Genomic DNA, 288,358 nt, shown 5'->3' on the forward strand with positions numbered 1-288,358 from the left:
CTCATTCTTCAGACTTCCGGAACTTGATCGTCACAGGCTTTCAGCATGGTCATTTAACTAATAGTAAGCAGCTGTGAGATAGGAAGTACTACCGTGACGTCCACTCGGAGAACACTGGGGGCACAAGACGGGACTCACGTGGTCCACACTGCAGAATTGTCCACAGCACTAGAGTTTACAGTCTAGTATTGCCCACAGCCCTAGAGTTTACACAGGCGCCCGCCCCGGCGGAGCATGCGCAGAGAGATCCTGAGACGCGCGAGGTCGCTGGGCGGCCGAGGCCCAGCATGCCCTGCGCGTGGTGCAACATGGCGGCGCCCACGCTGAGGAGCCTGTACCGTACGCCCCAGGCCGGGGTTTGGCTGCGCGGGGCGCGTGTGGTGCGGCCGGGCGCGCGGGGAATGCTGGCGGCCCCGAGGGCCCGCGGCCTGTTCAAGGAGTTCTTCCCCGAGAGCGGCACGAAGACAGAGCTCCCCGAACTCTTCGACCGCCGCAGGGCGGGCGCGTCGCCCCAGACGGTGTACTGCGGCTTCGACCCCACGGGCGACTCGCTGCACGTGGGCCACCTGCTGACCCTGCTGGGGCTCTTCCACTTCCAGCGAGCCGGCCACAACGCTATCGCGCTTGTGGGGGGCTCCACGGCCCGCCTGGGGGACCCCAGCGGCCGGAGCAAGGGGCGGGAGGCGCTGAGCGCCGAGCGCGTGCAGGCCAACGCGCGCGCCCTGCGGCGGGGGCTCGAGGACCTGGCTGCCAACCACGCGCGCCTCTTCGGCGACGGCCGGCCCTGGGGCTCCTTCACGGTGCTCGACAACGCCGCCTGGTTCCAGGAGCAGCACCTCGTGGACTTTCTGGCCACCATGGGCGGCCACTTCCGCATGGGCACGCTGCTGAGCCGCCTGAGCGTGCAGAGTCGCCTCAAGAGCCCCGAGGGCATGAGCCTGGCCGAGTTCTTTTACCAGGTGCTGCAAGCCTACGACTTCTACCACCTCTTCCGGCACTACGGCTGCCGCGTGCAGCTCGGCGGGGCGGATCAGCTGGGCAACATCGTATCGGGCTACGAGTTCGTCCACAAGTAAGCGTGGGTTCGAGCCCCCGGGAATCCAGGGGCGAGTGCTCGCCGGCTTGTAGCCCCTTACCCGTGAGGAAGATGCTCAGAGAAAGATGCTGCCCTTGCGAGTTAGAAGGTCTGAGTTATGGGGGTGTTGCAGAACTGCCGAAAGCCGGCCACTTAAAGATTGGGATTGTGTCTGAGTCACCCTCAGTTTCTAACTTGAGAAATTGCTTTTCTGATTTATACCTGAAAATAGTTGAACTTTTGTTCTTTTAGCCCTTCGCCCCGTAAGGATTTTCACAACATTTTTTAGAGGAACTTGGAAGGTAGGGCTGGCTCGTGTGCTACACGGCAAAATCATAAGAAACAAAAACTTCTTACAAAGCACCTCCTAAATATACCTTCCTAGTGCCCCTTCACCCAATTTTGTCTTTTTTCCACCTGATCTTTCAAAATCACTTCTTGTAGGTTTCGCGCAATCGCAGTTCAGCATGACAGATCTAAGTAACTATAAAGTGATTAATGCTATAGTTCCTAAGGACTAGAGTCCAGATTGAGAGGGGTATTTAAAAACAAAAAAACAACAACATAGTAAGTAACCAGACTCAAATCTGAATTTTGCTTGGTGGACCTGATTGTGCTTACAGAATACCGTGACTGTATGTGTAGGTTGACCGGAGAAGATGTATTCGGAATCACTGTCCCACTGATTACAAGTACAACTGGAGCAAAGCTGGGGAAGTCGGCTGGCAACGCCGTCTGGCTAGACCGAGAGAAGACATCACCATTTGAGCTTTATCAGTTCTTTGTCAGACAACAGGATGATTCTGTAGAAAGGTGAGCTTTTAATTGACAGCTGAGAAAAATTAATATGTAGCTGTGATTTAGTCTTAGCTATTGAACCTTCAGTCTTTGTAGATTTTTTTTATGTTGATTCTACTTACGGTGTCTTCACAGGATATTGCCGTTTGACTGTCATGATTTGTTTATTTTTACACTACTAGAGTTGAACCCAGGGTTGAACAACTTTTAGGCAGGTGCTTACCATTGAGCTGTATACACCCCAGGCCTGAAAAAAAATTCAGATGTTGTGAGTTGCCCAGGACAGCCTCTGACTTCTGTCTTCAGCGGTGTCCAGCTGGGATTACAGACTGCACTGGTGTGCCTGGCAGCGGTGAGGTTTCCCCATGCTCTTCCTTTTACATGCTAGATGAGCATGACACCACACCCCAGTCCTTCTGGGTACTGTTTGCTGCTTAAAATAGAAACTACAGTGACTGGCTAGAAAATTTCAATCCCAAGTCTTTTTTATCTCTATCTAGCAAGTACATAGGATTGTATTTATCACTTGCACATTCTTAGTTATTCACTCTTTTTATATTAGCAACCTTTCCCTTTGTCTCATCTCACAGCTACGACTCTCCAGTTTCTTTTCTGTAGTGTACCATCAAACACCTTTAGGTTTTCCTCTGCTGGCGAAAGGTACCTGTGATTCCAGTCGTGGGAGAGGCTTAGGCTGGGCGTCTCTTTAAGTTCCAGGCTGTCTTGGGCAGCATCCTGAGACCCTCCTCTCCTCACTAAATCTAAACAATGTACAACATACAGTTTCATTTGCAAAGATACTTTAAAAAGCCAGCTCCTTTATTTTTACTTAAGTTTTGCTTAATTTTTAAATGTGGTAAATCAGTCTTTTGAGCCGTGTAATTTAGTCACAAAATCCTCTGGTAGCTGTTGTGAAGATACCTAGTCATGAGTCTCAGTTGTGTACTGTACCTTAATCTTAATAAACCCACTCATCTTGTTTCGCTCTGGTTGGTCTCCTCAAGTCTTCTGTGGTATGATCAAGGATTCTTTCCCCGAGTGCAAATGTCAAAGGGAGAAGAACTTCTCAGTCAGACGCTGGTCTTTGTCTCCTGTTGCACCAATGACAGTACCAACTATTCCAGAATGATGGGGGAATGAACTTAGAGGTCTTTGAAATAATAGTTGTACATAAGCTATGATCTGACGCAATCTCTACTGGGCACATGCCTAACAGAAACTCATGCATGTGTGTACCAAGAAAAGTATGAGGTATTCATGGCATGATTATTATGTTAAAAGTAAACACGCAGTGCCCACAGTGGAGTATTAGTAGCTTGGAAAGCTATGCTTGTGATCTCATAAATCTCCTGAACATGCTGGTGTGTCAGAGTAGTTAGACAAAAAAATGTATTTTGCACGATTTTATTCATAATCTTGTATTTCTTAAGAGGATCACATCATTGCTTTAGAATGCTTCATTAAGCTTTTTTCTACATAGCATTTTGCAAAAGTTAACCTACAGAATACTATTCATGTCAAATTTTAAGTTACACGTGCTTTTTAAGGATACACATAAAACAAAAACATCAAAGTTTGCTCCAGGAGGCATACAAATTATCTCTTGGCATTAAAAAGGGAAGGCGATGGGGCTGGAGTCTTTATTTTTATACCATTTTGTTACTTAAAGAACGTGGAAAACAAATACTGGAAAATATTGTCCACTAGGGTAGTACATATCTAAGTGTATAGTTTAAGTACATGAAGTACAGTTTTTCTTCTCCTGAGGGAGCTAGTGGACAGGGCACATCTAATGCATCATTCCTTGTCTTGCAGGTACCTGAAGCTCTTCACTTTCCTTCCCCTTCCAGAGATCGATCACATTATGCAGTTGCATGTCAAAGAACCAGAAAAGCGGGGTGCTCAGAAACGACTGGCTGCAGAAGTAACAAAGCTTGTTCATGGACAAGAAGGTCTGGACTCTGCTAAAAGGTTGGCTTTAGAATAGTTAATGCTCCCACTCCACAACACAGTTCTACACAGAAGGCACGGAGAACATCTTGGAAGAAAGGGAGGAAAGAGTATATCAGAGGCAGAGGACTGGAAACTGGCATGGCTGTAAGATTGTGTCCCCTAGAAATGACAGAGAAGCTTTACCCACAGTACAATAGGCTGCCTAAACAAGTGTAATACTAAGTGTAATGCTAACATGGAAGGGGGAAATCTCACGAGGCCCTGCCCCTCAACAAAGAACTTCAGCAACTTGGGAATGCTGAGAGGAGAAGTTAATGCTTATTGAAATTTAGTGGCTAGACAAGAAAAATTGGAGATCATCTTTTAGGAGTTTCTCACGACTAACCTGGACTGTATTTAACTTTAGTATTTTAAAATTGTCTTTCTTGGACAGATCTTTAAGTTAGTGAATTGCACAAAATAGATGTTGCTGAATGAAAACCTACACTGTGGAACACAGTGGGCATTCCATAATTGTTTGAAGGTGGGGTGTAAGCAGCCCTGATGTGGTTTAATATTTTCCAGGTGTACACAAGCCCTTTACCATAGCAGCATAGAGGCACTGGAGGTCATGTCTGACCAAGAATTAAAAGAATTGTTTAAAGAAGCTTCATTTTCTGAATTAGTTCTTGACCCTGGAACAAGTGTCATCGATACATGTCGCAAAGCAAATGCCATTCCAGATGGTCCCCGAGGGTAAGATTTAACTTTGATCCTTAGTTCACAATGAAACGTTGCACTTGACAGCATGTTTCCAGAGTGTTTTCCCGATAGTGCTTTCAGGTAACTCATTTCCTGCAGAAGTTAGGGCCATATAGTGAAAATGCCTTGATCGCGCTGTAGAGGACAGTGCTCCTTCATTCAGTATTTCTCTGGGATCAGTCAGCTCAGGTTTGGTCACATAAGTGAGACGATTCTCAGGACTTCCCTCTTAAAAAATTTAATCATTGAAAAGAAACGAACATAGAAACAGAACTTCATAAAGCTTATAAGCTATAGACTATTCCCTTTGGGAATTACATTTTTCTGCTTATTGCAATTCCTCAGCCCTACCATATTATTAGGGTACTTGCTCTACAAAAAGTGATCTGGCATGTGGAATATCCATTTATAACTGAACAGCTATTAACGAATCAATCCCACACCAGTTATGTTTTAAGGGGTTATTTATTTGGCGGGGGGTAAAACTTACATACACCATAAACCGTCAGGAAGGGAGCCTAGTCGCTGGAGCAGGAGCCGGGAACAGCAGCCGAGACCGAGCACCGGAACCAAGAGCCGGAACCAAGAGAGACCTTATCCGGAACTGCTTCTCTTTTTATGTTTAGCACGTAGTAAGAAATTTATTGAATGAACTGGATGTGAACTAAAATAAAACCTACTTCTGCTATCATACATTTATTAAACTAGCTACTGATTTCTCCACTTTTGAAATCAGCTGATTAAGAAAGAATTTCCTTTTTATTTTAAACAGTACTATTCTGCAGAAGTTAGCTCGAATCGGGAAATATCCAGGCTAGTTAAAGATAAACAATTATTTTATTTATTGTAAGGGAAAAAATTCACAAAACAGCAAGAAGTCCAAGCTCAGCCATGCTGCTAGGGAACCAGAGAGAGGGTACCTGGGCCATATGCCCCATTTTCTCTGGGTCCCAGAAAGCCATACCCTAATTTCGTCCCACCTCTTGAAGATAATTGGTTAACAAAGCTTCCCCATCACTATTCATAGTCTTAATATTTTCTTGTTTCTTATCAACCTTCTTAAAGAATCAAGTAGGAGTATTTGTTACTTTTGTCTTATGGGTAGCATACTTTAAAGGCAAATAGTTCTTTTTTGTTTTCAGAAGTTTCTTGTGTGGCAGTTTTTCCCCTCCAAAAGAATAGAGAGAAATTCTGAAATTGACTCTCTATTACATACCAAACCATTATGAGACCAGACGGTAGTGGCACATTCCTTAATCCAGCACTTGGGCCGCAGAGGCAGGCGGATCTCTGAGTTTGAGGCCAGCCTGGTCTACAAGAGCTAGTTCCAGGACAGGCTCCACAGCCACAGAGAAACCCTGTCTCAAAAAACCAAAAAAAAAAAAAAAAAAGTCCATCTGATCCGGTAGTGCAGGCTTGTAATCAATCTCAGATGCTTGGGAGGTTAAGGCAGGAAGAACACAGGCTTAAGACCCATCTGAGCTGCAGTGTGAGTTTACGTCAGCCAACTGACAGAAAGGTCATGTCAGGTGATTGGATGCTTCTAGTTATTAAACCTTTCTATTTTCAGGTATCGGATGATAACAGAAGGCGGAGTCAGCATAAATCACAGACAGGTAACAAATCCTGAGAGTGTTTTAGTGATCGGACAACATATTCTCAAGAATGGACTTTCCTTACTTAAAATAGGAAAAAGGAATTTCTACATTATAAAATGGCTTCAGTTATGAAAGATTTTGTACAAAATTATCCATCATTTTTCAAATCATAGTGGGTTTTCAAAACCAAGAATGGAACAAACACAAGGTCTTACATTGTAAATACTTTTGTGCATTATTAAATAAATAAAGTGTTATTTAAATGTGTTATTCTTATGAAAGATCTAGCCATCTTGCTTCTTGGACTGATGAGGAAGTACAATGGAAATGTACAATGTGAAAAAGTACAAAATGGAAAAGTACAATATGCAATTATTCATTATGTAAGGCAAAGAGCACTTACTGGGTTCAGTAGTGCTACATAGTTCTATTAACTAGACAAGCTTCTAAGGTCTGTTTAGAAGTGAGAAATCAATTTGTGGCTTATGCTAAGAAGTAAACATAATTTTTAAAAAGACGTAGCAATAGTTTTTAATAGAAACTGTAATAAGAAAGTTTCTTCTCCAACAAAACACAAAGCAGTAACAGATTTCATTTGTAGTTCAGTTTTCCACATCCTTGCTTGTGTTTCAGTATTTTTACTCATAGTTTCTGCCAATGGGGTTCCTAAGGCAAAAATTTTAAGACATCAAAGAATAAAAGTATCTCGCTAAGTATGCAGTCACAAGAACAACAAAGTCAGAAGAAGTCTTGAGGCCAGGGTAGTTCATGTTTGTATATACTACGCAAGTTAATTCTCCAGAACTGATTCTGTAAAAACCAAGAGAGTGCCACCTGATTGTGCATGGGAGCAGTGAAACATGAAGTGTCGAGCAGCTTCTGGGTGTCTCACAGCAAAGTGTACTGCTCACATTCTGAACATTCACCCCTGGATTACTTGGAACAAGTTTCTGTTTTCAATCTGTAGACATGGAGATTAACAGGGCCTTGGTGGTGACAATGTAATAAGAAAAACGCCGTAAAACTTTTGGTGCAATATAAGTGAATTGTTAGGTTATGAAGTAGATAAACTGTTTTCTGAGGCATGTCTGGGAAAATTCATTTTCTGGCAAACTTTAATGTCATTTCATAGCAGCAGCTTTATTTACAGAGAAAGAACACAGTGATCTTATAAATACGACAGATTATCTTGTTTCTGAACACAACTCAGTGTAAAAGCACACAAAAGAAGCTTCTGCTTTCTTTGTACAAAGTGTGTAGTGCTAACAAGTACACTACTGTAGTATGTTTTTAAAGCTAGTATCTTCCATTTAAAATCTACTTGAAATGTTGAATAAAGGTGCATTTTCTCCCTATACAAATTCAGAAGGCTACAAGTAGTAGTCATCCCTCTTAAGAAATAAATCATGGATACCTAATAGTTGTCCAAGTGCTAACATAAGTAGGCAGTGTGCACTTCCTTTCAAGTTGGTACTGTTAATAGACTTGAGTACTGTATCATCAGATTGAAATGGACTCTTTTGCGTTTGAGATTGAGTGGGTATCATAAACTGATAGATAATATGTTCTTGTTTTCCTTGCTAATGTTTCGTAAAATGCCTGGTCATAACCTGAAAAGAAATTTTAGTGTTTTTAACACTAAACAAATAATAAACAAATGTATTATTTGGTTGGAGACAGAACTAGATACACCAAAGATTTTTACTTAGGTCTGAAAATTTTTTAATGCTTAATTTACACCATGAATTGTCCAGACAATTTTCACACAATATGTTGTAAACATGACCCTCAACCTCTGAATACATTCTAATAGTCTATAAGCTTTTAGGTGTATGTGTTATGTCGAAGTAGTTTTCTTTAAGAAACAAAGTTCCACTAGTGTTTTCATACCATCATTCTAATGTTTTCTCTTGGTGTGGAACTAACGTGGCTATTACCAATTTGTACAGAGTGGAATTTTAGGTCCGACCTCACTGTGAGTCTTGGAGCCCAATGCAGTTGTCCCACTTTAAAGGTGTATTTGAATTGCTGTTACTCTATTTGTAAACTATGGGGAATTTAGGTCACCACTGGATCTTTTAGAAATTAAAAGGACTGGCTATTATTACCAAGTACATTCCCAATAGTTTTTAATGTAGGAAGTAGTCTTCAGACTTAACCATGAATCAAAGTATATTTTAATTTTTAACACTACACAGTGTAGACTTTGAAGTGGATAAACCAATAACAGTCTGTTTCTACATCTTTATGAGTCTTTTGGATCTAAACAGCAAAGATTACAGAGTTTTGTTTTTTAAGACTATAAAAATGAAGGATAGGTGGGTACACTGATTATGTGAGGAACTTGTCAGGCTCCATCTTTTAAAGCCAGATCAGTCTATATAAATAGTGCATGCATTATAGTCATGAAATGTCCTGGAGCTTTCTGAGACTATGGCTGTAGCTTTAAGACTACAGAAAAGTTACAAGGGTCATCATCTCCACACGCAAACTGCTTTGTACAGCTAGAACATCCATTGTTCTTGTAAGCTTGACTGAGACAGACTTGATATACATGTATCATAGGAAACTTTAAAAATGTGAATTGTGTGATTTGTTTTGTAATACAGAGTATACTTTTCAGCTTATAGCCAATCTTCACACGAGCAAATTCATACGCTGTAATACACAAGAGTTCATAAATAAACTTCTACTCAGGTAGGTAGTAGCTACCAGGTTTAAGTCAACACAGTCTGGGTGTTAACAGTTCTGATCACCAGAGATGAGTCTCTCGGATTTCAGCAATAATTTGACTGGCTCCTTGTAATGCCTGCATTAAAAGAATAAAAACTCCAGTTAAAATGTTAATCTAAATTTTGTAAAGAAATGTCTCCATTTTCAATACTTAAAAGAAAGGCAGTATCTTCTCTGAAATTTGAATATAATCAAGTACTACTGGGTGGGGTGGAGGGCCAGATCAGAATGCAATTTAAAAATTTTTGAGAAAACTGGAAACAACTTAGTAGTTACCTTTAGCATATCAGCCGCTTCTTTCCTACGCTGTGCCATGTCCTCAGATTCAGTCAGAAGGTCATCTAATAAGGAAGACTTATACAGCTGACCTACTAATTCACTCTGAAGAGTATCTTTTACATGATTAACCAGAAAATGCATTACTGCCTTTGGGACACTGCAAAACAAAGTAAAATTATGAAGTTTTGGTAATAATTCTATTTTAAAAAAATTTAGACCAGTGGTTTTCAACATATGAGTCACAATCCCTCTGTGGGGGTGGCGAGGAGCCAAATGACTCTTTCAGAGCCATTGCATATCAGTTATTTACATTTTGATTCACAGCAGTAGCAAAATTAACTATCAAGTAGCAATGAAAATAATTTTACGGTAGGGAGTCACCACAACACGAGGAACTGTATTAAAGGCTCAGCATTAGAAGGTTGACAACCACTGCTCTAAAGAGTGTGGCTTTGTAAAAAAAATAAGAACACTGAATATTTAATACATTCACTCCAAGTAACATTAATCAAAACTACAATCTTTGAAAATAACTTATATATAAACACAATGACCACCATTCTTAACAGCCAAAACTGAAAATCAAATATCTATAATGTGGTGAGTTGATATAGTCAACTGTAAAAAGGAAGTGCTGATCCATACTGTAGTATGAATAAGCTTTAAAACAGTGACAAGTAGTCTAGATTTAAGGCCCGCTGCTTTACATGATAAATCCCATACCCAGCACCATTACTGGACCAAGAACCTATGGCTAGACAGGTCAAAGACCTTAGAAGATAACCTACCACTATTATACTAAATGGATATAGTATCAAAGCAGTTCATAATGCCTATCATTATACCTATAGATTGAGACACCTCTTAACCCTCATTGGAGAAACTTCGTTGTAGATGGTGATTTACATAGAGACCTGCAAGTGAATAAGACATCACACAATGTCCAGCATTAAATGAAGCACCTTTATCTCCTTCAAGGGTCAAGGATCATTGTGGAAGAGGTAGGGGATGACAAGGAAACTTTGCTGGACATAGCGGGGCCATCTGCAAATATGAACTCAGCTGTTGTGGCAGCACACACAAAACACTGCAAGCCTAAACCAGACCAAAATTCAGCATGATTAGCGTGTAAGGTCCAAAAATTCCATCCCCAGTAAAGGAGCTACTGGCAATTCTCAGCTGCTGGGAGAGAGAGTATAGCCCCTGTTAAGTCAATCAAACTCCAGCAGAAGGCCAGACATCCAAAAACATTAGGCAGCACAAATAGGCCTTGACTGAGGAAGGAAAAACAAACACATATTTGGGTGAAATCCGGGAAGAGTTGGGGGAGGGAGAGTGAAAATGACCACAACACAAGGTTTTCTTAAATTTTTTTAAAAGGGGAGGGGCACCCACAAATGAAAGAAGCCAGACAAAAGGGCACATATTATTGTGTTTCCACTAGCATGAAATATCTAATAGGCTAGGTCATAAATGTTATGTATTAGAAGTGAGGCAGATAGGATGTTATTACTGGCAAAGGGTATACTTTTATACTGAATAAAATCTAACCACATCAACTGTGGTTTTCAGTTTTTTTCACAGCACCATGGGGGACTGAATCCAGGGCCTCATTAATACTGTACTAAACTAATTCTATACTGTATATAGCATGGAACCCTTCTCTAATTTGTTTTCAGACTGGTGGGGGGCATTTCAGGCTGGCCTTCTATTTGTGATCATTCTTCTTAAGGCTGAATCTTTCTATATCTATGGTTACAGACATACATTACTATTCCTAGATCCTCTTATTTTAAAACTTTTTTCTAGCTGATACATAATATCCTAATAATTCCATGTCTATTGACATGGAATGCTACCACACTTCCATAAGACAGTCTTGCTACCACAGTTAAGTTTTGGAATCAAAGCTAGTCTAAAATTTTTAATGTATGATTTTATGAAACAGATCATGAACTCACCCAGCAATATTTATATATTAATACTGACCTGTCTTGAATATTCTTTCTGACAATTAGAAAATATGACTTGATGAGTCTTTCAATAACCTCGCAGTCCCGCTGCTCACGGGCAGACAGCTTTCGTGCAACTGGAACAGGCTAAAAGGATTAAGGGAAAATATTACTTCTGTGTCATTCTGAAATGGCAACACTTAATATTTAAAAGTTAAAAAATTTTTTGAGACTTTAGTTTCTTCTGTTTACAGAGAGTCTGCTACTAACTTGGTACGTCTGTAGATTAAGTCAGATTGTTATGACTTACCACATCCAGCAAATTGACAGCATGGCCTTTTTGTGGACTTGCTGGCATAATTGGAATTGGTTTTGATTTTTCTTCAGCAAGTAATTCTTCAGCTTTTGAAGTTTTCAGCATTCCTCTCCAGTTGCCTGTTGCTGGTTCTTGACCACCATCTCCAATCCCACCACCTGCAGACGCAACCTGAAAGCACATGTTCCAAACCTATACTCTGTATATTTAACAACAAATGAAGCTCATTTTCTTCTATGGTAATCAAGAACATACAGGTAGCACCTATCTGGAATTTATTCAAATAGATAATAAAGTCAGAGATGATGGTGGCATTTGTCACTAGAAACTTGAGAGGTTCTGTATGAAGTTGTCTGCAAGCCAATAGCCAGTTCGGGCTCCATTTAATTTTTACTTTGATTTATCATTTACTGACTTTTCAAAATGTTGCACCATTCTCCACTCCTCAAACACTAGATTAAAAGACAAGAAAACAAGACTGCCACGTGGTTCCATCTCAAAGTAATCTTTCAGCACTAACCATTCAACTATGAGTTTACACAGCTATGAGCTCATGTCTCTACATATTTCTAAAGCTAATTTATATCTCTGATAGTCAAAGAAAAAAGTCTTCAATAAAAGGAAGACTACATCCTTAGACCCAACTATCACAGTAACAGGCTACCTAAAATGTGAAATGTAGCATAACACAGCATAAGCCCTCATAGTCTACTCCTGAGAAAGGATCCAGTGAGAATTCACAGCTCCATTTCACAACTGTTTCTGTAACTTTATTTTCTGGGTTCTGACTCTTGACTTCTAAAAGAAAAAATGACTACTTGCTACAGTGGAAAAAACAAAATACATCAATGTTCAAGAGATGTTTTTAGATCTTTAAGATCTTCTAAAGTTAACAGAATTGAGTCATATACATGTAGTGGGAAACTGTTATGGTTCTTGTAAGAAAAACAGCAGTTTGGGCAGTCATTCAAATTTAAAAATCTGTCACAGTATCAAAAATATAAAAGTAAGTGATGTCTATATGTAGGTGTTACTGAGTAATTACATTTTTAGTGTTAAACATACGTGAATTATGATAAATTAAATCCTAAGGAAAGTGAACCATGAATGAAATGAAACTCTGTGCGGTGATTTGCATGGTTCTCTGAAGACCATGGCGGAGAGATGGAGACAACTGTAAGGTTCAGAGGGTGAGAAACTTAAACCTGGAAAGTAATGGAAGAAAAGTAGAAAAGGAATCTACTCATGATTTTCTGTGAAAACTATTATCAAGAAATCGACAAGTCTTACACTCTTACAATTTTCATATGTTCTGAATTTGCTTAATTTTTGACAGCACACGTGAAATTATGTATTCAGAGTTAATATAGACACTGATGGGAAACACAGGAAAGCACTGGAGAGGCTGGAGCTCAGACCTTTACAGAGGAAATGTCCCAGAGTACCATTTCCATCTCTGAAATCTTAATCTCTACCAAAAGAAGACATTGGAAGCTAATCTTCAAGGTAACAGAGGTAGAAAGACTATTGTTAACAGTTAAAACAGTGTTAAAGCTAGGCTAATCCCACTTTACACAGATTAAAAGAACATTAAGACTATAACACAGACAACAAGAAATGGTTATTACTACACAAACAGGTTTTTTGATGAATTTGAAGAATGTTTTAGTGAGAACCAAAGGCACTAACATTTTCATTCTAAAGCAAGAGACTCACATTTTTAGTTTCTCTTCTGCTGTCCTGAATTAACTGTTAAAAGATATGTTAAAACATGCAATTTAACAGCAAGATTTAAATAGCAATAGCTTGAAAATTTAAACGTAGAAGATAATTTCCTTTTAGAATCACTTTTTTGTATCTTCTATATAGCAAGCAAAGGAAAGCATGTCAACAATACTTGGATATATACTTTGCCATACAATTTAAAAATCTGGATTAGGCTAAATTAGTCTAACACAATACCCCATATTAATATCATTATATTCAGCGTACTGTCTCCAAACTCGGCATGCAGGCTTAGATTAGGAATGAGAACAGACCTTGCCATCAGCCTCAGCAGAAGCAGCAGGGGAGGGCTCCTGGGAGGCAGGTGCCAAAGCACTTGGAACTTTAGAAGACTAAAGGCAAAAATGCAGGGGGAAAAAAAAAAATCAAGGATGCCAAAAATGCATTTGGAAACACTTTATAGACAAAATTTTCCCTCTATAACAAAAGTCTAGTATAAAAACAAAAGTATCCATGGAGCTAGAAGTCTGTACTCTGCTTTATTTCCTACAGCACTGTCCTGTGTTAAGTTTTCTGTAGATGAACGAGTAAGAACACCCAAATCTAAAGCTGCTGCTCCTTTTTGAGGAGGTGTGGGTGGCGAGCACTTACTGAGAGCTTTTCTGACAAGGAACCCAGGATAGAGGAGCAACAACTGCCAAGAATTAACACCTACTACATATGGCCCTTATGATAAAACCACTTTGGAACAAATCTGAATCTTAATAAAAGAAACCTTGACACTTGAAAGCCACCTTTTTAAATTATTTAAAGCTTTTAAAAACTTTTAAACTCTTATTCTAACACCCTGAAAGTATTAGAATCAGAGAAAGAAAATCACATTTTCACATAGAAATATACCCGTTTGAGGCTGAATGCTGGGTGTGGGGACTATACTATAAAAACAACTTTATTTACCTTGTCTCGTGATACAGCTGAAGGGAGTTCTCTTGCCAGCCTGTTTCTTCTTTGTTCCTATAAAATGTAACCAAGTTTTTGTGATTATCAGAATACTGAGATATAGGCCTACTACAACATGTTCATCTTAGTTGAAAAGTGTGGAATAACTTACAGATTTATCATTACTCTTGGAACTTATACCATAATAATATTAAAAAACAAAACAAATCATGAAACCTAACACTTTCCTGTGCTTGTTTTCTGCTCAAACACATCTGCTGAGGATACAATACAGCACCAGAAACAGCAGCTCCTTTGACCAGAGACTCCCTGGTAGAAGAATTTGAAGTATATAAATCATAGAAAATGTGAAATCTAAAAGTCATTCAGACTCTAAAAACCAAACAAGAACCTCACAACTTAAACATCTGTTTTTAAAAAAGGGTTATCCTTTTAAAAAACACTGACTCCTAGAAAAAGCACTGATAACTGACAGAATGGCTGTCACCTATCTAATTTAGCAATGTTAGATTCCCCTGGTCATGTACTGAGCACCTGCAGTATCCAAGCACCAAGACAAGTAGATATAGACAAATAGAGATGAGGACACTAAGTCTCATAGGCATTTGGAAAACTGATATAAGTTAAAAATCATGTCAAAATTGCTCCTTAAATGAAAACATCTCATAAATACCCTCAAGATCTGTAAGTTAACAAAGTTTCAAAATGATTTCTTAGGTATAAAGTTACTTGTAGCAAAAATGAGCCTACTTCTTTGTGATTTCACCATATACTGAAGACCCGCTAAGACATCCAACCTCATGGACTGAACAACTACTGGATTCTTGGAACTTTCTTTTTATAGGCAGCCATTGTTGGATTAGCTGGACCACAGCTTTTAAGTCCTTCATATAAGTCCCTTTTATATATCCTTTATATAAAATCTAGTCATTCTGTAAGTTCTATAATGTGCCTACTTTTAAAAATATTTTTATTTTATGTGTATGGGTGTTTTTCCTGCATGTATCTGTGTACTGCATGCATGCTGGTGTCTATGGAGGCCAGAAGACGTCAGATCCTCTGGAAATGGAGTTGAGCTGCCGTGTGAGTGCTGGAAATTGAACTCGGGTCCTCTGGAAGAACAGCTGGTGCTATCAATCACTGAGCTATCTGTCTATCTATCTTGCTAGTACAGCCCATATGTTCCTACATTTAACATAACTTACTAATTTACTTTCTGACTGTTTAAAAAAGGGGGGGGGACGACTTTACTTTGAAGAATCTACTACTTTTCCAAATTATGAAGTATGTTAATCTTAGAATGTTTCCTTCATAGTTTGCAGAACCAAAACTCCTCAATTATAAACATTCACTTGGTTTTATATACTTCAATACAAAAAAATTATAATAGTTACTGAAAAGGTACAAGACCATTTTTCAACACTAATCAATAAATCCTTTTTGTTTTCTAAGTAGAAAGTAAAAATAACTGTCCCGGGTGATTTTGAGAACTAAAATTAAGAAAGCAATGTAATGACTTAAGCATATTTCCTGGGCATATAACCAGCAGTAATATGCCACATCTCTTGTATGAAATTACCTGCAGCTATTCCCAACCTCTGAAAATGATCACTATACTCACCTCTATATTATTATTCATTAGCCCGCAGGCATCAGCAAAGTCAGGATGTTTTGTGTTGATATAAGCTAGCTCAATTGCCACTAAGTTATGTACCTACAAAAAACAAAATAAGACTAATATACAAAAATATGCCAGTTTAGCCTAAGTAAGTCTAAATATAAAAACCTTATTATACAGACAATATTGAAAAAGTATACAAAACATTTTCAAATACTTGATGACAATACTTGAAATAACACTCTATGCCCAATGATAATAAATTAACCTTCAGATTTAAAATTGTACTTCCACTAAGGAAAAAAATGACAGTAACAGAGCTTCAAAGTAATTTCTTATTACTGGGAAAAGCTATTTACCTAATGTAATTTTAAGTTCCAAGCTTTTAATAAATAACTTTGTTATTCAAACTTCAGTACAGAGTGTCAAAGCTTATGTTCAATTTTAACAAAAAACAGTTCATAATTACAGAGAAGTTAAACATGCTAACTTTATTCCAACAATGAATATATTTATGCCTGAGGTAGTTAGTAATAACTTAGCCTGAACCATGAAGCACATAGTTAAAATCGAAAGGGCTAAAATTCTAATGTGACAGTAATCAAAAGGAAAAGTGAAAATTAATGTTTCATTCTTCCACAGAATTCCTAAGGCTTATGGAAAATAAGCTTAAGTCATTTTTTATCCTTAAAAAATTACTATTACTAGTTATCCATAATTGGTTTTACTTATGATGTTTTTAACGTTTATAATGCATTTTAGTCATACTCACTGTTACTCTTGTTCCCTCCCCTCCTGTTCATTCCTTTCTTCTTCCCAACTAACAGTCCCTTTTCTTTCATTTGTCTTTAATGACCCACTGAGTTTCAGTAGGGCTGCTTTAAACATTGGTGAAGGTAAGGGACTGTTTACAGGACCATGGCCACCTTTACAGTGTTTTTATCGTCTAGTCTTTAAATTATGTTTCTGGTCACAGTTTTTCTCCAAAACTGATTACCCACTGCCAATTCTGAACAAAAGAAAAATTATCAAAATATTACTTATCAAATACCAAATGAGCAAATGCATACGGTGAGCTACTTGTTGTAACCAAGTAGTTGTTTTCTGGCCAAGGTTATAGTGCTCCTAGTTAAATCACAAGATACAGACAAAAATATGCTGAGGAAAAAAACCAAAACGCAAAAATCAGATTTCATTTGCAGGTAATAAAAAAGGAACCAAGGCTCTTATGACTGTCTCAAGTTCCTGAACAGCACTCAACGGTGCAGAGCTGGTGACGTGAAGTTCCAGTAGTTGTAGGATGCCGGTGGGTAGAGTGTGATCAGGCTTAGGCATCTGATGGACAGCAATCCCTGCTAAGCAAGCGACCACTCAGCAGCCACTCACCAACAGTTCCAAGGACATTATTAATAAACTTCAAGTGAAGCTCAGTAATCTGAGCCAAGACTTAAATCCAATTTTAGTGGCATAAGAGTAATTTCAAATGCTTAAGCTCAGATTTCTGTCATTTTTAGTATTTTTTTTTGAGGGGGGGGAGGTGGACAGGTACATCTCATGATAGTAACAACTAACTCCTACCATCAGGTCACAGAACAAGCAGAATATGGGTTGCCCCATGTGCTTCAAATTCAGAATAAAGTGAGCTTGCTGAGGAAAACACAGACTAATTTCCCACAACAATCAATAGCAGCACAGAACAGAAGCAGCTACTCAAGACGTTTAACAATATTCTGTCCTTGAGCCCCCCAAGGTCCCAAGGAGGAGCAGAAGGAGGAAGAACATGAAAAAGGAAATCAGGACCGCAAGGGGAGCAATCACCCACTGATACAAGGGGATTGATCTAATGAGAGTTCACCAAGGCCAGTTAGACTGGGACTGAACAAGCACGTGATCCAACCAGATTCTCTGAATGTGGCCGGATTCTCTGAATGTGGCTGGCCCGGAGTCTTTCTGAAAAGCCATTGACAATGACTCTGGGACTTGTTTCCTCTGCATATACTGGATTTTTGGGGATCCAGTCTGTTTGGATGCTCACCTTCCTGGACCTGGAGGGAGCAGGGAGGAACTTGAACTACCCACAGGGCAGGAAACCCTGACTGCTCTTAGGGATGGAGAGGGAAGAGGAGAGGGAGTGGGGGGAATGGGAGGGTGTTGGGAGGAGGGGCGAAAATGGAAACTTTCATATTTTAATAAAAAAACAAAAACAAAAAACAATATTCTGTCCTCATGAAACTTGGAATTTCAGGTTAGTCATGATTAAGACATCAAAATCAAAATTAAAAACACTGTGTACTAAAATTACTAAAAACTTTCTTTGGAAATAAGACAAATACTTATGATTCACATAGCACACTGGGAAACATGCCTGAAGTGATCAGAATGTTATACAGAAGAAAACAACCAAATTAAACTTTTGCTGATAGTGATTCAAACAAGACAGTAGCTCACCATTTCATTTGTAACAGGCAACCTTTTACGAAGAAGACAAGTCACTACTTCAACTATGGCATCGTGAAGTTTAGGGAACCGTAACAACTCCTGTATGTAACAGAGAAATAAAAATGTTAGTCTGTTTAATTGAAAACTAAATAATCACTGAAGTACTGAATTAGATTTGGAAGCTACATTTACGAACACCATTTAAAATCACTGATAACTAAGGGAACTAAGGAGTTTGCTTTTAGCCCATTTCCTCCCACTCTGAACACAGGACTGATCTGATGGCCCTGTTCCATCTCACAGGTACCTGTGTACTGTAATTACTACAATGCTGAATGATCCTCTGCATTTCCTCATGGACCAGTTCAACACACCGGAGACTGGGCTCTTCTAGACGCTTGATTTGCCGCTTGACCAGTAACTCAAATGAAACCTCAGGCACAAATAAAGCAGGACGGGGACCCTGAAAAGACAAAATTCAGTTCTATTATTATAGCTATGTGCAATTCACGTCGCCAAAGGATAAAAAGAATCCCTTTTTTGTTCCTTTTTCTGAAAAATGTTTTAAATGACGGCAAAATAAACTGTACATCAACTTAAACTATGCATACAAATAAGGCTTTCCCTCTGCTTCTGGCTCAGCATACTCACGGTAGCATTTCTGATGGCAGTCAAAATGTCAATAGTGTTAAGGCCACCTAGCGGGTCAACAGATTCTAAGGTTCGCCCAAAAGTCTCATGGAAAATATAACAAATCCTAGCACCACCGCATCTGAAAGGCAAGGAATTATATGATTACGCGCTGCTATAAAGAAAAGAAGCTACAAGTTATATCTTTCTTTAAGCTTTAAGGTTGTGTCATCTAAGAAAGCCTACTAATGCAATGGCTGTATCAATTTATACCCCACCAACAGTGAATGAGGCTTCCACTCAAGTCCATCTGTTTCCTTTCAATTTTTTTTCTTTAAAGTTGAACAGTATTCCATTTATATGTGCTCCAAGTGTTCATTATACATTCATCTGTTGATGGGTAAGTAGTTTGATTCCAACTCTTTGCTATAGTGAATAGCGCAACAGTAAGCATGAGGTGTAATTACCGTTATGGTAGGTCACAGAGTTCTCTGGGTATATGCCCTAGAGTGAAATAGCTGGGTCATATGGCAGTACTATTTTTAATTTTTTGAAAACTATCTACTCATTTTCACAATGGATGTATTCAATATACACCCCCACCAGCAGTGATTGAGGATTGCTCTCTCTAACATTTTGTCACATTTGTTGATGAAGGTCAGTATGACTGGGATGAGGTAGTACCTCAAAATACTGAACACTTTTTAAAATAAGTATCACCCATCTGTGTGGTTTTGTTAAAACTAAATCCCATTTGTCTGCCCGCTTGCTGATTAGGATTTTTATTTCCTTGGTATTTAATTTCTGCAACTGGCTGTAAAGTTTAGGTATCAGTCTCTAGTCTGAAGTGTAGTTAGTAAAGACCTCCCACCCCCACATCTTCAGGCTATCTGCTCTGCTAATGATTTCTTTGCTGTGGACCTTTATTTTCATGTTGTCCCCTATGCTGATAACTATTCACAAAATTCTTTTCTACTCCAATGTCTTCCAGGGAACTCCCATGTTTTCCTCTAGAAGTTCCAGTAGCCTTTGGTCCACTTTGAATTCACTTTTGTATAAGGTAAAAGAATCCACATTAATTCTGCATGTGGACATTCAGTTCTACCAGCACAACTTGCTGAACAGGTTCTCTGTTATCAAAATAATGTTTTTACCATTGTCAAAAATTAAATAGGCACAGATCTTTGTTTTATTTCTGGGTCCTCCATTCTACTCTATCAGTGTACTTGTCTGTTTTTTTATCCCAGTACCAGACTATCTTTATCACCATAGCTCTGAGGTTGACATGTTGGATTTTGTGGGTTCATAAAAATGCTTGTATTGTATATTCTAAACCCATGAAATATGACATTGGAACTTTGATAGCTATTTCATTAAATCTGTAAGTTAATTTTGGTCTCACATCCATTTTCAAAATGCTAACTTTGTCAATCCAGGAGCATGTAAGCTCTTTCCATCATTTAGTATCTTCTGTGATTTCCCTGTTCGGTGTCTGTATATTCTCTTTGTAGAGGTCTTTCTCTTTGGCCACATAATTATTTTTAGTTATTTGAATGGGGTTAATTTGTTTGAGAGCACATGGTTGATACATATGAAGGATCTTTGTTAATATTAATTTTTTATTGTGTGACTTTACTATGTTTAATAGGTTATAAGTTATCTAGTAGACTTAGTGGGGTCTGTTAAGTAAAAGAATCCTGTCATCTACAAACAGATAGTTTGACTTCTTTCTTTCTTACCCCCTTTAAATGTCTTTCTTTTGTCTTTAACTCAAAATTTCTTGAGCCAGCTTCTCTACTATTAAAATTTAAGTAATTTCAAGATTATATGCATTCCAAGTAACCAAATCTTCACAACAATGTCTTACTCACAGCTCAGAGGTTTCAATGTACTTTGCGGTTCCTTCAATAGTGTTACAGTACTCGGTGGCGAACTTGGTGATAAGCTGCAGTAAAGTAGCACTCTTATCGTCCACAGGTTCACCATAGCTATTTAGAAGAGACTGATACTGAGCAGCTAAGACATTTATCCTCGTTTTCAACTCTGGTAAACAATCTCTGATATGATGCATAAGCAACCTAAAAGATCAGAAAAGCAGGATTTTAGCATAAAACTAAGTATTCTAATACTTCAAACAAGGCAATGAAAAATGTGTATAAAGGTGAAATCTTCCTAGTACCCAGGTATTAAAGTCTCTTCAAAGTATCTGAGGACTGGTGTGTGCTTCCAGAAAGATAATACAGAAGGGTTGGGAGGATCAGTCCCAATTAAACTCATCACCAATGGACAGTGAGGTAATCAATCATATCCATATAATGAAGCTACCATGAACACTCAAGCAGAGTTCATGAAACTTACTGCAAGGTTCTGGAGCATGACACGCCCAGATAAGGCATAAAACCCTGGCTCACTTTTCAATATCCTATACCTCACCTTATCTATCTCTTCTAACTGCTCTACCTGTATCCTCTACACTAATCTTTTATTGTACATGAGTAAACATAAACAAAATGTTCATTGAGGCCTATTTCCTATTTCAGTGATTATAGCTCTTAAGAAAAATAGTCTACAGCCTTTGCTGACAATTGACATCTGAAGTAGAAGGGAAATTCTATAAAAAATCAAGACCTTAACCTATAAGATGTGATGCTGTCTCTACATAAATAGTGTCAGAAGTGAGTTGCAGGACAGCTAGTCACAATCTACCAAAGAATTACTTATATGGTATGTGGGGAAAACCCTATAGAAATCTTCTTCCAGAAGAACTCTGTTCATCTGAGTAACCGTGTAAGAATAAGTAAACAAATTTTTAGCCCCCATATCACAAGAATGAGAAATGAAGCAAACTTAGATTAGAGGTCCTTAGTCTAAAAAAGAGCAAAACAAAACCCCCACAAAAGTAGCTGTTTGGGTCAATGCTTTTGGCATATGCTTTTAGCCTACCAACTGTAGTGATTGTCAGAAGAAAGTCACAAATAAAACTAGAACAAGGCACATTATTTTCATGTCACTGTAGTCTAAAGTAAGCCACTCAGTACAGTTCTACCTAGAATTTTGGTTTAATAACCTTTTACAACAGTGTAAATAAATCTAAGATCCAAGTTCTTCTGCCTTCAATGTACCGGATAAGAGAAAATGGTGTTCCTTTTTGTTCCTACATCAGTAGGTGTTCAGAATAGGAGGTATGGAATAACGTTATTTCTATTATGAATAAATGTAAAGAAATTCTAAATTAAAAAGTATGTCATGTGATAACTGAAGATTTTAATTAAATTCTTAAAATCTAAATATCTGGAAATCACCTGATATCTTAGTAAAGTTCAAAATCCAATTAACTGTCAAAAATTTCCTAACTGCTCAGTCAGGTTATTGCGGTTGCCACTGCCCTCCTGGCGTCAGTCCCCAAAGCTCCCTTTACTCCACAATGGCCACTGCTGCTGTCCAGTTAGCTTGCTGCTGTTCTTATGGGCCACATAAAACAGACGAGCATTTTGATATTCACTGGGTGACACTTCAAAAAGTCGAGCATAGATGGTTATGAGTTACATAAAGGAATGAACATACTCCTTGGCTATCATCCATTTCCAAGCCCCAAATCACTGACACTGCTTTGTGGGTGCACGGACAGTGAAATGATTTTGCTAGTGCTATCTGCAGCCTAGAGGTTAAGGACAAAAGAAGATCTCATATGCAAATTTACCTCTACACCATCCAGGAACTTAGATTAACTTTAAATCAACTGGGAATCTTCATGCCAAAGGATCTGGGCCTTGAGCCCCCTGGGCCTCAAAACAAAGTGTAAACTCTGTTTGATGGGCTTCCCAAAGATTTGTTGCTATTGTTACTTGATTGCAAATACTATTGAAAGTGTTTTATTTGAATAAACTGAGTATTTAACCATATAATAGTAATGGGAAATGAGGTTGAACTGAAAATTAAAAAAACACTTCCTAATTAAGAAAACTATTTGAATACTCATTCCAGACTACATGATTTAATACCAAACATCCCAATAAATATAGACATTGCTTTACAAGAATTCAGGAGTGAAACTTTAAGGAACAGTATGAAAACATATATGAAATTAAATAGGAACATTCTAAGACACCTGTTGGCAAAATGAAAACATTTCATCTTTAAAAGGTGAAAATGTTACCTATTCAGGGTCCTAGCAAGATACTTCGTTCCATTTCTGTTGGCCAGAGACGGATATTTCTTCTGAAGAAAAGCATATTCATCACGGATTGAATCAGTCACACTCTTCTTATTGTTAATATCTAGCTGGCTCCTATGGTTGAAAAATAGCAAACTTGTTCAACCAAAGCCACTGCCGTCTTTCTCCGCTCAGGCTGAGTGTCAGCACCAGATACTGTTTCCTGACTTCTAACAAGGCGGTTCTCTACAACAGGCGTCATTATACTTTAGAGCACTGACATCTCAGCCAATGAACCCACCAAGGAAGGCAGAAAGTCAAGATTGGAACTGTTTGACTTCAGCTGAATAGTATCAGCTTTGTTGTTACTATTAACCTATGCACAAAGGCAGTATCCTTCAGGAAGCTGTAGACTGATACAAAAATATTAGCATAGCTTAATCAGCTATGTTTTACTTATTGGAGGGTGACTAAATTCTACCAAGAATAAAGATGTTAACTTGAAGTGTAATCACCTACAAGTACAGGATGCAGTAGTATATACAGCACATGATCGCCTGAAACGTCTGCAAGTTGTCTTTCAGTGAGAAAGGAATGTATACAGACAACTGGAATGAACCTTAGATATCACTTAACAAAATATCTTTTATTTTCTCTCAATAAGTTATTTTATGTGCTTTGGTGTTTTGCCTATATATATATATATATATATATATATATATATATATATATATATATATGTCTGTGAGAAGGTGTCAGTTCTTGGAGTTACAAACAGTTGTGAGCTGCCATGTGGGTGCTGGGATTGAACCTGGGTCCTCTGGAAGGTAAACGAGGAGTTCAACTAAATGACCTGAGGACCTGAGATGTTAAAACTGACCCAAACCCTATTATATCAGACTATGTAGCAACTAAAGTTAGCACTTAGTCTCCAGATAACCGGTTTCCTTACTGTACAGAAACAGAGACCTAAGAGAGACTGTCACCTGAGCACAGACAGCACTGCCTCCCACTAGGCGCTACTCTGAGAATTCCAAGGATGCCATTGCTAACTGCTCCCTGTAGAATGTATAAAACATAAGCCCTCAACAATAGTTGTTTCTTTTCTATAATTTTTAATACCAGCAATTTTTAGGATATATCTTTAAAGTTTCCAAGTCACATCCTGGCAATTACATTGCATTACTAATGATATGGGATTAAAAACAATCATTAAAATCCCACCACCTTTCATTTGTCGTGAGTGGGTACAAATTAGATAATACTTTTTTTTGTTACCCAATACCATTCTCATACATAACTTAAGTCATATGAAAGAATTAGTAAAGGTTAATTATTAAATCATCTTCCATTTTATGGCACTGAACCTTAGAAACATTTTCCATGGGAAAAATCAGAGAGGAAGAACAGTTTTCAAAAGGACCACTGAAGGGACTCTGAGTAAGAGCTCTTGCTGCCAAATCTGAAACATAAATTTAAACCCCAAAACCCAAATGGAAAAAGGAGATAACTGGCTCCTGCCAAGTTGTCCTCTGACCTCCATATACATGCTAATAAATACTTGAAAAAAGAAACCACCACCACCACCACCAAACCCCCAAATACTCAAAGAGGTGTTTGTCTCTTTACAGTGCAGTGGCCCCTGCGGCAACACCAGCATTAAGAACAAGAGGGGAAAACAGGACAGCACCACATTTCAGACAGATTTTCAAAAATTCAGATTTGCTTTGAAGTGAGAATGCTGGGATTCTTATTCCATTCTTTAAATTTTTTTTATTTATGTGAAAATGTGCATACATGTTTATACATGCACATGGTATTCTTGGAGAACAGAAAAAGGGTACTGGATCCCTTGGAGCTCTAGTTACAAGTAGTTGAGTGACTGAATGTGGGTGCTGGGAACTGAATTTCGGTCCTCTTTAATAATAACAACTGTTCTTAACCACTAAACCAACTCCTCCAGCACCTTTATTCCATTTTAATTGCTAACCTGTTAACTACTCCAATTATTCCAAGCTTGACTGGAATAACCCTTCCCATCAATACATCCATGGCATCAGTACCCGCATCCATGAGATCAAGTTTGGTGATTACAGCTAGAGTTCTGCGTCCTGGTAAGTATAAAAAGGAGGGGGAGGAGAGATCCATTAAAAAAAAAAGAAAAGAAAAGAAAAAAGCATTACATTTAATAAAGGAAAATCTTCATCTATAATTCTACCTAACACTTTGCCTCTTCCATCATTTTGGAAATATTTTCTAATATTTACTTCTAGTACTTTATATTAAATTTCAATATGGTATACAATCTTAAAACTTGTTTTCATGAGTAATTTATAAAAATAACTTTTTAAAATTATATATATGTGGGTATCTATGTATGTGCATGAGAAGAGGCCGTAAGAGGGAGTTGGATCCTCTGGAGCTAGTGGAATACACAGTTGTGAGCTGACTGATGTGGGTGCTGGGAACCAAACTCTGTTCCTTTGCAAGATTACCAAGTGTTCTTAACCACTGTGCCAACTCCCCAGCTCCGTAAGTAATTTCTTATTAGTTCTTAGGTCAATTACCTCTAACCGTTTAAAATTTTGTTTAATATTTACTATTTGTGGTGTGTAATCTTGTCCCCCGCCCAACCCTTTAGCAGTGCTGGGGAGGGGGGGCCCTAGGGCCTTGGATATGCTAAGCACTCATTATATTAGTGAACCACACGACCAGACTCTAATTCTGTTCTTTCTGACAAGTACATACTACCTCAATCCTAACAGTTCACCTCCCCACAATACTCTTTTACTAGGCAACCAAAAATGTCCTTCAGTTCTACTTCTGTATTCTTTCATTCACCATGACGCACCTGAGGGCTGTCCACACTGTAGCAGACATGAGCAGTTCACTGTTCAACAGTGCTGTTTATTATATGGGTGTACTAATCTGGCTATTCATTCTTGATTTGAAAAATATTTGAGTTGTTTATAGGTTTCTAGTTTGGGGAAAATATAAATAAAATCATAAATGTATGTAGACAAAGTTTAATATTTATTAAAAATTATATATATATATATATATATATATATATATAGTGTTCTGCCTGCATTTATCCCTGCAGGCCAGAAGAGGGCACCAGAACTCATAACAGATGGTAATAAGCCAACCATGTGGTTGCTGAGAATTGAACTCAGGCCCTCTCAAAGAACAGCCAGTGTTCCTAACCTGAGCCATCTCTCCGGTCCTACAAAGGGTTCTTTAATTCATTTACTCATTAGAGGTGGAAGGAGTGGAAGGGTCACGTAAATACAACCGCAGGTACAGAGGTCAGAGGACAACTTTCAGAAGTTTGTTTCTCCTTTAACAATGAGGTAGCTGAGGCCTCCAACTCAGATAGATCATCAGATCTGGCAGCAAGAGCCTGTATGGGCTAAACCATCACCTGCTAATCATCACAAGATAAACCGTCATCTGTTAGCCATCACCTGCTAACCATCACCCAATAAACCATCACCTGCTAGCCATAACTCAATAAACCATCACCTGCTAACCATCACCCACTAAAACCATCGCCTGCTAAGCCCCTGATTTCTGAAACGGGAGCTGAGTGGACATTAGCCCAGGCTAACCTTAGTCTCTTGGATGCTGGTGTAACAGTGAGTGAGCATTCCAGGCTCCAGAGGTTTTCATATGAAAATTTAACATGGGATTGCTGATTGAAAGTTGTTTCCCATAGTTGGGCAGTGGTGCACACCTTTAATCCCAGCACTTGGGAGCCAGAGGCTAGCCTGGTCTACATAATAAGATCCAAGATATCAAGCTACACAAAGAAACCCTGTCTTAAAAAGCAAAAAGCAAAAGACAAAAAACAAAGAGAGAAAGTTGTTCTCCTTTCCCAAAGTAAATGCAACACTCTACACCAATATACATAACAATTCCAGCAGAGGCAGGTACAACTTTGAATAGGCAGTTTTCAGTTATAAACATTTTCTCTTTTGTTCCAAACCTACAAAATCACCACTTACTGTCGTCTCACACTGTGTTATCCCCATTAAGAAGTTGCTTCTAAATTGCACCTAATTTCTTTTGTGTGTATGTGCATATGCATGTGTATTTATGTGGAGTCCATACATGGGATATCTTCTTCAACTGCCTTCCATCCTATTCTTTAAGACAGGGTCTCTCATTGATGTAACTCACCAACTGGCTAAAGTGGCAGAAGAGTAAGCTCCAGGGGTCTGTCCTCCTTCCTTTAACCCCAGCACTGGGTTACTAAGGTGTTCGATGCGCCTGGCTTCTAGGGATTTGTACTTGGGTCTTCATTCTTGCACTTCAAACACTTTTCCAACTGAGTCATCTCTCCAGCACCACTTCTAAATTTTGATACTATATATTTTTAATGCTAATAAATGTATTTGATAGTAATATACACTAATTTAGGAAACTAATATACATATTAATATTACATTATTTCCTTGTAATGTATTGCCAATTTAGATCATCTAACAAGTTCCAGGTCAGCCAAGCCTACATAGTGAGGCACTGCCTCCAAGGAAAAAAAAAAAAAAGATTACTAGATTAAATATATGTCCATTTTATTGCTTGATTATTTTATTAGTGTATTTATTTAGGGACAGGGTCTTATGTATATCAATTAGCCACAAACTCACTGTAGCTGATAATGACCCTTTCTTGCTCTTACTAGCAAGTGCTGGGATTTCAGGTGTGCACCACCATACCTATTTATGAAAACTTTAATTAACAGTTGTTTAATTTTTATTTAAAATTATTTTTCAAAGTAGGAGAAAAATTATAACACAGACGTTGATCTTCAAACATTTAGGTGAAAAAATGGTTTCCTTATGGGCCAATTATCCACTCACTACAAAGCTAGCATTTGATATAGACTGAGAGAAGCCTCTGTTATCCTAAGTATCACTGAGTTACAATCTGGATAAAGAGTATCTTGTAAAAAAAGATACCTTCAGGGACCCCTCTAGACTAAGTCTGTCTTGTGCTTTAATCGACAGAAAGGAGATTCTATAGTTATTTCTTGTATCATAATAATCCATACAATTATAACTTATGTATTCTCTTTTTTAATCGAGACAGGGCTTCTCTGTAGCTTTGGAGCCTGTCCTAGAACTTGCTCAGTAGACCAGGCTGGCTGCAAACTCAGAGATCTGCCTGTCTCTGCCTCCCAAGTGCTGGGATTAAAGGTGTACGCCACCATCACCTGACAAGTTATGTATTCTTCAATGTTGGTTACTCAAAAACTGAAATTTCACTTACACAAATAAAAGAAAACCATTTTACAAACTAATTTAATGTTAAAATTATTGGATAGGTACTGAAAATAAAGATTTTATAGGAAGTATTTTTGCCTACCCTTTACAGCAATCAAGTGTTTTCTGTTCTAGTTGCTGTTTAAAACGATGGGAAAAATAGAAAGCATTTTAAGATCTGTATTAATTGGAGATATTCCTTTCAATAATAGTCTTTTCTTAAGGAAAGATTTACCATGGTAAATCAAATATTCATTAAACAAAACATCCGTCCTTACCATCTGGATCTACCTCTCTGGAAATCTTGAGTGCCTCTGATGTTGCCATATCTGTATTTGCAGCCGTGACAGCGAGGATGATGGAATTGGGATTACTGATGAACCGAAGAATGAGCTCTCTGATCTGAAGCTCAATATCCTTTGGCTGATCACCTACAGGTACCTAAACCAAACAAAGATGAGCAATAATCAAAATCAACTCAGCTTTCTCCACAAATTTAATTCATAGAATACAAGTGTTTCTGTACTTATAAATAGCTAAAATAAATTAATAATGTGCTATAGCGGTACCTGGGAATCTTGTAATGTGCGAAGCCTCAAAATGTAACTCTTCCAAATATAAAAAATTCACTACTTCAAAAATCATATATCAAGGACTACTGAGTATCAACTGCATACAGATGATCATTCATTCATTCATTCACTCACTATCTGTCAGGTGAATTCACTTATTCATTCAATGTATGGTGACAGCATCTGGCACTCTTCTACATGTTGGGTTAAGTCACAGCAATAAAATGAAGAGATTCAAGTTCCTGCCTTCCTAGAGCATCTGTTCTACTAAATAAGAGGCAAATACTACACAGACACAACAATTTGGCCCAAGAGGTATATGGGGAGATCAAGAACACAGGTTAGGGAATGATGCTTCTAAATTCTTGCTTTAAATGACGTTTTAAAACAGAATAATCAGGGTCTACCTCAATTAGATAATAAAATTTAGATGACTAAGCAGAAACTAAAGGTAAAGAGAAGTACATATAGATATTGGGGGAAAGAACATTCCATACTGAGTGAACAGTAAGAGCAGAAACCCAGAACAAAAGCAACTAGAGAAGAAAAATAGAAAAACCTAACAGGGGGGCCTATAGTCCCAGCATCTGGGAGTAGGAAGATACGGAGTTAAGGTCATCCTCAGTTACACAGACAGTTAAAGGCCACCCTGAGTTGGAGAAATAAACTAATAAAGTAAGAGAATAACACAGGAGTAGATATTTCCAGGAACTTAAGCTGTACTCTCAGTAGACTTGTAACTCTCAGTATTCTCAGTAGAGACAACTAGAAAGTCTCTGAAGAGATTTTAAGCCAAGAAATGACACAATCTAATTTTCACTTTAATAGAATACTGTGGTTACTTAAAAGTTAAGAACAGGGGCTGGACAGATGACTCAGTAGTTAAGAGCACTGTGTTCTACCAGAGGATCTAGGTTCAATTACCAGCACTCATGTGGCAGCTCTCAACTGTCTGTAACTCCATCACCAGGGGATTTGACACCCTCACACAGATATACATATAGGCAAAACACTAATGCTCATAAAAATAAACAAGTGAGACCTATTATATGTCTTGTAATTCATACTAATCCAAGTGAAATAACAATGGCTACCTCTGCTATGAATATGTAAAAAGGTAATAGAATTCTGGATATAGTTTAAAAATAAGGAAAGCCCAGAGATTTGCTGAAAGGGAGATAAAAGGTAAAGAAAAATTAAGGACAATTATAAGGTTTTGGTTGACCAATCAGTACAATGTAATTGCCAATTATGAAGATAGGGAAGATAATGGATCAAATATAGTTAAAGGATAGATCAGAAATTTGTTATTAGATATAGCAAAGCTGTAATGCTTATTAAAACATTTAAATGTGCATGCCAAGTGCTTAGATGGAAATGTACTTGGAAATAATCTGAATGTCAAAATATTCAAACTCATGCACTTGAAGCTATATACTATCAATCTAATTAGATTGTGTTTTGTGTACCTAAAAAGCACAAGAGATTTAAGAAAAGAGCTGTTCACAGACTATGGTGGGACAGCAAGAAACCAGCAAGAAAAAGGAAAAAGGGGTGGCCAGGGAGACTGTAGACAGAATTCTAGACTATGATATACTGGAACCAAGGTAAAGAAAGCATTTTAAGGAAAAAGGAGGGCTTTCTGATATTAACAGTAACTGCAAAATCAACTCATCATTCTCAGATTAGGTTAATGTTAAAAAAAAAACACATTTCTTTAAATGAAAACATGAGCAACAGATATTCCTTACCTTGGTCATTCCTGGTAAATCCACAAGTGTCAGATTTACAACGTTGGGTGAGAAAACCTTAAGATGGATTGGCTCAGGGCTTACTCCCTAAAAATGAGTTTCAAATATATTACAATCAGCATTGAATTTCAATTAATGAAATGCTAAAGTAAACTACATTCAAGTACATAGACTTTAGATGCTTTAAAATATTTATTAAAACTATAGTTCCTAAAATTTTTCAGTAATAGAAGCATAATGAAACATGAATGAGAAGGTAGCCAATCATAAAAACAAGGATTATAATCCTATCCAACCCCATACCATTAATATATAAAATTTCTTCTCCCTAAATGATTTCACTTCCTTTTCTACACACACATGCCATTTTTTAAAAGGGCTTAACATATTACACACTTAACAAAAGAACAGTGCATTTCATTTATCCAAAATGATGTTCCTGAGCTAATGGTGCTGAGTTGAGAGAGGAACAGGTAAGAAGCTATGCCCATGAATTTAATCCCAGATATTTGAACATCAAGTGACAAAAGTGTACACATATAGTGAGAGTTTGCTCAGGCAAAGCACCTCAATTTTCAGACCCCTGAGACAAAAAGTTATCCCTGATATAATCTAGTCCTATCTAGCTATATTACTGTCATAATCCAGGCTCAACCTGGTGTAGGGAATTTAGAAAGTGTGGTGGCAACAGTAGTGACTTCAAGGTACTAGCTTAGAGTCTGACAGTGAGCAAAACAGTCACTGAAAAGAGGCAAATATTTTCAACAGGTCAAAAAACAGCTGCAAAAATGCATTTCTGTCAGGAAATAATTTCTGTTATCACAAGACCTGGCAACAAATATATACTGGATATTACTAATGGCTCAGGATCACTTGTGAGGTTTAAAGTTCTTCCAGATAACACAGAATAGCAATATAAACAAAAAGATTCACAATAAAGGGCACAAAAATGATTTAAATGAGAGCGATTGTGACATTAAAGGTATCTTAGAATACTTGATTTAAATTCTCACATTCTTAGAAAGTAAATATTTTACTGTAATCAAGTACTATATAATTAATATCGCAAAATATAAATATTTTACATGTATGAAAGTTTTAAGGTGTGTAAGTGTATGCACGCATGTGTACATGTAGGTTTGTGTCTGATAATCTGTGTTAACTGTCAACTTGGCAGAAACTAGAATCACCTGGGAAAAGGGCATGCCTGTAGAAGACTGTCTTTATCACTCTTGAATTGGAAAGACTCATCTGAATTGTGAGTGGTACCTCGGCTATATAAGTGGAAAAAGACAATTCAAAATTAGTATGTACCCATGCACTCAATGTTCTTTTCCGACACTGAACATAACGTGACCAGCTGCTTCAAAAGCTTTTGCTGCTGTGACTTCCCTGTCACGATGGACTGTATCTGGGAACTGCTAAATAAACCTTCTCCCTTAAGTTGCCTTTGTTGGAGTATTCATCACAGCAATAGAAAAGAAACTACGACAGTGTGTGCTGCCGGAGATCTAACCCAGACTTCCCACCAAACAAATGGCCTATCAAGGAGCTATGTCCCTAGTTCTTGGTGTTTATGAAACTATTTGTGTGTGTAGCTAGCTCCTCCTGCCTCTAACTAATGCTGGGAATTCAGCATTATAATGCATAATAATGCTGGGAATTCTAATGCTGGGAATTCAGATATAAACCACTGCAACTTACACAAAGATAATTATTCAGCTAAGTTTTTTATATGTTTGTAAAGTATTCAGTTTTTAAAGAAAGATTATGAATAATAAACAAAGCCTGGCAACACACAGGTTTTTAATTCCCAGTTACTTAGGAAGATCAAACATGTAGATCCCAAGTCAAGACTAGCCTAGGTAAGTAATGTAGTGCGACACTATCTCAGAAGGAAAAAAAAAGGCTTTAGGATATAGCTCAGTGATAGAACGCTTACCTAGCATGCACTAGTCCCCATATTCACTATCAGTACTGGAGGGAAGAAGATTGAGACTTTGCAATGCACTTACATATTATTATATACAGAAGATGTTCAGCAATATATTTACTTTTGTTTAAGTCTTCCAGGTCTTAAACAGTGCCTACCTTATTAGTTCCTGAAATTCTTTCGGTTTCATTTTCAATTTCTTGTCGAATTTCATCAAAATCTGTGTAAAGCTAAAAATTGTTGAAACAAAAAGAATCATATTCTAAATAAGATCAGTTCTTAAGGGGTGGAGGCCACATTTAAAGAATATATATAGATCTACTTCAGAAGACTAGTTCACAATTTCTCATGTATATATACATTTCTAAGATTTGTTTCAAAGTTGCCTGATCTTACAGCCCTTAAAAATCTCCGAATTAGAATGGATCAAGTCATATTAAACTGAGGCTAAAAATGTTACTGAGACAAGTTTTATTTTATTTAAAAAAAAAAGTTTACAAAGTAAACAAATTTAGTTTTATTTCAAGAAAAACATCGCCAGTAAGAAACTATATTCCCTACTATCCTACAAAATGTTACTTTCTATATATAATTTCTTTATATTCTTGAATGATTACCTTGTTTTTGGTGTGAAGAAATTTACCCCATTCTTCAGCTTCAACTCCTAGAGAAAGAAAAACTCATTTCTTAGAGACTGGAAATTGGGTTTTATAGTTAGGAATTAAAAACTAACACAGTGAACTGCTTTTTCACTAACAACAAAATACCAACTGTCTCACATTCGCATTTTTTAAAGCTCAGCATAGACTACAAAGGCAGGCCTAACTTCAAGTAGAGTTGCCTGCAAGTACTCCCAGCATCTGAAATCTAGTTCTTACAAATTGTTCATTTCCTACTGGTTTGTGATTAGGATTAACTAATCATTTCTTTCAACAATTTTATACATGAAAGCAGTTTATCCAGCGAAAAATTTGAAGAACTATAGGAAGAAAAATTAAGAATCCCAAAGAATAATGCAAAAGCAAATCATACATAACAAATGTGTACACAACATTAAAGTTTAAAATATGCATGCAACATACAAATGAAATAAGCTAATTTTCCCATTTTAAAAAAATCTTTGTCTTTTATTTGGTTTTCTGTTGGCTATATATTAAGCTCTCAGTGACAGGGCATTAGCTACTTGCAGTGCACACTGTCAAGGTGATTGCTCTCAAGGCCAATGAATGATATGAATAAAAATAGAAATACATATGCACTGCAAGGACCCGGCATCCTGCTAGTTTCTAGTCAGTCTACTCCTCTTGACATCTTACCCAAGCACAGCTATTCTACTCCCACCAAATTCGGAAGCTTAAAATAGCTTAATGATTTAAAATGTTTAATGCATAGGAGTCACCTGAAATAAGATATTCTCATAAACATTTATTTAGATCTTGTTGGAATTAACATAAAATCAGATCCTACTTGAAGCTTAGCACCCTCTTCCAAGAAGGCTCTTTGAAGGAGCAGACTAATGGAGGTTACAGAACTCACAGAGGCAGTATCACATACCACAGGGCTATTTTTAATTTAATTAGTCATACAAAAGTTTCACTGTCTTCACGATTATGTTTTTGTAAAAATCTAGGTAAATTCACCACCAAAAAAGCTTGCATGATAATGCAATGCCAAAACACTAACAAAAACCTCTAAAACCTGCAGTCAATGTGGACAGGCAAATAAAAAATGGAAGGAAAACGATGCGCACAGCCTGGAAGGGTACATAAGCACACATGCACGCATTCTAGAAAAGAAGGGCTAAAAACAAATGGATAAACCTTTAGAAAGGTGTCTTGAGTTTTTCCATGTAGCAGGGTCTGTAGTTAAAGAGAAATAGCACAAAGTAATTTTAGTGCTTATCCCTAAAACTTTAAACTTCTAAAACACTTAAATGTGTAGAAACATGATTACATTTCAAATGCATATAAGCATTTAATTATTCAAAACTTAGTAGAATTGTAGGAACAAATATATTTTTATATACTATATGCAAAGCATAGTGTATGTAATGCTTTGACTTTTTAAGGATTTTAGTAAACAAATTTTCATTATAATTATGTTATTGTTGCTAATTCTAAATGCATTAAAATTATTTTGCTCTCAAAAAGTTTGCCTGAACTATTTAAAAGCCTACTGCAGGAAAAGATAAAGTGTCTGGTTTAAAAGAGCACAGGAGATATGACAAGCACATCCCCTGAACCCTTCAAAATTAGTAAATAAATGCAATTAGCCTATTTGCTAAAAATGACTGTTTCTGAGGGTATTTTCTTTGCGTTTAGCAAACACCACAAAACATTAAGTCTTTAAATTTATGACCTCAATCCAACAGGATCTACTGTCACAATTCTTGCACTTCCTGTTAATTCATTAAATACAAAGTATTTAAGCCAGTTTTCATAGTCCTCAGGTTAAAATTACTATTTCATCTTAGAATACACTGTTCTTAACACATTATTGATAACTGGGGCTCTCTTATGTATAAAACCTCAAGAAGTTTTTATCGCTCTTATACCCAATATGAAAGGGATTTTTTTTAAATGCAAGAGATGTGTTTATGTGTGTAAAGCTAAAAACAACATTGACATCTGGAGGAAACCTGAACAAAAGAAGAGTAATCTTGGGAACTCGGGCCATCACAACAGTGGCACGGTTCATGCCTAATTCTGAAGCAACCTTCCTGTAAAGTCCACTGGACACAGAATCTGTGAGGCTGTACCCTTCATGACTTTAAACTAATAAAAAGTAAATACACAAAAGCAAATTTGTAAAATAAAATTTAAAAAAAAAACCATATACAAAAAAGTCTTGGATTTGTTTTTATCTTTTTGAGGGCTTTTTTCTTTTCTTTTTTGTGATGCTTTCTTTACAACTATTTTCTCTCACTGTTCATGTTTTTTTATTTTTTTTATTTTTTTAAGATTTATTTATTTATTATGTACACTGTGTTCAGCCTCCATGTATGCCTGCAGGCCAGAAGAGGGCACCAGATCTCATTACAGATGGTTGTCAGCCACCATGTGGTTGCTGGGATTTGAACTCAGAACCTCTGGAAGAGCAGTCAGTGCTCTTAACCTCTGAGCCATCTCTCCAGCCCCTGTTCATGTTTTTTAAAACCAAACTGTATGTTGATCTGCTCCATTAGCTCTTAATTTCTACAAGGCCAGAATGATTTGGTAAGCCTAAATTGCTTTTCCAAAGGAGAAAGTGGCTTTGATAAGAAGGTAAGAAGAGCCAGCAAGGTGGCTCAGGAGGTAAAGGCTTCTGTTGGCAAGCCTCATTTCCAGAGTTAGGCTTGCCAGGACCCACATGGTAGATGGATATAACCAATGCCCCCAACTTGTCCAATGACTAGGGCATATTTACAAGAACAAACACATACCACATCTGCACACATATTCACACATAAATAGAAATAGAAGTAAAAAGAGCTTTTTCTTTTTTTAAAAAAAGCCAAGAATTATGGTAGAATAAGACTGAAATTTAATACTCAAATTAGTATTTATTTTATACTCTAAAGTGCTATCACTTCAAAGAAGGGTGGAATACAGTATATATTTTTCTTTACATGTAAGGAAATGTACATATGTAACAGGGATTAAGCTCAGGAGTAATATATTTGCAGATAAAAAAGTGCAGTTTTACTGGCCTGCCCACACATCAACAAAACATGCTGGACATATAAAGCAAAATGACACCAAGGAACTGACATGTCTACTCTTTCTTTTAACAAATAAAACCTGATTTGAGAAAACATGACATCTACAAATAGTCTCTGATAGACAAACTGCCCTTTCAAAATGGCTAAGAAAAAAAAAAGGTGACCTAGAATCATATACTTTCTGAAAGTCTTGGTTTAAGGTATTAGGCAATGTGTTTGATGGAATTGGTAAGGATGAAATTCTAAAAATTTTATTCTAGATATTTGAGGCTAAGCCACAGGGTCGTCAAGAATGATTAAATTCAAGGTTCAAACTTTAAATAATCTAGGCATAGTCATGCATGTCTGTATTAAGAGGATCACTGCAAATGATAAGCCACCTGGTTTACACAGTAAATTATAAGTCAGTAAGGGCTATGTAGCAAGACTTTGTCTCAAAGTAAAATAAATAAAACAAAAAAAACCCTTCAATAATAAACACTGAAATAAAAAATAAATACTAGTAATCAAGAAGATACCTAGCAATTAAAAAGTTTCCTATTTAGCTGACAGTCAATTATAAAATATACTTACTAATATCTACAAGCTCATTAACTTTCTTCAGTTATTTTGGAGTCCCTGCTTAAAGTCATAGTAGATGCTCAAGACAGGTTTCTCCCCTATTTTAATAAAATTAGAGTCATCACCACAATGTCTTCTATGATAAACGAAGGGAGAAAACCAGAAGTCACAGTAGCACCCCACCTCGGGGCAGAAGATAAACAATGAGACTGCACTGAGGATAAAGCTCTCCAGTTGGTGCTCTGCACAAACACCGTGGGCAAGGTAGAGCACATCCACAAAATGAGAGTACACAAGTCTAAGTCAGACCCTGAACTGAAAAGGATCACTGGGTGTACTACTTTCAACATTTCAAATCTTACTAATATGATTAATATAGGATGCATATATGTACCATAAACAATTTAAAATTTTTTAACAGAGAACATTTCTTAAAATACCTTAATTTTTAAAGATCCAGCTATATACAGTCATGACTATACTCATACTCTGGTCTTACTAGTCATATACTCTATTTAAAAAAAAAATTTAAAAAAAAAACCAACAGGCCAGGCAGTGGTGACACATACCTTTCATGCCAGCACTCAGGAGGCAGAGGCAGGCAGATCTCTGTGAGTTCGAGGCCAGCCTGGTCTACAGAGGAATTTCTAGGACAGCCAGGGCTACACAGAGAAACCCTGTCTCGAAAAAACAAAACAAAAAGAAAAGTACAAGTAGTACATGCCATAGAGGTGAGCCTTACTATTTAAGAAGAATAAAAATTAGTAATACTTTAAACATTTAATCTCTTCTTATACTTGGACATGGCAGCACATTTGTAATGAAGGTACTTAGGTAGATGCAGGAGGATAGAGAATCTCAAGTTTGAAGTCATCCTTAGATTCTGAAGTTAATTTAGACTACCCTGTCTCACAAAACCAAGAAATTTTTCTATAAGTAATAGCCCTTCTCTTAAGACTAAAGGAAAGTATAATCAAAATTAGTGAGCACATGATGAGCCAAAAAAATGGCAAGTAAAATAGGAACTTTTTTTACTTTAAGTAATTAATTTCTATTTAAAGATAGTTTACTAAGCTGAATTATTCAAAAGGGACTATTACCAAAACTGTTCAGCATTTCAAATCAATAAAAATTATTTTATATGAAAGATTAATACCACTCCACAAGATTTCTGATTTTACTATTGCCACTATTTCCAATTTACTAGTCAACTTTTTACTTGAAATTCATTATCTTAAAAATAGACAAAAAAGAATAACATTTTAAAATAATTCTTACTCCAGTTCTGAAATTTACCATTTTCTTCTCCAGTTGTTTTTCGTTTATCTTCTGGTGAAACGTGGACCAGCTGCAGAATGAGAGGTCTCCGGGTGACCACACCAGTCCCTCTGGGAAGAAGGTCCCTCCCCACGAGGCTTTCCAGCACCGAGCTCTTTCCACTGCTCTGAAAACAGGACATACGAGAGCAAAATAAATGAGCTCTCTAAACAGATTCTACTAACAAAGCAACACACACAAGTTGAAGAACTCAAATTCAGAGAAAACAAAAGCCCACACTTAAAATACATAAAAAACAGTTCCTTGCTCCAAATTATTCTACTCTTTGACACTCTCTTAACCAAATCTTAAAGCCTATATGCTATAGGTACTAATAATATATAACTATTTCACTTTAAATGGAACATTATTAACTATATTTTTTAATGTAGTGAGCAGACATTAAATTCTCTGGTTAGTTTTTGTCAACTTGCCATAAGCCAAAGATGTTTGGAGAAAGAAATCTTAAAATAGAAAATACTTCAATCTGATTGCCTATAGGTGAGTCTGTAGGCCATTCTCTTGATTAATTATTGATGGGGAGTGCAAAGCTCCCTGGAACAATGCTACCCATAGGCAGGTAGTCCTGGGTTGTATAAGAAAGCATGTTGAGTGAGCTACAGGGAGCAAGGCAGAAGGTGCTCTAGCTTCCTGCTGACATCTTTCAGTGAGGGAATATGACTTGAAGGCTGTAAGATTAAATAAACCCTTTCCTCCCTAAATTGTGTTTTTCATAGCAATAGAAACCCTAACTAAGAGTTGATTCATGATCAGAATACTTGTAACCTGATATTACCCTCTCTATTGCTCTCCAATCCCCCTACTGAAGCAATGGTCCTTGTTTACTTTCCTAGTTTCTGAAGTGACTACAGGCTAACTCATAGCTGAAGATTTGGTGCTAGCCTTTCTAGAGAAAGAACATGTTGGCATTTGTATTTCTTGGCCTGGGGTTGCCTCACTAAAAAAAAAAAAAAAAAAGTATGTGTATCTATACATACATACACACACATTTCTATCCATTTACCTGCAAAGTTCATGATTTCATTTTTCTTTACAGCTAAATCCCACTCCACATAATATATCTACCACACTTTCATTATCCATTCCTCAGTTGTACAATATTTAGACTGGTTTCCTTTCCTAAGTACTATGAATAAGGAGGCAATAAACATGGCTGAACAAGTACCTGTGGAGTATAATGTCGAGTCTGCTAGGCATATGCTAAGTAGTGGTATAGCTGGATCATATGGTAGGTTTATTTTTAGATTTTGAGAATTCTCCAAACTTATTTCTACAGTGGCTAAACCAGTTTGTAATCTCACCAACAATGAATGAAGGAACCCTCAATCTTGTACCCCCCTTTATTATTTGTTGTTGTAATTCTGCTGAGCTTCCCTGTTCAACCTGGGTACCCTCCTGTCCTGTTCTTTAAAAGACAAGCTCCGCCCACGCCCAATTCCCCCCACACACACACACCAAGACAAGCTGAAAGCTGATTTCAGTCCTCCCCCTCCCAAGTCTGTCCTTCTTCCTCCTTCTTCCCCCACCCCATAATCCCCTTACTCCTAAACCCTTCCCAGTACCCACTAAATAAACTCTATACTCAAGCTCTCTCTGTATGGAGTATCTGTCTCCCACCCGCCATCCCGCCATGGGACCTGCCAGGGTCACACCGCCATAAATCTTTCAGTTGTTCCATTGATCTTTGGGGTAAGATAAAATCTAAAAGTTGTTTTAATTTTCATTTCTCTAATTAGTAGGGACAACGAACATTTTTCAAGATTTTTTAGCCATTTTTTTTCTTTTTCTGAGAACTCTCTATTCAGATTTCAAGCCCAAATTTAGAATAAATTTGTTTTTTGTTTATTTTTTATTATTTATATATTCTGGATATTAATTCTCTGTCAGATGTATAGCTGGCAAAGAGTCTCTCCCAGAAGTGGGCTTTCTCTTCACCCACCTGACTGTTTCTTTAGCTGTGCAGAAGCTTTTTAGTTTCATGAGGTCCCACCTGTCAATTGTTGGCCTTAATTCTTGGGCAAATGAAGCCCCATTCAGGAAGTCCTTTCCTACGTCTGTATCATGTAGGGCACGACCTATGTTTTCTTCAAGCAGTTTCCGTGTTTTAGGTTCCAGGTTTAGGTCTTTGGTTCATTTGGAGTTAATTTTTGTGCAAGGTAATAGACATGGGCCTAATTTCATTTTTCTGTATGTGGAATCATTTTCCCAGCACCATATTTTGAAGATGTTTTCATTTTTCCAGCATATGCTGTTGGTGTCTTTGTTAAATGCTAAGTGGCTGGAATTATGTATGCTCATGTGTGTTTTTAATTTTGTCCCACTGGTGTAAATGTCTACTTTTGTGCCAATATTAAATTGTTTTTACTACGATGGCTCTATAATATATGTTAAGATTTGGAACTGTAATCCCTCCAACATTGTAGGGCTTTGTTGTTTGTTTGTTTTGTTTGCTCAGGATTGTTTTAGTTATCTTGGGTCTCTGGTGATTCTGTATGAATTTTACGATAGTTTTATCTAGTTCTGCTAAGAATGAGATGAGGATTACACTGAATCTATAAATAACTTTCGGAGAATGGTCATTTTTGTTTGTTTGTTTGTTTTGTTTTTCTAGACAGGGTTTCTCTGTGTAACAGTCCTGGCTGTCCTGGAAAGTGCTTTGTAGACCAGGCTGGCCTTGAACTCACTGAGATTCAGCTGCTTCTGCCTCTTAAGTTGATTTTTACAATGTTAATTCTACTAAACCATTGAGTATGAGATACCTTTCCATTTTTTAGTGTCTTTCTCTATTTCTTCAGATGTTTAAAGTTTTCATTATAGAGGCCCTTAATTCCTTGGTTGGGTTTATTTGAGGCTCTTGTGTTCATGACCTCCTTGGTATGTTTGTTGATGGTATACAAAAAAGCTACTGATGAATACAAGCTAATTTTGTATCCTGCCACATTGCTGAATTTGTTTATGGCTTCTAGAAGATTTCTCAGAATATTTGAGATCTCTAATCTATAGTATCTGCAAACAAGGATACTTTGACTTCTTTCCCTACCTATGTCCCTTTAATTTCTTTCTCTTGGCTTATTGTTCAACTAGTATTTGAGGCACAGTATTGAAAAGGAGTGGACATAGTGGATATCCTTGTTCTGTTCCTGACTGTGGGATTGCTTCAAGCTTTTCTCCATTTAAAAGTTGGCTGTAGTGTTTTCACATGTAGCTTTTATTGTGTTCCCTGTAGCCCTACATTCTCTAGGGCTTTTATCATGAAGGCATGTTGAATTTTCTCAAAGGTTATTTCTGTATCTTTTGAAAGTGATCATGTGATTTTTGTCTTTTAGTCCATGTTTGTGATTTCCTTTTTTAACTTGCAAGTATTCACTATCCCTGCATTTCAAGGAAAAAGCTATATATATATAGTCAGGTATATGGTCTTTTCGAAGTATCTCTGCATCCTGTATGCAATTATTTTATTATGTATTTTTATTATATGTTCCTCAGGAATATGGCCTGCCATTTTCTTTTACTGTTCAATCTTTATGTGGTTTGGGTGTTAGAGTGACACAAGCTTTGTACAAGGAATTTGGGAGTTCTCCTTCTGTTTCTATTGTTCTGAATTGTTTAAGAAATAAAACTATTGGCTGTATTGTTTTTAAAAGTCTGGTAGAATTCTGCTATGAATCCATATGGCCCTAGTTCTGGCCTTAAAAAAAAAAAAAAAGCTGGGAAGTTTTTTTTATTACTATGTCAATCTCTTCATTTGTTATGGGCTGTTGACTTCTTAATTTCAGTGAATTCAATGAATCTAGAAAAATCAACCCTTTCACTTAGATTTCCCAGTTCCACAGAGTGCAGGTTTTTAAAATATTTTCATAATACTCTGAATTTCTTTAGTGTCTGTTATTGGTTAGTTGAGCTAAGGGTTAGTCAATTTTGTTCCTCTTCACAAAGAACCAGCTTAGTTTGAGTATTTGTATTGTTTTTTTTTTTGCTTCAATTTCATTTACTTCAGTTCTGATTTTTATTATTTCTTGCTTTTGAATGGGTTTAATTTGTTCTTGTTTTTCTAAATTTTTTTGTGTTGTATCATTAAGCCATTTATTTGCACTCCTGTGTGGAATATTAATTTAAGATATGTTACATTTGTATATGCTGTGAAATATTAATGATGGAAAGATGCACTGCATTCTTTTATGTTGCATTTGTTTAACTCTGTGAAGCTGTGTTACTTTGCCTGTCTAAAACACCTGATTGGTTAATAAAGAGCTGAATGGCCGGCCAATAGCCAGGTAGGAGGAAGGATAGGTGGAGCTAGTAGGCAGAGAGAGAAAAAGGAGAAGAAATCTGGGAAGGAAAGATGGAGGAGCATGAGAAAAGGAGGACTCCAGAGATGAGCCACCTAGTTACACAGCAAGTCACAGACTAAGAAGTAAAGAAAGGTAAACAGAAATAGAGAAAGATAAAAGCCTAGAGGCAAAAGATAAATGAGATAATTTAAGTTAAGAAAAGCTGGCTAGAAATAAGGCAAACTAAAGCTGGGCATTCATAAAAAAAAAAAAAGCCCCCTTGTATGTATTTATTTGGGAACTACACACTTTCCAAATAGGGCTGCTGTCTGTTTGCCACAGGGTTATTGTCGTTTCATTTTTATTTAGTTCCAGGAAGTCTTTTTATTTCTTTCTTGATTTCATCTTTGATTTAATCATCATTTAGAAAGTAGTACTTTAATCTCTATGAAACTGCTATTTACTAGAGGTTTTTTTTTCCTGTAAATTTTAAGTTTTATTGAATTATGTTAGGATAGGACACAAGGAGTGCTTTCAAACTTTTAAAATTTATATTTATTTGTTTTGGTCTAAAGTAGACCAGCATGTGGTCTTCCATGTGCTTTCATGTGCTGCTGAGTAGAATGTGTATTCTTTGGTGTTTGGATAGAATATTATGTAGATGTCTTTAAAGTCCATTTGATGTATGATGTCAATTAATTCTCACATTTCTACCTATTTTATAGCCAGATGACTTGTCTACTGGAGAAACTGAGGTACTGAAGTCATTTACTATAAGCTAACTGATGCTACTCTATGTCTTTAAGTCCAGCAGCATACTATGTATGTATGTATGTATGTATGTATGTTTCTCAAGGCAGGATTTCTCTGTATAGCAGTGGCTGTCCGGGAACTCACTTATGCAGACCAAACTGACCTTGAACTCACAGAGATCCACCTGCCTCTGCCTCTGCATCCTGAGAGCTGAGATTAAAGGCATGAACCTCGATTATCGGAGCCAGTAGTACATTTTTAATAAAATTGGGCAATCCTGATTTGATGCATATATCTTTAAGATAGTAATTTCTTCTTGGCTAACTGTTCCCTTGGTTAGAATGGGGTGTCCCTCTTTATCTCTTCTGATTAGTTTTAGTCTGAAGTCCCTTTTTATTTTATTTTAGCTTACAGGTAAGGTACAGCATGAAGAGAACTTCAGACAGGAATTCAAGGCAGGAACTGAAGCAGAAACAATGTAGAAACACTGCTTACTGTCTTGCCTCTTGTGGCTTCCTCAGCCCACTTATATAACTCAGGATCACCTGCCCAGGGATGGCACCATTGCCAATGAGATGGGGCCCTCCTACATCAATCATTAAGAAGATGTCCTACAGACTTTCCCAGATGATATGGGAAGTCCTTCTATCTATGTGTTGCTTTTATTGGTGAATGAATAAATAAATCTGCTTTGGCCAGTGGCTTAGCAGAATAGGACAAAGCAGAAATTCCAAGCAGATAAAGGAGAGAGTAGGAGGAGTCAGAGAGATGCCATGGAACCACCAGAGAGGAAAGACATGAGCTGCCAGATGGAACCTTGCCAGTAGGCCACAAGCCTTGTGGTAAAATATGAAAAAATGGAAATGGATTAATTCTAGATGTAAGAACTAGCTAGCAATACGTTTACGTGATTGGCCAAGCAGTGACTTAATATAGTTTTCTGTGTGATTATTTCAGGAGTCTGGGCAGTTGGGAAATGAACAAGTGGCCTCTTACAACACCCAGAGGCCAATTTTAGGTAAGTATATTCTCAATCCCTCTTTCCCTAGGCTTGTGTTGACAAAAAACAAAACAAAACCCCAACACATTATTATTTAAATTGATGCAATCTGTATGGGTGTACATAGACTCCAGTAACTTATTAGCTCCTTAGACCTACTTCACTTAAGCTGTTACATTTAAGAGCATACAGATTTTAAGCACTCTTAGGCTGTGTAAATAAGAAGGAACCAAACTACTTTCAGTTTGCTATGAACTTTGCTACTTCAACACACGGTCATAAACAGTTTGCTTAAATTTGCGTGCCTTCTGGCTCAAGGGCTTTCTGGGTTTTTCAAATGCAATGTTTTATGCTTACTGGCTTATAATGAGACTCTTTATTCTTACCAATGTTTCACTTTTTGGGTGTGACTATGTTCCAAGTTTTTGATTTGAAATTTACAATGCTACAAAAAAGTTCCATGGATATTCTTCATATACTTTAACACAAATTCAGTATTTATTACATTTCGGCTTTTGCACTGTACACACATTTCCTCCAGTTGTCCCATTTGAGTTCATCACAGGCATCAGGGCATTGCAGGGGACCTAGCAAGCATCATGGCAGACAAGGAAAGAAACAGTGAGAATGAAAACTTTGTTTAGCCTGACTTACTTGGTTTGGATCAAATTAGAAGGTCTGATGCCAGATGGTTTTACTGTCAGCATATTTAAATACAGTACAAGTTGGAAAACAGTTTCCAGGCAACAGTCATTCCAATTCCAGGTGCACAATAAAATGTAAGGCATGATTACTTAGAAACTCCTTTGCCATGTACATCTGGTCATGAAGACAGGCTCTATAGCTTAAAGGCCTAGGACCTAGTGTGGTCTCTGACATAGCCAAAAAGAAATGGAGGAATTTCTAGATTGATCCAAATCACTAAAGTTAAACAAAGAGATCATATACCTAAACAGACCCATAAGAAATGAGACAAAAATGGCAAAACGAACAACAACAAAATGAAACACACAAGTCTAGATGAATTCTACTAGACTTTTAAAGATTTATAGCGAATACTTATTAAATTATTAAAATAAAGGGAAAAAGAGAGAGAAGTACTTCTAACTCCATAATGAAGCCAGTATCATCCTAATACCAAAACCTGATGAAGACACAACAAAGAAAACTACACATCAATATCCCTGATAAACATCAATGCAACACACCCAAGTCAATAATTTAATAAAATAAATGAACCCAAGACAAAAATCAATTATCATCCTAATAGATCCAGAAAGGGCTTTGTCAAAATCTAATATGTCCTTATGATCAAAGTCCTAGAAAAAGACTGGAAGGAACATAATGAAGGCTATAGATGACAAACCCACAGCCAACATTTACCCTATATGGGAGCAGGGATCAAAGCAATCATACTGAAATCAGTAACCAGACAGTGCTATCCACTATTCCTATTCCAGAAAACACCAGTTTGTGCAATAAGGCAAGAGAAAAAAATAAAAATTATCCCTATCTGCAGATGATATACCATATATAAGAGACAAAAGTCCCTCCAGAATTTTTTTTTAACAAAGTGACAGGATACAGAATCAACTTACAAAAATCAATCATTTGAAGGTGAGCATCCAAACTGACTAGGATCCCAAAAATGCAGAACATGCAGAGGAGACAAGTCCAGTGCCATTATCAATGGCTTCTCAGACAGTCCCCGTGCCAGCCACATTCAGAGAATCCATCTTGGTCTTCACAGAAATAGAAAGAAAAAAATTATAAAATGTATATGAAACCACACAATATCCAGATAATCAAAACAATACTGAGCAAAATTTCTAGAGGGATGATCATTCCAGATTACAAAATATACTATAGAGCCTGAGTAATAAAAACATTATGGTAATGAACAAAAAGACATGTAGAACAACAAAGAAAACAGATTTAAGGACATGTAACTATAGCCATCTTCTGATATTTGACAAAGATGAAAAAACATAGACTAGAGAAAAACCAAAACTTCAGGAAATGATACTAAGAAAACTGACATCCACACGTAGAAAACCAAAATGAGTTCCATATCTATCACCCTGCACAAAAACTACTTGAAATTGATCAAAGACCTAAATGCGAATTCTGAAATGCCAAGACTGCTAAAAGAAAACATGAGTAGTACCCTACAGGATACAGGCATAAAAAACAAGTTCTAGATTCAGACTCCATTTGCCTAAGAATTAAGACCAGCAACTGACAATTGGGACCTCATAAAATTGAAAGCATCTGTACAGCAAAAAAACAAAACAAAACAAAAACAATCGCATGAAGAGAAAACCCACAGAACGGGAGAGAATCTTGCCAGCTATACTTCTGAAGGAGGCTTAATATCCAGAATATATAAAGAATTAAAAAATAAAGTACCAATAAAAGACTCATTCAAAAATGGACAACAGATCCAAACAGTCAGTTCTCCAGAGTAAATCAAAGTGGCTACAAAGTATTTAAAAAATGTTCATCATCCTTAAGACCATGTATATATACCACATTTTCATTATCACTTTGAAGGCAGAGTGATTGGACGCTTAAAAAAGGAATCCCACACTAAAAAGCTAAAAAATAGACTGGTGTTTATTAAAAGGTAAAACTTACAAAGTAAGGATTCTCTGCTTAAACAATGGATAAAGATCAGATCCAAAGCAAACCAAATAGCAAACAGGGCCCAGGGGAAGCAGAGAGGAAGGGGCCGGACGTCTTCCACATCCAGGTAAATAGTCTATGGGGCTTCACCCCAGTAGGCGGGTAGCTGCTAGCTAAACACCTTCCTGCAGCATCACTTGACGAGCATTTAGTTTGTCTCCTTGTTCTAACGGTTGTGAGTAAAGCGCAAGGAACACTGCTGAGCAGGTATCTGTGTGTAGGATGGTGAGTCCTTTGGAGACATGCCAAGGAATGTTAGAGCTGGGTGGGACACACAGAAGACTTGCTTTTAGCTCTCTGTAAGTTTTCCAAACTGATTTCCACCAGTCTGCAATCCCACCAACAGTGAATGAGGGTTCTCCAATCTTTGTTGCCTTATTGATCTCAGGTATTCTCATTGGGGTCAGATGGAACCTCAAAATTAATTTAATTTGCATTTCCCTAATCTTAAAGTTGATGAACATTTTTTGACAAATTTCTTAGTCACTCTGATTTACTCTTTGAAGGTAAATGGATAGATCTAGAAATTACTGTATTGCTTGAGGTAAACCATAACCCCAAAAGAAACATATCATGTTCTCTCTCATTTATGGTTCCAAGTTTCAACTCTTTGTCAGTCTGTAATCTGGAGTAACCACAGAAACCAGGAAAGTAAAAAGGTAACAAGGTGCGGGGGGGGGGGCAGTTTAACAGAGGGAATAGCAGGGTACAAGTGATATGTAGAAGGTGTTAATTGGAGAGGGAGGTAGGAGGTCAATACAGAAGAAGGAAGTGTGACAAACAACACTAAGGATGTTTGGAAAAGCCTTGAAAATCATATTTTTTAACATAAAATACACATAAGTGTACATATAGATATAAAATTATGCTACATGGGTTGACAATGCCACTCCAAGAACCATAGACTACCAAATAATCAGCCCAGTACGAGCCATGAGAAACCTCCTTTTGAGTTGCTGGTCAGGGCAATTCAAGAGGCTTCTAAAACAACATAAACTATTTTTGTTGACCTTGGTTGCCTACCAGAGGACTAACCTGCAAAGTACAGGAAGGTCCTACACAAGTTTCCAAGGGAGGGAAGCATCCAATAGTCCTATCCAGCTATGATGCTATGAATCACAATGCCCAGCGGCAAGATTTTCCTAAGGGAAATCCTTGGCAGTTACCAAAAGCTAACTATACTGAAAAACCACTCAACAAGGAAATCATGGCTGGTATTGAAGACCTACCCAATTACTTGGGGCTACCGAGATCATGGATCTTATAGGGGAACCTATTACCATCACTTTACTAAACTAGGTAATTCCTAACTTCACTCTAAAGTATTTATCCTTGCGCCCAGAGATAAGTGCAAATATCATCTCTCATTAAAGAAATTTTTCTTTGCAACATACCAAGACCATTACAGAAAACCATAAAATGCAAAACAACTGACAATGGGGTGCCCACCCCCAAAGGATACATCTACAACACAACTTCTAAACCTAAGCCTCAGGGAGCATCACAGAAGAGGGGGGGCAGAAAGACTAAATGCCAAATGACCAGAACATCTGCTATAAGATTCTGTCCCCAAGAAATGATAGGAAAGCTAAACCCATGATAGCTCCACAATATGAATGCCTATACAAGACCTGAAGAAGTACAACATCAATAGACATGCTGTTATGGAAGGGGGAAACCTCACAGGGCCCATTCCTAGATAAAGAATTTCTACAGCAACCAAGGATTGCTGAGAGTAGGGAAGTCCTCCTCAGGACTGAGCCCTTTAACTGGTTATCTGTAGAAGGCTGCAACCACACTCTCCACCATAGATGGCGCTGCACCGCCAGGTGAGCTAGAAAGCTCACACGTGTTGGTATTTTTCCACTACTCCCAAGGTATCACCTGGGACTGGGAGCAGTTGACCAATCAAAGAGTGACACGTCCAAAGCAGGGTCTGTTTCCTATATAAGGGATGGGTTCCATCTTATCTGGGTCTCCGCCATGTGGCTTATGCTCTAGCTCCCAAGAGACATAAAGCTTTTCTGCAGAAGGATCCTATGTGTACCGCGTGGTTCTTGCTGGCGAGACGGTAGCGTGGGACAGTTATCCAATATCATACCTCTGAAATTATACACATAAGAGCAACACTAGATAGACTAAGCATACTACCTTTACATTTGTGTGTGTCTGTGTGTGTGTGTGTGTGTGTGTGTAACAATAACAATTAAAAAAGAGGGCATGTATTTAAAAGATGGGAGACATGGGAGACGTTGGTGTGAATAAAGGAAAATGAGAAAATGATATAATTACATTTTAACTTCAAAAAATAAAAGTAAATGTATCTCAAAGCTGGGTGGTGGTGGTGCATGCCTTTAATTCGAGCACTTGGGAGGTAGAGGCAGGTGGAGCACTGTGAATTCCAGGCCAGCCTGGTCTACAAAGTGAGTTCCAGGACAGCCAACAGTCTGGGTAACACAAAGAACCTTATCTCAAAACAAAACAAAAACAAAAACAAAAAAAAAAAAGAGAGAGAGAGAGAAACAGTGTATCGCAGAGGTACTCACCTAGAATGCACACATTTCTAGGTTTTATAAATTTCCCCAAAATGTCTTCATTTCCCTCAAAATGTCTAGCCACTTTAATCAGTAGTTTAACAATATTTACTGAACATAACACATAACAATTACCATTTCATGTGACTAACATCATTTAAGTTGAGTACCTTTATAAGACTGCTATTAGGTCTCCAAAGTGAGAGTACCACTCCCAATTCCCCCAAAGGAAAATAAAAATTATGAGTATACTTAGGTAACAAAACATACAACTGAATGATAAACCAAAGTGTTCGTCTTTTCAGCTTTTTTATACAGATGCAGACATAAAATATTCACTGCCCTAATTACACTATAAAAAAGAAAACACAAATATGGCTATGAAAGCACATTGAAGGCAACTAGTAACAAAGGGAACAATAGCTAAGCACTCTAGGCCCACTAAGGCGGACATTATTTTACATTCATAGGGTTTTTTTGTTTGTTTGTTTCTTTTTAAAGAGTCCAGTTAACTATCTGCCAAGTCTGAAACACAATTAACTTATTTCTTGTTAATGTATGTGTCAAAAAATACAGACCAAACAACGCATGTCTATGAGTTTCTGGTCCTTTTTTTTTTCTTTTTTCTTTTTAAATTTATTCATTTATTATACATTCAATATCTGCCTACATGTGTGCCTGCAGACCAGAGAGGGCACCAGATCTCATTACAGATGGTTGTGAGCCACCATATGGTTGCTGGGAATTGAACTCAAGACCTTTGGAAGAGCAGGCAATGCTCTTAACCACTGAGCCATCTCTCCAGCCCCCTCCTTCTTTTCTTCTTTAGATTTGAAAATGTATGTAAAATTAGCTTCTTCAACAACTGGCCACATAAGAGGTTGTTTTCTGCTGGTGGGCTTATAACTATGCTCACGCCTTTTCCAGAAAGTCTGGAGGACAGCTATCATACAAAAGCCCTAAAAGGACAATGTTACAGCTCACATGCTCTTACAATAGGTCTTACTGCAACTCTTTCATCTCCACCTCCAAAGCCAACCTACAAAATGACCAGATGTCATGGTCATTCTGTAGCTCCTTAAGAATTATATGGTAGTGAAACTTACTGTACTTTCAACTCAATCTGAGATAAGCTCTTTCACTGAAAATGTTTGTACCAGTTTCATCCCTTTTCACTAATAACTAACATTAGTTCATCCACAACATATTAACCAAGGTTGAGTCCGTCACTTTTTAATTGAGACAGGGTCTCACTATGTACTCCTGGCTGGTCCTGAACTCAAGAGATCCATCCTCCTGCCACTGCCTCCTAAGTGCTGGGATCAAAGATGTGTGCTACCATGCCCACTCATTCAACTTTTTAATCCATAAGTTTATATTTTTCATTACATACAATACTCTTAAACCCCTGCTATTAATGTAACTGGGTAACAATCCATTTCTTTAATTTTTCATTTTATTTAGAATAAATTTATAGAAATACTTTCCTTAATATCTATTTGCTTAAATATTTCTCATAGAATTCTTAGAAATATTCAATTTATCAGTTAAACTAACATGCTTTTTTCCTTTGAGCTACAACACTCCAAGGACAAAACAAAACTCCTAACATTAACATACTCTTTTTACATTGAATAACTAATGCACACATAGCTCAAAATATTAACATGTCAACTCCCATAGTCCAGGCTTTCTAAAATGTTATACTAGCAGCCATTAGTAAAGAATTTTTATTGACTATAAGATTCTGGATCATAAGAGATTCAGATATTTGATAAGACAAAATTTATATCTACAAAAACTCCCACTCCACAGAGCTAGAGGCATAACTCACATTTACACTGTGCATTTGGCACATACAAAGCCCTAGATTCAAGCCTCAAGGTCCTAAGAACAGAGCCCCACCCCACTTTTCCAGAAAAGAATAATACAACACTGAGTCTATAAACAAGCAGTCTAATTAACTCCACACAAGAGACAGAAACAAGCCATTGTGACAGAGTAGAATCCAACTGTAGAAAAGCAGACCAAGAGCAACAACAACAAATCAGAGACATGACTCACGCACCAGTGCAAGTAATCCTCAGTAGGATTAGTAATGGATATAGTAGACTGCCCATCAAAAGTTAAGCAATGGGCTAGTTCAAGGTGCTGAAAGAAAATCAGAGTGGTGCTACCTATCATTCCAGCACTCATGCAGTTGATTCAGGATTGATAATTCAAAGTCAGACTGAGCTACGGAATTAGATTTGACTCAAAGAGATTTCTTCCTGTCAAAATCCAAACAATCTTAGTTATAGAAATGGAAAGCTAATACTAAAATTCACATGAATTGTTAATGGGCCCCAAATAACCAAACAATGTAGCATAAGAGCAAAGTAATCAAAGAAGTGTAGCAAGGACCTAAGAGTATACATATGAAATAAACCCATATATCTATGGTTAAATGATTTGGAAAGATGCCGATACTATGTAATGAACAGAAGATTAACTCCTAAACAAATGGTGCTTAGTCAAGTAAATAGGCATATATAAAAGATAAAGCTGGGCCCCCCATCACAGACAAAAATTTTCTGAAAATAGGTTAAAAACCTATGTAAGCTAAATAGGCAAGCTAAAAACATTAGAAGAAAACACAATAAACCTCTATGTCTTGGAATTTAGCTTAGAAGTCTAACCAACAAAGAAAAAGATCAATTTTATCAAGATCACAAACTTCTATGCATTGAAGAACATTAGTCAGTGTGAAATGGCAATCTCCTGAGGAGAAGAAAGTATTTACAAACATATTGGTAAGGCCTTAGTATCCAATTTATGAAGAACTCTAGCAATTCAACAATAAAAGGACAACTCCAATAAGCACATCAACAAGTTTGGGATTATTAGGCACTAAGGAAAGACAAAGCAAACCTACAATGACAGTGTGCACACATTATTAGGATGGTTCAAAGACAGATAAATACTATTGGGTCCTCCTATACTGTTAGTGACAATTTTTATTTTATTTTTTTTCAAGACAGGATTTCTCTGTAGCTTTGGAGCTTGGCCTGGAACTAGCTCTTGTAGACCAGGCTGGCCTCAAACTCACAGAGATTCGCCTGCCTCTGCCTCCTGAGTGCTAGGATTAAAAAAGTGTGTGCCACCACCGGCCGGCTAATGACAATTTTTAAGTGGTGCAGTCACCTTAGAAGTTTTATGGCCTATAGTCTCAATCCTAGCTCTTCACGAAGAACTGAGAACTGACCTGTACATATATGGTCAGAGCAACACTATTTAGAGCAGCAGAAACAACCCAAGTGCCCATCAAGGGATGAATAAACAAAAGGTCATTTATCCATACACTGAAATATTATTTAACCTTTAGAAGAAATGAAATACTGGTACATACTACAACATGAAAAAAAAAAACTATACTAAGTGAAAGAAGCCAGACATAAATTATCACATACTGTATTCTATTACCATACACTATTCAGAATAAGTAAATCTAGAGAATAAAGTAGAACATAAACAGAATAAAATAGAACATAAACAGAATAAAGTAGAACAACATAAACAGAATAAAGTAGAATAACATAAACAGAATAAAGTAGAACAACATAAAGAGAAATGGGAAGCGACTACTCAAGGACTAGAGTTTTATTTTACAATCCAGTGTTTTGGAGACAGGTGGCATATTTACATTAAGAATGTGCTAACTTGGGCTGGAGAAACAGCTCAGAGGTTAAGAGCATTGACTTCTGTTCCAAAGGTCCTGAGTTCAATTCCCAGCAACCACATGGTGGCTCACACTGTCCACAAAAATATTGGCAAATAAATATTTACAGCAAATTATTTATACTAGCAAAAAAAATAGTAACAACCAGTGTCTTTCAAGGATATTCTATCTACACTAATACATACTACAAAATGTATACTACTAAAAGGCATGCTGTGGATAAATAAGCTACAGCAAATCTATAGAAGAGTATTATTCAACCAAAAGGGGGGAAGATAGACAGAGAGAGAGAAAACAGGTTGAATTCTTTTATCTGAAATGCTTGGGTCAAAAATAAAGCACTTCAGATTTGGGAGTCTTAGAATTGTAGAATATTGCATGTGTATATGAGGTATCTTACGAAATGAGATACAAATCAATACATTAATGTGCCTGTAGTTTTCTTAAAGATCTATGTTTATTTATATGTATATTGTATATGTGTATGAGTGATGCCATGTGTGCAGGTAGTCGCTGAAGCCAGAAAAGAAGGTGCTGGGTCCTCTAGAGCTGGAGTTATAGGCAGCTGTGAGACACCTGTTGTACAAAAACAGCACTCTTAACCACTCTTTTAACTTGTGTCTATACTTTAGCCACATCTATTTGTCACAAGACAAAACATGGAATTTTATACTTGTGGCATCATGTCAGCACTAAAATTGTTGGATACTGGAGCACTTGAGACCGTTTCGCAGTAAAGATATTCAACTTACACTAATAACATACCACGACAGGCATTCTCGGATAGTGAAACTAAACACAAAAGACCGTATCATGGAACTCTATTTATATGAAATGTCTACACCAGGCAAACATAGACAAAAGGTAGATTAATGCTTATCAGGATTTAGGGGGAAGGTAAGATGAAAGAGTGGATCCTTAATGGGTAAAGGTTTCTTTATGGGACAATAAAAAGGTTCTAGTTTACTTTATTGTGCTGTGATAAAAGACAATGACCAACAGCAACTTGAGGAGTAAAGGGCTTATTGCATGCTATAGGCTATAGTCCATCATGAAGATAAGTCAGAGCAGGAACTCAAAGCAGGATCCTAGAGGCAGGAACTGAAGCAGAAACCATGGAAGGAAACTGCTTACTGGTTTGCTCAGCACAGCTCACTCAGCTTGCTTTTTTATAGAACACAGGACCACCTGCCCAGGAGCAGTACTACCTACAATGGACTGGGACTTCCCACGTTCTTATTTAATCAAGAAATGCCCCAAGGACTCACTTCTGGTCCAATCTGATAGCAGTATTTTCTCAGTTGTGGTTCACTCTTCCTGAATGACTTCAGCTTATGTCAAGAAACTAGCCAGCACAGTAAAGTTAGGAATAAAACTAGCGTTAACTTCACAACTCCGTCCGTGTCTACTCTAAAGTCACTAAATGTGTGCTTCACTGACTTTATAGTGTATAAAAATTTCAGTTTTCTAAAGGTCAAACTTTCTTTTTCTTTTTTTTCTGAGACAAGGTTTCTCTGTGTAACAGCCCTGGCTGACCTGGAACTCATTCTGTAGACCAGGCTGGCTTTGAACTCACAGAGATCTACCTGCCTCTCCCCAAGTGCTAGGATTAACGGTATATGTCACCAATGCCTCGCTAAATGTTAAACTTTTTAAAGTCAGTTTACAAACTGATTGAGAAAATCCTTTTAGATTTGTCCTAATAATTGAAGGAGTGCTGAAATGACTGAAATAAAAGGCAAAGGAAAACGTACCACAAGCTACACTAAGCCACAGCCTCAGGCTGATGCCATCTGCACTGGAATCTCAGCATGAAACGGTGGAGGTTTGGATTACACACCTACAGGGCTGCTCTTCCTGATTCTCAACTTAAAAAATAGTGATTAAATGTTCCAAATTGAGACACAGAACTTGTTTTAAATCTTACCTTCTTCTGCCTGCAAAGTACAACATGGTCTAAAAAGTATCAATCTTTTCTCTCCCCATTTGCTTTTCTTTTCATGCAGACTATCTCAGAAATCAGAAAGTATTAGCTAATAAATAAACTGGTACCTCTAAACACAATTCTCTCTCCCCAACTCCTTTAACTCCCGACCCCAGGGAGTCAGGAGTTAAAATTATGTGCACAACATAAGCAGTCAAGATCCAGTGTGCTTATAAGTTGACAAAGGCTGCCAAGAATGCTACCCAGGTGCTACCTGTGGTGGTACAGGCCTTCTATCCCAATACTTAGGAGGCAGAGGCAGGCAGATCTCTGAGTGGAAGGCCAGCCTGGTCTACATGGTGAGTTCTAGGCCACCCAGAGATATATAGTAAGATCCAATTTCAAAACAAACAAGAAAAGAAAGAAAATAAAACCACCCAAATCAGTATCATTGAATGGCACTGTGCTCGTAAACTCAGGAAACCCCAAATTATTCTTTTTCCAATACTATGTGTTTTAAAATTCAAAAATTCACTAATAACTTTTCAGTTTAGAATATACAAACCAGATCTTATCAGAATCTTATGTCACCTTGCTCACTTCAGATTTATAAAATCAAAACATCTAGGAATAGGATCCAGAAAATTTGTTTTCAAAATGGTTTTTCATACACTTATTTGAGAATCACTCAACAGAAAGGAACCGGCAGGAATTTAATAGGAAAGACAGAGATTCTTCCTGTCTTTGCAAAAATAGAAAATAAAGTAGAGTCTTGCTATGTATGTGCATGTCTGGAACTTACTCACTGTACTACTCCATTAAATAAGAATATGAACTATGTGCTTTATTGTTCTACATCATCAGAATAGAAATGAGAAAGATGATTTAGTGCTAAACATGGGGGAAACTAAGGTTTCTAAACTCTACTTCTTTTGTACCTGAGTAAAAAAAGAGCAAAAATTTAAATACTAAGGAACTGGACAGAGGGTGAAAAAAAAACCTGTCAAGTCAAAAATTGATCCTTTGAAAAATTCTAATATTAACACAGAGAAACGGCATGTAAGTATCACCACTGGGATGATTCCCAAGGCCTTCCGGCCTATCTACTGAAGAAAAGCCATCTTGATTTTAAATTCTTTAAACTGATTCACCATTTCCCTGATTCTTTTACTGACGCATAGTGAAAGTGAGTTAGAAAATCTCTTTAAAGTCCACGTGAAGTTTCTGCTCTGAAGATACGTAACAATTCTCAATTAGCATGAAAAAAACTATGTCATGTTTTCTAATTTTATTTACAAAAACTATTGTTTAAAAAAAAATAAAAGTCCCACTCTCTCAGGGCTTTAGAGATGCCTCAGTGGTTAAGAGAACTTGTTGCTCTTGCAGAGGACCCAAGTTCAGTTCCCAGCATGCATATGGCAGCTCACAGCCATTTGCAAGGCCAGTTCCAGGGGATCCGCTGCCTCCTTCTGGCTTCCAAAGAGCGAGCATGAGATGATAACACATATACAGACAAACCATACACGTAACATAAAAAAAAAAAAACAACTTAGAAATAAATAGAGGGAGGGGAAACTGATGCCGGCATGTAAAATAAGTATCTCATTACAATGAGCAATACCGTATCATTGAAAATCTTTAGAGACCTACTGAATGGTCTCAGTAAACAAAATGCTAAAAACAAAAATACTGTTGTGGTATACTCAAAGGCTGAACTGGTATCCTCAAATGTTAAAGCTGGAATACGCGGACACGACTGACAGAATAGAATCTATACTAACCCTGTTAAGAGACCAAGCAAATGGTCCAAAAATTATTCCTACTGCTTTAACCATTTAAAGTCCAAATAAATAACAATAAGCTGCAGGAGTGGTTGAAGTATACGGATATTCTTTGATCTATTTCTTCTCGTAATATTTATGCACTTTCCCTAGCAAAGCAACCCCCGGAATATGGAGAAATCATCACCTCAGAAGAGAACACTATTAACAAACGGAAGCACTTAAAAATCTGTATTATTAAGAGGTTGGAGAGATGATCTCAGGTTAAAAGCAAAGGCTGCTCTTCCAGAAGACCCGGGTTCAATTCCCAGAACCCACAAGGCAGCTTGGTAACCGTCTGTAACTCCAGTTCCAACCAGGCGAAGCGTTCACACACACAAAATTGAAAAAATAAAAACATAAAGCTGGGAGTGGTGGCTTGTCCGTCAAGGAAGCTACGGCAACTGGACTGCGAGTTTCAGCCAATTCAGGCTACATGGTGAATTCTTAGCCACCTTGAAACACAGAGTAGGTCCTGTCTCTACTCCTCCACCCGCAAAGTTCTGTTATTCCTTTTCAGCCCAAAGCAAGCGGTTAAAAAAAAGGGGGGGGTAGAGACAGAGAATATCTCACATATCTCCGTTACTCTAGATATTTATTTCTTCAACACTCTTTTCACTTTGTAAAAAACAAAAAATTAGCTCATCTACAGTACCCCACGTGAAAAGGCCAGAGAATCTTACGCCAAATTTGGGTCACAGCCACAAAACTATAAACACCGAAGTCATGGAGTGGTACAAAACAAACTTGGTGCTCCTGCCTAAACCCAGAACTCCAACTCCACACGGGATCGTCTTTAATCTTGCGACGCTGTACCGCTAAGGGGCCGCCGACTAGCTAGCTGCCCCTCGGCCCCACTGCGAGCCCAGAGCCGACCGCGTCCTCAGCCGCCGGAAGGAAGCGACCGACGCTCACACGCCCGCCCGCCCGCCCGCGTCCCCCGAGTGCCCTTGGGCCAAGCCGCGCCCGGCCGCAGGGCCACTCGGCCCGATGAGCGCCCGAGACACGAGGGGAGCACCGGGCGGCCGGGCGGCCTCCTTCCCGCTGACACCCGCAGGCCCTCGGCCCCGCCAGGCCGTCGCGGCCTCACCTCACCTGCGTTCCCACCACGACGATCTGAGGCAGCTGAATGATGTCAGCGCCCACCGTGTTGAAGACGTCCTGCAGTTTATTGATGACCGGGATTAGTGCCTCCATGGCTCGGAAAACACAGGACCCCGACCCAGCACGCCACTGCAATGAATGAGGACGCGGGCCACGGCCCCACTTGCTTCCTCTTCTCCTCCGCCCTCTCCTCGGGAGCCCGCACCCATTGGACCGGGCCGCCGCCTCCCAGCCCGCTCCCGGCAGGCCATGCGTCACACCGGAGATGGGGCGCAAAGTCTGCCGGGAGATGTAGTTCGGGCTGAGTGAAACACGGAGGCCTAGTCCAGAAGCTTTCAGGTTTCGACCTTCCGGAGCGGGGAGAAGGAGGCTGCGACTACGAATTTGCGTCTACGCTAGTCAAAACGCTAGGGAACAGATAGGCGAATAATAGTTGTTAAAGTGATAGGTATGAGTATGCCACCGGGAGTCGGGGCACACATCTGTAAACCGGCCTTGGGCTACTTAGGCAAGCGGATCACTAAGTCTGCACTACATAGTGAAATCCTGTTTCTAAAAGAAGAAAATATGGGAATCTACTGATTAACCAATGTCATTTCCTTATGAGAACACTTCATGAGGAACAATCAAGGACATTTTAGGAGAGTAAAATCACTTACCTTAGTCCTAGTGTGGCCACTGGGGGGCCCTATAGAACGTGTTTCCGACACAAAGGAATGGATAAGGGGCTAAACTAAGAGGCTGAGAGGGTTGGTGGGAAAGAGCTAAGATGGGTCTGTACCCTAAGGTGCCCCAGGAAATGGAAGTGGGGTGGGAGGAGGGGCTCCTGGAGGTAAGCTGTACAGGGTGAAGAATAAGTCTGGAGAAAGAGGAATAATAAAAGGTCTGGGTCCTCACCAAGAAGTAGAATCCCCAGACAGCAGAGGTGAGGTGGGAGGAGGGGTTCTGCTCCTGCAAGCAGGCTGCTTTAGTTTGAGCTAAGAGTAGGGCTGGAGAGGTTAGGAAGCAAATAATGGAGGTTAGGAAGCAAATAAAAAAAAATATTTTTAAATAGGTATGCAACTTAAAAAGTGTTAGCCAACTAATCCTCAGTCTAATACTAATACCAATCAATATCCCTGCCCCGAACTGTCATCAATATATTAGGCTTCACATCATTGAAATCACCTAACTCTTCCTCTCCCCACAGCAATCAAATGCTCCTCAGCTAGGGGTGAGACTTGGTGCTATCTTCCTTTCTCCGTGCTTAAGCCTGTACAGGTTTTGTACAGACTGTCACAATCTCTGTTAGTTCATGTGCTCATCAGATGAGCTGTGTCTGGAAAACACTGTTTTCCTGAAGCCATCCACTACCTCTGGCTCATGCGATCTCTCTGCCCCTCTTCCACACAGATCTTTGAGCCTTCTTGCAGGGATGATTGTCATATAGATGTCCCATTTAGAGCTGGACACTCCTATTCTCTGCATGTTGACAAACTGAGTTTGTGTTAATTGTCATCCACTGCAAGAAGGACATTGATGAAGGCTGACCAACCTATGACTATAGCAAATCATATCATTAGGAGGACCATGATAATAGGTTTTCCTCAAAGGTCCCAAGGCAGATCTAGCCACAAGTTATTGGCCCAATTGACAGTATCAGGTATGGATTCTATCTCCTGGAGTGGCCCTTAAATCTAATCAAAGAGTGGTTGGCTATTTCCGTGACGTTTGTGCCACTTTAGCACCAGAGAGTACCTTTTGCCAAGCAGGTTATTATTATAGCTTACAAGATTCACAGCTGGGTGAGAGTAATGATTACTCTTCTCCTTTAATGGCAAGAATAGCATCTCCCAGCACTATAAACACTGGCCAATAGGGACCAAGCTTCCAAATGTTCTATGTCTCAAGTATATGGTGTCTTTAGTAAAAAGGGTCTTATGATCATGTTCTGGAAGGTAAGCATTGACAATAGTCTATAATGTTTGGGGCCTCTAGGACTCCACTATCCAACAGATCAAAAAAAGGTAACCCATTTCTGGTATTGGAATTTTATGTGATAGCATACAGTGTCTAGTTGGGGTACTGTCCACCACTTACAGGGTAACTACATTTATACCTTTATATGTGTATATCATGTTTTATTTTTGAGGCAGGGTTTCTCTGCTTATAGCCCTGGCTGCCCTGGAACTTGCTCTGTAGATCAGGTTAGCTTTGAACTCACAAAGATCACCTTCCTCTACCTCTTTAGTTCTGGGATTAAAGACATGTACCGCCACTGCCTGGCCTATCTGTGTATCTATCTATGTATATATGTATCTATGTATCCATCCATCTATCTATATTATATAATATAAATATATTAGAAGGATTATACAGTACTAGGTTTCCATATGGCTTTTTTTTTCAACTAGCCTTTATTTCCCAAAATCCCTCCTCTATCCTACCCTCCTATTCCCTACTCAATAATATTCCATTGTGTAAATGTTTCATTTTCCGTTTATTGATTGATGGACATCTAAGATGTTTCCATTTCCTGTATATAAAGCAAAAAAGATTGTGGATTAACAGGTGTCTCGTAGTTAGAGTCATTTGACCCATGCCCAAGATTGGTACAACTGGATTATATTTGTTTCTATCTGTTTGGAGAACCCCCACATTGAATGATTTCATAGTGGCTACACTGGTGCACACTCCCACCAGCAGTCCCTTTTCCCAAATTCTTGTCAGCATCTGCCCCGCGCTCGGCCTCGCCTGCAAGAACCACGCAGGACACAGGATTCTTCTGCAGAAAGGCTTTAATCCTCTTGGGAGCTAGAGCATAAGCCACATGGCGGAGACCCAGATAAGATGGAACCCATCCCTTATAAAGGAAACAGACCCTGCTTCGGACGTGTCACTCTTGGATTGGTCAATTGTCCATAATCCCAGGTGAATGCCTCGGGAGTAGTGGAAAAATACAAACACGTGTGAGCTTTCTAGCTCACCTGGCGGTGCAGCGCCATCTATGGTGGAGAGTGTGGTTGCGGCCTTCTACAAGCATCTGAGGCTACTTGTTTTTTGATTTCTTCCCTTCCTTCTCTCCTTTCTTTCCCTTCCATTCTTCTGCCTGTTCTTTAGTAAATGAGGTCCATTTTTTAACATTAGATCAGAGTCTTTTTAGAAAATACTTTTTTATTTTATGTGTATGTCTTACTTGAATTATGTATGTGCAACACACTCATGAATGATATCTCAAGGGCTGGAGAGATGGCTCAGAGGTTAAGAGCATTGCCTGATCTTCCAGAGGTCCTAAGTTCAATTCCCAGCAACCACATGGTGACTCACAACCATCTGTAATGAGGCCTGGTGCCCTCTTCTGGACTGAAGAAAGAATACTATACACATAATAAGCAAATAAATAAATAAATAAATATTTTTTTAAAAAAATGAATGATACCTCCAAGGTCAGAAAAGGGTTTTGGGTCCCATAGAATGGGAATCATATACAGTTGTGAAGCATCATATGGGTGCTGGGAACCAAACATAGATCTCCTACAATAGCAACAAGTGTTCTTAAAGCTAAGCAATATCCTTGACCTATTTGGAATTGAATTTTATGCAGCATGAGAGATATGGATCTAGTTGCATTCTTCTCCATTCAGCTATCTGGTTTGACCAGCACTATTCTTTTCTTTCTTCCTTCCTTCCTTCCTTCCTTCCTTCCTTCCTTCCTTTCTTTCTTTCTGAAAGATTTTATTTATTTATTATGCATATAACATTTTGCCTCTGTGTATGCCTGCAGGCCAGAAGAGGGCACCAGATCTCATTACAGATGGTTGTGAGCCACAATGTGGTTGCTAGGAATTGAACTCAGGTCCTCTGGAAGAGGAGTCAATGCTCTCAACCACTGAGCCATCTCTCCAGCCCGTCCAGCACTATTTCTTGTACCAAAAGCTATTTACAGATTTGAAACATTCCCATCCAAAATCCCCACAATATTCTTCTTAGAAATAGAAAAAAAACTGTACTAAAATTTCTATGGAACCATAAAAGAACGCGGATAGTCAAAACAATCCCGAGTGGAAAGAACAATGCTAGAGGGATGACAATTCCAGATCTTAAGATCTACTAAAGAGCTAATAAAATCAATATGGTACTGGCCCAAAAGCAGGCATGTGGATTTATAGGACAAAATCAAAGACTCAAACATGTAGCTTCAACTGTTAAATATTTGACAAGAATGACAAAAATAGAAGCTGAAGAAGAGAAAACATCTTCAACAAATGGTGCTGGGAAAATAGGATGTCCAGATGCAAAAGAACAAATTAGACTCATAGTTATCACTTTGTAAAATAAACTAACTCCAAATGGATCAAAGACCTAAATATAAAACCTGAAACAATTGTGGCCTTATATCTACGGCTTCTTTTAATGCTCATGGCCTGTGTTACCGTCAAAGGCCACACGTAAGCCCAGCGTCTGGGCTGCCATCTGTGGCCTTGTTGGTGTCTGAGAGCTGTGCTGCTACTGTAACCATGCTAGTCTGTGTGGTCTGTGCTGCCTCCTGGGACCATGGTGTTGTCCAGGGTCAGGCTGATGCCAAGGGCCATTTCTGGGTCCATGGCCCTACTGTACCCTGAGTCTGTGTTGATGTCTGTGGCTCTTGTTACAACTCCCATACGGATTCCTGGGGTCTGGGCCTCCACCTGGGGCCATATTGGTGTATGAGGGCTGCCCTGCTTCTGGGGCCATGCCAATCTGGGTTGCCTGTGCTGCCACCTGAGGCCATGGTGATGACATTCAGACTTAACTGACTTAACTTTGCTTTACTTAACTCTAAATATCTGTCCTTATAGCCACAGATAAGTATAGTCCTCACCTCTCATCAGCAAACTTCTTTTTGTAATAGAAATTATTACTGAAAACCACACCCAATAAAAACGCAGGGCTGTGGAGTCCAATTAATATATCCATAAAACAACGCCTGCACCTAAGACTCAGGGAACAAAGCAGACTAGAGAGAGCAGAAAGAGAGAAGTGTGCTGTGTCAGTCTCGGGCTCCTAGCAATGGCAGAAGCTACACTCATGCAGTTTCATAAACATGACTGCCTAACATGAGCTGACCAAGGACAACAATATTCACCCAAAGTTGAAGGAGGAAAGATGGAAAGGCATCAACCCTACAGAAAGCGTTATAGGCAAGTAAAGAACTCTGAGAGTGGAAGAAGTGTCTTCTCCAGGGAAGAGCACAACACTTGGTCATCCAATACCAAATGGTAGTCCTGAAAACATAAGCCCAATTATTATACAGACTCAGCAGGCTGTATTTAGGAATATACATATATATTATATGTGTGTATGTATTGTATATATATATATGTGTGTGTGTGTGTGTGTGTGTGTGTGTTTGTGTATGTATATCTCAGAAGTCACAGGGAGCAAATAAACAACACTATGATAAGTAGTCCAAAGAGATCTGATAAAATGCTACAAAATGACAGGAATTACTACACAATTTATGATAATGTTATAATTATCACAATAATTATAGTGATAACTGAATATGAGAAAGACTAATCAAATGAATAAGAAAGTAATATCCATCTTTTGGCTACTCCTAGAAACATACTCAAACACCAACAATAGAAACTTCCTTAGGATAAAAGCCAGGAGAAAGATATTCTAAACAAATAGATCTAAGAAACGAGAAGACGTAGAAGAAATAAAACAATCAAACAGGTGAAGGAAATAGAGGCAATAAAGAAAACACAAACAAAGGGAATTCTGGAAATGGAAAATCTAGGTAAACGAACAGGAACTACAAATGTAAACATAACCAACAGAATACAAGAGATGGAAGAGGGAATCCCAGGCATTGAAGATACGATAGAGGAAGTAGATTCATCAGTCAAAGAAAATGTTATATCCAACAAATTCTTAGCACAAAACACCCAGGAAATCTGGGACACCATGAAAAGACCAAACCTAAGAATAATAAGAAGAAAAGAATGAGAATAACCCCAGTTCAAAGACACAGAAAATATATTCAACAAAATCACAGACAAAAGCTTTCCCAACCTAGAGAAAGATATACCTATGAAGGTACAAGAAGCTTATAACACCAAATATACTGGATAAAAAAGTTCCCTAGTTATATAATAAAACGCTAAATATACATAATAAAGATAAATATTAAGAGCTGTCAGGAAAAAGGTCAAGTAACATACAAAGGTAGACCTATCAGAATTAGAGCGTTCAAGTCTTCCTGTTGTATGTTGCTGGATTCTGGTGTTGACACGTTGTTTTTCAGATTGTTGGAGGAATTCTTGTATTGGCGCCTGCCCATCTCTTCCTTCAAATGCCCTCCTGAAGGACGGATCTCCTGAAGTACAGGATCCGGGCCACTTGCTGTCCAGAGACCTCTCAGGCAAAAGGGCGCGTTGGCTGGGTGCAGACTCAGTGGAACAAAGAAAGTCCTGCAGCAGTTGCCCTCACCATTTTGTCCCCAACCCTCAGCCCCGAAGCAGGCTGAGCTGGGAGATCCTATGACCCCCGCAGATGGAAAAAGGTGCAAACTGGGATGGAATAAGAAGAGTAAGGCAGTAGCCACGGGGACGCCCCCGCTGAATGGCCAGAAAGTTTATGGGGAATGGAGGATGCCTGAGCTCCTCTCTGCCATCTTTGCGAAAGGTGACAACTAGAGAGGCAGAACTCGTCGCTGGAAAGAGCAAGGAACAGCAGAGAGAGGGAGGTACTGGGCGAGAGGAGTGGAGGACATCTTTTAATTCCTTAAACATTCTGAATATTATTCTCTCATCAGGCATTCGGCTAAGATTTTGTTCACTCTTGGGCTGCCGAATCATTCCAACGTTCTCTTCTGTGGTCTCCACCTGTGCTCCTGGAATGCTATTCCGAAAGCCCCTATTCGGGCTGCATCTTGAAATGTCTTCCCATCCAAGAAATTTGTAAACCACTGCTATCTAGAGCCCCACCCAGGAGCTTAGGGACTTGAGGGTGGATCTAAGGCATCAATTGGTCCATTTAAATGGTGGCCAGGTTACCATACTGTCACAGTCTGCAAACCTTTGCCTTAACTAAATGATCTCTAATATTAGCAAGGAGGACCCAATGCCTCGTTTGGACAGGTAATACATTTTGTGACATCTGCGTCACACCATTCTTCAAGAAAGAGTTTATGTCGGAAGTCACAACAGTAAAAGACAGAACCAAGGGTTTCCTGCCAGCCCTCCCTTTCCTCACAAAGCCCTTTCTGCTACAAGCTGCTTACTCTCGATATTCTTCTGAGAAGCAGCAGCCTGATGGAGGACAGCTAAAACTCTGCCATGGGCCTGCTAAGACAGTCTTCATTGTAACACTGTGTCCTGCGCAAAGTTTGAGAAGCCCTTAATTATCACACACTGGCGCTCTCTCCACAACTCCACCCAGAAAAAACCTGAATTCAAACAAGTCATGCTGATGAGCCAAGAACTGCGTTTACTGTATTGCTTTCTTAGGCTGAGGCCAATTGCTTTTGCCAATAGTGTTTGCTGAACTGTGACTTGGTTCTTTTCAGCCTAAAAAAAGCTGATAAACTTCTATGAAATGGGATTTCTGGAAAAGTTTTACTCGTGATGTCACATTTGAAAGTTTCTTAGAATTTTCTTTAGGTTGTTGATGCCTGGAGACTGGAAGTATCAATATCCTTTTGGAATAACCTTTTTTTTTCTGATCAGAAAGTCAAAATCATGCACATTAAACACACACATTCCCAGAAGAATTAACAGCCAAGGCTCCAGAACCAATTTAAGGATATCTTTATTTACAAGATACAAATATTTCATATTTAACAAGAATTGAAGAACTTAATTTTACAATGTTTTCGATTATCTGCCTTTATGATTAAATATACAGATGTTACACTATATATACACTATGTCCAAGTATTTTACATTCATACCACTGGAAAATTTGGTGTTTATTTTTTCACATTAGAGTCAACTATAATATTCTGATATGCCCTACCAAACTCAGTCAACAATTCAAAAGAAAAATCAAGATAATACTTACTTTTTAAATAACAGTTATCTCTTAAAAAATGAAATACCAGTTTGGTTTTATATATGAATGGTATCTATGATATATTTGAGTCCTCAAACACTATAATATACAATGCAATCTGTCATCACAATGGGCTCTACGGTCTGTTTGTTCCCAAACTTGTCTTTACTTTGTATTTAGTATTCACCTATTAAAATATATTAACATATAACTTAATATTTTATTCAATTGACTAAAATGAATTTTAGGACAAAAGATAACCTTTATGTAACTTTCAGTAAAGCCCCCCCAACAAATTAACTGTCTTATAGAAGCCATGTGTTATTTTATCTTGAAATAAAGAAAAGGCACAGCATTTGGCTATGCCCTTAGCTTAAAAAGTTGAATTTAGAATCAAAGCCAGCAGAAAATCATTTATAGAATAAAATTATCTTTTAAAAAGTTAAGAAAAAATAAAGTAATAATAAGATAGTGTCATCTATAATTTAGAGGCTAAGGCTATAGCCTGGGTCCAAGGATTTCATCAACAAATAAGTCCATGGATATCTTCTACTTGATTTCCCCTGTACAGTTTAGTGTTATTATATGCTGCTCTTCCCTGGAGACCAGTAGTCCGTTTGCCCATATCCATTCATTCCTTGTTGTTTCCATTGCTAACATCATTCCTCTCTATTTTAACAATGTAACAAGAGCAACACTGTCTCATCCTTAACTTAGCAAGATGGAGGGGCATGAGTAAAGATGGATTATAACATTAAATACATGTGAATAATTTTTGTTAACATACTTAAATTAAAATTTACATAACAGTTTGTTCCTTTGGTGAGAATTGAAGAGTAATAATTTTTATATTTATACATATACATATAAAGTCACAGATGGGGTTTTTAGATAGGATCTAGTGGTCTAATACTCTCTCTTTTTTAAATCTAGGGAAGCTACAGTTTGATAGTTATATTAAAATAAAAAGTAATTTGATTCTAATGAAACTAAGAAAGAAGAAGCTACAGGATCCACTACAGATATCAACATAATCCCAACAAGAAGAACTCTTTAGCCACAGTTCTTGTATTCATACACTCTCGAAGAACACAACACTAAGATATTCCTGTTTGTCAAATTTTAGATTATAAATACCATGTGCTTATCTTAGATCTAGTAACATGAACATCATGTGATGTGGGAAAGTAAAGTTACTTTCTACTCTGTATAGCAGCAGAGATAACTGCCAAAATAAGACCTGTGCTTCCTAGCCATCTATTTGTTCTCATTCATGCTCATTTGTGGTGAGAACACACTGCAGGGAGCTCATGATTAGCCACACAGTGCAGACAAAATGCTCTGGGTAACTTAAGACTTTAGAGATAAACAAATGATACCTGAAAATAATTGAAGGACAGAAACCACTTCTATCTCAAGGAGGAGGAGAAAGAAAAACGGAATCATGAACTCCAGAAGTATTTTTGGGAGACGGTTTCTAGAAGGCATCAGTGACTCTTCAATAACCCTGAAGTACCATGGAATTGACAGTTTTTTTTTTAAAACAGTTGTGACTGCAACAACGACTGTTTAGAAAATTCTACAGGAAACATTTACAAGGTTAATTCTTATAACTAAAAACAGTTGGTGTAGGTCACCCAAGAAAGATAGTATGGCAGCCTTTGTGTTGAATTCAATTCACAGAAAACACAACACAGCTGATAGAACAGATCAGAAGAAACTAACTGCTTCACTAATTGTATTATTTGCAAAAATTAAACAGAGTTGACAGAATCTGAAACCATGGAACAATGCCCTCCGTTCCTCCCTTTCCCTGTGCTCAACAATTTCAATTACCACATCACTCCTAGAAAGTTGATTCTCTTAGGGCCTTAAGGTTTCGGCATAAACTCATACCTGGAGAGTCTTATTGCTTGGCATTACTACAAAAGTGGCTAGTGGCATTTGTCATTATTGGACTCCATTTAAAACACAAGATAAAAGTATGCACCACACCTCACATTTCCCAGATGGTAGACCTTCAACAAAGCAACATTTCAGTTGAAAGGGTGGAATGCCTTGAATGACTAACAGTTTTTACCAAATAAATATTTTCTTATGTTTGAAAGAAGGGCACTTTTCTTGAAGATGACTTTTGAAAGCACTGAATTAGTGGAAACAACAAACTAAGAACTATGCATAACATTTATTTGAATAGGAGAGCAATGGATATTTTCAGGCTCAATTTATCACGAAACCTCAGCTATCTTAGAAAGAGGGTTAATTATCCTAATAACCTCTCAAATTACAGCTTTTTTGAATCAATTTTTAAAATATATGTATACACGCATGTTATCCATGCACGTGTTCACATGTACTTAGGTAGTTGTGCAGATGTGTAGAGAGCTGAGTTTCATGTCAGGTGACTTCCCTAGCACCTCTCTACCTCACTGGGGCAAGGTTATGCGCTGTCCTTATACTCCCTGCTTTTGCTCTTCTGGCCTGAACCTGCACCAGGGTTTCTTGCCCCTGCCCCTGGCGTGCTGGGCCATGCTTGCCTGTCCTGACCCTGCACCAGGGTTTCCTGCCCCTGCCCCTGGCATGCTGGGCCATGCTTGCCTGGCCTGACCCTGCACCAGGGTTTCCTGCTGCCCTTGCTGCGCTGGGCCATGCTCACCTGGCCTTCGTGTGGGTTCTGGAGAGCTGACTGAATTCTGTTTCTCATCTTTGCATAGAAGCCTCCTTAGGCCCAGAGTTGCGGTTTTAAGACGTAACTAATATATCACTTTTCTTCTCCTATTGAAATTATTAGCGATTCTCTTGAGAGCGAGATGGGGCAGCTGCTCACTGTGCTTGGCTAAGAGTACGTCCGGGCAGAGCAGTAAAGGAGGCGACTGAAATGGCCACAGCCCCTCTTCTGGAACTAATATTCCTTATTTAATGAACAATAAGAGCATGCTAACGTCTTCTTTATGAGTATCAATAATCTAAGTTAAGCAACACTGAGTATCTATCCACATTACTTCTATACAAGAATTTTCTAGTAGGCAAACAAACTGTCTTCTTGCCGATCAAATATATTTTTTAAGTAATCTGACATAAATCTTCTAAGTGGGATATCCCATTCATTATTCTATTCATATTTACAAAAGTAATCTTTATTTTGATAGTCATTCTACAATTTCACTGCTTCTCTTTTCTTGAGATATGAAAAGTAAAATCACAGGTCTAGTTATTGTTTCATTTTGCCAACAGGTACCCTGCACACCTGCCTCTTTTTCTCCCATCCAAAGGCAGCACCAATGTTGACAACCAGAAAAGAGAAACAATGTACAATTTCTTTTTATTTGGCCCTCATTTAGTAGCGAATAAGAAGCTGGCTTTTTGTTTCTCCTATTGGTGGCTCTGAGTAGATGATTTGATGTTAATAATCAGGTATGGTATTTCATGGATGAAGGGAACCTAACTGGTTCCCTTGCTCCTTTGGAGTAGGAAAAAACAAGAGACATTTCTTATGCAGCCTGGGCTGTTTAAATGTGTGGTGGTCTCAAGTGTAGCCCTTAAAAAGACTGTGTGTGGTGGAGACATTCTTGTGGATTCCAAGGAATCTGTACAGTAAAAGAGTTAATGTTTAGAGTATGAAAAACTGAGGGAAAACCTCTATTACGAGAAAACTATTAAAAGTTAAATAGGCAATTCAGTGTGCGATTTCAGTCACAGACTAATGGAAAGCAGACTGTAACAGACAGCCAGAGTTCATCTGAGAGTCCACGTGGGATAAAAAGAGAGAAAAACCCTACTTTCTCCAATGCTTCGCACCTCCTGGAAACCTGCACTGTTGACTCTGCAACACTGATTTTCGCTCTTTTTTCTAGCGCATGAGTCAGCAGGAGTTTTCTCTCCTAGCTGTCTATGTCTTCTCCCAAGTGAGCCGGCACACGTATGAGCTGTGCTCTGTAACTGACAAAAGGAAGGCTCCCACAGCAGTCTTACGTGTTCATCCTATGTAGTCCCCATTTCCACTCACGATATTCTTATAGACAGGAAAACACTAATGTTTTCCACATATCCCAGGTCTGTATATGGTTACATGTCTTATATAGTTCAAGTTTTAGTAAAAGGTTTTGTACATGATGACATTAAATTACTAAGACGATTATGTTATTGTAAAAAGTAAAATAATCCATACATTTTTTTTATCTCAGTGACCAAAGTGCACTTAAGTTGAGAATAGTCGGAGTAGATAAGATAATAATGTTTAGTTAACATTAACTAAACCCCCATCTTTTATTTAAATAAGTATTAATAGCACCTTCTAAGAGAGGCACTGTTTTAAAGAGGTACAGAACAAAAAAAAAATAGTACTCTAAAAATACTGTTGGAATTCAGACTCTATCCTACACCACATAAATTACTGCTACTTTACTATAAAAATATCAGTACATTTGGATTCCAATCAGTTCAACATAAATCACCAAAATTTTCTTCTTAAGTTTAGAACAGCGCTGAGTTCAGAGATAATATAGGTTTTACACTTAAAAACTGAGCCAGAGCTAAAACAGAACTAAAGCTGAAGAGAAAAGCTCACATGTTCATACTTATTTTCAATACGCTATACAAGTAAATTGATTTCTATTTTAGATATTTTATTATTAGGAGTAATTCTACAAAACAAGTATTATCTTAAGTCAAAAAGCGGGAACATTAGCAACCTATATTTTTTTGTGTTGTATAAGAACAGAAACGATTTCTGTAGCATGAGACTTACAAACCAGACAAGTTCACACGATACTCTACACTGTCCCTGTACTTTCTATCATAGACTATTTTGGTTGCACGGAGGTATATCCTTTCCACTGTTACGAGTCCTACATGTGAACAAGACATTGAAGGGTTTCTTAACGAAAGGCCCATTTATCACCAGGTAGTGACACAATCAGTTGACATCGGTTCCCCACCCCCTCAAGGCCAACGTACATAGTTAAGGAATAGCTTATCAAATATGTTCCACTTTACACATTATTTCAGAACTTCAACAGAAGAATGGCCCTGCACATTGATTTTATTAAGAGTATACAAACACATTTAAAAAGTCCCCAAAAGATGTCTTTATGAAACCAGAGTTTTCAATGTAAAGTGCTAAGAGACAAGGACGGAGAGTTGGGGCGTCTCGAGCTATCTGTCTTACTTGAGACTCCACACTGGCAGCTGCTGGAGTTTAGCATTCTGACTTTTTCTTGGGTCCTGGGAGGTTGTTCAAGGTGTCTAGATGCTCACTTGGGCCGTCTGGTGTCTCCCCTGTGACAGCTAGAAGGATGACTTTCAGCCATTTCTGCTTCAGTTCCTCATTGTCCGCAGCAAAGCTGTGCACAGACTTGGACTGGGTCAGTTTGAAACTGTGTGGCAGATCTGCACTCTTTGGCATGTCGTCCACAATGTAGCCCAGGAGTGGTATGGTGGCCTGCGCTCTGACGTCCTAAGCAAAGGATATTGTACATATGAGTGTGCATCATATTGTTACAGAGTTACATGTGGTCCTTGCCACACAAAACTCTCTTCTGATACTGCTGCCCAGGTCCTCACTCTATGGACTCTCTTTGGACAAAGAGTGATTTTAGTGTCTATGGGGTCCGTGCCAATACTGACAGAATGGAATGGACGTGGTTATAGTGTCTATGGGGTCCATGCCAATGCTGATCAGAACAGAAAGAATGTGGTTATAGTGTCTATGGGGTCCATGCCAATGCTGATCAGAACAGAATGAATGTGGTTATAGTGTCTATAGGGTCTGTGCTAATGCTGACAGAATGGAATGGATGTGGTTATAGTGTCTATGGGGTCTGTGCTAATGCTGACAGAATGGAATGGATGTGGTTATAGTGTCTATGGGGTCTGTGCTAATGCTGACAGAATGGAATGGATGTGGTTATAGTGTCTATGGGGTCTGTGCTAATGCTGACGGAATGAAATGGATGTGGTTATAGTGTCTATGGGGTCCGTGGTAATGCTTATTAGAACAGAATGAATGTGGTTATAGTGTCTATGGGGTCCGTGCTAATGCTGACGGAATGAAATGGATGTGGTTATAGTGTCTATGGGGTCCGTGGTAATGCTGATCAGAACAGAATGAATGTGGTTATAGTGTCTATGGGGTCCGTGGTAATGCTGACGGAATGGAATGGATGTGGTTATAGTGTCTATGAGGTCCGTGCTAATGCTGACGGAATAGAATGGATGGAGCAGAGTTGACACCCAGATGAGCCGGGAAGTGTTGGTGTGGCACCTGCTCCTGTGGGCAGCTTATCGGATCCTGTGCACTTCTCCACTGAGTGAAGAGAGGAGACCGAGGCAAATAACAAACAGCCTCTTAAAGTTTAAGCCAGCAAGCATTACTAAGAATTAACAATGATATTGCCTTTAATGATTCATTCAAGTTATTTATGGACAGGAAAAACAGAAAAGTAGAATAAGATGTATACCTTGGCATTTTTAGGGATTTTCTAAAAAAAAAAATTACTAGTTCTTGATGTAGGATGAAGCTTAAATTTGACAAATTTAATTCTTTATGTTTTAAAAGTGAATGAATGCATAATTGGTTTATGTGTTGTTCACTTTCAAAGCTTGTTCTGGAAGCTAAACTGGCATTAGGGCGACCCCAGGTGTCCAGCTTAGCTGTATATGGTTCATAAAAACTTGTTACTGAGTTTAGTATTGATTTAATCTTAACACAAGATTTATGTCAATTCTCTCGTCCTTTCAAACTACTTTGTCCTTAGGTCTTGATCACTATCAACAACAAAACCAACTACATGACACATCTCACGTCTCCCATCATTACCCGGTGTGCAAATGCCCTGCGTTTCCCATCGTTACACCAGTGTGCAAACATCCCATGTTTCCCATCGTTACACCGGTGTGCTCCCTCTTTACTTCCCTTTCCTTCTCCTCACTCCTGTGTTCCTACTCAACTGACCTTTCCTCATTCACTAAATAAGGAAAAGAGACGAAAAGAGACCAACCATTTACCCAGTGAATAATACGCAGGTATAAAAAGAACCATCTATTTAAATCAACCAAATTGGTTTTAGTTTTCATTATTTTTAAAGTTGATAGGACACAGTGATACTGCCTGAGCTCTTTTGTCTTCCTGAGGATCAGTGTCCCCGTGCCCCACTCTGCCCTGGCCATGTCATTAACATATACGTGGCTTAGTTACCTGAGGAGCGCCATACATGTACAGCACTAGGGGGTCTTGCTTGGGGATCACACACCATATTTTCTGCCAAGGTTTTGACTTCTCCATGTATTGGAGAAAACTGCACACTTCACTATTTCCTGATACTTCTGCTGATTCAATCTAGAAAATACAATGAAGAGAAAGAATAAACCCAACAAATCAGATAGGGATGAAACATGCCTTAAGGGAAACAGATATAATGCACAGTATATTTATATAACACGTCTTCCTGAGTTACCCTCCAAAAAGACAGATTTACATTTACTAGTTTTTCTCTATTATGAGATGAAAACCTATTGAGGTTATCTTTAACTCTCTGTATTACTAGACTTTGTCCTTAAATAGTCAACATTTATCAACCATTTACCACAGAACTTCTTTTTGCTTGAGACGTGTAACATGATGGGGGCCGGCTTGTTTGTGTTTTTCTGCCCTGCCCAGTCCCCCCACTGCCACAAGTCCCAGACAAAAGATCTAAGGGCTGTCAAGAAGGTAATTCAACCTATGGGCCCTCTACAGTCTGGACTTCCTCTGCCTTCTCTGTTACCCAAAGAGTGGCCTCTTATAGTTACTGACTTGAAGGATTGCTTCTTTACCATACCTTTACAAGAAAAGGATAGAGAAAAATTTGCCTTCTACTTATAATAACTCCCAGCCTACTAGGAGATATCAGTGGACTGTCCCCCCAGCTGTTTAGCCCCAAAGAAAATAACACAGAGGACTCCATAAATTATAAAGCTGATTGGCCCATTAGTTCAAGCTTCTTATTAGGTCTTGTAGCTTATATTAACCCATTATTCTGATCTATTTTAGCCATATGGCTCAGTACCTTTTTCAGTGGGGCAGATCACATCCTGCTGCTTCAGTGGTCTGGGCAGGAGTGGGAGGAATCAGCTTCCTCCTTCCCAGAATTCTCCTGCTCTCCTTGCATCATTTCCACTTCCTGTCACCTACACCTCCTGCCTGGCCAATCAGCGTTTATTTAAAACATGATTGACAGAATATAGACAATTTTCCCGCACCAGAGACGTGTATTATTCTCACCAACACTGAGAAGCTAAGTGCTTCCATTGTTTCTAAAGCTCAGAATTTTTAATCAGATTCCCCAAGAATATAAATTTGGAATTTGGTGTGCTAGAATTTGTGCTCAGCCAGCCTGAATCAAGACACTGAACTTATGGCCCTAATGATCCAATAAGGCAAGAGTTAGAAAGGCAAAAGGTGACCTTCAGCCCTCTGCCCTCACAGGCTGTAACTGGAAGCTGTGACCTTCAGTGCTCTGTCCTCACAGGCTGTAATTAGAAGCATCTCACTAGAGCAAACTTGTGAGGCAAAAGCTTTCTGCTTTGCTTACTAATATGTTAAGTACTAGATAAATGGGAAATGAATATTTAACTAAATGTTTTGCTTCTATTCCTATGCAAAAGCTTTAGGACAAGGCTGGTACTCAGCTTTGTCTACAGGGCACAGCGATGGAAGCCAGATAAGGATGTGTACATATATAGGGAAACCTACTGTGGAGCCTTTCTTGTGCCACTAATATGTGCTCAGAATGTTAGTCAGCAAACTTTTTCTACAAAAAGTTGGAGTCCAAATCAAGGTTATAACAAAAGTACTTACATGAAGAAAGCAAAAGAACAACAACAACAACAACAACAACAAACCCCAACCAACCAACAAACCAACAAAACAAACAATCCCCCCAAACAAAACAACAAAAAAGAAAGCAAACAAATCCCCACTAAGTTTTATTTATAAAATTAAAAATATGCAGCCTCTTATATAATATGGGTCTAGCACTAAAAATGTAAGTCACTGGGGAAATGTAATGTTTTCCTCTCAAACTCCTCAAACTCCAACACACAAACGGGCACAGTGTCCCAGTACTTGGGAGGTTATGGGAAAAGGATCGGAGGTTCGAGGTCACTCTTGGTTTTGGGAGACACTCTCTCAAAACAACAGCAGCAGCAGCAACAACAAGAACAACAAAAACAAAACAGCAAAGGAAAAGCCATTCGTTTTCTGATGGTACCTGTAGTTAATCCTGACTGTCAGCCCGAACAGATCTAGTATTAACTAGGCATGAGAATTTGGGCAGGTCACCTTGGACATTTCCAGGAATCACTGAACTGAGAAGACCCTTCTCAGATGGGCAGCAGCTCAGACACCCCAAGGCCAGAGGAAAGTAGTGCTGCTTGGCTGCCTTCCCTTCCTGCTGCTGAGGGCATGTCGTCTCCCATGGTTGTTGCTGCTGTCATTTTCTGACTCTGGAATCTAGCTTCTTGGCTTCCAACCTGAGCTGAAGATTAGCAACTTTCCAAGAATCGTTCGGGGCTTCCAGTGCCAGACTGGGATGGTTGAGGCAGTGAACTGAGCAGCTATGAGGTTCTCTTGGCTTCTTCCATATACAGATGGCCCTTGTTGACTACCCAGCCTGTATTGTGTCATACACATTCATTTTACCAGCTCTGCTCCTCTAGAGCAGTGGTTCTCGACCTGTGGGCTGTGACCCTTAAGAGGGCTGAACAACCGTTTCACAGAGGTTGCCTAAGACCATCAGAAAATGCAGATATTTACATTACAATTCATAACGGTAGTAAAATTACAGTTATGAAGTAGTAACAGAAAATAACTTTATGGCTGTGGTCACAACAACATGAACAACTGTATTAAAGGGTTGCAGCGATAGGAAGGCTGGGAACCACTGCAATAGAGAACCCTGCCTGAGAGTGCATGATTATTGATTTCCATGGATAAGTAATGATTTGGATATGATCAAGGCGTGGCCCTAGGTAGTTTAAGAAGCATCAACCAAATGACAATCTGCAAGTCAGCTCCAGTCCAGCACTGTTTTGTATGTCCCATAAGCTAATAATTTGACAAACATTTATAACCAACTTGATGATAGGAAACACTGAGTAAGGTACCATCCTCCCTCAAAAAGGTTAGTTCTGAATAACAGGTCCAGATTAGAAAAATTTATATACTAAAACAATATATTTTGGAATGTTCCTACCCCGCCAAAAAAACAAAAACAAAAAAACACCTAAACAATGGCGCAGTGGTTTGAAAGACAGGAAGAAGCTTACAGGGTTGGGGAGATGGCTCAGCAGGTGACACCCTGAAAATAGGATAGGAATTCTAGTCCCAGAAACCCATATAAATGCAGATAGGTATGGTGACCTGCCTGTACATCCAGACTTGGAAGATGGAGACAGAGGACTCCCAGGAGCAGGTTGGTCAGCAAGACTAGCCACATCATACTTGTGAGCTCCGGGTTTGTTTGAGAGGCCCTGCCTCAATGAGTAAGGTGGAGGAGCAATTGAGGACAATTCCTGATGGCAACTTTGGGCCTACATATGCACGAGCACTCATGTGCACATATACCTCAAAACATGTGTTCACACACATCAAGAACTTGCAGACTCACAAACACTACAGACACATACAAAATGTGGAAAAGAATGTACAAATATATTGAGCTAAATGCCTTAAGTTTTGTCACTAAAAAATTGTTCTCTCCCTTAAGAGGCCTCTGGAAACCACCGCTTTGGCCTCTTGGCCTGTAAAGTGTTTCCTCTGATCTGCTCACAAAAGGCTTGGCCTCTGTTCTAGAGTGTACAGTACACAGGTTGGAGCAGGGGAAGGGCTCAGACAGGCTCTATGTGTGCGTGGACATGCTGATTTTCTACTTCCAGAGACTATATTTTTTGTTTGATTACATAAATTAACCCAATTGATGATTTTCCCTAAGCACAAGGTTTTCTAAAAAGCTAAAGGTTTTTTATTTTATAAAAGCAGCCTAAACCTTTTCTTTAAGAAACATGGTATCAGGCGCACTCTACTCTGTCACACTCGTCAGTGATTTCTACTAAAGCCTTGAGGTTCTGGTCCTGGGCTCCAAAGAAGAATATCTCCCCATTTTTCCACCAGTAATGGCTATATCCTAAGAGAATTTAGACTTACAATTTTAGCTTGTGGGCTCACAATTTAACCTCAAACAAACATTGAAGTTTAAGATCCTTTCTCAGTTAACAAATGACTTTTGTATTTTTCTTGCAAATGCTCAGTACGCAATTACTGATATTTATGACTTTGGATGTAAAAAATTTAATTCTATTTCTAGGTGACCTTGACCTCACCAGCACAAGGCCTTATTATACAGATTACTCTTATTTTGTCAATGCATCTTTCAATGTAAATCCATTTCAGACACAAGCTATTTTAGTCTGAATTAACTCTAAAATATGAGTCAAACTTACTGGAGACGGGCTTTGATGGTCACGAAACTGTTGCCCTGGCTATTACATTACCACAAAGAAGTGGTCTTTTAACACAGCAAGCTAAGTAGTGTTTTAGGAAATAAAACAGTACTTTATCCAAATTTGAAAATTTTCATGCAATGGTTTTCAACATTAATATATGATGAAATTGAAAGCTTTCCATGAAGGACACATGTACTCATCTGAACATCTTACTTTCTGTAATCAGGGAAGAGACCAAGGCCAACAACTAAAGCAGAAGCATGACTCTTGCTCACTGTCAGCCTGGTGCTAATGCAGCAAGAATAAGCACATTGTCTGTGCTCCTTATGACCAAGACAGTGTTATCTGAGAATACAAAGAATTGACCAAGTTTACCTCCAGGATCCCCTTTCTTTTCTTCTCTTCACTGTCTGTGAATCCACTTATTATTTGGTAGCAGTCTTTACAGACTTTGTTCAATCTCCCACCGTCGTACTCAAGCTGGGCTTTGTAGTCAGAACATTTCCAGCAAACCACCTTTAATTTTATAAAAGGACATTCAAAATAAATAAGTAGATTTAAGAAAATTATATTCAGGAAATAGTCATCCATACACAAGAAACTTAATTACAAAAGTTACATTTTTATTAGTCTAAGAACATTTTAAAAGATGTTAAATATATTAAAGTATTTTAATGATGTGTGAGACCGAATCTGAACATCACTTTGACCTCTAAAGGTCCCTGGCCCCGGCTGTGTCATCGTCTGTCTCCTCTCATTGTCCCTCTTCTCACAGGAAACAGCACAGCCACCTCACAGCATTCAGGGAATTTCCAGACGATTCACCTGCCTTCACAGATGCATCATCTCGTGTCCTGCTGACTTTAACTGCTCGAGATATTTCTTCAATCTGTTTTTTAAGTACAAGTTATTAGCACTCACCTTTGAACTCTTATAGCCTGGCTGGTTTTCCCTATATCTTTCACCCTAACATTCTACAAGAATCTATTTTCCAAATAGTAGATAGAGGGTATGAGTTTGATATGTTCCTTATACTTAAAAAATCCTTCATTCTAAAACCATGTGTGGTCGTGAATGATTTAAGGACCAGCACACAAGAGGTAGAGGTAGAAGCAGGACGATCTCTGTGACTTCAAGACCAGCCTTAGAGTTCCAGGACAGTGAAAAAAAACCTGCAGTTTTTCCTTTGTTTCTTATTAAAGAAAAAATTATTATAGTTTATGGTGCTCTGTGTGATTGGCCTTTCTTCAATGACACTGGCTTCTTTCACCCTTAAAGCACCATGTCTCCTTCCTCTCCCATCTCCTATAAGCCAGAGCACCACACTTCCTTTGTCTTCCATCTCCTACAGTCCTTGAAGTCTCAATTCCCCTTCTTCCTTCTGGAAGACAATTTCTTCAGTGTTTAGAACAGAGCTTGACTCTTACCACTGCCACTAAGGTCCCCTTTCGCTCACAGCACTGGATAGTTTGTAACTATAGACTTGAATGACTACTTGTCCACTTCCTATAGAACGCTGCTACATGAGATTATTATGGGATACTTTGCTCGCCATACACACCAGTCACAGAATGTCAATGAGCAGGTGACAATGACACAAATGCTTGTGAGTGAATGCTGCTTTCCAGATTATTCTTAGTGTTAGAACTTCTGTAGGTCTACATAACTGCCTTCTAGCTTAGGAAATTACATTTCCCTCATACATATAAAAGATAAAGTCTATTTAGAAATGTATGAGCATGTAAGAAAAGAATCTGGAGAGACTTACAGCAGTTGAAATACACCCCAGAAATGGTCAAGGGCTAAAGGTGTGGCTCAGAGGTAGAATACAGACATAGTGTTCAAAGTCCCAAGTTCAATTTCTATCCAACCTTAATAAATACCACAGTTTCCTCATAATTATGACAAACTTATTTTGGAAGTTTAGTGTTAGATATATATGTATGTATCTGTAAACTCAATTCAACTATGTTATACTCAAATCATGTCATTGTATTTGATAATCTACATGCAAGCATTTTTTTTAATCTGTTGACCAAAGTTCAAGTATGCCAGTACCAGAAAACATTTTAAGCAAACTCAAAGATCAATTGAAATATTTTTTTCTGAGATAGATGTTTGCCACTGACTTAGTTTTGGTTACAATCTGCCTCAATATGCTTAATCTAAGTGTCCGGAGAAGAGATGCAAAAAATTTTAAGCATAAAGGAGAATAAGCTATGAGTTATCTATCTAAATGTTGTGTTTAACAAGTAACATTAGATCATAATATATTTAGTCAACCTTAAGAAAAAGGGTGCAATGCTTAACTTGGTTCCTAAGGCCCCTCCAAAGTTATCATTCTCTCCCACCCTGGCAACTGCATCGCACACCTTTTCTTTTCTTTTTCCAAATGAAACTCAGTTCCACGGTTGGCCAAATCATGCTCTAATTACATAACATTACACAAATACATATATACATATATATCTTTGTTTTTACATGTTAGCAATGTAATTATTAAGTTAAAATCAGAAATACCTCTACAATAAATGCTTTATTCAGAAAAAAGTCAAGTTTATACCCCTACTACTGATAGACCATATAAAACCATAAACGAAATGAATGCCCTTTACTAAGCATGCTTTGACTCTTGCTTCTCTCTAAAAGACAGACTTTAGAGCTACTTCTCTGAGAAGCTTTTTGCCATAGTAGAAGTAGATTATGGACACAAAGAAAATGTAATTTTAATGATTCAGTCTTTTGAAGTAAAGATGACTTTCCAAGGTACAAAGAAGGAAACAAAACTATTCAATAAATAAATAAATCAAAGGAAAAACAGTGAGTTGACACTGTAATGTTATATGAATAGGGAAAATGCACATTTAACAGGTGGAGAAAGGCCTTCAAGCCCGACTGACATAGAAGAGGAGAATCAGACTTAGTCATTATGCTAGAACTATGAGAGGAGTGTAATGAAGCACCCACCAAACGCTGGCATGCAGTTATAGGAGAGCTATGCTGAAACAAAGCAAAGGAAAGCAAAACAAAGCAAGCAAGAAAGCAATCAAACAAAAAACTAGAAAGTACAATTAGAAACCACTAGCAAGAGGTTTAACCTATTCAATATTCCTTCAGACACTAGCATTACTGAATACACATTCTAAAATACACATTCTATAGCAAGAAATGTTTGAACAAAACAAATTTTTAAGTAACAAAAACTATCAAAGAGTATTGGGTAGATTTAGAAGAAAAAACAATTTAGAAATAAAAATTATTCAAAGAATAAATAAAATCAAACAAGCTACAACTCAAGAGAATGAGCAAAAGAGTGGACCAGTGAGACACACTTTTTGCTTTTCCTATCACTGATGGGTCATTACACAGCCAGTCACCAGACCTTCATGCTGAGAGCTATCCATGGGTACTCCTTATCTTTCCCACTATTTAAACCAATTTTTTCCTATAGTTCATACAAGACACTTGGGTTTGCTCTTGATGGTCTGGTCTCCAACTACCTTTCTATCCCCAGCTCTTCCAGTGTCCACACTCAGCAAGCATCCTGCCACACTTGGCATCCTGTCTGACAGCTGCCCTGCCATCACCAGGGACTTCGGTGCCAACTCCAAACACCCGTCCTTCATTCGCCAGTACCCCTCATATCTCTAACCTGCCTACAGTTGTCCATGACCATGTAGCTTTGAAATCAGAAATCTTTCCCATGCACTAGCTCTGCCGTTTCCAATATTTAATCATGGCTTATCTAAGGCAGACACCTACAATTCTCCCTTGCCTTTTTTTTGGTTACACTTATTCTCCATGAATCTTGTTCTCTGCCTTCTCTGGCCTGCATGGCTAAATTCTGTTATAAAAAAAAGAAATAACCAACCAACCAACCAACCAACCAACCAACCAACCAAATGAAAAGCCATTGCGGCTAAGCTGACTCTGCTTAGATTTCTAAGTAGAAACTTTCAAAGGGTGACGAGTCCGCCCGCACCACTGCAAGGCTCACTGCTCTCTGACGGAGAAGCTATCTTACACTCAGTCCTCTTTCTTGACTCTCACAAGACACCCCTGTCTCTCACTTTCAGCCGATCATTCTGTCCAATTCACTAAAAAGATAACACGGACCTCAAACGCCCTCCTTTCCACTATGAACATGCTCCACACGGTAAAACCCCATCTAATTCCCTTATCCACACTTGCACCTGTCTTTCTCTCTCCTGCTAAAAGAGAGGGCTTTGCCCCGCCCTGCAAAGGCTGTGACTTTCACTTGAACTGTGGGTTTCATCTCTTGCCTTCCCAACCACACTGACTTCTCGGATTATTTTCACTTTAACTACATCTGTGTCACTTATTTTTTCTTTTGATCGTGCCTGGCTAGAGGTTTTCCCAGCATTTCAGGGCCGCCCCACTCCCGGGCTGTAGGCACAGCTCCTTGTGGGCAGAGCACCTCTTGCTTCCCCTCCAGGATGAAGACTTTTTTTCCCCTTTAGGCAGCTAAGCAAGTATCAGTCTCCCAGATAGGCCTTGTTTTGTCTAATTAGATCTGGTCTGAAATCTTCCATGACTAATACTTTCCAATTCAGTTTGCTGGCTGTTTTCTTAACCCACTCATACTAATTTGAATTTTTATCTATTTTCTTCTTCACAATGTAATCTCCACGAGGCCAGGGATCTTTTATTAACCATATTCTTGTCCCTCAGGAGACAGCACAGTACTTTGCACATCATTAGCTCCAAAACAGGCTTACTAAGTGAATGTTAGTGATTATTTTGTTTCCAGGCGAATGAGTTCACTTCACCTACATAGTTACCATTGCCATAACAACCAAGAATCACACTCACATGTCCACATGCCCGGCAGTGATGCCGCCTCCTTGTCAGGGCGTTGAAGGGCTCTTTGCATTTCATACACATTGTCACTTCGTTGTCACGTATCCATCTTGGGGCCCTCTTTCCTAGCTCAGCAGTCTAAATGGAAAGGTAGGTTGGAAACAATTACTATTCCGTTCTAGTAGCACATTCCCAACGCAGCACGCACCACGCTCTGATCTTTAAGATAGGAGAGGACTTTCAAAGCACTTAGGCACTTACCACTATACCCACCTAGGAGAGAATGACTATTTCTAATCACCAATTCCGGCATTGCCAGGGAGGAGGTTTGGGAACAGAATGACTAGAGGGTGCTTTGAGAACACACCGAGAGAGCATCTTAAAGCTAAGAACTTACAGACACTTCTAGGTGGATGTCACTGTCCTTTGCAATTGCATTTCTGAAGGTTTCATGCCTTTGATGAAAAGCATCGATACTCTCTTGAAGGGCCTAAAATATAAATGAAATAAAACCATACATTATAATATCACATACACATTAATAAGTATACTTTGTCACATAAATAATTTTTAATGATAATTTCAAGTTAAATGAACTTATTCTTATAGTTTATGTTTTTAAAAGCCAAATATGTGTATTTTTCTTTTTTAAAATTTATCTTATGAGCGTTTTGCCTGCTGTATATATTTTGCCTGCTGTCCACTGAGGTGAGAAGAGAACACTGCACCCTTGGAACTGGAGTTAGGGATGGCTGTGAGTCACCATGTAAGTCCTGGGAACTAAAGACAGCTTTTTTATATTTTTGGTTGTGAGCCTCGCCTTTAACGGCTGAGCCATCTCTCCAGCCCCAAAGCCAGCTTTTTTAAGAGTAATAAGTGCACTTAGCCACCAAGCTATCTCTCCAGGCCCCAATGTAAACATTTCTTATGCACAGAAAACAAAAATGAAAGTAAAAGAGTTACCTTGATCCATTCTTCTTTATCTTGTTCAGAGCTAAAAGAAAAACAAAGCAAAATGAGTGAAGAAAATATGAATTGCAATCTATGAATGAAAACATGCTTTACCGTCACTCTGGATTCCTAGAAAACACAGGAATGGTTTGGAAATAATTAAAGGGACTCTAGATCTTCTTGATACAGTATCAGACTGCTGCCCACCTTTGGTACCCATTCATTCTGACAGCAAACCATGACATTAACAATCACCTACCAGATGATTCTCTATGCTTGACATACTAGAAAAGTCAAAGATAGTATTATAATTTTAAAAATTACCCGAATTCATGCCCAGATGGACTCACAGCAGACTTCTACCAGACTTTCAAAGAAGAGCTATACACAAATCTTGTTAAATTAGTAAAGCAAAACAAACTCTCTGTAAATAGAAGGAGCACTTCTAGATCCCTTTTGCAGAACTGGTATCACTCTAACATCAAAACCAGATAAATAAACACAAAAGAGAAAACTATAGGCCAATCTTTTTGATGAAATTAGATGTAAAAATTCTTTCATGTAAACAAAATAAAGTTATATATAAAAAAGATTGCCCATCATGATATTATTGGCTTTATCCCAGAGATTTAGGTTTAGATCAACATACATGGTCAATAAATGTAATAAATCATAAATGGACTTAAAGATAAAAAATGAATGTTCAATAGATGCAGAAAAAATTGTTGACAAAATTCACATGTCTTCATGATAAAAGTCCTAGACAGAGTAGGACTGGAGAGAATATATCTCAGTACAATATAATACTACAAACTCACAGCCAACATCAACATCCTAACTGGGGAAAAACTCAGTGCAGGAATGAGACAGGCATGGATACCCACAAGTCTGGTTCCAGTTGAGAACCAGGTCTGTTCACTTTGCCTGGTAAGTTTCTCTTTCTGTCCCCATCCTTCACCACATCCACAGTCTAGTTGCTCTCTATGGAACCATCCCTTTGACAGGTGAGACGCCACTCTCCTCTCCCATCCTTCCGTCTATCTGCTGCCGTCATACCATTGCCAAGTATCAGACCCATGGTTTGGGAGCCATCTTTGACTTGTTCAACTAAACAGCTCATCCACCACCTTTACTTGGGCTACTCCTGTCATATAGCTTGTGCACTGGCACAATCTAAGGAAGGCTAGATTCACACATCAGCCACATAACCAAAGGAAGGAGTCCACATGGCCAGGCCAAACTGCAGAAACAAACAAACAACATGAATGGTCAAGGTAGCATGACTCCTGCCAAATCCACTAGTCCTATAGAAGTGTTCTCTAATGAGAACTACCTAGATGAGTCCCTAGACTAGAATTTAAAGAATTCTAAAACTCCTTTGAACTCTAAGAGTATAACAACAAATACCTGTGTTATGTCCAAGATACACACACACTAGAGGATAACAATATGTACCGGCATCATGGAATAATGTAAAATGGACTCAGTGGGTGGTATAAATATATTTGTTCATGCACACGAACACCTGCACATGCATACACATATTCACACACACACACACTCATATGCATGTATGTATGTATGTATATACATATAACAATAGCAAAGGCGAGACCATGGTGGATTTGAGAGCACGGGGCATGGAGTAGTTTGACAGCGGAGGGAACAGTGGGAGTGATGTAGACATAGTGCGGTTTTAAAAAACAAGAAAAACCCAGAGTCTTTGGGGATTTATGATTAAATCTTAGAAAAAGATAGAAGAAAAGCAAAAGGTCTTTGAAAGATCTTGGAGGAGCCACTTCGCATTTCTTTTGCTAAACAATTGTTTGCCTCTTCCTTAAAGGCTCAGGCAATACCATACCTGAACCACTACATATGAAGGTGAGCATTGAATACTCTAAATCATGCAGGAACGGGTTTCCCAGACTCATGGACTGTAGAGTAATAATTTTCCTTGGGGAGAAATTTACCTGATCGTACTCAACTTCCTTTTTGCACACTAAGGAAAGATTGCATTTCCTCTCCCTTGTAGGAAGCTTATATCAAACTTGGAAAATCTCTTTGAGTGGATTCTTAATTAAGTCAGAACTTTCAATCGAGGGATTTTGAAGGCTATCCTCATTCCAACAGGTGTAAGTGTGCATGGTACTAGCAGGGTGGAAAGGCAGGGAGCGTTAAAGTGATATGGGCAGGAAGCAAGCTTCTTATTCCACAGCCTGGTTGAAATGTTTTGCCAGCAGAGAATCAAGGATTCCAGAAAAATCAGCTGGTGAAGGTCCTTTTCTCTCCCCACCTGCAAACCTACAATGTTCTAAGAATCACATCAAAAATTCAGTTATAGGGAAATGAAATAGCATGTACCAAACCCCTTGTGCAGCCTAGGTGCCTCTGACTTTACAAGATTATAATTCCATTCAAAGGATGTTTGAAGTTACCCGATATCTCACTTATTATAAGACAAAGAAAAAGAATAAAAAGGCTTCTTACCACTTTCAAGTGGCAGAGAGAGCTCATGTTACAATACTTGGCTGCAAGTCTCGTGTGGGAAGCCCATCCTTACACTTGGTTGTCTTACTTTGTGCAACTTCTTTGAGAAGCCCATACCCGAGTGTGTCTCTATTATCTAATCTCCATTACTTTTTAAAAGATTCATCTCTGTATTTTCTGGTTAGTCTTGAATCTCTTCTGGTTGAAGCAATGAGTCCCAGTTTGGTGTGAGCTGCATGAGGTCCCTAAAACATTAAGAGGACTCCTCAGGCTGCTGAGAGCGACAGTATGGACCTGTGCCTGATACCAATCTTTCCGGCATTTATTGTTATTGAGCAGCATGATATTGAGGCAATGCTGATGGGACCTGTGCCGATTAGCATGGCAGACTCCACTTTATCTCCCATAGGGAGCTCCAGTCGGCCTTGCTGTGTTTCCCAGCTCTGCTGTTCTGGAAGTAAACTCATTTATCAGTCTTTTAAATGCAGACAAATACTTTAGTGTTTTGTTTTTTTAAAGTCAAGAAATATTTATTTACTATTTTTCTCAATTTACTTGCTACTATATTTAAAATTTCTATTAAGTAACTGAAAATGACTGTCTAAAAACCAAAAGAAATAGAAACTGTCTAAGTATATGAAACAATACTTTTTATCCTTTTTGTTTGTTTATAGCTACAGGATATTATAAAGCATCAAATAAACAGATGAAGAATACACTTCGGCTCAGTAAAGTCAATTAACTTCAGCAACCAGCTTATTTGAAAATTCATCTCACTAAGTCGGTAATTTCCATTTCTTTGATTGGTAGCATGTTTTACTACAATCAAGCTCATTTACTATACCTTCAGTGTGCAAACTTTCATCTTATTTACAAATATTTTGAGCCAGTTTACTTCAGTATAAAACTCTGACTTTGTGTCTCCACTTTAAACAGGGGTTTTGATTTTAATATTTAATTCACCTGAAGTGACTGTCACATGTTCTGACTAGTGCTTGTGTGAAGTCTATTCTGTCTGAAATCACAACAGCTTTGCTGCTTTTGTCCTGGCCTCCACCCCTTGGAGTGAGTGCCCCTTGGAGTGAGTGCCCCTTTCCACCCCTTTCTAGGTGGTGTCTGTCTTTGATGGGAGATATGATTTTGTTGGCAGCAAAAAGTTGGAGTTTTCCATTCCATTCTGCATATTTTATTGGGGGAAGTAGAACATTAATATTCAGAGTTATTATTGAATTCTAGTTATTTTGTGTTTTATATTTTATTTTCTTAACACTCCTTGAGTTGTTTACTTTCCTCCTGTGGCATCTTAGAGGTGATTATCCTCTTTAGTCTCAAGTATTATTTTTAGCATACTGGGTTAAGCTCATAAATTCTATTTGCCTTTTTAAATGTAGAACTTTTTCATTTTTTTGGAAATAGATTCTATTTTTTTTTCATTTGCCTCCTTTTATCATGAAAACTGTTTTCTTTTTTTCTTTTATTACATCAGATGGGTCTGGTTTAGCAGCTGTGGTCTTTCAGAACTCGAAACACATATTTTAAAGCCCTTTTCCTTTTAAAGATTTCTGTTGAATAATCAGCTATTACTTTAATTGGCCTTCTCTGACAGCTTTTGTGTCCTTTCTTTTCTTGCATGTTTGGTCACTCAGTTATAATATGATGTGTGGGGTACCGTTTGGTCTGCTCTATTTGGTGTTTTCTGTCTCTTGTATCTGTACTAGTTCTCTTCCCAAGATTTGCCTTTTCTTTATGATTTTATTGGGATGTTTTCTGTTTTAGACATAAACTTCTCTGACCATATTTCATAGAATTTTTTAGACCTTTTATGTTGTCCCAAAGTTCTCCCATGTTCTACTAATTTGTCACTGTTTTTTAAATTGTCATGGGTCTTGACTGAGTGATCCAATCTTTGTCCTTGTCTTCAAGTCATGATGTGTTCTCTGAATAATCCATTCTGCTCATTAGGTTCTCCACTGAACATTTTTTTTTTTGAGTTAGTGACTATCTTTTTTTTTTTTTAGTTTGCAGAGTTTCCTTCAACATTTCTATCCTTTATAGAATTCTATTTGCATATCCTGAATTGACTTCCTTATTTCATGAAATTATGTTTTCTTAGAATATGTTCATACCCTCTTTGAGCTCTTTGCTCATACTCAATTTTCTGTCTGATGAGCTTCCACCCCTAAGCAAGAAGCTATCTCAGATTGACATCCACTTGCGAAGGAAACACTGGTTTTCTCCAGTGGAGTCTCACTGGGGATATTAACCTACGCCCAGCAGAAGACAAGAAGACAGAGAACATAAAGTGGACCCAGTGGTGATTTTTACAGACCTTTTCATCTGATACCATCTTGGTTGGGCATTTTTTGTCTTTTATTTATATATTATAGCTTTCACTTTTGTAGGGTATGTGTATATTTGTGTATGTTTCTTGTACTTTCTCCTTTTTAGTTTTTAAAATTCTGGTTTATTTACCTGTTTGGAGAGAGAGAGAGAAAGAGAGAGAGAGAGAGAGAGAGAGAGAGAGAGAATGAGAATGGAGATGGTTAGGTGAGGAGACCAGAAGGATCAGTGAGAGGAAACTGTGATGAGAACATAAGGTATAAAAAATTACTTTAAAAATTCTTTGTCTGGAAGTTATTCCAAACTGCTTTCATTGTTGGTCCTTACTATAGGATTGCTAGTTTTTGTGTAGGAGTTGGTTGAATTTTTATAAGTCTAAAAGGTTTATTTACTCATAATTTTATGCACATGTATATGTGCCTGAGTATATTAAGTGATGTATCATGTCTGTGCAGGGCCAGCAGAGGTCAGCTGTGAGTCGTGGATGCCAGGAGCCAAATCCAGGTCCTGGGAGCCAAACAAACTCCAGTCCTCTGGAAGAGCAGCAAGTGCTCTCAGTGCTGCACTCACCTCTCCTGCTCCCTTTCATTATTTCAAATTCAGGTTCCCTTTCTTCTCCCTGGGCTGTGTGGCCCAGCAATTTTTTCCCTGCTGGTGTGCTGCATCTCTTGCCGTGTCTGCTCCCGGGCTAGTCTTTGCAGCAATTTGTTATCAGGGAGAATTTCACATGGAAGAATAATCATTAAGGGATGCTGTGGGGGGAGGAGGAGGCACTGAGTCTTCCCTCAGGTCTCAGGGCTAAATTGCAGCAGTGCCTTGCCTTGCTGCTCTGCAGTCACCTGACTGATGGCTACCGTACACACACCTCTGCCCTAGGCAATACAGGGATCAGAGAAAAGACGTGATGCCTGTCTCAGTGAACCCCGATTTTCGCCTACAGCTAGTCAGATTTCCAGAGGTTTGGAGCATTCGCTGTGAAAACAAATGACAACAGTAACGAGGGCCTCGGGGTCGCTTATGACTTTGCTGCGAGCTGTGGTGGGAAGGCTCTCACCTGGCCTGCAGCTCCAGCGTTCTTTCTTTCCCAGACACCTGGAAAGTGTGTGGGTATTCTTCATTGTGAGTCTCCACCACTTTCATCCCATCAATGCCGACTCTGGTTCGAACTGTGAATTTGGAGCCCACCAAGCTGAATCTGGGCACACAATACAGCAACATGTTGTTGAACTGCAAAGAGACAGAATACAAACGAATAAACAGGAAGATAAAATAAAAGTCTGACTCATGCAACTCTGGACAGAAATGCCACTGATTTTTTAAAGAATATATAACTTTTCTCTCTTTCTCTCTACTGTCTCTCTTTGGAACCAGGATAACTCTTGAACTTACAATCCTGACTAGACTCTCAAGTGTTGAGGACATAGGTGTATAGCACCACACTTAGATGTTTCCTTGGAATTCAATTAAATATTCACTGAACAAAGGAAGAATCCATGACTAATGGGTGACTGAACTGCGAGACAAAATAAACAACTTCAAATATTCAGAGATCTGCTGGACAAAAAATAGAGACTCATTTAACATTTTTACAAGGTGGAACTTAAACCAAGGGAAAAATGTAAGTAACCACTAGGCTGCAGGAGTCATACAAAATATCACATATCTGAATACTTTTTTCTCCATTTAATACACTTTACACTTCTCCCTGTTCCCAAAATCATCATTAGAACTTAATACTTTCCATGAGTTCCATTTTCATAGTATACTTTCCATCGCTACTCAAACTACCAGAAAAAAAAATGCAGCATCAACAAACTACATAGTAAGACCCTGTTGCTGAATACACTACACATTCTGGATGCAGGGTATAGAGAAGTTGACAACTGCACTGGAAGCTTCCTTCTCATTGATTAGCTCTAGTACTGGAAGGTGCTATGTGGGCTGCTTAGGACAGAAGTCGTCAAAGGTCTCATCTCCATGTGGACCTTGTGAGCTACAATGCTAACCTGTTAGATAAGATGTGCCTATTATATAATAGTGGCATGGCTGATACGGGGGTAACCACATGCTTTCTGATTGGATTTGAATTCTATAAGAGGAAAATTTGGCAAAAAGCCATGTGGTACTCAATGACTGTTGGGTTGTTAAATGAACATCTTGTGAAGCTGCTTTGTAATTATTTATGTTTATATACATAAACAAAGGCTACTTTCAGCCCTGATCAGAGAAGCTTCTCTTTGCAGTGAATGCAGAGATTCATGCCTGCTCAAGGTGTTGAAAATAAAGTTCTGTTGATAGGTCAACTCTAAAGAGACACCTGCATCCATCTCCTACTTCAAGGCTCAGAGAATACCACAAAAGACAGAGAAAAGAATATGGGAAGAGTGCTGTGCAACCCTGTCTTCTGGACACAACCGCTAACTCATGAACTCATAGAAGCTGTGGATATCTGCATGAGACCTGCACAAAGATGGCGTCTGCTAAAAATCTCATCATCCCTGGAGGGAAGGGAGTCTTCTTCAGTTGTATAGTATTCTATATTAAAGTATATAACTCCCTACTCATCTAAACAATCCTAAATAAAGTCATTAGGTCACAAAAAGTAAGAAAAAATAGAAGGGGGGAGAGAGAGACAGAGAGAGAGGGAGGGAGAGAGAGAAAAAGAGAGTTGCTGGGAAGAAGGGGTTCAGTTTAATAGGAACAGTTAAGAGAGGGTTCTAGGGAGTGAATATAATCAAAATATACTACCCATGTGCATGGAATGGTATTAAGAAGCTTTTTTTTTTTTTTTAAAAAAAATAAACCACTCTATTTGTTCCTCAGCTATCTTGCTGCATTCTGTCTTAGTGACCCTTTGGAGGTGACAGGAGAAGACAGCATATTCTCCAAAATGTTAGTCACAGTCCCATAGGTCAGGGCTGCCTCAGGGGATACTCTTCTTCAAACTCAAGCCAGTGGTGTGGATGGGAATATGGCATATGTAGTAGCAATTCTTCTTTTACACAAACTAGGAAAGCTTATGTTAAGAATTACTAGGAAGAGCCGAACAATGGTGGTGTATGTCTTTAATCCCAGGATTCGGGAGACAGAGGTAGGTGGATCTCTGTAAGTTTGAGGTCAGCCTGGTCTACAAGAGCTAGTTCCAGGACAGCGAGGACTACTACACAGAGAAACCCTGTCTTGAAAAACAACAACAAAAAATTACTAGGAAATCTAAACTGCATTGCTGATGGAATTCAACAAAAATATTAGAAAGTACAAGAGACTTGTTTCCATACCTATTCAGCAAAAATGTTTAAGGGAATAATACAATTTTACATTATACTATTACATACTCTATTACATACTCAGTAAGGAATGTGGGTGGAGTTGCTTACTCCATCCAGTAAACCGAAAATGAAAACTTTATCAATGTACAGGATTCTGAATGTGAATCTTGAGTTAAAAATGAGCTATTAGGTTTCAAGGAAAGTCATATAACTGGCCACATTGGCTAACTATTGCTTGCTGGGGACTGGTGGAACTGGGGTAGGCTCCGATATGGTACTAACTTGCTAAAGAAAACCTCCAGGGCCATTGTATGGCTTTATAGGCAGAACCATGATGGAGTGGTTTGCTGTACTTGTCTAATATACCTTTAACAGCATCCTCTACTGTGAAAGAAACCATTCAAAAGAGTCTCAAAAAATTAAGAGTGAACCTAATAAAAATGATGAAAGACATATACACACAGCCCAAGACAAAATAAAACTTCTTTAATCTCTGAGGAAAGAGATTGAGAAAATACTAGAAAATGGAAAGACCTCCCATGCTCATGAACTGGCAGACTTTTGAAAATGGACAATCTACCAAAAATAATTCACAGATTCTCTATTCTTCACAGAAATAAAAACTAAATTCTAAAATTCACATAGAAGCACCAAGATCTCACATAGCTGAAGCAATGATGAACAAGAAGAACAATGCCACTCCAGATCTCAAGATAAGTTACAGAGCTATAGCAATAAAACCAGTATAGTATTGGTAGAAAACAGACATCAGGACAGATGGACAAAACAGAAGACCATGATTTGAGAATACATATTGACAACCATTTGACAAAGATGCCAGAAACTCAATGAAGAAAAAATAGCATCTTCAACAAGGGATGCTGAAAAAAGTAGATGTCGATATTGAAAAATGAAATCAGACCCATATCTATCACCCTTCATAAACATTAAAAAACCTCTGTGTGAAACCTGAGTCAGGGAAATTGCATAAGAAAACAAAGACAGTACCCTATAAGACATGTTCTGGAAAAGACATCTGCATAGACTTCATTAGCTCAAGAGTTGACAAACTGGACCTCATTAAGCTAATAAACTGTGCAGTGAAGGACAAGGCTGAGTGAGAAGGAAGCCCATAGAGGGGAGACTCTTTGTTGCTACCCATTTGATAAAAAGGATTGGTGTCTGCAATACAGAAAGAACTCAGAAAAGGAAGAGTAAAGAAAATGAAGGACCCAACTTAAAAATGAGTTACGGATCTAAACAGAGTTTTCAAAAGAAAAAAATGGTTAAGATATACCTTAAACAGTGTTTTACATCTTTAGAATTAGGGATTTGCAAATGTGAGTAATTTACCTACCAAAGTAGATAACTGCAAAATTACCCCAGTCAAGATCAAGAAAAAAATGCTGGTAAGCATGTGCAGAAAGGAGAACCCTCCTTCACTACTGCTGGGATTGCAGACTTGTGCAGCTACTGTGGAAATCAGTGTGAAGAATCCTCAAAAAGCTAAAAGTAGATCAACCATAGGACCTGACTCTACCACTCTTTGTTATATGCCCAAAAGAATCAACGTGTACTCCATAGATAAGTTTTACTCTATTCACAATAGCTAGGAAACAGTCCATCTGTCTTCCAGGTGATGAAGAAATGGTAAGAATATGGCACAAATACATAGTGGGATTCTAGTCAGCTGCAAAGAAAAAACAAAATAAAGAAATCTGCAGGATGGAAACAGAACATGTTATACTGAGTTAAGTGGCCTAGACCCAGTAAGACACATATCACATGTTTTAACTTATATGTGAATTCTAGATCTGAATCTTCAGATATGAGTATATAACCTGGGGTATCCATAGAAACCAGGAAAGTAAAAGGAGCCATGGTGCAGGAAGGACAAAGATCCATGGTTAACATGTAAAGGCAGGCAAACGCTGATTCTGAGAATTCTGTCCAGCACAAGCAGTTCTTTCTAGTCCATGTATTTGATGCTTTGGCATCTTCACATCTAACTGACACTAACAGGATCACTCAGTCCACTGCTAAATGTGAACCTGCCATCCCATTTAGTCAACTAGACCAGAGGCAACTTTCAAACAGTGTTTATTTACCTGCGCTACCATCGCTTACCCCCATCACCCAAAGGCCAGGCACTGGCCAGTGACCCCTTCAGACTCTTCTGAAATTGCTCAAACCAGGGATCCCAAGCCTTTTCCTTGGTACTTCTTTTTCCTTTGTAAACCACAAGGCTCTTGTCCACTTTTGGTGCTTGCCAAAACCTCTCTGCCTCTTCACCAGGTCTAGAAACCTCTCCATTGCTCCTCTCCATGGCCTGTGGTTCTTCCTCTTCAGATCAGTGTTTTTAACAGCAATCATGTTCTCACCTGAACAATAGTGAAACCTACATTTTGTAATAGGCTTCTGAATAAAACTTGGAACCCTGGTATGATTCTTGTATGCTTTTGCTTTTTATTTTGCTATGTATAAAACTATATAACTTAGAAAAAACAAAGTATTTTTGCTATGCAAAAATGAGTTTTTTCAAATAAATTTGGACAATATCTAAAATTATTATTGAACGACTGGCCTAAAAAATATTTCCAATACTGAAACGGTGGTACTTTTATTTGGACATAGTCAGCAACTGTCTAACTGGACCCAAGACCCACTTGACAGAAAATAATTTATACCTGGAACTGTAAACTTAGGAAAGCACACACAGCTGGAGAGGTCATAGACCTTAGAAGACTCTACTGTTATTTCCCTAAACAATATAATTTCTAAATACATACCAAACAATTAGCTTTACACCCACCAATAAATGTAGCTCTTACCCTTAATCAAAGTGCCCCAGAACCAACATGGTAGGAGAGAAATTCCTCCAGTAAGCTTTCCTCTGACCTTGACACATATCATGGTATGGGTGTATACACAATACACATATACACACCCACCACATCCTTCTTCACCCCCACACACTCATTCACCCACTCATACCCACACACTCACCCCACACGTACTCACCCATTCACCCACACACACTCACCCACTCACCTCACATATACACACTCACCCCCACGCTCACCTCTCATACATTCATCTACACAATCACACACTCACCCCCTACATACTCACCTACACACTCATTCAATTACCCCACACACTCATCCCCACACTCACTTGCACACTCAAATACACATATTCACACATACTAATACACAAACATTTACACACAAATAAATATATGTAATAAAAATAAAAACACTGTGCGATATTAAAAATTCTTCCCAAGACAACTAATCCCTATAATTTTTTCAAAGAAAGATGGAAATAATCTAGAATTTTTCAGATCTTGAAGACAACTCATTCTAGATGGTAAAATGGGTGCTTGGCAGCAAGAAAGCAGGCCACTAGACAGGCTCGTACAAACATATCTCAACAATAATCATAACAGGTAACATTTGCTAAGTTATTATTCAGTGTTAGTTTATTATCTGTCAGCCATTATTATGATCTGTTTCATCTCTTTAGGTATAGAGAGAATCAGAATTCATCTTAATAATGAAGACAAAAAGGTAATGTGGACAGAAACTGAACAAAATGATTCCTCAGTGTCTCTCCCTAATGAGTAAGTCCAAGGTGACTATCCTGGTCAGAATGCTAAGGAAGGGACATGCCAAGGACATGCGGCACACTACTGCCTTCCACAGATGGTTGAGACCATGACTGTGGAAGGCTAGGGAGACAGTTGTCACAGGAAAAAGTCTAGCAACACAACAATGAAGCATAAAATAGCAATGCTCATTAGCCTATAAGAACAAAAGGAAAGACAAAGCCAAAATCAAGCAAAGGAGACTTTCAGAATTGGAATTATGCCCACATGTGCATATGGACTACAGTCACGGGAAGGCTACAGTGTCCTCAGTGTGCATTGTTGCAGTAGCTCAGCTCCCAAGGCTAAGAGAAACACTCATGACAGTCCCTAAGGTCCTCTCATAGAACATTCCACCGGTGTTGACTAGAGCAGGTGGGGTGTAACTACTCTGGAAGTAAGTGATTGTGTCACTTCTTCAAGACAGGCACAGGGGTTTCAGTGAACTGCTGGTGCACAACTGGCGGACACTAGTAAACTTACTAAGAAGAGGTAGCGCTCTTGTGCTGATGTGTTCCGAGCTGCTAGTTTGAGGATTTGGCCTTCTTTTATGAGTTCATTTGAGGGATTTACAATGTCTTCTTCTTCTCCCAACATCTCATAAATCTCTAAGAGTTTCTTTAGGTTCTCCTGGGAAATTAAAACAAAATACAGCAAGATCAAATATAAAAAGGTAATTTAAATTTAACTAAAATCTACATAATTTAATAGATACTGAGAGTAAGTTTTCATTTTGGTATAACATGCATCAATAACGTGAATGCGAAGAAAAAAGGGGAATGGCCGGGATAGCTAGTAAGCATTCCTTTCTGCGGCTCTCCTGCACCTGCTCATTTTGGTCTAAATCTGCAGTGGTCAGAGGCTATTTGCCAACTGCTGCCTAACCGGAAGCCTCCCATATCCTCGGAAAGCCACTTACCGTTTTCCTTATTGCACTATTAGAATGGCTTGCTGCTGTAGATATAATTTCAAGTGACTCTAGGTGGGAAAAAAAGAAAAGTAAATAAATATTTTGTCTTTCCTATGCTATTAGAGTAACATAGAAACAGAGATCAAAACCAATAGATGTCTCTGGTACGCAGTTTCCACAAGTTATCTGTTAAAATTGTATCTCCAATTGCAGGCTATTTACTTCCAAGATAACATATGTGATGATTAGGCTCCCAGGCAGTTTAATATAAAACAGGCCTTAGAAATGAACTTGCATTTACAGTGTACATTACCAGGTTCAAGGCATTTGCCAGGGGTGATCTCATATAAACAGCAGTCCCACACCATCTGCCTATGTGCTGTAGCTCAAAAATAGCAAACAGAAATTTCCAGGAAAAAAGCCAGAAGTTTAAATTTTACTATAGCACACAGTTAAAATTATTCTATAGTTAATCTCTAATTTCTAATTTCTGTTAATCTCTAATTTATAAATTAAACCATATCACAGGGTATCTGTAGGGGAAAATACTATTCTATGTAGAATTTGGTACTAGTAACAGTTAAAGGAGTACACGGAACAACATTTTGGAAAGTAGCTCCCGAGGAACCTGTCTACTAGTTGGCAAGTTCTTTCATCTCCTTTTGCCACATGACAGAAATGAGGAAGTGGTGTGACTTGACCCTAGATCATGTGACTCAAACTTCGGACACTTTTTCTACTAAACATCAACAGCTTTCTTTGGGAAAGCCAGACAGCCTGATTCGGATGGAGAGAGTTTGAGGGCTTTGCAGCCTGAGAGTGCTGGGAGGGAAGGAAAGGCTGTGGTGTGGTGTGGAGTTCCAGGAGCTGAGGAGGAAGAACTGTGGGGCAGAGGCCTGTGCTGGGCAGCCCTCAGGAGCACCTCCCAGGCCTAAGTCCTGCAACAGCAGCTCCATTCCTTTGGGCCCACATTTTCCATGTTCTTTGCATTGTTGAGCATAACATACTTTTCTTGCTTCATCTTCTACGTTCAGGACTTTAAAAGCCCAACTTCTAGAATTTCCTCAGCAAAGGGAAGCCAGGAAGAGTAACTTATGTCTATAACTTAGAGCAAGAATGAATCTTTAGATTTAAAATATTGAATGTTTTACATAGGTACTGTGGTGCTGTACATAGGATTTGAATCATGCACTTGGCGTGTCCTGGTAGCCATGGCTTGGCAGCTTCACACAAGGACCAGCTCATCTCCCTCTGTAAGAACTGTCCCTTCCTGGAGGGCTGGCCTGCATCTTGGGGAGGATGGCTGAAGATGGACCCATCCACAGTCCCACTGAGAATGAGCCTGGCTTGGCCCAGTGTATTTTCTGCCTCTAGAGATGGAAATCTGGTGAGCCAGATGACAACCCAGAGAGGAACAGAAAAACCACTCCTGTGGGTGCATATTCCTGACTGCTGAAAAGCAATTTGAAGCCAGACAAGGAAAGCAATGGACGCCAACAGTAGCAGAGAGAGCAAGGAGAAAATTTGCAGAAAGCCTGCCAGGCTGGCCGCTGTGTGGCTTCCCAAGAGGGAATCTTTAAGGAGATAACCTGGTAACAAGTGAGAGGCCACCACCAAGCTATGCTCCCCACTTTCCCCAGTATTTCTGTGGGACCGCTAACAATATCTTAGAGAGGGATAATGGCAGTATTTCAAAACCAGAAAGTTAACATTATTTTTGTTTTTATTTGGAAGTGGCCCTAGCTTGTGTGGCTGGTCCCATAAAAACAGCTTTCTATTCCTTTGTGACTTTGCTGTGTGGAGTCCCATGCTTAATGGTAAGGAGGGACGAGGGAGGCAATGCCCTTATGGCAGGGTCTGACTTGAGGAGTTTGTCTCTTCATCTAATGCTCTGAGCAGGTGATGTGTCCCATGTTCTGTGACCTGGTTGATTTGTAGGTTGGGCTCTGAAGACCCCCTTGTCTTTCTAAATGTGACTCCCAAGGCAGGGCAAGAGGACACGGTCAGAGCATCTTTACATGATCCAGGACCATGTGAGCACAGACAGGTCCATGGATGACATACAAAATCCAGGCTGGACCAGAACAAAATGGCAGAGGTTGGGGCAACTGCCAAGAGAAGTGTAGGAAGAGCTGTACCAGAAGCTTAGCCACTAACTCCCAGCACTCATGTGGAAAATAAGGGAGTGGTAGAGTATCCCAGAAGTGTCAGGTGGGAAATAATACCAAGTTAAACACTCATGCAAACTTCAGAAGGGGCCGAGAGAGAGACGTTTCTGTGGCCCCTACGTTATAGGCATGGTGGGAAAACATACTAGGGATGGCCTGTGTTCTGGATGAGACTTGGGTCCTGACCTCAGAATAACGCTGGCTCAGGCAAGAACACAGGGGAGAAGCACGTTACACTGGTATTATCAGCACTGGCCAAATACCAAACCATGACTATTTCTTAATTGCTTTATTCATCTCTAATTTTTGAGAAGTTTAAAAAACTATACTAGAGGGGAGGTAAACATTTGCTTGTTTGTTTGGTTTAGTTAGACAGGATCTCACTATTTAGACCTGGTTAGCCTGGGACTCACAGAGATCCACCTCTCTGCCTAGTGCTGAGATTTAAAGCCACTTCATAAGGTGCATCATGTATATATTAGGATGTGATATGCAAATCTCTGGAGTCACTCTCTAATATCACAAAAACTAAAACTGCATGAGAAGCTAAAGAATTAATGAAACTCATTAATTAGTCTTAAAAACTTTTCATTCTAACCTAATGAAACAGTTAAAGATGACCAACATAATTGGAATAATTTTTTGGAGGAAAATGTTCCTTGACAATAAAGCACTTTACATCCCATGTGTCTTGGGGAGTAAGGCTAACAGTTATATCTGCATAGTAAATGTCTTCTCAGCTTCCTTGATAGACATCAGCCACACCTATGGGAAGGCAACTCTATTACTGCTCCAAACATCTCTAACTTAACAGTTTTAGAGCTCACAGTTGGTGAAGAACAGGAAGTGCTGTGGGACAATGGTCTTGTACCCTGTAATGATTTGTCACTTGTATTGTTTTAATAAAATGCTGATTGGCCAGTAGCCAGGCAGGAAGTATAGGTGGGGCGACCAAGCAGGAAGTATAGGCTGAGCGACCAGAATAGGAGAATTCTGGGAAGAGGAAAGGTCCAGTCTGTAAGTCATCACCCAGACGCAGAGGAAGCAAGATGAGAATGCCTCACTGATAAAAGGTACCAAGCCACATGGCTAACACAAACAAGAATAATGGATTAACGTACGATGTAAGAAAGCCTGAGCTAATAGGCCAACCAGTTTATAATTAATATAGGCCTCTGTGTGTTTGTTTGGGATTGGACAACTGTGGGACCAGGCAGGACAGAAACCTCCACCAACAGGGAAGCACAATTTGCATTTCTCTAAGCCAGGGTGATCCCAACTTAAAGTGCCTTGCTTAATTAAGGTGCTGACAGGATTTCCCATGCGAGGATGTAAGATACATTTTTGGAACCAAAGGGCCATTTGGCTATGTCATTCTGCTGCTGTTGAGGGAGAATAAAAGCACTTACTTTTCGCATCATTCCAGTCTGGGGACTCAGGGGACAGCTTCTTCAGGTAGTCCTTAAGGAGCATCTCGTAGCGAGGGATCCGCTGAATAGGCTCCAGCATGTGGTGCTGCAGGGTTAAGCTTCCACAGATCTTCTGCTTCTGCAATCAGCAAGATTTTTATTGTTAAACATTTTTATTACATTTATCTATTTACTGTATGTGCATGTGAGTATGGAGGTCAGAGGACAACCTGTAGCATTCAGTTCTGTCTTTGTACCACCTGGGTCCTCGGACCAAAGTCAGGTCATCAGGCTTGGTGGCAAGTACTTTACTCACTGAGCCATCTCACCAGCCCCTGTGATTAAGGTTCTTATAGGAATATTTAAAAATTAGGTAGACAAATATAAAACCACAATGTAATAAGGAACTTTAATCAGGGCAATTTTTTAAATTTAACTTTGTTTTTTTTTAGTTTTTAAAAACATCTTTTTTTATTTTGCATACCAATCCAAATTTCCCCTCCCTCCTTCCACTCTCCCTCATCTTCTCCCTAACCCATCCCATATCACAGAGAGGGTAAGGCCTCCTGTGGGGAGTCAACAAGGTCTGTCACATCAAGTTGAGGCAGGACCAAGGCCCTCCTCCCTGTTTCTAGGCTGAGCAAGGTATCCCTCCCTAGTGAATGGGCTCCAAAAGGCAAGGGGCCATATTTTCTACCAAATAAAGCTGGCAGGGCTCTGGGAAGTCTTGAAAGGAGGAAGTAGCTTGTATCTTTCCAGGCTGGCTAGAGAGTCCCATGTGGAGAGTAGGTCGAGAACTTGGAAATCCCAAAGGGAAAGAGACAGGTCAGAGGTAGGTGAATCTCTGTGAGTTTGAGGTCAGCCTGGTCCACAAGAGCTAGTTCCAGGACAGGCTCCAAAGCTACAAAGAAACCCTGTCTCGAAAAATGAAAAATTTTTTTTTTACAAAACTTGTAGGTAAATGAATGGAGCTGGAAACAACCATTCTGAGTAAGGTAAACCAGTCTCAGAAAAACAATGATGCACGTTTTCTCTCACTTCTGGATGTTAACTTTGAAAACTTTGAATATTTAAGCTTCTCCTCTCATTCTCCCCCCATGCTCTCTCTCCCTTTCTCTCTCTCCCTTTCTCTCTCTCTCTCCCTTTCTCTCTCTCTCTCTCTCTCCCTCTCTCTCTCTCTCTCTCTCTCCTCTCCTCTCCTCTCCTCTCCTCTCCTCTCCTCTCCTCTCCTCTCCTCTCCTCTCCTGACTTGAAAGCATGTAGCCTGTGAATGTTACCACAGCTTCTGTGTGCGCATACGTCAGTCCTGTTGTGTCTCGGAGACACTGCTCCCTTCATGTTATCCATCCCCTCTGGATCTTACAATTTTTCCTCCTCCTCTTCCACATAGGTCCCTGAACCCTGAGGGAAGAGGGGTAGTGAAGACATCCCACTTAAGACTGAGTGTTCCAAAGCCTCTCACTTTCTGCACATTGTCCAGTTTGAGGTTTCTCTGGTATTGGCTGAACAGGCAATGATCTATGTCATTGGGAGTCATATTATTGCTATGTTCCCTTAGCATAAGAGTAGTATGTGATTTTTCTCCTAGGCCCATGGCCTATCTAGTCCCCAGTTCTCGGCCAGTCAAGCAGTGCAAGGCGGTGTTTCCATCTCACTGACTGGGCCTTAAATCCAATCATAGAGTGGTTGGTTACTCCCACAATGTTTGTCCCACTACTGCACCACCGTAACATGTAGGCACATCATGGTTATAAAATGCAGGGTTTGTGGTTGGGTTGTTGTTTACCTTTCTCCTATGGTAGCACAGCATAACTTACAGCACCATGAACACTGGTTTGTATGGGTGAAGGCTCTAGTTAGGCATCAGCTCAACTTCTTTGTATTCAATGAGACATGTAACTACAATAGCCTGATTGTTTAAGGTTTCCCTGGGAGCCCTTTGGCCAAGAACTAAACTACGTATAACCCATTTCTGGCACTAGAGAACCTGACAGACGGAGGTGATTTTACTCTCCTTCCCACCCTCCATTAGTACCCCCCAGGATCACTCTCAGCCCTGTAACAACGTGCTTGCAGCTACCGGTTCTCCCACTTCAACTCACTGGAGACCCCAACTCTTGCCTCAGACCTAGAGTCCTACAGCCTGTTCATCCCCGTCACTCCAGATTATTCTTTGTCTCACTGCAACCTACTTTCAGGAAGTCCTCTTCTCACCACACTTCCAGCTTCCTAGGGACCCTGCCTCTTAGTGGGAATCCCCTCAACCCTTCCGTCTCTTCTCTTAAGCTATCCCAACTCTTCTTGGCCACACACTGACCTGTAGAAGTGATATCTACCAGGGAACTCACAGCCACCATGCTTTTCTAAGATCCAGAAAGGGGAACAGACACCAAGGAACTGAACACCCACCCAACAAAGACAAGAGCAGGTATCAGCACCCAGAATCATTGCAGTCATCTTAATCTGCGACGATGCCTAGACAACAGCCTAAAACACAGTGAGTAAGAGCCAGGGAATATGCCTTCACCACAGTCCTCTTAATCTGTGACACCTACACCCAACCTAAAATACAGTCTGTAACAACCAGGGCAATATGCCTTCACCAGCACAAATCAATAGCTTAATGATGCAACTCAAAAACTTAATAAGACAAGAACAAACTAAATCTAAACCAAATCCATGGTAAAAAATAATAAAAATCAGAACAGAAATCAACAAAATAGAAACAATGAAAGAATACAAAGAGTCAATAGATTTAAGAGTTCGTTCTTTGAAAAAAATACAGAAAATTAACAGATCCTTCACCCGAGTAACCAAAAATGGAAAACAAAACCAAAACCAAACAAAACTTCAAGGTCCACAGTTTCACAATGGTTATTCTAAATGTACTGAAGTGCCCTGAGATTTATAGACTTTGGGTTTGATTAATTTTAGTATGCAACATTTATTTTACTTATAAGTATTTTTCATAATAAGACTTATAAAATTAAATAAATAATAAATATATGTATTTATAGTCCTTATATCATCTCTTAACTTAAAAATATGAAACACTGTACAAAATCATTATAGCTTTATAGTACTGGGTTATGATTAAAAAGCACATAAAACCCATCCTGGTTGTTTCTTTGGCCCACTTGACTCAAGCTGGAGGTATCTGAGAAAAGGGAATCACAACCAAGAAAATGCCCAGAAGATCTGCCTGTAGACACATCTGGAAGGCACGTTTTCATTAACTGATGTTGGAGGGCTGGGAGGGCTTGGAGGGCTCTGTGGGTGGTGCCACCCCGGGGCAGTTGGTCCTGAGATGTATAAGAAAGAAGGCAGAGTGATATGGAGAAGTTAGTAAATGGTTCCTCCAGGGCTTCTGCTTTAGTTCCTGACTTCATCTTCTTCCTTTCTTGAGTTTCTGCCCTGACTTCCTTCAGTGATGGGAAGTCACCTGAGAGCTGTAAGATGAAATAAACCCTTCTCTCCCCAAGCTGCTTATGGTCATGGTGTTTTGCCACAGCAATGGAAAGCCTCATCAAGACAAATAGAAATGACAAGAAGAGAACAGGGCTCAGAGTAGTGAAGAAAGCTATACAGAAATCACGTTTCACTAAGATCAACGTTAGCATGACTGAAGCTGGCGAGAATAAATTAAGATGCATATTATTATTCTAAGAGCAATCAATAAAAAGTTCAATTATTTAAAAATAAAAGGAAACAAAATAGTCCCATAAAATCTATTCATATAACATAAAAGGCAGAAGTCAAGAGCCATAGAATTCCAGCCACAAAAATATTATGTGCTGCATATAATTCTATTTCATGTGTTCAAACAGTTAGTGATCTACAAGTTTGAATGCCCATTGGAGAATTAACAAAGATGATTATGGCATTATCAAAAATTATTATATAAGCTTGGCAAAATGGAGGCAAACCCACATGCAGATATAAAGTAACAAAAACTGAGGCTTAATTGCAATGTAGCCATTCTCTTTTTAGATTTCAACCACTGAAAGAAAGTGAATTAAGAAAGTGGGAACTCATTTTGTAAATAACTATTTATCTATTAATTTGTTGAGACTCCATTTTACTAGGTAGCCAACACTGGTTTCAAACTTTTCATCCTGCTTCCCCAGCCTCCTAAGTGCTAGAATTACATGCATAAGCCTTCCAACACATGACAAATTTATTTAGACTTAAGTCTTAGTTATTGTTCTATTGCCATGAAGAGACCCCAAGACCAAGGCAACTCCTATGAAAGAAAGCATTTAAATGGGGACTTGCTTACAGTTTCAGAGGCTTAGTCCATTAGCATCATGACAAGGAACATGGCAGCAGTTGTGGCAGGTATGGCAGAAGTAGTTGAGAGCTACACCCTGATCTGCAGGTAGAGAGAGAGAGACACTGGGCTTGGCATGGGCTTTGGAAACCTCAAAACCCACCCCCATTAACACATTTCCTCCAGCAGGGCCACACCTCCTAATCCCTCTAATCATTCAAAACAGTTCCACTCCCTGGTGACTAAGCATTCACACACATGAGCCTATAGAGGTCATTCTCATTCAAACCACCACATCTCACTCCCTGGCCCCCCATAGCCTTGGAGCCATACATAATGCAAAGATGCAGTCAGTTCAACTTCAGAAGTCCCCATAGTCTATGACAGTCTCAGCCCTGTTTAAAAGTCCATGGTCTCTTCTGTGTCTCATGGCAGTCTCTAAACTGTATCCCATTGTAAAATTAAAATCCAAAAGCAGATCACATACTTCCAACATATAATGACACAGAATATATATTCCCGTTCCACAGGGGAGGAAAGGGAGCATAGTGAGGAAATGCTGGATCAAAGCGAGACTTAAAACCAGCAGGGAAAATTCCAAATTCTGCATCTCCAAGTCTGATGTCAAAGTGTTCTTCAGAACTCTAACTCCTTTCGGCTTTGTTGACTGCAACATGCTTCTCTCTCATGGGCTGGTTCCACACCTGATGTGCAGCTTTCCTTAACAGGTACCCCATGACTCTGACATCTCTAATATCACAGGGTCTACAAACACAATCTAGGCTTTCTAGCAGTATTCCTTAGCCATGGAGAAAGATTCCATAGTCCTTCTCTTGTATCCTTGACTCTAAAACCAGAGACACATGGCCCAAACTTCCAAGTTCTGCTGCTTGTTGGAGCTGACACATGGCCCCCTCTTTCATTTACACTTACATAAGCTTTCTGTTATTGATGGGCGCCTTCCCTGCTTAAAATTTCCTTTAATTACTTTTTAAAAGTTATAAATTTAGCTGGATAGGGTCTTGCCCTGAGGTCACCACTGCCTTTATTCCATTTATCAGTAGGCTTTTCTTTAAATCTTTTATCTCCTTTAGCAATAGACTTAGCTCAATTACTCTTCCTGGTGCTCATTTTCGCTTCAAACTGTACATTTTGTATTTTTCTTTGTATAGCTTGCTTTTTTTATTATAGATTTGCATAAGAGTGGTTATTAATAACCACAACAGAGTCAATACTAAACCATTTGAAATCTTCTCTGCCAATGCCATTAGTCTTCAAAACTCTTCAGTTTAGCCTTAGGCAGACGTTTAGGACAAGGGCAATAAAACAACCACATTCTTTACCAAAATATTACAAGAATGGTCTCTAGGTCACTTAACCAATATTTCATTCTGAAACTTCGTGCGCTGGGCCCACACTGCTCTCATGACAGCTATCCTTGCTCCTGCTAGGATGGTCTATTATGTCCTGCTTGAAATATCCAAGCCCTTTTCTAGTTCAGAGTTTCACAGATTTCCATATTCATCCAACACACAGCATGGCCATGCCTGTCATAGTGGAATGCTGCTTCCTGGTACTGCTTCTGCTTAGTTACTATTCTAGTGCTGAGAACAGATACCATGACCAATGCAATTCTTAGTATTTAATTTTTAATTGAGGGTTTGCTAATGGGTTCAGAGGTTAAATTAATTATCATCATGGTGGAGAACATAGCAGCAGCCATGGAAACAGTGCTGGAAAGAAGTCCGAGAGCTACATCCTAATCTACAGGCAGAGGTAGAGAGACACTGACTTCCTATGCTTTTGAAATCTCAAAACCCAACCTGGTGACACATTTCATTCAATAAAGCTATACCTAATCCTTCTAATCCTTTCAAATAGCACCACTCATACATGAGCCTATGGGGGCCATCCTCATTCAAGTCTCTATATTCCAGAGTCATGGGGTACCTGTTAAGGAAAGCTGCACATCAGGTGTGGAACCAGCCCATGAGAGAGAAGCATGTTGCAGTCAACAAAGCCGAAAGGAGTTAGAGTTCTGAAGAACACTTTGACATCAGACTTGGAGATGCAGAATTTGGAATTTTCCCTGCTGGTTTTAAGACTCGCTTTGATCCAGCATTTCCTCACTATGCTTCCTTTCCTCCCCTGTGGAACGGTAATATATATTCTGTGTCATTATATGTTGGAAGTATGTGATCTGCTTTTGGATTTTAATTTTACAATGGGATACAGTTAAGAGACTGCCATGAGACACAGAGGAGACCATGGACTTTTAAACAGGGCTGAGACTGTCATAGACTATGGGGACTTCTGAAGTTGAACTGACTGTATCTTTGCATTATGTATGGCTCCAAGGCTATGGGGGTCAGGGAGTGAGATGTGGTGGTTTGAATGAGAATGACCTCTATAGGCTCATGTGTGTGAATGCTTAGTCACCAGGGAGTGGAACTGTTTTGAATGATTAGAGGGATTAGGAGGTGTGGCCCTGCTGGAGGAAATGTGTTAATGGGGGTGGGTTTTGAGGTTTCAAAAGCCCATGCCAAGCCTAGTCTTTCTGTCTCTCTGTGTGTCTCTTTCTGTCTCATCTCTCTGTCTCTCTCTCAGCCTGCATATCAATATGTAGCTCTCACTACTGCTGCGGAACCACGCCTGCTGCCATGCTCCCTGCCATGATAATAATGGACTTAGCTTCTGAAACCTTAAGCAAGCCCCTATTTAAGTGCTTTTTTTTCCTAAGAGTTCCCTTGGTCATGCAGTCTCTTTCCAGTAATAGAACAGTGACTAAGACATTCTAAAAGGCTAACAACTTTTGCTAGTTTCAAAAGCAAATAGAGCCCTATTCAAAATGTTTTTTTTACACCTAAACCTTCTAGAGTACTACCCATGTTTCTTTTAGAATTTCAGAAAAATGCTTCACACTGAGGTCTCTGATTCATTTGAATATGATTATTGGGCAGGGTGAGAGATAGGAGTCTTAATTTCATTTTTATATATGTGGATATCCAGTTTCCCCAGCATCATTTGTTGAAGATGCTGTATTTCCTCCCGTGTCTTTTTTTTTTTTTTGGTGGGGGAAGGAAGAGAGAGGTATATTTATTACATATTAGATTGCTATACATACTCATTCTTATTTTTGGGTATTCTACTTTATTCAGTATATCTGTTTTTGCCAGTACCATATGGTTTTTATTACTATAGTCTGTAATGTGTCTTGTAATCTGGAATAGTGATTCCTCCTAAATTATTCTTCTTGTTCTAGATTGCTTCAGCTTGTGGGGTCTTTTGTGGTTCCATATGAATTTTAGAATTTAGTTTTTATTTTTGTGAAAAATATTGGGAGAACTGTAGTAATCTGTAAATTGCTTTTGGTATGATGGTCATTTTCAAAATATTACTTCTACCTTCCATTAAGAATTAAAGGTCTTTCTGTTCTCAGTCTCTTTCTTCAGAGATTTGAAGTTTTGACTGAGGAGGTTTTTCATCTCCTTGGTAAAGCTTATTCCTAGGGATTTATTCATGTATGTTGATAGATTCTAGTATCCCTGAGATAAAACCACCTTGATCACAGTGAATAATCTTAATACATTTATAAGTATTCTATTGAAGATTTTTTTTCTACTTATGTTTATCATGGGTTAAGGGCAACAATTGACAAACTGGACCTTTATAAAATTAAAAAAAACTTCTGTGCAGCTAGGAATCAATACAATGACAAGGGAGCCCACAGAGTGGTAGATGATCTTTGCTAAGTATACATCTGATAGAGGGTTCATATTCAGATTATATGAAGAACTGTGAAAAAAACTCATTCAATATTAGGCCTGGGATCTAAGCCGCATTCTCTAAAGAAGAAATAAAGACAACAAATAAACATCTCAAAAAATGTTCATCATGCCTAGTAATTATGGAACTGAGCAAGCAGAATGCCTCAGATAAACAAAATAACGAACCGCAGAGGCTAGGGAAGATGAAGGGAAATGGACACTCTCATTCACTATTGGTGGGACTGTACACTGCTGCAGCCACTCTCAAAATCTGTGTGGAGAATTCTTTAAAAATTAAAAATAAATCTACCATATGATCCAGCTATACTGTTCCTTGGTATATGCCCAAAGCACTCACTCCACAGATATCTGCTTGGCAGTATTCACTGCATTCTATTCACAAAAACTAGGAAGTAGAAACAATTGAAATGTTCTTCAGCTGAAGACTGGACAATGAGAATGTCGTACATCTACACAATGGAGTACCATTCAGCTCTAAAGAAAAATGAAACTTTTAGTTAAACAGTTGGAAGCAGAAAATATTGTATTGAGTGATGTAACCCAGACCCAGAAGACACCCAACACCACACGTTCTGCAGGATAGAGACGTGAGGGGAGACATGGGGAAGTAAGGGGGCTTTAACGGAGAGAGTGGAGGATACCAACAGAAAAGGGAGACAACACTAAAGAGGTTTGAAAACTCATAAGGAATTATATTTTGTATTTTCCTAAAAATATATGTATACATATATGCATACAGTTTTAATGAGGTTATGACATGGAATGCTAATGCTCCCTGCAAGAGCTATTTGGTAAATATACTATTTACCAAAGCCTTCAGCACCAGGCATGAGAAACCTCCTTTCGAGTTGTAGGCTGGATGAGTCCAAGAGACTCCAAACCTTATGGACGATTGCTGTTGATTTTGCTTGCCTTCTTGAATTTGAGGATAGATCCTTATTGCTGAAGATACCACATACTTCAGACACAGGACTCAGTGGAGTCAGGATGGATCTGACCTGAGGGCTTCCCCTCTGTGGGTTAGCCTTCACGGTACTACACTGGTAATACATGGTACACCATGGACTAGCCTACAATCTCATGTGGGTGGGTAGGCTCTCAATAGTCCTACCCAGGTGTGATACCCACGAACCACAAAAATGACTAGCATGGTAGGAAGCCCTCAGAGGTCCAATAGAGGTGATCATGTCTCGGAGATAACCAATAGCTGTCTGATTGGACCTAGGTCTAATTACCAAGTGTAAACGTAGCCAATACTCATGGCTAGTGCTGTTTGGATCTTGGAGGAGAACCTACTACAGCCACTTATTAAAGCAGTCCAGATCCTAACTACATCCTGAATACCTACCCTCATAGCCACACAAAAGTGTAGCTCTTGTCCATGACCAAGGAAGTATCTCTTTGTAGCAGATGGAAACCATTACAGAACCGGATGTAGAGCCCCAGCCCCAGTGGCTCTATCTACAGAACAATCTCTTAGCCAAGGCTAAGGGAACATCGCTGAAAAGGGAGTGGAATGAGTTCAAGAGCCAGAGAATCACAAAGTCTTCTGGAAGACCAAGTCTCCTAGAAATGACAGGGATGCTTCATCCATCAAACCTCGACAAGACTTGAACAATAGGCATGCTAAAGTGGATACTGGTAAGTGTACGGAGCCTACGTCTAGGTACAGAACTATAGGCAACTAATGGCTGCTGAGGGAGCCAGATTTGGTCTTTTCCAGGAGTGAGCCCATAATTGGTTTTTCAGTACCATGTGGTCAGCCTTGAAAACATGTGTCAACTAGTAATACTTGGTGGATGGAGCAGGGTGTGTGCGCACATGTGGTGTGTGTGTGTACATGTGTGTGTGCAGTGTATGTGTGTGGGGTGTGTATCGGGGGACTGTAGGGGTGTGTGTCAGGTGTGTGAGTTTGGTGTGTGCATGCGTGTGCTGTGTGTGCACGTGTGTATGTGTGTGTGGTGTGTGTATGGCGTGTGTGTGTGTGGTATATGTGTATGGGGTGTGCGTATGTATTTACACACACACACACAAACGACAATGACAGTTAAAGAAGTGGCAATAGATTTGAGAAGGAGTAAGAGGAATATAGCAGGGGAAAGGAGAAATGTTGTGAGTAATTATTTCAAATAAAAATGCTGTAAGTATATTTTAACTAAAAAGTTTAAAAGCAATGCACATTGAGTGTTTTCAAGCACTCAGCAGGTGGTACACACTCAATAATTGATCTAACTGTGCAGATACTGTCTTTGCAGAATTTAAGAGTAGACTGGATTTTGGCTTAGTTTCTCGGAAAAATACTTTCATCTCAATTTGAGATCTTGAAGACCATATAATTTCTCAGGAAAAATTAACTTGTGAGCAGGGAAAAAAGTGGACTATTACCTGAATCTCCTCCGTCACCGCCTTGAACTGGGGAACACGCTCTGTCATGTTTTTAACCAGCTCCACCGCATTATCAAAGCCTTTTACATACTCTCCGTACATCTTCAGGAATGGAGCCAACTTTTGCAGAATATCTCCAATTCTGGGAGTAGTTTCCCTATATTAAATATAGAAAGGTCATTAAAGTTCCTGATAGAATGAGGAAATCAGTAGGCCTGCAGAGAGAGCAGGCATTCTGTATGATCTATTCTAACACTAGTAAGAACACATCTTTCAGATGGGAGCTTAGGGACCGCAGAAAGGCGACGGAACTCTTGGAGTTGCCAATCACGCCTGGTCCTGTCTTCACTAGTCAGGTACCGTTTAGAGAACAGACGCAAACGCCTGTTCCAGGAAACCCAAGAATACAGTCTGGCATCTACCAGTTGTTTCTATGTGAAGATCTGGCACTATACCCACTGTCATACTAGCAGCGCGTGGCCTATCTGCTCTGCTGTAAAAGCTGAAGAGCAGCACCCTGCATGCGTGGCTCAGGCACAGCAGTCCTGCTTCTCCCTCTTACCATTCTTGCATTCGCTTCTCCAGCTCCGGCAACAGGAATTTACTGTGGAAGGCATTTATTGATGAAATGTTAGAAAAGATTTTATTCACTGTCTCTGCAGGAAATGAGCCTCGGTTTGCTTCTTCTAACAGTTTGCAATAAAATACCTGAATGAAAGAATAAAGCAACTGTTACTTAGATTTCTTGGTAAACTGATTTTCACTGTGGCAGGCCTGCACTGGGCTCAAAACAACACCTCGTTGAATAAATGGGGAAGTTTGTGGCTTAAGAAATCAATCACTCCTTGAAAGGTAGGAGGAAATGTATGTTTTGATTTTGAAGAATTTTTAATGTGAATTAGGGAGATTTATTTCTAACTAAAACTTTGCCCCCACCCATGTGGTGTTTATTTAACTTTTTCCTACATGATGGTAAGGTTCATAGTTAATAGAGCTTTTCTGTGCCAGAGAATTTCCAACTGACAGGGGTTTACACCTCTCATCTATGGCTGTAATTAAAGGATGTGAAAGATTATGTGTACAGTGTGATAGCGTTCCCTTACCATGTCTGGATGACATCTGTAGCAATTATACACTGCTCTGACTGTGTGTGATGGTGGTAACTGTCAACTTGGCAGGCCCTGAGCATGTCTGTGGGTCATCATCTTGACTGCATTAACTGAGATGGGAAACCTGCCCATCTGGGTGGTGGCATTCCCTGGCTGGGGTTTTGGAATCAGTCGGGAGGGGTGCTGAGCGGCACCGCACAGTAGCCGCTCTCTGCTTCTAGACGACGACACCATGTGACCAGTTTTATCAAGCTCCAGTCCTCTTGGCCTTCCCTGTCTGATGGGCCGTGCCCTTGCCTTGAACCGTGAGTCAAAAGGAACTCTTCCCTCCTTAGTTTGTTTCTGTCAGGGTTGTATCACAGCACCAGAAAGGTAACTAAGGTGTGGTGGTTGCTGAGATCGCTCACTTCCTGCTAATACTCTATGTATCTTGAAAGGGGAGGATAGGGAATTCAATTCCCATAGTAGAAGTGGTGTTTAATATCTGAACAATGAGAGAACAAAAACGACAACAACAAACTTTTAGTTCTCATATTTTAATTTGTTTTTAAATAGACAATAATACATGGTAACTTGGACACTAATCTGTGTGCTCAGGGATTTCCTGTACATTGTAACATGTACCTGGAAGATAACCGACAGAAAAAAGAGTCTTGAACTTCTAGCTACACTCTGCTAGGGCTACACTACTTCTTAACTGCCATTTTTTAAAACCAGGCAGAAGAAAGTCTCTGTTCCTTCATGATGTCCAAATGATTATTAATTTTCTAAATTTACCTAACTGAACTTTATTATTGCGAGGTAAAACACACTACAGAATTATCTCCTTAAAGAGTAGCAGATGGGGCACCATATAATTAACAGATGAAGGCATCTAAAACGTTGGCAAAAGTAGTCAAATTAAGTTGACATAAAAAAAAATTAACAAATTGCCTAGAAGAAAAGACCTCTTTTCACCATGGAGCGCTTACGCATTCCAAGACCGCATTCCCATATGGAAGAAAAGCCATCTTAAAGGCTCAGATGCCCCAGGCTTGATTTGGTCTCAGAGTGAAGTTCATTGACACCAATAATCTGAACTACAACTTCCCTGTTGCACAGAATACAAATGTAAAGAGGTTTCACCAAATTCAAACAACCAGTATATGGCTGACCATGGAAGCCAGAGATAAGGGGTCACTAGGACCGTGCGTTCCCATGACATCCCAGTTTACCAGTGGCAAAAGGAGAACAAAACAACAAACCCTCACACATGGCCACTTCCTCTCTTAGCAAGAGATGCCTGCCGTAGTGGGTGACCTACTAATGTGGGGCCACAGAGCATTCTGAAGTCAGCCTGATGCACTCAGAAACTTTCTAAGTGTATGGAAGAAACCATGCTCGAGGCTGTAACATAATTAAAGCGCAAACTGTGGTACAGCGGACACAGGGATGCAACCAATACTGACTGGATGACAAGCCAGGGTCCATACAAGGCTGAACAAGTGGGTTTCCAAAGCCTGTGGCACGGCACAGTGCCAAGACAGCTGCGCCACTGAAGGAACCCTTGAGTCTACTTAAATTTCTGCAGTTAAATGGCCTCCCAAGAACACAATAAAAGGTCAAGGAAGAATGAAGTTTGACATTATTGAACAGTCATTCTGTGACTTGCATACAGAAACCTATACTGTCATGAGCTGCAAACATCATGGAGTCAGCAAGTTTATCAATGAGGCTGTGAACATAAACATTTCCTTAGAGCAGGTAGCTTTCACTACCCAAACCAGTCAGGACCGCACTGTAGTTCCTGAAATGTTTCCATTCCCATTCCCAGGGTGGAGTGATGGGTAGCTGCAAACCGTTACCTGATCTAAGAGGTTGAGCCGGCTGACGTACGCTCTTTCTGTAAGCAAAAGCTCACTGGCTATTTTGTGAAGTTTCTGCTCATTAGTCTCCTAAAAAAAAAAATCAAACAGATATTTGCGCATAAGAAAAGTAAACTAGACATTTTCCTTAAATAACAAACACCTAACGAGAAAGTACCATCAAAGCAGTTTCCCCAAATGTCTCAGGGACATCCAAGCACAAGCAGACAGGGTCATCTGATCCAAAGGGAACTGCTGTGACATCTGCGCCTGCCATCTTCGTTGGTACCCAGCACCATACTTTCTTCTCTCTTACCTACTTCTTGCATACAGCACCACACTGCCTTATTAGTAACTATGCAAGTAACATTTTGATATGGAAGTCCCCTCTGTGTGCTGTGATTACCATTAACGAATAAAGAAACTGCTTTGGCTCTCTAGCAAGGCAGAACTTAGGTAGGCAGAGAAAAATATGCTAGGAGGAAGAAAGGCGGAGTCAGGGAGAAGCCATGGAGCCGCTGGAGACAGATGTGCTGGAATTTTGCTGGTAGGCCACCACCTCATGGTGATGCACAAATTAATGGAGATGGATTAAATTAAGATGTAAGAGTTAGCCAATAAGAAGCTAGAGCTAATGGGCCAGGCAGTGATTTAATTAATACAGTTCCTGTGTGATTATTTCAGGTCTAAGCTTGCTGGGCTGCCGGGAACCAACAAGCGGGCCTTCCTCCAAAAAGATTTTGCATTTAAAATATATTGTATGAAATATGTGCACATAAATATTAACAGAAAAACCAGTAAAATGCATTACTACGGGTCCAGTGCTAAGGTATGATTCTCGGTTTATCGCTGTCTTGTTTCGGTTACGCCTCCTCTCACCTCTCTCAGACTATGTTTTTTCTTTTGAGAAAGGGTCTCATTGTGTAGACCTGGCTGGGCTAGAACTAGCTTTGTAGATGATGCTGATCTTGACTCACAGAGATTCGCCTGCCTCTACTTCCCAAGTGCTGGGACTAAAGGGGTGCGCCATGACGCCCAGCTCTCACGTGACCTTTAACTAACTCTAACTTTTACTGCTCCTTTCTTAAATAAATGTTATTTAACCTTTAAATTTATTTGTATAACCTTGCTAGTTTCATGATGATAGGAACTTTTTTGTTTTTTGGTTAGGTCTCTAACTCCTTTCATCAACTATAGTGTTTTGTTTATATAGTTATATATATATATATATACTGTTTTGCATTTACTATGACTTTGACAAGATGTTAGAGTTACATTTTTCAAGAACCTCTGCCTGATGATCAAACTCTAAAGTCTCCCATCCTGGTACCACCCCTTTTCAGCTAGCTGGCTATGGTCCATGAAATTTGGACAACCAAGTCCTATGAACAGGCATACCTGAAAATATACAAACATTAAAAGGCTTGAACAAGTCAGATTTAGGAATATATTTTTATACCTATACATATATGCTTGCAATAACAATTAGTGAAAAAAGAGGCCATGAATTGGAAGGAGAGTAGGGAGGGGTATGTAGGAGGGCTTGGAGGGAGGAGCAATGGGAAGGAACAAAATAATTTTATTAGAATTATCAAATATAAAATTAAAAATACAAAATTTTAAACATTAATTCTTTAAGTTTTCCCACGGTCACCCTGTTCTGAAACTCTCACGTCAAACTCACACTCTCACCAAGGGTGTCCATATCCTCTGAGCCCAGCATTTTTTGTCTGTAGCTTACCTTATGTATTGCTGTGTGAGGAATCTCTCTAAAACTTTGTTTTTACACACATAAGTCCAATTCAGAGGAAGAACTGAGAACACATTATTCTTTATATCCAAAGAAATGCTGGCCAGCATTAACACGACACTTCTGAGACAGACCTACCAAGGCATGCGCTTCTAACGGTGAAGCACAGCCTTTGAAGTTTGGGGAAATTCATACAAGCGTGTCAACACCACCACATCAAGGTACGGGATTCCCATGATGACTAAATTCTACTTTTATGCCTGCTGTAGAGACTCCTCTCCACTTCTGGGCTCTTCATCCAGTGCAGACCACATCTGCACACTCCAGAGCATCACCTGAAGGGGAGTCACCCTAACGGAGCCTTTGATATTCTGCTTGTCACTTAACCGGATGCCTCGGTGACAAATCCATGTTATTTCTAGTGTCGGTAGTTCTTTTCATTCTATTTACTAGGGATGATGTGGCTTTTAGATTTATATTTTTCTGTGGTTTATATGTAGATTAGACAATTTTTTTTTACTTCTTTCCATGTGTAAATAGTATGTGTGTGTACGTGTATAGACTTGTGTGGGAAAGCCTGAGGTTGGTGCTGGGAATCTTTCTCAATCCATCTCCCAATCAAACAGAGTACACCGACAGGGCTAGCCTCTCCATCCAGCTTGCTCCGGGGATCCAGTATCTGTCTTCCTGAATCTGGGATTATAGGTGGTCACCACATCCACTCATGGGTCTAGGGAATCTGAACTCTAATCCTCTGCTTGTTTAGTAAGCGCTGAGCCATTTTCCTAGCCCCTGACACTACCTAAAAAATAATTCAGCAGATTTCTTTTGCTAAAATAAAGTATTTCTCATGGGTCATAAAACACGCTGACGGGTTACAGTGTTTATTATTGACATGCAATGAGGTCATCACTGAGGTCACAGATCGCTGGGATCTTGAACAGAATGCTTAGAAGAAACAATGTTTTGCTGATTGCAAAGTACCTGAGCTGAACTTGACCAAGTATGAACACATGTCATACTCGACAGAGCCCATGGGGTGGCAGCAGTACTCAGCGAAGACCTCGCCCAGACCGTCTTCCTCATTAGGCTCACTGGCAGCAAGGTTAATCACTTGGATTCGCTTTCTCAGAATAGGTGAGGTTCAGACTAATGGAGCATTGGTTTAGGTTTCTCCACATGTTAACAACATCTTAAAGAGCCTTTAACATGTAATTGCTGACTTTGAGTTATGTTCCAAACATGGTCATAGTTTTCGTAATTTGATTTTTTTTTTTTTTTGAGACGGTCTCTCTATGTAGTTCTGGCTGTCCTGAACTTGCCATGTATCTATCAAATTGGCTGCGAACTCACACAGATCTGCCTGCCTCTGACTTCAGTGCTGGGATTAAAGACATGTGTCAGTATGCCTCAGTCTCTGACGCATCTTTTTAACTATAAAACAGGCACAATTTTTATTCTTGCTTTGCAGGCCATGTACATGCAACAAAAATACTGAGCGGAAGATGGCTGGGTCATACAGTTAAAAAGTCATGACATCAATTCCAGTCATAAAGAATTTTAAGTAACTATGATATAGCTTAAATAGTTTCCTTTTATCTTTCTAAACAACAAAGACTTTGATATAAGCAAAGAACACAGATACAAACTGTCTGCTAACAAAACCTGCATTAACACAGAATGTTGTAGCTATGGTGCATTTTAATATATATTTTATTTTTTCCCCAAAGAAATTCCAGTTGATACAGCCTTTTAAAGAGCATTTTAATAATCATCAGGCATATAACACCTATAAATTTTAATGGAAAAAATCGTTTCCAATGTAAAAGATTATTTTCTAAAACAAACCTATTGGTAGATTTATGAAGAAATGTTATACCTACCCAGATGGAGCTCTGTGATATTTATCATATATTATGACAGATGTAAGAAAATTTTCGTATGTGTTTTTAAGGCAGATTACAAATAACCCTCTTCCACACCTCTGACATAGAGCTGGCCATAAAGAAATCCTTACTTATCCTTGCCCAAGAGTAGGCCCCAAAGAGACTCTTCATTTAGAAGGTGTCCTGTGCTGTCCATACCAGCAAAGAAAGAACACCAACGAGAATTTGAAGAGAAAGGCAGACCTGAGCGTCCCAAGCCGTCTATTAGCAACCGTGCCTACTCAATGGTACCTCCCGACCAAGTGGAAGAACCCAGCTTGGACAATATCTGTGCAGCTGAACACAGGCTTCCTGCAAGCCAAAACTACCCGAGAGGGCAGGCTTGACCTCCTCTCTGGTACCTGCCTTACACATCTGTCTTTAATTTTTGTAACATTCCATACAGGAAACCAGTGAACAGAAGCATTTCCTTCCCTTGGTTCTGGGAACCACTCAAGTAAATCAACCTTGAGGAGGGCACCTTGTGAATTCATTTATAGCAGATGGTCAGAAGCCCAGCTTGAGTTTAGTGAAGCATGTGGGTCTTGGAGACTGAGCCCTCAACCTGAAGCTTAGAGCTAGTGTCTGAAGTAACTAAATTCAAGGACACAGCAGTTTTCCATGCCACTGACTGCTGCTCTCTGCTTGGAAGAAATCCTTGCATTTGGGGATTACAGAAGTGACCCATGTTTTGTGAGTATGGGAGAAACTGATATTAATCCGAGTTGATGTTTCCTTTTATGTCACCGGGCTTAATTAAGTTTATGTGTAAATAAGGAAGTGGCTATATGTTATCTTATTTGTTATGGTACTTTTGATGGAACTCCCAAACATACTGGGCAAGTAACCTTACTGAGCCACATCTCCAGACTGAAATAGGTTTCGTTTCATTGACATATTGGGTCTAGCCTGAATTTTTTTTTAAACAGAGGGTATTTAAATAAGTAGCTAGAGTTTGTTAACATTCGCAAATTCAGAATTATCCAAGCTCTTTCTTCCTTGCCCTTAACATTTCACTGAGAAGCCCTCTGTCCTGTGAGCCTTGGAAACAATAAAAACAATAACGGCTACCTAACACTGATTCGATAAACAACCCAGCTTCCTCCTAGAGAATGCTAACAAACAGGCTTGCCATTTCAAGATAACTAACAAATAATTACGAGTCTAAATAATTTTAAAATATAGTAAATTATATGAAGAAGCACCCTATATTGCCCCTCCTGAAGGTAAAAGGATTTTGCTTCTTTAAAGATTTCTTTATGTGATTGTGACTGTGTGTGCATTTGCATGTGATTAGATATGTGTGCCTGTGCACACTAACACAGAAGTCACATGACAGTTCGAGGATCCTTGCCCATTTCCCACCTATGCCATTGAGGCAGAGTCTCTTCCTGAACACAGGACTCTTATTTTCTTAGTTAGGCTGAAAGCCCGTCCCCGTCCCCCCTCAGAGCTGGGGCCATAGCCTTGCACCGGGAGCTGGGCCTTTTGGCAGGTGCTGGGATCTGAACTCTGGTCCACTCTAGATTATTGGGCTCTCTTTTCAGTTCAGCCGATTTCTTAGACACTAAACTGCTGGACTGCCTCTCCAGTCCAGCTGGTTCCTTAAACAAAGAAAGAAAGAAAGAAAGAAAGAAAGAAAGAAAGAAAGAAAGAAAGAAAGAAAGAAAGAAAGAAAGAACGAACCCTCCAAAGCCCAAAATCCTTTTACAGCCTAGTTCAGAGGCTCTTGACTGACGTCCCAGCATTTAGCAGGCTGCGTTTGGGAAGATCACCGAGTTTCCAGGCAGTCCAGGCTAGAGAGAGCCTCCCTACAGTAGCACAGCAATCTCAACAAACCAGAACAAAACCACCACCACCTAAGTACCATGTGACTACACTCATATACTGAAAGTTGATTCTCAGGATTTTCCAAATAAAAATATATTTCAATGAAACTACCATAATAAAAAGAAGTTTCCCCTTTACAGTAATAGAATATATATGTAAATTTCTTTTGTATCTCGGCAATTTCCACATCCCTTCATGTACTTCTCTCTCCATGGTTAGTCCCCCGTTACTCACTGCTACAGCTTTGCTTTGTTGCAATGGATGAGTGGTTGAAATTATGCTTCTTAGCTCTTCAGTATATGAGCTCTCGTGCGATTTCATTTTAAGCAGAAAAAACTCATTTTAAATCGTTGCTCACAAATTATAAATTTGCTGCAGTTTGTCCTATCTCCCACATACTCATTTGGGCTTACTTAACGCGTATATGCAAAAGATTCATGTTAACCACCAGGCTTTTATGGGAATGAGTGAAATGATTCTCTGTTCTGGGGAATTTCTGCCCACGTTTGCTGTTCATTATTTAAATTCCTCCACATCAAAAGAGGGGGTGGCTTTGTATAGACACATCTCAGAATTTCTTGAGGCCCGTTCTTTCATAAAAATTGGCACCGACGTAGGAAATAAACGTTGTGTTCTCTAATTCAAGTGGTGCTTCACAGTTTCAATGCATCACTTCAGTGCCTTCACAAGTAATAGTCTTACACAACTACGAAACCCATGAACGGAACCTGTAAGATATCGACCATGGTATAATAGCGGCACTTTTATGTGGGGGTAGCCAATAATCTTCTAATTGGACTTAAGGGAGAATTCATGGCTAGTGTTGTAAACAGGCCAAAGACCCGGCTGGAGACCTGAGAGGAGAACTTACTGCTGCCATTTTCCCAAACAAACATCGTTTCTGGCTGAATTCTGAACACCTATCTTTATACCCACAGACAAGTATAAACCTTACCCATCATCAAAGATCCACATCTAGTCAAAATGCAGAGAAGAAGGGACTGCAGGGCGTCCACCCCCAACTGATGTATGTATCTGCAGTGAAACTCGGACACCTAATGCTCAGGGACAAGTGTGAAAGAGTGGGTGGGAAGGCGACAAAAGTCAGACGCCCAGGACAATGTTGTTAGGTAGTGTTCCCTAGGCATGACAGAAAATACGCCTATGGAATCTCAACGGTATGGCCACCTGAACAAGACCGGCACAATGACAACAGCAGCTGATATGCCAACATGGACAAGGGAGATTCCGCATGGTCTCACCCTTAGCTGCAGATCTACAGGCTGTCAGAGTCTGCTAAGACAGGGAGAATTAGTTTCATCTTGGGATGAACTCCCATATAGGTTGTACAATCCCTAGTGGTAAGCCTCTAGACCCATGCACATAAGAGAAGAGCCACATAGCTCAGTAGGTGTGCATACATGTAATTATTTAAATACACATATGTCAATGCTAGTGACAATAACAATCAAAGAAGAGACCAAGGGTTTTGGAGGGAATGACATGGGGGGCTGGGGGGAGACATGTGTAGGAATCATATGTAAAAATTCTTTTAAAAACCCAGAAAATTAAAAATGTATTTTTATTTGTGATCTACCCCTCCTCCAAGATGAGGTATTCACTTTCCACAGAGGTATCCATACCTAGAAAATACCTCGAGTCTGTTCCTGAGTACCGGATCATGGTACAGGCCTTCTTTCTGTTCTCTAAGACACATATAGCTGATGCTTTCAAGACCCCATCTTCCTCTTTCCCACACAAATCCTATCTTCTAGCACACTATGACCTTAGCGGGTCCTTCTTAATTTCTGCCTTATTTCAGTGTTCAGCTGAGCCCACGTCGGCCTCTGCTCCCCCTGGTTCCTATCGCCGAGCTGCAGACCCTGACCAGCTCTCCATACCCACATCCCAGGCCCTCAGCAAGGCTAGGAGGCTGTTGATGGGCTCTGCTCTCTGTGCCCATATCCTTCAGGACCATAGTCACAAGTTGTCATAATAGCTAACCATTTTACTCACTGCCCTCTGGCTCCTCTTTGACATACCCAGTGGCCCCCATGGGACACCTTTCACCTTGATAAAGCAAGGCCCAACCTTAGAGTCAGCCACCTTTATGCCGTGTGGTCCATCAGTACTCAGTTATTTAGATTGTCACAGACCTGCTAATAGCACTGAATTTAGCCTCACGTATTGTCTTAGTCACTGTTCTGTCGTTGTAAAGAGACACTGTGACCAAGGCAACTCTTAAAAAAGAAAGCATTTAATTAAGGGCTTGCTTACAGTTTTAGAGGGTTAGTTCCTGATCACCATGACAGGAATAGAGAGGCATGGTGGTAGAGCAGTAGCTGAGAGCTTTATATCCTGATCATATTCATTCATACACACACACACACACACACACACACACACACACACACATATATCTTGATCAGAGAGACACTGGGCTTTTGGAACTCCAAGCCCCACACCCATGATACATCTCCTCCAAGACCACATCTCCTAATAATTCTACTCCCTGGCCACTAAGCATTCAAATATATACTTTCAAATAAATTCAAGCCTATGGGGCCATTCTCAATCAAACTGCCAGAATCTGTGTTCTGAATCTCAGTCATATCTTTGTCCTTCCCTTTCTTCTTCAGCTCATGATAAGGCAGGTGAGGCCAAATGCATGTTCCTGGGTACTAGGCAATGTCAAAATCTGTCAGCTCAGTCTAGGAAGAGGACTCAACAGATAAAATGCTTGCCATACAAGTTGAGAAGCAGTGTTTTAGATCCTTGTCCCGGAAACAACATAAAGCCATGGAAGTTCGTGTGCATATGTGATTCCAGGAGGCTCTGTGAGCTGGCAGACCGAGGCAGGGGAACGCTCAGAAGCTGCTGGGCCTGCTAGTGCATATGCAACAATAAATGAGAAACTACCTTAAATAATAAGGTGAAAGGTGTGGACCAGCATCCATATGCAAACAACACACACACACAAACTGCAAACTAGCCAATGGCACACTAACCCACAGCATACTAGCCCATAGCACACTGATGGGGGATGCCCCTCTGCATGCGGTAAATATGTTTTATTACCTTTGTTTAATAAAGAAGCTGGTTTGGCCTATGGCAAGGCTGAATGTAGCTGGGGGAAAACCAAACTGAACGCAGGGATAATAATAGAAACGGGTTAGTTTAAGTTGTGTATCTAACAATAGAAATGCTGCTCTCACAGCTTAAGTTAACCCATTCTGTTTCCATGCTTCCTGGTCACGGGTGCACTGTAGCCGGCTGCCTGTTTCCACGTTTCCTGGTCAGGGGCACACTGTAGCCGGCTGCCTGTTTCCACAGTTTCCTGGCCACGGGCTTACTACTGCGGCCAGCTGCCCGTTTCCATTCTTCTCAGACTGGATTGCGCCCTCATGCGGTGGTCAAGACAAATCATCCTTCCTTTAGGTTATTCTCATTGCTTTGCCACAGTGATGAGAAAAGTAACTAACATGGTCCCTTCCAGATCGTGAGGGGCTACCTCCCCGTCCTTATAGAAGAAGACTGGAGTCAGCTAGGTCTACTGTGGTAAGGAAAACGCTACGACCCTCAGTTCTGGGGACAAGAAGGCAGTTTATTCAGCCCAATATGTGCTAAGGATGTCACAGGCAACGGTACCCTAGTTCCTATCTGGAGCAAAGTTTAGTTTTCATAAGTGCTTAAACTAAATTAAGCACGCTCTGCAATGAGAGAAAAGATATGCGTTTAGCACGTTTTGGAAGGAATTTAATTAAAAATGATTGCCACTTCTTAAGTACATGCATTTTAATGGATAAATGTTAGCCATTTATAAAAAAATCTCTAAATGGTTTACAGTATGTTTAAAAATATACATAGGCTTGAGAGAGAAAAGAAAAAGGATAGAGAAAGTCCCTAAAAAAAAGAAAAGAAATAGAGTAACAAAAAAAATCACATAAAGATGGAAAATACACAGAGAATATGATGGATACTGTATATTACTGAGATGCCTTTGAGTTGTTTGACTGCTGAGAAAGGAACAACAGCTGCTAAAGACATTTGATTATAAATGCTGCTGGATTAAACCAACCTATATATTTTTAAAAAATCTTGACTTCAAAACTTAAGTCAAAAGACATGTTATTTTGGGAAAGAGGTTCTGCTTTTATTTCCACAGGAAATGAGAGGCTGTGGATTCAGATCGAGGTGGACCCCCTGAAAAACCTTAGATAGGAGCGGATGGCCCAGCTGATCCAACATCTCAGAGCACTTCTGTTGCAGTTTCCTCTGAGTTCTATATCTAGAACAGCTTCAAAGTTGAAGTGATCCAGCCTCATGGAATACTCCAGTCAGGATTTTGCCATAATCCTAAATTTTCTCAGGGTCCCACCAAGATTACCAGTGCCCCCAATTAGCAGAACGTAGCCTAGAAAACTACGCTCATATTCCCAAAAAATAGATTATGGATGTCTGTTTTTGTTTAAAGTGTGGATTACAAGTTATGGGTAATAGTCAGGAAAAAGGCTAAACAAAGGAGATTAGATTCAGGGTTCTTATTTTTGAAAAGGAAAAAAAAAGGAAAATGTTGGGATAATGCTTGCGTACACTGTAAAGATTTGTAGCTCATACTTGTTTAATAAAATGCTAATTGGCCAAGTGTCCAGACAGGAAGTATAGACGGGGTGAACAGACATGGAGAATTCTGGGAAGAGGAAAGGCAGAGTCAGTCACCAGCCAGACACAGAGGAAGCAAGATGAGAATGCCTTACTGAGGTATGCTATCCACTAGAACTTTCAAACCAGCTCTCAGGAAAATGGCCATTAGGTTGAATATTTGTTTAAATGAGATCTATCTGAAATTCTTCACCCACTCATATAAAGACAGTAATTATTTTTTTCAGTTGTGTGCATGATGAATTTTAAATCTTCCATTATATCTTAAAAGTTTATCACATTAGAAAGTCCAAGAAGCATTGGACAATCTGAAGGTCACCAAGGGAATTTATCACACAGAACTACAAAGAATTACTACGCTATCACGGAAAAGGGCTCTGTGATCATGCAGTTTATATCCCTTAGCTACACAGTTTTACTGGCTTGTCCAATCACGAGCCAGAAGGAGCATTATTACTTCTTCCTTGTTCAAACTGCTTACTCCACCATATTCTACTAAAAAATTTAAAAAGAACTTTCTTATTCCTAATTGTGGTAAAATGCACAAATTAACAAAATTAACAAAATATACTGTCCCTATACCATTAACATATTGCATTTTGAGATAATGAAACAATGTGGCAAGTCTCAGAGAAGGAACAGGCAACATACTACCACCATGCTGATATTGGTGGTGTTTGGATCAACAGCTCACCCCACACCACATGTGCCATCCACTGACTCTCAAGGAAAGGCCCTGTATTACTCTATGCTTCATTGGCTTTGCCAAAAAAAAAAAAGGTTTGCTGTGTCCTATTCTGCTGTATTTGTTCCTATCTTATTTCTAGATTCCTGTTTGTATTCTAGTGAGAAACAGATGGAGAAATAGGGATGATCTGGGAGAAACAGGAGGGGAAAGAATAATCAGGATATATTGTATGAAAAAATATCTATTTCCAAGAAAGAAAAAAAAGAAAAAGAAAATTGCATTCTCTCTCTTAAGTCAAGTAAAAGTCATCTAAGAATATGCAGCTACAACAGATAACACAAAGGAAAGAGGATGAGCTAGTAACCAACCGCAGAAGCCACCACCAAAGTTCCTGCATGGGAGCTGCACTTGCTGCATCACAGATGATCCCTGAGGACATCATCTCAACTGTGAAAGACAACGTGCATCTGCCTGTCTCTTCCTGTCAACTGCGAAAGACAAGGTGTTTCTGCCTGTCTCTTCCTGTCAACTGTGAAAGACAAGGTGTTTCTGCCTGATTCTTCCTGTCAACTGTGAAAGACAAGGTGTTTCTGCCTGATTCTTCCTGTCATCTGCGAAAGACAAGGTGTTTCTGCCTGACTCTTCCTGTCCTGTCATCTATGAAAGACAACATGCTTCTGCCTGTCTCTTCCTGTCACCATTTCTCATGTGCAGAAACACCAGACCTTTCCCGCCGACTGATGAACAAGAAGAATCCCTTTGCTGTGTTTCTTTGCTTTTCAGACAATGGTGTGAAGCATGAGTCACTTTCTCCCCACCAACTGCTTAGAATTATAACCTTCGTTGATTACACTGCAGCCAGTGTACTAAATACAACCACCATTCAGCACGTTAACATTGTAGAATCTGTCCTTTCCTTAAGAGTGTCTGCTGATGCTAGGGCATATAAGCATAAATGATCAGAAATAGATTTAAGATTTGGATTTTCTATTTGATGATGTTTCCACAATTGTCAAAGTTTTAATTTTATTTAGTATAATCAATGAGAAAGACTGAGCAAGAGAATTCTAGCTCATTTTCAGAAAAATACATAGCATGTTAAAGACTAGGGAAATTCAGAACAAAACTTAACATGACACCTTTGCTACAACATATCCAAAGCATGGCATGAAAGCCAATGTAATTAAAATCCCAAAATAAGATACTGAAATAAACAAGACCAAAACAATCTATAGCGGGCATACAAAAATACCTATGAGTAATGGATGAGCCAGAAGTAGTCTCAAGATTTTCTGGTTTTGCTTGATCACTAATATTCTTTTTCATTTTAAAAAAAGATTTTCTTAAAAGTCTGATAAAATACAGCCAGCAAAATTTTCTATCTGATGTGAGCTCAGCTCTACTGTGTCGCCCCAGGAACCTGAGCTATTTATTGCGCACACACTGAAGCGGTTCCGTGTGAGGCTGTGCTTCACTGTGAGGGATGTGGTCTCAGATCACTCTCATCTCCTGGCGCTGGGCCACTTTCTTACAGTCCCACCCTTGTCTAGGGTGACACCCCTGGCTGTGGCAGCTAGTATTTCCTGTATTTTCCTATTTAGGTTTGTGGTTTTCACACCAGGGAAACAACACTGGTCTATAGCACCAAAATCTAGAGTCACAAAAAATATCTGCCTCCTAAGTAGAAACAATGTGGTTGCTGTGGTTTGTCTACAATACAACCATGCTTTTAGAAATCACAACACAACGACCAAAAGAAGCCACAGGAAGGAAAAGGGAAACACTTCTGAGACAGGGTAGAACCCAGTAGCTCCCAGAGCTTGCAAATGGTTTATCTGCTGGTGTGGATAACCCGAGCATTTCACATGCATTTCACAGGTGCATTTCACAGGTGCTGTGAAACAGCCTGGACCATAAGACACTTGGCCATGCTTCCCATGCAATGAGACAGCTTATGCTTACCTTCATTTCATGGTGCTGGTCCAGCTTATCCAGTTCCATGGTGTTCACGCCATTCTCCTTCTCTGGTAGCTCAGCTTCCATCCCTGACCCTCCTTCTTTGGAGGGCAGCCCTAAGTCAGCACCCGGAGTCCGGCGGCTGCTGTCAGAAGCATCTTCATCATGGCTATTGGTTATGGATGATACAGAATCTGTGGCAGTTTCATTTCCTTCTCCATTCACCAAGTGTGTGTCAGGAGAGGTCTCAGCAGTTGGAATAGCAGCCTCTGGGCTCCTCACCGTTGTGTTCCTGTCCTCACATTCCGTCCGGCCTTGTGCGGCCACCACACCATTGGCCAAACCACTGTGCTGGCCCCGAGTCTGATCTGTATCATTTTGCTGCTTCTGTGGAGAGTGCTGGGTTAGGAATTTCCGTGGAGGTGTGGAGGTCAATCCATGCTGTCCTGGAGTTTGAGGAATATTTAGGTTCACTGTAGAATCTTTTTGCAAATCGATGTAGCTTGACAAAACACTATAAGATAAAATAGAAAAAGAAACATTGGTATGAACAGTTTTAGCATGAAGACAAGTCAATTCCAGGTTAAAAGAGACGATTCTTATTCATAGTGGTTTTGGAAACACAGATTCTTGGGACACAAGTGGCATTTAAACAAGCAAAGAGGGGAGGCTGGAGGTGGCTCAGCTGTCGATGGCTGGCTCGCAACCAAAAGCAGACTGAATGAACCTGAGCATTTCTTGGTTAGAGCATTCCCGTGAGCCATTTACTAGTACAGCTTATTCAGTAAAGACTGAGATGAAAGAATATTTGTTTCATGAGAATACCTTTTCCCAAGATCTTTACTTCTTAATCATTTCTGCAAACAAGCACAGATATTTCTGGTTTATAAACTTGTTATAAAACCAAGTTAGTTTGATTTGGAAAGCAGCAACATTTTTAAACCTTTATTATACATAATAAATAGGAGAGTAGCTGCTAGCTGATCACCGATGGTCCTCTTCAATTTTGTTCTTGATCTTTCCAATCCAGTCCTCACAAATCAGATCCTTATACATGCAAGAGTCCACAAATGCATCCGTGACATCTGTCAGATTAGCTTTCCCCAGCTCCTGCATCTCCCATCTCCTGGGACAGTCTGTCCCCTCACTGTGGCCTTGCCCCGCTTCTGTAGTTCTCCATTTGTGTGCGTGTTAGGGTCTCTGCCCAGCACATCTTCCCCGGGACACTGGTAAAGTGCACTCCCCCCTCTGTCACTCAGGCCTTTTGAGAACCCTTTCTTGCTGGTCTATCTAAGAAGTACACTTCATCCCTTTCTCAAATCTTCTTTTAGTCATTTTTAAGACCTTATTACTGTTGATAGTCTACTGTAGTAATCATGACAGTACTAACTGGACAATAGAACCTCATTCCCAATACATAATTATGTTCCTATGGGAATATTTGTACAATATTTTGCTGTTGGAAATGCCAGAGGGGCAGCGAGTTGTAGTTGAAATTCCTGGTATCAGCGCACCAGAAGGGAATCCTCTGATGGGCCCGACTCGTTTAGGCAAGGCGTCAGGACTGCAGATCCAGGAATGTCTTTTGCTTCTCCTGTGTCTTTACATGTTTGCTGCGGCTCTCTTTCTCTGGTATCTAGCATGGTGTGAGTGGACCTGGGGAGAGATCCATTGCTTGTGATATAATGTGTTTATTGCTTGGAAACATCCCGTTCTACTGGGCATTCTTACCTGCGGATTGTCAAGATAACCCCTCCTTAGCTGTACTGTCAAATTTGATAATGATGATAGCCTATACAGAGTTTTAATGAAAGAAAATAAAAACAAGGATATGTTTCACAGGCAGGATCTGTGAGTCTCGCCTAAGGAGCTGCATGGATTGTAGCTCAAGTTAATGACTAACAATTAAATCCCAATAGGCTGGCTAGTTTAAATTCTTTTAACCTGAATGTTGAGAGACGTGTTCACAGGTCTCGGAGTGCATCACAGCTGAAACAAAGCTTCGAAAAATAACAAACTTAGACTAAGATATTTTTGTTAAATAGCTTTGAGGTGAAAAACCCAAGAAGACAATCTAAAGTTTAGACAGGCACAGAGTTGAATGCAGAACTCTTTAAGGTCAGGGAGCAAGAACAAAGCAGCCCAGTTATTACTGGCTGACGTGCTCTTCTTGTTAGTTCTGGCTGATGACGAAAGTCCTTATACCCATTTCTGCCCTCAAACTCCTGAAAAGACTTATTCCTTATCATATATGAAAGTTTAGGTTTGTGATTCCTTTAAGATTCCTTATATGATAAGTAATAAAGTAATTGGCCCTTTCTTTGTAACTGCAAACTGCAGCCTACCAGTAAAAGACCTGACAAAAACACCTTGCTTGCCACATGGTTAATCTATAACAAGTTGCTTGAGTATGAATGCATGTGGGTTCTTGGGATAGTTTGCTCTCACCTGTAATTCATGAAATGTTCAATCACGTGAGGGAGATGAAAAACATGTTTTTACCTACAATCACTCACTTGAAAATGGAATGCAACTGTTTTGACTCTTGTACTGCCTGGAAGGTACTGTTGGGGCACAAAAGCTGTAAAACAACACGAGAGAAAAGAGACAATAAAGAGAGAGAGAATAAAGAAGGAAACCACACCCACATTGGAACACTGGACTTAACTCCCTTGGTCCAAACGAGAAACAGAAGGAAAGAGAACGTGAGCAAAGAAGGCAAGACCAGAGGGAACCTTCACCCGTTGATGGATGGAGATTGAGACAGAGAACCACAGTGGAGCACTGGACTGAGCCCCCAAGGTCTAAATGAGGAGCAGAAGGAGGGAGAACATGAACAAGAAAGGCAGGACCGTGAGGAGTGCGTTCACCCACTGATACAAGGGGACTGATCTAATGAGAGTTCACCAAGGCCAGTTGGACTGGGACTGAACGAGCACGTGATCCAACCAGATTCTCTGAATGTGGCTGGCTCGGGGTCTTTCTGAAAAGCCATTGACAATGACACTGGGATTTGTTTCCTCTGCATATACTGAATTTTTGGAATCCAGTCTGTTTGGATGCTCACCTTCCTGGACCTGGAGGGAGGGGTGTAGTATGAGGGCCGGCTTGTTGGGGTTTCTGTCCAGCCCAGTACCCCAACAGCCGGCAAGCAACAAAGAAAATCACACACAGGACTCCATATTGCTTAGTAAATTAAAGACTCATATGGTCAGAAAAAGAAAAACATACAGTAAAGAGAGATTCAAAGATGAAGAAAACCTCTAAATGGTTTACAGTGTGTATATGCAGGCTAAAAGTTAAAATTCTTAAAGTTAAAAGGAAAGAAAGAGAGTAGTTGGGTGTGGTGGTACACACCTTTAATCCCAATGCCTGGGAGGCAGAGGCATATTGACCTCTGTGACTTCAAGGGGTAGAGGTAGATTGACCTCTGTGACCTCAAGGTGTGGTAGTACACGCCTTTAATCCCAATGCCTGGGAGGCAGAGACAGATCTCTGTGAGTTCAAGGTGTGGTAGCATACACCTTTAATCCCAGCACTGGGGAGGCAGAGACAGGAGGATCTCTGTGAGTTCAAAGACAGCCTGGTCTACAGTGTTATTCCAGGACAAAGATATACAAAGATCCTGTCTCAAAAAGTAAAAGTAAAAATAAAAGAAATAGAGGTTAAAATAAAGCCACATAAAGATGGAAAATGCACAGAGAATCTTCATACTGTATGCTTTTATGCTCTCTTTAAATTGTTTGATTGCTGAGGAAGGAGCAACAACTGCTAAAAGACTTTTGTTTATAAATGCTGCTGAACTAACCCAAGATAGGAATTTTGAAAATACCTTGGCTTCAAAACTGAAGTCAAAAGGTATGTTACTTTGGAGAAGAGATTTTGCTTTTGTTTCCACAGAAAACGAGAGACTCTGGATTTATTCAGAGTTAAGAATAATCACCTTTGACCAAGGGAGGCCACCTGAAAAATCTCCGATAGGAACAGATGGCCCAGATGACAGAGGTCTACATCCAGAACTGATCCAAGACTGCTGCCTGAGATGATTGAGACTCACAGGATACTCCAGTCATGACTTGATTATAACTCTAAATTTTCTTTAGGTCCCCTTAAGACTATCAGCGCCCCCAACCAGCAGGAAGTAGCCTGAAATACTACGCCCACATTCCCAACAAATGGATTATGGGTATTTTCCTTTGTTTAAAAAAAAAGAGGGAAATGGTGCGGGAGAATTATCTGTATTCTGTCAATCATATTTTAATAAAACGCTGATTGGCCAGGCAGGCAGTATAGGCAGGAAAGCCAGACAGGAAGTAGGGGTGGAGCAAAGAGACTGGGAGTATTCTGGAAGCAGAAGCTCTCTCTCAGCCATTCCTGCGCAGACCACCAAAGAGGCAACATGTAAGCTGTCACACTGAGAAAGGTACTGAGCCCATGTGGCTAACATAGATAAGGATAATGGGGTAATATATGTTATAAGAGTTAACAAGAAGCCTGACCTAATGGACCAATCAGTTTATAACCTTATGGAGTCCTGTGTGTAATTTTTCTTTGTTGCTTGCTGGCTGTTGGGGTACTGGGAAGGACAGAAACCCCAACAAGCCAGCCCACATGTTACAGAGGGGGGAGGAACTTGAACTTCCCACAGGGCTGGAAGCCCTGACTGCCCTTAGGGATGGAGAGGGAGGAGGAGAGGGAGTGGAGGGAGTGGGAGGGTGTTGGGAGAAGGGGCAGAAATGGAAACTTTTATAAATTAATAAACTTTTATAAAATAATAATAATAACAATAATAACAAAAAAGAAGGAAACCACTGAGAGAGCTTTTCCCCCAGCCCCCCTCAGACAGAAAAGTCTAATCTCACCGACTCTGTGGCTTCTTATTAAAGCCCTATGCGGCTAGAGGGGCCCCCAAGACAGTGGTAACACTTTAACCTCTACTTTTAACCTACAAAATGAGAGAAGGAACATAAACTCAAAACTATAGTCTAAGAAACTTCTATGACATAATTAAAAAGAAATTGAAACAGACTAACACTTTATGAGCATGAACGTGGTATTGTCTGGTTCCCAGCTTTATTCCCACACTTAGCTTCATGTGTGAAGAGTTCGACAAATGCCTGATAGATTAGCGATTACTGTGATGATCCTGCACAGAGACACAGCAGCAGGCAGCGTCTGCGAAGTAGCCGCTAAGTGCCTCAAACTACATAGGCCGTCACCCTGGCCATGGGGTTTTACTCTTACAATAATTCCCAAAGAGGGGCCCATAAACAGGAAAGATTCCTTCACACTGCCATTGTCACCTGGCTACCAAGTGGCAAAACCAGAATTCAAGCTATGAAGTCCAGCTCTAAATCTCATCACCTTTGCCCCACATTACAAGGAAACATTTAAGATGGACCGAGGAGCAGATGAATAAGCTGCCAACAAAAATCTAAGACTGGTTACCATCTTCAGTAAGGTGGAAGCTGGGTGATGGGGTGGAGAAGTGCACTAAGGCAAGACACTTTCGAAAGTATTGAGATGTACTGTCACCTTCTCCCTCCATCCCGATCACCCCACCCTGTCACTGCTGCTGCAGACTGAGGAACGGAAGAATCAAATAGTGATAGTTCGCAACAGAGAAAGGAATCAGAAAAAGAGTATGGTCCAAGTTCAACACCAGAGCCACAATAATAAAAGGGAAAACATTTCAGAAGGAGAAATGCTTATACATAAAAATTTGGAAGTGGCCTGTCTACATGAGTGTGGTGCATTCTGCTGTGGTTGCCTTTGATACATAGTGTATATTGAGTCTTTATAATTTGTGAGAAAGTCCTCAGAGATGAGCCAAGCTGTCCAGTTTCTGTCGTCTTCAAAAGGAATGCCAGGGAAAACGGCCAGCAATCTACTGTAGTAAGTGACATCAAAGATGTAGGTACCAAGGTCTTTTTTTCTTCTTTCTGGCTATTTGCAGGGCCGTGTGACCTCCGGCTCCCTGGAGATTTTGCACTAGCACTGGCTTGAGGGGATAGCTTAGGAAGAATTTGGCTCTCTTTGTAATGGTGATTCCACCTGTAATCAAGGTTCTAGCAGTTGGCCCATAGCCTGCCCCTCCCAGCTGATTCTGCCTGAGGCGCCGGGGCCTTTAATCTCCTTCTCCTGCTCCTGATGGGAGGAGGCCTTGCCCTTTTGATCCCCCTTGCCCACTGGTATAAATACCCGACTTGAGTTTAATAAAGTGGCCATTTACTCTTGGTAAGTGAGCAGGTCTCTTTTGTGTGTGTCTCTTTAAACCCTCAGGACAGTCGTCCATTCTCGTGGGCCCGAGTTCGGGAAAGCGCGCGCGCCTGGATCGGGTGTGGGTATCCACAGGAAGGCGGGGTCCTACAGATGGCGTCTCTAGGTGGGCCTTGAAGAAGAACTGAAGAATCGCGTCCTGCCGTCCGTGGATCCACCACAAGAACCCCAAAAGAGGTGAGGGTTCCCCCACAATCCGGAATCTGGCCAGTTTTGTAGTGTGCAATTGTGCACATATGATAAGGGGGTGAATAAGCGTGATATGTATAAGTATGGGTGCCGAAAGGTCTGATCCGGAGCTGAAGGCCAGTGGGCAAATCAGCTGCTAATTTCATAAAGAGACTAGGCACCAGGATTAAATGACACTGCACTAGAGACCGCTTAGATGATCTTAAAACTCAGTCCCTGGCTCTCACATGCTGGGACCTTTAATTTTTGCCTAAGAGCACAGGCTGGGCGCAGTTAGCTCCTGGCGGGAATCCGTTCCCAAGGCAACAGGGCCAATGTAGCTGGCGACTAGCATAGTAAATAGCCAAGGGCCCATAAGGTGCGGGCCTCGGGCTGAGAGAGGATTAAAAATATATTTGTAAGTTCTATTAAGAGTTTTTGAGTAACAAAAGAACAGCTTCACAGAGCTTGTTTTTCAGGGAGACTAGAAAACTCCCATGCATGTTTGAATGTGGGTCACAGGACCGCACTTGGCCATTCACCATGGCTGAGGTTCTACAAGGTACACTTAGGAACAGAGAAACAGGCTGCTGGATGGTGCAAAGAGGAGAGCAGGCGGCCGCCAGACCCTGCCTGTGAGTTGCGGGGCCATTACAGACAGGCCAAGGAGGTTAAAACACAGTGGTGTGCCAGTACACTCAGCCGCGGGTGCAGACTCGTCCGGGAGGCACGGCGGTGCTGACCAGACGCAGAAAGGCAGTCGCAAAGGCGACACAAAAGGCAGTCACACGGCTCCCTAACCCAAGGTGGCCGGTGAGCGGCGAGCCGCAGGAACCTGGGACAGGGCACAATGCTGGTCGTGGAGGCGCCTGGCGGACTCTGGCGCCTCCCGGGCGGGGGCTATGGGAGGAAGGCACAGGGCAACACAGGGTGTGGCGCCCGGTCTTTCCGCGGGGCCCGCAGCTTATTGGTGGACTGTTCTGGCACCTGAGCTGGCTTGGAGGGCTTGCCTGGACAACAGAGGCAGCCCACAAAAAGCGGCAATAGCCAGGCCTTGGTAGTACAAAGGATAGTTAAAAATCCGCCTGCCAAAACTTAGGTGACAGTTTGCAGCCAGAGCGGAGCGGGTCTGTGTCCCGCCCCCCGCTGTGCAGCACAGCTTCAGGAGTTTTAAGTTAGAAACTGTAATAGATTCAAAGGTTATACAGACCCAAAAGAGGTTAGCCAAATCTTGGGATGGTTTGTTGCCTAATTTTCTAAAAATCCAAACTGTGCCAGTTTGCATTTCCACCAGTGGTGGAGGAGTTTCTCTTAAATAAAAGTTATGAGCAGTATTTGATCTTAATCATGTTTAAGGGATAAGATAGAGTCAAGAGTTATTTTGATTCATACTTCTCCAATGATTAAAGATGTCACATTTGAGGATTTTTCAAATGTCTTTCAGTCATTTTAAGTTTGTCCATTAAGAGTTTTCAGTTTAGGTTTGTTGTATATATTTTTATTGTATTAATTGCTCTTTGGAGGACTAATTTATGGAGTCCTAATGTTTTTTATATGGATTGATGACTGACAAAAGATTTCCAAATCTGTAGCCAGATATGTCGATCCTATTAATTATTTCTCTAATGTTGGCGGGAGGCAATGTGCCCCCATAAAGGTAATAATTTTAATAATTCTGTCTAGTTATGTAAGTGCTCACGTACTGGATCAGATAATTATTTTCTGCCCCTGAAAAAGTTCCAGGTAGAACTGATTCTAAAAGATGTTTTGGGGCTGGCCATTCAATTCAGCCCAATTTAAAACCTGCTATGATGGTACAGGCCAATAAAAAATGATGTTTTGAGGTTGGCTAATTCAGCCCAATATTTAGGCCGGTTGCAGTGGCACAGGCCAATAAAATTTGCTCCTTGGAGATGGAGACCTACAGATCTCTATGTGTCCAAGGCCTGCTTGGTTGTAGTTTAGATCCTAAACAGCTAAGCACATCACTCCCAGAGACCGACGAGGGGAGCCAGTTTCAATGGCGCATGCAGGCAGGATTTGCCTCAGCTAGCATCTGACATGGTCCAGGTTATGTACTAATATACAAGATCCGGACCGGGTTTTGATTTGGGGAAGAGGAGCAGTTTGTGTTTCCACAGGATGCAAAGCACCCCGTCCCTAAACGTCTGATGCAGACCGTGGATTCCTCTACTCAGAGACCTGAGGACGAGGCAAGATCAAGAGATCCCACGGACACGGTGGCGGAGGTGGCGGCGAAGTTGGCAGATTCCTGAGAGATGATCCAGCGCCTGATTTTACCCCTTTCCCAGCTTTCTGTCTTGCTCTGCCTTGATCTGTCCCTTTCAGCCAAGGCTGCTTGACCCCCTGAGGGAAAAACAGCTACCTCCCCTGCCCTGTTTGCAGTGTTGGGTGCTCAAGGCTAAAACCTTGCCAGATAGACAAAATTACCATAACTATCAAGTAATTTAAATTCACAATCGTACACTGTAGTTAATCTTTACAACTGGGTGTGGATTTTGACCTCTGCTGGTCGCAGGTTAAGATTTTGCTGCTTTTTCTCGGACCCCAAAATACAAAATTACTAATTGGTTCTAATTTAGTTTGACTAGTCATACCAGGGGTCCCATTTGCCGGTGCTGTAGCCCTACTCAAGGGCTCTATTCTGAGTCAACTTTTCAGATATTGTGCAAGCACTGTCTCTTCCAGGTATGCTTATGTGTACGTATGCTGGAGCGTCTTCACCTGGCCAATGGCTTCAAGTCCGCCATGGCCTGGCCCTAGTAGGCGTTCGCCTTGGAGTATCTTTCAGCATAAATGTGGCTGGATTCAATGTATGACTAGTGAAGCAATGACGGGTTTATTGCACGGGGGGGGGGCGGTCTCGCCTAAGACAAGGTGTGCGTTTGGACCTAAACACATTACCGTAGACGGGTTTAGAGATCTGACCCAATGACCGACATGCCTAAGACAGCTGCTAGTCATCATATTTAATATATATATTTAAAGGGAGACTTGTAGGTACCATGGTCTTTTTCCCTTCTTCCTGGCGATTGGCAGGGCCGTGTGACCTCCAGCTCCCTGGAGATTCTGCACTAGCACTGGCTTGAGGGGATAGCTTAGGAAGAATTTGGCTCTCTTTGTTATGGTGATTCCACCTGTAATCAAGGTTCTAGCAGTGGGCCCATAGCCTGCCCCTCCCAGCTGATTCTGCCTGAGGCGCCGGGGCCTTTAATCTCCTTCTCCTGCTCCTGATGGGAGGAGGCCTTGCCCTTTTGATCCTCCTTGCCCACTGGTATAAATACCTGACTTGAGTTTAATAAAGTGGCCATTTACTCTTGGTAAGTGAGCAGGTCTCTTGTGTGTGTGTCTGTTTTAAACCCTCAGGACAATCGTCCATTCTCGTGGGCCCGAGTTCAGGAAAGCGCGCGCGCCTGGATCGGGTGTGGGTATCCACAGGAAGGCGGGGTCCTACACAAAAGTACATTTGTACCAGGAACAATAAGTTGGAGAGGGGAAAGCAGTAGTTAAACTAGTTCTCAGGAGACTCTGGAGCCTGTGGAAGCCCAGCAAGTGGGTGTGTGTAGGGGTGGGGGTAGGGAGTGAAGTTAGCCATGCAGTGTGTTTGGGAAAGCCCAGTGCTTGTCTGTGGGGAAATGTTATTTTTAAAACCATGAAGTTTTTCTAAACTAAAAAAGAGTATTTTTTTTAACTCCAGGAGGAGGAAAAATGTGAGAAAAAGAAAGCCCCAGCAAAAAAGAAAATAAAGTAACATCTACTGGCTCCAAATCATTCTACTTAACAGAATGGCATTACTTTCATCCAAGTACGACACTCCGCTAGCTGGTCCTTTAAAAAGCATTTATTACTGGTGTGTGTGTGTGTGTGTGTGTGTGTGTGTGAGAGAGAGAGAGAGAGAGAGAGAGAGAGAGAGAGAGAGCGAGCGCTCAGGTGTGCAGGGTAAGAGCTACTCCTGCTGGGCCACCTCACAGGGATCAGAACTGAAAAGCAGCTTGCAGGCTTGTGGGCATTAGCCAGCAGTAAGGTCAACTCAGTATTAACCTACTCTGCAGACCCTTTTAGGGCCGCTGTCCTGCTGTGGGGACACGACAGCCAGCCCTAACCTGATGGCACTGTGTTTATACCTGCCAAGAAATGTCATTCAGGTGTTCTACACCTGAGGAATAATGTACCCATGTGATGGCTAAAGAGACTTAGCATGCAGCCGGGCACATGGTGTGTTGATCTTTGGTTCTGGAATGCCTGAGGGATCCTAGTGGCCTGCAGGTGAGATAAGAATAGGATACTGGAGTCTGGAGTGGTGGTGGTGCCCACCTTTAATCCCTGTACTTGGGAGGCAGAGGCAGGTGGATCTCTGGGAGTTCGAGGGCAGCCCAGTCTACAGAGTGAGTTCTGGGACAACCAGAGCTACACAGAGAAACCCTGTCTCAAAAACAGAAATAGTAGGATAATGGGCTGAGTATTAACAGCTGCCTTTGCTTCTGTACAGCTCGCTATCACTACGGAGAGTGAGGAAATGGTCTTCTTATTACTATACAGCGAGAAAGGAAGAAACAACTGAGGGAAGTGAAACAAGGTTCCTGCCCTGCTGTGGAGTCCACGGAGAGTTACAGTGCACACCTTCTCGACGTCTGCCTTCAAACCTCACGCGGAGGCCTGAAATGTGAGCCTATTTCCACATGGACCAAAGTCAGAGAGCCGGGACTTATTTCTAGTTCTTTCAAAGTTATTGTGCTTCTACCTCAGACAAAGGTCCCAGGTAGTTGTAAATCAGGGAGATCTGCTTTCTCAAGATTATTGTCAGCAGGTGTGGCTAACTGCCAGACCGTTTGCTCCAGGAATAGAGAAGTAGATGTGTTCCTACCTCAAACAAAAGTCTAAGGATCCAACTAAGTTCCAGTTCCCTTTATGGAGATAACTTGGAACCCTACCCAGGGAGTGGTGTGCCTACAGAATGTTTTGGTCTCTGGCGTGAGCATGACTTGGTGACTTGTTTTGTTCTAGCAACAGAATGTTTACCTATGAATGTAGCCCGCAACTTTGAATTGGCGCGTTCATTTCTTTGTATCATGTTAATGCAGCCTTTTGTCTTACTCCTACCTTTTGGGGTCAGGGGTATTTTCAGCAGTTGGAAATTAAATGTGGGCAATTTTTCAGTATTCACTGAAGAATTCCCACCCAATACTACCTTTATGTCTCTCCATTTTATTATTTTCATTTGCGTCTTCATATTCTTTGCTATACTTCTAATCCCCAAGCCCTGGCAAGAGGTATTTTTGTCAAGGTTGGTCCCTGACAACCTCACCTTCACCCCCCTTCTGAATGGTTCACTGTTTGGTTCTAAGGCTGCCATTCTTCTGCTAGCAGTAATTACAAATTCATTTAATATAAATTTGAATTTAGTCTAAGCCTTTGGTTTTTTTCCCCCAGTGGATTTGAATGCCTGACATTGGCTCCACCTGTATAGCAGCAGACCAATGTTGTTACTTGCAATGGACTCCACCACAAGCAGAATTCCTGCGAAGCCTGGCCCAAACACGAATGTGGTATCCTACATATGCTTAGGACCATGAATGACAATGCACCCTTCCCTAAGACAGTATAGAAACTGTCCACATTTTACCTGGAGAGATAAATTCAAACAACACAATGAATGGGACACAAAATTGATCAGAGTTAGAGACCTCAGCCTTCGGAATATTGAATCCTTTGAGGTCTCTGCACGCCCTGGGATTTTACACCAGGCTCAGTCTCCAGACCGCCTTACATTCTACAGCCACTTTAGTGGCTATGGAATCTGTAACTGGAAGGATCTCTCTTCTGTTTTTGAATCAATCCACTCTGAGAAGAAAACTGAAAGGAACTTAATCATTCCTTTAAATATTGCTACAATTTTAGCTATCAAAAGCATTATAAATTCCCTTCAGAGGTATTTAGGATTTATAGGAGATACCACAACTGGTCAAGAATGAAAAACGAAGATAGACTTTTAATCACTTTTCTCCAGAAGTTGTAACTATTATATTAAGTATAATATCTTGTAAATACATTGCATTTTAGTTTCTTGTTTTGTTTTTGAGAGAGTTCTGCAATAGGGGCCAGGCTCTCCTCAAACTCTGGACACCCCACCTTCGGCCCCAAGTGTTGTGTTTATAGGCCTGTGCCCCCAGCTGGCTTCTACTTACATTTTGAATTTTGAATGAAAGACATTGTAGTTTTGTGCTTGCTCATGCTTCCCAGTACATCCCTCAAATATTCCTGACTATAATGTTAATATATATATATATATGTATATATATTAAAAAACTTGAAAGTTCATGTAATAGTCCACATGAAACATCCATACACATAAAATAGTAATTTTTTTTAAAAAGTGATTTATTGTAATGGGAAATTATATCTCATATCTCAATATTATACCTGAATGAGTGAAAATATTTGCCTTCATGGGTATAAGTGAAATTATATACATTCTGTTTGGATTTCTAGTGACATAAAACAATTCTACAATAAAACAATTTAGGCAGTACAAGTAGAAAAGCAACTTATATGGATCTGGTTTTTATTCTTCTATGAGAAAAACACATTTTGCCCATACATTATAACTAAAGAATATAAAGTTCTCTCTCTGAGAATGAAATGGGTATTTAGCATGAGTTTTGTGTTTAGTAATGATATCTCTCTTATCATGAGATAGCAATAAGAAGAGAGCGGCAGACCGAACTGGTATAGTAGCCTCTTGTTAAGTGAAATGAGTCAGAAAGACTAGAAAGCGCCCAGGAAGGCAAGAATGCACAGGAGGCAGCTCCTCAGAGAGTGAGGACAATGGAGTCAGAGATGACATGGTGGCCTTACTACCAAGGGTGGACAGCAGCATGGCCACAGCAGTTACTCAGAATGACACAGGCACAGGCAATAAATGTTAATGCCTACCATTAATGCAGGATCATGGAACTGATTTTTGAAATGTACTTGTTAAAGACTGGATACTTAGTAAGATACTATGACTTTCAAAGGCCATCTTTCCCCCCACCCCCCCTTACACGGTAACTCTTACCTGCCTCCTTCAAAGTGACTGATGAGGTCTGACACCTTACTAGGCTTCCCTTTTGAGGCACAGGACGTAGGGGCTGGATTAGCTTCCTCCATCCTTGGTTTTGCACTCGGTAAAGCTTTATGCCTGGGGACTTGGGGTGTATGGGATGAAGGTAAATTCTGCAGGTGTAATGGCTTTGGAGGCACTGTAGAGAAAGAAGAGCATTCAATGTTTCACCGTTGTGCTCTGTAACAGCGAAGACTCTGGTATCCTGGGTGGGTGCAAAACTCTTCAGCATTAGTAAAGTATTGTAAAGGAGTCTGTCAGGCTGGAACTGAGCTAACCAAGGAGAACTTTATCTAGTCTGTGATATTTCTCCAGATCTCCCTGAAATCATTTAATTATATAGGAATATATGCTCTGATAATGCCTGGAAATCCACATAAGACTACAGTATTCTAAACTCTGTGGTGGACTGTTATTTGTCCCGAGAAAAGGTGATAAACTAAGAACAAAGTTCTAGAAATACATTGGTTTTTACAAGGCAGACTTTCCAGTAATAGAGTGATGGCAGTTATCCCACTCACAGTTACCAAGGTAACACAAAACAATGGCAATATAATATAACAGCAGTTTTCTGTTTGTAAACTTTTGACTTTTATTTTTTCTTTTACTTATTTATTGTATTGTTCCCCAGTGTAGCATCTTATATAACAAAAGCCTTTCCCTCATTTGCTCCTAGATAAGTTTTACACATTAAACTTCATAGCCTGAGGCCAGTGGCATTTTGGCCTCTTCCACCTCTGGAAGCAGAAGGGCTGGTGATGCCCAGGATAACATACCCTATCTGATCTCACAGCTGACATCCAGACTCTCGCTCCCATGTCGCTACCATTCTCCATGGTAAACCCAGTCAATAAAATAGCAAGATTAGGACTCCAATGGAGCTGTTTGCTGCATCAGACAGTTGTCTTGAGTCGACATCACCAATCAATCATTTACTTCATTTCACTCCCAAAATAGAAACAGGCCATTTTATAAAATATTAGCATTAACAGAATTCCTTAGAAAGTTATACATAAAAAGATAGAACATGCCAAGCTTTCATCATATCTGTTCCAGTAATCAATTTATTATAGGGATCAAAAATGGATCACAATGAGCCTTGTAAGAAGAACAATTAATCTGACTAACTCTCTGAACATAAGGAGATCTGAATCAAAGAAACTGGTATGCTTTCTATAAAGACAATGCTTTCAAAACTACAGTTCATAAAATGGTGGAAGTGAAATGGAGAGCCGGCTAAGTGGTTAACAGCACTGGCTGTTCTTACAGAGGATCTGGGTTTGGTTCCCGGCACCCACACTTGGCCTCACAATTCCCTGTAACCTCTGGGGTCACTGACATCAGGTTTTCATAAACTAGCTTACTCACATACATTCCTGTTTCTATGTTGTTACCATTGTTCAATACTCACATTGCATGAGTTTTCAAATGTATGATGAACATGAACTAAGCATGAAATAATGCCATAGGCATGTGAATATAAGCACTGCACTCATAGACATACAACCTACTAGGGCACTGGTTCTCAAGCTTCCTAATGCTGTGAGCCTCTAACATAATTCCTCACGTTGTGGTGACCCCCAACCATAAAATTATTTTTATTTTTGTTCTTATTTTTATAAGTGTAATTTTTCTACTATTATGAATTATAGTATAATGTAAATATCTGATATGCATAATATCTAATATGTGATCCCTGTGAAAAGCCTTGACCAAAGGTTGAGACCCACAGGTTAAGAAATGCTGCACTGGGAAAATGCCTTCGTTCTAACAATACTGTCCTTTATAAAATCATTTATGCCTCCAAATTATATGTCTAAGACTCCCTTTCTTGCCCACATTCACTACTCTAAGTCTCTTTAATATTTTTCATATTCATGGCTTTCATGTTTTCATTCAAAACTCTTGATGTAAAAGAAACAATACAAACAAAAGTTTCCTAGCACATGGGTGTGTTGCGTAGCTACCAAACGTTCCATAAGCAAATTTTATTATCAGTCACATTGACTTTTGCTCAGCATAATAACTTTAGTTAGTTGTTACTTTATTAAAATTTTGAGAAAATCCAAGATTACATTGAAAGTAGAGTCAATTGGCAATGTCTGCCTTGGATGCAAAATGGAAAAATAGCTGTTGGTTTGGACCCGGACAGAGTCCGAGAACCTTTGGTTCTTCCGCTCTGCCCCTTACAGCCAGTCCTTCTAACCTACCTCCGTGCCTTTATGATTCTCCATCAACCCATAGAACAGCTTAGGGACCTGCAGCTGTTACAGTTAGCTGGGACTCAGACAAATGACCTCTATTCACCTCCCCACCCTCAAGTCCAGGCTCTCCAGACTTACTCTTAGACCTGCTGCTGCCCAACCACTTGAGCCCCTCCTTCCAGCCCCACGGTCATCCTTTTGGGACTTAGCCTCTTGGTATAGACCAGAGGCAAGGACCTCTCTAGTTCTTCCCCTTCACCACACCTACCATTCATTTGTGACTCTCACTCTATCAGGGATGTCTCTGCTGTAACATTTGGCTAGGACCCAAAGTGGGCAACAGCAACCAAAGAATGGAACACCCAACCCACAAACGCAATATCAGATATCTACAGCAAGAACCACTTCAAATAGCTTAACTCCAGATACATCAACCCCAGTGAAAAACCACAAAACAATACACTTCCTCCATAAGCCAGCAACCCTATTACAATAGCCCTGAGAAAGCAATTTAGCTGATGTACAAGACAAAGGCTTGAAAATAACAATAATGAATGTATTCAAAGATGAATAAATACCTTTATGAAACCATAAAAACATAAACAGATGAATGAAACAAATAATGAAAAATTCAAGACATGAAAGTAGAATTCAGTAAGAAACAGATTCATTAATGAAAAACCAAACTGAAATAAAAACGAAAATAAAAATCTGAGGGAGTCAGACAAACAGCTCAGAGTAAACATCACCAGCAGACGAAAAGACAAGGAAGAAAGAATTTCAAGTCTTAAAGAAAGGGTAGAAAAATGGACTGCTAAGTCAAGACAATGTTAATTCTAAAACAAACCCAGGCACACAACATCCAGGAAATCTAGAACACTATGAAAAGAACAAACATACAAATAATTCAAATAGAGGAAAGAAAAGAAACCCAGGTCAAAGGCACAGAAAATATTTTTAACAAAATCATGGAAGAAAATTTGCCCAATCTAGAGAAAGATGCCTATAGAAGTACAAGAGACATGCAGAACACCAAACAGGCAGAAGTATAAAAGAAATTCCTCAAGAGACACAATATCCAAAACACTAAATATACAAAAAAAGTATATTAAAAGCTTGGAGGTGAGAGGACCCTGCCATTAATATAGCAGGACCACTAATAGAACCTCTGGATTTTCAATAGAGATTCTGAAAGCTAGATGTTTTACAAGCTCTGAAAGGTCACAGATGACAGCCCAAACTACTATAGCCAGTCAACAATAAATCACACCAGAGAAAAAAATCAGTATAAGATAGAAACAAATGTAAATAATTCTGTCCACCAATCCAGCTCTACAAAAGACATGAAAGAAATCTTCAGTCTGGAGAAGGTTAACTACACCAAACAGGACACAAAAAGCAAATAATATCAGAATAGTTAATCAAAAGAGGAGGAAAAACCTCACACCACCAAAATAAAATTATGGAAATTTATATACAGTGTTCATTAATAACTCAACCTAATGGTCTTAATTCCTAACTAAAAAGCCACAGATAAGCACACTGGATTAGAAAAGGTTCAGTCTTTCTGCTGTGCCTGAGAAACGTACTTCACCACCAAGGACAGACATCACCTTTGGGTAAAAGGATGAAAAATGTAGTCCAAGAAATGGACCAAAGAAGTAAGTAAGAATAGTTCCTGTAATGTGTGACAAAAATCGACACCAAACCAAGACTAATCAGAAGACACAGGGAAGGGCACTAACACTCATTAAAGACAAAATTCACTAAGGGGATACTACAATTCTAAACATATATGAACCAAACTAAAGCATACTCGAGTTCATAAAAGAAACAATATTTCAATCACAATGGACCCTCACGCAGTGATAGTGGGAGATTCAATACTCCATTCTTGTCAATAGACAGGTAATATGGATAAAAATTAAATAGAGAAACTCTGAATAACATCATAAGTCAAAGGCACCTAACAGACATCTTCAGAACATTCCATACAAAGGCTAAAGCAACACTTTCTTCTCTAAAGCCCATCAAACTTTCTCCAAAACTGTTTATGTCTTTATGTTAAGACATAAAGCAATCTCAACCATAAAAGAAAATTGAAACAACACCCTGTACCCTAACTGTATTCTAGCTGATCACCAACAACAGAAAGTAGATGAACTCATGGAAGCTGAACAACACACTGGATCATCTCAGATAGCCACCTCGAAATTATTCTGAGGAGTTTGTTATCCACAGCCAATCCTTAGGTGCTGTTTTTCTTTAGCTTAGTGGTGTTGCCATAGTTCTAGAGGAATTATCGTTGTGGGATCCCATTCTCCTTACGGTGACTTCAAACATCATTGGTTCTTAAGGAAATTAAAATTAAAACTACTCTTAAATTTCATTTTACCTCAGTGAGAATGACCAAGATCAAGAAAACAAATGCCAGCACATGATGGCGAGGCTGTGGGGAAAGGGGACTTGGTGGGAATGCAAACTGGTCTGGCCGCTATGTGAATCACGTAGAGATTCTTCAAAAAGCTGATCCACCCCAACATGCAGTTACAACAGCCTTGGGTACATCCTCAAAGGACTCTATATCCTACTGCAGATATACTTGCTCATCCACGTTCATTGTTGCTCTTTTTCTAATAGTCACAAACTGAAAACAGTCCAGATGTTCATCAGTTGATGACTGGATAATGAAATTTCCAGTCACACAATCAAATATTATTCAGCTCTTTAGAAAAGTAAAATTCTAAATGCTAAATGGATGGGGCTAGAAACAACCATCCTGAGTGAAGTAACCCAGAATAAACAGACAAATACTGTGTGCTTCTCTTAGATCTTGATGTTATCTTTTAAGCTTTGGATATGTGTGTTTCGATCAGAATAACCATGGAGCACAAACAGCTAATAAGGAACCAGTGGGGAGAAAAAGATCTGACAGGGAAGGGGAAGCAGAATATAGTGTTATAAAATGGAGAAAACATGGAGACTAGAATAGAAGGATTAAATGGGGGCAGGAAGTAGGAGGGCAGAATAAAGAAGGGGTATGGGGAAATATTGTGGGATTCCCCTCTGTATGCTGTGAATGTTTTATTGCTACTGGTTAATAAAATAGCTGCTTTCAGCCAATGGATTAACAGAGTAAAGCCAGGCAGAAAATCTGAACAGAGATGGAGAGAGAAAGAGAGAGAGAGAGAGAGAGAGAGAGAGAGAGAGAGAGAGAGAGTAGGCAGAGTCAAAGAGACGCTATGTAGCTGCCGAAGGAGACCTTTACCTTACTGGTAAAGCATGAGCCTCATGTTAAAATACAAAATAATAGAAATGGGTTAATTTAAGATATAAGAGCTAGGTAGAAAGATGCCTAAGCTATTGGCCGAACAGTGTTGTATGTAATTAATATAGCTTCTGTGTGATTGTTCTGGGTCTGGCTGGTTGGGAACAAACAAGCAGTCTCTGACTAGAGAGTGTTGGGAAGATAGAATTAATACTAATGGACTTTTGAAAAGTCACATAGAAACCATATATGTGAACTTTAATTTTAATATTATAATATGTATATATACATATATATTTAAATGGAGTCACCATATAATAGGTGAGACAATGCTCCAACTAGATACCTCATGCCATCAAGTTAAGCCTCTAGTGCCAAGAATGGGTTTTATCTTACTGTGTTATTGATCAAAGGGTCCCATAGACCCCCAAACATCACAGGCTATTTGCAAGGCTATTGGCAGTTGATTATTCTTCATAGACTTAGAGTAAGGCCATATTGCTGAAGACACCACTTATTTATGTTATTAAACATGGATATTTGAGGTGGTGCCCAACTATAGGCTTTATCTCTAATGGCTAGTGTTCATAGTGCTCAAAGAACACACACACACAAAAAATGTACTACTTTACATGCTACTGGAGAAGATAAGTAACCATCAATTGCATGCAGTTACAAACACTGTGAACTACAACAGTGACCTGTCTGTATGATATGTTCAAGCAATAGTGGCACAAGGTTGTGGGAGTAACCAGCCACTTTTTTTTTCAAAATGAAAAATTTTTTCATATATGCTGATCATGCTTTTTCTCCTTTCACAGCTATTTTTTTTTAAATTGGATTTAAGGCCTATTTCATTAGATGGAACCCATAGCTGAAACTGCTAAAGTTTTCAAGAACCCAAGATAAGATAGTTCATGAGCCTAGGGTAAAACCAAATACTATTGATCCGCTAAAGGAATAATAGCAATAAAATAGTATTAGGAGTCCCTAATGACATCTCTATATCTATACAGCAGTGCCCCTCTCAGACATCATTAAAGAGGTTTCTTCTAAGAGTGATTAACACAGAGACCCACAAGCAGACACTCTACAGAGACTGAGAGCCTATGGAACACTCAGCCTTAAATGGGACATCATTATAAAACCTGTTCTTCAAGGCTCAGGGATCTGTGTGGAAAAGGGGGTACAAAGCTTATGAGACAGAGATGGTAGATGACCCCAAGGAAACAGCATCTTCCAGACACAACAGAACTGCAGACATACAGATTCACAGAGACCATGGTGACAGCATGCAAGGATCTGAATGTATTCAAATCAGATATAATCCTAGTATGGAGAAGAGGAAGTAGACACAAAGTACCTCTCTTAATCAAGAAGGTATTTGAAATGATACCTGCTGGGAAAGGGAAAATCAGTTTTCTCCAACGGAGTGACACTGGCTGTATTAACCTCACTCCAGGAATAGCTGTCCAGGAATAGCTGTCCAACCCAAAATGGATTCCATGTTTTTATGGACTTGTGTGCTCGTTTTGTTTTGCTATTTTTGTTTGTTTTAGTGGATTTGTTTGTTGTCTTGGTTTTTCTGTTTGTTTTGTTTTGTTTCTCTTTGTTCACATGAATGTCGTGAACTCTTTCCATAGACCAGGCTGGCCAGAAACTCAGAGATGCCCATGCCTCGGCCTCCTAAGGGCTGAGATTAAAGGTATGAGCCACCACTACATGGACAACATTCTTTTTGTTTGTTTTTGCTCTGGGAAAATGCTCTTGTACTCTATAAAGATTTGCCACTTGGTTTAATAAAATGCTAATTGGTCAGTAGCCAGGCAGGAAATATAGGGCAGCAGCCAGACATGGAGAATTTTGGGAAGAGGAAAGACAGAGAGTCAGTCACCAGCAAGATGCAGATGAACCAGGATGAGAATGCCTTACTGAGTACCAAGTCACATGGCTAAACATAGACAAGAATTATGGGATAATTTAAGTTGTAAGAACTAATTAATAATAAGCTTGAGCTAATAGGTCAATCAGCATTTTATCAAACCAATATTAGTTACAAATCTTTACAGTGTACAAGAGCATTGTCCTACTGCATGTTTTGTTTTGGTTTTTTTGAGACAGTGTTTCTGTGTGTAGCCCTGGCTGCCCTGGAACTCACCTTGTAGAACAGGCTGGCCTAGAACTCAGAGATCTGTCTCCCCAGTACTAGAATTAAAGGTATGTGTCACCACGCTTTCTTCTGTTTTGTTTATGAGGAAGAAAGGAAAGTGGGATGGGCAGGGAAATAGCGAAGACACAGAAGGAGTTTGGGGAGGGAAAATATGATTAAAATTAATTGTATAAAACTTTCATTAAAAATAGGGAATTATTTACTATTACTATTTTAAAATTATAATAGCAGCAATTTCATGTGATGTGCCCCTGGTAGTATAAGTAGAATATTCTTGCCAAATAATGCCCACTTTGTCATAAGGATTACTTTGAACAAAGGCATTAGAGAAATATCTTGACCTTGTCCCTTTTTCCCCTGTGGAGGTTGTCCTTATACAACAAGGAAAGTAACATTCTTATCATCATTAATGGAAGTGACAGTGCCCATAGGTACAGGTCCATTCTATCTTGATTAAAGGTCAGAGAGTTGGAACTTACTTCTATTCCTTCAAGGTTATTGTCAACAGTTCAAATAACAGATCAGAGAGTTCTGCTCTCTCAAGGTTATTGCCAACAGGTGTGGTTAATATCCAGCCCTGGTATTTCAGGTATTAAGATGGAGATCTGTTTCTACCTCGCACAAAAGTCTAAGGACAACTAGGTTCCTACTCTCTTAGGGAGATAACAATGGATTCCACCCAGGGAATGGTTTGCCTACAGAATGTTTTGGTCTAGACTATGAACATTACTTGTCTTGTTCTTGGCAACAGAATATATAACTAAGAATGTAGCCTGTAACTCTTTGACTGGTCTATTCATTCCTTGTATCATGTGAATGCAGTTTTCTTTTCTTTTCTTTTCTTTTCTTTTCTTTTTTTTAAAAAGATCTTATTCCTACCTTTTGGGGTCGGGGTATTTAAGCAAATGGAAATTAAATTTGAGCAATTTCAGTATTCACTGGAACTCCATCCCGATAATATCATATACTTCTGTTCGTTATTTTCACTCGTGTCTTCTTTCTCTTTATTTATTTTTCTAATCCCTGTGCCCCTACCCTGGGTAAGTAGTATCCTTGTCAACGCTAGTCTCGGACATGGGAGGCTTAGCCTGAGAAATCTATGTTAACAAACTTTGTTAAACTATTCCTCATCTTTCTTGTTTGCTCCAATATCCTATGGAAAAGTCCTTTGGTGTTCTTATGCTTACATAATTTATTTTTCTTTGTCTAATTTAGTATATAGAAATTCAGATTCAACAGCTTTTTAAGGTCTTCTTTTCTTGTGGCAATTCTAATATACGCATTGTTGGAAGTCAGATCAATCCAGGCTGTCTCAGGGGCCCGGATGAAAGGACAAACCTAGTTCTGTGTCCTTTCCCAGGCACAGACTTGGCAAGGTCTGGCCTGGGGGTGGGGCCAAGGTCTCAAAGGAGTTAAGGTTTTGGTTCCTGGCAAACCAACTTTGCCTTCCAAGAGCTGCAGTTATCAGTCCTAAGACCGCTGTGTCTGAGGCATCCTGTATTCTCTTGCCAACATTGTCTGGTTTAGCTTTCTGCTGACCATGGCCTTTCCCCTTGAAAACAGTATAGAAGATGCTGTACTTCTTAATAAGCTTTCTTGGCATAAATCATCAGTTCATGAAGACTTTCTGGTCCCAGCTACTCATCTTCCGTATTTAGTGATTGTTAGTGTTCAGGCATCTCTACTGGTCTGCCCTTGGGGTTCTGACAGGATAGGTCCTCAGCTGCAGCCACTAAGAGCACCTGCTCTGCAAGTTCACTACCTTCCCTTTTAAAAGGGCCCTGCCCCCATCTCTCTCTCTCCTTCTCCGTCTCTCTCTTTCTCTCTCTTCTTCTCCGGTTCTCTGTCTGTCTTCTGTCTCTCTGTCTCTCTTTGCCTCTCTCTTCTCTTCTGCCGCTCTTGTCCCCAGAGGCAGGTCTTCCCCTCCCCTTCCCTCTTTTATGTTTCCTTTCCTGTAGTAAAACCCTTCCACATGAACTCTGTTGCATGGCATCTTTCTTTCTTGTGCCGCATTTTTAAAATTACAATGATCCCGGTTCTCCCCTTCAACACTTCTACATTCAGGACCCTTATTCCTGTGAGTCCGGGTCTCATATAAAAATGTGTATCTCATATAAAATGTGGGCCTTATATAAAACCGTGTGTGATTTCTCCTGTCAACCTATACTATGCCAATTTAAGTCTTAGGCCCAGCACAGACTTTGAAAGGACAGAGAAGCATTCACTCCCCTAAATGTGTAGGCTGAGCTGGAAACTAGCATTAAGTCATCATCCTTTCTTACATATCAACATTCTGAAGATCAGGAATGGACGATATGCACACCCTCTAATCCAGAATGAGAGTCACAGGCAGTGTGAGTACAGTCTGGTCGACATAGTTCCTGTCTCAAAAAATAAAAGAATCTATAAGAATCTAGAGCTAAGAAACTGCAACTTTGTAAAACTAGAAAAGTCTGTCAAAAATTGTAGGCAAGAGCATATGGCCACAATTCTTTACACACTCTTTCTCTATTGGTGACTTAGGGTTTCTATTACAGTGACAAATACCGTGACAAAAAACAACTTGTGGAAGAGAGGGTTTATTTCATCTTACAGCTTTTACGTCTGTCACTGAGGGAGGTCAAGGCAGGAAAACAGCAAGAACCTTGAGGCAGGAGCCGATGCAGAGGTCATGGAGGATTACTGCTTACCAATTTGTTCCTTGTGGCTCCTCAGCTTGCTTTCTCATAGCACCTAGAACCACCAGCCAGGCAAGGCATTAGCCAGGGTGTTTCATGAGCCTTAGAGGGTGGTCTGGTGATGTAGAGAACAAATGAAGCCCTAAGTAAATGTGGGGGCTTTATCTAAGCATAACCATATCAAGGACTAATGTCTTAGCTACACAGAGTGGCAAAGCCTTCTCCAGGTGAGGCAGAGGGATGGTAAAACCTTTCTTGGGGCTCCAAGTGTAAATGTTGACAGTGTGTGCTGAAAATGTCCATCATCGCTTCTCCTTGCATGGTTACAACCTGAAGACTGGTTCACCTGTAGAGACTGATCCTACGGATGGAGAGTATCTAAACCTGCTTCATTGAGTCATCTGTATGCAATTACCCTGCTTCCCTGCTCAACTGTATAGAATAAACATGGTGAGGTTTGGGCAGCCTTTGGTTTTCCCATCAGAGGGTCCAGGCCACTTGATCCAAGTTTTTCTATGTCTTTTCTTCATTCCCTTGACATTCCCAGTCAATTCAAGTCCCTGAGGCCATATAAAGACTCAGAAGTGAGAAGCTGATACAGGTGATCGTCAGGTTGAGCACTCAGTCACATTCTCAACACTTTGGCCAGTTGTGAGTCTCTGCACTAACTACTGCTCACTACAAAAAGCTTTCTGATGAAGGTTAGGAAACCTTATAATCCAGGTCTACAGGTACAAACACAAATATTTAAAAGGCTCAGTAAATCAACAATAGCAAGTCCCACCACAGGGGCTTTGACCAGGCTCACAGTACTAAGATTAAATTGCCCCTTATGAGGCAATAGGAATTAAAAAAGAAGTCCAGTTCAAAGGCACAGAAAATATATTCAACAAAATCATAGAAGAAAACATTCCCAAACTAAAAAAGGACATGTCTATGAAAGTTCAAGAAGCTTACAGAACACCAAATAAACTGGACCAAAAAATGAAAAAATAAAGTCCCCTTGTCACATAATAAACAAAACACTAAGCATACAGAACAAAGAAAGAATATTAAGAGCTGCAAATGAAAAAGACCAAGTAATATACAAAGTCAGACCTATCAGAATTACACCCAACTTCTCAATGGAAACAACGAAAGCCAGAATGTCCTGGACAAGTGTTATGTAGAAACTAAGAGACCACAGATGCAGTCCTAGACTACTATACCCAACAAAGATTTTAATCACTGTAGATGGAACAAACAAGATATTCCAAGACAAAATCAGATTTAAACAATACCTATCCACAAATTCAGGTCTACAGAAAGTACAGAAACAAATGTCCAACTCAAAGAAGTTAGCTACATCCACAAAAACACATGCAAGAGATGATCACACAGCAGCCAGTTCACAAAGAAGGGAAACACACACACAATACCACCAACACCAACAAAAACAAAAATAAAGGAACTAACAATCACTGATCATTACTATCTCTTAATACAAATGGATTCAAGTTACCTATAAAAAGGCACAGGCAAGTCGATTGGATATGAAAATAGAATCCATCCTTCTGCTGCACACAAGAAACACACTTCCGACATTACCTCAGAGTAAAGAGTTAGGAAATGATTTTCTAATCAAATGGACCTAAGAAACAAGCTGGGTAGCTATCCTAATATCTAACAAAATAGACTTCAAACTAAAATCAATCAAAAGAGATGAAGAAAGTCATTTCGTATTTGTCACAGGAAAAACTCACCAAGAGGAAGTTTCAATTCTGAATATCTATGCCCAAAATACAAGGGCGTCCACATTTGTAAAAGAGACAATATTAAAGCTTAAATCATATATTAAGCCACACACACTAATAGTGGGAAACTTCGACACCTCATTCTCACCAATGGACAGGTCTGCCAGACAGAAACTTAACAAACCTAGAAAGGAACTAACAGATGTTATAACCCAAATGGACTTAACAGATATCTATAGGACATTCTACCCAAACACAAAAGAATATACCTTCTTCTCAGCACCTCATGGAACCTTCTCTAAAAATCGATCACAAACTCAGTAACAAAGCAAACCTCAACAGATACAAAAAGATTGAAATAACACCATGTATCTTATAGTATAACCATGCCTTAAAGTTAGAATTCAACAACAACACTAATTTCAAAAAGCTCACAAACATATGAAAATTGAAAAATGTTCAACTGAATCACCACTGAGTCAAGGAAGAAATAAAGAAATTAAAAACTTCTGATTTTTGGGATCCAGTCTGTTTGGACACTCACCTTCCTGGACCTGGAGGGAGGGGGGAGGAACTTGAACTTCCCACAGGGCAGGAAACCCTGACTGCTCTTTGGGATGGAGAGGAAGGAGGAGAGGGAGTGGGGGGAGTGGGAGGGTGTTGGGAGGAAGGGCGGAAATGGAAACTTTTATAACTTAATAAACTTTGAAAAAAAAAAGAAATTAAAAACTTCCTAAAATTCAATGAAAATGACCTCACAACATACCCAAACTTATGGAACACTATGAAAGCAGTGCTAAGAGGAAAGTTCATAGCACTCAGGCAGAGGTTTTGGTGTCATTTACATAAACTATATTGAGAAGATAGGGAGAGAATGATCATATCATTAGCTGCTGAAAAATCTTTCAACAAAATACAAAACCCCTTCATGATAAAGGTCTTGGAGAGAGCCGGGACACAAGGAACATTCCTAAACATAATAAAGGCAATATACAGTAAGCTAGCAGCCAACATCAAACAAAATGGAGAGAAAACTCAGTGATCCCACTAAAATCAGGAACAAGACAAGGCTGTCCACTCTCTCCATATCTTTTCTATATAGTACTTGAAGTTCTAAGTAGAGCAATAAGACAACGAAAGGAGACTAAGGGGGAGACAAACTGGAAAGAAAGCACTCAAACTGTTGCTATTTGCAGATGATATGGTAGTTTACATAAGTGATGCCAAAAATTCTACCAGAGAACTCCTACAGTTGATAAACACCTTCAGTAATGTAGCAGGATACAAGATTAACTAAAATAAAAATCAGTATCTCTACTACATACTGATGATAAATGGGTTGAGAAAGAAATAAGAGAAACATCATTTTTCACAATATCCATAAACAACATAAAATATTTTGGGGTAACTCTAAGCAAACAAGTGAAAGACATGTATGACAAGAACTTTAAGTCTTTGAAGACAGAAACTGAAGAGAATATCATAAAGTGGAAAGAGCTCCCATGTTCATGGATATGTAGGATTAACATGGTAAAATTGGCAATCTTACCAAAAACAATCTAGAGTCAATGCAATTCCCATCAAAATCAAAGCACAATTCTTCACACACCTCAAAAGAGTAACACTAAATTTCATATGAAAAAAACAAAAAAACCCAGGATAGCCAAAACAATCCTGTACAATAAAGAAACATCTAGAGGCATCACCATCCCTGATGTTAAGCTCAATATTGAAAACAGTTTGATATTGGCAAAAAAAGACAGGTGGACCAATGGAATCAAATCGAAGACCCAGATATTAATCTGTACACATATGAACACTTGATTTTTGACAAAGAAGCAAAAATAAAAATAAAATGTAAAGAAGAAAGCATCTTCAACAAATGGAGCTTGTATAACTGGGTGTTGACATGTAGTGTAGACAAATGCAAATAGATCCATATTTACCACCATGCACAAAACTCAAGTCCAAATGTAGATGGGGTGGTGGGGTGAGGTAGGGAGAGGTAGGAGAGCAGGAAGAGAGGAGGGAGGGGGAACTCAGATTGGTTCGTAAAAATAAATAAATTAATTAAATAAATTTAAAAAATTAATTTTTAATTTAATTAAAAATTAAAAGATAGGAAGTAAGTATTGAAGTAACAATATATTGACTTAACCATTAAACTATATAAAACAACAAAACAAGGTCATCACTGTCTCACTAGGTAACAGGATAGTTTTGGCACGTGGTCACTAGACCGTTGCCTTGGTTTTCTCGGTGTTCTGACTGGAAAACATTGTAGTGAAGCAACACATCTTCCAAAAGCAAGTAAAGCCACAACAGCCTTTTAAATATCAATTTTTTTACATAAACCAGAAATACATTAATTTCAGTTTATTATCATTTTTATCTTTCAACTCAGGTGTACTGAGCAAAGGGTTGTTTTGTGTTTTGCACATGAAATATCTTAAATCACGGTTAAAAACTTTCTATGTCTACGTTCACTTTATTGTTATAGAGGAATACAACCAGAACTAAGGATGATAAGCTCACAATTGTGCTTGTTATGTAAGTCACCGATTATTTGACTTTGCTTGACAGTCATACTTCATATGACTATGAACAATGGCAGCGGCCAGAATTCCATAATCTTGTGGGTTATATGCTAAACTCATTTTAAAGATTTCTTTCAGAAAGCCTTAGCAACGGAATTCTAAAGCAACTTAGAAACATTCAAGCATTCTAATAAAGAACGGATCATAATAAAGAATGCACACTTTGTTTTAGGAGCAGAGCAAACACTGGTCTCCACCTGAGCGGTCAGGTGTAAAGGCCTCCAAATGACCTGTACTCAGTCTCTGCAGCTTCTTAAACCCGACCAATCACAGAGCCCCAGAGTACAAACCTTGTGGCTTTGGACTTGCAGCTGAGCGTTTTGCTGGTGTCCTCCCATTTATTCCCTGAGCCTCTGTGGTTGTGTTGCTTGTAGGTGGACTGACCTTCAGACAGGTATTGATGCCTAGAGTTTAAAGGGAAAGGGAAGGTAAATACAGAGACACTGCACAGCTCTTCTTCTGATGGCACTGCGCCACAGGACCTTAGAACCCTTGTCACACATGTGCTGCCCTTGCCCGCTTTTGCTGGGGAGCCCTCATTCTGTGTGATTGAGAAAGCTTCATGTTCACGTGGAAGGGAAGCGTCTGTGTAAAGATCCCTCTCTGTCTGCAGAAAGGACAGGCTGTAGCTGCTAGGTGATCATCTAGGGTCAGTCTACGATCTAATTACTCAGAAGACACAGGAAAACACAACTGTGACGGTTGGCATGGAGACGACGAAAGAAATATCAAAGTGAAGCGAGCCAATGTGCTCCTCTCCCCCAACAAAGTAGCTTCCACGTACCATCCCTAACATGTTCTAGGAGTGGCCCATACGTGCAGCAATGCTGAGATTATATGTATACTGCCACATGTGTTTACAACCCAGACAACCCTGGCATGCAGCATGAGACACTGCAGGGAGAGACAGTCCTCTGTTCTGTTCTTGATACAAGTTATATGCTGAATTTCAGACTTTTAGAAAGCCGTATGCCAATTTTCTTTACAGATAGATTCTATTGGGAGTGCGAGACATTGCAATATTAACAATAAAGAAACTCCACCTAGGAGAAATAAAATTTCTATCAGAAATTCACTGTAACTGAAACAAAAAGTATTTAAGAAGCTGTTGTTATGAAAGGAAGCTTCATTTTTGCATCTCTAAGTGAGAGCCGCTGAAGGTCTTGTAAGCCTTAAGTTAATTCAGAACAAAGCCGATCCGAAAAGCCCAGCTGAGTCCTCAAACCCCATTCAACCCGAGTGGTGAAACCAGGTCTACTAAACCGTGACTGCCTTCATTTCCGTTCTCCCTCTGAAATTCAGTCGTTAAGCCAGATTTTAGAAAATATGAAGTGTCAATATTATTAGGCAGCCCATGACTAAAGCAGAAATTAACATGGCTTTCAACAGACACCTTGAAGTGTAACTCTGATATGACTTAAGCATCATTTAGCAAAACAAGTATTACTGAAAATTTTGATAGAATGCTATGAAAATCTTTTTTTGTTTGTCTGTTTTGTGTGTTGTTTTGAGTCAGGGTGTCACTATGTAATCCTGGCTGGCCTGCTTTCTATGTTGACGAGGCTGGTCTTGAATTCACAGAGACACCCCCTACACACACTTCTAAATGCTGGAATTGCATTCATGAGCCACCATGCTCAGCTAAAAGTTCAAATCATTAGATGGATAAGTGAGGAGGCAGCAAAGTTTGTGCCTCAAGTACACAGTAAGTCAAGCTTCAGGGGATTTGGGTGTTTGAGACAACTGAAGCACAGTGGAGCAGTCTAAAGATGTCTGTCGTCGTCCCGGTGAAGGGCAGCTTTGAGGACACACAGTGAAAAGACACAGCTCAGTGGAAAGCAGAGGGGGACACTTTAACATACACTTCAACTCCAACTCTGGTGCAGAAAGCTTGTGACGGCTAATCTCAGTTGTCAACTTCACTGTATCTAGAATCAATGAAAACCTAAGCAGCTGGGAAGCACACAGGAGGTTAAAACCAATCATTTGAGGCAGGAAGACCCAGCCTAAATCTGGGCCACACCTTCTAGTGGCCGCCCACATAAAGGACAGTGATGAAGGAAGCGTTTGCTTTGGCCTGCTTGCCCTCACTCTTGCTGGCAAGTTCATCAATCCTGATGCTGAGACATTCCTCTGCTCTTAGAAATCCCTTCTTCAGAATTCTGACATTGACTAAAACCTCATCAGCTGAGGCAACCAGCCTCAAGGACTGAACAACTACCAGATTTTTTGCCTTTCTGTCAGCCATTGTTGGACTAGGCAGGCTGACTACACTGTAAGTCACTTTAATAAATCTCTTTCCTTTTCTCCTCTCTCCTTTCCTCCCTCCCCATCACACACCCACCCCCCCCCACAATTCAAAAACAAAAATCCACAACAATCACATATTAAAAGAAACAATGTATGTGTTTAGAAATAAGCTTATCCTGTATGATGGGTTTCATAAATGTTTTTTTTCTACAGATTACCTCCCATGGATGCAATTTCACAACAACTTTCTTATCAATTCATTGTTACAGATCAGCCATGGCTAGAAGCTTCTTATCAGTCTAGTGTTTAAAACAAGTTCCCAACCTTCAGTCACAATCCCAAACCATGGAAGCACAGGGAAGGGGTATTAATCTTTCTCTGAAAGTCTGATAAAATTCTGCTCGAAAACTGTCTCCCCCTGGGATTTTTTGGTTGGGGGACTTTTAACTACTGCCTCTATTCAGTAGGAGTTAATATGTCTATTCAAAAAGCTTATTTGGTCTTTATTTAACTTTGTAGACTATATATATCAAGAAAGTTACCCATCATTTCTTTTAGATTTTCCAATCTGGTACAGTACAAATTTCTAAAGTATGTCCTTATGATTCTATGGATTTCCTCCATGTTTGTTGCTATGTACCCTTTTTATCTCCAGTTTCCTTAACTTGAATCTTTTCTCTCTGCCTTTTACTTAATTTGGATATGAACTTGTTAATTTTACTGTTTTTCTTAAAGAGCCAACCCTTTGTTTTATTGATCCTTTGTATTGTTTTAATCTGTGGTGATCATAGAGGATCCAGGGGTGTTATTTCAATTTTCTTATATCTGCTGAGACTTGTTTTATAACCGAGTATGTGGTCAACTTTGGAGAAAGTTCCATGAGCTGTTGAGAAGGATATTCTTTTGTGTTTGGATGAATAATTCTGTAAATATCTGTTGGGCCCATTAAGTTTATAATATCACTTAGCTCCAGTATTTCTCCATTTAGTTTTTGTCTGAATGACCTGTCTACAGGCAAGAGTGGGGTATTGAAGTCACCTACTATCATTGTGTGAAGGCCACACAGTGATTTAAGCTGTAGTAATGTTTCTTTATGAACCTGGGTGCCCTTGTGTTTGGTGCATAGATATTAAGAATTGTGAAGCCCTCTTGGTGGATTTTTTCCTTTGATGAGTGTGTAGTGTCCTTTCCTATCTCTTCTGACTAGTTTTTGATTGGAGTCTGTTTTATCAGATAGGAAAATGGCTACGCTAGCTAGCTTTTTAGGTCTGTTTGCTTGGAATATGTGTTTTCATCATTTTACCATAAGATGATGTCTATTTTTGATGGTGAGATGCATTTCTTGGATGTAGCAAGAAGAGCGATCTGGTTTTCTAATCCAACCTGTTAGTCTGTGGCTTTTACTTGGGGATTGAGACCACTGGTGTTGAATTATCAATGAGTAGGGTATTTTGATTCCGATGATTTTGTTGTTGTGGTGTGGGATTTTTACCGCCACTTTTAATTTGCTTGTCTTTCATTATTTATTCCTTGTGTCTTCTTGAGTGTGGTTAGCCTCTTCAGGTTGATGTAGGACTGAATTTGTAGATAGATACTGTTTAAATATGGTTTTCTCATTCTTCATCTATTGCAATAGAAAGTCTTTCTAGGTATAGTAATCTGGGCTGGTATTTGTAGTTTCTTAGAATTTGTAGAATATCTGGTTCAGGCTCTTCTGGATTTTAGAGTCTCCAGTAAAAAGTCAGGAGTTATTTTGACAGGTCTGCCTTTATGTCACTTCATCTCATTTCCTTGAAGCTTTTAATATTCTTTGGGTTCTTTTCCTTCTGTACATTTAGTGTTTTGGTTATTATGTGTTGTGGGAAATTTCATACGTATTTAAGAGAACAAAAGAAGTTTCTATTTTCTAGCAATTTTAGTAGAAGCCCAGAAGTACAGAGATAGTAAAAACCAAACACAAAACCCCATTTAAAAGAAATGTTAGATTAACAAAGAAATTGTGCATAGATTCTCCTCTAAAATGACTTGTCAATAAAATACATTGTATACAAACTTTGTTATTGCACTAAATGTTCGCTCTTATTTACAATTCACTAATTTTCTACAAACATCCTTTTTCTCTTACAAGCTTTAGTCCAGCTATCACACTCTAGAGTCATCATTGCTCTTTGAGACACACCAATCTGCGAGTGATACTTAAGACTCCATTGTTTTGCATGATGTCAGCCCTTCTAAAGAATACTGTCGGGCATTTTGCAGAGAATGTCCTTCAGAGAGTTTTTCATGGGTATGTTCTCACCGTCACATCATTAAATCACTCTATTGCTTTAGCGTGATTAACATGTGATACGTGACATTTACTTCGGTCACTTGGGAAGGGGGTGTTTGGCAGTTGTTTTTAGCACAAGGCATTTTTAATGCTGTCTCTGCGGGAGTGAATGAGCTCACACAGGTAGGCACATACAGAGAACTCCTTGATCTGCCTGTCCACTTACCTTATTCTTCAAAACAGAAGCTCTCACTTAGTCTGGGACTCACTGCATCTAGACCGACCTGCTGGAAATGCAACCTCCAGGACTTGTCTGTCTCCTGTCACCAGAGCTGGGTATACAGCATCATGCCTAGAGTTTTATGTAGGTGCTGGGGAATCTGCACTTGGATTCACAAACTCTCCCACTGAGCTGGACACCCATCCCTTATAGTCCTCTCCTAGCCCCCTTTAAAGTTTTCCTCACTTCTCTGACAGACTGCAGAAAGGCACTGTATCTCGTGTGTTAGCTAAAAGACCTTGGCTAAGAAACTGAGAGCATCTTAAAGTGATAACAACAATGTCATCAGGGTTATAAAACTCAGTCTACAAATGCCATGCTACAGTGAAGAAATCCGGCATTAGAAATTTATCTCATAGAAAGTCAAACTGTGTACTAAATGTTTATAATTGCATGTGTGATGGTTTAAAATGCTGTAACAGCCCACATAGGAAATAAGATGCAATGTGTTGAATATATTTTAAATGCTTGAAATGTTTCGGTTATGGAAAGTGTGCACAGCTTTCACTGGCTGAGAATCTGCATCCTGAACACCTGAAATGCTCCAGAATCCAAGAAACATTTTTAAGGCATCTATTTTTTTTTGTTTAATTGACTCCTTCAAGACATCTAAGACATTTGTATTTTCTCAGATTTGAATATACAGATTCAGATGCTCAATCTATAAATCAATGGAGAGAGAATGGAAGTAACAAGAGAAAGGTAACTGGGAACAAGAAACAGGATGAGGCGAAACAATGATAAGAGCTGTCATGTCTGCCACCTATATAGTACAGCGTTCAGATATCTTATAAAAATGTGTTGGTAAATTATACAGAAGAGGAAAATCTGCAGCAATCCCCAAATACACACACAACAGCTTAAAAAAACAAACATATACCCCCATACTCATACACCCAGTTTCAAGGAATTATTCATAGTAGTTAACAACCGGAAACCACCTCATGTCCATTAAAGGATGAATTAATAAATAAAAAAGGCTTTATGTACAATGGAAGAGTATTCTGTCTTTAAAAGAAAAGAGGCGTTTTATATAGGCTACTATGTTCATGAGCTTAAGGACATTATGCTCAGAAAAAGAACCCAATCTCAGAAAGATAGTATCATATAACTTTATTTATATTAAGGACTTAAACTAACCAAATCCATAAAGATCTAAAGTCGAGTGGAAGTTGCTGAGAGCTGAGAGGAAGTGGGAGTGGCAAGTTACTGCAGCAGTTTTCAACCTGTGGGTCCAAACCCAAGATCATCAGAAACACAGATATTTATACTATGAGTCATAACTAGCAAAACTGTTATGGAGTAGCAATGAAATAATTCCATGGTTAGGGTCATACCACAACCTGAGGAACCGTATTAAAGGGTTGCAGTTTTAGGAAGACTAAGACCCACAGAATTATTGTTTAAACAATATAGAGTTTCACATTTGTGAGATGTAAGATTTCAGCAGACAAATGATACAGAATAGCATAATAAGGCATTTAAAATTTCTGTTCTATATATTTTGCTATGCTTATACACAATTAAAATTTAAAATTAAATGTTTCTATGTTATGCAACAGTCTCCTTCTAGATAAAAACCTTTCATCTTGGAGGAAACTATCAAGACCCGGGATGATCCAAATGGAGGTGAAACACTCCATCAAACGGGAGCTGCGGTGCTCAGGAGGCAGAGCCCAGGGCCTCAGGAGGACCCTAAGCCGAGGCGATGGAAGAGACCCCTCCCTTGTCAAGCACACTAAGCAGCAAGGACTTCCCAGAGCCACTCTCAGTGAAGCTGAGCTTGTGCTTTCTGGGAGAAGCAGAGACCAGCAGAGCTGTCTGGAAGATGGCCAGACCACCGGAGCCTCCCGGACAGGGCACTCTTTAAACCGTGGGGCTGCCTGCAGTGAGCTCCAGGTTCCCAGCGTTCACGAGCTGTCACTATGCGGTTTAGGCTTTGGTGACGCGGCTGTCTTTGAGTCGGTTCTGCTCTTGTGCGCAATCTCTTGCCCACACTCCTGAAAGGGAGTCCAGCAACGCTCACCGGTTCACCAAGACAAATGTTGGAGGTAACCATACTTTGGTCTGATGTCATTCCTCCAGCTGGAGCTAACAGACTTCATTCCTGTGTCCCCAGGAACAGCGTCATACAACATCACGCAAAGACAAACAGGCCACATCCTAAGTTGCTGTCTTCTCTAACAGCAAACAATCGTGCTACCATCTCCCGCACGTGTGCTCTCCCAGGCTGTGTTCTGACTTCCATGATGAGCGGGGACTATCCGGTGCCGTGACGCCACTCTCCCAAGGTCCGCTGCAGACCTCCGGCCAGACTCCGAAGGACACATCATTTTTCCCCTGCAATGCTACTAGTGTAAGACTTGTCTCACGATCAGCATCCCCTGTCTGTGCACCTCATCTCACAGCTGCTTCCCAGGCCTGCCTTGCAACTTTCTCTACCTCAAATAGTGCAGCTCCATCGATGCTAAGCCAAAACCCAGGAAAGCAACGGGAATCCTTTTTTATGTCATTGACTATATTCTGTCCCTCAGAAAATTCTGTTGACTCTGTGTATTGGGTATCATTCTGTTGCTATGACTGAGACACTACACCCAAGGGTGTGTGTGTGTGTGTGTGTGTGTGTTGGGGCTTATGGTTCCAGAGAGAGGGATAAGAGTGTTCCATGGCAGGGAAACACGGTGGCAAACAAACAAGGCAGCAGAATCAGGAAGCTGAGAGCTCACAACTTTAATTAAGCACAAGCCTGAGCGAACAGGAAGTGGCATGAGGCCTTTGCTCTGAAAGCTGGCCCCCAACAACAAACTTCCTCCAGCAAAGCTCCACCGCCTAAACATCCCCAAACCCTGCTACTAACGAGGGATCAAGTGTTCAAATGGGGACATTCCCGCTCAAACCACCAAACTCTACCTTCAAAATAGTTCCAGATTTTTCATGTTGACCAGTACCTTGATTGTTGTCCTTTTTGCCATTAAATACAATCACCTTATATTGGATCAAAGCAAGCCCCTCCCTGCACAGAGTCTCTATACTCTCCCTACCCCCAATACAGGCAATACTTTGAAACTAGGTCAATAGAGATCCTGTGCTTAAACTTCCCCAGTGGCTTCCCATTTTACCAGGAGTGAAGCCCCAAGTTCTTCACAGTGATTTGTAGTCACTGCACAGCCTAGCCTGGGCTCCATCAGTAGGAGTCACTGTACAGCCTAGCCTGGGCTCCATCAGTAGGAGTCACTGTACAGCCTAGCCTGGGCTCCATCAGTAGGAGTCACTGTACAGCCTAGCCTGGGCTCCATCAGTAGGAGTCACTGTACAGCCTAGCTTCAGCTCCATCAGCAGAAGTCACTGTAAAGTCTAGCCTCAGCTCAATCAGCAGGGGTCACTGTACAGCCTAACCTCGGCTCCATCAGAAGGAGTCACTGTACAACCTAGCCTGGGCTCCATCATGAGTCTCATCATTTACCATTGCTCTGTTCACACCACTCAATTTACATTGCTCTTTTGTTGTACACACAGGCCAGACACCTTTTATGCCTTCATTCTAGATTCCCCACGATGGGATGCTTCTCCAGATAATTGATGACTATCTGTTTATCTTTTTCAAATCTTGGCTCAAATTGTACCTTCTCAATACAGATGACCCTGACACATAACTTTCTGCAGCTCGTCTTCAGTGTTTCCAAATCATTTCCCAGCAGCTCTTGTACCATGGAATAAATGGTACCCTGTCTGCTTTCTCTGCTCAGAACCTAAGCTGGCCAGGCAGTGGTGGCGCATGCCTTTAATCCCAGCACTCAGGAGGCAAAGGCAGGAGGATCTCTGTGAGTCTGAGACCAGCCTGATCTACAGAGCAAGTTCCAGGACAGCCTCCAGAGCTACAAAGAAAAACCCTTTCTAGCAAAAAATAAATAAATAATAAAACAAAAAAACCCCAAACAAACAAACAAAAAAACAAAACATTAAAACAAACAACAACGACAGAATCTAAGCTGTAGAAATCAGTCATTCTTGTTTAGAGAGATTTCTGGGCCATCACCTGTCATGCAGTGGATGTGTAATAAATATGCTGAACAAATGCTTTGAGAGACTCTGCAGGCAACTATGCTGAACAAATGCTTTTGAGAGACTCTGCAGGCAACTATTTCTTTTTTTGCCTAAATTCTTAGTTTCTATTTCATGTGAAACACTAAAAAAATTCTAATAGGAAAATATATAACTATATATTAAAGATATATTACTGCATTGTAACTCTCAGTATATTTCCCCACACTTTCAATTCTATCTAAAATTGGAAGCATTGAACATTATTTCTATTTAAGTTCCAAATATTCAGAAGTGAGGGTAAAAGGAAAAAAGTTTAGACTCAAGAATGCTCTCCACATTCCTGGAACAAATTTGGAAATACCCGGAGTTGTGAAACTGCCCAGATGCCATCTTACTATACCAATCGCAGATGTCCGCTATCACGGGTACAGCGTGCATCACTAAGGCAGTGAGCGCATTACGTGTAGGCACTTTATTCTCTTCTCCCCCACCCCATTTCTCCTAAGTTACCAAATGAAAACCCTGTAACTAAAAGTGCCCTGTTTTCACCTAATTTCTGGGAACAAAAAATACGTCCAAGTAATTTATGGTCAAGTAGCAAGGAGAGATAGGTAATTTCATAAGGATGGAAGGTTTCCCCCCACCCCTTGCTGGCCAGTTATGAAGCAATATTACTTAGCGAGGATAAGAGTGTAAAATTAGTGCAGTTGCTGGGGAGAGTAAGACAGGGCTGGCGGCGAAGTGACCACTCATGAGAAAGGGTGGGGGCAAAGAGGAGGAGAGCAATGGCTTCCTTTGGCGCCGAGCTGCCATGACAGGGCAACAGTGCTTCCATTTTAGGACCACAAGGAAAATTTTAGACATTTCTGATTTATCCCTTTTATTTACATGGTTGTGTGGCCTAAAATTTATTTTAAGTGCTCTTTATTTCCAAGTCACCCACATGGTTTGCCGCCTCCTTTGCTATTTCTCCCTTGTCAGGTTACATCTGACCCATGGCTCTTAAACTTTGTCCAAGAGCCATCTTTGCTGGGCAAGTCACTTCTTCCCTTTCCCACTACACCTGCCCTGCCTCCTGGTCTGTGGCCATCTCCAATCCCACAGGCCTACCTCCATACCCATAAACCAGGCATGTTCACAAGCCACCTTTGCTTGGAAATTTTACAGCCCTAAGTGCTTACATTAAGAAAACAAATAAAAACACACACACACACACACACACACACACACACACACACACACACACACACAGAAATGACTTAGTGATGCAACTGAAGAAATTGGAAAAACAGGAACAAACCAAATTCAAGCCAGTATATTCTAAGTGTGGTGATTAGGATAAGATGTCCCCAATAAGACTTAGGCATTTGAATACTAGGTCTCTGATTGGTGGCTGTCTGGGGAGGAGTAAAAGGTGTGGCCTTGCTGGAGGAAGAAGGTCACTGGGTGAGGGGTGCACTTTGACATTCCAAAAGCCACCCTTTTGAATTAGCATGCTCTGCCTCATTTACATGTCTAAAGGCGCGGTGAGGCCTCTGCTGCTGCTCCACACCTCACTCCACCACCAGAGACTCCAACCTTCTGGAGCTGAAAGCCAAATTGAACTCTTTTTTTTTTTTTATGCTGCGTTAGTTACGTTTTGCCACAGCAAAAGAAAACACAGTGAGAAATAATAAGATTCACAGCAGAACACTAAATAGAAACAAAGAAAACAAAACAAAGAATCAACGAATCCAAGAGCAGTTTCGTTGAGAATAAACAAGATAGACAGATCTTCTGTTCAAGCAACCAAAGAAAAGAAAAAGATGATGCACATTAACAGAATAAAAAACAAATGGAAACATTACAAGAGACACTAAAGAAAAAATGCTGTATAATAAGGGACTATTTTAAAAACATGTACTACATTAAGTTGCAAAATCTAACAGAAATGAATTTATTTCTAGATTCAACAAAACTATCAGAGTTAAATAAGCAGAGATCAAGTCATAAACAGATCCACAACAAAGGAGAAGATTATAGCAATAATAATACCAATAATAAAAAACCCAAACCCTTCTGATTAAAACAACTCTAAAATTCAGAGGAACTCACATCAGAATTGTAACCAACTTTTAAAATGTTGTATACATTTTGTATACAACCAAAATGTATACAACCTATACATTTTAAATTATTAAAAAAAAATAAAACAGGAGAACTCCCAAACTCATTCTACAAAGCCAGTATTGCTAACACCCAAACCAGTTAAATCACAACAAAAACAAAACTGCAGACCATATCCCTGATGAATACATATGTGAAAATTCTAGACAAGACAATTAGTCAAGGGAAGGAAATTAAACAGATAGAAATATAAAAAGTAGTCAAAGTATTTCTATTTGCAAATGATAACATACTATACATAGGAGATCCAAAAAATTCCATCAGAAATTGTCTAAAACAAGCAACAATTTCAGCAAAGTTGCAGGATAAGAATAAACAAATAGCTGAACTTACAAACACCAGCAGCCTTTCTATACACCAACAACAAACACTGATACAGAGATCATGGACATATTCTCATGTACAACAGCATCAAAGACAACCAAATACCTTCCATAAACCTAACTAAGGAGATGAGAGACCTCTACAGTGAAAATGTAGTATGAGGGGGCCGGCTTGTTGGGGTTTCTGTCCCTCCCAGTACCCCAACAGCCGGCAAGCAACAAAGAAAATCACACACAAGACTCTATAAGGTTATAAACTGATTGGCTCATTAGGTCAGGCTTCTTGTTAACTCTTATAACTTATATTAACCCATTATTCTCATCTATGTTAGCCATAATGGCTCCGTACCTTTCTCTGCTGGGCAAGTTACATGCTGCCTCTTCGGTGGTCTGTACAGGAGTGGCTGAGAGAGAGCTTCTGCTTCCAGAATACTCCCAGTCTCTTTGCTCCACCCCTACTTCCTGTCTGGCTTTCCCGCCTATACTGCCTGCCTGGCCAATCAGCGTTTTATTAAAATATGATTGACAGAATACAGATAATTCTCCCGCACCATGAAAACTTCAAATACCCAAAGATATTGACGAAAAAGGACATTATAAAAATGGAACGCCCACCCATGCGAATGGGTGGGTAAATTAATGTTGTGAAAATGAACATCCTATCAAAAGCATCTTATATATTCAGTGCAATCCCAAACAAAACACCCACAACATTCTTCACAGAAATAGAGTTTTAAAAATCTAAAATTCATATGGAACCAAAAAGATCCTGACTTGCCAAATAATCCTCAGCAAAAGAGGTAATACTGGAGCGATTCCCATTCCAGACGTGAAGATACACAGAGTTATAGCAACAAAAGTCAATATGGTACTGGCACAAAAAGTGATATTTAGATCTATCAATGGAACAAAAAAGGAGACCCAAACGTAAGTGTACATAACTACAGATACTTGACAAAGAGGCCAAAAAACATGCACCAGAGCTAAAAAGAACCAGCATCTTCACTAGTGATTATGGATAAACTGAATATCCACATGCAGTGGAATGCAATTAAACCCAAATCTATATCCCTGTATAAAAAGTCGGCCTTCACTCATAAGTGGCTTGTAGGCATAAAGCAAAGTAAAACCAGTCTACAGTCCACAACCCCAGAGAACCTAGACAACAAAGAGGACCTTAAGAGAGACATATATGGATCAACATAGGATGGAGAAAAAGACAAGATCTCCTGAGTAAATTGGAAGTGTGGGGATCATGGAACAGGGTAGAAGGGGAGGGAGGGAAGGGAACAGCCAAAAATGTATAGTTCAATAAAAACAATAAAAAAAAGTTAGCCTCAACTGCACCAAAGACCTCCATTTGAAATCTGAAATGCTAAACCTGCTAGAAGAAAGCATAGACAGTATCTTGCATGATAGAGGTGCAGGGGACGACTTTCTGATGAGGTTTGTCCATTAAGTAAAGCCAGCAACTGACAAGTGAGACTTTATAAAACCAAAAAGCTTGTGTACAGCTAAAGAAACAATCCAACGAGTAACAAAAAACCCCACAAACTAGGGAGAATCTTCACCAGCTATACATCCAACAGCATCAATATCCAAAATATACAAAAAACTCAAAAATCCAAGTCAAGGAAATAAATGACCTAATTAAAAATAGTCTAAGGATCTGAACAAAGTTCTCAACAACAGAAAGAGAAGTGGCTGAGAAATACTTCAAAATGTGCTCATCCTTAACAATGCAAATTGAGATTTTATCTTACCCTAGTCAGAATGGCAAAGAAAAACAGAAATGATGAAAATCACAGGTGAGGGTGTGGGGGGGGGGGAGAGGGAAATGCTTACTCATTGCTAATGGGCATGCAAACTGGTGTAGCCACTCTGGAAATCAGTGTGGAGAATCCTCAAAAACCTAACAACAAGTCTACCATATGCCCCAGCTACACCACCCATTGGCATTCACCCAGGAGCTGGCATCCTACGCCACACATGCTCAGAAGAGTTCACTGCCACCTGTTCACAATAGCTAGGAAATGGAAACAATCTTAACGTCCTTTGACAGGTGGGTGGCTAATGAAAAGGAATATCACACAAACTTAAGTCGAGTGAGACAGCCAAGTCCCAGGGTTTGGTCTCATCTGTGGTTCCTAGCTCCAAATCTTCAGATATGAGAATATTACACAGAGTAACTCCAGAAATCGGAGAAGTAGGACCGTGGCAGCAGCAGGAGGTTGTGGGGTGGAAGAGGGGTAGCAAGATACAGGTGATAAGGAACAGGAAACAGAGAACTGGGAAGGAGCAGGTTTCATCTGAGAAGAGAAAAGGAGGTCAATACAGGAAGGGGGCAAATGACACCGAGGATATTTGAGGCAGCCTCAAGGAATCATTTTACATTTACCTAAAGTTATATATAATGCCTTTACTATCCATTTATCTATCTATCATCGAAATGAAGTTATGCCACTTTAGCTGTCAATATTCCCAGGAAAAACCATACACTAGCCCAGAACCAGGCACAAGAAACTTCCTTTCTTGTTAATAGTTCAGGGTAAACAACATGACTCCCAAAACAATATAGACTATTGTTGTTGCCCTTGATTGTTTCTCAGAGGCTGAAGTAAGTCCCTGTTGCTAAAGACACCACACATATAGGACACAGGACTCAGACTGCTACATCCAACCAGAAAGCCTCCTTGCTATGGTCCAGCTTCAATAGTACTAGACAGTACTATGCAATCTGCCAAAAGAGGAAGGAAGTAACTACTGTCCAATCATGATACCTATGAACCAAAACAATGACTGCATGGCAAGACATCAATAAAGGAGCAATAAGCGGCACCTATAGTTGGTGATAGCTGTGGACGCAAGGCCCACTCAGCAGGAAGGAAATGAAGCCTGGTACTAAACAGTCATGCATCTTTGAAGAGAATCTACCACTGCTACTTTGCTAGATGAGCACAATTCCTAACTACGTGCTAAATCTTATCCACATACCCACAGATACACATAGCTGTTGTCCATCAACAGCAGGGCCAGACACCAGGGAAGATCGGCAAGGTCATTACCCCACCAAGGTAATAGTTTCCTAATAGATCGAGTCATGGGCCAATCTTTGCTCATCACCTATCTTGTCCACTACTGGAGGCGATCATCTCCATTCATGCATGCATGCAATGCTCTTCGCTATATTACACTGTATACAGAACATTCATTATCTGACCTTTTACATAAAAGTTTACCTACAACGCCTGACCTAAATAGTAAAAACAACAAACTATCAACCCATGTTATAGTTCTGTAACTCTGGTTCTCTCTAACTTGCCCTCTGACCTTGGGCAAGTGAAAATCTCCAGGTTTAACGGAACTCATTAGCAGCATCATAATTCATTGGAACAGCTTACAACCAACTCCAGGATGGATTCAGCAGGCCAGCAGCGCTATATTTATTCTCATATTGTCCTAAACCCTGGAAGCCTTGCACACTCTAACGTCAACTGCCTTCTGACCAGTTAATGAAAAGTATCTTCCTGAGATATGTACTGCATGGGAAAACTACACTCTTGTGGTTCTCAGCAATGACTACCATTAGAATCACTTGTGGAACCTTAAAAAAGGAAACCGTCACTCTTGGCCTCAAGTTGCTTCATCACCTCTCCGGTGGGCCCCCAGGGTCAGGTGTTTTCTAACTTTCTGCTAGATGTGAACACAGTCAAGCTGAGAACTACTGTTTTGGGCTTAGATCAAATTAGTGTTTACTGTGGAAGCTCTGTGAAATGAACACTACGATTCTGACCAATTCCACTAAAGTTCCACCCAAATGAGAACAGGAGTACCACGAAAAGTTGCTACCCCTTTACAAGAACTTATTTAGGCTCAGAGCCACATATGTAAGTCGGGGTCAGTATTTATTTGCCAAGTATGGCTCCCTCTTCACACACAGGTAGGGAGAGTAAGATTAGTTGATTTTAGACTCTGTGCCACAGAAATATATAGTATTTAATCCTTGTTTCTGGATTCTGGCAAGAGCATCTCCTAAACCAACTGGGCATTCCTAAGCAACAGCGGTGTGATGTTCCTAACAGGGTTCCGAACCCTTGGGGTCTCCCGGGTGGCAGAGCCTCTTGTGTTCTAAAACTGAACTCCTCAATAGCATCAGGTGGGGCTCCTTAGCAGACAGATCAAGACTAATGAACTGCCACTGTCAAACCCCTGTTCTTTGCAATTTCTGGGAAGAAAGAAAAGCTGGAGATTGAGTTAATGCTCAATCATGTCCACGTGACCGAACCTCTGAATGGCACTTTCCCAGAGTTTCCAGGTGGGAATGCATGCCTGTGTGTCAGGAGGCAGAGCATCCTGGCTCCTGAGCCACTTCCCTGATTCATTTCATCGGCAGCCTTGATTGTAACTTTGACAGCACAGAGCTTTCCCGAGTTCTGGGAGCCCTTCTAGCAAGCCACTGGCCTAGAGGCCAATAGAGCCTCCCACACAGCCAACTGGCAAGGCACTGACCTTGGGAGAGTAACAGAGTAACTGTTGATCAGAAGTGGAAGCAGTCTGGTGGGACTGTATGCTCAACCTCTGGGCTCTGAGGCTAACGCTAGTGGCTGTTAGCGTCAAAATTAAATTAGGGACAGCTGATTAGTAAGTACCGAATGGAGAGCTGGAGAATTAGAGCTGGTGTTAGGAAAAGCCTCACACGCTTGGTGTCAGAAGGGTCCTATGAATCAAGACACCATAGTACTTCTGAATAAGAAAAACAAACCCTAAGATGTTGCCTGCTTGACCAAAGTCATCCATTAGGAGCTCTGACATTCCAAAGGGGAAGATTAAGACGGACATACCACGGATGGCTCGTCAATTCCAAGTAACAATGAATGGAAACTTTTTTATTACTTGATGAAACAAAAACTCAGGGAAGAAAGTCATTTGAGGGGCAAGGTTAGTTTTTGTTTTTTATTTTAAGAGTTACAGCCAACTCATTTACACAAGAGGTCTGGTTTATGTATTAAGTTGAATCTTGGATTTTGCGGTTCCTTTTGGGCACTTCCAAACTATTTTCCACATGGTCACAAAAATATATATGTGGCCAGAAAGAAAAAGAAAGTCAAGCATTGAAACCAATTACTACTGTTTTAATTCCCTCAATCAAAGTAGATGTATTATTACTGCTTCTTTGCAAAAAGGAAAAACATAACTTTTCATAAGCAAATCTTCCCACACTCTATAGATTTCCATTCATTTGTGTCCAACCCTCTGGTTAGTTTTCCTGAGTGGGGTTTCTCCAAACATGCTTTTCAGGGACTAAAATCCTAGCCTAGCAGCTTCTGCAACCAAGCCTCAATAATGTCTCCTTGATCTGCATTTCTCAGCCCACCTTATCTTGCACTTTTTTGCCTTTCCTCATGTACTTCTTAAAACCCAAATCAGCTGTGTGGCAGTGATACACACATTCATGCATGTGTGCTTGCACGCATGCATGCACTTACACATGTGTGCACACATACACACAAATAAATATATTAAAAATAATTTAAAGAAAAATAAATAAAATAGTGTGCTACCTATGAGGAAAAACTTAAATTTCACCTTACACCTACGTTACAATTGAAGCTACATATAGGTTTAGGTGTATAAAATAGGCCAGCAGACGGATCAGGAGGAAAAGCCCTTGAGGCATGCCCTAGTTCACATCTTTGTTGCTGTAGCAAACACCGATCAGAACCAACTTGAAGGAGGAAAGGATTTATTTGGCTGAAGGTTATAGTTGGTCACCGAGAGAAGCTCGAGGATGTGCTTGAGCAGGACTGGAGAGACGATGGACGAAGGCTGCACCTGCCTGCTCCCTTGCTCACATTCAGTTACTTTTTAAATCCAGGCTCCTATGCCTAGGGATGGGACTGCTCACAGTGGGCTGGGCCTCTTCTATCAATCATCAAGACCACGCCCCATAGACAGGCCAAGCTGGTAGAGCCAATTCCCTAACTCCTCAGTTCCCTCTTCCCAGTCAAGTTGGCTACAAAGATTAGCTATCACATAATACAAGCCTGATGAATCAAGCTCCACTCCAGATCCCACGGTGGGAGGAGAAGACCAACTCCTAGAAGTTGTCCACTACTTCTACATGTTCATCGTGGCACGACTCATCTACACACATCACACATACAGACACACAACAACACTGCAGAAAATAAATGATAAAATTAACCCCTCAAAGACTCCAAGAAACGGAGACTAAAGACTAAATCACTACTCCTCAAGGCCCGCACAATACTCACTCAGCTCCTCCTGCTCACTCAGCAAATTCGGTCACATTTTACTTTTTATGTGAAAAACATTTCTCACAGGTGTAAGCTTTAAAAAATGAAAAGCTTTTGAAAGTCATTTTAAAAAGATAAAACGGGCTGGAGAGATGGCTCAGCGATTAAGAGCACTGGCTGCTCTTCCAGAAGATCTGGGTTCGATTCTTTGCACCCACATTGTGGTCACAGCAATTGTAACTTTGGAGTCAGAGGATCTGACACCCTCTTCTGGCTTCCTCAGGCACCAGGTATGCAAGTGGCATCCAGATACACACACAGGCAAAACACCACACGCAGTAAACAAATTACAAAGATAAGACAAAGTCCAGCATGGCTGGTGCACTTCGGTAATGGCACAAGAGGCAGGAGTTTTTCTCCGAGTTTGAGGCCATCCTGGTCTATATATTCAATTCCAAGCTTGCCAGAGTTACTTGAGACCTTGTCTCAAAAATACCACACAACAAAAACCAAACCAAACAAACCAAGAAAAAAAAATCCCAAACAAAGAAATACTACAAAAGGTACAAGTGACGTGTATACCAAATACATTATACACATATTCAACTTACATGACGTACTAGAAAGATGACCCACTAATGGGGGAGGAAATGCCACTGTCTTGTCAGCTGCCTCTCTCTTCTGAAAGGCACTCATGAAGGCCACACTGCTGCAGTGGGTCCCAGAGCGCTGTCTATTCATGCAGAGGCCAGGCTCAGCTCTAAGGCTGATGCCCTTGGCTCCGGAACCACCTTCGCAAGGGGGCGTGGAGACTTGCTCTAGTCATACCAAACTTCTGGAGGCAGAAGCTATTTCAAGAAAAACAGAACTTAACCGATGGAGTGAAAGAATGCTTACTTCCCTTTTGCTGCATTTCTTCTTTTAAAATGCCTCAGGCAGAGTGTCCATGGCAACCTGTGAGATCTTACAGGAACCCCGAATGTCACCCAAGAAAAGTGGAAGCCCTAAGCAGGAATCTGGTTTCTGCCTGGGAGGGAGAGGGGCGGGGCCTGGCGAGTGTCCTTCAGAGCTAGGGGGAGTTGTGATGCGGGAGTGGGATCAGCCCCACACTGGTCTTCGATAAGTTGTATCTGCTGACCTGGAAGGAAGGAGAGAGTTGCCACAAGGAAGGAATTTGGCCAACTTCGAGGACTGCCAGTTATGTTTCACTTCGTCTGGCATTTCTCAGGAATGCGTATGGTTTTATCCACACTGTCACAGTAAGAAAAGCACTGAAGAAATCAGCCCATATCAGCCATTCTTTTAAAGCTGTCATTTTTTTTCTTTTAATCCTTATGGGTGTTTGTGTGTGTGTGTGTGAGTGTGTGCATATGCCCGTGGAGTCCAGATGCAGGTGCTGGATCCTTAGAACGGGAGTTACGGGCAGCTGCTAGCAGCTTGACATGGATGCTGGACACTGGACTTGGGTCCTCTGGAGGAGCAACAAATGCCAAGTCATCTCTCTAGTTCCCCTTCTCGGATTTTTGAAACACGATCTATGTAATACAGGCTGGCCTTGAACTTCTGACCCTCATACCCCTGCCTCCAAAGTGCTGGGGCTAAAAGCTTTGTCTAATTACCCCTTGGCCAGATTCAGAAGTTTTGGTATGTTTTGTGGTGGTGGTGGGAGTTGGGGTGCTGTTGAGATAGGCTCTTACTACATAGCTTGCCAGGAACCTGTGGTAACCCTCCCATTCAGCCATCAGACCTAGTTTCCCACTTCAGTTGGAAACAATATTTTTAGGAGCTACTTCCTGTCGTGTGATTACAATTTTACCACACAGAGAAATTTCATTTCTCTTCGAAAGACTCAATTGCTCATGAATTTGTTCTTTAGAATATTCAAGGATACCACAGGACTTAATACCACCATTAACAATTTTTAAACCAAAGCAAACAAAGAAACAAACAGAGCAACCAAAGCCATACCTGTCTCTACAGTATTATCTTAAATGCATTAATGAGGACTATGGTTACAACTCCCCCAAATCCCTTACCTAACCAAGACTGAGACTGGGGATTCATGTGGCTCACGGGACAACACTGACATCTTGGTATTAAAAGCAAACATTTCTTAACGTTGTTCACAGAAGAAAAAGAAGCTGGCTTTTCTTTTCTTTTCTTTTTTCTTTTCTTTTCATTCCTTCTCTTGGCAGCTGAACAAGATTTTTAGTTGGCTCCTATTTTTTATTACCCAAACAAGTTTGCACGTTGTTAAGAGAGATAAAGCTTCCTTTAAAAGACAAAAGCTGTGGAGAAAGTTATTTTACTTCTGAGAGTGAAAAACAATGTGAGGCTTATTTTTAACTTTAAATAAAATCAAACTCTGACCCTGGCACTCAGACTCTACAGCAATCCACAGTCTAAAATTACCATGAAAGCGTCCACTAGAAAATGAGGGGACATACCTTGATCAGTGGTCATGACTCCACACAAACAGTCTACCCGGGTTAGTCAGAAAATGTTCAAGTTTCCTCGGTTCGAGCGTTAAATCTCTTGGCTTTAACGCTCGGGGCCTGGCTGGAGATCCAGGCGGCGTACTATGAACTTTGGTGCAATCTTCGACCTCTCTGTGTAAGAACAACCCAACGCATCACTCCCTACAGCTCCCAGGAGGCCGGCCTGCTGCTGCGTTGCTCCAGGGACAGAGGAGATGAGACTGGACAGACATCCACTTCTTAGAGTAAAACAAACAATGGAGTGCCGCAGAAACTTCCGATACAACGGGCGCAGAAACTTCCGATACAATTGAGAGCAGGGCAGTTTATAAACAGACCAGGGCCTGACCTAGCAACAACCCTCTGGGGGCCCGGATGGCCGCTACTCTTCAGAGTCGCTGCGCTGGACAAAGATGCCACAGACTCGCCATCTGGAAACTAACATTAATGTTGAGTGACCTCAAGTCTATTTTGATACTGTAACTTTCTGTTTTAGTATAGCTGATTTTGGGAAATAAACTTTGTGCAGAATTAACAAGCAGCACATAACAGTTTCCAGAGGAAACTAAGTTTTGTTATTTCAGGACAGAACTGGTAAAAATAAACAAGTAAATAAAAAATAAAAGTATTTATGAGCTCACAGAGGGATGACAGATTAATAGACCCTTTCCCTACATATAAAATGGTGCACATGCACACTGTGAGCACACACACACACAACACAGGTTGTTTGCATTTAAGGACTAAGTTTTGTTTTCTGCAGATGGCAAATTTTAATATATATTTAAAATTACTTTCTTTTTAATTAAAATATAATTACATCATTCCCTTCTGCCTCTCTCCCTCCAACCCATCCCACATGCTTCAGATTCATGTCCCCTCCCTTTTTTTCTTAAAATTGTAAGTATAATATACAATGCCTAGGTGTATAAATGTGAGCGATCTTCTGCATCCATTTAGTGTTGGGTTTTTTTTCCCCCAAGACAGGATTTCTCTGTGAAACAGTCCTGCTGTCCTGGAACTGTAGACCAGGCTGGCTTTGAACTCACAGAGATCTGCCTGCCTTTGCCTCCCGAGTGCTGGGATTAAAGGCTGAACCACCATCATCCGCCATATGTACAGAATTTTCTAATGGAGAAAAGAAACCAAAGAGAAGTCTGAACTGCCTTTATTTCCAGTGCAGACTCCATCCATGTGCACTGAAACCGCACTGTGCGGATCTAAGACCACGTAGCCCTGTCAAGGGTCAGCACTGCAAAAGTCAAACGTTTCTCCATCTCCCAAACGTCCCGCAGTCTACACCTCCTAAGCCTCCACAGCAGTATTTAAGTTACAGCCTCAGGTTTGCTTTTCAAACACATCCTTTTCTTCTCTGAGAGCAGCTAATATTTACCCTGTGCCAGGTGCTGCCTTAGGCTCTCTCCACGGGACATTTCAGTGAACCTTTACTACAAGGTAAGCATTTTGCTGAAGAGAAAATGAGGGTCATGAGTTTAAAAAATTTGCCTATTTACACAAATAAACCGGTAAGCTTTAAGAAGTTAATTTAAGCTGGTCGGTGGTGGTGTACGCCTTTTATCCTAACACTCTGGAGGCAGAGGCAGGCAGATCTCTGAGTTCAAGACCAGCCTGGTCTACAGAGAAAATTCCAGGACAGCCAGGGCTACATAGAAAAACCCTATCTCTAAAAACAAAACAAAACAAACAAACAACAAAAAAAAACAACAAGGAAAATAACAAGTTGTTTTAATAGGTTAAGATATAATTAAATTCACTTTTTCCTTTATAGACAAAACCCAGAAAACCAATATATTGTTTTCTGCACTAAGGCCTTTACCTCACTGGCAAAGACCCTGGCTTTAACTCCCACATCAAACTAACTGAACAAACAAATGGAAATTTAATGTCCACAAATAGCCAATGTGCACATATAAACAAGCAGACAAGGAAACTCCAGGCTTTTCGGTACTAGCCATGGAAGTTGCTTGTCCGGTTACCCATATACTCACTCACACTATAAACTAGTGACACTAACTTCCAGGTAGTCAATAAAGAGAGCTGAGTCCTGGCCTGCACAGAATGGATGTTAACTGGGGCTTTATTCATAAATACCAAGCCCAGGAATGCTCTTAAATGGACAGACATTGTGATGTGCAGTATCTGTGCACTGGTGTAACTCGGCAGGAACAAGGAGCAAACTGGAGACCCTAGACACCTATGCACGTTCTAGAGAGGCAATGAAAAGGCAAAGTAAATATCACTCCATATGGCAGCTTAAAATGCAAAACCTATAGGGAGAGGAAGATCCACGCTTGGGCAGACTAATCACAGAGTCATGACAGCATCCTGTACGATGATGAAGCTCACACAGTGTATGGTCAATATGCACAATTATAACATAAGAGGAGCTGTCTTAATGTTTGAAATCCTTTATTTCTTAAAAATTACAGAATAAAGGCAACGTATCCTTGAAGACATTCAATGATGAGGATGGACAGGAGGGTCATGAGTTTCAGGCTATCAGCTGCATAGTAGGACCCCATTTCCAACATCAGCAACAAAATGAGCAAACAAAAAAAATGAAAAAAAAAACCAAACTAACAGCAAGACAAAATTTGCAAAGCAAACAAAATGATTGGTGATTGTTTCTGACAGCTGAAACTCAAACAATGTCTGCTACATCCATGGCCCTTCTCATCTTCAGCAATAGGTATGAACACTGGCTACATATGTGTTCTGAGATTTTAAAAGATTGGAACAAATTGTAAAACGTGAACTAATTATATCTTTACATAAACCCCTTCTGCACATTGGAATGATGACAGTACACAGATGAATCCTTCTAAATAAATAGGCTCCAACACCTCCATTAATTTAGAATGTTTGTTATACATACCAACCTAGAGAATACCTATAATCCACACTAACCAGACATAATAGCTCACAGAATTCCCCTCTGCAGCCTTAGTGAGCTGACACCCTGCCTTTCATCTCCCCCACCGTAGAGATACTATTTCTGCACACATTCTACTGTACAGTCACTTAAGAGTTAACCAAGTTGTCTGCCTCAGCATTCTCATTTAAAGCTACTATGTTTATATTAGCACATCACACAACATACAACTGAAAATGTCACATAACAATGACAAAGCCAGCTTCAGCGAATTATCTCTAATAAGGGCATCTTGGCAATAAGGGAAAATTAGAGCATGTGTATGTTGGCATGCAGCCTTGTTCGGATAAAAATGGCAGTGGGATACAGTGAAAGGCTTGATTTTCATTTGAGAAGGAAAATTCTTATTTTCAAATGTTGCCTATCTGGGAGAAATCTCCATTGCATAGAATGATTATAATCTTACTCAGACTATTTTGTATTTATTAGTATTTGTGTAATAATATAATGACACCAAATAGCTTGGTATTAAAACAATTCTCTCAGTGGCTAAAAATAACACAATTAAAAAGTGCAAGATTGAATTGGTATATATTCTCCATTTTTCATGTCTGAGAACCTTTATAAAATGAGGCCTAGAAATATTTATACATAAGCCAGGTGGATCTTTTATTTGCTTATTTTTTGTTCTAAATTGTTTTGTATACACCTTCAAAAAGAACTTATCCTTGAATCTCTATTCTTTTATTTAAAATGGGTAGCACAAACATCGTTTGTTGCCTCTTTAGTTGTATGTTCAGTTAAAAGGGCAGCCACTCTCCAGCAGGGAAGCAGGTGGGCTAGCAGCAGCCACACTGACCAGGAGGCAGGGAGGCTAACTGCAGATCTTCGGTCCTGCCCCCCTCCTCCAAATCCAATCCCCAGGCTCAGCCCTAGCTCCATAGTAGACCACTGCTGAGACACCACTCCCCCAGCTCCATCTCCAGTGATCACACAGATCTTCCCCGCCTACCTTCCAGTCCCCAGACTCACTGCTACCCCAGACCCCAACTCCAGCAGGCATTTCCTGGGAACCCACGATAAATACGTTTGAGCACTATCTACCCACAAAACCTGCTCTACTGAAGGCACTAGAAGGAAAATTCAACCTGAAGAGGCTAACCACACCCAAGAAAAAGTAAGAAATTAGACCATAATATCAGGAAGGGAGAAAATAAAACTAGACAAGAACAAAATAACAGGAATCAATTCTGTTGAATTGATTCAACAGGAAACAATACTCATTGATTACTCTCATCAATAGTCTCATTCCCCAATAAAAAGGCACAGACCAACAGGTTGGATGAGGAAACAGGATTCGTCACCCTGCTGCATCCAAGAAACAGACCTTCCTTAACATCACCTCAGGGCAAAAGGATAGAAAAACATTTGGAAAGAAGCAAGAAGTTATATTATTTTAATATCTACAAAATAGAGTTCAAACCAAAACTAATCATAACAGATAGGGAAGGAAAGGCACTATCTACATGTCAAAAGGAAAAATCCACCAAGAGAATATTGCAATTCTAAACATTATGCACCAAACACTATGGTATCCAAGTTTGTAAAAGAAACACAACTCTAACTAAAATCACATACTGACCCTTACACACTGATAGTGGATGACCCCAATCTCCCCAATGGACAGATCATCCAGACAAAAACCAAACAGAGAAATCTAGAGTTGAACATCATCATAATGGCAGATAGTTACAGAACATTTCACCCAAACCAAAAAAAGAAAAAAGAAAAGAAAAGAAATATACCTTCTTATCAGCAGCTCACAGAACATTTTCCAAGACTGACCACATACTTGGACACAAAGGGAGTCTCAACAGATAGAACACTAAAATAACCCCGGCATCCGATCTGGCCACCACAGATTAAAGCTGAATATTATTGGCAACAGAAAAGACACAGAGTATACAAACTTATGGAAACTGAATAACTCACTACTGAATTAAAAATGGGTCATGAGCGAGGTGGTGGTGGCACAGGCCTTTAATCCCAGCACTTGGAAGGCAGAGGCAGACGGATTTCTATGAGTTTGAGGCCAACTTGGTCTATAAGAGCTAGTTCCAGGACAGGCTCCAAAGCCACCGAGAAGCTCTGTCTTGAAAACAAAAAACAAATAATAACAACAATAACAAAATGGATCATGGCAATACTAAACAGAACATATCCAAACCTATAGGGCACAGTGAAGGTGGTTCTAAGTGTAAGTTCGTTGCACTAAGTACCCACATTAATATATAGGAAAGACTCCATATTCACAAAAGAGTGCATCTGAAAGATGTAGATAAAAAAGAAATAGAATAATACCCAAAAGTAGAAGGCTAGAAATAATCTAACTCAAAGATGAAATCATTAAAATAGAAAAAACAATAACAAACAAACAATACAAAGAATTAAGAGACAAAGAGATGGTTCATTGAGAAAAACCAATAAAATTGAGAAACACTTAGCCATGTTAACTAAAAAGCAAAGATACAAATTAATAAAATTAGAGACAAAAAAGGGACATCAAACAGACACTGAGGAAATCCAGAGAATCATAAGGACATACTTTAAAATCTGTACTTTACCAAACTGGAAAAGCCTAAAAGAAATGCATAAATTTCTCGATATATATGGTCTACCAAAGTTAAAACAAGATCAAATAAGCAATTTAAACAGGCACATAACCCCTATTGAAATAGAAACAATAATTAACCCCCCCCAAATAAAGTCCAGGACAAATGGTTTCAGAATTTCACCAGACCTTCAAAGAAGAATTAATACCAATACTCTAATTATTCAACAAAGAAGAAACAGAAGGAACACTGCCCAATTGTTTTAACGAGGCCACAGTTCCCCTGATACCTAAACCATGCAAAGATCCAACAAAGACAGAAAATTACAGACCAATTTCCCTTGTTAAGATAGATGCAACAAATTCTCAAAAAGCAAGCAAACAAAAACCCCAAACTTGCAAACCGAATACAAGAACACATCAAAAAGATCATCCACCATGATGAAGTTGGATTTTCCCCAGAGATGCAGGGATCTTTCAGCACATGGAAATTGATAAATGACATTTACAACATAAGCAGACCAAAGACAAAAATCACACAATCATCTAATTAGATAGAGAAAAAAACTTTGACAAAATCCAACATCCCTTTTAAATAAGTCTTGGAGAGACTAGGCATGCAAGGGGCATACCTCAACATAAGACAAGCAATTTACAGTTAGCCTATAACCAACACCAGCCAGACTAAGTGGAGAAAAACTCAAACCATTTCCACTAAAATCAGGAACAAGACAGGATGTCTACTTTCACCATACTTATTCAATATAGTGCTTAAGTTCTAGCTAGAGCAATAAGAGAACTGAAGGAGATCAAGGGGATATAATTAGAAAGGGAGGAAATATCTTCATTTGAAGATATGATTTTATACATAAATGACTTGAAAACTTATACCAAAAACATCTACAGCTGATAAACACTTGTACCAAAGTAGCAGGGCACAAAATTAACAGACAAAAATCAGTAGCTTTCCTATGTACAAATGACAACAGGCTGAGGAAGAAAACAGGGAAGCGGTGCCTTTCACAATAGCCACACACACAAAAATATTATCTAGGAATAATTTTAACCAAGCAAATGAAAGACTTGTACAATAAAACATTTACAACATTGGAGAAGGAAATTGTAGAAAACATCAGAAGATGGAAAGATCTCCCTTGTACATGAATTGGTAGCATTAATATATTAAAAATGGCCACCCTTCTAAAAGCAATCTGCAGATACTATGTAAACCCCACCAAATTTCTAACACAATACTTCATAGATCTTAAAAGAACAATTTCCAACTTTATATGTAAACACACATACCAAACCCAGGATAGCTAAAAAAATTCCTGAAAAACAAAAGAATTGCGGAGGTGTCACCACCCTAGACCTCAAATTGTACTACAGAGCAATAGAAATAAGAACAGCACAGCATTAGTGTAGAAATAGACATACTGACCACTGGATCCTAGCTAAGACCCAGACATAAGTCCACACACCTATAGACATTTGACTTTTGATAAAGAAGTCAGAAATTCACAGTTGGTGACGGGGAGGGGGGGGGCGCAATGTCTTCAATAAATGGTGCTGGTCAAACTGAATGACTGCATATAGAAGAATCCAATAGATCCATATTCATCACCCTGCACAAAACAATTCCAAATGGATCAAGGACCTCAACATAAGACCAGAATCACTGAATCCGACAGCAGAGAAAGTAGGGAATAGTCTTGAACTTACTGTCACAGGAAAAGACTTTCTAAAGGACATAAACACAGGCACTAAGAACAACAATTAACAAACGTGACCTCATGAAGTTGAAAAGCTTCTGTTTGGCAAAAGATACCATTATTCAGACAATGTGACAGACGGCAGAATGGAAAAATATCTTAGCAATTACATATCCAATATGGGGTTAATATCTAAAACAAATAAAAAATTAATGACGACAACAACAACAACAAAAACCAGACATCAGGAAAAGAACATAGTTAAAAAGTGGCTTACAGGACTAAATAGAGAGTTCTCAAAAGACGAGACACAACTAGCTAAGAAACACCTAAGGAAATGTTCCATATCCCTAGTCATTAGGAAAACACAAATCAAAAACTCTTTGAGGTTTCACCTTGGTATGAATGGCTAAGATAAATAAAACAAACGACAGCTTTTGCCCCTGAGGATGCAGGGTAAGGGACACACTCATTCACTGCTGGTGGGAGTGCAAGCTTGCACAGCCACTACGGAAGTCAATGTAGCAGCTCCTCAGGAAGCTGGAAATAGATGTCTTTCCAGAACCAGCTATACCCAAAGGACACTTCATTCTGCTCCAGAGACATCTGCTTATCCATGTTCACATGTGCTCTATTTATAACAGCTAGACATTGGGGGGAAAAAGCCTAGATGTCCACCAGAGAATGAACGAAGAACATGTAGAACATTTAAATGATGGAGCATTTAACAACTCAGCTGTTAAAAAAATAAATCATGAAATTCCCTTATAAATCGATGGAGCTAGAAAAGGTCTTCCTGAGTGAGGTAACCCAAACCCAAACAGACAAATATGGTATGTACTCACTCATATGTGGATGGTAGCTGTTAAGTCTCTGATAGGCACATTATTACCTGTAGAACTCCAGAGGTTAGGTATAGTGTAAGGGGCTCGTCAGGTGGGGGTACTAAGGTAGGGCAAACAGAATAGATAGTTAAGGAAAGATGAGGGGGCTAGAATGGGGGATTAAATGGAGGTGGGGTGAGAAGAGGAGGGTAAGGGAAGGAATACGAAAAGGGGCAGTTAAGACTAAGAGGTCGTTTGAGGAGTTACATGGAAACCTACTACAGCAGAAACTTATTAAATACATACATATATGAAAGAAATCTAAACAGAATCAAAACAATAAAAGCGGAGACAAAGCCCCAACTAGACATCTCTTGCCACCAAATGAAACCTACAGTATCAGGAGCGGCTTCCATCTAGTTGAGTTGTTGGCCAAAGGGGTCCCGTGGAAAACCCCCCAAATAACTCAGGCTATTTGCAAAGACTGCTGGTGGCTCTCCCCAAACTGCTGATAAGGCCCCATTGCTAAAGATAACACCTACATAACTCACTGAACATAGATAAGTGAAGCTGGTTCCTTCCGGGAGCCTTCACCCCTACTGACTAGTGCTCATGGTACTGGAAGGTTCTCTGCACACTACCCGAGGAGAAATGTAAACACCAACCCAGCTACAAACTCTGAAATCTACAATAGTGACCCGCCTGCATGATATACTGGCGGCAGAAACCAATCACTATCTGACTGGATTTAAGGCCCACTCCATGACATTGAACTCATGCCTATCGCTGCTTGTGTGGCCAAGAAACTGAGACGAGATAGGGAAAACTAACTACTGTTCTACTAAAGGAAAAAACCAGCACAATGACTCCTACAGACATTCTGCTATACTCATAGATAAACACCTCACTCAGCCATCATTAGAGAAGCTTCCTCCTTCAGAAGATGGGATCTAACACAGAGACCTACAAGTGGGCAGTGGACAAAGAGTAAGAGACCTCGGAACACTCAATCCTATGTGGGACGTCTCTATCAAACCCCTCCCTTCACAGCTCAGGGGAAAATGTGGAAGAGAAGACTGAAAGATCAGGAGAGCCAGCGGGACTGGAAGATCCAAGGAAACTGTCTTTCAGATACAACAGGACTGCCACACATATGAACTCCGAGACCACGGCAGCATTCACAGATCCAACCCAAATGGAGTCCCAGTGCTGAAGGAGGAAGTGGACACAAACTACCATCCCTAACCTAGAACCTACACCCATTCACAACTGCTGACAGAGAAAAGGCAGTTTTCTCCAAGGAGTCTCCCTGGGTAGACACTTAAGGGATGCCTCTCATCCAGCTGTAGACAGCAGACACAAGAATTGAACTCAATGGTACTTTTGGAAATGTTCTGTCTTATAATGTGTTGGTTTATCCATTATGGGTCCTGATTTTGTGCCTCTCTCTTCTCTCTCTCTCTGTAGAGGTGTGTGTGTGCGTGTGTGTGTGTGTCTACATGTGTAAGAGTTTCTCATGTTTTTGATTTTTCTTTTCTGTGCTGTTTGCTGTGTTTTATTCTGGTTTGTTTGTTCTTTTATTGACTTGTCTGATTTCTACAGAGAGAGAGAAAGAAGGCGTGGGATTGGAAGGGTGGAGCTGTGGGGAGGATCTGGGGGAGGTGAAAGAGGAGAAACCACGATCAGATTATACTGTATGAAAAAAAATAAAATGTTTAAAGGGGAATTATCCCAACAAAAATCGCTGTTATAGTATTATTATAAGAAAATTATTAAAATGTAAAAGGTTAAAAATGGGACCATCACGATAAAAATTATAACAATTAGAATCTAGTCTGCTATCTATCTATGCTTCCCAAGTTCAATCAGGCAGCCCCCCTCTTGCTCCCTAAATCCTATGTGCTTAGTCAGTTGATCAAACATCCCATGCTATTTCTCTGAAAAGTTTCTGAACTTTGTTTTGGTCCTCTCTTTGGATAGCTTATAGGCAAGGGGGCTGCAGACAGTCACTTCACAATGAAGTACGTCCAAACCTTCATTCTACCGTCTTGCTTTTGTTCCCAAATATCTGGCTAATAGACTGCCACTGAAGTTTGAGGTGTGTCTGGATGCATATGTAGCATGTCATCAGGCAGCCAAAGAAGAGAAAAGTTTAGGCCTTTATAGCGAGGGACTCCGTCAGGTCTGCCGGTCTCTACAGTTCAGGTCTCCCCAGTGCCACAGCGCACAGCTGACAGAGATAAAGCACACATTCTACAGGAGGCCTGTGGGCTCTGCCTGTTCACCTTCCCACTCCTATCTCATGCCCTGCTTACTACAAATACGCTCCCAACAGTCACTTGGGTTCTGAGAAGGGGGAAAAATGTTTATTTGTGGAAATTTCACAGGAACCTAATTTTAATACAACTCTGAAATAAGGACGCAGGTCCCAGAAAAGTCTCCTCTAGGGCTTTAAGAAAATAAGATGTAGGTTTTGCACTTGAGAGGTGAAACAAAGGGTAAATGACAGCCAATTATACTAATTTGGGACAGGAATGAGACTTTCATTTGTCTAGGTTTTATTGGTAGCCCGATCCTAATTTCTAATTTCTTCTAAATATTCTCTCCTTTCCCCAAAAGCCTAACAGGTACCTGGGTTAACAGCAGCCACAAAAGTCTTGTATTGACCACCAATACCATTTTTTTTATATTTATTTAGTGTGTGTGTGCAAACACTCATTGTGTGATTGTCTGCTTCCATCACGTGGGTCCCAGAGACAGGGCTTAGGTGCTGAGGCTTGGATGAAAGTGCTTTCCCGCTATTCCACCTCATTGGCCCACGCTACAAAATTCTTCAAGGCTTCAGTAAGAATGTGAACGAAAATATATCCAAAAATGTAACCAGTTAGCCTCCTAATTTATTTATTTCTCCAATCCCTTCTGATATATAATGGTATTGTTAAACACAGTTTCTCTTGATATAATCAGTACTATAGTACAGTAATAAATTTCCAAGGGAAGAAAATTAGTAAAACCACATTCAGTAAACTTCTAGACAACAATTCCAAGTTATCATCTTTGTGGGGGAAATAAGATCAAGGATCAAAAGAACGCCAACTTTGTTTTTTTATTCTATTTTTTATTTATTTTATGTGCAATTGTGTTTTGCCATGGGTTTCAGGTCCCCTAGAACTGAAATTATAGACAGTTATGAGCTGCCACATGGGTGCTGGGAATTGAACCTGGGTCCTCTAGAAGAACAGTCAGTGCTCTTAACCACCGAGCCATCTCTCCAGCCCCCAAGAACGCCAACTTTAAATAACAACACAACCCAGCACGTTTCTATCAACTGAGCCTCATCTGACAGACGGCTACAGGATAAATTACAAAAATACCTGAAATTTTCTTATTATTATCCTGTCAATGTCTATATAGATTTCTATGTTGTCACCCATAACAGCAACGCTTTCTGTAAGCAGTCTCACTGCTACTGAAATACAATTCCTTGCTGCCCTCAGCATGGGATAGTAAACAGGCAGCTAGGACTCGGGTTTAAAACTGCTTTTATTATTATTATTATTAACTATGCATAAGTGTTTGCCTGCATGTATGCATGTGCACCAAATGGTGTCCAAATGGTGTCCATGGAGCCAGAGCTCCAGTGAGAGCCACTGGCTCTGGAGATACAGACAGTTGTGAGCAGCTGTGTGGGTGCTGGGAGCCACTCACATCTGAACCCTGTAGAAGAGCAGCAAATTCTCCCAACCACTGAGCCTTCTGCGTGGCCCCAAGACTCAGGTTTAGAACACTAGAAATTTAGAGTTACCAGCAGCAAAATGGAATTTTTAAAATTCAATCTAAAACTTAAATTCAAAATCCTTTTAATACGGATGCCAAATCCCTGGAGCTCACTACGTGGCTCATATCTTGGCCCCGGGGATGTTTATAAAAAGCCCTGCTCATTTCCTTCCTCGTTCACAGTTCCTTCAGTCAAACCAACTATGTCGGTCTTCGGAGCCAGAAGGGATCAAACATGACTACATGTCTTGGCCCTTGTGGAGTTTGTTTGTTTGTTTGTTTGTTTGTTTATAAATTATAACTAAATGTCCTTGTGATGCTCTTTAGTACTTTTTTCCCCAGAGCTCCAGAGAGCACAGTGAATGACCAATGATCTTAGGATCAATATGCACCTTTGCAAACACTGCACACAATTTCATTAAACTGCCTCTTCTCAAATAGCTTTTAAAGAGAAGCTGTCGAGGAAGTGGTGATTGACAAGCTTGGTTATGGTCCTTCCTGTTGCAGGTGCGCAAAGGGTGAGGAAGGTGGTCTAGAACGGTGGCCTCCAAACTTCCTCATGGAATATCCCTTTGAGTATAAAATGTACCATAAATATCCAACGTATCAATGAACTAATATGTACATTATAAAATAAAAACTCATGACAGGGGCTAGAAAGATGGCCCAATGGGTTCTCTGGTTGCTCTTCCAGAGAATCTGGGTTTGGATCCCAGCACCTACATGGTGTTCACAGCCTTCTGTAACTCCGGTTTGAGACTTGACAGCCTCTTCTAACCTCTGCAGGAACCAGACATTCATACAGTGCACATACATTCCTGCATGGAAGAGCACTCCTACACATAAACAATAAATCTGAAGAAGAAAGCAACTTAGGGTGAATAAAGGCTAACGCATGAGTCCACACGCTCCTGTTGTTTTAAAAATCTTGCTCACATAGTACTGAAAGAGTCTCCTTCCATCCATGCACGGTATTGATGGCTACTCTAACTGAGGGTTCACCAGTGTACTTCCTCACCCAAGCTATGGACCTATAAATCCCACCTGCCAACGAGACAAAGTTTGTCCCAAAATTCTAGCAATTTTCCATCTGTATTGCAGATTACAAGGAGTTGCTTTATTTATCTTTTTCAAGCTTGATCTAAACTCTACTAAAACTACTCCAATGATTGCTACAAAGTTAAAAGAATCTTATTGCAATAAGGATATATACACAGAAGTCAGTTTTGAAAAGAAATAAACAATATACTTAACACCTAACCTAATGGAGACCAGTTCAGGAAATGTTTAAATATCTTTTCTCTAGTACCTTTCCCAACACTCTAGACTGCAAGTACTTTCACAGTCAAAGGTCACTCTGACCTTAAAGGGAAAGGCTGAATAACCCACGAGGAAGACTCAGTGCTACACAGGAGAGTCGTCAAAATGAGAACATGTGGACCTTTTGTACACTTGTTTAAATCCTATGCCCACGGACACAGTGAGCTTGCATGTTCCTTACGAGGAACTCTGGTGGCAGTGGATGGTGAACATGCAAGCTCACTGTGTCCTTTGTTTCCGCCATTTTACAATCCACCAGTTATGTTGACTGATAATACATTATCTCAGGCAGTGGAATTCTGGTAGTACTTGGTACTGCTTGGCCACAAACAGGCTCCAGGGTTGATCCCAGCACCAAAAATAATAAACAAATAAAAATGAAATAAGATAATCTGGTAAAGAAAAATCTGAATAAAAATTATCTCAGACTGAAGACATAAATTAAAATAAGATTTTTTCCAAGCTTGGAATTCAAATAAATGGTCATAAATTATGTAACCCAATGCTAAAGAGACTATCAATCTAAGTCCTCCCGAGAAATGTAAATAGAAGCAGCAATTGAAGAAAAAATTACTGGAAACCTGCAAGTCACCTTCCTCTGATGCTTTAACCAAGTTCTTTTGATTATTCATCAGATAAAGTTATAACTTTAAACCAAGTACTCAACCCCCCCCCAACACACAGTCTTCATTTGAGCAATGAGGTGGCTCACAGACCTCTCATAGGCCAAAAGCATTGTCTTTAGAACTGATGTGTACTCTAAATAGAACTGCCAAATGTGTTTGGGTTTAGAATAAGGGTTTTTACTCTACTACAGCAAATTTAATTCTATTTTAAATATAAGTTTGTCTAAGCTCAGTACTCAGGAGACAAAGGCAGATCTTCAAGTATGAGGCCAGCCTTGTCTACATAGCAAGTTCCAGAACATCCAGGACTACAGAGTGACCCTGCCTCAAACCCCACAGACACACACACAAAAACAAGTTTATCTAAAATGCCACATTATAATTCATATCCTTTGCAGTTTATTAAGCATCAAAGTAAGAATTATTTTCGGTATTAATGACCCTTATCAATGTCCACATTAAATAATGAGCCAGGATGGTGTTCACAGGATCATGGTACTAAGGGCAAAGTAAGCATCGTAACTATATTAACCACAACCTTAAGGAGGAAATTAGCCCCAGTTTGCAGCTTAGTCTCATCTTTTCAGAGCATTTTTAGGTATTTTTTTTCCTGCTTACTAATGCTATTTTTTAAAAAATGGTTTCTGTGAATAGTTTCAGTTCTGCTTTGGGCAAATTTAGTTATTATATTAATGCAATGACTTGGGATTAACGGTAAGATATATAGTTAGGTGAGGTTTCTCAGCAGGGTTAGGAGCTATAGCTCAGTAGTAGAACACAAGCCTATCATGCTCGAGGCTGTGAGTTCAATCCCCACCTACATACTAACGAAATAAAAGTGAAAAGTCGGGGGCTGGAGAGATGACTGAGTGGTTAAGATAGCTTGCTGTTCTTGCAGAGGATCTGATCTGAGTTCTAGATCAAGTACCTCAAGAGTGCCTGCAACTCCATCTCTACAGAATCCTTACCTTTCCTGGCCTTGTGGACATTCAAATGCACAGACCCACACACGGACATACAATTACACCCAGTGGACACTCAAATGCACAGACCCACACACGGACATACAATTACACCCAGTGGACACTCAAATGCACAGACCCACACACGGACATACAATTACACCCAGAGGACACTCAAATGCACAGACCGACACACGGACATACAATTACACCCAGTGGACACTCAAATGCACAGACCCACACACGGACATACAATTACACCCAGAGGACACTCAAATGCACAGACCCACACACGGACATACAATTACACCCAGTGGACACTCAAATGCACAGACCCACACACGGACATACAATTGCACCCAGTGGACGCTCAAATGCACAGACCCACACACGGACATACAATTACACCCAGTGGACACTCAAATGCACAGACCCACACACGGACATACAATTACGACCATAACTAAAATTAAAATAAGTGTTTTTTCTAAATGCAAAATTAAATCAAGTTACGCGTTGAAGTAGCTTTTAGTCCTCACTGCTGAAGTAGCTATTAGTCCTTGCGGTTGAAGACTGCTATTGCAATTATCTTGATTAAGAGCTTAGTTTGGCCGCCAGAGAGGGCTGAGCAAGTAAAAGCGCCTGCTCCCTAGCCTGAAGACCTGAGCTCAAACCCTAGGGCCCAGTGTGGAAGATGACTGACTCCTGAAAGTTGTCCTCTGACCTCCACGCATGACTCCTCCCCCACCAACGGAGAAAGTAGCTTATTTTCCTCCAGCTTTGAAAGGAGTAAATATATCCAAAATCAGGTTTTGTTTGTTTGTTTTTTTAATTCAAATCTGCCTTCTTCTGGGGTATTCTTCCTCTGTGGATTTTTGGTTTCATTTCTATATTCAAAAGACACAAGCACTCACAAGTATCCCCAAGAACAGTTTCTGTCCGCCTGCTTCACTCAGCACTGTCAGAAGGAGGCGGGCTTTAAGCAATTCAGGACCAAACAAGCAAGCTATGTGCAATGGCCCACCAGCAGAATGTTGAATGCCGGCAGAGATACTCTTAAAAGAATAGCAGGGATTGTGGTCTATGTTTTTGTCAAACTGACACAAGCTTGAGCCGTCTAGGAACAGGGAACCTGAACTGAGAAAACGACTCCATAAAAGCGGCCTGCAGGCAAGCCTGAGCATTTTCTTGATTAGTGACGGTCAGCCCAGCCCATGGTGGGTGGGGCCATCCATGCGCAAGTGCTTCTGGGTAGTCTGAGAGGGCTGGGGCGAGCCACAAGGAAGCCTGTGAACAGCAGCTCTCCATGGTCACTGCTGCAGCAGAGTAAGCTTCCAGGTCCCTGCTCTCCAAGTTCCTATCTTGCTTCTCTCCGTGATGAACTGTGATCTGGATGTGTAAGTCAAATAGACCCTTCCCCTCCAAACCTGGTTTTGGATGATGTTTTTTTCACAGCAACAAAAGGCAAACCAGAAAAAGACAAGTAGAAATAGCAAAACAAATACCTAAAGACTCTGACTAATTCAAGAAGAGAGATTTGCCATTCACCGTAATTTCTCAGCTCTACCAGTGAAGCCTCCGATTCCTTAGTTAGCCTCAAGCACTTTAAGGAGGTTTGAGTAGGACTTATTCTTTCTATTAAGTGCTTTATCTAGCAATTTCTACCCACAGGCCTTTAGGCAAGCACTCATGAGCACACATAATCACAGCCAATTCTACCACCTCCTATTATATTAACTCATCAGGGAGAACTAAGCAAGGATGGGCCCAGGCCTCGCAGAAATTGGAAGGACTAATTTTCTCTGCTAAGCTAAAAGAGCAGGGACCCTGGGGCAGTGTGCATCTTCGACTACACCTGTATAAAACTAAGGAGTACTTTCTCTATACAATTAATGTATTTGTGAGATAGCAAGTGTTTTCCTTTCTTCTGATATTTCTAGGCTATGTGGTTTGTCTTCAAACATCTCCGAAGAGTCACAAATCTAAGCTTGAAGTAAAATAAGAACTATAAGTGGACCTGCCCAGCCCTGCATGAACTCCTTCAAGGCTGAACAGAGTATGGTGCTGATGGACAAAACTTTAGAGAAAGAATGCAAAAATTAAGGAAAAGTGGTGATTTGGCAGTGTGTTTAAGGGTTTAGTCAATGGCAATATTCCCTCCTATCATTTTCTAACAATGGAAACCAAATCTTAGCCACTTTTGTCTTCCACGTTCACACTGCTTCAGTACCTTAAACTAAAGATATGACGAAGTAGATATTCATTAGGGTCAGGCTTTCCGGGAGTGTGTGTGTGTGTATGTGTGTGTGTGTGTGTGTGTATTAGCTTTACACCGAGAATCCAGAGGCTGTCTTCTGCCTTCTCCATCAGCAAGGGTTTAGTTGCCTTAGGCAACAACTTTAAATGGTAATGGATGTGAGAAGTCAAGGAATGAGGTAGGAAGAAAATTAAAAACCTGTTACCCTTTGCTCTTCTGCTGATGGGAAGCTGGGAAAGGCCACCATATTGAGAGTGTTGGGTTTAGGTGAGACGTGGGTGGGTGGGATGGAAGGAAGAAGAATCACCAAAGCACACAGTTAGAACATGTCAAAATGATACCTTCCATCTTATATGCTAATTTAAAAGCAATAGGAACATAGGAAAGGGACTTCTAGGAAGGGTAGTGATAGGCTCTAGGGTACGAGGCAGATAGGACGTGATGGTAACAGTATTCAGAATGTACTCTATGAGACTGGCAAAGAGGAAATTTAATTAAATATTTAAATAAAGGGCACAAATTTCATATACCAATCAGGATCAGTTAGACATGTGATAAGAAATTAAATGAAATTTCGGAGTCAATTATGGGATTCAATTCTACTTCCTCTTTGTGACACCAGCATTAGTTAATGATATTTCATCTACCCACATTCAAGCTATTTTCAGCACTTCTGAATCTTCCAAAAGCCTTCACATATCCAATTAACTGCTGTCCTAATAATTCTACTCATTGAAAGTTCTGTCCCTCCCACATCCATGTGCCACTGTCCTATCTCTGATGGCTTGCTGTCCCACTGCTCCTTGGGGAAATGCCAAGCCCTGCACCCCCACGGAACTGTCAAGGTTATAGCTCCAGAAGATGCACAGAACCACAGAGATCACCAGCTTAAACTCTGTGAGCTCACTCCACAAACTCGCCAGGACACAGCTTACAGCAACAAAAGTCGGTGCTCTATCTACAGTCCTCACTATGCACACCACACCCAACCCCACACTCTGATAGTGCAAACCTGTATTATTCTTTTACAGTTTTTCAGTTTTAATGTAAGTTCCTCTGTTATTAGAAACCTTTACCCCCTGACCAATCTCATATTTCTCTTAAGAGTCAGTGTATAGCTCTCTCAAAAGTGACATTGTCTTGCTTCTGGACAGGACAGGAACCCTTCTTTCTCCTTGTGCAGCCACAGCACCTTGCCATACCATTGCACTGTTATTTAAGAGCCTGGTGTTAATACATTCCAGTTACTAAGATGATATTATTGGGGGCAAGTCTGCCTTTACTTCTTTATCACAGCAATAGCAACTAACTTTGATATGGAGAGATTCCATCTGATCGGCTCAATACTAGAAGCTTTATGTAAATGCCCATGAATTATGTAAAGGAGAAACGTCAGCTTTATGGAAAAGTTTGATGCTGAGGTCCGTGTACTTTTCATGGAGTCTGGCCATTTCCAGCAGAGAGTCTAGTGCAACTTCACACTAGCACCAAGTATGCTCAGGCACACACCTTTCTCCCGGATTACAGGTCTTCACTGTATAGGGAACGGTAAGATCTGAAGGGTCAATGAGAGTCTGATGTCATAGCACAGCCTGTCCACGCATTACTGCCACACTTCACCATAACCACCGCTGCAGTTTAAATGGGAAACGCCCACCAGAGGGCTCATGTATTTGAACACATGACCCCCAGCGGGTGGCCCTGTTTTCTGGAGGAAGTATGGCGCGGGGGGTGGGGGGAGGCTTGGTCCCACTTGCTATTTCCCCTGTGCTCCCTGCTGTGCCTTTCTCTCCCTGACGGACCCCATCTCTCTGAAGCCAAAATAAGCCCTTTCTCCCTAAAACTGCTTTGGCCATACAAGAAATGAGAAAATAAGACACCACAGAACATAAAAGCCACAGCTTAGTACCCTACAATTTTCTTCCAGAACGCATTATCTGCTTTCAAGATATGAGTCAGCCTCACTGCCTGCTGCTCAGTTGCACACTCTGAAGACATTCGCACTCTTGCTCTTCCTCCTGTAAAAGTTCTGTGGTTTGCTGCACAGGATCTTCCCCAGACATTTAACTTCTTCAGCTCTGAGAGCGCGGGCTACTTCCCTAACACAGCACGGGGACCATGAGGGGCTTTACCCATCACTTAGTTCCACATTCGGGTCCTCTCTGAAATGCCTTTTTACCAATATTTGTGCAATTTTCAATCTGAGTACAAATGGTAATCATAAAGTTGTTGTTAAGCTAGCACAACTGGTAGGAAGTTTATCCTTACAGTTTTTACTGCTGTACACTCTCTAATGTAAACACAAAACAGCCTGTTGTAACGATTATCTGAAACAGGTTTATCTTCTCTCTGACATTTTAATTTACCTTTTCACTTTTATATTTATCATAAAATCCCTACAAAGCAATTATTAATAATTTAAATCTACAAGAAATTGTGACGAAGCAAAGTCAATCTCCTAGGCAATGATGATAAACCCCTCTTACTCAAATTTAAAGTTACTCAGATATGCTTTGTAGAGAGAAAAGGTCGCTGTGAGTGAGAGCATGCTCAAAGGTGGTGTGGCAGGAGGGTTACACGGTGCAAAGAGAGATTACAAAGCACGTGCCGCTGTAATTTCTGGTCATTGTGACTCCAAGGGTGAGCCCTCAGCACACACTCCTTAACCCACGCAAAATAATCATTTTATATCGCGGGGAAGGATCCACTCTCAACATGTTGAACTTCGACAAGATTGACTTTCACAGCTATCCTGTCCTAAGTCCTTTCTCAAGGACACTTCTGACTACACAACTTTCACGTCGTGTGTTGACTTTAAAAATATTCAGACCAAGGATAAGACATGACCTTCATCCAACTCATAGCAATTCCCCTGCCTTAGCCTTCTGCGTGTTGGTATTACGAGTGTGAGCCAGGACAGCTGGCTTTGTGCTGGGCTTTTAAATGCTGATGTTCATCCCCACTGTCCTGAAATGTCTTCTCAAGTATGTCTAGTAACATCTTGGTTTACAAAGGGCACATACACAGCATTAAGTTATAAAGTTATAAAAGAAATAGACCCATTGTGCCCATTCCTAGCACAAGAAGCCCAAGACTTTTGTGTTTTTAATTTGTGTTTGGGAGGAAGGGCACTCATGTAGACATAAAGGAAGTCAATTCCTTTCCTCTACCATGCGAATATCCCAGGGCTGAAGTTAGGTCCTCGGACCTGGCAGCTGGCATCTCTACCCACTGAGTCATCATCTCACCAGCCAGTCAACAGGATTTCTATATAATCCTATTAATGCACCCTCATCTTCTCCCTGCAGAGGTAAAGACAACACCCCATGGACCCAGACCACATGTGATGTCTTATGATTTAATGCATCCCATTTAAATGATTCCTGATTACCTAATCTAAAGCCTCCTGCCCCGACCCCTCAACACTTATCTGTCTTCAGAAAATGGACATTGCTTAAAAGTTCAATTATTTCTTTTTACTTTTATAATGGCTTAGCCCTCTTTTGTGAAAATTTTACCAGTAAGCTTGCACTCCAGCACCAAATCCTAGCACCTAGCACCAAGTCAACATTCGATAACTATTATGTGAAGAAATGAAAAGTTAACACTAATGACAGTAACATCGTCACAGGAGGTCCGGATAGTATGAAGGGGGTTCCTAGGAGAGGTGGACACGTGGTTGGTCAAGGAATAGATGAAGTGGAAATGAGATAAGCCTCCCAGGCTGAGCATTGTGATGTCCAAGGAAGAGACCCACTGGGCCACAACAGGAGCAGGTATCTAGATGACGGGTGTGCCCCGCAGAGCATGGCTACCCCTGTACCTTGGACTATCTCTCTCCGAGCGTTTACCCCACCCCACGCCATCTACCTCAGAGTCACCCAGCAAGATCCTGGCTATCATTTAACGTTCATGTGCAGACAGTCATAGGGAGACAACATACAAACTAAGCATCCGGGAATCTACTTGGTATGACAGCTTTGCCTCGTTAGATGTCAAACATTCCTAAGAGACCTGTGTTTCTTGTGAATTTGATAACTGAGAAAAGTATCTCAGTACTCTCTGACTACTCTGTGCTCTCAATACTCACTGAAAAGTCTACTAGTGAGATTTTAGGGAGACCTGTTCCCATGTTCGCTCCTCATCAGAGAATAAAGCCAGTGACTTCGCTCTCGGTTCTATATTTAACCTGCCACAACCAATGTGAGCAATTTCACAGGTTTTGTAACCTGGGATAACTGTTTCATCTTCATAGGCCTGAAATTCTCTAAAATGGGGCTAAAAGCTAAATTATTCTGTTTCTATTGGGACCTTTGCAGAAATGTGTATACACAGATATACAATAGGAACTGGGAAACTCCAAGTTAGCCTGACTGCCTACGTGAATATACCAGGTCTGTTTCACTAATCTGACTCCAAGACTAGGAAACCCGTAAACCCAAACAAACCAATCAACAAATAAAGCCAGAAAAGGTTGAGACAGATAAGGAGGGGGGAAAGAAAGGACACATGGTTACAAAGGAGCCAAGCACTACAGTGTGGCTACTCATACAAGGAAAAACTCTTCTAAGAGTAAGGTGTTTCTAGGCACCTTCCCAGAATAAGGTGACCTGAACTGAGGGAGAAAAAGAAAAATGATGCTGTCCGTGAAGCGGCTCTTTGTAGCCCAAAGAGGCTGACTCCTTGCAACATTAAGGGAACCTTGCCTCTGTATAGCAGAGCAGCCCAGGAGTCAGTCTGAGACATAAGAGGACAACTCAGACAGCCAGCGCTGGAATCTAGGGCAAACTGAAGAGCTGCTCCCCGAATGCAGCTTCTATGTGACTTTACGTTTTCCACGAGCATGTGTTAACAGGCTTTGCATCTAACACAATACGGAATTTTGCTCATGGATTGTCTCATTCTAAATATTAACCTGAAATCAGGACAATGCAGAATTGTGGGAGAGGAGAAAAGAATTTTCAGTACGTCTACTAAACAAGGACGACGACAACAACAAAACAAACAAACTAGCAGGCAGCTCCAGGTGCCTCTAAGCGGAGCAGCATTGCTAGCAACGACAGGATATCCTGATTTTCAGATCGAAACCCCACTTCTACTCCATCATCCCAGCTCAAGGACAAAGCAGGTCACAGGGGCCTCAAAGAATGAACGTGAAAAGAGTGACTCTCTGCTCTAAAGAGACAGAAGGATTTAACTCAAAAATTGGAATAAAATTAAAAAAATAAAACAGGAAGAAAGTTATTCAAAATTAACCACTAGTATTAGTCCTATGACCAACTTACTTATAGGCAGCATTTCAGCATTGTGGCTCAAAATAAAACGGCAAAAAATATGACCATGGTGAACTGACAGTAGGGTGAGCTGCCTGTCATCACAGTGATGATTTGAGTCACGCTTAGAACTTCATTTAGTTTTCTACTTGTTTCCTATTTGATATTTTTTATGAGAAAGAACTCTGAATAGTTCATTTTACATATTTATCAACATAAAACACACATGGTTCATAAATTACATTGAAGAACTGAAAAGACAGCACTGGGAGAGTAAGCAGAAGGCTCAAGAAAAACTGAAACCTAGCAGTTCCCACCCTTGGAAAGATGGGGACAAGCAAAGTCAGCAGACCTGAGAATTCGTGGCTTCTCAGTCCTCATGAAAGAGGCCAGCACCAGGACTGGTACCAGTGTGGAAAGGCCATGAGTAGAAGTAGACCTCTAACAAGGTCTAAACCCACACGAAGTGAGGACTAGGCATCCAGCTCTGTAGGCATCCAGCTCTGCACTCTGGACTTGGAGTGTCTAGGTAGGGACCACCAGTGCTCAGCATGACTGGCCCTGCCTGTGCTCTTCACTAATCTCAGTTGGGGGTCACCCTCTAGAGCTGCTAGGTTTGTCAGTGGCCGATATAACAAACCTTTGAACCTTTTTATTCTTTTAAAGTAATGTATCTTAAAGGCACCCAGATAGAGATATTGTTCATTATAGAAAAGAAAAATATTCATCACATTGTTATTCACATAAGACAAAATGAAAGTCCCTTTGTAAAGTCATAGGCGAGTGACTGCTCATTCAGTTCTTTCGAGTGAATTCTTTCTTTCCACGAGTCCATATCTGCCTTGGACTTTCATGAGAGTGTTGTTCTCTGGCAGGCAGGTAAGATGGCTGGGCACGGAGACTTTTTACATCTAGCCAGGCCACGTTTCCCTTTCAATATAAAAATTCTGCTAAAGATTTTGATCATACTTCACCAAACTTCATGGGTTTATTATCTGTTATGCTAGAAACCTGAACAAGCAGGATCCTAAGAAATGTGCTTCCAAGTTTAGCTGCCAAAGCCTACAACACCGTGACAGACATCCACTTAGGAACACCACCTTGCTAACTGACGCTGGTGACTGGAAAACGGTCGCACAGTCATGGATGTCAACTGGCGATGAGCAGATAGAACGACCACAGCCAAGGCCTATGATGAGCACGTTTCACCCCAATACTGTTTCAGGTTTCTAAGATACAGGGTAATTAGAGCAGCAATAATACCTAAATATACATGATTTGACTTTATAAACCTTAAAACGTTTATTCATTTTGATTAGTAAAATATTTTTTCTGAGTAACACAAGATTAACTGGAAACTTTGTATAGTTTTAAGGAAGTTTTCAGGTAGACAAATATCTAGTATGGTTGAAAGATGTGTCTTCAAGATAGTATGTACCTAGATTAATTTGCATATTTAAAAAATTAATATAAGCGCACAATACTAAAGTCAGCCACAGTTAGTACCAGGACTGCACAAAACTAGGCTTGAAAACTATCAATGAAATACAAGCATGAGACCTTAAGTAACGCCTTAAGTAAGACCTTAAGTAACTATTTCATACGATTCAAAAAGAAAAAGCGTAGTGCCTGTGACCGGTGACTGCTTCTAGCTCTCTACGTAGTCACTGGCTCACTAACATTAACACCCAAGTAGACACCCCAGTTCAAGCCTTACTGAACTGCACAGGCAGAGCCTCCGATTGCAGCCCTCCCTACAGAAGATAAAATGGCAGACCAGCCAAACTCGGGGTGCTAGTGCTGGGGTTTCAACGGCAGAAATACTGACACAAAAGACGTCTCCAGAGCAGACAGCTGGTTTTGTTTCACACTTTCTTATTTTAGGGCACAGTTTGGGGGAAGGAGATACAATGCTGCTTTACAAAGGACATAGTAGTCCCTTGTTTGAGCTACCAACCTCTGAGCCACCAGGAAAAAATGTCAGTCATCCATTTGTTAAAATTAAAATTTCTTTCTGCGGCTTACAATATGCAACGCACATTTTAAGTAGCCATGGATCAGGAGAAGCAACAATCACAAAGGAAGCTCTTGCAAGGCGCCGGGGCTCAGCCCTTCCTTATCGTGGAGCCTCCATCTGTCACCACGCACTGTCACATTGTTTCCACATGCTCCTGACCCTGAATCCCGGACAGAAGCACTCCATCAGCACCACACTTCACACATGTGCTCCGCAAAAAACCTTAATTCTGCAAAATCTACAAATGCCGCCGGCAGGAGTCATTCCTTAAAAAAGAACAAACCTTGAACCCGCTGTGGCCATGGGTGTATTTCAGTAAGAACATCAGTGTAATTCACCGTAGAAGCCATTACAAGATGACTGTCTATTTGCCACATTCAAAGATCACAGTACACTTTCACAAGCAGGAGATACTTTTAAACATTACAGGATAATTCCAACATGTAATGGTACAGGCTGTCTGAAAACAATATAAGACGGGGTGTGTGCGTTTTAGGGGGCGTCTTACCAAAGAGCTTAGGGCTTCCTTTCCTTGACCACAGAGAGATGATATTCACACCAAATGCCGTACAAACTGGATATGCAGCGCCGGGCTACTTACCCTAGGAGAGCTGATTTATTTCCTTGTGGTTACAAGTCACAAATGGCTGGAGCACAACTGCCCTCATTTGTTCTTCCGGTGAAGCCAGCCGGAGTCTCCCAATGCCCAGTGCACTGCAGATAATCTCACACTACACAGGCTCCCTTGCTAACCCCACATTCTCAGCCCAGCAAGGATAATCACATTCCGGCAGCGGGGAGTGAACAGATGGTGGATTCCATGGTAACCAGCCCTCCTAAGGCGATTGGTAGAAGGATGTGACTCAGGCTTACTGGGTAACAATCGCGGTCTTTGTGCTCCAGCCCTGCCAAGCCTAAGTGAGGAAGCCTGCACAGCCACTCACGGGGCTTGCTCAGCAGGTGCTTGGCTATTTAAACCAGGCAGCGCAGACCAGCTAAAAGCTTTCTGCAAACTGACCCTTGCCAGGACAAAGTCCTAATGTTTCTGATAGGCTGCGCCGCTCATTCAGGAAGAAAGGTCACAGAAACTTAGTTGCACAAACAGAAAACTTGAAAGTTCACTTGCAAAATCAAGATAATGCATTGCAGAAAACGAAGCTACATCAGCAAGTCATTTTCTAATCGATAATCCCCCTCAGAACTGAAAAACTGGTTTTATACTTTTAAGGGTTTTTAAAACAAATACATTTAAATATATAAAATACCTTATTTTGGAAATAAAGTCAAGTTTTCAAAAAATCAATTCTTTAAGAAGAAAACCATGATTTATTTTTTGTTACTTATTGAATGGGAGGAAAGGCAGTGGAGATTTTAAATCTAAATATACCAGTCTTACTCATTTATGATAAGCTCGAAATGCCTCGGGTTTGCTCTGGGTGGCTTTAGATTGGTGCTACAATCCTGAAGATAACATGTTGGCTCAGCAGGAAAACTATCCTGTGTTGTTCACCAATGAGTGAGAATAAACCTGGGAAGATCATAGTGTCTGAAAAATCAAACATACCTCACCAAACACACACTGGGATAACTCACACTCACAGGCACTCAGAACTGCATAAGAAGTAAACTTTTAAAAGGACAAGCTAGGAAGAAAAGTTAGGGCAAGCCAGAGAAGACAATGAAGCACCTATATTGCAACCATGTCGTGGGTTTAACTGTCTCCTTTATCACCATTCTGTACCAGAAATCTCAGAGCTCTTTTCCTGACATTAAAAAGATATATAATACAAATATTAAAAGGAAAACTATCAGCATTACTTGTGGCTAGAATAAATTAAGCCCTGTAAAAAATAGTCAATCAAGTACAGTGTTGTTTAAGGTGTCAGAAGTTTGGTTTCAGAAAAAACAAACACAAGTATTAATGCCTTCTGAAACGCAAAATCCATCAGAATTTCAGCAAGACTTGATTTACAAACAATGACTATGAAAAGAGTAGAAATGTAGCAGTAATATTGTCAAGAAATGGGGATGAACTGTTTGGACAAAAATAGCAGAAACACTTACTACAAGAAACCGTTTAAAGGAATACAAGATGCCAAAAGATACACAGATCCACACCAAAGATCCCAAGCAAAAGAAATGGTCATTTAGTAAAGCGTCAATACACCCATAAAAGGTTTAGTTATGTAAAATTCACGGATAATATAATGCATTTGATCATATAAATCCCATTATCTGTTCTCATATCCCCTTCGTTATTTGAAGTTTAAAGATGAAAAGATCAAGGGAAATTTTATGCGAGAGAATGGTTAAAATCACTGACCATTCCAAGCTTTTAAAACCCATTATAGATAAATACACGCACGGTGTCCACACCTATTGCTCTGAGACAAAACCTGAGAACTGCAGACTCTTACTCCTCATCTATCGACTCTCTTCTATATGTGGGCAAGCAACTCACACACAGCGCTCCCCAACTCCACTTCTGATCTTCTACTCAAGCTCAGGGTTCCCTCTTAACCTTCTGTGGTTATAGAAACGGTGACAGACTGACACTGTGCCTCTCTCTGCAACTCCTCAGTAACTTGGATGGAGGTGATGTTTACCCCTGGCCAGAGTTATCTGTACACATCTTCCCTATACCTGGGGCCTTCATGTCAGGGGCTATGCTATTTGAAACTCTGGGTTCCTAGTGCCAAGGGCCTTACATAGTGAACACTAAACAAGTATATTGCATTAAAAACATGCCCTATATAAATTTTCAATCTACTGCAAACCTAGAGGTTAACCTACAAATCCAGCATTAGATTAAGTTATACAAATAATAATGTTCATATCTTGTACAGACTATTATACTGCTTAGAGTTACAGTGATGACACATTAAAGAACAAACAACACAGAAAATCCTGGTGAAGAGCATGTGGTAAACCGAGGCTGTTGACTGCAATCACAACTGGGGAGGTAGGGAAACGACAGACAGGCAACCAGGGCCCAGAATCCTTACAGCACTCACATCCAAGGACCTGTTTCCTCCACCGAGTCCTGACTTTCCAATATTCCATGCAGGTTACTATCCTCAAGATTCAGTCACTGCTCAGCCTCCCATCTCCGAACACTATGACTTTCAGGACACGGACTTTGTGGGAACACTTCCTAAGAAGTCTTAACAAGAACCATGCACCACAAAACACATGTGGCAAAAGCATAACATGTGTGGTGTCTTATTAGGAAATGGGGCACGATTTATTCAGTCGTCAGCACATGCTGTATGCTGTGATAAATACGGCACAACTGACTAAATCTCAGGTAAGACAGTATTCTTATCTTCCTATTTCCAAGCATAGAGACTGACATGCAGATTTTAAGTGCTTTTTTTTTCTGAATTTTACCACTGAAATTTGAACCTCGTTTTATTTTTTTTAAAAAGAACAAAGCTAGGATATAAGTTGCTATGCTATACCAACTCATATATTTTTGGGGAAATCCTCACTCAATCACACACTTTTAATGAAGAGGATGGCTTACTTAGGGATCTTGGTTAGCTTTTCTATTGCTGTGATAAAACATCATGACTACGGTGGTTTGAGTAAGAATGGCCCACATAGGCTCATATATTTGAATGCTGAGTCACCAAGGAGTGGCACTATTTGAAAAAAATTAGAAGGACTAGAAGGTGTGGCCTTGTTCGAGGAAGTGTGTCACTGGGGGTAAGCATTGAGGTTCAAAGGCTTGTGTCAGACCCAGACATTTATTCTCTCTCTCTCTCTCTCTCTCTCTCTCTCTCTCTCTCTTTCTCTCTCTGCTAAGGGATCAGCATGCAGTTCTCAGCTACTTCTCCAGCACGCTATCTGCAAAGACGATAATGGACTAAACCTTTGAAACTGTAAGCAAGCCCCACAATCAAATACTTTCCTTTCTCAGAGCTGCCTTGTTCACGGTGTCTCTTCATAAAAACAGAGCAGTGACTAAGACCATGACCAAAAGCAACTCTGGGCAGAGATAGTTTGTTTCATCTTACAGTTTGTAGTTAGTCCATTGTCCAGGCACTTAAGAGCAGAGCAGGAACCTGGGGGCAGGGTCTGATGCAGAGTTCACTGAGGAGTGCTGCTTAGGGGCTTTCCCTTCGTGGCTTGTTCAGCCTGCTTTCTTATACCGTTCTAGACCACCCAGCCAGGGGCCATGCCACATCTGGGGGTAGGCCCTCCCACATCAATTATTAATGCACCATAGGCCAATTCAGTGGGGGGCATGTTCTCAGGTGAGGTTCTCTCTTCCAAAGTGATACTAGCTTGTATTAAGTTGACATAAAAAATGGTCAGCACAGGTGACTCCTTGTCAACTTGAAACATTGTTACCATTACTGTTAAATCATACCCTTTCCAAAATTCTTGTTCCTCCCCTATAATCCCACATTAATACTGATATCAAGTAAAAAAAAGTTCACTTTTGAAAGCCCATAGTGTTTAAAATCTCCAGCGCTTTTAAAGTCAGTCTCTTTGTTAAGTATCCAAAATCTCATAACTATAGGTTCATATAAAATAAAAAACAAGTTGAATACTTTCTTATTCCAAGAAAGAAGGAAGAACCAGAGAACAGTTACATTTACATTCTAGTAAAAATGCAACAGTGTACAGTTCATTTGTCAGATTTCTGTGACCGGTGATCTCAGCTCCAGAGGTCATGCACAGCACACACCACCTCACAGGCCCAGGCTGGCTCCACTCCACGGCTCCTGAGGGCCTGCACAACACACACCACCTCACAGGCTCAGACTGGTTCCATGGCTGCTGTTGTCCTTGCTGTTCATTCATGTTACAGACATCTCCAAAGTTCTAGGGTCTCTTCAACTTGGATGCACCTTCATCCATAGCTTCTCCAAGGTTCTCTTGAGGGACTCTGCCCATACCACATTTTCCCAAGCCTCAACTTTTCTCCATGACACCTTTGATCCTGGGGCTTCTAGTGCAACCGAGGTTGTACCTTCAGTAATGGCCTCTTCTCGCCTGTCTTCAGGGACCCCAGCCCTAACTCATAGTGTCACACCTCAGTTGTCTCCTCGACTCCTTCATGACCACCTGGGTAATGTCACCTGCCAGCATGAGATGCAGTCTCTGGCCACAACTTCTGTACCCCATCCCCGAGGAAATAGTCCCAGATTTATAATCTTCAGTGACGCTGGTCTCTTCTTAATCACCACTGATTTCTCAGCCCCATCTGACCAGTGACAATTGTACCAGTAAAGGAAAGGCTTGACTTCAGCGGTTCTTCATTCAAATATCACACAAGCGACACTGACTGAGTGTCTGCTTCCCTCTAAAACTTCACAAGCAGCGCCTCCATCGTCTACATTTCTTTCACTCTTTATCTTCCAAGCACCCACAGAATGGCCCACTGAGCGCTCAACGCTCAACAGCTTTTCCAGACTTAAGTTCAAAGGCCACCACAATCCTCCCAAAATCTCAAGGTCGGTGTGTCAGAGCAACACCCTTTGAAGTGGCACCAATTTCTTACTTGGCTTTCTATCGCTGTAGTAACACATCCTGACCAAAGGAAACTAGGCAAGAATGATTTTCTTCCATGACAGCTTGAAGTTCATCATCCAGGTAAGTCCAGGCAAGAACTCGGGACAGGAACCTAGAGGAAGGAATTGACAAAGGCCATGGAGGCATGCTGATTGCTGACTTGCTCTTCATGGCTTCTGTTTACACAATCCAGGACCACCCACAGGATGACTTGAACTTCTGATCTTCCTGCAGTCACATCTCGTTTGCTGGAGTTACAAGCATGTGCCAATATCCTGCATTTGTGAGATTCTAGGGAATGATCCAGGGCTTAAGGCATGAAAGGCAAGTCCTCTGTCAACTGAACTGCATCCCCACACCTCTAATTTGGTGTTTAAATGAAAAGACTCTCTCTTGCACACACATACATATACATATACAAAACATATACAGATACTCCATTCCTCTTTCTGCTTCAGGACCAAAAACCAAATTGTTATTGCTAAAAATAGCATCATCTTGATTTAATTCTCTCAGCTAAAGCAGCATGTTCAGAAACAGTATAACTGTGCTTACACACAGCCTGATTTATGTGTTCACCCAAGAAACCCCAATGCACACTTATTCATATGTAATTTCACAAACACAAATACTGAAGCTGTCTCACGTTAGTAGGGACACACACTTTTTGAAGTAAGTTAGAAGATGAACTGCTCTTAACTAAAGATAGAATTAGTTAATTACTATGTTTTTCACACTTTTAGTTTGTACCATGTCATTTAATCAATTATGGAGGACAAGCATTGACCAAAAGGGCTGTGTTAACTTGTTCACAGACCACAGCAAATGTGGTCTGTCAGCATCGTGGCAGAGCGTGCTTGAAGATCTTTAAAATACAAATTCAATTTCTTTAGCAGACTTTGAGCAGTTCGAATGCTCTGTGCTTATGTATTGCTTTCCTAAGTATGTATGTCCTACAGGTCCATGGCAGAGAGTAAATCCAGGGCCTGTTCATGCTAAAAGCACTCTACCCTATTCTATGTCCCAGGTCTATATATCCCATGCAGCAACTGGTCTCTTTCATATATGTTGCAGGGCCCACTGACATCAAGTCACTTACAACTGAGTAGAATCTGAGCGACAGTATTGTTTCCTCCCGTTTCTAATGCCTGGATATGGATTTATCAATTTTACAAAGCTTTTCCAAAAGGTTTCCTTCTGTTTCTTTTATTTTCGCTATTGTGTAGTTTTAATTTTCACATTTACCACTGTTTTCTTTCTAGGTAGAGTTATTTGCTTTCTCTAAGTTTATTACACAGGTTCTTATACTTTAGACTTTTCCAATATATTTTCTAATGCAGGTATATTAGCTTATAGGCTTGCTCTAGATTATGCTTCTGAAATCGCTTTCCTTTTGAAATGTAGAAATTTTATTGCCATTGTGTGTGTGTGTGTATACACACCATGGCACAGATGTAGAGGTCAGAAAACAACTTGTCAGGAGTTTATTTTGTCCTTCCACTTGTTCCCAGGGATAAAACATGTGTACTCAGGCGGACAGCAGGTGCCTTTATCTGCCTAGCCCTTTATCTGGGCCCATGTTTTTGTTTAGTTTTTATTTTTTTAATGATAAGAAGGTTTTCCAACAGTTATTACTTCATCACAGTCAGAACCACGTCCTTTACATGAATCTGTTTGTCTTAATACCTACTTGAAGATTTTACTAAGAAAAATCAATGCAATTTTTTAAATGAAAAGACAAGCGAATCTTGCTGTATATTGGTTGTGTAGAGGCTGTGGAACACACCAAAGAGTACAGTAAAGAACTGTCTGGATGGATGGCCACATCAATACTTTCTTTTAGCCCATTTGCAGGAACCATAACCTAAAACCCCATAATCTTTCATTGGAGATATTTGCAGAAATATTCTTGTTTTGAAAGAAAAAAAGACAGTTTGCTTCCATCCAACAATATGAAGTCATTTTGTTTCATTCTCTTACAGAAAGCTAAAATACAAGGGCCCACTTAATTAGTAAAAACAGCCTCTCCAAATGACTGACAAATCTCACATGCCTGTGTAGTCCTGAGAGCCCTATACTAGGTAAAATAATATAAAATAGAGAACACGGTCTATGCTTGAAATAATAATTTAAGTAAAACCACAAAACGAATCTGGATCTAAATTGATTCTGGCCATGTCAAATGACAGAACCCTCAGTCAAAACAGCAGAGGTGCCACTGAAATCTAGGGTCAACGGTTAGCATTTTTATAGATGGTGACAATCTAGAGGACAAGAGGCTTTCTTTTATTGAAACTGAATTATTGAGAGGTGCCCAAGTCACTACTAACCTAGATAAACTTTGGTCAAAGCCTCTTGGGTTTGTGTAACTACAGGCACCGGTGTTTTCGTAACCTGCTCTAAGTTTACCTTACACATGGATCTAGTTTTCCATCCACAAAGACATAGACAGCAGGAGAATCAGCCTTGGTTACAGTCTGACTCAGTTTTCCTCCAAGGACCTGTCTGTATACGCTCTCTCTGTATTTCACTCTGCCGTTTTACTATGGAGAGGGCAGAGGCTGGTGGACACAAGAAGTAACAGTTTAAGAAAAAGTAAGATTACAACTTCAAATGTTTAAAATCTGAAAACAGTAGCTATTTTTCAAATCTAAGGTCAGCTACTATTATTATCCTAAATCAAGAATTTATGTGTGATGGGGTTCTTCCCTAAGGTAGCTGGCACAGTAGTCTTACACATCAGTATTCTTCTCAAAGCTATTCATTAGCTAAAATTGCAACACAGAACGTATTACAAATCAAGTTACCTGCCCCGTGACACAGCCTCAGAAATCAACTGACACTAAAATTTCCAGGGAAATTTTAGCAGCTTGAAGAATAAAATGATATTATATGTAGAAGTAAGAATTATCACACAAAATCCGTACCCCCTGAAGTCCTGGCTTTGTGGGACAGCAGCAACACAGAGGAGCCTCGGAGCTTGTCCGGTAGGCGATGCCAGGCAGGCTGAAGGCACACTCTTCTTCCTCTTTCTTGCCAGCAAAAAGTTTGTCTTTTAAAAATGCTTTTTGTCTGAACAAATACATTCACCTAAGTTAGTTTTGTTTTATGTTTGGTTAGTTGGTTAAATATAAGAGAATGTAAGGTGACTAAAGAAAATGCTGAGAAAATCTGGTCCAGTGAACTAGCCTTCAGATTCTGATAAGTCATACGTGATTTCTCAAAAGCCTTGAAGGAGAAAATAATAATGATGGTGGTGCTGATAATAATAATAAGAGTAATAATAATAATAATAATAATAATAATAATTGACTCCAGTCTTTTGAACTCACTTCTATGGCTGCTGGGGAACACGGCTGTACTATGACCCACAGGGAAAACTGCCGTTCCTTCAGACATATCTTGGGTCATGAAAACAAGAAATAACATAAATAAAAAGAAAGAAAGAAAGAAAGAAAGCTGCAGCATAGAACTTTCTGATGAAGATTCACAACAACTTTCAGTCACAGTAGAAATGTTTATGATCAATTAACACTGAATGAAGCCACATACCAGCAACTCGATCTATGTACTCAGAAAAGTCTGTTGCTGTATCCTGAGATGGTTCTGAAACTGTGGTCATAAGACGGCAGTACTCACCACACCCCATAAAAGATTCCTTTCAAGTAACAGCCAGCAGCACCTGTTTCTCTTCCAATTGATGTTTTTCTTGCCTCTTGAGGAGAGGGAATTGCATTGGTCATTTGGAGGCAGAATTTTTATCCATCTGTAGTTAGACAGCAGGCATGCGTCTTGTGCTGGACATGGCATATACATAAATAACAGGAACTACAGAGTTCTTTCCTAACTGTGCTAGTTGTGAGGGTTGTGAGGACACCCCAAGATTATATTTCAAAACCCCAAGAAAGTATTTCAACATGTGGTCAGAGGGAGAGATGTGGGTGGGATAGGAAGGGTGATGCTGGCTAGTTGCATGTGATTTAACTATAGCAAGTCATTAGGTTCAGAACAAGCTTCCTTTAAAAACAGGTCTTAGGCTGGGGTGCAGCTCTGTGGCACAGAGCTTGTTTAGACTGTCCTAGGCCCTAGGTTTTATCTAGCAACACACACACACACACACACACACACACACACGGAAAACAAAGCTCTCAAGGACCACTTGGATCTTTTCACAGTCCCTGCAAAGAGCTAAGAGAAGGAGTAACTAATTCTGAGCAATGTGACTGTGTTCCCCAAAGAAGGAGGATCTTTCAGGTCTTTTTCAGAAACAAGTATGCAGATCACATTGCTATACAAGTAACTTTTTGCCGGACACATAAGGATTTTAATTAAAGATGCTACTCCTGTTATGTGTAAAGATAAGATTATTGGCTAAAATGAATGTTTTGGTTACAACACAGGCTTCTTAGACGGCCCAAAGAGAATACAGCCACATGTCTACCTGACTTTCACATAACTATCTAACCCTAATCCCCTTCCTCTGTAATGTTTTGATGTTATAGTCAGACTCAAACTACAATATCTAGACTCAGCTCAGTTCCATAATCCTTTCAACAAATTACGGCACTGCTGAAAGAGAATTGAGATGGAAATTATGCACTACCTTTGAATGCTTGAGGGATTTTGAGGAGTACAGCAAAATAAACACTTTAAGTAACCTATGAACCAGCAAGTGGAAGCATAGAAGAGACCAGCTGGAGAAATACAACTGAAAATCAGTTGGGGCTTTCTAGAAATTCTCCTGTTGTAGTAAGGTATGGCAGACAGTACACTTTAACATCAGGGAGACAAGCTCAGCGCACTTCACGGTTCTCACACGTGCTCACTGTAAGTGTCAATGACACAGGATATAGAGTTTAATAAGATGTATTTACTGTTACTGTGCATGTGTACAAATGTGGGGGGTATACATGTGTGCATGCCACTCGGCATGTGTCAAATTGGGGAGCTGGTCCTATGCTTCTGTCGTCACCTGGGTGACAGGAATAGAAACTGGCTGGCAGGTTCCTGTTACTCCACGTAGCCACCTTTCATAAGCCTCCCCTCATCCGGTGTCATACTTCCCAGAGGTGGTGATCTTGAGAGCTAGCAATGTAGCTGTGATGATCATGCGATCACTGTTAAAATTATGAGCTTTCTTAGTTGTCCTCTGTGATGTGAACGGCACCACAGCAAGTCCACCTCAGGGCCTGATGCTTTCCAAACTCCACCCACTGGAGCCCCTGCGCTCACCCAGGTTAGACGGTGGCTGCGGAGCAGGAAGTACTGGCAGTGTGCTCAGGCAGGCATCTACGAGATGTCAGCGGCTCTGGATCCCTCTCTGAAGCTGAGGTGGGTGGCAGGAGGCTTTAAAATGACCACATGCCAGTTTCCTGTGGCTGAACTGAAACTGTCTTGCTTTGCTGCTATGTTTCCTGGATCTCGATAAGTACACTGGCCCTTGGTTGGTAGATTTGTTGGTTGATTGGTTTGGCTGGTTGGTGGTTGGTTGGCTGGTTGGTTTGGTTGCTGGTTGGTTAGCTGGTTGAAGATAGGTCTTACTTTGTAATCCTGGCTAGTCTGGACCTTGCTGGCCTTGAACTAGTTCTGCCTGCCTCAGCCTCTGGAGTGCTGGGATTAAAGGCGTGAGTCGCCAGGGCCCTTGTTTTTGTTTTTTTAACCTACTTTTCAATGCTTCAGCAGTGTGGGAAAGAAAATAGAAAGAGGCAGAGGGTGTGAATAAAAATTTATTTGAAATATCTCCTAATGGTTTAAAGTGTAGAACTGCATAGAGAATAAATTTCTACATTATAGCCAGATGGTGGTGGGCATACACCTTTAATCCCAGCACTTGAGAGGCAGAAGCAGGTGGATGTAGGTGGATCACTGTGAGTTTGAGGCCAGCCTGGTCTATATAGTGAGTTCTAGGACAGTCAGGGCTACAAAAGGGAAACCCTATCTCAAAAAAATAAAAATAAAAAATAAAAAATTTTTTTAAAAAATCCTACATTGTAGCTGTTTCACAAATGTCTACCAGTGACTGGGCCTTTCCATTATCCAGTGACTATGGGGACTCTGGACACAGATGTGAAAATGTTGCCCTTAGTAAAATCCTGCATGAATGTGTGCCCATTTCCACATTCACAGCTCACAGCTTGCCATTTTAGACTTCATAAAACCAGATATAACTCTAACCAAAGCAATTATGACCAATCTAATCACCTAAGTTTAAATTCCACAGTGCTTTAAGACCCAAAATTTCAATCAGTTTGTTCCAATGCTACAATTCGTAACCCCTAAAGCTAGGAGGCTAAATACAAAACTGCATGGAAGGAGAAACTCAGAAGCAGCATCATAGTCCATGTCCTACATGAAGAGCACTGTCATCAGCTACAGCTGCTGAACTCGACTGGCGGACACCCCTGTAAGCACTCTCACCATTTTACAGTGAGGGACACAGTCCACCCACAGACAGCTCCTGACCAGACACTCACGAATCTGTTTTTCTTGTTATACTTTCTGTTTAGGCCTGACAAACTGGTTTCTAATCGTGGGGTCCTCTTCATAACTCAATTCCTCAACACTTCCTGTTTAATCCACTTGTAAATTTTAACTTTCACACCCTGGCCAGGGACCTTTTAGAGTCTTGAAACGCAGTATCCACTCAATGAGTTGGCTCCATCTCCATCAGCTGGTTTGCTGTGAGGAAAACAGGGAAGAGAACTGGTACTTCCTCAAGGTTGTTTCAACTCAGAAATAGCTTTAGTTGAGGCTTAAGGTCTGCTTGAACTTCCTCTGTGGTAGTAGCTACCCCTGGAAGGCCAGTCACTAGCAGCAAGCAGCACAAAGCCTAGGGTACTGAAAACACTCCAAACTGACTTCCTCTTCCCTTAAAATTTATCTCCTCCTTTTTCCTATCTCCTATATATTTGGCGAAAAATTGTAACTGCTTTGACAAATAAAGAAATAAAAGCTTACCTTTTTTTCTAGACATCAAATAAGTATTTCAGTTCCTTATTAAACTATTGGACACCTCAGAATTACAAGTTACAAATATTTTAATTTCATTTTTGACAGCTTCATGTAAGCCTGCAGTATCTTACGAACATATCCCTCCCCTTCCTCCTCCACCTAGCCTCTCTCTACCTCCTTGGCTTGTGTGTGTGCACCTCTTGTGCTCACAATTACATCAGCACATCTTATCAAGACAGTGTTTCATAGGATGCTTCTCCCATCCTCAAGCTTCTAAAATCCCTGAATTTTAGCGGCGACGATACCAATGTTCTGTTAGGGATACGCGTTCAACACTCATTCATTCTCAATGTTTCAACCAGTTATGAGTCTCTGTACTAACTGTTACCCACTAAAAATGGCAATGCTTTTAAAAACACATATTGAGTAAATTTATTTTCTTTAATTTTAGTTGAAAAGACCATTACTTCTGGCTTACAATTCTAGGCAGTTCATTTAAAACTGTGTGAGTGCCAACATGCGTTACCTGTCATTACAAACAGAGTAAATGACTGTACTTTCTCCGGGGCCTGGACTGTACTGCCTCTGGGAAGTATAATAAGGAGCACTTGAAATACAGCTCGTGTGACTAAAGAACTGAAGTGAATACTATGTTATTTAATTGAGATTTAATATTTTGAATCAGTCAGGTTGTGGTTGGTGGTGGTGGCGGCGGCAGCAGCGCACACCTTTAATTCCAGGCAGAGGAAGATGGACCCCTGTAAACTCAAGACCAGCATGGTCTACAGAGCAAGTTCCAGGACAGCCAGGGATACACAGAAAAACAAGAAACAAACAAGAATTTTAATTAGCACCTGACTAGTGAATAAGAATGACTTGTCTAATGGCAAGATCTGTCTTTTTTTTTAAAACTTTTTAATGTGAAACACTTAACATACTGGAAGGATGCTACAGAGACAGTCCGGAGAAATTCACTCGGTTTTCTCTCATGATTTTATCTTCTATAACTATAGTACGCTATCAATATCAAAACTAGTCATTGGCATAGGTGAATGTTCTAGGCCAGTCCACACTGGTGTAATTTCCAGTCAACACAATGAACATACAGTGATTCCGCTTCCACAAGAGCCGCTCTTGTTCTCCACGCTCGCTCAGGCCGGCAGCCTTCTTCTCAGCGTCTCTAGCCCCTGACGATGACTAATCTGTTGTCCGTCCTATCATTTTGTCATTTACAGAGTTACCTAATTGGAATCATACATGGACTTCGAGAATGCCTTTCTTTCCACGTTTAGCATATTGCCTTCAATAATTACTGGGGGTGCAAGGGCCAAGAGCACAAGACTGCCATGTGTCCTCTTGCAGAGGAGTCTAGGTGTGGCTGTGCCACCAGTGGCTTAACCATTCGTATTCTAAAGGAGATATGACTGTCCACACTCTTTGGCCATTGCAAATAATTGGCACGCCCATTCACACATGAGTGTTTTCATAAATGTACCTGTCCAGTTTGATATTTCATCTGATATACTTTGAGTGAAATAATGTCTTTATATTGTTTGACCATTTTCCTTTTACTTTACACTTTTATTTTACTGCTAGGGAATTAAACCCAAATGTCACATATGCTGAGAATGAACTCTTTCACTAAGCTACATAGTCTTATGCAAATTCAGATGATTCAACTTATATGCCTTTGATATTTCAGCCCAAGGACTTTCTTCTAAGCCAAAGGTAGAAAAATATTTTTCTATGTCTTTTGGTATACACCTTCCCTCTAAACACACGGAAGGCTAGGAGCCTGAATTTGAACCTAGCCTGGTTCAAATTGTTCAAATCACAATTCTCCCACTAAGAATAATACAGCTTTTAGTTTATGTTTATATCAAAGACTTCTTTGACCTAACTTTTGAATGTCTGGGTTTGATGACTTGATTGTGTGGTTACTTATTTCTTTTACATCCTGACAGCAGTTTGCCCTCCCTCCTCTTCTCCCAACCCCCACATCCCCTCTGCCCATCCCCATCCACTCCTCTGTCTCTATTCAGAAAAGGGCAGGCCTCCCATGGATATTGACAAAACATGGCATATCAAGTTGTAGTACGACTAAGCACCTTGCCTTGTATTAAGGTAGAGAAAGGCAACCTAGTATGAGGAACGGAGTCTCAAAAGTCAGCAAAAGAATCAGAGACAGCCCCTGCTCCCACTGTTAGGAGTCCCACAGGAAGACCAAGCTATGCAATATAACATATATGCAGAGGCCCTAGGTCAGTCCCATGCAGGTTCCCTGGTTGTTGGTTCAGTTTCTGAGTTCCTATGAGCCCAGGTTAGTTTATTCTGTGGGTTTTCTAAGTCCGCACACCTATGGACACCTGATTTTTGACAAAGAAGCCAAAATTATACAATGGAAAAAAGAAAGCATTTTCAACAAATGGCACTGGTATAATTTAATGTTGACATGTAGGAGAATGCAAATAGATCAATTATCTATGACCCTGCACAAACTCAAGTTTAAATGGATCAAAGACCTCAACATAAAACCAGATACACTTGTTGTAGGAGGCCTCTTGTTTGTTCCCGGCTGCTCAGCCCAGAAATAATCACACAGAAACCATATTATTTGCAATATTGGTTGGCCAATATCTTAAGCATATTTCTGGCTAATTCATATCTTAAATTAACCCATATCCATTAATCTGTGAATCACCACAAGGCTGTGGCTTACCAGGTAAAGTTCTGGCGGCTGTTTCCAGCAGGGCTACATGGCTCCTCCCTGACTCTGCCTTCTTTCTCCCAGCATTCAGTTTATTTTCCCCCACCTAGCTCTGTTCTGCCCTGCTCTGCTACAAGCTCACAGCAGTTTTCTTTTTATTCATTGACCAATAAAACATAGACAGAAGGACTTCCCACACCTTACACTGAACCTGATAGAAGAGAAAGTGCGGAACAGCCTGGAATACACTGGCACAGGAGACAACTTCCTGAACAGAGAATGAATAGAGCAGATACTATGATCAACAATTAATAAATGGGACCTCATGAAACTGAGAAGCTTCTGTAAGACAAAGGACACCATCAATAAGACAAAATAGCAGCCTGCAGAATGAGAAAATATCTTTACCAACTCCACATCTGATGAGAGCTTATTTCCAAAATATAAAAAAAACTCAAAATACTCAAGAACTCAAGATAGACATCAAAAAACAAATAATCCAATTTTTTTTTAAAAAAAAAAGGAGTATAGCTCTAAACAGAGAATTCTCAATAGAAGAATCTCAAATGGCGGAGAAACATTTTAAAAAAAAAAAAGACTCGACATCCTGAGCCATCAGGGAAATTTTACGCTACCCTTGTCAGAATGACTAAGATCAAAAACACTGATGACAGCTCATGATGGAGAGGACATGGAGCAAAGGGAACACTCCTCCACTGTTGATAGGAGTGCAAACTTGTACAGCAACTTTGGAAATCAATATGGTGGTTTCTCAGAAAATTGGCAATCAATCTACCTCAAGTCCCAGCAATACCACTCTTGGGCATATACTCAAAGGATGCTCGATCATACCACAAGGACATTTACTCAACTATGTCCACAGCAGCTTTATTTGTAATATCCAAAACCTGGAAACAACCTAGATGCCCACCTCAATTGAAGAATGGATAAAGAAAATGTGGCACATTTACACAGTGGCATATCATTCAGCTGTTAAAAACAATGACATCATGAAATTTGCAGGCAAATGGATGGAACTAGAAAAAAATTCATCCTGAGTGAGGTAACTCAGACCCAGAAAGTCTAACATGGTATATGCTCACTCATAAGTGGATATTAGCAGTAAAGCAAAGTTAACATGCTACAATCCACAGACCCAGAGAGACTAGGTAACAAGGGGGGCTCAAGCAGGACACACTAGAATCTCTCTGGCAATAAAGGAGATTTGGTGGATAGACTGGGGGAAGGTGGGGGTGAGAACATGAGAGATCAGGTTGGGGTGGGGAAGTACTAAAGAGACTACTGGAAAGGGAGTCACTTCAGGGTCAGAAACCTGGTGCAAGGGAAACTCCTGCAATCCACAAGGATGACCCCCAGCTAAGACTCCTAGCAAAAGAGGATATGTAGCCTGATCTAGCAACCTCCTCTGGCCAGGCACTGGGACAACAACCCAGCCACATATCCTTCTACTTATGGTCTGTCCAGCCTATGGGATGTACTGGGGTAAGGGTGGCCTAGAGATTGAGGGAGTGGCCAACCAATGACTGGTCCAGCCTGAGAACCATGCCACCAGAGGGTGCCCACCCCTGACACTGCCTGGAGTGCCAACACCCACAGGCTGGGCGGCCTAGAGACCTAGGATAGAATTGAGCATGACTGGGGGCGGGGAAATGTCCATGTAATGATGCCCAGTGATATTCTGTTATACTGGTAGATCACTGACTAGCCCAATTGTCATCAGAGAGTCTTCATCCAACAACTGATAGATGCAGAGACTCACAGTCAAACATTAGGCTGAGCTTGGGGAATCCTACAGAAGAGAGGAAGAAAGGATTGTAGGGGTCAGAGGGGTCAAGATTGTATGGTTTTTGATCGTGACTGTTTTAGATGACAATATTGTGCCACCAGATCAAAAGGTCACACACACTTCCAAAGTTTATGTTGAATAGATTGATTTCTTCTATCCTCCCTCCCTTCCTTCCTCTCTCTCTTCCTTGGCTCTTTTCTCCCACGGTTCATGGGTGGGAAACAATTTGTGGAACGAATCATCTTTCCTTGATTTCAATATCTTTAGCAGTTTTTCCTGTGGCAATATTCCAGGCTCTGTACTATTTCCTTTATGTGCCTATCCCTCGTCCAATACCTCTTCCGATATCAGTTCTGAACTCCACAAAAGCCTTAGACTCTGATGCTGTGATTCCTCACATACTATTCTTTATCAAGATTGTCATGTAGTTTCTGCACCAGGAACCCAGCTCCACGTGCCAATAGAAAGACCTAGCATTACAGGCACAGTACAAGAACAATCATGCAGCAAAGGCAGATAAATATTTTCAAGAAAATCAGAGACTATTTCCCAAATTCAGAGAAGGAAATGTGTATCCAGGTGCAAGAGGTCTACAGAACACCAAGTCAGGGTCAGAAAAGAAACTCCCCATAATACATGCAAGTTTGAAGGTTAAAAATACAGAATAAAGAAAGGGCAATAAACAATGAAAGAAAAAAATCAAGTCATCTGTAAACGAAGAACAGTCAGACAGTTATACTAAGACACACACTTTTGCCCTGACATTCTGTGACTAGCCACCCTCTACCTCTTGGGCTTTCTGAGCCTGCAGGCCAGTCTGAAATACTTGCCTCTCCACTGCCTCCTGGTGGCTGCAGGATTCACAGGCTTGAAGATCAAATACTGCCTTCAGCTTTTCATTCCAGAGAAGAAGAGGGCAGAGCCCAAACACAAGGACTTGCTAGCCCTTCGTCCTTCGAAAGCTTGCCTTCATGAAGATAAACTTCATTTCTAGATAATCCTCTATATCAGAAGCATCCACTTAAAAAAACTGTTTTTGTTTTTCTTAAACACATGGATTATCTTGTTGAAGAAAACTTGGAGCACTGATACTAATGATAATATGGTGGGCATCCTGCTGAGATAATGACAATGACAAGGGACTGCCACCATATCAGTCATCTGTGGGTAACTCTAGAAAGCTTTTGAAGACCCTCCATTGAGCATATCATGAGGATAACACAATCCACTGTTACTAAATAGCAAAGAACTGCTTAGACCCGTTTTTAGCATTCTATCCCAAATTTCTTACCAAAACTGGGGTGGGGCAGAAGACCAAAGCTGGACCCCGAACATTTTTGCACTTATATTATTTAGAATTCTATCTGCAGTCTAGCCCAGACATCACTATGACCTCATGCAGCCGTACAGGACACTCAGATCTGGAAGTGACCTGGCCCTTAGCCACCAACCTGGACTCAGGTGACTGATCTGACCCTGAGTATCCTCCCGGCACTTTTAAAAAAAAAAAATATCTTAAAATTTAGATTAAAAAACCAAATGTTTCTGTTTTATTTTGCTTCTAGGCCTAAGCCTTGTTTTGTAGTTCAGCCTGGCCTCAAACTCAAAAAAATCCTCCTGCCTCTGTTTCCCAGAGTGTTGCCATGCCTAGCTCAAGTGCTGCCACCCAGGGTCTTGGTGTCCTCTGGGCCCAGGCTGCTAATGAAGGCCATTTCAGGGTCTGTGGCCCTATAACAGCCAGGGTCTGGATTGATATATGGGGCGCCTGTTGCCACCAAGCACCGTGAGGATGCCCAGGATCAGACCAGTCACTGAGTCCAGGTTGGTGGCTAAGGGCCAGGACGTATCCAGATCTGAGTGTCCTGTACTGCTACACAAGGTCATGGCGAGGTCTGGGCCAGAGCTGCAGCTAAGAGCCATGTCAGGGTCAGTAGCCCTACTACAGCCAGGGTCTGTGCTACAAGCACCCGTTACATCAAAGGCCATGTAGACACCAGAGATCAAGGGTCATGTTGGTATCTCAGGGTCATACTTCCACTGGGGCAGTGGTGACATCCAGACCCAGCCATTGTGAGGACCATGTCTGGGGTCCATGGTTCTACAGTGGCTGTGGTGAAATCTGGGTCCTGCATTGCTACTAAAGGTCACATAGAGGCCCAAGAATAGGGTCACAATCGTTCCCATCTGAGTGACCAGTCCCTCTGCTCAGAGCCAGGATACCTACTAGGCCCAAGCTGCTGCTGAGGGCCATGCCAAGGTTCATGATCCAGCTACACAATCTGTGGCTTGTGTAGGGACCAGCGAGATAAAGTCAGAAGGACATGCTAAGCCAGCCACACCCTTCGCTGGCCCTGGGACAGCTGACCTTGCCTCTTGCTGGACACTACAGCAGGAAAGCTGGCCCCTGCATGCTGGAGAGATGCTTCTCCCCTCACCACAGGCCAGGGTGAACCAACCCTGAGACCAAGCTTTTAGGGAAGTTGACTCCACCCACTCATGCAAGGTGGGTAGCCCCAGAGGCCTGGACTGACTGGCTTGGCTACTATCCAGGCCCACAGCTAGGTCTTGGGTTGACCCACCCTAGCATCTACCCCAGGACCAGCTGGAGCTGGTGAAGGGACTGGTTCTATAGGAATGATACCCACCAAGCTCTTCAAGACTAGTGGCAGCCACAAGATATCTCAGAGGAGTTCTGGTTAGGATACCAGAAGTCAGAGGCTTGAACCAGACCAGTGACAGTAAAACTGACGGGGCCAAGAGGTATACTATTGGGCACACTGAAGCCTCCATTGCCACCAGGATGAACAAAGAGGTGTTGGAGAAGCAGGAGAGAAGGAGAAACAAAGAGATCTTTCTGTTGTTGTGGATTTTATTTTGTTTTTGTTGTGGGTTTTTTGTTTTTTTGCTTTTCTTTTTATCTGCTTGATTGCTTACTTTGAATTGTTTCCTTATGTGGGGGTGGGGGTGTGGCAGGGATGAGAGGAGGATGGGGGGGGGTGAGGGGGCTCTGGGAGGTGAACAGAAGTGGGTATATGATAAACTCCCAGAGAGTCAATAAAGAATTTTTTTTAAAAAAAGCGAGATCTTGATGCATCTGTAGTTGAGAACACGGGAAGGTAGAACCTTGGCCTAAGCACTGGTGGCCCCACACTCTGCTACCACAGTTACTTAACACTCCACTCCTAACTTGGTATAAATTATTCGATATGCAGAAACCAAAATAAACCCACAATTTAGAAGGTCACAGTTAAAACTTCACAAGGATGGAAGTAGCAACTACAAAGCATAACTTATGCGAATACACATCCACTTCTAAAAACACACGGTGCTCTTAAGTTTCTCCCAGGAAGCATCTCTTACTGTTTTATAGAATCTCTCAGGGCTCTGTAGAAATGCACAGACTCATAATCCACCACTGCTAAAACTCTCAGCAGAAAAAAAACAAAAACAAAAACAAAACAAAACAAAAAACACCTGGTAAAAGCTGTCAGAAGAAATAGGACATTCTGAGCCATTTTTCCAACTTGTGAGAGTCTAAAACTAGAGAAACCATTTGAAAGGCCTGTTATAAGATTTGAACTCTTATGAATCATAAGGAGACATGAAAACCTTTCTTCAAAAGGAGGGAAAAATCAATACACTTCATATTTATATAAGTTTTCTTCTTGTTGTTATTTATTTATGAAACAAAACCTCAACATGTATCTCAGTCAGATTTACAACTCTAGCTCATAGTTCAGGTTTCTAAGAGCTCAGGTCACGGGCATGCTCCATCACAAGAGATTTTAACTGAATATTGTGAGGTTTTCTCTTATTTCAGATTTCTTAAGAACTGAGGACACAGGCACACTACATCACAATGGATAGCCACTTTAATTACTTAAATATTTGTAGGTTTTCTACATGTCTTTGATTAAAAAATAACTTCCCCAAAGTACTCTTTTTCTATCTAAATATTGTATTAACAAAACAAACAAAAGAATATTAATACCTTGAATATGATGAATAATTTATGAACTTCAGATACAGGAACAAATAACACATACCAGTGACTGCATCTGATTCTTGTGTAGAATTAATATAATATTACATTAAAACCTTAATAGCAATAATAATGATAAAAATTCAATAGTGGAGGAGGGGATGGGGCCGAACCGGTTGCATGTGCAGATGGCACGCGCAGTGGGTCAATCAAATGGCAGCGACTGTCTTCCGACCCGCTCTGCGAGACTGGGGGTGCTACCTCCGGTGGAGCTATGTGCTATGGCAACTGAGTCAAACCAAGGGCCTCCTGATAACCCCAGCTTTGTGGAGTCTGTGGATGAATACCAGTTTGTGGAGCGCCTGTTTCCCCCTACCAAAATCCCAGAACCACCAAAGCATAAACATTATCCCACTCCCAGTGGCTGGCAGCCTCCCAGAGATCCCCCTCCCAACTTGCCCTACTTTGTTCGACGATCCTGGATGCATAACATCCCTGTCTACAAGGACATTACACATGGCAACCGACAGATGACTGTGATCCGTAAGGTGGAGGGAAACATCTGGGCTCTACAAAAGGACGTGGAAGAGTTTCTGAGCCCACAGCTGGGAAGAACACCCATCACCCAGGTTAATGAGGTGACAGGGACTCTTCGAATCAAGGGCGACTTTGATGAGCAGCTTAAAGCCTGGCTTCTTGAGAAAGGCTTCTGACCTGATGACCAGCCCCGCGGCAGTTCCTCCACAGACTGGCATTCAGAGAGGAAGTGGATTTGGAGTCTCTGGAATGGGATTCAAAAGTACCTAAAGAACTGTGAGATCAGTCCTTGCTTTCATAAAGAGGAAAAAGACCTTGGTGTTTAAGTGTCCAATTGGGGAGAACTATTCAATGTGGGAGCCACAAGACACAGTCAAGCTAGCAAGGGAGACACTCACTGCTATCTCTTTAAATCTTTAAACGCTGTGGTACATTTCTTAGGTGAGCCATTCTGGAAACAACCACCCAACCCTGTTCTGGGGACTTCACAGGACAGCCCCATTAGGGACATGCATCCTTGATTTTTCTGGAGCTTTTGCTGTAAGTCAGACTAGTCTTGGTAGCTGTAGCACCACGAGGTGGTGGCTTACCGGAAAAGATTCAACATGTCTGACCTGGTGGCTGGCTCCATGGCTTCTGCCTCATTCCCTCTTCCCAGCATTCTATTCTGTTTACTCCGCCTACCTAATTTTCTGTCCTATCAAAGGGTCAAGGCAGTCTCTTTATTGACCAATGAAAATAACACAATAGACAGACAACCCTCCTCCATCAGGTAGCAAATGTGGAAAACATACTCAGACAACACAGGACAATGACAGACTGAAATGGACAAGACAGACCAAAGAATATCTTAGGTTCTGAGTGTGTATAATAGGGTTGGGGACATCACCCTGCTGTCCTGGAATCAGCTATATAGAAGTTTGACGACAAGAAAATCAAGTCTTTTCATCCTGCTGTCTCATCCAATATCAGCCACTTGTCCAACTTCACCATTAAATTGGTTAAGTAGCGTTCAGATCCTGACTGCCCTGCTTGACTTCAGACCTAAGGTAGAAGAGATGCCAGCCTCCCGGAGCTCAGGTTCTCCATGTGGAAGATGGATGCCTAGTTGTTCAGTGACCTTGGCATCCTCATCCCAGGAGACCACAGATGAGTCATGAGTCTACAGGCTGGGCGAGGAAACGGAGCCTCGCCCTAAGTTACAAGCCCCACCAGTCATTAATGCAAGTTTTTATTTGGCTGTATATACAATTTAAGCTATTAAAATTTGTACAATATTTACAAATTAAAAAAATTCAATAGTGATTCTATTAGGGAAAATCAGTCATTTTCTTTACCTTAGCTACTAGCATTTTCAGATATCATTATTAATATGTCATGAGAAAGAGCTAACATACAAGACTTAAGCTAAAATATTGTCTTTGCAATATATCCTAACCTTGGGCACTGTGATGAGTAATTTTAATAATAGTATCTAAAACTAGCAAAGGAAGACAAGGCTGGCCCAGTTGTGAGCAATTATCCACCTTAGATTAACCAGAGCTTATGAGGCACTTTCTTATATGAGCTGTGTTATTACATTATAATAATATAATACAATATATTGACATGTAGGGGAAGACACCCCTACATGTGAGCTGCATTTTGGGGGCAGAATGGGAAGAGAAAGTCCACTTATCGGGAGGACCCTTTGCCTGCTTGCCTTCCAGTCTCACTGGTGAGTCCATCTACCTTGACCTTGAGTTCATCCCTGTTCTTGCTGGCACCGCTACAGCTGCTGCGGCTGACACTGGAACCCAACTTCTTGAGCCATTGTCTTAATCACTGTTCTACTGCTGTGAAGAGACACCATGACCAAGGCAACTTAGAAAAGAAAGCATTTACCTGGGGGCTTGTCAACAGTTTGAGAGTGTTACTTCATGAGCATCATGGCAGAAAGCACACAGGCTGGAGCAGTAGCTGAGAGCTTTACATCTTCATCTGCAGACAGCAGGCAGAGAGACAGACAGACAGACAGACAGACAGGCAGACAGACAGGCAGGCAGGCAGGCAGGCAGGTAGGCAGGCAGGCAGGCAGACACTGGGCCTGATGGGGGCTTTTGAAACCACAAATCCCAACCCCAGTGACACACTTCCTCCAACAAAGCCACACGTCCTAATTTTTTTTAGCCCTTCCTAAACAGTTCCATTCCCTAATGACTAAGCATTCAACTATACAAGCCTGGGCATTCACATTCAAAGTACTACAGCAATCCAAAGTGGACTGAAGAGCCGTGACTCTCCGGCAATCCTCCAGGCTGTCAGCATCAGACTGGGACTCCTGAGAAATGTTTCATGGACTAAGCAGACTCCAGGTTTTCAACCTTGCCAATATAAGTGCAGCCAACATTAGGCAATCCAGCCAGTATCATGCAAAACAATCTAATAAATCTTCTTTAATATATATTCATTCTATTGGTTCTCTTCCTTTAGAGAATACCAAGTACTACAAACTTAAGTATCAGTAGAAGTGTTTGAGAGGAGCAGAATCGTAAGGATGAATTTCTCTAGTGGGACTGGTAGTCTCTGGAGCTAGCTCTCTGCCTCAGTGAAGAGGGCAGTTGCTAGAGACACTGAAAACCTATGTTGTGAACTATTTAAAGAGCCAAGCAAGATACAAGGAATACAAGATACATTCCTGATTCACTTTTTGTGACGAATCAAGGAATTTAGTGTCGTAGTATATAATGCTTTGAACATTTTTAAGAAAGTAAGAAATATAAGGATGCCGACTGGTGGCTGCGATGACTAATCTTTCTTGTCAGCCCGACTACATCTGAAATTAACTAAAGCGCAGGGAGTTGGGCACAACTGTGAGGGACTTTTCTGGACTGGATTATCTGAGGTAAGAAAACCCACACCTTCTAGGGGTAGCCTACACAAAGGACATGGAAAAAGAAAGCTTTTGCTTTTTGTCTTCTTGCGCTCGCTCTGTCAAGTTCATTCCCTACTAATATTAGAGCCTACTTCTGACATATACTGAAAATCAGCTGAGATATCCAGCCTCACAGACTAGCTAACTCCTGAATTCTTGGACTTTCTGTCAGGAAACAGACATCATTGGACTAGCCAGACCATAGCCTGTGATAAATCTTATATAAATGTAGAGTGTGTGTATATATATATGTATATATATATACATATATATATACACATACATACATACATTCTAGTACTTCTGTTTCTCTAGAAAACCCTGACTACTACAGATTTTGGTTCCAGAAGTGGGGCCCTTACTTGAGCAGATAACACATGTCCTGGCATGCGGCTGTTGATCCAGCAAATGGTCTTTTCTCCATACCTGCTCACAAAGGCCACCAGAAGCAATCTGCTTTCGGTTGGCAAGGCCAGCATTATACCTATACAGTTTTACCTCAAGAATATAGTAACTCTCCAGCTGTGTCATAACTTTGTTCACAGGGATCTTGACCATCTATCTCTCCCACGAAATGTCACACTGCTCCACTGTATTGGTGGCATTTTGCTGACTGAACCAAGTGAGCAGGAGGTAGCAACCACTTTGGGCCCATTGGTAACACATACACATATCAAAGGACGAGAAATAAATCCCACCAAAACTCAAGGGCCTCAGTGAAACTTTTAGGAGTTTAGAGAAAGTAGAGACATTCTTTCTAAGATGAAGGATAAGGTATTGCACCTGGCACCTCTCACCAGCAACACAGAAGCACAGCCTTTAGTGGCCTAGCTGGATTCTGGAGACTGTACATTCCTCACTTGGGGGAATCACTCTGGCCCATATATCAAGTAACTGGGAAAGCTGCTAGTTTGGAGCCTGGAATAGGAAGGAGAAGGCTCTTCAACTGGTCCAGGCTGCTCTACCATTGAACAATATAATCCTGCAGAACTGAGGGTACTTGAGTTGTCTCTGGAAGATAGGGATATTGTCTGGAGATACTGGCAGGCCCCCATAGGGAATCAGAGGAGAGACCTTTGACGTTTTGGAGCATGGCTCTACCACCCTCTGCAGCAAACTATTCTCCACTCGTGAAACAGCTCTTGGCTTGCGATTGGGCCTTAGTAGAAACTGAACATTGACAATGGGCCACCAAGTTACCATATGACCTGCGCTGCCCATCATGAGCTGGGTGTTACCTGACTCACCAAATCATGAAGTAGGGCATGCACAGCAGCAATGCATTATCAAATGGAAGGGGTATATATGTGATCAGGCCAGAGCAGGCTCTGAAGACCCAAGCAAGTCACATAAGAGCTGCCCCAATGCCTTTGGTTTCTACTTCCATTACAATGCCATCTGAGGCCAAGCATGCACCCATAACCTTGTGGGATGTGTCCTATGGTCTGTTGACTGTGGAAAAGAAGCCTGGGGTTTAAAGATGGTTCTATGTGTAATGCAGGCACCATCCAGAAGTAGCTACAGCATTATAACCCCTTTATCAAAGGAAATCTTCACAGTGGGCAGAACTTCAGGCAGGACACGTGGTCATACGTTTTGTGTGGAAGGAGAAATGACCAGATGTGATTGTTCGCTGATTGACAGGCTGTAGCCAGGGGATTGGTCAAATGATCATGGACTTGGAAAGAGCATGATTGGAAAGTTGGTGAGAAAGATATCTATAGAAGTATAGAGATTAATCTCTCCAAATGAGCAAAGGATGCATGGATACTTCCATTCCACGTGGATGCTCAGCAAAAGGTGACCCAGCTGAGGAGGAGTTCAATAATCAAGGACATAGGATGACCCATCCTTTGAACAGTCAGCCTCTCCCCCAGCCATCCCTGTCAGTGCCCAATGTGCCTATGAACCAAGTGGCCATGGTGGCAGAGATGGGGTTATGCATGGACTCAACAACATGGACTCTCACTCAACAAGGTTGACCTGGTAACAGTTGATGCCGAGTGCCAGATCTGCCAACAGCAGAGACCAACACTGAGCCCCAGATATGGTATCATTCCCCAGGGTCACCAGCTAGTGACCTGATGGCAGATTGACTACACTGGACCACTTTCTCTGTGGACACGACAATTCTTTGCCCATATTGGAGTAGATACTTATTCTGGTTATAGATTTGCCTTGCCCATGCATAATGCTTCTGTCTGGGGACTCAGACCATCTTATCCACTGCCATCATTTCCACATAGTATTGACTCTGACCTGGGAACCTATCACAGCCAAACAAGTGTGCCAGAGGGCCAGCGCTCAGAGAATCCTCTTGTCTTAACATGGTCCCAGAAATCCTTAGGCAGCTGTCCTGATAGAATGGTGGAATGACCTTTTAAAGACAGGGTTATATACTTCCCTGATCCCAAACGAGCACGTGATCCAACCAGATTCTCTGAATGTGGCCGGATTCTCTGAATGTGGCTGGCCCGGAGTCTTTCTGAAAAGCCATTGACAATGACACTGGGACTTGTTTCCTCTGCATATACTGGATTTTTGGGATCCAGTCTGTTTGGATGCTCACCTTCCTGGACCTGGAGGGAGGGGGGGAGGAACTTGAACTTCCCACAGGGCAGGAAACCCTGACTGCTCTTAGGGATGGAGAGGGTGGAGGAGAGGGAGTGGGGGGAGTGGGAGGGTGTTGGGAGGAGGGGCGGAAATGGAAACTTTTATAAATTAATAAACTTTGAAAAAAAAAAGACAGGGTTATAGTGCCAATTAGTAGCAGTCACCTGGAAGGCCGGGCAGGGTTCTCCAGAAGCATATGGTTTAAACCAGCACCCAATATATAGTACAGTTTCTCCATCACTAGGAGTCACATGTCCAGGAATCAAGGCTTAGGAAGGGGAATAGTTCCACTCCCTATCACCCTTAGTTATCCCCTGGGAAAATTTTTGCTTCCTGTTCCCACAACCTTAAGTTCTGCTGGCCTAGAAGTTTCGGTTCCAGAGGTGGTGTGATAGCTTGAATATGAATGGGCCCCGCAGGCTCATATATTTGGATGCTTAGTCATCAGGGAGTGGCACTACTTGAGAAGGTTTAGGAGGTGTGGCCTTATTGGAGGAAATAAGCCACTAGGGATGGCTTTGAGGTTTCAAAAGTCCAACCCCAGCCCAGTGAGTCTTCTTCCTGTTGCCTATGGATCCAGATGTAGGACTCTCAATTCCTTCTCCAGCACCCTGTTTTTCTGCATCCCGCCATATTCCCCACCATGATGATAATGGACTAAACCCCTGAAATTGTAAGCAATCACCAATTAAATAATTTCCTATATTAGAGTTGCTGTGGTCATGGTATCTCTTCACAGCAACAGAACACTGACCATTGCAGGAATGGTGGGCTTGGGAGCAATAGAAAGGAGGATAACAAGGTACAAGTTATCTGATAGGGGATATTTGAAAGTGGGGAGCTCTTTGGGGAGGGGTAAGAGAGGTAAATAGAGAAAAGGATGGAGGAGAGTAAAATAACAAGAGATGTCTGATAAAGACATAAGCAATCATACTATCAACTATTACCTACAAAACTATAATGTACCTAATTCTACCGATAAATAACATATTAGTTTTAATGAACATGTATCATCTGGGCTAAACAATGCTCCAAACCAAAGGCCATCTAATGAAAACTAGACATAAGAAGTCCAGGGCAGACCAAGAGACTCCTTAAACATGCAGCCTATGGTTATTGCCTCCAGAGGTAGAAGGTGAGTTCTTATTGCTAAGGATACCATGCACTTCAGAAATAGAGTCCAGAGGCCACGGAGCTATAACTGGCCTGAAAGCCTCCTCCTGAAGGAACAGCTTACATGGTACCAGAAGGCACCACACAATCTACTCATTCCTAAGCACGGCAATAAAGAGCAGCATTTATGTAGGACAAAGTCTTCAAAACCTGTTTTTAAACCACCCATATAACGAAAGTAAAAGTGGAAAATCTCAGCACAGGCTTTCATAAACACTAGGCTCATAAAACTTGTTTTCAAAGCGCCACATTATGAGTGCTTTATTATCTAAGGTCCTTCCTTTATGGAAGGGGCAGAGTCTCCATTAAACACTTGCCCTGGTGCATATTACCCATCCACGTGATCGTAGTTCATCCAGGGGAGCTTTTCCTGCTTCCTTAAGGACCCTTAAACTTCCTTCAGTCTCCCCGCCCCCCTCACACTCTTTCCCAGCCAGTTCATGAACACACCCAGCATCTGCAGCTACTGAACGTTACAGGAAAGTCATTCCTGAGGGAACTTACTAAGCAATGGTCTTTGCTCCTGGTTCAATTTTCTGTGCTTCTGTAGAAGATATTCCAGTATACCAACCACATGACTGACTGAAACAGCATTTCAACATATCTGTTACACAACTTGGTAAAAAACAACTGTATTTTTATAATTATTTTTACTTTTATTTAATATAACAAGAATATCCAAATCAGGCATTTCGGTATAAGCCTTTAATCCCAGCACACAGGAGGCTACACAGAGAAACAAACAAACAAACAAAAAATTTCATACACCATGACCTGATCAAGACTGTCACACAATAGTTCAGACCAGGCAACTATTTCAAACAGATTTCAAACCAACCTTAAAGTAGGGGAGGAAGAATCTTCAAAGGCTTCAAACCATCAGCCCTCAAAAAGAAACAGGATTGCAGCTTTCCAAGTCCTCCCCGTTCTGCAGGGTGTTCTTTTCTCTGTGTGTCTGCTGTGTGTGTGTCTCCTCACCCCCAGGAAACGCCTTCCTTCAACTGCTGATTCTGTGGGGTTTGAGATTTCTCTGCTGCTACTTGCTGCGTTACAGATTTTTGCTGCCTTTTAATTCTTTAACTGGCAGAGAAAACTAACCTGATCAAGACCTCTACACCACATCATTTCAAGACCCCCAGACTGCGTCCTGTAAAAGAAAACAAATTATATCCTTCTAGCCTATAATGACAAAATACACACTCCTATTCCAAAATAGAGGAACGAGGGCATATTGGCGAAAGACTGGACTAAAGGAAGACCGAAACCGAGCAGGGCAAGCATCAGATCCCGTAGTGTGTGCAGTCCTGACATGCGCCACCTCCTGACATGCAGTGTCTGGACTTAGTTTCAAGGAGCTCTTATGCTTCACCCTTTGGCTTTGCTGCCCACAGCATACATTCTTTCCTGGGCCGGTTCACTCCCTGTCTGCAGTTCTCCTGATCAGAATGCTCACGGCTCTGGCATCTCTAACATCTTGGGGTCTCCACTAAAACCCAGGCTTAACTTCCACGGTTTCATGAAATGGCCTATCACGGCTTCACCGGAACTACACAGGCAGGAATTGTCTGTCCTCGGTAGCTCTCTAAAACTGTGGGGGGGGTAAATTCACGAGGCCCTTTTCTCTTGCCTCTTTCATGCCCACAAAGCCTGTCACACACAAACAACACTGCCAAATCTGGCTGCCAACTTGGGGTGGACTCTCACATGACTACACTAGCAGCAGTTTTTATATGCTAAGGCAATTGCTTTCTAGAAGTAAACATCCCTTAGGCTTTCTCCCTTCACAAGTTGTAGTTTAGACAAGAGCCGGTCTTACCCTGAAGGCACCTTTTCTATGCAGGAAGTAGCCACTTAGCAGCATTAATCTCCTCAATGTGTTCTTTTTTCTCCAAACTGTACATTATGTATCTCTTTTAGCCCCTCTTGCTCTTCACTACAGAACGGCAAGAGTTGTCAGTGATAGGCATTCTGGAGGCTCAACATTATTTACGCTGACTTGAAAGTTCCTCTGCCAAAGAAACTAGCACATTATTTTTTTTAATTCAGCCTCATGTAAATTTTTAGGACAAGGGCAGAAAACAGGCAGATTCTTTGCCAAAATACTACATGTATGGCCTCATGTATGGCGGTAGAAACCCTGCTCTCTCTGAAACCGCTCAAGATGGGCCTCCGTATCTCCACCTCGGACTTACAGTCTCGACTATGAGTTCTAAATCCAGTAAAAAGCATTTCTGGGAAGAAAACAGGCTGGAGAGCCAGCTGAGAAAGGTAGACTATATTATCTAAAAAAATAATTTCCAGAAAACAACATCTGCTTCTTGCACCCACTACATACAAGTGTTTCCAGCGCCCTCAACGAGGATGCCTTTAGGGGCAAGGCCCGGAAGACTCAAAGAGCACAGGTTTAGTTGAAAATTCAATCCATCAACCCTTGGAAACTCAAGAAGATTTGGCTCTGGGCAATTGCTAACACTCTTTTATCAGTCAATCAACCTTGTAGAATCTCTACCAACTGGTTTAACTCCACACACAAGATTTTTTTTTTCTGGAAATTTCCGTGTACAACAGAATGTTGTCATCAATGCAGATACTTCACAGATAACAGGAAAATAAAATAAATGAGCTACTTGCAATGAGAGTTAGCAGGAACAACACCGAGTAGGAAAGATCGCCTCAACCACAAGACTTTCAGATACTCCATTATGGAACAGGAAAAAGAGAAAGGTCCAGAAAAAGCCTAAAAATAAGATGGTAGAAGTATAAATTCACCAGTAGTTACAATATAAATAGAATAAAGGCACCTAATAACAAAAAATCTTCCAATCTTAACTGTATATATTCCTTAAAATGTATGAATCAAACTATCTTGGGCTATTTTTTAATTTTAAAACAATATTTTCTTATTTTACATACCAATCCAAGTATTGGTATGTAAATACTTCCTCCTCCCTCCTGCTTCCCACACCTTCCTCCTACCCCACCCCACTCCCACCCATTACTCAAGAGAGGGTGAGGCTTCACATGGCGAGTCAACAAAGTCTGGCACATCACTTTAAAGCAGGACCAAGGCCCTCCCTCCATATCTAGGCTGAGCAAGGTATTCCTCCGAAGAGAATGGGCTTCAGAAAGCTAGAACAAGCAATAGGGATAAATCCTGGTCCCACTGCCAATGGCCCACATTCAGAGGGCCTAGTTTGGTCCTATGCAGGTTTCCACGCTGTCAGTCTGGAGTCAGTGAGTTCCCACTAGCTCAGGTCAGCTGTTTCTGTGGGTGTCTCCATCATGGTCTTGATCCCTCTGTTCATATTGCCGCTCCTCCCTGTCTTCGACTGGACTCCGGAAACTCAGAGCTCGGGCTATTTTTAACACTTTAATAATCATCCGTTGCCCACCTTTGTGTGTGACGTAGCTTGTTTGTGACCATCGGGTGTGGAGTACTTCAGAAATGTGATAACAGATCATCAGCTCCCACCAACCCAAGAGCTAAGAATGTCACCTGGTAACATTTGAGACCTATAGCAAAGATGTCACCTGACGTTCCCGCTGTGAATAAGAATTCATGGAAAGAGGCTGTGCCCATGATGGTTACATGACTGATTACCACCAGGAAGAAATCCATCTTGGGAGGATAAGTAACCAACTGACTTCAATTCTGTGCATTCTGTTTTGTTATTTTCCTTATGTGTGATACAGAATCTCACTCTTCAGTTTGGACCGACTTGAAACTAAATCACTTTATGGACTTTCAAGGCATGACCACCTTCTTGTCTCCGCCTCCCATGTGCTAGGATTACAGGTCTCAGTAGCCATACTTGGCTATCTTCTAAAATATAGAATGTTAATTCAGGGGCTGGAGAGATGGCTTAGTGGTTAAGGGACTGGCTTCAATTCTGAGCATCTACATGGCAGCTCACAACAATCTGTGACTCCAGTTCCAGGGAATCTAATGCCTTCCAGCCTCCTTAGACACTAGGTATTCACGTGGTACATAGGCAAACATGCCAGCAAAACATCCACACACACAAAGTAATAAAATTCTTTTTTAAAAAAATTAAACCATGGATCCACAATTATTAAAATACTCTTTCTATGACAAAAGTCTACCTAGGGTCTTTTACTCTCTTAATTCTGAATGCCTCTCAAACACTTCTGGAGGACTGATGAAGACACTGCCTAGAGGAGCTGTAACACAGCCCCGGGCCAGACATATTCCGGTGTGAGTCCTGGCACACAAATCACCAGTTAGGTACTCCAATCAGCTTAGCAAAGCTCCTTGGGCCTCAATTTCTTCACCTATAATCAGGCATCATAGTCTCTTCTTACTATGATTTTTGTGAAATAAATTTATGCACATGTGTATTTGTGTATTACAACAAATGTCTTAATTGAAAAGGGGCATTCAATAGATAAAAGCTACTATAACATGTCGGAGGAGGGCAGTCATTTGTTAATACAATAGATATTAAAGAATTTCTTAGTGCCAGATTTCAGGAGACACAGAGAGAAGTAAAAAGTTCTTTGTTATAATACTCTCTAGTATATTTGCTTTGCGCCAGACAACTGACGTGGATAATCTCACTGCAACCCTCCAGTCATTAAGTACCACCGCTTCCACTGTCCGGATCAAGAACCTCACACCCAGTGATAAAAAGAGGGTGGATGATGTACGCTACACAACGCCCAAATTTCTGTCCTAAACACTCCTCTGCTTCACCAGATGAGGACTGAACGCTCAGGCATATGCAAAGGTAGACTTTATAGACTTTGCTTTTATTATTTTTGAAACAAAATAAGTTGCTTTTGAACTGGAGTCTCAGTCTGTAGCTTATACTCCCTGTGGATCACAACAGTCCTCATAGCTTGATCTTCCACCACTCCCACTTGGCCTCTGCTAAGTCCTTGTCTTCTCTGACACGGCTCCTTGTTTAAGAAAAGGAACATTTCTGTGGGTAACTGCCCACTCTGACTCACTTCAACTGTGTGGTTTTCACATATAACTCCCTTTCCTGAGAGTTAAAGAATACAGGGCACTTCCCAAGAATTTCACTTGGCTTTCTTTTTGATAAAGGACACACTTATTTAATGATGAACAGTTTGCTGAGATCGAAACGTGAGAAAGACACGTTTGGTTCAAAGGAAGCACTCTGAACAGGTTTTCTCCACACTGACCAGCTTGTTCAGAGTGTTTACAGATTGAACACGGTGGGGGGGGCTGGCTGTCCAGTGTTCTAGAAAACTCTTTCTCCTTCAGTTGCTACAGATACTGTTATGTGAAGGGAACAGCCACACCTATTCAGATGTAAGTAGTTACTTTCCAAAGTTGAAAATAACAAGTAAAATGCTCAGTTCCCTGGAAGGAAGCGGCACTAAGACAAAGTAACAAAGTAACAAAACCAGAAAGGAAGCCTGCAAGCTGTTTTCTTCTTTTCAAAAGACAGCTCTTGCACTCATGAGTATACAACCCACCAGAATTGACTCTCTCCTCCTATCATGTGGGTACCAGGGATGGAGCTCAGGTCCTAGGTTTGGCAGTAAGCACCTAATTTACCTGCTGAGTCTTCTCTACCATCCATAGGCACTCTATTTTTTTTAAAGGGTCAGAGATGAGATTCTCTTTGAATTAAAACTTAAAAAAAGGAAGAAAGGATAGCTGAGTGGTAGCCTGCTTACCCATGATGCCCTGAGTTTCCCTTGTCACTGAAAAAAAACGAAAGAGCAAACAGAACTCCTTCTATAAGCACAGCTGACTTAAGGAAATGATTTCTAGACTATACTGAGCCCCTGCGCTCTTGATCACCTCTGCAAAGCATCTGAAGCACTTCACTAACGCTGTAAGGAATCAGCCTAGCATCTGCCCTGAAAAACACCGATGAACAAGATGCCATGACTAAGTATCTGCTTCCAAAATACAGTAGTCTTTTCAAAGCAAGCTTCACTTAATAAGAAAACATTTTCATTCAGATTGGTGAATCAGACCAAACTGGAAGAAATCTCAATAATACAATATCAGTCTCCCACTTCTGCAGGAAATGAGTGTGGAGGAGTATCCATTACCCAGTTCCTTGTTCGTGAATCTTCTCGCATCACGACCTTATCCAACGCGAACACACACTTAGAACACACCATCCATCACAATTTTCTGCCGTATACCTTCTACGGCTTTGGGACAAGGATTAGACGGTACATTTACCATCCTTAACACTTAACCACATTTAAGTAATCAAAGCTGCGTGCTCAATCATTACAAAATTCGTGAAGGTCAATAACGGAATGGTGAGAAGATTTCTTTTTAAGACTCAGAATTTAGAAATGTAAAGACTTGTTACTGATCTCTGAGTGCCTAACTTTTGCCCTCAGGAAGGTAGGAAGTCTCTTCTGAGAAGAAAATGCCAGGGAACCAAGGTTAACTGAAGGAAGGAAATTAGCGAAGCTTAAATAGCAGTATATAGAAAATTGGCTGTATAATTCCTAATAAAACTTTTTATAAAGACACACCTTTACTTTTGAAGAACGGGTCATAGTGTTGCTAAAGCTTTGGGAGAAAGGACAAACTAACTAGAAAGCGCGTCCAACCTGCAATTAACTAACCCCGAGGTTGCTTTCACATCAGGAGAGGGCGCCATCAACGCTGCAGGAGGCTGGTCAAATAGCCCCCTCCTACCCTTACCAGCCCACCCAAACAAAGCACACCTCCCCCGTCTCCCGGCCCCCTATAAGCCCAACCATGGCACATCCCCCCCCCCCTCCACACCAATCCACCCATTCGAGGTGCGCCCCCAACACGCTAATCCAAGGCACGCCCACTCAGCCAAGGCACGCCCCCTACCAATCCACCAATTCAAGGCACGCCCCTGCCAGTCCACTCACCCAAGGCACGCCCCCCACTAACCCACCATCCAAGGCATGCCCCCACCAGCCCACGCATCCATGGCATGCCCCCCACTAACCCACTCACCCAAGACACGCCCCCCACCCACTTATCCAAGGCACGCCCACTCACCCAAGGCACGCCCCCAACCCACTCACCCAAGGCACGCCCACTCACTCAAGGCACGCCCCCCACCAATCCACCAATCCAAGGCACGCCCCCCACTAATACACCACTCCAAGGCACGCCCCCCGGCAGCCCACGCATCCACGACACGCGCCCCCCCAGCCCAAGCACCCTCCGCTCGAGTCCCTCCCCAACCACCCACGCGTACCTGCGGCCTGGCCCGGGACTGCGAGGAATTCAGCCCGCCGCGAGTGCGGTAAGGGCCTGCTCCAGGGCCGCGGGATCCCGGGCGGCAGGTAGGCGCCTGACTTGCGCCGGATTGCCACCCGCCTGAATGTGTAGTCGCCCTGGCTGTTCATGGTGGCCTGCGGTCACTGCGGTCACTCCCCGGAAGCCGCGGCCCACGTCCAGGCCGAGCGGCTGCCGGCGCCCACCGCTGCCCCCGCAGGTCTCGCTTCCCGTCGGACCCGCGGGCGGCGGCCCAGGTCACCTCCCTGCACAGCCAATCGCCAGAGCGCAGCCCGGACCCGCCCGAGAGACTCGGGGGACCGGCGTCGCCCATTGGCCCCGGGCAGGGCCGCGTGCACCTGCCAGGCTCACCTGGACCCCAGAAACGCCTCGCCCGCTCCGCTTACCTACCGGCCACGCCCCGGGAGGCCGGAAGCACAGTCCTGCCCTTTACCACACTCCAAGGACCAAAGCCTCTCGGGCCACGGTGCTGAGAAGTGTAGGTGAGGAAACTAAGCTTTGAAACTGACTGAGGAAAGCTAGCCCTGCCGGGCTAGGCAGGAATTCCAACCGTGTCCACACCGCCGCTCTTCAGGAAGAACCGAATCATCTTGCCAGGAGCACTGTTGGAAGGATAAGGAAGCACACCTTTCTGCCTGAAGGGAATGAGATAGTTTATTCTGGAGCCCTTCTGAGTGACCATGACCCCGGGAACACAGATTTAGGTTACCCCAAATCCCGTGTTCCAACGTGGAAGCACTATGAAAGTTTCACAGAACAAATGAAATCAAGGCAAAAATCAAGGGAAGTATAAAATACATTGGTAGGTATTATCAGAGATGCAGTTACAAAAAAGATGAAGGCTTTTTTCTATATGCCCTGAGATACTATCACATGACATTTTAGCCATGGGGTTGCTAGAAGTTAGTGGATCTACTAAGTCCATAGATTCCAAAGGTTTTTAATCTATTAGTCACAGGATGTTAGTTTTGACCCAGAGGTGGGCAAGAAGTGTTCCCATAGACAAGGACATTCGCCTCTGGCCTGCAACATTCCAGTCTCTCCACAGTTCTGAGATTCTAATCAGTCAATTTGCAGAAAGATGTCTTCAGGAGTTTTCGTCCACAGAGTAAACCAGAAAAGGAGCCAACCTTCGCGGACTCAGAACAGCACAAGACCCATTTATCATGACCACTGTTAAAAATATCGCCGTAATAAATTCAAGAGATTTGTGAAAACGAAGCAGTTTCAATCTACAGTTCTGCAGGAAAGGGACCTAAGCACAGAGAAGAGGCCGAAGTAGCTGGCGTGATGATCTGGAGGAAGGCAAGGGCTTTTAAAGTCCCCTTTATGGCAATAAACGTTTGTCCTCTCTTCCCATAGACCAGGGCTTGCTCTCTTTCCGAATCCCCATCTTAGAAGTTTAGGGCAGTTTATGTAATAAGTCACTTGGCGCTCCACACTGCCCCCTTTGTTGGTCTGTGCTGTCACACAGACTGCCCATGCTTGCAGCTCTTCAGAGCTGTGAGGTAAGCTGACTTCAGCCTCCAGCTGTGAGAGAGCTAGCGGTGCCTCAGGACACCTGCTTATGCGACGCCTCGGGTACACCTGCGTATCTGCTGCTCATGAACTTAAGCACACCTCAGACTGAAAATGAGCCAGAACAACTCATTTCTTACACTGCTTTCAGGAATTTAGTGATCATGCACTAATGCACTTTTGAGTTCTTTTACATGTCAGGCATACACACACACACACACATATGCATATGTGCAAGTCTATATAAATACACATATACAATATATATTATATATATGGAAGAATACAAGAGAATGCCTATGCATTGGTTTACAATGGTGGTGGCCTATAGTCTTTGCTGCTGGGGAAGCTGGAGCAGGAGGGTCTGTAAATGGAGACCGCTTTTTTGTTTTCCTAGCCACCCAGACCTGAATAATCACACAGAAACTATACTAACTACAACACTGTTTGGCCGATGGCTCAGGCATCTTCCTAGCTGGCTCTTATATATTAAATTAACCCATTTCTAGTTTATATTTTACCACGTGGCTTGTGGTTACCAGTAAGAATCTGGTTGTCTTTCTTCTTCAGCAGTTACATGGCATCTGCCTGAATCCACATTCTTTCTTCCTGCATGCGATTTTGTTTTCCTGCCTACCTATATTCTGCCCTGCCATATGCCAAAGAAGCTTCTTTATTAACTAATGGTAATAAAGCATATTCACAGCACACAGAGGGAAATCCCATATCAAGGTTCACTTGAATCTAGGAGGCTGAAGTCAACCTGGGCAGCACAGTGAGACCTTGAATGTGTGTCTGTGTCTCTGTGTATCTGTGTGTGCGTCCGTGTGTGTAATCATTGCCCTATGTACTAAGAGATTGTTCTCCTAAACCACAGAGACAGGAAGGAAAGGGGCACATTCAAGTTCTCCAGCTCAAGCAGTTTCACAACTGTTACATTAATTTTGGAAGCCTCCCCCAAACTGCTTCCATTAATCTGACACCCAGCTTGGTAAAGTGTAGCCCCATAATCCAGCTCTTTTCCGTCAACTTTTTCAGTTTCCTTGGCTTCTATTTCAATAAACATACCCTTAAAAGAAGTAGCTATTTTCCCAGCTTATGATTACCCCATTATCGTGGATGTGTTTAGTTATGTTTGTGTGTGGGTGTTGCCGAGGACCAAGCCTAGGACTTCCCACATCCTAGATAAGCAGTCTACCTTGGCACTTTCTCCACAGCCCTATTGTTAATGTATCTATTCCGGTCTTGTTTAAAGGAGCATCCATTTCTGGGCAATTGCAGTTTAATGTGCTGTGCCACGAGAAGGGAATTTAATTATAAATGAACCCATTGCTAGACCAAGAGGTGCAGATTTATGTGTAATATCTGCTGCTTGAAAGGCTAAAGCAGGGTGGTCACCACTCGAGGTCTGCCTGGACTGCACAGCACAGTCAAGGTCAGCCTGGGCACTTACCAAGAGTCTGTCTCCACAAACGAGTATTTTCCTGAGGACTGGGAATACTGCTCAGTGGTGGAATTCTTGCCAAGTATGTCCAAGACCCTGGGTACCATCTCTAGCACAACAAAATAAAGTAATGCGCAAAGAGTTTTTGCCTCCTTGTTTGGTTAAAAGCGTCACCTCTGCCCCTAACATCCTTATTAGGGGGCTTCACCCCAGGTCCCTGGCATCCATTTTGAAATGTTGGGTGGAAAGTTCCATTTTAAAGCTCCCTCTCCTGGGAGTTGCCTCAGTCCAAACTCCACCTCCGAGAAAGCCCACAAACTGGTGACCCCTCCCCAGGAAAGGTCAAGACCACTCCCACAGGCTATTTAAACTGTTCCCCAGAGAATGAACAGGTGGTCTCTCCTTTTCCCTCTCCCATGGTCATTTTGGTTCTTCTCCCTCCCCCCGTTTTCCGGGGGACGGGGGTCACCCGGGAGTGCTGGTGTCCATTAAACCTGGACATCTTTTAATTTAGTCTGATTTGGTCTGATTGGGATTATTGTGTCAGCAGATTGTGTTTGTCGGTCGGAAAATACTTAAGACTCCTTATGTATAAATTAACTATAATTCAAATGCAAACTTGTCATATGTCACTGAGTTCAGTAGAAAGGTTTTGTTGCATTTAATAATAGTGCATGCAGTGTAGTTTGTTTTCAAGTGGGAAGAGGCTAGTAGCTTCTTTTTAGAAATGAATTACCAAACAAAACATTGTTCTTAGCAAATAATTCTCTTTCTGTAATAAATGTAAAAGTGTAACCAAAAATATGCCTAACAGGTTAATGTAAAACCAAGAATATACCTTGCAAGTTAAGAGTTCTGTTTATAGTCCAAACAGTTCCTGGCTGTTCCTAGCTAAGAGATATGTCCTCTGTCAAGTCCCTGCTAATGAAGGCTTCTATTTGTAATCAGGACTAAGTTCCTGGTCTGATGTAAACTGACTGTAACTCCATTCACTGATAGTGTTCTTGCCTTTGGTATGTATCCTTGCCTTTGTTCCTTCCCTTTTATTGTATAGACTGGAGGGATGGCTCAGCTGTTAAAGGCTAGGCTTACAACCAAAAATTATGGTGTCCTTTTAACAGTAGATAGCCACCAACCCCTTAACCCTCCTGTGAACACCTTATCTCTCCTTATCTCCCAGTGCTCTCAAAACTTGGAGTTGGGAGAAGATAGGGTGGCCAGCCTCAGGTCCACCCAAATACAGCTTGCTTTAGTTTGGACAATTGTGGACTTGGTCCTTTCTTTCTCTCAAGTTTTGGGATTAACAGGAAACACATCTGTGGGAGGCAAAGAGGATTTTAATATAGTATTTGGAACAATGTTTCAAGCTACCTCATTTGAAGATTTCCTTTTCTTTCCTTTTTTTTTCTTTTTTTCTTTTTGGTATTTGAAGACAGGATTTCTCTGAATAGCCTTGGCTGTCCTGGTATTCATGAGGCTAGTCAGGAACTCAGAGATCCATCTGCCTCTCCCTCCCAAGTGTTGTGAGTAAATGTGTGTGCCACCACCACCCAGCTCACTTGAAGATTTTCAAACCCTTATATATATTTCTGATTCTTGATGCAGATTTTTCACAGTTACTGATATAAATTTACATCAGTGCATGTCTGTGTTTTCGCATGGAATGTGTGATGATTTGAAAGAAAAGGCCTCAAATGGAGTGGCACTATTAGGAGGTGTGGCCTTGTTGGAGGAAGTGTGTCACTTGGCTTGGGAGTGGGCTTTGAGGTCTCTTTTGCTCAAGCTTCACTCAGTGTGACACTCAGACCACTTCCTGTTGCCTCTGAGTCAAGATGTAGGACTCTCAGCTCCAGCACTGTGTCTGCTTGCATGCCACTATGCTCTCTGCCATAATGATAATGGACAGAGCCTCTGAAACTGTAAGTGAGCCACCCCAATGAAATGTTTTCTCTGGAAGGGTTGCTATGGTCATGGTGTCTTTTCCCAGAAATAAAAAACTAAGACAGAATGTTTTACAACTTCACTAGGAACTGACCTAACACAAACTTCATGTATCAGAGTACATAATAATGTGCTACTGATTATTACTTTTAATATAAACCATATTTTTATGACAGGATCTTTACATATAAGCCAATCTGGCTTTGAATTCACTGTGTAGTTCAGTGTGGCCTAAAATTTGCAACAATCCTCCTGCCTGCATTTCTCTACTGCTGGGACTAAAGAACCCCACCATGTCTATCTATAGGAACCAGTTCTAAAGGACTTTGTTTTGGTGACTATATTTTACCACACTAAACTAATGGAATCAATGGGATTTTATTTTATGTCAAGTTATATTTGGCTAAGGTAGAAAAACATTGAATATTATCTTGTATACATAGTTTTAACATAACATTTTGTTAATATAGCTAACAGAAAATTTTGCACTAACTCATTGATACTCATGGAATGAGAAATGTATTGGATACCAAAAGGATTGATAAGCACAATAAATAGGTGTTTAGACTCTATTCTGTGACCAAGACAATTCTGAATGCTAACCAAACCCTTTGTAGTTGGGCAAATAGACAAAATTTAAACTACCCTTGTAGAAGCAGGGATGTAGTTCAGGGAGAGAAACTTTGATTGGGGAGCTGTTGTGGCTCCTGCCTACAGTTCCTCACTTACAAGGCTGAAGTAGAATGATTATGAATTTAATGCCAGACTGCCATTAAATTTAATACAGAAACTCTTCACAAAAGGAAAGGAAGAAATAGAGAGGAGAAAGGTGAGGTGGCTTCTAGCGTGGGAGCTCTGATCTACTGTACGAAAGGCTACCTTTCCTTCCAGCTGCAGCTTAGACTGCCAAAGGATTCGAACACTGCAGACCACGGTGTAGAGGAGTCATCCATTTCCTCAGAAATTAACATATAATGCCAGGCAGGGGCTTGTTTAAGTCTTTGAACCGATTATTTATATTTTCTAATGTACAAAAATTATATGTTAGAAGCCAGGTGTGATGGCACACACCTCTAATCCCAGCACTCTTTTTTTTCTTTTTTTTTTTATAAAAAACTTTTTTCTTTTATTTATTTATTATGTATAGGATATTCTGTCTGTGTGTTTGCCTGCAGGCCAGAAGAGGGCACCAGACCTCATTACAGATGGTTGTGAGCCACCATGTGGTTGCTGGGAATTGAACTCAGGACCTTGGGAAGAGCAGGCAATGCTCTTAACCGCTGAGCCATCTTTCCAGCCCCTAATCCCAGCACTCTTGAGGCACAGGCAGGCATCTCTGTGGGTTTGAGGCCAGTCTGGGCTATATAGTGAGTTCCACGACAGCCAGAGCTACATAGAAGAGACCCTGTCTTTGTGTGTGTGTGTGTGTGTGTGTGTGTGTGTGTGTGTGTGTGTGTGTGTGTGTGTTGGGGCTGGAGAGATGACTGAGTAACTAGAGGCACTTACTGTTCTTGGAGAGGACCCAGTTTCAGGTCCCAAGCACCTACACGGTGACTCACAGCCATGTGAAACTCCAGGTCCAGGGAATCTAATGCCTTCTTCTGACCCCTACAGGCACACATGTGATGTGTGGTGGTTTGAATAAAAATGGTCCCCAAAGGCTCATATTTTTGAGTACGTGATTCACAGTCGGTAGAACTGTTTGTAAAGCATTGGGAGGTTGAGGGAGAGGTGTGTCACTGAGGAAGGGCTTTGAGGCTTCAAAAACCTGTGCTATTCCCAGTTAGCTCTTCTGCTACAGCATCCCTTGTGGTTGTTTTCTCAATGTAGAAGCTCTTAGCTACGGCTTAAAATAAAATAAAATAAATCTTAAAAAATTATGTTAATCATATTCTAACCTCTTACTATAACAAAATACTTGAATTCTTAAAGAATTTGGCACTAATGGGCCTGGAGAGATGGCTAAACGTTAAAGAGCACTTACTGTTCTTCCAGAGGATTCAGGTTCAATTCCCAGCACCTACATGGTGCTCAAAACTATCTATTACTTCAGTTCTAGGGGACCCAACACCATTCCAGCCTCTATACATCCTACACATATGTGATACACTTATCTACATGCAGTCAAAATACCCATACACATAAAATAAAGATAAATAAAGGTCTTTAAGACTAGTTTACTTGTGTTCTGTTCTTGGAGACTGAAATGTCTAAAGTAATGAATTTCCTTAAGACAATTCCATGCATATGGGTCATTAACACACTGTTGTAATCTTTCTATCATTCCTTGTCCTAATCAATTCTTTTTCTTCTGCCATGTTCTCCTACCATGTCACCACCAGAAATGTGTAGCGACACTTTGTTCTCCACATAGCCAGCCACGTTTGTTCTTTGTTCTCTTGATGACCATCCTGACTGGGATGAGGTAGACTTTCAAGGCCATTTTAATTTGTGTTTCCCTAGTGGCTGATGTCCCAAATTGATTTTTTTTGCTGTGATAAACACCGTGACCAAAAGCAACTTGGGGAGGAGAAAGTTTACACATTCCAATCACGGCCCATTATTAAGGGAAGTCAGGGCAGAAACCCAAGCAGAAGCAGAGGCAGAAACCATGAAGGAAGGCTGCTTACTGACTTGTTCCCCATATCTTGCTCAGCTTGCATTTTTATATAACCCAAGACCACATACACAAGGGTGGTACCATCCACTGTGGACTGGGTTCTCACCTATCAATCATTAATCAACAAAATTCCCCATAGACATGCCCATGGGTGTAGTGATATTTTGTTTATGATCTAACAAATAAACTTTGCCTGAAGATTAGAGTGCAGAGCTAGCTGCTATTAGTTAACCATAGAGGTCAGGCAATGGAGGCACACACCTCTAAGTCTAGTACTTGGGAGTCAGAGGAGTCAGATGTCTTTAATCCCAGAACTAGGAAGCTGGAGACAGGAAGGGATGTGGCTGGGCAGAGAGAGGACTATAAGGCAGGAGGAGACAGGAAGCTCAGTGCATTCAGTTTTAGGATTGGTAGAGACAGGATCTTGCTCTTTGATCTGAGTGAGCATTTGGAGAGGCAAGAACTCTAGTGACTGACTGCTTGGCTTCTCTTTCAGCTTTCATCCCCTAATGTTCGACTCCGGATTTTTATTTAATAAGACTAATTAGGATTGTGTTACACACAGGCCAATCTGATGGAGGCGATTCTTCAGCTAAGGCTCCCCCTTCCCAGGTGACCCTAATTTCAATCAAGTTTGCAAAAACTATAACATGGCTAAGAATGTTGGACACTTTCTCAAACACCCATTGACCATTTGCATTTCCTGGGTTTTGTACTTATTTTGTGTATGGGTGTTTGTCTGTATGCATGGCTGTGTACCAAGTGCATGCCTAGTGCCCACAGAGACCAGAAGTGGGCATTGAATCCCCTAGGACTGTAGTAACAAAAGGTTATGAGTTGCATTGTGGGTGCTAGGCACTGAACCCAGATCCTTTGGAAGAGCAACCAGTGCTCTTAACCACTGAGTCAGCCCCTATATTTCTTGTTTTGAGAATTATATAGTCATTTCATTTGCCCATTTTTTTGACTTATATTTTGTTTTTGAAATTGTGTAGGTTATGTTTCACCACACTGATAATTTTTTTAAGATTTATCTATTTATTATGTAGACAGTGTTCTGCCCTCATGTGTGCCTGCAGACCAGAAGAGGGCACCAGATCTCATTACAGATGGTTATGAGCCACCATGTGGTTGCTGGGATTTGAACTCAGGACCTCTGGAAGAGCAGACAGGGCCCTTAATCTCTGAGCCATCCTCCTGCCTGATAGTTTCCTTTGTTGTACAGAAGTTGCCAACTCACTGGAGGCTGCACTCTTCCAGAAGAAAACCAGTTTGCTTGTCATCAGTAATTGTCAGTCGCCAACAGATCTTTCACTGGAAGTGTGACTTTGTATTCATGCCCCCTCCATGCTGGGCTTTTGTCTGCCTTGGGCTTGCACAGGTCTTATTTCAGCTTCTGTGAATTCATATGTGCAGCTTCCTGTTGTGTCCTGAAAACTCTTTTCTTGTACCCATTACCTACCTCTGGCTCCCTTCCACAATGATCTCAGTGTTGGGAGCATACGGTGTGACATAGGCATTTCATTTAGACCTGAGGAACGCCAGTCTCTTACTCGCCGTACCTTGACCCATTGTGGATCTCTGTTAATTGCCCTCTACTTCAAAAGGAAGCTTCTCCGGTAAGTGCTAAGAGATGCTCTAAGCTACAAGCATAACTGTAAGTCTTTAGGAGTCAGTTTAAAATTGCACCCATTTTGCAAAGTAATAGAAGGAATTTCTACCCAGGGCCTATGGCCAGTCTAGGCACAAGTTCTTCATCCCAGGAATGGTGCCAAATATGGGACCATATTTGGGCTTTAAATAAGAAAGTGTTTGGTGACTTGCATCACATTCGTGATATCCCTGCACCAATGGGCATGTCTTACCAGGCCATTTATTGTTGTAGCTTTCAGACTTCACAGCTAAGTAAGACTGTGCTTCTCTTCCTCAGCTGGTGGCGTGCGTACCACTTTCCTGGCTCTATGAGAGCTAGCTAGTGGGTATGAAGTCTATTGCTAAGTACAAGTTTGATTTCTCTGTTCTCTACCACTCAGAGTCCAGAGTCTTACTGTTATGCTCGGGAGGGTAACCAAGAACTGGCAATAGCTTATACTATTCTGGGATGCATTGGGACTTCATTTTTCAATGATTCTGAAAACTGTAACTCATTCCTGCCACTGGGATGTTTACTTCTTATTCTGTGGTGTCCAGGAGACACACTGTTGGCCAGCTATAGGGTAACTTCATTTAGACTCTTTTTATATGTGTTATATGCACATATAGACTTTCTATTGTAGTAGTTTCCATATGATTTTTTGAACTATCTTTAGTGCTATCCTTCCCTATATAACTAGTTATATTAATCCCCATGCCTACCCTCCCATCCCCCTCTCCAGTTAATCTTTCCTGCTCCCGTCATACTATGTTCTATCTTCTCCCCTATTACTCCTTAATAATTACCTGACCTCTGTGGGTATTCCTAATGGAACGCACACATATGAAGACTTAAAGATAACATCCACATATGAAAGAAACCATATGGCATTTGTCTATCTGGGTGTGGGTTACCTCACTCAGAATTCTTATTTCCAATTCCATCCCTTTACCTGAGAATTTCATTTTTTAGACAGCTGAACAGTATTCCATTATTTAAATGTACCACATTTATTCTTCATTCATCACTAGTGGGTGAAAGGTTTCAATACCCCAATAATAATTTTCTCCACTGATGCAGTAAGCCAGATTAAGTCAAGCTAAAATACTTATTGGGCCAAGAATTCCTGGGTGACCTTTCCAGCCCCCCACTCCCAGCCCCAGGTGAGGTGGGGGAAAAGATCAGGAGAAATCACCGTGGCTGTCCTTGAGGAGGAGCTTAAATACCCTATAGGTGTGGTCTTGAGCAGCTGGCAGCTTCCAGAGAGGAACCTGGGCTTCTGGTGGTCTTTCTCAGAGGGTGGGGTTTGGAATGGGGCCGAGCTGGATATTCCAGCTGAACATGGGATGCCTAGATCAAATTTCCAATGCAATTCTTCACATCAGTTGAAAGCTCATTTAAAGTTTTATGTGTAAACACAAAAGACCCGGCACAGTTAAAACCGATCCTGAACGATGAAGAAGGCACAGCTGAAAGTATCACCGCTCCAGAGTTCAAGTTGTCCTGCAGAGACACGGCGAGAAAATCAGCACGCCAGTAGAACGAAAGCCGGGAGAGGTAAAACAGAAATTTGTTCTCAGCTAAGGTTACTATTGCTGTGCTGGAACACCAACCCCTGACCAAAGCAAGTTGGGCAGGAAAGGGTTTATTCACCTTACACCTCCACACCACAGTTCATCAGCAAAGGAAGTCAGGACAGGAACTCAAGCAGGACAGGAACACGCAGGCAGCAGCCACTAATGCAGAGGCCGTGGAGGGAGGCTGCTTACTGAATTGTTCTCCATGACTTGTTCAGCCTAGTTTCTTATAGAATCCAGGCCCCCAGCCTAGGCCCGGCACCACTCACAGTGGACTGGGTCCTCCCCCCTCAATCACTAATTAAGAAAATGCCCTACAGACTTGTTCACAGCCTGATCTTATGGAGGCATTTTCTCAATTGAAGCTCCCTCCTTTTGGATACCTCTAGATTGTGTGTCAAGTTGACACAAGACTAGTCGAGACAGAGTTCGTAAAAGACAAAATAAAAATGCCTGAAAACCATTTTTTAAAACGCTCAACATCCCTTGCTTTCTGAGAAATGCAAATTGAAACTACTTTGAGACTCTGTCTTATCCCAATCAAAATGACTAAGCTCCCAAACATGTGGATAAATACTGGCAATGATGTGGGGAAACACGCTGTGCTGGCTAGTTTATATCAACTTGACACAAGTTTTGGCCATTTTGGAAAGAGAGAGCCTTAACTGAGAAAATGTCCCCACTAGATTGGCCTGTGGGCAAGGATATGGTGCATTTTCTTAATCAGGGATTGATGTAGGAAGGCACAGCTCAGGGTTGACGGTACCATCCCTGGGTTGGTGGTTTGGGGTCCTATAAGAAAGCAGGCTGAGCAAACCACAAGGAGCAAGCCAGTAAGCAACAGTCCTCTATGGCTTCTGCTTCATTTCCTGCCGCTAGGATTTGTGCCTTGAGTTCCTATCCCGACTTCCCTTGGAAGTATAAGGTGAAATTAACCCCTTCTTTCCCAAGTTTGGTCATGCTGTTTCATCACAGTATAAAAGAGCAACTATGATACTTACTTACTACTGATTGGAGTTAAAACTGGTACAGCCACTGTGGAAATCAATGTGGAGGTTCCTCGGAAAACCTAGAAAGAGATCCACCACCTGATCTGGCTAGAGCACTGAGCACACAGCCAAAGGAATGTCTTACAGAGGGTTATAGAGGGGTAAGTGCCTATCCATGTTTATTTCTGCTACGTTCACAGTAGCTAGGAAATGCAATGTTTTGTGCTTAACACCTTCACCAGAGACTAAATGACTGTAACTCTGAGGTTTGTACCCTCTTGGCCTGCTCATCTGTCTTTGTGATTATGACTCTGTAGTAATTCGAGGTCATATACTGACTGTTATGTCGCCTCCTATGTTGCTTTGCAGTTAGGACTGCTATAGCTCCTTTTGTGCTTCCGTATAAATTTGAAAGTTTTCCTGCTTAGTTCTTTGAGGAATGTTATAAGAATTTTTAATGGGATTTAAAAAAACATAAATAGCTTTTCACATATACATATTTTTACTATATTAATTCTGCCAATCTATGAGTTTGAGATGTCTTTCCATCCTTTACTGTGGGGATCTGAGAAAGCCTTGGGTTAATGTGTAAAGAGCAGAGAAATGCTGAATGCTTGTTCATTTATTGACATGGGCACAGCCATGTTTCTGACCCATTAGGAATTGGCTAAGTCTTTCCGCCTCCCCTGAGGTGAGACTCAAAGAGATAATAAAACTTTTCTCTGGTCCTAATGTGAGTGTTGGCAGTATATGCAAAAACAAGCAACCACAGCTTCCCCTCCCAGATGTGTACTGTACATAATAAATATGCTGTTTCTGACTCCATTAGAGTGCACACAGCCTCTCTCTCTCTCTCTCTCTCTCTCTCTCTCTCTCTCTCTCTCTCTCTCTCTCTCTCTGTGTGTGTGTGTGTGTGTGTGTGTCTGACATTTCTTCATTATCTCACTACCCATTCTCAGGTTTCCCAGATCAAGCCAAACTGAACACGGTACTTGGTCTTTCTCTATTTCTCTCTTTAATGGTCAAATTCATACAGTCTAACTTCAAAAGTACTTGTGGTCTTTAACAATTCAGTGATAGGGATCACTAGACCCGTACCAGCAACTCTATTCACTCCTGTGACTTGACTTAAGAAACACATGTTTACTTTCCTTTCCATGTGTCTTTCCATATACACCTGTCAGAGAACCCGAACCTGAACTGATATCCCCATCCACCTATGACCGAACATCTTTCCCTTATTCCTAGACAAGAAGATTAGACTCCCTGTTGAACTCACACTAGACTTGCAACATCAACCACATGTACTTCCTAGACATGAGGACCATCCCTTCCCAGGGAAGGGCACTAGACCCACATTAGGAACTCTATCTACCTCCCCACAACTGATCTGAGGACCACACATTCCACACCTGCCTTCTGACTATCCTTCCTGGCCCTCTTTAGGTACAGAATCCCAGAACCATATCACCAGCTCAACCAGTACCTTTCTTGAACACCCTACCACCGCTAGACTGCTAAAGACAACTGTGAGACTCCACTAACTCTACAAAGTTTCTGCTCCTTGGCTTAGAAACCTCACTTAGCTAAAACTGAACCAAGTTTACTGAAGCCCCACTCAAACATCAACACTAAATCAAAGATCTATATTTGGTTAACCAACGAGCAAATTGAAATAACAGGAAACAAAACTTCAAACACCCAAAGGGAGTCAAATATTTTATACCAAATACACAAACATGAATAACCAAAACCAAGTCTCCATCAGAACTGTGTGCTCCCATAGTAATGACACCTAAGGAAAGTGACTCAGATGAAGTCAACACAATGGTTTTAAAGCAGCAATAACAAACATGATGAAAGAACTGAAAGAGATATGGCTAGTGCTGAAATGAAGTCTGTGAGAACAATCAAATGAATGAAATAATACAAAGTCCAAGATCTGAAAACAGAATTTAATAAATCTATCAACTTTTTACAATAGTCAAAAAATAAAACTTTCAGATATTCAAACAAAAACTTCAGAGAAAACATCCCCAATAGATTGGACATAAGTGGAAGAAAGAATGCCAGGTCTTAATGGCAAGGTAGATAAACTGGATCACTCAGTCAAAGAAAAGTGTCAAATTCAAAATACCCCAAGAACAGAACATGCAGAAAATACCCTAAAACAGAATATGTCAAACTCTGGAACACACACAAAAAAAAAATAACAACGGGCTGGAGAAATGGTTTAGTAGTTAAGAGCATTGGCTGCTGTTCCAAATTTCCTGAGTTCAATTCCCAGCAATCACATGGTGGCTCACAACCATCTGTAATAATAGGATCTGATGCCCTGTTCTGACCTGCAGGCATACATGCAGAACATTCATACATAAAATATAAATAAATTGAATTTAAAAAATAATAACAAAAAACAATGAATAATAGATATAGAAGACAGAGAAGAGATCCAGATCATAGGTACAGAAAATATTTCAACAAAATCCTAGAAGAAAACTTCCCTAATCTAACAAAAGATGTGCCTATTGACATTCAAGAGACACATGGAACACCAAATGGACCAGAAAAGAAACTCCTTGTGTCACATACTAGTCAGAGGAATGAATGTGTGTAGCAAAGGGCACTGAAAGCAGCAAGAGAGGGTGACAGATTATATACAAAGGACACCCATCAGAATCACAGCAGACACTGGAGCACTGTGGTCTCCAAGTTATGAAAGACGACAGTGCCCATCCAGACTACTATCCCAGGAAAACTATCGGCCATAATAGGAGGGGAAAGAAAAGTTTTCACAATTAAAACGGATTTGGGAAATGTACGACCCTAAGGCAACTATGTAGAAGATACTGGAGGGATATTGAGGCGAAAGAACAAATAAACAATCCCAGAACACTGAATCAAAAGGAGTCTAACAGAACATCGTAAAAATAACGAAATGGCACAGATTAATGCCCATTGCTCAATATCAACTCTAAATATTAATGCTCTCAGCTCTGTGATAAAGAGACATAGACTAATAGGTTGGATAAGATAACAAAAGCCATCATTTCACTGCCTCTAAAAATACCCCACAGGCAGTGGTAGACACCACCTTAGGATAAAGGAATGAAAAAAAATACTTCAAGGAAATGGAACCAAGAAACAATTAGAAGGAGCTATTCTAATATCTGACTAAATTAACCTCAAACCACAACTGATCAGAAGAGATAAGGAAAGACACTTTCTCCTTGTGAAAGGAGAAACCAAACAAGACATAATAGTCCTAAACATATATGCACCATCTTCATTAACGAAATGCTTGGAATTAAAACCACAGATCTGCACCAACACAAGGATGGAGGTGATTCAGTCGAGCAGGAAAAAAGTTAAATAGAAAAAGCTCTGGAATTAAATAATGTTCCTGAGTCAAATGGACCTAACAGATACTTATTTACAGAACATTCCACTCAAACAATAAAGAACATACATTTTCAGAGGCCCTTGGAACCTTCTCCAAAATAGACAACACATTAGGACACAAAGAAAGTGTGGCCCAAAGAGGCCAAAGGTCAGAGAGTTTGGGACTTGTCTTTAGTTCATTCAAGGTTATTGTGCTTCTAACTCAAGCAAAGGTCCCACCTATATGCAAATCAGAGTTCTGCTCTCTCAAGACTACGGTCAACAGGTGTGGCTAGTTGTCAGATCTCGTGCTCCTGAAATAGGGAAGTAGTTTGTTCCTACCTAAAACAAAAGTCCAAGGATCCAACTAAGTTCCAGTTCCCTTTATGGGAATAACTTGGGATTCCACCCAGGGAGTGCACAGAGTGTTTGGTCTAGGGCATGAGTCAAGGGCATGAGTGATGAAGTAGCCTGTGACTTTCAATTTGTACGTTAATGCAATCTTTTGTCTTACTCTTACGTTTTGGGGTCAGGGGTATATTAAACTCTTAAGTTTGGGGATCAGGGGTATATTACCCAATTGGAAATTAAACATGGGTGAATTTTCAGTACTCACTGATATTCCCTCCCAACACTATCCTATATGTTTCTGCGTTTTATTATTTTCATTCGTGTCTTTGTGTTCTTTACTATATTTCTAAATTCCCATGTCTCTGCTCTGGAAGAAAGACATTTTTGTCGAGGCTGGTCCTGACAAGAAAGCCTCAACAAATACAGGAAATCCGAAATTACACCTTGCATTCTACATGACCACCATTCATTAAAGATAATCAACAACAAAAGACAGACAGCACATAAATACAGAAAAACTAAAGAACACTCTCAAAATTAGGTGAAGGAAAAAGTCAAGAAGGAAATTGAAAATTCCTAGAATTGAATGAAAATAAAAACACAACATATAAAATTCTATGATAAACAATGAAAGCAGTCATAACATGGAAGTTTCTAGCACTATGTGTCTATGTCAAGAAATCTGAGCAATCCCAGATGAATAATGGTTCATCTGAAGTCCCGAGAAAAAGTGGAATAATGAACATTTAAAAAGAGCAGGTAGGAAGAGATGTACAAGATCAGGAAAAAGAAGAAAAAAGAAAACATTACAAAAACAAGAACAACAATGAAACAAAGAGTTGATACTCTGAAAATATTAACATGATTGGTAAACCATTTGCCAAACTGACCAAAAGAAATTAAGAAATTATCCAAACCCATAAAATTGGAGATGCAAAGGGGAGCATTACATAAGAGGAAATTCAGAAAATTACAAAAGATACTTTAAGAATCTATATTTGGCTGGGTGGTGGTGGTGCATGCCTTTAATTCCAGCACTCAGGAGGTAGAGGCAGGCAGATCTCTGTGAGCTCAAGGCCTGGTTTGTACAGAAAGTTCCAGGACAGCCAGGGCTACACAGAGAAACCCTGTCTCAAACAAACAAACAAAAAACCTGTATTCAACTCTGTATCCAGAAGAGCAGGTGGGCTGGCTGCAAATCCCCCTCTTTCTCCTCTCCTTCAACGCTGAGGCCTGCCCTACCTCACAACAGTAGCAGGCCACCCACTGTGGTCCCCATCTGCTCAGTCCCCATCTCCAGTGGCTCACACAGATCTTCCCGAGATGTTGACCTTCTTTCCCTCCATGCATCCCTGTCATTCCAGTCCCCAACTCCAGCAGACACTCCCTGGAAACTCACAGGACACTCCTTCCAGGGGAAGAGGTAACCTAACTGCATCTCCACCTCTGCCTCCTCTCCTCCAAATCCAACCTGGCTGTGCCACCCCCAGCTCTGTAGCAGACCCCCTGCTGTGACCGCCCATTCTCTCAGTTCCCACCTTCAGCTGCCCCAGTAGACCTTCTCCGACCTTCCTCCCCAGCATTCTATGATGCCAGCCACAAACTCTAGCAGGCACTCTCTGAGAAACCTCCAGCCAAGACTGCCCGAGAAGCAGGTCGGCAAGTGAAACATGTAGGCAAACTTCAGATTTTTCACTCTCCCTCCAATCCTCCAAATCCAATCCCCAGGCTCACCCCAGCTCTGAAGCTACCTCTTGTAGCCTTTTTGCTCTGTGCCCCCATTCCCAGGTGACTAAGCACATCCTACAGGAACATCCTGCTATCTTCCCTATAGTGAACCCCCTAATTGCTCCCCAGTCCATCCCCATTCTAAAGTGCCAACTCTCAATACCTAGAAACACATTCTACCCAGATCTCCCGGGGCCGCACCTAACAGAATCCCAGAAGAATTCCTTACCAGGCCAAACACAATGCCACACTCTTCTAATAACCAGAGAGGGCAGCAGAAACAAAGGAAAGTAAGGCCTACCCAACAAAGACAAGACCAGATATCAGCACCTAGGATTGCAATCTTCTCCAAGGCAGATGCCTAGACACAGTGTAAAAACACAATCAATTACAGCCAGGATAATACGCCTCCACTAAAGCCCAGGAACCCTATATCACAAGGCCTGACTATTACAACATTCCTAAAGCACAAGACAAAGTCCTTAAAATGGTTTTATGAATATGATAAAGGCCCTTTAAGAAAAAATGAATAAATCCCTTAAAGAATTTTGAAAACACAAATTAGGGAAGGAAATGAACAAAACAGTTCAATATCTGAAAATGGAGATAGACTCAATAAAGATAACCAAAACTGACAGAAAATTAAAAACAAAAAATTTAGACACTCAAACAGGACCACAGAGACAAGCCTCACAACCAGAATACCAGAAATAAAAGAGAATCTCAGTATTGAAAACAAGATAGAAAACAATGGATACCTTGGTCATAAAAATGTTAAGTCTAAAAAATTGTGTCATAAAACTTTCAGGAAATCTGGAGTCTATGAAAAGACTCAATCGAAAAATAATAGGAATAGAGGCAGGAGAAGAAACTCAGGTCAATGGTCAGAAAATATTTTCAACAAAATCATGGAAGAAAATTTCTATAACCTAAAGAAGGAGCTGTGTCTCAAGGTTACAAGTAGCATACAAAACACCAAATAGAGTCTACCAGAAAAGAAATACCCTTCAGCAAAACATTAAAAATACAGAGCAAAGAAAAATATTAAAAGCTACAAGGAAAAAGACTAAGTAACATAAAAAGGCAGGTGTATTAGAATAACAACTGACGTCTCATAGAGACTCTAAAAGCCGGAAGGAGCTCAGCAGATATCCTACAAACGCTAAGAGACCACAGATGCCATCCCATAATAAAATACTCAGTAAAACTTTCAATCACAATAGATGGAGAAAATAATAGATTCCACAATTTAAAAAAAACAAATTTGAGCGTTATCTATCTACAAATCCAGGTGTACAAAAGGTGCTACAAGAAAAACTCCAATCTAAAGAGGTTAACCACACACAACCAAAAAATAAAGCAATAATCCCAGATCAGCAAATCAAAAGAGGAAAACACACCACATAGGTAGCAAACACACACCACACAACACATGCAACACACTCACACAAACCACACACAACACACATACAAAATAACAGGAATCAACAAACACTGCTCAGTATCAAAATCATTGTTGATATCTCTCAACATCGATGGTTTCTATTCCCAAATAAAAAGACACAGACTAACAAAATGGACGCAAAAATAGGATCTATCCTTTCTGCTATATCCAAGAAACACACTTAAACATTAAGGATAGACATTATTTCAAGGTAAAAGGATAGAAAAAGATATTCCAAGCAAATGGACCTACGAAGCATGCTGCTCTAGGCATTTTAATATCTGACAAAACAGACTTCAATCCAAAATCAACCAGAAGAGATAAGGGAAGACACTATATATTCATCAAAGGAAAAATTCACCAACATGACATGGAATTCCTAAAATCTATGCCCCAAACGCAAGAGCACACAAGTCCATAAAAGAAACACGAACACAGTTTAAGTAACATATTGATCCTCACACAATAATAGTAGAGCCCTTCACTACCCACTGTATTAGGGTTTGTTTTACTGCTGTGGAGACACCATGACCACGACAACTCTTATAAAAGAAAACCTGTAATTGGCACTTGCTTACAGTTTCAGAGTTTTAGTTCATTATTGTCATGGCAGAAAGCACGGGGGCATGCAGGCAGGTATGGTGCTGGAGAAGGATCTTAGAGTCATACATCTTGTTCCATAGGAAGCTGGGACTTGAGCTTCTGAGATCTCAAACTCCACCCCCACTTACACACTTCCTACAGCAAGGTCACACCTACTCCAACAAGGCCACACCTTTTAAACTGTCCCTCCCTCACAGGACAAGATTTCAAGCATGTGAGTCTCTGGGGGGCCATTCCTATTCAAACCACCAAACTCACTAAAGCCAATATGCAGGCAGGTCATCCAGACAAAACTAAACAGAAACTCAGGAGTTAACTGACATCATAAACTAAATGGAACTAATAGGTATTTACAGAATTTCCCTTATGAAATAGATGCAAAAATTCTCAACAAAATAATTGTAAACTGAATTCAAGAACACATCAAAAAGATCATCTACCACGATCAGGCAAGTTTCATCCAAGAGAAGCAGGGAAGGTTCAACACACACAAATAGATAAATGTAATACACCAAAAACAAACTGAAAAACAAAACCACAAGACCATCTCATTAGATGCAGAAAAGGCCTTTGACAAAATTCAATATTCCTTCATGATTTAAAAAAAAAAATCCTGGAGAGATTAAGGATACAAAAAACTCAACTTACCATAATAGAGGCAGTTTACAGCAAAGCTATAGCCAACATCAAATTAAATGCAAAGAAAGTCAAAACAATTCCACTAAAATTAGGAGCATGACTCCACTCTCTCCATACCTATTCAGTTGAGTAATTGAAGTCTTAGCTAGAACAATAATGCAACTTTTTCTTCTAGGCAGTTTGCTCGGTCTCTGCTTCTTCCGGGGTGTTCAATTGGTCTCAGGCTCCTCTCTGCAAGCTGGCTTTTCTGAGACTGGCTCCCTGAGGGCCTTTCTTTTTATATAGTCTTGGGAGACAGGGTACAGTGTATCTGGTCAGTTTCGGGGACTTTCTGAAGCTATTTTGAGTTGTTTACTTTTTGTCTTAGCAAGCTCTCCTGTAGGAAAGTTTCAATCTCAGAGAAACTGCTATCTAACACTCTGGAGTAAAGCTAAATTGATGACAATTTTGTGTCTATATTCATCAGGGAAATTGTCTGTAATTTTCCTTGTTATTTTGTCTAGTTTTCATAACAGAATAAAACTAGCTTCATAGAAAAGATCGGGAATACATGAGCAGGGGAGGTCAAGATCATGATAGAGAAGTCTGCAGAAACAGCTCCTGGAAACTCATGAACTCTAGCCTGACAGCTGTGGAGCCTCCATGGAATGGAAGCAGGTAGGAGACCATGGTGAAGTTTGGTCTATCTGAGAGGCCCCTGGCAGTAGGATCAGGATCTATCCCTGGTGTGTGAGCTCTTATTGAAGACCATTTCCTATGGTGGGATGCCATGCTCAGCCTTGATGTAGGGGAGAGGGGCTTGGTCCTCAACATGATATGCCAGACTTTGATGACTCCCCATGGGAGTTCTTACCTGTTGGGAGAAGTCGTGGACTTGGGAGGCATGAGGAAAAGTGGGAGCAGGGGTGGGGGGAAAACTGCAGATGGAATGTAAATTGAAATAAAAAAATAAATAAATTAGACTAAAAAATAAAAGAGAAGAGTTTAATAATATTCCTTCCTTTCCTATTTTATGGTGAGAGGCCAGAAAAGATTTCATCTCTGTGCTGGACCCTTTTGGGACTTTGAACAATACCCCAGTCCCCAGGAAAAGCTGAAGGTGTGGAACCCCTCTTTAGAGGAAGTATCAGTTAATGGAAAAAACCTAAGTTATACAAAGTTGCTGAATGCAGACCATTCCCCGACCTGTAGTCATACAGAGACTATTGCCCACCTAACTCTGCAGATGTCTGGAGGACATGACCAGGGGGGCTGTTGCTATCCTCCTTAGATAATAATAGCCTATCAGGAACTAACAGCTGAGCTGTACCTAACCTTTAGCCAATTATGGTATAGGATAAGTAATTTTGTACTTTGAGACTATAACCTTGTGACTGTCTTGTGGTTTTTGTCTTTATAAACCCCTTACTATAGTAGGCAGGGTCCTTCTTGGTCCATCTGCTGTGCCAGACTGTGAGGCAGAGGGCCCGTGCTAACCCGTACATAATAATCGAGACCTTGCGTTTGCTTTCTGAAATGTGGTTCCCTGGTGGTCTTCTTGGGGGTCCCAGGACTCAGGCACAACAATGGAAGCGAGTCGATGTGGGACATACAGGACTGTTTTCAGTTGGGAGCTTTTTAATTACTGCTTCTATCTCACTGCTTGTTATATAGCTTCTAAAATTTTACCTTCTCTTGATTAAATATTGGTAGGTCATATGCACCTAGAGATTGATCTATTTCTTTTATATTCTTTCTAATTAATGGAATAATTTTTTGTTTGTTTTGCTTTGCTTTGCTTGGTTTCTCAAGACAGAGTTTCTCTGTGTAACACTCCGTCTGTCCTGGAACTTGTACTGTGGACCAGGATGGGTTTGAACTCAGAGATTGTCCTGCCTCCACCACCCAAGTGCTCGGATTAAAGGTGTGAACCACCATTGCCTGGCAGGAACAGATGTTTTCAAGACAAAATAGTGATTTGCTGAATTTCAATGGGGTCTATCATCATGGCTCTTCTTCTTTTTTAATTTTATGAATTTAAGTCTTCTCTCTTTTTAAGTCTAGCTAAAAGTTTGTACTCTGTTTTTCAAAGAATCCAATTCTTGTTTTGTTGACTTTTTGTATCTTGTGTTTCCAGTTTGAAAGAAAAAGTATTGGCTCAGCTCCCAAGGCCAAGTTCTCAGCACAAAGGAGATTTATTTGCCCCAGAGGGACAGAGGGCAGGGAATGAGAGACAAACACAACAAACACAGGAGATAGAGGATGAGGGAGAAGGGGAAGGGACCAAGGGAAAGGAGCTGGGGTATTTGTCCAGAGGGACGGAGAGGAGACAGACGTGGCACGTAGGAAAATGGCAGTTTATAAAAAGAAAGGGTGGGGGAACCCTGTGTTAAGATGAGGTATTTAATTCTAATTGGGTGTGTTAATTAGATGAGTTGAGGAGGGCTTTTGATTGCTGGATTTCAATATTTGATAGCTAGACCTTGGTAGTCAGTCTCAGGAGAAGGAAGTAGCCAAATAAGATCTTGGTGACTAGCTTTAAGAATGTACTCTAACAGTTTTTAGCAAGGCAGACGGAATGGGAGAGAAGGGCAAGGCCTGCCAGAGCTGTTCTTGCCACGCTTGAGCTGGCCAGAGTCTCTTCAGTTAATAATTTCTATCTACTGATACAATATTTGGCTCATTTTCCTGCTAGAGAGTTAAGGTGTATCATTAAAATATTTATCTGAGATCTCTCTGATTTTGTGTATGTGTGGAGATGTGAGAACATGAGTCAGCAGGTGCCCATGCAGAGGGCAGAGGGGACTTTGGGTATTTTCAAGGTCACTTTCCACCTCTGAACCAGAAGCTCACTGTTTAGGCCAGACCTGTTGGTCAGCAAGCTCTCGGGATCTGCCTGTATACCTCTGTCCCCAAATTGCCAAGCTGAGGTTACAGGCCCTCATAGCCATGCTCCTTTTGTTTGGTGCTTTGTATCTCCCCTCAAGTCTCCATGTTTGCAGAGCGGATGTTCTCATCCACTGAGTCATCTGCCCAGCCTCTTCGGTACATTAGCATAGGAACTTAAAGCTGTAAACTGTCTTCTTAGGTCTGCTTTCACTGAGTCTCATAGGCTTGGATTTTGGATTTTGGTTTTTCACTCAATTATAGGATTTTATCCTTCCTTCGTTTGGCCAAAGACCCATTCGTCATTCAATACTGTATTGTTTAATGTCTATGAGGTTTTTTCTACTTTAGAATTTCTCTTGCTGTTGCCTTGCTAGTAGTCCATTGTTGTAATGATCTGTCCTGTCAGTTTAAGAGACAAGCCACGCTCACTCCCTCCCTTGTCTGCTGAGGCAAGCTGATCTTCAGCTTCTAGCCTGAGTCCTTTCCATTTCTGTCTCTCCTCACTTCCCCCTTCCCCCTTCTCTCTCCCTTCTCTCTCTCTCTGCTCTTCTCCCCTTCTCCTTTTTTTTTTCTTTTTTCTTTTTTAATTTTTTTCTTTTTTTATTTTTTTAGAGACGGGGTCTCGCTATGTTGCCCAGGCTGGAGTACAGTGTCTATTCACAGGCGCGATCCCACTACTGATCAGCACCGGAGTTTTGACCTGCTCCGTTTCCGACCTGGGCCGGTTCACCTCTCCTTAGGCAACCTGGTGGTCTCCCTCTCCCGGGAGGTCACCATATTGATGCCGAACTTAGTGCGGACACTCGATCGGCATAGCGCACTACAGCCCAGAACTCCTGGACTCAAGCGATCCTCCTGTCTCAGCCTCCCGAGTAGCTGGGACTACAGGCGTACGCCACCGCGCCCGGCTCCTTTTTTTTTTCTTATTTTAGGCCAATATTATTTGGTTTTTGCCCTAGGTCCCTGTGCTATCTAGTCTCGGGTTCTCAGTAAGCCAAGCAGTGTGGGGTATGGGTTCCATCTCTTGAAGTACCCTTAAGTCTGATCAGTTATTGGTTGATTACCCCCACAAGTTTTGTGCCACTACTGCCGTAGCAGATCTTGCTGGTAGTACACCATTGTAGCTAAAGGGGTGAAGGCTGACTTGGTGTTTGTTTCTCTTTTATACCATGCAGAGTACCTTCCTGTAACAAAGACACTGGAACTCAGGGGTGAAGGCTCTACATCTTCATGCTCAATGAACTGTGTAGGTGTTGTCTTCAGCAAAGGGGTCTGGCTGTCAGTTTGTGGAGAGCAGCCTATAGCCTTGGCAACAGCCTGAGATGTTTGAGGTTGCTCTGGGCTCCCTTTTGCCAACAGCTCAATTAGATTTAACCCATTCCTGTTACTGCAATCTCCATTGAATGGCAAGAGATGGCCAGTTGTGACTCTGCCTTGCCCATTATTTGGTGATTTCATTTAGTTACCTGAAGAAGAACACTAAAAAGAAATTCCATATTCGCTCAGAACTGAATATAATAAAGAGTTATTTATTTAGGGGTAGGCTCACAGATCACAGTCCTCTGCTCTAATGGGGAATCTAGCAGCCAAAAGAGAAAGGGAGCTTGTTTTACAAGGGCATTTATAGTATAAGGGACCATGCCCAAGTGGGCGAGTGACTTAAAGGCTACTGGCTGAAGAATTTACCTACAGCAGTTGCCTACATATATGCATATATTTTAGGAAACTTCTACCACATTAGATTTCCATACTAACTCTAAATTTCCCCTTAATTTTAGCTGTCTTTTCCTGTATTCCTACCTACTGTCTTTATCCAACTTTCCACTTGATCCTCTCATCCCAGACCTCTCATCCATTCATTTCCTTTTCTTAATGAGATCTATCTGTTCCCTCTAGTCCCTTACTCTTAATTGCACTCTATGGTTCTATGGATTATTGGTTATCACTGAATTAACAGCTAATTTCTACATATAAGCAAATACATACTATATTTGTCTTTCTGGGTCTGGGATACCACACTCAGGATGATATTATTCTAATTCCACCCATTTGCCTCCAAATTTCATGCTGCCATTTTTTAACAGCTAAACAATAATACATTATGTAAATGTACCACATTTTCTTCACCTATTCATCTGGTGAGGGCCATATAGGTTACTTCCAATTTCTGGTTCTTATGAAGACAGCTTCAAAATACATGGGTTGTGAAAGTCTCTGTGATGGGATGAGATATCCTTTGGTTATGTGCTCAAGAGTAGCATGGTTGTGTCTTGAGGCAGATGGACTCCCATCTTTCTGAGGAAGCACCATACTGATTTTTTAGTGACTGTATTAGTTTGCACCCCAACCAGCAGTGGCTGAGTGAGTATTCCTCTTATTCCACGTCTGTACCATCTGAGTGGTCACTTGTTTTGTTGATCTTAGCCATTCTGACACCTGCAGGATGAAATCTCAAAGCAGTTTTGATTTCGTGTCTATGATGGCTTAGGGTACTGAACATTTCTTTAGGTGTTTCTCAGCCCTTTGTGATTCCTCTCTGTTTAGAACTGCACTCTATTTTTAATTGTGTTATTTGTTTCCTTGATATCTAGCTTCTTGAGTTCTTTATGTATCTTGGATGTTGGTCCTCTACCAGATGTTGTAGTTGGTAAAAATCTTATCCTAATCTGTAGGTTGCTGGTTTATTCTAATGATGGTGTCCTTTGCTGTACAGAAGCCTCTCAGTTTCATGAGGTCCCTTTTATTATTTGCTGATCTAGTGCCTGTACTCTCAGTGTTCTGTTCGGGAAGTTGCCTCCTGTGCCAATAATTTCAAGGTTATTCCCCACTTTGTATTCTAACATCTTCAGGGTATCGAGTTTTATGTTGAAGTCTTTGATCCATTAAGAGTTGGGTTTTGAGCAGAGTGGCATGTATGGATCTATTTGGGTTCCTTTATATGAAACTGTTCAGCTTGACCAGCACCATTTGCTGAAGCTGATATCCTTTCTCCAGTGTGTATTTCTGACTTCTTTATCAAAAAAAATCAGTTGCCCATGGGTGTGTAGACTTATGTCTGGGACTTCAAGTCTGTTCCATTGATTGGCTGTTTTGTGCCAATACTGTTTTTACTAGTATAGCCTTATGCTACAACTCACAATCAGGAATGGTGACGCCTCCAGCAGTTCTTTTATTATTCAGAACTATTTTAGCTATCTGGAATTTTGTGTTTCTATATGAAGCTGAGAATGGTCCTTTCATAATATGGGAAGAATTGTGTTGGAATTTTGATAGGGACTGCATTAAATCTGGAGATTGCTTTTGGCAGGATAGCTATTCTTACTATGTTAAGCCTATTGATCTATGAGCATGGGAGATCTTTCCATCTTCTGATACCTTTTTCAATTTCTACAAACACTTGAAGCTATATAGTACAAGTCTTTCACTTGATTCATTAGCGTTTTATATTCTTGGAAGCTATTTTGAAAGGTGTTATTCCCTGATTTCATTCTCAGTCTATTTGTCATTTGAATATAGGAGGTCTACTGATTTTTGTGAGTTGTGTATCCAGTTACTTTATTCAAAGTGTTTATCAGCTGTAGGAGTTTGCAAGTGGAATTTTTAGGGTCACTTGTGTATACTATCATATCATCTGGAAATAAAGATACTATTATTTATTTTATTTATTTCTAACTTGTAACACCTTAATCTCTTTTAGTTGCCTTATTGTTCTAGCTAAGACTTTAATTACTCAACTGAATAGGTATGGAGAGAATTCACAATCTTGTTATGTTTCTAGTTTTAGTGGAATTGTTTTGAGTTTCTTTCCATTTACTTTGATTTGACTATAGCTTTGCTGTAAACTGCCTTTATTACTTTGTGTTTCTTGTATCCCTAATCTCTATGACTTTTTTTTTATCATGAAGGGATATTGGGTTTTGTCAAAGGCCTTTTCTGCATCTAATGAGATGACCTTGTAGTTTTTGTTTTTCAGTTTGTTTATGGTGGATTGTATTTATCGATTTGTATATGTTGAACCCTCCCTTCATCTTTTGGATAAAGCCTACCTGATCATGGTAGATGATCTTTTTGATGTGTTCTTGAATTCAATTTGTAAGTATTCTATTGAGAATCTTTGCATATATGTTCATACGTGAAATTGATGTATAATTCTATTTTGGGGGGTTAGTCTTTATGTGGTTTGGGTATCAATATAACTGTGGACCTGTAAAAGGAATTGGGCAATATTCCTTCTGTGTCTATTTTATGGAATAATTTGAGGAATTTTATATCTTTTCTTTGAAAGTCTGGTAGATGGCTCTAAAGCAATCTATCCCTGGACTTTTTTGGATGGCAGACTTGTAGTGATTGTTTCTGTTTTACTGGAGGTTTTAGATCTGTTTAAATTGCTTATCTGATCTTGATTTAATTATAGTAAGTGGTATGTATCAAAAATTATCCATTTCTTTTAGATTTTCCAATTAGGTTTTTAAAGTATGTCCTTATGATTCTCTGGATTTCCTCAGCATCTGTTCTTCTGCCACCCTTTTCATTTCTAATGTTGTTGGTTTGGATATTCTGTCTCTGTCTTCTTGTTAATTTTGATAAGGGTTTGCCTACTTTATTGATCGTCTGAAAAAACCAACTCTTTGTTTCATTGATTTGTCATATTGTTTTTGTTTTGTCATTGTTAGTTTGTTGTAGGAATTAAGCAGTCACTGGACCTAATGTAGACATTAGAGTGAATAGTTGTTTTCTAAAAGCATTTTGACCTTGAAGCATCATTTTGGCAAATAGTAAGGAATCTTTGTAGAAAGCAGTAATTGTTTTCTGTCATTTATAGAATTGCCTGTTTGGTCACAAGATGCCTCTGGCACAGTTGAGGCTCTTAGATTATTGTGTATTGCAAATGATACACAATAATGAACTAAAGTCATGAGGATATGGATACTTTCCTTTAGAGAGACATACAGATTAGATTAGGGACCTTGGTATGAGGAAATACTTTACCCAAACACCAACTTAGTGTAACAATCAATAAATATGCCTTTATATGGCTGTCCAGGGTTCAGTCCCTCACAGGCCTTAAAATTTCATCTTGAAGTGACCTCTTTCTTTGACCAACCAACAACACAAAACACCCCAACATTTGCTCGCTTCTATTTTACTAACTTCAGTCATGAGGTTGATTATTTCTTGCTGTCTACACGTTTTGGGTGTAATTTCTTCTTTTTATTGTAAGCTTTTAGGTGTTCTGTTAAGTTACCAATATGAGATATCTCTAGTTTTTTTTTTATGTAAGCACTTAGTGCTATGAACTTGCCTCTAGAACAGCCTTCATCGTGTCCCACACATTTGGGTATGTTGTACATTCACTTTCACTCTAGAAAGTCTTTGAGTTCTTTCTTGACTTCTGTCTTGACTCATTTTTGTTGTTGTTGTTCATTAAAGAGTTGTTTAGTTTCCTTGAGTTTGTAAGATTTCTGTTGTTTATGTTGTTGAAATCCAGCTTTAATTCTTGGTAGTTAGACAGGATGCAGGATGTTGTTTTGGCTTTCTTGTATCTCACGAGACTTGCTTTTGAGTGTGTGATCAGTTTTGGAGAAAGTTCCATGAGGTGCTGAGAAGGTATATTCTTTTGTGTCTATGAGAAATGTTCTGTTTTTGTTGTGCCCATTTGATTTATAATATCTGTTATCTAGTACTTTGTGTTCAGTTTTTGTCTGGATGACTTGTCCTTTGGTGAGAGTGGGGTATTGAAGTCTCTCACTATCAGTATGTGAGGGTCAATATGTGATTGAGCTGCAGTTGTGCTTCTTTAAAAACTTGGGTGCCCTTGTGTTTGGGGCACAGATGGTAAGAACGGAAATGTTAACTGGGTGGGGTTTTTCTTTGATGAGTATTTAGTGTCCTTCCCTATCTCTTCTGATTAGTTTTGGTTTGAAGTGGGTTTTGTCAGTTATTAAAATGGCTTCATCAGCTTATTTCTTAGGCCCATTTGCTTGGACTATCTTTTTACAGTCCTTTATTCTGAGGTGACATATATCCTTGACGTGAAGGGATGTTTCTTGATTGCAGCAGAAGGATGGATGCTGTTTACACATACATTCTGTCAGTCTTTTTATTTGGGAATTGTGACTGTGGAGGTTAAGAGAGATCAATGACCAATAAGTGTTGATTCTTGTTATGTTGCTGTTGTTATTGTGTGTGTGTTTGTGCAAGCGCATGATCTTTCCTTTTTTTGACTTGACTACTCTAAAACTATTTATCCCCTGTGTTTTCTTGCATGCAATTAACATTTTTATGTTGGAGTTTACCTTCTAGAAACTTCTGTAGGGCTGGATTTGTAGATAAGTAGTTTGAATTTGGTTTGATCAAAGAATGTTGTCTTTTCTCCATCTATGGTGATTGAAAGTTTTTCTGGGTATACTGATCTGGGTTGGAATCTGTGGTCTCCTAGAGCTGACTTTTCACGTGTTCACTGAGAAATCAGATATAATTCTAATGGTCTGCCTTTATGTTACTTGGTTTTTCTCCCTTGCAGTTTTTAATATTCTTTCTTTTTTTTCCTTGTGAATTTAGATTATTATGGGCCAAGGGTCTTCTTTTCTGGGTCAGTATATTTGGGATACTGTATGCTTTTTGTACTTTTTAGGCACCTCCTTTATGTTTGGGAAATTTTCTTCTATGATTTTTGTTGAAAATATTTTCTGTGCCTTTGACTTGTGTCTCTTCTCCTTCCTCTACTCCTGTTCTTTTTAGATTTGGTCTTTTTTTTATAGTTTCCTAGATTTCCTGTGATCTTTTGTGCCAGGAGATATTTATATTTAACATTTTCTTTGACTGATATATTTGTTTCTTCTGTCATGTCTTCAGTGCCTGAGATTGTCTCTTTCATCTCATGTATTCCTTTGGTGAAGCTTGCCTCTGAGGTTCCTGTTTGAGTTCCTAGAGTCTTCATTTCCAGATTTCCCTTAATTTGGGTTTTCTTTATTGATCCTATTTCTATTTTCAGGTCTTGATTTGTTTTTAATAATTTTCTTTCACTATGGTTTATATTTTCATAATTTTTAAAAGGGACTTAAACATTTTCTTTTTAAGGACTTCTATCATATCCATAAAGGCTGTTTTAAGGTCTTTCTTTTGTGCTTCAGTTATATTGGACTGTTGAGGACCTGCTGGGGTAGGGTTGTTTGGTTCTAATGGAGGCATATTGTCCTGTTTGTTATTGTGTTTTTACAGTGACTTCTAGGCATCTGGGATTGGGGAGACTGCAATTCTAGGTGTTTGATGTCTGATTTTATTTTTGTTGGGTAGGTGTTTTGTTCTTTGGTTTCTGTTTCTTCTTTAGTTTCTAGGAGACTGTGGTGGCTGTGTGTTGCCCATAGGAAAATCTTCTGGGGTCCTGATTGGTCTGGCCACTGGGGGTTCCAGATAAAATGTATTTCTGCATTTTTGGAGCTGAGACTTAGGAATGGGTAAGGGCTTGGGTTGGTGCAAGAAATAGAAAAGGTGGGTATTAAATCAGGATCTGTTTAGTTATTCCCCTGGTAATGGAGGCAGGGAATGAGGAGAGGGCATAGCAGAAGGTTTGCTACACAGCTGGGGATGAGGCCTAGGGACTGAACGTCTCAGACTGGAGGGAAAGGGAAGGATCTGGTGTCATCCTACCTGCTTCCCTGGCAGAAGTGTTTGCAGGGAGAGCCTGCTGGAGCTGGGGTAGAATAAGGCAGAGTGTGGTGAGGGAATATCTGTGGGATCAACTGGAGATGGGGGGAAGGGGAAGGAAGGCTGCAGCAGGTGTTCTGTTGCAGAGTTGGGGGGAGACTGGGGGGTTTGATTTGGAGGAACAGAAAGAGAGGTGAAGGTCTACAGTTAGCCTTCCTGCTTCCCTTGAAGAAATGGAGCACTGCAATACTTTATGTCAAATCATATACTATAAAGACAGCCTGTTGATGCCATTAAAAATAGACAGGTGGACCAATGTGATAGAAAATAGAATCCAGAAATAAAACAGCAAAGATACATGCCCACTTAATATTTGACAATGAAGCAAAAACGCACTTGGAATAAAGATAGCCTGTTCATGGCTTTTTGGGATCCTGGCCTGTTTGGATACTCACCTTCCTGGACCTGGAGGGAGGGGAGAGGAACTTGTATTTCCCACAGGGCAGGAAACCCTGACTGCTCTTGGGAATGGTGAGGGAGGAGGAGAGGGAGTAGGGGGAGTGGGAGGGTATTGGGAGGAGGGGAGGAAGTGGAAATTCTTTAAATAAATAAATAAGGAAAAAATTAATAAAAATCAGCAGCCAAAAACAAACAAACAAACAAAAAAAGACTACTGTCCATAGACTGCCTTCTTATCTGATTCTAAGACAAGATTTTTTATAAAGCTTTGTTGTTGTATGCATTTCCCAATATGTATAACTATAAATGACCTCTTATGCACACGTTGCTGCTCATTATACATCATATCACAATATTAAATACTAATTCATTATGCTTAAATATATTAAGGATAAAGAAATGGATTTTGGAATTAATAGAGATAAACGAAGGTATCTTGAACCATACAGTCCAGTAAATGTAAAGCTATGCTATCAAAGTATAATCTGGTTATAAATTTTAGGAAGCAAAAATAATACAAATAAGTGGCCATTAAGAACACTATTTGGTGTTTCAAAGACAGTTGTTTACAGAAAATTCAAAACAAAAAAGTTTTGAATGCATCTTTATATAGAAACTATAATAAAGTCTTTCAAACTCTAAAAAAAAAAAGCCTGTTCAACAAATGGTGCCAGCAAAACTGGATTTCTTCCTACAGAAGATAAAATTAGACTTATATCTTTCAACCTTGTAGAAAAAAAATTATTCAAAATGGATCAAAGACTTTAATACCTCCAACACAAACTTTTATATGACAATACAAGAGAGGTCATGTAAGATGTTGGGGTAGGCAAGAACTTTTTCTATAGAATAACAACAGCACAGGAGCTCAAATATCAACATAAATGTTTCTGCACAACAAAGGAAGCAGCAGAGTCAACCATCTGTCTACAGAATGAGGGACAATCCTTACCAGCTACACGGCAGACAAGCGGATGATGTCTGGGATTTATAAAGAACTGCAGATGTGAAATACTAGGGAAGTAAAACTGCCAATCAACAAGTGAGCAAAGGAGCTGAGAGACAGTTTTCAAAGACAGAAACACAGTGGCCAGTAACTATTTTTTTTTAAATGTTCAGTATCCCTAGTCACTGAGGAAATTCAAATTAAAACTGTTTGAGACACCACCTCACCCAGTCAGAATGGCCATCATCAACAAATCTGACAACACATGACAGGGAGGATGTGGAGAAAAAGAACTCTTTTTCATTGTCTGCCAACAGGTGAGTGGAGAATGACAATCTGGTGCACACACTGTATATTCTTTTCCTAAGGAAAAGTAAAATCTAAAAACTTTCAGGAGATTTGGTAGACTTAGAATCGAATCTGTAGTGTCTAGTGAAAGCACACAATCTCAGAACTAAAACCACACGTTTTCTCTCATATATGGACCTGGACAATAATACAGGTATGCACATAAATGTACATGTGGGTACAGTATAACACAAAGAAAGGAGAACTAGAAATGCTAAATATGAGGGGATGTGAGGGGACTGAATGCAGGCAGTGGGTATGAATTATGAAAATGGACACAAAACTAAATGTTCTTCTAGATTCTGTCATGAAAATGTTGGTTTGTGTGGTAGATATTTCAAATATATGAAATATATTTGATGCTAAAAGTATAAAATTTAATGTGAAACTCCCCACTTCCATTTCAAATACCTCCTCTAGCTGTATTTTTGTTCTTTGAGTGTGTATTGTATCAATAAGAAAGCAGGTTGCTCTTTATCCACAAGTGATTCATTTGTGTGAGCAGGTAAGGTGAGCTCGACTGGATGCTGCCTGGCCTTTCCCTCTGTTATTTAGGTTGATGCCACCCCGAAAAGAGGTGCTTTTGTGTGCTCTAGTTTCTTCTATAGAATTTGTGTGGCTTCCCTAACAACCGGAGATATGTGTGTGTGTGTGTGGGGGGGGGTTTCCCTGAAGGCTTTATGGCAGGCAAGGAAATAATCTGGATGAGGTAAGAATGAAATTTGATTCAGCCCAAATTAGTAGCCAGTGCTGGGCCAAACTTCCAGAGTCTGACATCAGTTTGTTTATTTTAGCTATATTTAAGCACAACACAATTTTAGAGAAATAGTTTTCTAATGACAATTAACTCAGTCCCATGAGCATAACAAACTTAAGACATGTTTACACTGAAATTCTTTACAAAGTACATTTGGCTCCTCTCAAAAAGGTGGGTACTGTTGACTCATAAGCAGTGCTCAAGATTTAGGGTCTAGAGAGAATGACTGAGCTAAACATAATGCTTATCGGAGTCAGGATTGGCTGGGCCCAAAGATGACGTAGAAGTCACTTAGACTGTTGTAAAGTACAAGTGATGTCTCTCACCTGGATGGATTCTGTGGCCCAGAAGCAATGCTCAAGATTGAGGGGAAAGTATCTGGGATACACTGAACTCAAGTTCTGAGTGATAAGGGTGAGCCTCGCTCTACAGCCAGCAAAGGATCCCCAGGTTGTAAGCTGTGTCCTTTCCCCATGTTCTGTAAGGAGGGCAGGTGACATCTTCCTTTGAAGAGGTAAGCATGCGTGTTTAACTTCCCTGGTTTCTCCAGTGCTTATCTGTGTGACAAGAACCTCCCATCCTTTCCATAGAGGGTGTGGTTTGTGGAGTCTGGGCAGTTCTTTTTTCCTCTGTTCTTTCTATCTCTGGGACTAGAGAGAGCGAGTGTCTCTTGCCTAGGCAGACAGCAGCCAATTCCATTTTCCGAATTTGTGACAAGACACTGCAATTCTGCGTCTCCATTCCTCTAAATACCAACTGCAAACTCCGTCCTCCTCTGTGGAGAGTCTAGGAAGACTCTCCCTACTAAGAGCCTTGCTGAGGTTTCCTGTTGTATAGAGCCCTTCATAGTCCTGCCGACCATCTCAGCATGCATTTACCAGACATTTGGGTTTATCAGAGTGGACGATGCAGGCATTGTCTCTGTATTGCTGTCTCCCTGAAATGACTTGCATGCTGCCTCAAAGTCTAGTGCAGATTTCCTCGGGCTCTTTGCCTTTAGCTTGGTTCCTGCTCTTTGCAGCTGGACTCATCCTGCAGTCATAGCTAAGCCCTCCGCTCGCTCAAAGCATTCCAACCTCTCTGTTGGTTTTAAAGTCTTTCCTCCCATCCCTGCTGCTCTTATCTTTTCTCTTCTTCTTTCCAGCTCTACACTCTCTCCTCCTGAAACTACAGTACCATCCACAGTTGCCCAGCTCACAGGACAACCGCTTTCCAAACTGTCTGCTTTCTTCCCCAGAGAATCCAACAGCGCACGAGTATCATCTGCCTTCTGGTCCTTCGTGCTGCAAACACCGCGTCAGCAATCTGCATGTCCAACAAGGACAAAAGTATCACATTTTTAATAATTTTGTTTATATTTTCGATTTGCTTGAAACATACTTACAATATTTCTTGCTGTTTATATAATCATCTAAGTTGGTCAAAGTTTAATCAAATCAGGGTTCCATTGCCCATGCATGATTCCCTGTGAGAGTTCACCCAAATCCTGTCCAGACAGTGGAGTCATCTCAGCTGTGTCCCTTGCTCTGTTAGCACAGACAGTTCTTCTCCAGGTCTTCCTGTCCCCATGCTGATCCCAAACTGATGTTTTCTTCTTCTTCACAGTCGCAGCTTCAGCAGAAGACATGTTTGCACATAACTAATTTCATGTTTCACCTGATTCCACTCTTTTCACTATTGCCTCAGTTTACTCCCAGTGCGTTCCTCACTCTTCCCATGAGGTGTGAATGATCTATATCAGAGAGACAGGGATGATGTCAGAAAGGGGAAATATGTATTATAATGGTTAATAACCCAGAAAATGGAAAATTACATGGAACTGAAAGATTGCGAGGAAGAAGTGGGTGTGTGAGCAGTTCGTCTATGCCAGGCAGTTATTGCTTTTATTCTGTTAGTAAAATAACCCAGCGGATAAGTAAACATATGTAGCCTACTTTATTATTTTCATTAATATGTGAACAACCCACAAACAGATGTTAGTGGGTTTAAAACTGAACTGAATTTAAATGTTGGATGAGTCACTCAAAATAAGGCTAACTGGTTTTATTGAGTTGTTTAATGGATTGCAGCTTAAACAAGACCCTCTTTAAATATTTCTACCAAAGCATTCATATATTCTTGCAATGAACTGCTATGTATAGTGTAAAAAACTTCTCAAGAAATCTCATTTTTTAAAAAAAATCTCAGCTCCCTGTGGGCCTCTAACAGAATGCATGCTTTCAGTTCTGTTGCCCTATAATACATAATAATAATTAGTGTTGTTCTTGGAACGGAGTCCAGAGATGGTCTGAGAGGTCAAATTGCAAGACCAGGAGGAGCCAGAGAAAGTCTGTTCCCTGAAGGGTCACGGATCTTCTTGAGGTTCTGGAGTTTGGGACATGTCTCAGGTGCTGTTGTCAAGCTGCGCCTTAACCGATGATAATGCTGCTGTCTGATCCCAGTGACTGTGGCTGACATCCTGGAGAACCTGATGACTAACAGACACTGAGATCCTTGTCTCGGATTTCAGACATTAGATGGTTGGATACAGAGGCAGCTATGGACTGGGTGAGGGAAGGGTACATCAGAAGAGTGTTGGGGGCTTCATGTTTGGCACTCAGGGAATGTTGGGCTTTACATATTGTCTTAGGGTTTGTCACAGACTATTGCTGTGAAGAGACACCATAACCATGACAACTCTTATAAGGAAACCATTTAATTGAGAGGGGTCACTTACAGTTTCAGAGGTTCAGTCCTTTATCATCATGGCAGGGAGCATGTTCACTTGAAAGCAGGCATGGGGTCCAATTACATCAAACTACCACACTTATTCCAGGGTCCCCATAAGCTTCTAACAATATTGCAATGCACAATGCACTTAGTCCAACTTCAAAAGTCCCCATAGTCTATCACCGTCTCAACAATGTTTTAAAGTCCAAAGTTGAAAGTCTCTTCTGAGATTCATGCAATCTCTTAACTGTAATCCCCTGTGAAAGTAAAAATTAAAAAGAATTACATACCTCCAACATATAATGGCACAGGATATACATCATCATTCCAAAATATAAGGAAGGGAGCACAGTGAGGAAATACTGGATCAAAGCAGGACAAAAACCAGTTGTGCAAACTCCAACTCTCTCTCTCCATGTCTGATGTCAAAACACTCTTCAGATCTCCAGTTCTGTTCAGCTTGTTGACTGCAACACACTTTCCCTTGGGCTGGTTCCACTCCTAGTTAGCAGCTCTCCTCGGCAGGTGTCCCACGATTCCAGCTTCTCTAACACTTAGGTTCTCCAAGGCAATCCAGGCTTCAACTTCACATCTTCAATAAAATGTATGTCTTGGGACAAATTACAGAAATGTCTTTTTTAAAAGTGCAAAAGGTATTGAACACAATTTATTTGCAATTCCGGAATGAGAATGAATTAATATTTTCCCTTTGTACAGGGACGAACACCATTTTTTTCGGTTTAATTTTTGCCAGTTACAGGAAGAATGTTTTTTATTGAATTACATTATATATGAAACAAAAATGCACCTTAACTTCAAATTAAATGTGTTTTATCTGTACAGAATTTGAAAATGAGTGTTAAAGCTAAGACTTAAATGAAGAACAGATAATTGAAGTTTGTAAAAGTAAAAACTTCTATAAATCTACACAAGATTCTGCAAAGAATGAGATACAGTCTAGTAGGAAGTAGCATTTCCATATGATACAGATGAAAGAAACCTCATCAATTACAAATCTGATAATGAGTAGACAAAATGTTATACTCAACAGCCAGGACCTGGATTCTGGAGACATCGCTGTGGTATCCTACAGACTGTCTATGGCACACCCAAGGCACCATAGGACTGAAAAAAATCCCCTTCAGGAAATGTCTGAGCAGCAACTGGGAAGCAATGTTGAATGGTTTGAGATTCTGCATGTTGAAGAATAAGTCATAGCAACAGAGGCCACCAAATGTCAAACCAAAAGAGAGTAGATTTCAGTGTAGCTCTGATGTGGTACTGGCAATTGGGCCATCTTTGAAGGACCATGGTCATGTATGCTGCCATACTAGAGTAGCATTGAGCATCATGGCATGCTGTCCAGTGACTGCAACTGAAGACTCAGAGATTCTGCCCTTAACTGGTTCATCAGATACATGGACCAGATCATTGTAATTCTGCTGTCCCCCAAAGTTTAGGGATTTCATGATATAAAGACTAAAAAAAACTATATCCTGATCCCTCTTACTGGTTACAATGAATAATTAATTATCAGGTTAATGTAGGCTATAGTCGGTAATGATTTGAGTTAACGTTTTCTTCTGTGTTCATTAATGAGATTGTCTTGTAATGTAGTAGCATGTTAATGGTCCTTTATTGTCGAATAATATAGACTGAAATGACCCATAGCTGCATGTAATTTACTTACTTGGGAGGCAACCAAAAGTTGTCTTCTCAAAAGGCCTCCAGCCTGCTCATCTGGGGATAGAAGTGTGATGGATACCAGAAGCAGACCTGAAAACTGCCTGTCTGCTGAAGCTGACTAGGAACTGGTAGGCCTGGCTTGTGAAGGCCCAGAAGTTGGAGAGTCCCTTAAAGACTCTATCAGGGTTGTGATCAGGTATAGCTGAAGAATCAGCTAATTCTAAGAAGACACCAGACCCACTGATGTGAAACCTTTGCCTTACTGGGGCAATAGATCCTGGTGAGCTGGGGCTGAAGACTCAGTTATGTCTAATAAGAGACCAGTGTCATTGAGTTGAATCTTCTGGGAATTATTTCTTTAGGGTCAATATACAAAGGCTGTGGTCCAGAGAGGGCAAAGCTCCATGTCATGCTGTCAGCCTAAGTTAGTAATGTATAAGTCCCTCACCTGGTACTGACCTGGGTGGCATAAAAGCTACAGGAAATGGCGGGCTGTGGGATAACCTCCAAGGACAGCAGCAGCTGTGTTGTGGAGCTGAGCCGAGCCTATGAGATGAGCTATGTTTGCTGTAGGGGCAGAGCTGGAGAAATAGCCCCTAGGAGCCCAGAAGATTGTGAACAGGCCCCGAACATTGGACATTGATCTATTTCTGGTTATAACTGTGCCCTGATTCTTCCCTCTTGGTGTAGTGATATTTCATAAATAAAGCTTGCTTGAAGATCAGAAAGTAAAACAGTTTGACTGGTCAGCCTTATAGACCAGGCAGTGGTAACACACATCTTTAATCCCAGTAGCCATGCTAGTTTGCCATAGAAACTGGGTGGTATATCCCTTTAATCACAGTGGTGCATGCTTTTAATCCCAGAACTAGAGAGGACTATAAAATGGGAGGAGACAGCTCTTAGTCTCAGTCTCATTCTGAGATTCCTGGAGGCAGGATCACATTTTCAGATTGAGGTCGAGGTAAGAGCCAGTGACTGACTGCTTTGCTTTTCAGATCTTCAGGTTGAACACCAATTTCTGTCTCTGAGGTTTTATTAATTGTCTGTTGTCAGAGATTAATAGCAATTATCCCAAAACTGATAGACTTAACCTTATAAAGAGAACTGCTTGGATTTCTTCCCTAATTGTATGTGATGCACCAATAACTGGAGCCCACACATTTTATACTGATGCAAATAAATCAGGAAGGGCATGTTACAAATCAGAAGAAAAGTAAGGTGGAACAAAGCCCTTATAATTCTGTTCAGAAGGCAGAGTTATATTATATTCTCATGGTACTAAGGACTTTTAAAGAACCATTCAATATAGTTATTGATTTGCAATATGCAGAAGGAGTTGTCTTGCATATTGAAACCACCAAATTTATACCAGATGATACAGAATTGACTTAATTAGTCATTCATGTTGTGGGAGTAACTTCCGCTGCCTCAACCAATAGTCGCTAAAATACGAGCCCACAGTGCAGCGGTGAGCAACTTCCGCTCCGTCAGCCAATAGCTGCTGAAATACCAGCCCACTGGGGCGTGGTATATTTCTCTTTTAAAAAGAGAAACAGATCCGGATCAGGCTCTCTTGGTTCCGGCTATTGGTTCCGGTGCTTGCTCCTGGCTCCTGCTCCCGGCTCCTGCGACTAGGCTCCCTTCCTGACGGTTTATGGTGTATGTAAGTTTTACCCCCCAAAATAAATAACCCCTTAAAACATAACTGGTGTGGGATTGATTCGCCGATAATTGACGCCCAACGTTTGGTTTAAGAACCGCCCCACCCCCCCACCCCCAGCTCGGCCTCCCAGGATACACAGGTCCGGACAGTCTCTGCCGGCTTACTTTGCCCTGTTCGGCACGGATTTTTAAATTTCTCCTTCCAACGTGAGTCAAAGAGCTCACAGCGCAAGCTCCCTTTAAAGTTCCAGCAAGCTGTTTGAAACCCCTGCCATCCGCCATAACTGATTAGGAGTGCTGCAAGCAGCTTGACCCTTAATCCCAGCACAGGGACACGGGGCCCAAAGCACTAGGCCTCTTTACCAACAGCGCAGTGGCTGTGTCACGACCCTCTGCATCCGGTTGAACAGAGCAGCAGGGCCTTGTTTATTGCCTTGTTTATTGGCCACTAGAAGCTCTCTGACCTTTTGTGATCTGTGGATTTAACCTCTGGATTTGAGTGTATATATTCTAGAGTTTACTTCCTCAATCAACACCACTGCCACGCGGATTCAGGTGCGCCCCACCTCCTACTGGCAGGCAACGGTCATTACAGGTAAGATTTTTCTTTTCGGTTTAAAATACATACATACATACATACATACAAGTACAATTTCCTTTGGAAAAAAAAAAGAGGGATAATTGGATTATGGGATAATAGCTTTGAACTTGTGAGTTATTGTTTTTAGACAAATATATTGGTATTGATTCTTATATATTGATACAAACTTAAATTATGTTGACTATTTTATGCATGCATGCTTCTACCTCTGTTTAAAACATTTTTATGTATTGACATATATATATTGTATTGATATATGTATATTTTACCATATTGCATTGTACACTTCTACCTCTGATTAAGATACTTATATATTGTTTATGTATTGATATATATATTTACCATATTGCAATGTATACTTGCACATTGTTTATATTTGGAGGTCATATTGTTCCCATTTATTGCACAGTTGTTTACTATTTCAGTCTTTAAGTTAGATAGATATTGAAAATAATATAGATCAATAGTCATCTAAGTTTGTCATTTATAATTAGACTAATCAGGTTCTTTAGATACATAGACATTATATTCAGTATAGATAGATAATCTTCAACCTCTTCAAAGAGCTGTAGAAAATGGCCTTTAATCTAACTCAGAGTTCTGTGGTAGGGAGACACAACCGCTCCTGGCAACACTGATCTATTTCCGAAAAAATGTTGAGCACCAAAGACACTCCACCTGGAGCCTTTCTTCTTGGCAGAACTGGCCTTTGGGTAAAAAAATGCCCATACCTCAACTACTGACAGAGTTACAGAGTATCCGTAAATGGATAAAACAGGACTGTCATATCCTGCCAAGACAGGATAAGATAGTTTTGAAAAGTTCCTTGCCTTTGAAAATGGTATGTCAGTTACGTTAGGCCTTAGCCAAAGTTGGTTGCTTCAACGCTGCAAACGTGATTTTGGGTATTTGCCCAGGTAGCCAGTTGTCTATGTGATTTGTTACATGTTCTGGAAGTTTGATTGCACTTCCTAATTACTCAGGTAACATTATTTCCCTTCTCAGATCTTTGATGGGATTGAAGATTATATAAACGTAGTTACTTTCTTTTCATGACGTGGCCAAGTTATTTCTTATACAAAACTTAAGCTAGTTAGAATAGGATATTTGTATTTATTGTATATAATTGTGTAGGTTTGTACTTACTGTATATAATTTCGTAGTAGGCTTAGAACTCTCTTACTTAAACAAAAGGGGGAGGTGTTGTGGGAGTAACTTCCGCTGCCTCAACCAATAGTCGCTAAAATATGAGCCCACAGTGCAGCGGTGAGTGACTTCCGCTCCGTCAGCCAATAGCTGCTGAAATACCAGCCCACTGGGGCGTGGTATATTTCTCTTTTAAAAAGAGAAATAGATCTGGATCAGGCTCTCTTGGTTCCGGCTATTGGTTCTGGTGCTTGCTCCTGGCTCCTGCTCCCGGCTCCTGCGACTAGGCTCCCTTCCTGACGGTTTATGGTGTATGTAAGTTTTACCCCCCAAAATAAATAACCCCTTAAAACATAACTGGTGTGGGATTGATTCGCCGATACATTCATGTTCAAGACATAATCAGGAATAGGCTTTGTCCTATATACATAACACACATCCGAACCCATACGGGTCTGCCAGGTTCTCTAGCACAAGGTAATACAGAATTTGATCGATTTTTGATTGGAAGCATGCTAAGGGCCTCAGGATTTCATGAAAAACATCATGTCAATAGCAAAGGTTTAAAGAAAGAACTTCTTAATACATGACAACAAGCTAAGGAGATTATAAAGAGATTTCCTACTTGTTCTTTCTATAACCAGATACTGTTACCTGCAGGGAGTAACCCAAAAGGTACTCAAAGGATTGAGATCTGGCAGATGAATGTGTTCCACTTTACAACATTTGGAAAATTAAAATATGTACACCACACCATTGACACTTATTCAGGTTTTCAATGGGCAACTGTTTTGGGCTCAGAAAAGGCTGATTCAATAATCACGCATTTATTAGAAGTTATGGTCATCATGGGTATTCCTGCACAAATAAAGACAGACAATGATCCAGTATAAGTATCTAAGGAAATGAAACAGATTTTTGCTTATAATATAAAGCACATTACATGTATGCCAAATAATCCTACAGGTCAGGCAGTTATAGAAAGGTCAAATCAAACTATAAAGGGTATGCTAGACAAACAGAAAGGGACAGAAAATGCCAGAAATAGATTGCATAATGCTTTATTAACCTTGAATTTTCTTAACGCCAATGAGAAAGGAGCAACAACAATTTCTATTGAATAATAGAGAAAAAAAAACCTTTTGAATTAAATTAGCCAGTGTATTTCAAGGATGTGTTGACCTCACAATGGAAACCAGGAGATGTGCTACGTTGGGGAAGGGGTTTCGCTCTTGTTTCACAGAAGAAAAAAGAACTATGGATACCATCAAAACTAATAAAGTTTCACTTTGAAAAAGTGAAACCTCTTAAGAAAGAAAAATGACAGCTCATCCACAGAGGTGGCAACTATACAGGTGGTAAGGAAACCTCATATAGAGTTGGGACAGGGTTCTGTTCTTGTCTTTGCAGGAAAATACACATCTTCAAAAGTTAAGAGATCCTGGACGTTTGGATGCTGAAAGAATAAGATATAACTATCCAGAAAGGATCATCAAGCAAAAGGTAATATGACTTATGAGGACAGGTGATCACTATATATAAATATGTAGAGCTGGCTTTGGAGTTGGACAATGGCTATCCTTCTCTAAATCCAAGCATGTTGTTTAATGAAACATTCAGAATTTTTGTCTCATGTCAGGTGCCATCTGGTATGGGACATAAAGAAAAAATAATTTAGATAATTTTTTACTTTTGCCATGCCTATTTTGTCTATATCATATTTTTCATCAAATATATGTCTATATGAATAATTTTTAAGTTTTCCACAATGAACAATAGATTTTTTCTATAGATCTTTTTCCTGAAGTAATCTTTGACGTTATCAGAAAGGCCCCACAGCAACAACTCCAGCTGGTTGACATGACATCATGATGCTGATAGTGCTACTATAAGACTGGTTTTTGGGTACCAACTACTGAAATGGTGCACCTTCTCACAACGTTCTGGCCAGAACTCCAAATAAGAACTTTAGAAAATCCCTATTGACTACTCAGAAATCATTTGCAATTATACTATACAGATTTTTTTCGAAACAAGGTTTCTCTGTAGCTTTGGAGCCTGTCCTGGAACTAGCTCTTGTAGACCAGGCTGACCTCGAACTCACAGAGATTTGCCTGACTCTGCCTCCTGAGTGCTGGGATTAAAGGCGTGTGCCACCACCACCTGGCAATTATACTATACAATACTCTTGAAATTTAAGCATTGCTTTACTTTTACAGGATCCCATAGAAAGAACATCACCCCCATGACAGCTGGAAGCAATGCTAGAAGATGAGGTCCCCTCTCACATGCTGAGAATTTTAACCGGAATCTTTTGGAGTTGGCTTGGGTTATTTGACTTGCATCCTCATCCCCCCTTTTCAGTAACGCTGCTCCCCACTGACAGACTGGATACATCCATCCAGTGGACTGGGGAAAGAGAGCAGGGAGAGGGCAACTCCAACCCAAGACTTCTCTATTTCTCCTCCTTCATTTCCTAAAGGTCACACTACTCATCTGCCATCTTAGACTCTGGACAGAATCAGATTGCTGGACTCCTTGCAACCCTGGCTTCCTTTTGTCTGGGGAAACAGTCCCAGTATTCCGAGAGCTGTTTCCCTTGAGGAATTCAGATTCACCTGGATGAACAGGTCCTTCTTGTTGGGCTCCAGAGAGTCTGTGGTTCCTTTCTCCAGCACAAACCCTGACCCACATATGGCATGTGACTTCAGAAATGCAGGCATGAGATAAGGCCTACAAAAGATCAGAAGAAGGCCACGAGGGCAGAGGAGTGCTGAAGAGCTCAAGTCGGGAGTCAGAGATACTGTTTGCTCAAGCTCTGCTTGCAATGCTGTCTTCAAGCAGCAGTGGGAAAAATAAAAGCTGTTCATTCTTAAAGTGAGCCCAGAATCCTGTCTCTTTCTACCAATGACCTTCTTTCCAGGTCCCTGAAACCAAAGCAGCTTTGGTTCTAGAAAGGAGTGCATAAACTTGAGAACACACTAGCTCACAACTGGTAAGTACCCATAATATGAGGAAATCTGAAAGTGACCAGAGCATTATGTCTCGTTACTGAGAAGTATGTTGGGGCTAAGGGAAATTAAAATTAATAAAGACTATTTAGATCAATGTTTAGACAGTAATATTGAGCCTAAGTCCATGGTTTCCAGATGGGAAAACATTAGCTTCTGAGACTTGACAAAGAATAGGAAAAATCATAAAATGAAAACTTGAGCAAACTGACCCAATTCTTGTAAAATTCTTTTGTATTTGGAGTGCTGGTGCTGTTGTCTTGGAGCACCTATAAGACAAGCTCCTATAAGTCTCCCTCCAGTGGCCAGGAAACTGCTGGGGAAATGAAAATGTCTTGACCTCCCTCCACAGTCCCCATATGAAGACTGTAGTCAAGATTATAGTAATTTAAGATTAAAAAAGAAATATTTTTGAAGTATAGAAAGTAGGTTATATGAGGTCGTGTTAAGGAAAGGGTCAAAACAGACTTCATAGGGGTGCCTAGAGATCCCAAACTATGTCCCCTACAACAAGCCTGTAAACTTTCATCTCTAGGCAACCCAGGCCTGTCTGTGTGGGCATGCACTCCTATGGAACTCCTTGTCCCAGCCCCATCTTCATCAGACAGTTCAGCAACCCTGCCATCTGCTGCTACAGCAGAAGCAGGCCTCTGGGATGCCTGGCCATCCCATCCAAAGCAAAACAGTCTCCTTTCATCTTAAAAACATTCTGGCTTCAGAATAAATTTGAATGCAAAGGATGGGCATCTTGTTGCCGGTGATACAAATCTGAGAATTTTAAAAATAAGCTTATTTACCCAAGTCTCTTAAATAAGAAAAAATTGAGGCTCAATAACTTGCTAGACTCCACTGGTTAATAAAAAAGTCAATGAAAACTGTCAGTGGGCTCACAGACTCTACTACAAGAGTTTAAACTAAGTAAATTAATAAATAAAACCAATAAAAGTCCCCATCTTAAGACACACTGTTATGGGAAGCCCACCAGAGAGGACCACTCAGGCACAATTTTTTAAAGTATGTTTGTAGTCAATTGAAAGCTCTTTATTCCAGCCCAGTGGGACTACACTCAGGTAGTCAGGAATCCAGGTGTAGCACTGAGGCTTTCTAGCACCCAGGTGCAGTCCAGAGCCTGGAGGGGTTGAAGGTAGAAATTACATCCTGGTGTCTTGTTCTACAGCTGTAGTGGAGGCTTAACAGAAGCAAGCAGCTTAACAGAAGCTAAGGGGTTAGCTGGAGGAGGTTCTGTATACACAGGCAGTTTATTGGAACAATGGCATACTAACCTTGGGAATCCTACAATTGAGTTGGGTGATTTTCCATGGGATTCTCTATCAAGGAGATCAAATTCTAGTGAAGCCTGAAATAGCCTCAGCAAGAATACAAGATGGGGGAACTTCTGCACTGTCTGGCCCTGCCACAACACTCAGGATCTTCTTCCACAAGCAAACAAAAACCTTCAAAAACCCTTATGAAGACTTTGTTAATGTTCTACAACAGGCTCTAAAGAGACAAATAGTAAGGAAGTTGTTTCTACCCTGTTTCTTTCACTGACTTATAAAAAGACAGACTCTAACTAAGCCCCCTAAATAGTTCACATGTAAAAATCATGCTTTTCTATAGAACTAAGAGCCTTTTCACTGAGATACTCACAAACAGGTTTTGAGATACTAGGAGATCAACAGACTCTCTGGCAGGCAGACAGACAGACAGGGAGAGGAACCATGGCCAGATAATAAAAGCGGTGAATTTCCAAGATGGTGCCCTTCTTTCCTGACAGAAGTCTGATATCTTAAAACAAAGGCTGTGTAGGATTTCATCTCTCACCATCAGGCCCACTGCTGATGAACTGGCTCAACAAATTCAAGGCCTGATCAGTACTTTGGCTTTCCTCAGTCAACAGAGGGACATTATTCCCAATAACCAAACTCTTAGAATTCTGACTGAACACATATAGCCAAAAGAGCCTTTCTGCTTATACCACTGTTAGTTGACCTAGAGATTACAGTTGGGATAGGTACTAGAATAGGAGGAATTACTCATCAGCCACCTTCTATTCCAATTATCCAGGGACTTGGCAGCTGACTTTATAGGACCAACTAAACTCCTTAGCTGTGGTAGTCCCTCAAAATAGAAGAACTAGATCTACTGACTACTGGAAAAGGTCTGCCTTTTCTTAAATGAGGAATGCTATTTATATGTAAACAAGTCATATAGTAAGGAACGTGGCTCAACACCTAAAGGTATGAATTACAAAATAAGAGATAAGAAGTAATAACACTTGGCATTGGGCATTCTAGCTCCTCCCACAGGCTGACCTCCAGTTACTGTTCCACGGCTGTGATGAAACATCTTGATCAATGCAACTTATAAGAGGAAGCATTTAACTGGAGGCTCGCTTACAGTTTCAGAGAGTTGGTCTATGATTATCATGGTGGGAAGCATGGCAACAGGCAGGTTGGTGGGTTACTGGAGCTTTCATCCTGATCCACAGACAAGAGGCAGAGAGAGAGAGAGAGAGAGAGAGAGAGAGAGAGAGAGAGAGAGAGACTAGGACTGGCATGAGCTTTTGAAACCTCAAAGTCCACCCTCCAACACATCCTCTAATCAGGTTACGCCTCCTAAATGTCCACTAACTTGGAGTCAAACATTTACATATATGAAATTGTGGGTTAATTTTCATCCAAACCACTGCATTACACTCCCTGATCCTAGAAGCTTGTGGCCATATCATAATGTTAAATGTGTTCAGTCCAGCTTCAGAAGTTCCCATAGTCTTTCAGTCTTTTCACTGTTTAAAACAATTTCATAACTATAAACCCCTGTAAAATAAAGCAAAATTCAGATTACATACTTCCAACTACAATGGCATAAATATACATTACCATTCCAAAAGGGAGTAATGGGGGCATAGTGAGAAAATATTGGACCAAAGCAAGTCTGAAACACAGCTGGGCAAATTCCAGATCCTGTAAATCTATGCTTGTTGGGCTTATGTTGGGGGAAGCCGCTTGTTCGTTTCCTGACTGCCCAAACTCCTGAAATAATCACACAGAAACTATATTACATAAATCACTGCTTGGCCAATCACGCAAGCGTATTGCTAGCTCTTATAACTTTGGTTAACCCATTTCTATTAATCTGTGTATCACCACATGTCTGTGGCATACCGGCAATTTTCTAGTATGTCCGTCTGCAGTGGCTACATGGTTTCTGTCTCTACCTTCTTTCTTCCAGCATTCAGTTTAGTTTTTCCTACCTAGCTCTATTCTTCCGTATCACAGGCCAAAACAGTTTCTTTATTCATAAACCAATAAAAGCAACACATATACAGAAGGACTTTCAACATCATCTCCCCTTTTTTGTCTAAATAAAAAGAAGATTTTAACTTTAACATGGTACAATTACATGTAACAAAAGTTATCAAGCAAGAATTATAGTTATAGAATATTTATATAAAATATATAATATTTATACATACTTTATCTTTTATCATAACTAAGGAACTCTATAACTATCTATTTTTCAGCTCCATCAAAGACTCCAGAAGAATATAATATTACCTAAGTAAACAGGAAGTGCATTGTAAGCAACTTCCAAAACTCTAGAATTGACAGAGACATCTTGATTCCTGGACAGTCACTCAAAGTTCTTCTGTAACATTGAAGCATCCATCCTCAGCCTACAGGCCTATAGTATCCAGCAGACATTTCCATGAAGAGGGAATTTCAAAGACAGTTCTCTCTATATTGACAGTATGTCAGACACTTTCTTCTATGTCCAGCAAAAATGTTTGGCAGACTCTTTCATGAAGCTGAAACCCTGAAGGATTGTTTTATCTTCTTTAGGAAACTTCAGCAGTCATTTTTCTGTGGGCCCTGCATGTCCAGTTTATACATCATACCATCAAAGCAATCCAGGCAAGAGCAGTTTCTTGCCAAGATGCCTAACAAATTCCAAAAGGAGCCTCTCATCTTCTTGAAGTAGATTGGCACTGCCAGGAACACATGTGTCTCATTATCATGAAAAATCTAAGTTCTTAAAACATTTTAAGTACCATATTCTGTAGTCTTTGAAAGATCTGAAGAATATCTACCCATCTGAAATACATCTCTGTACATTTAGAAAACCTAACTAACATGATTACAAGCTTGACTATTATAGACGACTCTCTATTAACCTATATTTCTTAATTATACATTACATTTTTAAATGAGCTGCATAAACACAACACCTTAATCGAGAGCAAAAATATATACACATGTGTGTATATGTATAAACAAAATTGACCTTAAATTTGTATCAATAAATCAAGATTCATACCAATGCAAATCTCTATAGCATATCTCCTTTTAAATGTAAACAAACATTTATAAAAAACATTTGGGAATTTGATCATAGCTCTCTCCAAACTACTTCCTGCTTTTCATTGGGCAAAGTAATTTTTTGGGGGATATTCAGAGTGACCTTTTGGGGGCTCTTGGTCCATCAAACCACATTAGTCTGGAAGAAATCCATCGGTTCTAATCTTCTGTGGAAACAATGGCAGAACCTTTTTTCCAAAACAACAAATTCTTAGGCCCAAATTCTGAAGTCATGATACCTTTAAAATATATATGCTAGTATAGTTTAGCAGTCCAGACAATAAAATGTCTCTCTGTACGTAGTTCCTTCACAGTCTAAAATTTAAAGAAAACATAATAATATACATACTCCAGACTCTCTGTGTATATTCCATCTTTATGTGGCTTATTTGTTTTTACTCTATTACTTTTTCTACAAGTTTAATACTTATTTTATTATCTTTAATCCCTTAACCTATGACTATCCATACTCTTTTATACTATAACTGCCTATAGTCTCCCCCCACCCTCTCTCTCTTTCTTCTCCTTCTCTCAAACCAACACTGTGACCCATTTAGACATTTTTAAAAATATGAATCTGTCTTTATTGTGTATCTGTATTATTTTCTGATCAGAAACACCTTTTTTTTTTAATGTTATGTGGGCATGGATAGGGCCATCATGGTCCTGCCTGCTTGCTCTGCCCAGTTGAACATTGGTGCGAGAGAATTGTCTATATTCTGTCAATCATGTTTTAAATAAACACTTATTGGCCAGAAAGGAAGTATAGGTGGGTCAACCAGACAGGAAGTAGAGGCAGGGCGATGAGAGCAGGAGAATGCTGGGAAGGAGGAAGCCCATTCCTCCGGAGTCCAACCCAGATCACTAAAGAAGCAAGATATGAGCTGCCTGCTGAGAAAGGTATGGAGCCATGTGGCTAACATAGATAAGAATAATGGGTTGATATAACTTATAAGAGTTAGCAAGAAGCCTGAGTTAATGGGCCAATCAGTTTTATAACTTATGGAGATCTCTGTGTGATTTTCTTTGGGACTTGTGACTGTAGGGTACTGGGCGAGACAGAAACCCCCAACAAGCTGGCCTTCATGTTACAGAACATGGTAGAGGCATGTTTGCTGCCTCTGCAAGCCATGCACATACCACAGTTCCAAGAATGCAGCAGATCTATGTCGAGCTATTAAGCAATTTGTAACATGCTGGTTACAAACCCTATTTAAATGCTCCTTGGCCAGATCTCCCAAAAGAGTCAGAGCCATTTTTGCTGGTAAATCAGGATGCCACTGTTTTGAAACCACACTTTTTTTTTTAAAATTTGCTACTGCTGAATAAGGAAGACCTCTCTTTAAGGAGCTGCAGCGTGCCACCAGCAAGCAGGGCCCATCCGAAAAAAATGCTGCTAAACTTTGTTTTTTAGTGTCTAGAATTCCTTTTCAAGCCCTATCAGGTTTTATGTGGATTTAGCTAGCATACGTTTGAGTGCCAATTTGTTGGGGGAAGCTGCTTCTTTGTTTCCCAACTGCCCAGACTCCTGAAATAATCACACAGAAACTATTATTTAAATCACTGCTTGGCCAGTCACTTAAGCATATTGCTAGCTAGCTCTTACATCTTTGGTTAGTGCATTTCTATTAATCTGTGTACAGCCATGTTGGGTGGCTACATGGCCTCTCCTGACTCCACCTTTTTTTCCTCTCAGCATTCAGTTTAATTTTCCCCCACCTAGCTCTATTCTGCCATATCACAGGCCAAAGTAGTTTATTTATTCAGAGAAATATCACCTCCCACTGTTAGGAGTTCTACAAATAACACCAACCTAACAGCCATAACATATATGCAGAGGATCTGGTGCAGACACGTGTAGACCCCATGATTTGCTGCTCCAGTCTCAATGAGCCCATGTGAGCCCTGTTTGGTTGATTCAGTGGGCCATGTTCTCCTGGTGTCCTCTATCCCCTCTCACTCCTACAATCTCCCCCTCCCCACTTCTGAAGGATTCCGGGTTTCCTAGAGGATAGACAAAATAGAGACCTCCAATTTGGACTCTATCTGCATGTTGGGCTGTGGGTCTCTGAACCACTGTCAGAGGAAGCCGCTCAGATGACTGGACAAGGCACCAATCTAAGAGTATAGCAGAATATCCTTAGGAATCTTTTCATCCATTCTTTTTCTAATTTTGCCAGTTATGTTCAGTTCTACCCTAGGTCTCCAGTTCCTGGCCAACTAGGCAGCAGTAGGGCATGGGCTCCGTCTCATGCATTGGCCTCAAGTTAAACCAAACGGTTATTGGCCACTCCCATAAGTTCTGGGTCACAATTTCCCCCGCGCATTTTGCATGCAGGACAGATTGTAGTTTGAGGGTTTTGTGCCTGAGTTTGTGTCCAGGTTTCTTTTTCCATAGCCTGAAGAGTATCTTCTCAGGCCAAAGAGACTAAAACACAGGGGTGAAGACTCCATGCCTGCACCAGCTCGACCCTCAATGAGTTCAATGAGCTGTGTGGATGCTGACCTTGCAATGGGGCTCTTCTGTCAGATTTCAGAGAGCAACCTTCTGTACTAGCAACAACTTGGATTGTTTAGGGATCTTCATGAAATCCCCTCAGTCAACTACCGAATGCAACCTAGTTCCACCACTAGAAGCCTTTTCTGGCTACAAAAGATGGCCGGTTCAGACTCTGTATCCTCCTTTACTAGGAGTCCTCACTAGGTCAGGAAGATTCCACTGCACTAGGTTTCCACATTGCTCCTCAGATGCTCCCCAATTCCAGCTGTCTCTCCCTGTCCTCCCTCTAGTCTATCTCCCCTCCAACCTGATCCCTTTGCATTCCACCTGCAAAATTTATTCTAGTTCCCCTTCCCAGGGAGGGACCTGTGTCCCCCCCCCCACCCAGAGCTCACCTTTTTACCTAACCTGTGTCTGTAGATTGTAGCCTGATTATTACTTATTTAATAGCTGATATCTGCTTATAAACAAAAATAGACCTATTTGTCTTTCTGGGTCTAGGCTACCTCACTCAGGATAATTTTTTTTTCTAATTACATCCATTTGCCTGAAAATTTCATGATGTCATTACTTTTAACAGCTGAGTAGTAAATACTCCATTGTGTAAATGAACCACATTTTCTTTTTCCGTTCTTCAGTCAAGGGATATCTAGGTTGTTTCCAGTTTTTGAATATTATAAATAAAGTCATCAGGAACTTATCCTTGTGGTAGGATGGAATGTATTTTGGGTATATCTGGGTCTTACATAGATTGCTTCCCAATTTTCTGAGGAACCACCATATTGACTTCCATAGTGTCTGCACAAGTTTGCACCCCCACCAGCAATGGAGGAGTGTTCCCCCTTGTTCTACATCTTCAACAGCGTAAGTTTTCACTTCTGTTATTGATCTTAGCCATTCTGACAAGTGTAAGATGGAATCTCAAAGTAGTTTTTATTTGTATTTCCCTGATGGCTAAGTATTTCTTAGCCATATGTGATTCCTCTATTGAGAATTCTCTGTTCATATCTGTACCCCATTTTTAATTGAATTATTTGTTTTTTATATCTAATTTCTTGAGTTCTTTATATATTTTGGATATTAAACCTCTACCAAATATGGAGTTGGTAAAAAAAAAAAAACCTTCCCATTCCTCTTTGTCCTATTAACAATGTCCTTTGCCTTACAGAAGTTTTTCAGTTTTATGAGGTCCATTTATTGTTGATATTAGTGTCTCCACTATTTGTATTCTGTTCAGAAAGTTGTCTCCTGGGCCAGAGCATTTACGGCCATTCCCCACTGTTTCGTCTATCAGATTCAGGTTGTCTGGTTTCATATTGATGTCTTTGATCCACTTGGATTTGAGTTTTGTGCATGGTGATGAGTGTGGATCTATTTACATTTTTCTCATGCAGACATCCAGTCAGATCAGCAACATTTTTTGAAGAAGCTTTCTATTTTCCTGTGTGTATTTTCTGGCTTCTTTATAAAAAAAATCAGGTATACATAGCTGTGTGAATTAATTTCTAGGTCTTCAATTCGATTCCATTGATCACCCAGTCTGCTTCTATGCCTATCAGGCAGTTTTTTTATGACTATAGCTCAACACAGCTTGAAATTAGGGATGGTGATACCTTTGAAGAGCCCAGGTCCTTGCCCAAACCCATGCCATGACAGCCTGCAGAAAAGACCCAGCAGGATATAACAGGATGTATAGTTACCCTGACCTCACCCTTGCTATTGGGGGTCAACTACCTGATATGCTCCACATGGTAAAGAACCATTCAGAAGTTAGCAGGTGGGCTCTGGGTGTGCCTTACTGATAAGGAAAAATGTGGCAACCATAGTAACGGCCCCCAAATGTAACAACCTTTCCACAGCTGCAGCTGACCAATTAACTCAGAACAGGTACCCCATCCCAAAGGTGCACTAATCCTGAGACTGTCACTATGCAGCTTGCTGACCCCCAGACCCCCTTTTGCCTGACCCCTATATAAGCTTTGTTCTCCTGCCGCACCCCAGACCCCCTTTTGCCTGACCCCTATATAAGCTTTGTTCTGCTGCCTGGGGGTCTCTTACTCCACTGCTGTGTCGGACAGATGGGAAACCAGGGTTCAAATTCACAATTAAAAAGACTCTTTGCTTTTTGCATTGGATCTGGTCTCTTGGTAGTCTTTGGGGGTCCGGACTCTGGGTACAACACCTTAAGCTATTCTTTTATTGTTCAGGATTATTATTTTATTATATATTATTGCATTATTATTGTTTTTGCTATCCTGGATATTTTGCTTTTCCATATGAAGTTGAGAATTGTCCTTTCAAGGTCTATAAAGAGTTGTGTTGGAATTTTGATGGAGATTGCATTGAATCTTTAGGTTGTTTTTGATAGAATGACCATTATAACTATGTGAATCCTACCAATCCATGAACATAGGATATCTTTCCATCTTCTGATATCTTCAATTTCTTTCTTCAAAGGTCTTATGAGTGACCACTGTGAGCACAGACACCATGTTTAGGTGGCTGATAGGATCTATTGAAGCCACAGTTAAATTCTGGCTAGTTGCTGAGACCATTGCAAGCATGTTTCTTTCTCCTCCACTCCTCTCTCTCTCTCTCTCTCTCCCTCCCCCCCCTCTCTCTCTCCCTCCCTCCCTCCCTCCCTCCCTCCCTCCCTTTCTCTCTGTGTCTTCTGTGTGTTTGTGTGTTTTCATCTATAGATCCATTTCTGTGTATAGTTGTCCTTGAGAAACTCTCTTAATGAGATACCATGGGATGGAACCAAGGGGCACACTGTAAGTTGAGACCATTCACAGTGATCCTAGGTCCAGAGGTTCTACCATCTACCATTATAAAAGACCGAGTTTCCATGTAGAGCTCAGTTGTAGAGTGCTGGTCCGGTATAGACCATGTTCTGAGTTAGACTTAGCACTGTACAGATATAAAAGGAAGGCCAAAAAAAAAAAATTCATCTAAACACATAGGAGGTGGAGGAAGCAGAAGTTTGAAGTCACTCTTAGATATATAACAGATTCACTCACCTTTGGACTGGAATACAGGCCTTGAATCAAAAGAATCAAATGAACCAAATATAAAAATGCCCCGAGGGACAGAAATTGCGCCACAAAAAGATGTTTCTCCTAATCACTCGTGTGTGTGTGTGTGTGTGTGTGTGTGTGTGTTGGTCTTTCAGTGTGTGCAGATGCACTTGCTTACACATACGTTCATTCTGTGTATGTGCATGCAGAAGCCCCAGGATTACCTCAGTGTTTGATCCTCAGATATATTCACCCTGTTTTTTTTTTTTTTTCTGACAGGTTTTCTCATCTGTATCATCTGTATTAAGGTCTCAGTGGCTCAGCTTGGCTGCCTGGCTGGACTGTGAGCCTCAAGAAGCGGCAGATCTCCACTCTGGAAGTGGTTAGATTACACACGTCACCATAGGTGTTTGTTGTTGGGGGGGAGTTGGAAGTCAAGGCCTCATGATTGCCCACCTAGCACGTTACAGACAAGGCCCTTGCAAGCTTTTCTTTTCTGCCTCTCCCCCTACCCCAGTTTCCCTGCATCTTCCTGTGTCTCCCCGATTACTGAAGCATGTCTGTGCAGACTGCTGGGAAGCGGGAGCAGGGACATCTGAACTAAGCTGCCTTCTCTGGCCTTTGTTGTTTTATTGACCTGTAAACATTTCCCTCTGGCGTTGGCAGCATTATATCCCTTGGGGTTTCTTTTTCATTTGCCCCTCCCAGAAAATATGTTTTGTTCCCACCAACCAAAGCTCTGTGCCCTTGTGACCCTAAGCATCCAAGGCTTTCTTTAGCTCCTTCCTGTACTATCCATGTTAGTCCAGTCAAGAAGCCAATTGCCTGGTTCCCACGTCATTTGATAAAATGGATGTCAATCCGTTCCGTTGGTTTAGTTATAAAAACTAATAACCAATGATTTGTGGATCATCAGAAGAGGGGAACAGTTGCCTGGTGATGCAATTCTGCTACTATAGCTCCTAGCATCTTTGAATGCATGGAGTTGGCCCAGCTAGGAGCTGGCCAGACCCCTGCAAAGAAGGCCTTTGCATCAGCATCTCAAGACATGTCACAGCACGAAAGGAACTCTTCTTGATGAACTAGCAGGGGAGATTTGCACTCATAACTATGCTGTGCCGGCCAGGCTCACTGTCCTGAAAATTGTTC

General features: G+C 40.6%; 3 protein-coding genes, 1 non-coding gene and 1 pseudogene across 28 annotated transcripts; 2 read left to right on the plus strand and 3 right to left on the minus strand.

The window, feature by feature from the left end:
- The first annotated feature begins 254 nt into the window (after window positions 1–254).
- Yars2 (tyrosyl-tRNA synthetase 2) lies at window positions 255–20,207 on the plus strand. 3 transcript variants are annotated; one of them, XM_085684889.2, is made up of 6 exons: window positions 255–1,072; window positions 1,721–1,888; window positions 3,689–3,844; window positions 4,391–4,561; window positions 6,138–6,183; window positions 19,809–20,207. In XM_085684889.2, the coding sequence occupies exons 1-6, from the start codon at window positions 288–290 to the stop codon at window positions 19,989–19,991; spliced, it is 1,509 nt and encodes a 502-aa protein (XP_085541015.2). In that variant the 5' UTR covers window positions 255–287; the 3' UTR covers window positions 19,992–20,207. The 3 variants fall into 3 exon arrangements, with proteins under 3 accessions (XP_085541015.2, XP_085541022.2, XP_048308395.3); XM_085684896.2 differs by lacking the exon at window positions 19,809–20,207 and adding an exon at window positions 12,782–14,350; XM_048452438.3 differs by lacking the exon at window positions 19,809–20,207 and having other exon boundaries at window positions 6,138–6,446.
- Dnm1l (dynamin 1L) lies at window positions 7,263–58,124 on the minus strand. 16 transcript variants are annotated; one of them, XM_085684876.2, is made up of 21 exons: window positions 57,893–58,124; window positions 38,033–38,198; window positions 34,314–34,352; window positions 33,111–33,157; window positions 32,652–32,723; window positions 30,561–30,647; window positions 28,516–28,678; window positions 24,961–25,081; window positions 22,974–23,105; window positions 20,689–20,895; window positions 18,839–18,959; window positions 18,495–18,650; window positions 18,197–18,286; window positions 15,752–15,844; window positions 14,128–14,184; window positions 13,485–13,562; window positions 13,162–13,194; window positions 11,440–11,616; window positions 11,167–11,276; window positions 9,175–9,334; window positions 7,263–8,974 (listed from the first exon to the last, which is right to left on the minus strand). In XM_085684876.2, exons 1-21 carry the CDS (start codon window positions 57,992–57,994, stop codon window positions 8,918–8,920), a joined length of 2,268 nt encoding a protein of 755 aa, XP_085541002.2. In that variant the 5' UTR covers window positions 57,995–58,124; the 3' UTR covers window positions 7,263–8,917. The 16 variants fall into 16 exon arrangements, with proteins under 16 accessions (XP_085541002.2, XP_085540954.2, XP_085541011.2 ...); XM_085684828.2 differs by having other exon boundaries at window positions 38,051–38,198; window positions 57,893–58,122; XM_085684885.2 differs by lacking the exon at window positions 13,162–13,194 and having other exon boundaries at window positions 38,051–38,198; window positions 57,893–58,122.
- A 7,535-nt stretch (window positions 58,125–65,659) lies between these two features.
- Fgd4 (FYVE, RhoGEF and PH domain containing 4) lies at window positions 65,660–233,866 on the minus strand. 8 transcript variants are annotated; one of them, XR_015000405.2, is made up of 18 exons: window positions 233,580–233,866; window positions 154,123–154,236; window positions 139,138–139,321; window positions 125,619–126,126; window positions 112,802–112,891; window positions 110,411–110,556; window positions 109,849–110,005; window positions 99,406–99,544; window positions 95,838–95,896; window positions 95,402–95,548; window positions 89,055–89,227; window positions 83,186–83,216; window positions 82,620–82,712; window positions 82,235–82,360; window positions 77,777–77,917; window positions 73,116–73,256; window positions 68,519–71,375; window positions 65,660–68,457 (listed from the first exon to the last, which is right to left on the minus strand). XR_015000405.2 is itself a non-coding variant. In XM_085684800.2 (17 exons), the coding sequence occupies exons 1-17, from the start codon at window positions 233,728–233,730 to the stop codon at window positions 71,118–71,120; spliced, it is 2,658 nt and encodes an 885-aa protein (XP_085540926.2). In that variant the 5' UTR covers window positions 233,731–233,866; the 3' UTR covers window positions 65,660–71,117. The 8 variants fall into 8 exon arrangements, 7 of the variants coding, with proteins under 7 accessions (XP_085540926.2, XP_048308388.3, XP_048308389.3 ...); XM_085684800.2 differs by having other exon boundaries at window positions 65,660–71,375; XM_048452431.3 differs by lacking the exon at window positions 233,580–233,866 and adding an exon at window positions 207,333–207,486 and having other exon boundaries at window positions 65,660–71,375.
- On the plus strand, window positions 219,329–219,951 carry LOC125411870 (large ribosomal subunit protein mL49 pseudogene; annotated as a pseudogene).
- Window positions 233,867–256,965: 23,099 nt separating the features above from the next.
- LOC146895529 (signal recognition particle RNA) lies at window positions 256,966–257,265 on the minus strand. Its single transcript, XR_015000695.1, has one exon.
- Window positions 257,266–288,358: the final 31,093 nt, after the last annotated feature.

Source organism: Myodes glareolus, chromosome 2 (genome assembly GCF_982192425.1).
Source record: "Myodes glareolus chromosome 2, mMyoGla1.1, whole genome shotgun sequence".
In the NCBI taxonomy this organism is placed as follows: domain Eukaryota; kingdom Metazoa; phylum Chordata; class Mammalia; order Rodentia; family Cricetidae; genus Myodes; species Myodes glareolus.

Excerpts from the sequence above, each read along its gene's own strand:
- Yars2 (XM_085684889.2), top strand. The coding sequence starts at position 288 with ATGCCCTGCGCGTGGTGCAACATGGCGGCGCCCACGCTGAGGAGCCTG. Across the intron at positions 1,073-1,720 it reads GGCTACGAGTTCGTCCACAA|GTTGACCGGAGAAGATGTAT; the intron begins GTAAGCGTGGGT and ends CTGTATGTGTAG. Across the intron at positions 6,184-19,808 it reads TCAGCATAAATCACAGACAG|GGAACTCCCATGTTTTCCTC; the intron begins GTAACAAATCCT and ends AATGTCTTCCAG.
- Dnm1l (XM_085684876.2), bottom strand. The coding sequence starts at position 57,994 with ATGGAGGCACTAATCCCGGTCATCAATAAACTGCAGGACGTCTTCAAC. Across the intron at positions 18,651-18,838 it reads CTGCCATCAGAAATGCTACC|GGTCCCCGTCCTGCTTTATT; the intron begins GTGAGTATGCTG and ends TTGTCTTTTCAG. Across the intron at positions 13,195-13,484 it reads CTGCTGAGGCTGATGGCAAG|TTAATTCAGGACAGCAGAAG; the intron begins GTCTGTTCTCAT and ends ATCTTTTAACAG.
- Fgd4 (XM_085684800.2), bottom strand. The coding sequence starts at position 233,730 with ATGAACAGCCAGGGCGACTACACATTCAGGCGGGTGGCAATCCGGCGC. Across the intron at positions 139,322-154,122 it reads TGCAAGTCCAAAGCCACAAG|TGCCTCCAAAGCCATTACAC; the intron begins GTTTGTACTCTG and ends CTTTCTCTACAG. Across the intron at positions 110,557-112,801 it reads GGCTCAACCTCTTAGATCAG|GTATTTTATTGCAAACTGTT; the intron begins GTAACGGTTTGC and ends TCTTTCATTCAG.